This window comes from Panthera pardus, unplaced genomic scaffold (assembly GCF_024362965.1).
Source record: "Panthera pardus isolate Hobbes unplaced genomic scaffold, ASM2436296v1 HiC_scaffold_15, whole genome shotgun sequence".
In the NCBI taxonomy this organism is placed as follows: Eukaryota; Metazoa; Chordata; class Mammalia; order Carnivora; family Felidae; genus Panthera; species Panthera pardus.
The window spans coordinates 1,780,224-2,008,625 of NW_026526710.1; the positions used below are offsets into that span (position 1 = coordinate 1,780,224).

The 228,402-nt window shown below is 41.3% G+C and overlaps 6 protein-coding genes and 1 non-coding gene across 14 annotated transcripts; 5 read left to right on the forward strand and 2 right to left on the reverse strand.

Annotated features, from left to right (window-relative positions):
• Window positions 1-3,357: 3,357 nt before the first annotated feature.
• DENR (density regulated re-initiation and release factor) lies at window positions 3,358-15,687 on the reverse strand. 2 transcript variants are annotated; one of them, XM_053901965.1, is made up of 8 exons: window positions 15,561-15,687; window positions 14,615-14,729; window positions 9,797-9,816; window positions 9,006-9,090; window positions 7,189-7,272; window positions 4,799-4,915; window positions 3,758-3,897; window positions 3,358-3,650 (listed from the first exon to the last, which is right to left on the reverse strand). In XM_053901965.1, the coding sequence occupies exons 2-8, from the start codon at window positions 14,718-14,720 to the stop codon at window positions 3,606-3,608; spliced, it is 597 nt and encodes a 198-aa protein (XP_053757940.1). In that variant the 5' UTR covers window positions 14,721-14,729; window positions 15,561-15,687; the 3' UTR covers window positions 3,358-3,605. The 2 variants fall into 2 exon arrangements, with proteins under 2 accessions (XP_053757940.1, XP_053757939.1); XM_053901964.1 differs by having other exon boundaries at window positions 15,517-15,648.
• Window positions 15,688-35,492: 19,805 nt separating this feature from the next.
• On the forward strand, window positions 35,493-40,443 carry HCAR1 (hydroxycarboxylic acid receptor 1). Its single transcript, XM_019467584.2, has one exon. The coding sequence runs from the start codon at window positions 36,297-36,299 to the stop codon at window positions 37,326-37,328; it is 1,032 nt and encodes a 343-aa protein (XP_019323129.2). The 5' UTR covers window positions 35,493-36,296; the 3' UTR covers window positions 37,329-40,443.
• Window positions 40,444-50,180: 9,737 nt separating this feature from the next.
• On the forward strand, window positions 50,181-52,287 carry HCAR2 (hydroxycarboxylic acid receptor 2). Its single transcript, XM_019467583.2, has one exon. The coding sequence runs from the start codon at window positions 50,305-50,307 to the stop codon at window positions 51,394-51,396; it is 1,092 nt and encodes a 363-aa protein (XP_019323128.1). The 5' UTR covers window positions 50,181-50,304; the 3' UTR covers window positions 51,397-52,287.
• A 31,842-nt stretch (window positions 52,288-84,129) lies between these two features.
• On the reverse strand, window positions 84,130-158,639 carry KNTC1 (kinetochore associated 1). 2 transcript variants are annotated; one of them, XM_019467576.2, is made up of 64 exons: window positions 158,517-158,639; window positions 156,877-157,047; window positions 152,098-152,218; window positions 150,290-150,405; window positions 149,859-149,937; window positions 149,187-149,264; window positions 147,883-147,917; window positions 146,489-146,599; window positions 145,633-145,726; window positions 144,968-145,020; window positions 144,646-144,761; window positions 144,267-144,318; window positions 143,229-143,327; window positions 141,705-141,748; window positions 141,539-141,604; window positions 141,365-141,440; window positions 138,267-138,392; window positions 138,087-138,176; window positions 137,439-137,492; window positions 136,803-136,864; window positions 133,426-133,537; window positions 132,476-132,619; window positions 132,233-132,289; window positions 132,041-132,142; window positions 130,169-130,288; window positions 129,933-130,076; window positions 129,317-129,415; window positions 128,103-128,206; window positions 127,850-127,949; window positions 127,176-127,310; window positions 126,503-126,622; window positions 124,734-124,806; window positions 123,937-124,004; window positions 119,865-120,145; window positions 118,853-119,025; window positions 118,315-118,412; window positions 117,255-117,393; window positions 116,680-116,736; window positions 115,796-115,959; window positions 114,662-114,766; window positions 114,096-114,224; window positions 113,362-113,478; window positions 111,168-111,277; window positions 106,632-106,839; window positions 105,191-105,280; window positions 103,707-103,878; window positions 103,561-103,619; window positions 102,992-103,208; window positions 101,892-101,965; window positions 101,412-101,622; window positions 101,182-101,291; window positions 98,342-98,388; window positions 96,873-96,951; window positions 95,445-95,563; window positions 94,936-95,071; window positions 94,165-94,260; window positions 93,742-93,798; window positions 90,396-90,450; window positions 90,223-90,286; window positions 89,543-89,672; window positions 88,400-88,489; window positions 87,732-87,877; window positions 86,892-86,982; window positions 84,130-85,089 (listed from the first exon to the last, which is right to left on the reverse strand). In XM_019467576.2, exons 2-64 carry the CDS (start codon window positions 157,003-157,005, stop codon window positions 85,069-85,071), a joined length of 6,624 nt encoding a protein of 2,207 aa, XP_019323121.2. In that variant the 5' UTR covers window positions 157,006-157,047; window positions 158,517-158,639; the 3' UTR covers window positions 84,130-85,068. The 2 variants fall into 2 exon arrangements, with proteins under 2 accessions (XP_019323121.2, XP_053757941.1); XM_053901966.1 differs by lacking the exons at window positions 152,098-152,218; window positions 158,517-158,639 and having other exon boundaries at window positions 156,877-156,988.
• A 251-nt stretch (window positions 158,640-158,890) lies between these two features.
• RSRC2 (arginine and serine rich coiled-coil 2) lies at window positions 158,891-176,813 on the forward strand. 4 transcript variants are annotated; one of them, XM_019467579.2, is made up of 10 exons: window positions 158,891-159,031; window positions 162,832-162,988; window positions 164,321-164,364; window positions 166,840-167,030; window positions 168,081-168,284; window positions 170,490-170,612; window positions 172,643-172,722; window positions 173,920-174,149; window positions 174,605-174,694; window positions 175,842-176,813. In XM_019467579.2, the coding sequence occupies exons 1-10, from the start codon at window positions 159,026-159,028 to the stop codon at window positions 176,019-176,021; spliced, it is 1,305 nt and encodes a 434-aa protein (XP_019323124.1). In that variant the 5' UTR covers window positions 158,891-159,025; the 3' UTR covers window positions 176,022-176,813. The 4 variants fall into 4 exon arrangements, with proteins under 4 accessions (XP_019323124.1, XP_019323123.1, XP_019323127.1 ...); XM_019467578.2 differs by having other exon boundaries at window positions 158,892-159,031; window positions 173,917-174,149; XM_019467582.2 differs by lacking the exon at window positions 158,891-159,031 and adding an exon at window positions 165,185-165,262 and having other exon boundaries at window positions 162,916-162,988; window positions 166,818-167,030; window positions 173,917-174,149.
• A 4,541-nt stretch (window positions 176,814-181,354) lies between these two features.
• On the forward strand, window positions 181,355-206,445 carry ZCCHC8 (zinc finger CCHC-type containing 8). Of its 3 annotated transcripts, none has more exons than XM_019467573.2 (14): window positions 181,355-181,736; window positions 183,209-183,251; window positions 186,824-186,898; window positions 188,736-188,841; window positions 190,103-190,180; window positions 193,458-193,561; window positions 193,679-193,744; window positions 194,327-194,387; window positions 194,860-195,002; window positions 195,317-195,459; window positions 198,819-198,940; window positions 201,055-201,141; window positions 201,404-201,521; window positions 204,635-206,445. In XM_019467573.2, the coding sequence occupies exons 1-14, from the start codon at window positions 181,538-181,540 to the stop codon at window positions 205,399-205,401; spliced, it is 2,112 nt and encodes a 703-aa protein (XP_019323118.1). In that variant the 5' UTR covers window positions 181,355-181,537; the 3' UTR covers window positions 205,402-206,445. The 3 variants fall into 3 exon arrangements, with proteins under 3 accessions (XP_019323118.1, XP_053757955.1, XP_053757956.1); XM_053901980.1 differs by having other exon boundaries at window positions 181,542-181,735; window positions 183,213-183,251; XM_053901981.1 differs by lacking the exons at window positions 181,355-181,736; window positions 183,209-183,251; window positions 186,824-186,898; ... (1 more) ...; window positions 193,458-193,561; window positions 193,679-193,744 and having other exon boundaries at window positions 190,104-190,180.
• LOC128777152 (small nucleolar RNA SNORA9) lies at window positions 187,568-187,702 on the forward strand. Its single transcript, XR_008422348.1, has one exon. It is a non-coding gene; the product is annotated as a small nucleolar RNA SNORA9 (small nucleolar RNA).
• Window positions 206,446-228,402: the final 21,957 nt, after the last annotated feature.

Consider the following 228,402-nt stretch of genomic DNA (forward strand, 5'->3'; position numbering starts at 1 on the left):
AAAGCTGTTGTGTACACGGGGCACTGCGGAGGGTCCCTGCCCATTGGCGCCAATGCCTGGATGGAGGCGGACGCCAGCCTGGGTGGTTAGCAGCTGCTGGCCAGCCTAGTAGACTGGTGGAAACTAAGAATTACAGATTGAGAGGAAAACACAATAAAGCAAAACACGTTTTTTTGACTCTTGATGAAGCTCTTGAGTAACAATGAGAAGTTTGGCAGTCGGTCATGACAAAATCTGCCATCCTGGGGCGACTTCTAAGTTTTTTCACGTGTTATCTCAGCCATCCTGCTCCCTTTTACTCTTTTTACACAGGAACTGGATTCTATTAAACCCCTGGTCGCTCATCCCCTATTGTTTAACCCATAACATGGCATGAGTGGCAAAACTACCAAATACAGTATTACGCTATTTCAACTTTACTTTTTGATTGACTATGAATGAGCAAAGCATGTCCTTGTCATAAAAGACAACCTGAAAATGGGGAAAATTTAAAATTCTTGCTTTGAAGTTCTACTGATTTAGGTGGCACTTGCCTCCCTAGGATACATAGGATCATTTAGGAGAACCAACAAGACAAGGTCTAAGATTTAAAGTCGGGAAAACAAGGGGCACCTGGGTGGCTCAGTCGGTTGAGTGACTGACTTTGGCTCAGGTCATGATCTGTTTGGGGGTTCAAGCCCTGCATTGGGTTCTGTGCTGACAGCTCAGAGCCTGGAGCCTGCTTCAGATTGTTTCTCCCTCTCTCTCTGTCCCTCCCCTGTTCATTCTGTCTCTCAAATATAAACAAACACTAAAAGTCAGGAAAACAAATTCTGACTAGTTAAAAACATACTATCAATAGATGACTGTACGGTTAAATCTTGGTGGAATGAGAAAGATAAAAAGGAATGTGGTTGAATGTCAACTTTCCAGTTGAGGATCTCAATTCATGTTTCCCAAACTTTACTATTATTAAAATGTGTTTTTCTACCGGGCAACCACATGCCTAACCGTCACTGTAAAAATGTGTACAGGGGCACCTGGCTGACTAAGTTGACAAGAGCATGCAACTCTTGATCTTGGGGTTGTGAGTTTGGGCCTCACATTGGGTGCAGAGATTACTTAAAATCTTAAGGGACACCTGGTTGGCTCAATTAGTTAAGTGTCTTAACTCTTGATTTTGGCTCAGGTCATGATCCCAGGGTTGTGGGATTGAGCCCCGCATCGAGTTCCACTGAGCATAGAGCCTGCTCAAGATTCTCTCCCTCTTCCCCACTCACGTGCTCTAAAGAAATAAAATCTTTAAAAAAAAAAAAGGTTATGTACATAAAGGAGAAAAAATGAGGCTCACTTTGAGATTGGTAAATAAATTCAGTGTGGTGAGAGGAGTATGGTTGACTAGTTGCACATCAAAAATCTCAATATTTTAAGTTCACTCCCATAGGTTTTCTTTAAAACAGAAAAGACCTTTGAGAATAGAATTTTTTAAAAAATGACATGTTTATGAAAGCTCCAAGAATTACACTGCATCTGATTTTACACTCAGTCTAATTCTAACTGATGAACTAAACAGACTCATTGCAGTCTCCCTACCAGATATCCTAAGTAATTTAGAAAAAACAGGATCTAAAAACTAGAATTCATTTTTAAAACAGTAATTTATCAACTTTTTAACCATCAGTGAGAAAGCTACCATGTATTTTATCTTAAGCAACGGCTGATTTACTGAGGCTTCTATGTAATAACTAAAACAATGTAAAAATCACTTATTGTCAGCATCTATGCTTTTTTTAATGAATGAAATACTATATATCAAAGCTGGGTTTGCATTTAAACTGCCAGCTTAATTGTGGTAAGTCTTTTACAATTATAACATAAGGCTGTTTAAAGGTTAGTATTCTTTTTGCTAAAAATACTAGGCAGTGAAAACATTTACAGAATACATACATAAAGAGAATGAATTAAAGTCAATCCTTGAAGTCAGTATATTTTAACCAGAGAGTAAACTAATGCTGCATTTTAAATTTCTGGTTGAAGGAAAAGATTCACACATGTTATACACAAGGACAATTTTAATCCTCCATTATCCTGCAGTAACATCCACCGCTGGCTTTATATGGATTAAAACTGCATTTGCCAAGAACTGTGAACATTGAGAATCTTTACATGAAGTCACATGGTTGATACAGGCACGTAGACGTCTTCCAGCACCAACAGCATACACAACACATACCAAATGGTCTTGATGGGTAAATTTGCTTCATCAGATACTCATATTTAGTAAAATTCACAGTTAATGCAGAATTTCATTTTCTTAATTTGCATCTTTATTACACATTTTTTCTAAGATTTTAATTATTTAAAAAAAACCACTCATTCATTCAAAATTGTACTTTGCAGGACAATAAACAATGGGCTCTAAATTTCTTAAAGGTGTCCATAGCAATTTAAAATACCAGGAGTCTTCTTTTCAATTTGTAGCACCTGACTTAAGACCTTTATAAAAACAAAGTTTAAATTCATTTAGTGCATTAAAATTCATTGTCACTCTTTCTCTTGAGAAAGACTCATTTCAATTGTTATTTCCCAGACTACCTATATATATAGAGAGAGAGCACGGGTGTATATTCTTTTTAATTGGGTAGAATTTTATTCTCAGAATTTATAGCTAGAACAAGAATTTGCAGCATCTCTGAATGGTCTTTCACTCCAAACAATGGTGATCATGTATAAAATGGATTTGGGATCTGACCCCCTACTTAACATCACCAAACATGTTTCCGAAGTATTCTTGGAAAATATTTAAAAATATATGAAAATTCTACCATATGGTGCACCTTCATTCTCTAACCATTTCCCAATTGTTCATTTATATCAGTTGCAATTTTTCTATGAGTAACATTGTGATGAACACCCTCACCCACAGTTCTAAGCAAGAATGATTCTATCTTTAGGATAATGTCAACTAAGTGGCTTACTGGGTCTGACTGCAGATGGTTTTAAGGCTTTAGTATACTTTACCAAATAATCTCCAGAACTGAACAACTCCTACCAACATTAAGTTAATGTGACCACAGAGTGGACTTGGTTGGTAACAATGAAGCAAATTCAACCACAAATCTATTAGATGCCCAAGCATCTCAAAACTATCACACCAAAGAAGCAAGGAGACAATCATTAATGGTGATGAAGCCAAAATTCAAATTCTTTAAAACATTACGCAGCTTTAAATCATGATTTAATTAAATCACGACTATTTTTAAGAAAATTAACTCATTAAATCATGATTATTTTAAGATAAGAAACAGAAAAGCTTTGCACAAAAAATCTAGTGTTTTTCCAAAAATAAAAAGTTAAAAAGAGAAAGAGAAAAGTCAGTACCAAATGACCAAAAATTTTTATTTGACTAAATTCTATTTCATGCATAAGCATGACAGTCTCCCCTGTTTATTAGACTTTGGCAATAAAAAAAACAAGCAGCCTTATACAGAACAGTGAAAATGCCAAGGGTGAGGGTAGTCTACAGTTTTACTGTAGGATAAATATATATATTTTTAAAAGGCCTCTCTCCCTTTGGCCATATCAACTCTCAGTTCAAATCATTAAATAGAGACAAATTTTCAAAATCACTTCTTTACTTCTCCAAGATCTTCGATGCTATCATCATCCACCTATAAAACACAAATAATTACATCTCGTGAATTGTGGTATCAAATAACACGGAAGAATCTTGCTTTAAAAACTTATTTCCACAGATGCACACATTCTACCTACTCACCTCTGGCCATTTTTCCTGAATGACATCAATTATGTCATCTGTAAAGTCTCCCTGAATGATGATTTCATCCTCTCCTGTCACTGAGGCACCACAGGAGAATTTTTGAGCAAAAAATCTTTGTGCTTCTTTTAGATCAATTTCTGTTGTTTATAAAAAAAGAAATAGCAAGACTATAATTGGAATCGTATCAAAGATATTTTTCCATTTTTAAATTTAATCTTCATCTTAAATTCATAAAACAGATCACCTTAATGGGTTTTGTATTCCTTTCAGAATAATTACAAACTACCACAGGCAGTGGTCCTAACAACTCAACGCATTTTCAAGGTCAAATAAAGCTTCAGTACATAAAAACAGCATTGTTCATAACTCATATAGTAAGACCCAAATAAATCCAGGAACACATTGATTCCAAGCATTATACGTACATTTCCAAGTACAACAAAGTTCCTTTGTTTATCCCTTTTTACAAGACAAAAATTTACAGCAGGGAAACAAACCTACTATCTCATGATTGTTTTTTAACCTGCGCTGTCACAAGAAGGGACTCTGGTTTACAATTTTGCTGTTCATTCAAGGCCTCCACAAGAAGCTCTGAAGCAGGACACTGGGCCAATATCCACTTTCCCTCACCCTCTACTGTCATTCCCAGAGGGCACGAGCCATTTTGCTACTCTTTGCCATCCAAGCCTGCAGGGACAGAGGCGCAATACTGATAGGCTTCAAAAGATATCCTACCTAGCCCTTCTCATTCCACATAAAATGTGCCCAAGCAGGAATTCTGGGAAGGAAAAAGTTAAACTAGTCCCCTCTGCAAAAGATTTTTAAATTTCTTCAAAATTTGATTTTGGAGCTATAGTTAGAAATGCAAAATCTCATTTTGTATCTTCTTAGCAAAAAATAGATCTGTGAAATTTTCATGATGTCGGATGGTAACAGAGAAAGAGACGGAAAGAGCAAGATAAAGACAGGGAGAGGGAGGGAAGGAGGCAGAGAGCAAGAGAGAAGATAGTTCACACATCTTAAACATACTTAACTCACCAAAAGTTGCAAGGCCACATACTCTTGTTACATATTTCTTCTTTGCTCTGGGAATTTTGGCTATCGTAACTTTTTGTGGTACAGTCTTCTTTTTTTGCTTTATTTGACCCCTTCCACCTTTATTTATTAAAAAAGAGCTCAGCATTAATTGTTTTGTGTTTAACATACAGAATACTGTCTCTAAGTTTGTTAATTTTCAAAAGATACCAAATATTAATTTCTAAAGTTTCTTCTTCTAATACAAAACTAATAAATACATGCATGAGTATTCATCCAATAAATACTAACTAATTAATATGTGCCAGCCAAGCACTGTATTAAGGACTGAAAACACAAAGATGAACAGAAGAAAACACAGTCCCTGCCCTCCAGGGACTCTCAGTCTAGTGAAGGGAGACAAAAAAAGTTTAATAAGTACTGCAACCTGATATACACTATATAGGATCCATGAATACTGCACTACCATAGCTTTGCAGAGGAATGGCTTACTATGCTTCCAGAGGACAGAAATGGTTTCTGAGAAGAAATGGCATTTAAGTTCTTATAGAATAAGAACTGTCCAGATGAAAGCAGAAGGGCTGGAGAGACACAGTAAAAAAGGAACCCCAGAAGAAAGGAGCAAGTACAAAGATAAGAGAAGGCATTATATTTGAGAACTACAATTGTCCTGATGAAGGATGCTTACGAACGTGTTGCAGATAAAGCCAGAAAAGCAAAAGATAACCTACCGGTCATAAAAGGACTAGTGCAAGAAGCTGTTACTAGACTTTATATCGAAGCAGAAGAAAAGCCACTGAATAACTATACAGGAGTCAAATTACCAGATTTAGGTTTTATGAGATCACTCTACAGTGTGGAGCGTGAGCGTTTGAAGAGTAAGGCTGACAGGGAGGCCACTAGAGGCTCCTACATTAGTTCAGATGAAAATTAATCAAAATCTAACAAAGTAGTGATAACAGCAATGGTGACTAGGCACAGGATAAAGAGAGTAAGGAGAAGAAACACAACAGAATTTAGAACTAAAAGGAGTAAAGAAAGAGGACCCAAGAGGAGTCTCAGGTTTCTGGCTCGGATGACTGGATAAAGTATGCTGTCATTAACCAAAACACATAGATTTGGGACTTAGTAAGGTTTTTGTGGAATACTGCTTTTGAGATGCCTGTGGGACCATGCACACTGCCAGTCTAGAGACAGAGGCCAGGAATCTCAAGCGTACTAGAGGTACAGGAGTTTCAAGTGTGGAGTGGTGTCAGCAGTGAGGGATGTGAAAGAACCACTCAGGGAGAAAGCTGCAGAATGAGAAGGTATGAGGGCTGAGGACAGGATCCCGGGAAATACAGCTCTTTAGGGACAGATAAGAAGAGAAGTCTGTACAGAAGACCAAAGAGGAGTGACAGGGAGAATGAAGAAGTCTATCACAAAAACCAAGGCAGTACATACAGCATTTCAAGAAGTGTGTGCCTGAACACTCGTTTTGGTTAGCAATTACTGAGCCACTGATGACCCCTATTAAAGGAATTTCAGCGGCGTGACAGTCAGCTTAGGATGGAATGAGGCATGAACAATGAGGGACAGAAGAGCAAGGATGTGAGTCTAGTCTTACTAAAGAAGTCTGGCTAAGAAGGGCAGGGCAAGGAATAAGGTAAAGACATGGACTTTTGAGGGAATTTTTCTTGAAAGATGCAAAGTCCTTATTACTAAGCTAATTTTAGTCACAGGGGAGAATAATTAAGGAAGAAGAAACAGGCAGGGACAAGATCCAGAGTACAGGAATTCATTTTACAAGGAGGAGAAATAAGTATATGCAACAGTTGTTTTAAAAAAAATTCAGGGGCGCCTAGGTGGTTCAGTCAGTTAAGCGTCAGACTTCGGGTCAGGTCATGATCTCACAGTTTGTGAGTTCAAGCCCCGTGTAGGGCTCTGTGCTGACAGCTAGGAGCCTGGACCCTGCTTCAGATTCTGTGTCTCCCTCTCTGCCCCTCCCCCAGTCACACACTGTCTTTCTCAAGATAAATAAACATTAAAAAAAATTTTTTTTAATTCAACTGAGCTGACAACATGAGAGAATAAAATCTTTTATAAACATCCTCACTCCAACTAAATAGAATACACAGGTAACAAAGTTTTCAAGTCATAAAGTGGTCGGTTGCTTTTTACATATGTATGCAGCAAATAAAGCATGTTTTCGTAGGTCCAATTTACTGATAAAGCCCAAATCATATGACATCCAGTCATCTTGAGAATATGATTCTGTCTCATTCTGTAGGGTATACATATGGAACTAAAATAGCAGGTAGGTATTGCTGCCTTTGGGACTGTCTTCATTTTGTATTTCCTCTGGTAGAAGGAAGGTGTGTTTATATAAATCACACCACAGATTTAGGCCTTACCTCTCTTCTGCTTTTTCTTCTCTTCTTCTTCCCCTGCTGTGCCTTGACCCTCACTAATTCCAGATTCTTGTTTGGGCGAATTTTCTAGATTTAACAATTAAATCCAAAAGCATTAACAATCACTTCAAAATAACCTTAAAAAATCAACTCTGAGCAACTTCTTATACAATTAAGGCATCTTGCCAACAACAGAGCATGTCATTTATAAACCAAATGATTATACTGCTAACTTCTTATCGAGTCTAATTCTGGTCATTATGGTAAAGTGTATGGTGATAGAAGACAAAATAAAGTCTTGGATATGAGAGGACTAGGATCCTTTTAGCCACATGAAAGCAGCATAAAACACTCAGACCCTGCAGGAGTGTTTAGCATCTGAACATACTATCCAGGTAACAGGAAGTCTGGTCCTGAGTAAGACGACTCCCTCCTCAAATCATATCATGACTTACACAGCTCATGTCCAGGGCTGACCATGACCATGCAGACTGACTGTAACAACCAACTTTAGGGTTCTTCTCCAACCACGGACAATGACTATGTAGCTACTATCCAAAAGGGCCTTAGGGATTGTGCGTCTTGGAAACAATCGGAAAATCAAAACAGCAAACAATGGAATAACGTCAGTATATCTGATAGGCCTGTTCCCAGCCCAGGCTTTCCCTTCTTCCTGCTACTGCCTTCATTTCCAGCAATCTTGTAACAGAAGCCAACATTTGAACAAAATGAAGAAATCTGTTCCTCTGCAGGCTTCCTTTCCTCTGGCAACAGCAACTCCATTTTTCTAGTTGCCAAAACCCTGGATGCCTCCTTTTCTCACATCCCACATGTAACATATCAAAAAACCCTGTCAGCTCTACCTCCAAAACATATCGAGAATCTGACCACTTTTCACCACCTCCACCACTACCATTCTGGTCAGGTCGTCATGGTCTCCCGACCTGATCACTGCCGCGGCCTCTTACCTGCCTGTGCCCCTCTTCAGTCTATTCTTTAGCACAGCAGCCTAAGAGATGACACTGAACGAAAGTTAGACCTTACTGCTCTTCCGTTCAGATCTCTCCAATAGCTCATCTGATTGTGAATTAAAGCCAAGACTTGGCGTTGAAGGTGTGGTCCTCCATTACCTCTCTGACTTCATCTCTGACCCTCCTTCCCCTCCTTCCATAAGCTCCAGACAAGACATAAGCTCCTTGATGTTTCCTGAATGACAGGTAAGCTCTTGCCTTAGGGCCTTTGCACTTGCACTGCACCTGGAATGTTCTCCCGGATATCCAAATGACTCACTCCCTCCCTTCCTTGAGGTCTTTGTTCAAATGCCATCTTTTCAGCAAAATCTTCCCTGCCCCCACCTAAAATTTCAGATTCCCTTCCCAACAATTCTTATCTCCCCATTCCCTACTTATCACTATTTAACATACTTATTTTGTCTTGTTTTATCCTTCTAGAATATCATTTCCAAAGAGTAAATCTTTTGTTTACTGCTTTATCCTCAGCATCTAGACAATGTGTAGTATACAGTATGCTCACAAGAAATAATTTGTTAAATGAAGGAGTGAAAATACAAATGCCCCTAAACTATTACTCTTGTTATAAGAAAGTTGTTCTAAGCTATCTGTGAGAGATAAGACACATGAAGCAGTGTGTGATTCTATATAAGAAATTTTAACCCAAGAATGTAAAGTGGTTTTAAAGTCAATAGCTATAAATACAATTTTGTAATATCCTACTAAAGGAGCTCGTTCGTATCTTTATAATGCCTTATGTGCATTTGTTTCGGGTATACAAGTTTTGATGAAAGAAAAAAATGTTCATACCTACAGTAAGTTTTGCAAACTCATTTGGAAAATTCTTCTCTAACCACTGTCGACATTTAGCGACATCAGGCATATATTCACAGTACTGAGGGAGGCAGGGAGGAGAGGAGAACAAACTGAGTCACAACAGAACATTTTCAGTCAACCAGTACATTTTAATTAAAAGTCATTTCCTAAAGTTGCTATATTAGGAAGGATGAAACTAACTACTCCCACCTGACATCTCATCCACAGGAATTCGGTGTTCCACCAGGAAATGCCCCGTAAGAAATTAGAATTTAAAAAGGATTAGGCACCTCCTCACTGCGGTACTTTATTTTCTCTCCATCAAACAGAAGGGCCATTAGAAAAAGGAGCAAACAGACAAAAACAAGCATGCTTATTTTTGCTTTGGGCACACAGGTGTCTCACTATTTCTGTGACTTGCCCACAGAGCCTGACTCAGAAACTTACTAACAGAAAATCTTATACATAATTTAATTTATGCTCTCCTCCGCTTAGACATTAGATTCTGGCTTTAAGGCTACTCTTGCTTTATTAGCTAACGATTCATGAGTTCCATGCAAAAGTCCAAACTGTCTAGTCAAGTGCAAGTGATATACACATATGATTCAAACTCTAAAGAAAACAATTTGTAAGACCATAAAATCATTCAGTTCTCTACAAAAAGCTGAAACTCTACAATTAAATGATAGAAAATGAAAAATTAAAAAAAGCTCTCAGGCTAGCTCTAAAGTCAATAACCTCAAATGCAGAAGTTAAAGAAAGAAAAGAATTTTAAAAGAACTTACCTCTGTTGGTAATGAGCAGACTGGGGAAATGCAGAGAAAAGAAAGATTAGAAAATTTAAATATATATAAGCACACAGGGCTCATGCAACTTTTATTTTAAATTTGACAAAATGCTTCATTTCTACTTTTTCCTGTAATTCTGAACCACTTTTTGAATACTACCCATGGTTTTTTGTTTGTTTTTTTTTTGAGGTAAAAGGCACATGATTAATAAAAGTATTATCTTGATGGTTTTTTTTTTTTTTTTAATTTGAAAGAAAGAGGGCACTCCCGCAGGCACGAGCAGGGGAGGGGCAGAGACAGGGAGACAGAATTCCAAGCAGGCTCAGCACTGTCAGCACAGAGCCCAAGGCGGGGCTCAAAGTCACTAACTGTGAGATCATGACCTGAGCTGAAATCAAGAGTTGAACGCTTAACCAACTGAGCTACCCAGGTGCACCAAATTTTATTTTTTATCTAAACAAGACTCTATCCCTCAGCTGATGGAGCATCAAACCATACTATCCTGTATATCTTAAGGTTTTCCAGAAACACTTCAATGGGTCTGAAGCTAAGCTGAGAACAAGTAAAGCTTGAATGAAACTGGTTATTTCTTTTTTTTTTTTTAAATCTTTTGACAGAGAATCTTAAACAGGCTTTACTCGCAGCACAAAGCCACATTGGGCTTGATCCCATGATCCTGGGATCACAACCTGAGCCAAAATCAAGAGTCAACCAACGGAACCACCCAGGCACCCCAGACAATTGTTATTTCTTTTGATAGCTTTACCACAATAGCCACTAGTTTTCATTCATACTAACACATTTATAGACTTCAATAGCACTTTTGCTACCACCTCTGTGCAGTTAGTATTTCTTTTTCTTTTTCATATTATGCTACACAGGATTATGCAACTGTAAAGCTACAGGGAATGCCGGTTCAAGCTCATCATTGTTGTACAGGCTAACGCACTAGAAGAACTCAAAAGGTTTCCCAATTTTAAATGTAATTCTGTTACTGGGTCAATTGCTTATTTTGTTTTTATTTTTAAGGTGACAAATGGAGTAGTTCAGTGTGTCCAAGATCTTGAGATTGGTGAGGGAGAAGAGGGGTGGTGCGCCATTACTCAAAACAGCAATTATCTTTATGTCCATTATTATGTGTCATCATCACAACCCTGGAAGAATCACACCTGTATTACCGAAGAGAAAGAGGAGACTTCAAGTAACCCACTGCATCTGGTTAGTAAAACAGGATTTGAACCCTGGCCTGGTCTGTTTCTGAAGCTCACGCTCTTAAGCACTGAATCGGATTACATGACACACACAGGTGGTGCAGCTGTGTGCCAGACTCGTGACACAGGTATGCCTTCTCACCTCACCATCACTATTTTATAGATGAAGCTCTAAAAACAGGTTAAATAGCTCAGCCAATGACAAAGGTGGTATGTGGCAGAAGAAAACTAGCAATCTAGCACCTCTTTATTTCAAGTGTAGAGTTCCTTCCACCAAAGCACTCCCTGGTTAGCTAGAGATATGAAAGTTCAAATACCAGTAGGTACAGACATCCAGCCACAGTTCAGGATATAATTATAGGTTAAATGCCATTACAGCAAATATGAAAGCTATATAACTTTGTACGCCATTTCAAAGACTATTCAGTTCAACAAAATTCTAATACAATGTAAAAATTTGGACAATTCTTCCGGGTTCACTGTTACTTGCTTTCAAAGTCAATTTTGGGGCGCCTGGGTGGCTCAGTCGGTGAAACGTCTGACTTCGGCTCAGGTCACGATCTTACAGCTTGTGGGTTCAAGCCCCGTGTCGGGCTCTGTGCTGATAGCTCAGAGCCTAGAGCCTGTTTTGGATTCTGTGTCTCCATCTCCCTCTCAGCCGCTCCCTGATTCATGCTCTGGCTCTCTCTCAAAAATAAGTAAACATCAAAAAAATAGTAATAAAGTCAATATCTCTTTTTGCAAACTGTAGCTTTTCAACACAAAGCGCTAGCAGTTACCATCAAACTTCACATCACTAATACTGGAAAAACATGAAAAACAAAGCATCATCATCCATGAGACTTTCTGTATGGTCTGAATGTTTGTGTCCCCTCGAAATCAGTATGTTGAAATCCAACGTGATGGTATTAGGAAGTGGAGCCTTGTGGAGTATTATTCATTCTTCTCAACAGCCCTCTGAAGTAGGCTTTTTAATGGATAAGGGAACTGACCAAGTGAGTAAATGGCTGAGCTGGGATTCAAACTCTGATGGACTTCAGATACTGAAGTCACAATCCTGAAGACACAATGTCTCCCGAGAAATGACCTCATCCTACCTAGCCTTGTTCCTCACTCTACACCAACCAGCACTCTACTCCAATCAGCCCTTTCTTTTCTTTCTTTTTTTTTTTTTTTAAACTTTTTATCATGTTTATTTATTTTGAGAGAGAGAGAACGAACATGCCTGCATGCATGGGGGAGAGGCACAGAGAGGGAGAAAAAGAATCCCAAGCAGGCTCTGCATGGTCATCACAGAGCCCAACACAGGGCTTGATCTCAAGAACAATCCCACAGAACCATGAGGTCAAGACCTGAGCTGAAATCAAGAGTCAGGCGCTTAACAGACAAAGCCACCCAAGCACCTCTCCAATCAGCCCTCTTTTCCTCTCTCCTGAGGAAATCATATTAAATCTTACCACCATATTGTTCTTATGAATTCCTTCGCTTTTCCTTAGAATTCTACCCATTCTCTAAGGCCTCCCATTTCCTTGGAAATTTCCCTATTTCCCTCTGAACAAAGATCCCACCTTTTCCTGAACTCTTAACTCACAGTTATTATCAGTATCCTCTAATTTAGAATTTAGTATTTCTTAAGTGCTTCTCCTACAAGCGGACCATAAACTCCTTGAAGAAGTAACCCTGTCCCCAGCCTAGTGCCAGGAATATCAATACAAACTAAGGAGGAAAATGAAAATAAACCTCTCTTAAAAACATTAGGAACTTCTGGTCAACACCAATTATTACTTGGGTGCTTGCATATTTAATGGAATTGTTCAAAAGTCACCTTAGCAGTGACATAAACAATTTAACAGGATGGTGTTCGTATACTGTATTTCATCAGTTCTAAATTTTTTTTCATTTTTATAGGGATGCAACTTATAATTATGACAGGTCAGTCTGACAGCTTTTTTTTCTTTCTGGTGGAACATAAAATAATGGTGAAGCTTGTAAGATATGGAGCCTTAGATGAAATAGTACAAAGAACAACAGCTCTTAACTATATGTGACCGAGATAAATAAAGCATACTAAACTAGTATACTCCTCTAATAATAACATTTATTGTACTACATTCTCATGTTAGTTGCTATACCAGGACCTTTATAGAAATCACTTGACTTAGGATATAATCATCATTTTCATTGTACAGACCTTAAGAAACAGACCTCCAATCCTTTACTGAATTAGGTAACTTGCCCAAGGTCACATAGCTGGTAATGCTGGAGTCAGGATGCAAACTTTGGTCTGTGACTCCAAAGGCAAATAGTTATCACCAAATAGGATCAGTATCATAACAAAACTCAATCAACCCTACAAAGAGTTCAGGAGAACTTACACTTACTGAATTCCTTACACTTACTGAATTCCTATATTCTTACTAAGGTATTCTACAATAATTTTTACTATCAAAGTAATAATAATAATTCTATCAATTTATTGACACTAAATGTCATTGTCAAATGTCATTGACACTAAATGACAAAATGATGAAATTTTAACTCAGTGACATCACCTCTTTTAGAGTGACATCACTCTATTATACTCCAAAACCATGGACCTTTTCACTACTTATTCACTACTCAGTCCCCAGCACCTAAAACATTGCTAGGCACACAGTAAATGGCCAAAAACATTTCCTGGGGCGCCTGGGTGGCTCTGTAAGTGTCCGATTTCATCTCAGGTCATGATCTCACGGGTTCGTGAGTTCGAGCCCCACATCTGGCTCTGCACTGTCAGCACAGAGCCTGCTTGGGATCCTCTGTCTTGCGTGCTCTCTCTCTCTCTCTGTCCCTCCCCCGCTCATGCACACATACGCTCTCTCCCTCTCAAAAACAGACATTAAAAAAATATATTTCCTGAAAAAATTAACATTTACCTGCCCTTTCGCTATCTTGTACCTTCAAATTTTTCTGAAATCTTCCAAAATGGTAGTAAAATTAGGGCATTTCGAACTCATGGATGTTCTATATTGAAAATGAGGAAAAGCACTCGGAGAATCCTGGTTTGAGCTAATATGTAGATTATTAGTCAAACCAAGAACACTTTCCTTAGACTGTCCTACTACCCATCACCCCAACCTCATCATCTTCCATTCCCTACTGACACCCGCCCTATACTATACCCTGTGCTAATACAAAGCTGCTCATTTCTCCAGAGACATGCATCAAGCCTTTTCTTGCACAGCTGTTCACTTCATCTGGGACGCCCTTCCCCGAGTCCTCATCCAGTCCTTGTCATCTCTTAAGACTCCATGTCTTCCAAGACGTCCTCCTTTCATAGCCAGATGAGCAAGTAACATTAGGCTGAAATAATTTATTTGCACGTCTCTAGTCCTACTGGACCGTAAGCTTCTCCAGGCCAAGCGGCAAGACACAAGTCGCACAGGTTGGGAAAATCTATTAAACCATGCCCCCTGTTCACCACTACCCACCCTCCCCACCCCCAGGTAAGGATTTACCAAATAGCAAAGATGAGAAGAGGATTACTAGAATCCAATGAGAAACTACTATGACAATGCATAAAAATCAAGAGAGTAAAAGCCACTTTCTGCTTTGTAACACTTGCCTCCACAGTAGAGGACTCGAAGTGGGTAGTCTGCATCTAACTTGGTATTGCCCCTCGGCTCTCCTTTGCAATCATGCCCACCGGATTCAGAAATATCAGCAGCCATCTCACAAACCTGTAAGCAAGGAAAATAACACATTTTCACTCTTTTGGACCAAGACCCCAGAGAAGCAGTGTTCAAACGCAGTCTCACCTCCTCCTCCTCCCACGAGAAATACCTCAACCCTACATCTGGTTCAGTTCTGTTCCCAAATGAAGGATACAAGCTCCATTAGGATTCATAAAATAGGAGCAATTCTGGGCGCACCATTACCAGCTCCACAGGTCTACAGGGAAGCAAGTGACCGGAGCTAGAGGACCGTGAAGGATGGGGGAAAGGGACACGAGTGAAAGAGGAAGCAGTGGGATAACAGGATGGGGAGAAGGATCCGTAGTGACGGGGCAAAAGGTCTGGGGGTGCTCTGGAAGGGATGCAAACTGCAGCAATAAAGGCCACAAAGCAGCTGGACGAAAAGAGGCTGGAAGAGCCTACGAAGAAGGGGCGGGTGACTGGAGGTGCCCCCCATACAGGGTGTGGGGGCAGCGAAGCGCCAAGGGAGGGACACAGGAATCGGGAAAGGGGTTGGAAGTGGGAGGGGGCGGGGAGACCAGAATCTGAAGAGAGAAAATGGGGGCAGAAGAATCAGGAAGAGGCAGAATGTAAGAGCACTGAGGCGACAAGGACGGCCAGGTGTTAGGGGAAGACGTGAGGCGAAGGGGCAATCCCGGGGACACCAGAGGGGCCCATGTGGGCGGGGGTGTGGAGACGCTCGGCCCGGCCCCCTTCCGCCGGGCAGCACCTCGGCTTCCCCCACGCTCTCTACGAGCTTCTCGGAAGAGAGAGAGGCACGAGGGATCGTTACCCAGGCGGTCGCACAACCCCCGCCGCCTCCGCTCCCGCCACTACCGCCAGCTGAAGCGACACATGCAACTCCTCTTCCCCGGCCAGGGCCGCCTGAAAGCCCGTCTGCCAGCCGCGGTCCCGCGAGACAATAAGCCTTTATCGCGAGATTCAGGCCGCCGCTGGGCGGCTGTCGCGAGACGCCTGGAGGCGGAGGCGGAGAGGAATTGGAGAGCATGCGCGTTTTGCTCGGGGGGCGGGGCCAGGCCTCCAAGCGGCTGACAGCCAGTAGGCGGTGCTCGCTACCCGCGGGAGAGAACTGGAGGTGGGCGGTCCGCGAGCGGAAGCGAACGCTGATGGGAAAGCGGGGACGTGCGCCTAAGTCATCAGTGACTCCTTGTTGATGAGCTGGGGAATGTATCCCCCGTCTGGGGTGCATCCTGGAGTCCTGACTAACCCCCCCCCACCCAGCCTGTTGGATAAGTCACTCCTCCGCGGGGAAATGGCAGCTGGAAAAGGCATTTCGTTTCGACACCTTTCCCTACATTGGCTGAATTATTCTTGAAAAGATAGTTATCAACATTATTTAGATCGTTCTCATCGCCCATAGTCTCACCATCCTAACAACGATTTTCATCACCTTCCTCGTGCTTACCTATCCTTATATGTGTTGCAAGTTGGAATTAATCTCTCCCCTCTCAGGCTCTCTCCCAAGCAGCCGGAAACCTGGTAGACCTAACCAAACATGGGGCGTGTTTGCTTTGCGTCCATACAGTTGTCTCATTTGGGAAAATCCCTAACCGTACTCCACCTGAATCCCGTTTGTGAAATGGGAGTAATAATACTACGGTGCTTGTAGAGTCATGAGGGGTAGGAAAACGATGACCAAAAAGTGCTTTGTAGCTGGTGGAGGTTGCCCTTTTGTATTTTGTTCTGCCCTGTGCCTCATTCCCCTCCTTCCCGGCCAACTTCATTTGCCACCACCACCCTTAAATTTTCTGCTTACAATTTACTTTGTGCACAAAGCCATCTGGCATAATCTTTTCCACCAGGCTGTGGTCTCCACTCTGACATCATTTTCTAAATAAAAGAAGAGGCCCCCGGGCCCCTCCCACAGAAGAGTCGATTCTACATAACTAGTGAAAGAAGAGCTTGTTCCCAAACACGGGTGATTCCAATAGTAATAGCATTCGATTCCAATAATAACTTCCATTTACTGACACCCACCTTCTACTATGTGCCAACAACCTGCTCATTTGGGGATACAGAGTCCAGGTGGATTCATTTCACAAAATTTTCTCGATGTGGAGAACAAATGCGAAAGGAAATATAGATAAAATTAAATTTCCTTATAACCTGCGGCCCATTGACAAATATAATATTTGACAAGAATAATTGTATAAGTATCGACAAGAATAACAAGGACGAGCAATTGAACTCCCTACTGTATTAATGTTAATACTTTGCTAGAGGCTAAAACCACCTTAGCTTGACAATAGATGGCCTCCGGGATCCTGTGAGTCTTCCTTAGCATATGAAAGTCCCTTTGGAAACTTCCCTTTGTCTTTATCCCACCCCCACCCCCGAACTTCAAAGTATGTCATCAGTCACGCCTCACAGCCCCAGTGCAGCTCTTTCTGCCCACGGTGCTGTCCCTGTGCTTTAATAAAACCACTCTTTTGCACCAAAGATGTCACAAGACTTCTTAGCCGTGGGCTCTGAACCCCACCATTTCAAACCACCTCTCTGTTATGCACCAAGTACTGTGCTGGGAAATGGGGGTACAGTGAAGAAGGGACAAAGTCCCTACTCTTGCTAAATTTAGCAGTCTTAACAGTGTTAGCTGACTTAATCCTTACAAAAACCCTGTGAGGTAGGTATTACCTTTAATGTCCAGATGGTAAAATCGAAGCTCAAACGTGGAAATAAATTCAGTTCACATGTGTTTAAGATCACACAGCTAATGCAATCTTTCATTGATCTTAAGATGCACATTTTTTCACATTTTAATATCTCGTATTGATGAGGGAGCCAAAGGCAAGCTGGGGACAAAGCACAAGCTAACACTACTCCCAACCCCAGGTGGGACATGTGCGACATTCCTCAGGCACTCCTGGCTGCCCAAGAACAAAGGAAAGGGAAAAACAAATAACTGATAGAGATCACAGTCATGCGGGACAGGAGTCGCCATCAGTTTACAAATGTCTTAGTAAATTACAGGAAAAGGCAATCTTTTTTTAAAATGTTTTACATTTATTTTTGAGAGAGAGAGAGAGAGATTGAGAGCCCGCACAAGTGGGGGAGAGGCAGAGAGAGAAAGAGACAATCCGAAGCAGGCTCCAGGCTCTGAGCGGTCAGCACAGAGCCCAACGCGGGGCTCGAACTCGCAAACTGTGAGTTCGCGACCTGAAGTGAACTGAGCCCCCCAGGCGCCCCAGCAATCTTTTTTTGTTAATGTTTGTTTGTTTATAGCGGGGGTAGGGGCAGAAAGAGAGAGAGAGAGAAATCCCAAGGAGACTCTGCACTGCCAGCACAGAGCCCAACACTGGGCTCGATCCCTCAAACCCTGGTATCATGACCTCAGCCAAAACCAAGAGGCCATCTATCACTGACACAGCTCCGGTCAATGAGATACAGCAGCTGGTTGGGGGGGGGGGGGGGGGGGGGGCATCCCTTCTGTCAGGAAACTCTGTGAAAGATTTCTAAATGGACCAAAATATCGCATTCTCTTTGGTGTCATCACCATCTTTCACAATCTTTGAGCTATTTTCCAATTTTGTAAGTTGTAGAAAACTGATAGAAATACAGTTGGCTCTTGTCCATAGAAATGCAAATGAGTCGCGTCTGGTGGAGCTGGAGTGGGTTATTTCTCTGTTGGCTAGTTTTTCATCTATTTGTAAAGTCACTGCTTCATTCCTGATTGCCGACGTGTGAATATTTTCAAGAATTCTCCTTTGAATTGGTTTTAACCTCTTATACTGATTTCCTTATTAGTTAACAAGTGAAATAAAATATTTGGCACATGTTTATTTTATGATTAAATAAGAGTCATGCTTTTATTCTTTTAGAAATTCATCATTTAATGCTTCTCAAGTAAAAAAGCAAGGCCTCATGTTTAAAAAAAGAAAACAAAGCCTTGACCTTTCTCTCTTCATTCAGACCATGAGAACATGAAACGTGAGCCATCTTGCAACCATGAGGGTCTAGCTTGAGAACGAAGGTACTATATCAAGAATTTGGGACTGGAAATAGATAAAAAGCCTATGTTCCGGATAGCATTGTTGAGTCATGGTATCAGTCCTTGACTGCCTCCCTTCTGAGGCTTTCTGTTGTGAAAACTCCCTGCTCCCCACCCCCCCCCCATCTGTTTAAACCAACGCAGTAGGGTTTTCTATTATATTGCAGAATGCATTCCTAAATTATACTATCAGAAACCCAGAAAATAAAGAAGGGAAAGAAGGGAAGGAATGAAGAAAGAAAGAAAGAAAGAAAGAAAGAAAGAAAGAAAGAAAGAAGAAAGAAAGAAAGAGAAAGAAAGACCAGATACTTCCTTTAGCACAAGAGGGAAACCTGTGGTCAAGCAAAGCATGACTGAAAAAAGAACAAAGCTGAGCCCTGACTGAAGGTCGATGGGGAAATAATATTGTTGCAAGACCAGTCATTCAGAAGAACCATGGACGGAGGGGTATTCTGACACTCAACTTTCTGAGAACTCCTCTAGCAAAGAAAAGGAAAGAGTTTGCCCTGGGCTTCTTGAAGTAGGAGGGATTTCTTACCACATGTGACACCTTTTTAGGAGATCACCAATTTTCTCAAGAAGTCATGGGTTTTATTTTCCCCTTCTTGGGGCTAGCTTGGCCCTTAGCCAGACATTTACTACCACCTGGCTCCTTCTGGGCATTTTCTGCCTCGGGTGGAGTGGATATTTGTTGATTGTCTTTCTAGCATCCACTCTCTGTAATAGACCCACCTTAGTTTGGAAGGGTTTGTCTCTCCTGCATACTATACCCATGTGGTCCAATTAGACCTTCACAACCCCCCACCCAGAGACGGAGCATGTGACCCAGGTCTAAGGCAATCAGCACGTGGTATCCTGTTAGAAACGACGATTAAATAATTCAAAGGTGGACTGATTGGAGTGAATTCCAGCACCTTTTTGAGGAAGCTTCTAGAAAAGAATCTCTCTCCTTCCCACTGGACCTGAGTCTCAGAAGATGCACAGTAGAGTTACTGGCAGCCATCTTGCCACCCTGTGGCCTGAGAATTGAAGTCAATATGAAGGAGAGCAGAGCTGAGAGATGGAAAATGTTTGGCCCCTGATTCCGGTCACATTTGAGGTCAGCTCTAAACCTGGACCTGCCAGTTGTAAAAGCTAACAAATTCCCATTTCTGCTTGGGCCAGTTCGAATTGGAGTGTCACTTTCAAATTAGTTCTGATGAACACATAGGTTTGGGGCTAGGGCAGCCCTTACAGGGCTTATTAAGACTTGTTCTAGCCTAATGTTTCCCAACATTTTTTCCCGCTCTGACACACACAATAGATTTTATGCCCTTGCAGAGCATCATCTTGTTAAAAAAAAAAAAATCTATGTTTTGATGAAAGCCCTAAATAACTGCAAAGATGTAAAGCATTAAAATAATTTATAACTGGGTCACCTGGGTGGCTCTGTCGGTTGAGTATCTGACTTTTTTTTTTTCTAAGTTTATTTATTTTTTAGAGAGAGAAAGAGAGAGATAGAGGTCATGCTTGGGGGAAGGTCAGAGAGAGAGGGAGACACAGAATCCGAAGCAGGCTCCAGGCTCTGAGCCGTCAGCACAGGGCCCAATGCAGGGCTCCAACCCACGAACCATGAGATCATGACCTGAGCTGAAGTTGGATGCTTCACCGACTGAGCCACCCAGGTGACCCTGAGTCTCTGACTCTTGATTTCTGTGCGCTGACAGCACGGAGCCTGCTGAAGATTCTCTCCCTCTCTCTCTCTCTCTCTCTCTCTCTGCCCTTCCCAGCTCTCGCTCACATGCATGTGCACTCTCTCTCTTTCTCTCAAAATAAATAAATAAACATTATAATAATAATAAATAAAATAATTTATAACTTTCACAATTACTTACGATACATGCTATAAACTACGGCAGATTCAATGAGCTGTCACTTGATTTTTTTCTCTTCTACTCAAGAAGGTATTTTAGAGTTCTTAGAGCAAGGGCTGGCCCACAGAGAAACACTGTAGACTTAACCTTCAATCTGACTCATTCATTTAGATAAATAAAGTTTCAAACTCTAATACTTTCACACCTGTTAGCAATAAATTAGCAGACACATGCCATACATACATCTGAATCCAACATCCCAGTAGATAGAGATGACCGTGGATGAGAGCTGCTTAGTGAATCGGGCTTAGTTTATTCTCAAGCCATATGAGCTACCTTCAAAACTAATAAATTCTTCACCTGTTAGCCCCTATCTAAATTGAAAAAAATTCATTTTTTTCCTGAAAAGAGAGTTTTTGGGTTTTTTTGTTTGTTTTTGTTTGTTTTGTTTTTAATTTTAATTAAAAAAAAATTTTTTTTAATGTTTTTATTCATTTTTGAGACAGAGACAGAGCATGAGCAGGGGAGGGGCAGAGAGAGAGGGAGACACAGAATCCGAAGCAGGCTCCAGGCTCCGAGCTGTCAGCACAGAGCCCGACATGGGGCTTGAACTCATGAACCGTGAGATCATGACCTGAGCCAAAGTCGGACTCTCAACCGACTGAGCCACCCAGGTGCCCCTGTTTTTAATTTTAATTTTATTTTTTTAATTTACATCCAAATTAGTTAGCATATAGTACAACAATGATTTCAGGAGTAGATTCCTTAGTGTCCCTTACCCATTTAGCCCGTCCCCCCTCCCACACCTCCTACAGTAACCCTCTGTTCTCCATATTTAAGAGTCTCTTCTGTTTTGTTCCCCTCCCTGTTTTTATATTATTTTTGCTTCTCTTCGCTTGTGTTCATCTGTTCTGTGTCTTAAAGTCCTCCTATGAGTGAAGTCATATGAAAAGAGAGTTTTTGTCATCTTTCTCACTCTAAAGGATGGATATCTTTCCAGAATTGTTCTCTCAGAAAAAAGAGGGGTGCCTGGGTGGCTCAGTCAGTTAAGCATCTGACTTTGGCTCAGGTCATGATCTTGAGACTTGTGAGTTTGAGCCCTTGTCAGGCTCTGTGCTGACTGACAGCTCAGAGCCTGGAGCCTGCTTCAGATTTTGTGTGTCTCTCTCTGCCCCTCCCCTGCTCGTGCTGTCTCTTTCTCCCTCCCTCTATCTCTCTCTCAAAAATAAATATTAATTTTTTTTTAAAAAGAGAGAAAAAAATAAAAAGAAGAATTGTTCTCTCGGGGCTCCTAGGTGGCTCATTCGGTTAACTGTCCAGCTCTTGGGTTCAGCTCAGGTCATGATCTCACAGTTCAGGAGTTCAAGCCCCGTGTAGCACTCTGCATTGACAATGCGGAGCCCGCTTGAAATTATCTGTCTCTACTCTGGCCCTGCTCACTCTCTCCCTCTCTGAAAATAAACAAACTTTTAAAAATTGAAAAAAAAAAAAAAAAAAAGAACTATTCTCTCAAGAGCAAGATGATGCCTTTCTCTTGGATCTTTGAGGCACAAACTGGTTCAGAATCCAGGAATGGATTCCAATTTCAGGCATGGCTGGATCCTAGAGATAAAAGAACATATTCACGAATCTCTCTTCTCTCAGAGAACAATAAAAGCAAATGTGTAAAGTGCCTATCCTTGGTAGTTCTGGGTAAATGTGTGTGGGAGTTACTTTGTACTAGGCTTGCAGCTTTTCTGTAACTTTGAAATTATTTCAAATTTAAAAGTTTTTTTTTTTTAATATTTATTTATTTTTAATTTTTTTTTTAACGTTTATTTATTTTTGAGACAGAGAGAGACAGAGCATGAACAGGAGAGGGGCAGAGAGAGAGGGAGACACAGAATCTGAAACGGGCTCCAGGCTCTGAGCTGCCAGCACAGAGCCCGACGTGGGGCTCGAACTCGCGGACCGTGAGATCATGTCCTGAGCCGAAGTCGGCCACTTAACCGACTGAGCCACCCAGGCGCCCCTCAAATTTAAAAGTTTTTAAAAATGAAACTGTCTCTTTTCATCTCTTGGCTCCTTCCCTATGCTTTGTTCATGTTCCCATACTTAGGTTCGTTTCTACTCGTTTATCAATCCCCGAAGAGAGATCATCTTTTCCAATAATTCTAGCAAACAACTCAAGTTAGTATCCGCCAGAGACTGAATGTTTGTGTCCTGCGAAAATTCAAATTCGTATGTTGAAATCCTAGCCCCAGTGTGATGGTAATAGGAGGCAGGACCTTTGGGGAGGTGATTAGGTCATGAGGGCTGGGAGCCTTTATGATGAGATTAGTGCTTTTGTCAAAGAGACCCCAGAGAGTTTCCCTTCTCCCTTCTGCCCTGTGAGGACAGAGAGGGAAGACAGCCATCAGTGAGCCAGGAAGCAGACCCTCCCCCGAAAGTGACTCTCCTGGCACACCGATCTTGGACTTCCCAGCCTCCAGAGCTGTGAGAAATAAATTTCTGTTGTTTATAAACCACAGTCTATGGTATTTTGCTACAACAACCCGAAAGGACTAAGACAGTGAAACATTAGCCTTTCAAGTCCTGTGCCCGCCGGGATGAAATGATCTGATTCGCCAGGCCAGGGCACATGCCCATTCCTTGAGTCAAAGGATGGAACCAAATCCTCCAGAACCTCACCAGAAATGGTCAAATCTCAGGGATGGATGGGTCACCAAAGGAAACGAGGATAATAATGCCAAAAGAGAGCAGATACTGGGAAGACAAAAGCAGCATACAAGAACCCCATCATATGAGTTCTTGATCCCAGAAGCCCTGCTCAAAGGGAGAAGGGACAGGGGACTGGGATAATAGGCAAGGAGCAGGCATGACAGAGGTTAAGAAGACCAACCTGTCCTGCTTCTCCAAAAAGCAGACGTTTCATAAGCTCATTTGTTCTTCTTGCAAAGCAGGGCTGATAAGGAACACGACCAGTTCTGCCACAAGAGACCCATAAATATTCAACGTAGAGGAAGGCTAGTTTACAAAGATGATACACTTTTATCACCACGGGCCGCACTTTCAACTTGTGGTGAAACCCGTCTTTGCTTAGTCTAACCAAAGACGCCCCCTCCCTCGTGTAAGGGGCCCAAATCTCCCCGACTTGCTGAGAGTTGTGTTACAATACATGTACACATATCTCTCTTTGATTATAAAAATACTACAGAATATTTGAATAATACAGAAGTGTGTACAGTGGAAAATGAAAGTTTCCCCCTCTCCGGGGTGCTATTAACAGTTTGGTGCAGGGGCGCCTGGGTGGCTCAGTCGGTTAAGCGGCCGACTTCGGCTCAGGTCATGATCTCACGGTCCGTGAGTTCGAGCCCCGCGTCGGGCTCTGTGCGGACAGCTCGGAGCCTGGATCCTGTTTCGGGTTCTGTGTCTCCCTCTCTCTGACCCTCCCCCGTTCATGCTCTGTCTCTCTCTGTCTCAAAAATAAATAAACGTTAAAAAAAAAAAAATTAAAAAAAAAAAACAGTTTGGTGCATATAATAATAATAATAAAAATAACAAGGGGCGCCTGGGTGACTCAGTCAATTAAGCATCTGACTCTCAGTTTCAGCTCAGGTCATGATCTCACGGTTTCGTGAGTTCAAGCCCTGCATTGGGCTTGCACTGGCAATGTGGAGCCTGCTCGGGATTCTCTCTCTCTCCCTCTCTCTCTCTTGCCCCTCCCCTACTCACTCTGTATCTGTCTCTCTCAAAATAAATGAATTAAAAAAAATTTTTTAAGTTAACAAAAATACTAGGAATATTAGCTAAACTATAAATAGCATACACACTGTGTTGTTCACTGTTCTAAGCACTCTACATAGATTAACTCATTTTGCCTTCATATTAGAACAATGGAGGGGGTCTAGGTGGCTCAGTTGGTTGAGTGTCTGACATTTATTTATTTATTTATTTAGAGACAGACAGAGCACGACGAGTAGGGGAGGGGCAGAGAGAAAGGGAGACACAGAATCCGAAGCAAGTTCCAGGCTTCGAGCTGTCAACCCAGAGCCCTCCGCAGGGCTTGAACTCACAAACTGTGAGATCATGACCTGAGCTGAACTCAGACGCTTAACCGACTGAGCCACCCAGGCGCCCCGAGGGTCTGACTCTCGATTTCATCCCAGGTCATAATCCCATGATGGTGGTGGCATCGGCTCCACACGAAGCATGGAGCCAGCTTAAGATTTTCTCTCTCTCAGGGCACCTGAGTGGCTCAGTTGGTTATAAGTCACACTTTTGCTCATGTCATGATCTCATGGCTCCTGGGTTCAAGCTCCACACCCGGCTCTGTGCTGTCAGCACAGAGGATCCTCTGTCCCTCTCTCTCTCTCTCTAACCTTCCTCCCTCTCAAAAAGAAAAATAGGGGCGCCTGGGTGGCTCAGTCAGTTGGGCGACCGACTTCGGCTCAGGTCATGATCTCACGGTCCGTGAGTTCAAGCCCCGCATCGGGCTCTGTGCTGACAGCTCAGAGCCTGGAGCCTGCTTCGGATTCTGTGTCTTCCTCTCTCTCTGACCCTCCCCCGTTCATGCTCTGTCCCTCTCTGTCTCAAAAATAAATAAATGTAAAAAAAAAAAAAAAAAATTAAAAAAAAAATAAAGATGAAATTATGTAAGAATCATTTAAAAAAAAAAAAAACAAAACAAAAGAAAAATAAACATTAAAAAAAGATTTTCTACCTCCCTCTGTCCCCCTCCCCGCTTGCATGCTCTGTCCCCCTCCCCGCTTGCATGCTCTCTCTTGAAAAAAAAAAAAAGAAGAAAGAAAGAAAGAAAGAAAGAAAGAAAGAAAGAAAGAAAGAAAGAAAGAAAAAGACGGGCGCCTGGTTGGGCTCAGCTGGTTAAGCATCTGACTTCGGCTCAGGACATGACCTCACAGTTCGTGGGTTCGAGCCCCGTGTCAGGCTCTGTGCTGACATCTCAGAGCCTGGAACCCACTTCTGATTCTGTATCTCCCTCTTTCTCTCTCAAAAATAAACATTAAAAAAAATTTTTTTTTAATAAAATAAATAAGAGCAAAAAAAAAAAAAAAGAGAGAGAGAGAGAAGGATGTGGGTAACATTGTTTCCATCTTACACAAGGAGGAAATTGAGCTTTAAAGAAAGTGAAATAGCTTGCCTAAAGATGTCACAGCCAAATAGTGAGAGAATCAACTTTAAACCCAGCCAGTCTAACTTGAGTACTTATTATTCCAGATTTTAAAAATGTAGATACATTTTTTTGAGTTCCAGTTCAAATAAAATTAACCATTTAAAGTGTACAATTCAGTAGCATTTAGTACGTTGTGCAAACATCACCTCTATCTAGTCCCAAAGCATTTTCATCACCCCCCCACCCCCACCAAAAAAAAAAAATCTCTGCACCCGTGAAGCAGTCACTTCCCGTTCTCCCCCATACCCAGCCCCCGGTAAACACTAATCTACTTTTTGACTCTAGGATTTACCCAATCTGAATGTTCTGTTTAAATGGAATCATCGGGGCGCCTGGGTGGCGCAGTCGGTTGGGCGTCCGACTTCAGCTCAGGTCACGATCTCGCGGTCCGTGAGTTCGAGCCCCGCGTCAGGCTCTGGGCTGATGGCTCGGAGCCTGGAGCCTGTTTCCGATTCTGTGTCTCCCTCTCTCTCTGCCTCTCCCCCGTTCATGCTCTGTCTCTCTCTGTCCCAAAAATAAATAAATGTTGAAAAAAAAAATTAAAAAATAAATAAATAAATAAATGGAATCATCCCATATGTTACTTTTGGTGTCTGGCTTGTTCCATTTAGAATGTTTTCCAGGTTCACATACTTTGTAGCATGAATCAGTACTCTATTCCTTTTTATGGTGGAATGTATTCCTTTGTAAGCATATACCACGATTTGTTTATCTGCCCATCTGCTAATGAACATTTGGATTGTTTCCACCTGTATTAGTCATTGTTCTTCAGAGAAACCGAACAAATAGGATGTGTATATATTCGGAGAGAGGTTTATTTTAAGGAATTGGCTTATGCGAGTTATGGAGACTGGCAAGTTCAAAATCTGCAGGATAGGCTGGCAGTTTGGAGACCCAGGGAAGAGCTGACATTGCAGTCAACTCTGCAAGGAAGGCCATCTGCTGGCAGAATTCCTTTTTGCTTGGGAAGGTCAGTCTTTGTTCTAGTAAGCCCTTCAACTGATTGGATGAGGCTCACCCACATTATAGACAGCAGTCTGCTTTTGAAAAAGTTCACCAGTTTAGGGGCATCTGGATGGCTTAGTCGGTTGAGCATCCGACTCTTGATTTTTGCTCACGTCATGTTCTCACGGTTCGTGGGAGTGAGCCCCACATCAAGCCCCACATTGGGCTCTGCCCTGACTGTGTGGAGATGGCTTAGGATTCTCTCTCCCCCTCTCTCTGCCCCACCTCCCCCTCAAAATAAATAAATCAAGATTAAAAAAAAATATTTTTTAAGTTCACCAATTCAAATGTTAACCTCATCCAGGCATGTGGGTGGCCCAGTCGGTTGTCTCTGACTCGGGTCATGAGCTCATAGTTCGTGAGTTCAAGCCCCATATTGGGCTCTGCACTGACAATGCAGAGCCAACTTGGGATTCTCTTTCTTTCCCTCTGTCTCTGGTCTTCCAAATGTGTTCTCTCTCTCTCTCTCTCTCTCTTTCTCTTAAAATAAATAAAACTTATTTAAAATAAAGGAATAAATAAGTGTTAATCTCATCCAAAAGACACCTTCACAGGAACATCTAAAATATTTGACCAAATATTCGGGTACATCCAAGTTGGCATATAAAAGAAACTATCACACCACCTTTTGGCTATTGCGATTGGTGCTGCCATGAGCATTCATGCACAAGTATTTTTTGAGTCCTGCTTTCAGTTCTTTGGAGTATATACCTAGGAGTGGAATTGCTGGGTCATATGCCAACTCCACGGTTCATTTTTTGAGGAATCGCTAAATTGTTTTTCACAGCCGCTGAACCATTTTCCACGCCCTTCAGGAGCATCTAAGGGCTGGTCTATTATGTTTTTAACATCCAAAAATGGGAGTATGCTACACAGATTCAGGTGCATTTTTGTGTGTGTTTTGTTTTTGTTTTACACTTAACAATCTATCTTGGGCATCTTTCTGGGTCAGTACTTATAATTCAGTCTCATTCTGTATGGATAGCAGAGATGCTTAGAACAGGGCCTGGCCCAAGGGATTGTTATACAAATGAATGCCACCTTTTTTTTAAAAAAATAAGTACACAGTGCTATATTGAGTGAAGTCACTATAATTTATCCCATTCCATATTGATAAAGATTTAAGTTGCTTTCAACTTTTTTTACCTTTTGTTATGGAAAATATATACAAGCAGGGGGAATAGATAACGAATGTCCATGCCTCCTCAATCCAGCTACAACAATAGAAAAACTCATAACCTCTCCTTTTATATTTCTGCACCTCTCCTGCACATCCTAAATATTGTATCAGTTCATCTACACATATTATTTCTAAAAGATAAGGAAATATTTCTTTAAGCACAACTGAAATACCGTTATCATACTGACAACAATTAGCAATCATTCTTGAATTAGCCAATCAGTGTTCAGATTTCCCCAAATGTCTCATACTTTTTGACCCTTGGAATTGAGCCAGCATCCAAAAACTTGGTTAATGTATCTCTTAAACCTCTTTGAATCTATAGTTTCTCCCTTTCTCTCTCTTTTTAAATTTTTAAATGTTTATTTATTTTTGAGAGACAGAGAGAGTAACACAGAGCACAGGCAGAGGAAGGGCAGAGAGAGAGGGAGACACAGAATCCGAAGCAGGCTCCAGGCTCTGAGCTGTCAGCACAGAGCCTGACGCGGGGCTTGAACCCACAAACCGTGAGATCATGACCTGAGACGAAGTTGGATGCTTAACCGACTGAGCCACGCAGGCGCCCCTCTCCTTCTCTCTTTAATTTCTCTTACACTTCGTATGTTGGAAAAAAACTCATTGCTCACAATTTTTAAGACTCATTTTGAAACGGCAAGGAAGTTCCTGTTAGACCTTGTGTCAGCTCAGGGTAAACCCCTCACCAACCCCATTACACTGCCCCTCTGCCTAACTGTTGGGCCCCCAATTTTCCCCTGGGCTGCAGGGCTACAGAGCACAACAAACAAAACATATGGTAAATCACTCGGTCCTTAAATTCCGTCAGTAACTTCTTCTCCCTTCCAGAGAGGCCATTTTGAAATAGTTGGGTAGAGACAGGAATTCAAGGACGCACACCTTTACACTGGAAAGGTCAATGGGTTGTGGTGGGTTGGGCAGTGGGTTGTAGCTGTGGGTTGAATGGTTTCCACCCCCACAAAAGATATGTCTGCAGCCTTACCCCTGAAAACTGTGAACATGAATTTATTTGGAAAAGGAGTTTTGCAGATGTAATGAAGCAAATGACCCTGAGATGAGATCATTCTGGATTATCTGGGCCCTAAATCCAATGACAAGTGTCCTTATAAGAGGCACCCAGATGGCCAAAAGGCACACGAAAGGATGCTCAACGTCACTCCTCATCAGGGAAATACAAATCAAAACCACACTCAGATATCACCTCACGCCAGTCAGAGTGGCCAAAATGAACAAATCAGGAGACTATAGATGCTGGAGAGGATGTGGAAAAACGGGAACCCTCTTGCACTGTTGGTGGGAATGCAAACTGGTGCAGCCGCTCTGGAAAACAGTGTGGAGATTCCTCCAAAAATTAAAAATAGATCTACCCTATAACCCAGCAATAGCACTGCTAGGAATTTACCCAAGGGATACAGGAGTACTGATGCATAGGGGCACTTGTACCCCAATGTTTACAGCAGCACTCTCAACAATAGCCAAATTATGGAAAGAGCCTAAATGTCCATCAACTGATGAATGGATTAAAAAATTGTGGTTTATATACACAATGGAGTACTACGTGGCAATGAGAAAGAATGAAATCTGGCCCTTTGTAGCAACATGGACGGAACTGGAGAGTGTGATGCTAAGTGAAATAAGTCATACAGAGAAAGACAGATACCATGTGTTTTCACTCTTATGTGGATCCTGAGAAACTTAACAGCAGACCGTGGGGGAGGGGAAGGGAAAAAAAAGGTTAGAGAGGGAGGAGGCAAACCATAAGAGACACTTAAAAACTGCGAATAAACTGAGGGCTGATGCGGGGTGGGAGGGAGGGGAAAGTGGGTGATGGGCATTGAGGAGGACACCTGTTGGGATGAACACTGGGTGTTGTATGGAAACCAATTTGACACTAAATTTTATATTAAAAAAAAAAAAAAAGGCACACAGAGAAGACCACATGACCCTGGAGCCAGAGAGTGGAGCCATGGGGCCACAGGCCAAGGAGGGCAGACAGCCACCATCATCTGGAAGAGGCAAGGAGCCAGCTACCCCCTAGAGCCTTTGGTAGGAGCACAGCCTCTGCTGACACCTTCTAGTCTCCAGAACTGTAGGGGAATACATTTCTGTTGTTTGAAGCCTCCCAGCTTAGGATAATTTGTTGCAGCCGTCCCAGGAAGCTAATACAGCCACATACTCTGGGCTTGTGGGGGAAGCGGGGGCCCTGGATTTCTACCTGTGAAATAATAAGAAATATATATATGGCTTCTCTGCCCCTCATTCCCGACACAAAGCTCCTCAATCTCTTGGAATTTCCTGAGTGGTAGGAGCATCTGACACTGAGCTCCTATGTCGCTTGGCATTTCCTGGAGTGTCTTTTGCTCTAATGAGGTGATTCTTGGGGAGCGCCTGAGCTCCTCGTTGAGGGCTGGTCACCAAAAAGATCCAGCCACGATTAAAAGCTTGGAATTTTCAACCCTACCCGCCCTGATTCCTCTAGAGAGGGGAGAGAGATTGGAAATGGAGTTAATAATCTATCCTGTCTATATGACGAAGCCTCCGTAAAAATCCCAGTTGAATGGGATTTGGGGGCTTCTGGGCTGGTGAGCTTCCATGAACCAGGAGGGTGACACAGCCCAACTCCATGAGGACAGAACTTCCTGCACTTGGGACCCTTCCAGACCTCACCCTATATACCTCTTCATCTGGCTGCTCATCTATATCCTTTACCACATGCTTTATTACATAATAAACTGGTAAACACACATACGTGTGTTTCCTGAGCTCCAGTGGCTGTTTTAGTATATGACAGAATCCGGAGAGAGGGGTCATGGCAACCTCAAGTTGTAACCAAGTCAGACAAAAATTGTGGGGAACCTGGGAACCTACAACTGGTGATTGGCATCTCCCTGGGGGGCAGCAAGCCTCTAACCAGTGGGGTCCGCACTTGAGTTGAATCGTAGGACACCCGGCTGGTGACACAGAACCTTGCTTGATGTGGAAACAAAATGGCACACGTCCGGCAGAGTGAAGGTGGCAGGAGTGTGGGAGGAAGGGAGGAACGCACAGCGGGGCGTCGTATGTCTTTCGAATACGGTACCACACAGTTCTTCCTCCTGACACTTGCTAGGCAGCCCCACAGGAATGTCCATAAAGTGAAATGTCATCTTGGAAAACACTGGAGGAGGGGGGCATGCAGGGCCCAAGAGCTCCAAATCAGTCTGGCAGGTGTATTCTCAAGTTTCTTAACCCGCGTTTCCTGTTCGGTGGTGTCTCCTCACAGCCAGGAGGGGAATAAACTGCAGAGAGGGGCACCTGGGGGCGGGGGGGGTGTGGTGGCTAGGTCGGTTAAGCATCCGACTCTTGATTTTGGCTCAGGTCACGATGTCACGGTTTGTGAGTTCGAGCCCCGTGTCGGACTCTGTGCTGACAGCGTGGAGCCTGCTTGGGATTCTCTCTCTTCCTCTCTCTCTCTCTCTCTCTCTCTCTCTCTCTCTGCCTCTCCCCTGCTGTCTCTTTCTCTCAAATAAATAAATAAACTTAAAAAAAAAAAAAAGAAGTAAACTCCAGAAGTCTGGGATCATGTGTTCGTTAGTTCGTTTATTCAGGGCTGACTTACCGAGTGTCCCTGTGGGGTCAGGCGTGGGGTTATGTTCTGGGCTTGCAAAGCTGAACCAGATCCAGTGTTTGTCTTCCTAGGGACAGAGGCTGCGGGAGACACACGAGTAAACCATCACAAGAATGTGTGGTAAGTGTATGCGTGCCAGAAGCGGCAACGAGGAACACAGCCTAATCCAGACTGGAGAGCGAGATTCACAGAAGGCCTGGCAGTTGTAGGAAGCGTGATCGCCGCAAACCACATGTGGCTTTTCAACGGCAAATTAATTAAATAATATTGAAAATTCAGGTCCTACTAGCCCCATTTCAATTCCTTCATAGTTACGTGAACCTCACGGAGCGTGTCCATCGTTGTGGTATCTTCTGTTGGAAGATGCTAGTCTAGGCTGAGGCTGACAAAGGAGGAGTTATCCAAGACTAAGAGGGAAGGAAGTATGTCCCCAAGCAGTTCCTAGAAGACAGCCTTTGGGGGGTGCCTGGGGGGCTCAGTCAGTTAAGCATCTGACTCTTGCTTTCAGCTCAGGTAGTGATCTCAGGGTCCTGAGATCAGGCTCTGCGCTGGATGTGGAACCTGCTTGGGATTCTCTCTCTCTCTCTCTCTCTCTCTCTCTCTCTGTCCCTCCCCCCCCCCCCAAATAAATAAACATTTGAAAAAAAAAAGACAGCTTTTGGGTACTAGACAGAGTAAAGCTTCTACGGGAGGTGTCCAGGTCAGTTCCTACGGCGCCTTGTCAGCCATCTTGAACTCCCTGCTAAGGACAACAGGGAAGCTGCCGGAACATTCATCCAGATGAGTCGCGTCAACAGATTTGAGTTTTGGAAATGGATTGAAGGAGGAACAAGACAGGAGGAGATGAGATGATTGTGTTCCTCCAGAACCCTGGATTAGTCAAAGTGATAGCAATAGGGTGGAGAGACATGTGGGGCATGTGGTTGACAGATTGGGGATTGTGGTGAGTGGAGAAGAGGGAACCAAGCTGATGGCTTGTGGCTAAATGGATGGTGCAGACTGTTCCCCTTGTCTGAGGTGGAATCTGAGGAAGAGGATAAGAAACTATTTTTTCAGCGTTAGTACTTAAGGGAAGGGGCTTCAGTTATCTGGAGGCCCTCGTTCCTCAATAATACCTGCTCTGTGGCTTACCACAGAACACACTAGAAAGGACTTGTGGGTTGGAGTCTGCAGGATACCTGGGGGCAAAAAACAGGAAGCTCTGTGACTCCAGAGCAGACAGGAGAAGGGGGTGGGCAACAAAAGCCCGTTGTTTCCCTTTTCTCTCTTTCAACTATTCCCCCACTCCAAAGTGGCTCCCCGCCCCTACTGAGTCCAAACGCCCTCGGAAGACAGCCCCACTCAGCGAGGCCTGTTTTATCCTAATGGTTCTGTGACGTAGACTCCAGGTTCCAAGCCCCTCAAACGCCTCTCCAGCCTTACTTCTTCCACACTCTTCGTTTGGTCTGGAATGTCTGTTCCTTCCATTTCTGTCCCCGAGAAATTTTAACAGCTCTCCTTCACTCCCCTCATTCTCCAAACTCCGATGGACCAGTTGTATTTTTTTGCAAACACATGTTAAAGTCGTAGCTACAAAGTCAAAATACAAATGTATCTGACTCCGTATCATCCACAATAATCTCACATATCATCTGTTCTGTGTCCACTACAGCTTGAAAAATAGGCTTATTCAATGTGCTTTGTTAAATTGTCATTTATGGACTTGTCTCATTTCCCCTACTAAACATTCAGCTCCACACAGCGAATAATACCTTTCTTATCTGGGGGAAGCATCTAGTAAAAACACCTCAGAGGTTCATTGAATAAGCATTCTGACATCAATAAAGCCTCTGCTTTGCACCAGGCACTGTGATTAGTAGCTAGGAGCGAAAATACGGTCAGCAGTAAAATTTGGTTTAAACTTTTTAAGGCTCCTTTTAAAGTTTATTTAAATTTATTTTTTATTTTTTAAATTTTTTTCTTTGCCCTGTTTGTTTCTTCTCAAAGCAATTAATTTGTTATGTGTTTCCTTTAAGACTCTTTTTTTAAGAGCAGTTTTACATTCACAGCAAAATTGAGGGGAAGGTACAGAGACTTCCCATGTACCCCAAGCCCCACATAGGCCCAGCCTCCCTTGTTATCAACAGCAGACTTTCAGGGAAATGGAAACCTATATCTTCCTAATCCTCTCCCTTCCAGTGAATTCTGCAGTCAAAGAGAAAGAGAAGGTGATTTGGCAAGACAAACAATGTGAAAAAGAAAGGTAGGTGTTTGTCATTTGAGAAAAGGGAAGCACTCGTGTTTACAAGAACCTTGACAGTATCTGCTTACACAGATGAGGACCATTTTCCATTTGTTGAAAATTCCAGCCTGACCACATTAAGGTATTCACCAAGAGCATGGATTTTGTCTCCAAGGACCTCTTGGATGAGTGGGGCAGCTACATAGGCATGTCTGATGGACACTTATTTATTAGAAGTTATGAGACAAGTGAGGTATGAGGAGAAAAAGTAGCAAAAGGACATTGGAAAGGTAGTTGGAGAACCATCTGTGAAGGACCTTGTATACCAATCTGTTAGCCCAGAGCAGAGGTGCAAACTTAAAATCCCACAGATACCAGGCATGTGAATGAGTGAAGCTGCCCAGGCAATAGGGAGTGGTAAGGACTGGGGCAAAGTGGGAAAGTCTTACTCTGTCTCAGGGGAGCAGCTACTCTTGGCTCCAGCTGATTGTTACGATGTGGGACTATTGGCCCAGAGCAGCCAGGTCTTCCAGTTTTCCGAGACGCTCTGGAAATCCAGGTTTTTATAGGACAGTCCTAGCTTTCTAAAAAAAAATTTTTTTAATTTTTAAAAATGTTTTTATTTTACTTTTGAGAGAGAGGGGGAGAGAGCAGGGGAAGGGCAGAGAGACAGAGATAGAGGGAGACACAAAATCCTAAAAAGGCTCCAGGCTCTGAGCTATCAGCACAGAGCCCAGTACAGGGCTCGAACTCCCAAACTGCGAGATCGTGACCTGAGCCAAAGTCAGAGGCTTAACCGACTGAGTCACCCAGGTGCCCCAGTCCTAGCTCTTTAAAACATATGGCCCATCGGAGCTGAGCATTAAGTCTGCTTAAGATTCTCTCTCTCTCTCTCTCTCTCTCTCTCTCTCCTCTGTCCCTCTCCCCTGCTTGCTCTCTCACTTTCAAATAAAAAAAAAAAAATCTAAAAAAACAAAGAAACAAACATGTGGCCCAAATCCAACTGGCTTTAGAACCAGATATAGCTCACGAGTCATACAGCGATCACCTTGGCAGCTTGAAGTGAGCAAATGAAGGTTAAGTTAAAAAAAAAAAAAAAAAAAAAGGATGTGATCACATCTGTGCTTTAGAAAAATCACACTGTGGTACAGGGGAGGGATTACAGGGAATAGATTAGAGGAAAGGAAACCACTCGGGAAAGTCTCTCAATATTTCCCCCAGGTGGGAGGTGACAGCGATCATGGTGGGGTTGGGGGGGATGTCGTGGGACTTACCTGGATCCAGGATTCAGTGGGAAGAGCTTCGCTTTAATCAGCATCTGGAAGAAGGCGTGTATGCCTCCTTTCAATGCGTTTCCCTCCCCTGCACCCCTTTCCTAAGCTGGGAGCTGAAAGGCACAGGGGCAGGTGGATCATCTAGCAAACCGAAGGGTAGGAAATTTGAGCAAAGACTCCAGTCTTGGGTGCAGTCTAATTTTACCCGTGATTATTTTAGAGATAGGCTCTCGGACCAACTGCCCGGCCCTCACTCCCCCCACCAACGGGCGCAGCCGACAGTTAAAATTAAAAGCATATCTATCATGGTTTTGGGCCAGCGGGACACTCCGAGCCAAATCCTCTTTTGCAAACAGCTGAGGGAGGAACTGACTCCCCGAGAGGCCGCTGCGTGGGGACAGGCACATGAGAGGTGGCTTCACGTCCATTGCGTGGTCCTGCTCATTGTGCAACAGGTCACTTGGGTCCAGGGAAGGATGCAAAGGGCAGGAGGTACGAACGGAGGGAAGGAAAGATGTCACGCTTCACGGAGCTTTTCTAATGACAGCCGGCGGGTGCCGGTTTTAGAGCTTTTTCTCCTCCCCTGACGCTTCTGACTTCTGCGTGCCTTATTTTTGGGTGTGGGCACAGGAAACGGCTCTGAGGAGCCGCGGAGCAAGGCCTCCCCCTCTGGCACCGCCTGGGAGCGCCCCATGGGATGGGGGGCGGACGGGGCAGTCAGGCAAAGGTTAGGGGAGGAAAGCAAAGGCAGAGGCCCAGAACGGCTCCAGGAAATGTTTGTATTTCTCCACCGGGAGGGAGGACAAACAAGCTTTTCTCGTGCCTTCTGGGCGGCCCTGCACGCTCTCCAGCACAGGAGTCTGAAGAGCAGAGTGAGGCCGCAGAGAAAAAATCACCGCGGGGCCAGGGCCGCAGCATGAGTCCTTCTGGACCAGCCCACCGCTTCCCAGAAGTGACCGCCTGCGCCTCAAAGCCTCGCGGTGCCACCCGCTCCTCCCGGCCTGGGACAGCCGGAGACGAACGGACCTCCCCGAGCCTCTCCTTTCCCGGCTGACGTTCCTGGCCTCCTGGCGGCGGCCGCATCCACCCGCACCTGCAGTCCGCGTCCGCCCGCATCCCGGGGTGGAGAAGGGAGAAAACCAGCAGCCCGGTGAGTGGTAGCGTTCCGATCGGCACCTGTCTTTGTGGGGGCTCCCGGGGCCGCCCGGCACGCAGAACCCCCGTCCTCCGTCCACCATGGACAACGGGTCGTGCTGCCTCATCGAGGGGGACCCCATCTCTCAGGTGATGCCCCCGCTGCTGATCGTGGCCTTCGTGCTTGGCGCCCTGGGCAACGGCGTCGCCCTGTGCGGTTTCTGCTTCTGCATGAAGACCTGGAAGCCGAGCACCATTTACCTTTTCAACCTGGCCGTGGCCGACTTCCTTCTCATGATCTGCCTGCCCTTCCGGACTGACTACTACTGGAGACAGAGGCAGTGGGCCTTTGAGGACATTCCCTGCCGGGTGGCCCTCTTCATGCTGGCCATGAACAGGGCCGGGAGCATCGTCTTCCTCACGGTGGTGGCGGTGGACAGGTACTTCAAGGTGGTCCACCCCCACCACCTGGTGAACGCCATCTCCAACCGGGCTGCCGCCGGCATCGTGTCTGCCCTTTGGACCGTGGTCATCCTGGGGACCCTCTACCTTTTGATGGAGAACCATCTGTGTGTGCAAGAAGACACCGTATCTTGCGAGAGCTTCATCATGGAGTCGGCCAACGGCTGGCACGACATCATGTTCCAGCTGGAGTTCTTCCTGCCCCTCGGTGTCATCCTGTTTTGCTCCTGCAAGATTATTTGGAGCCTGAAGCAGAGGCAGCAGCTGGCCAGGCAGACTCGGATGAAGAAGGCCATCCGGTTCATCACGGTGGTGGCGGTTGTGTTCGTCACGTGCTATCTGCCCAGCGTGTCGGCCAGGCTCTATTTCCTCTGGACAGTGCCCTCGAGTGCCTGTGACCCCTCCGTCCACGTAGCCCTGCACGTGACCCTCAGCTTCACCTACATGAACAGCATGCTGGACCCGCTGGTGTATTATTTTTCGAGTCCCTCGTTCCCCAAATTCTACACCAAGCTCAAAATGCGCAGTTTGAGACCTAAGAACCCGGGACGCTCCAAGACCCAGAGGCCAGAAGAGATGCCAATTTCCAACCTCTGTCGCAAGAGTTGTGCCAGTGTGGCAAACAGCTTCCAGAGCCAATCGGACGTGCAGTGGGATCTCCAGATGTGTTGAATGGCAGTGAAACAGACAGATGGACAACGCCAAGGAGGACAGACAGACTGGCGACTTAGGATGGTTCATGCTAAGGGGTGAGAGTCTATTGAAAAGGCCACCCTTTCTTAACTGGATCCTCACTCTGTTGGAAACGAAATTCAGGTTACTATGCCTTTTTGGAAGGTTGTGGTTGACAAGTGAGTCACTTGCCTTTCTACGCCCCGATTGCAATGACGGGACAATATGTGCGTGGAGAAGGGCATGTGTGTGTTAAAAAGGAGGGACGTTAATTAAGAAGAGCTCGGCTCCTGTGTAGTTTTAATCGGCTGGGTGAACAGTCACCGATGTTTGAAGGAGTCACGTTCCCTGTCTGGGGGAGGTCGTGAACTTCATGACTTGGCAGTATTTCCTATCCTCTCTCAAGTCATCGTTTTAGAAACTAGAAACCTGAGTGAGTCAATACCTTTATTTCGGGCTGAGTGACATCTTTATGGGGACGTCCGGATCCTGACGATTTTCATGTCCACAGGGTGCCTGGGTATGTTTCTGATTTCTCAGCAGCCCAAGAAGAAGGACGGCAAAACAGTCTGCTCTGACCTTCTTGAAGCTCCACATGTTTCCGCAAGTCGTGGCATTTCAAAGAAGATGCTGAGGGATAGGTTTGCCTCCCCTGATCTTTCCAGCGGGAGCTGAGTGCGTGAAAAAACTCGGTTGGCCTTTGGGATGGGCTGCGTGCAATGTGATCGCTTTTGACTGCTTGTTATGTGACTGTGAGTTGAAATCTTTTATTCATTCCTTCTGCAAGTACTTACTGAGTTCATGTTTTGTGCGAGGCACTGTGCTACTATCCCCTTTACCTGGAGGGTCATTAGTCGATTCCTGTGTGACAGCAAAGTATCTTGGTGGGGTTGGGGGTGGGGAGCAAACAGAGGGGTTAATACCCTCACCCTCTCACTGAATATAGTTTCTAGACCTGTTCTGTGCAAATATCAGTGTATTCCTCCTATTGCGGGATTCTGAACAAACACTGAAGGGTGGAAAGGGTGATGTCCCTTACGTACGTGAATTTCCCATATATGTACCTGGAGCCCTCCAAACTAGATGGTTCTATGGAATGACCGACTGTCCTTGCTCTGGATTAGGGGGAAAGATTCAAAGCCAACCTTAACTCTGTTCTCAAGCCACAAAGTGGTGAAAGCCATTCTTGGCTCTTCTATTTACACTTTCTCAAATGTTCAGGGTGCTCTCTGCACTAGATGACCTTTCCAGCTTTTCGTGCTCTGGCCTCGAAACACTCCTATCGGCTGTCTTTATTATTTCCTTCTGCAGAGACACTACACAGCTCAGTGCCGAAAAGTAAGGGCTCTGGAAAGTCAGATGAACCTTAAATTGGAATCCTAGCTCCACCACTCACTGGATTTTGTTCGCTGTCATATCCCCAGGGCTCAGGAGAGTGTCTGCACATAGTAGGTGCTTAATAAGTATTTGAACGAATAAGTGCCTGTGAAGCATTAAACAGTGTCTGGCAGGGAGCACTCAATATTGTGACCTACGACATTAACACATTTTACGCACCAAGATATTGAGGCACGAAAGCAATTTCCCACGGGGTTCAGAACTCCTAAGTTGCTGTATTGTGACTACCTGAATTCCCCCCCCCGCCCTCCCCAGCTGCCTGGCAGAGGGTGGGTGGGTGGGGGGAGTGAAAACGGGATTCTTCCCGTCTTCAGAGAACCATACATCCTCCTGAAAGAAATCTGGGAAAGCCCACACTTCGGCTTTTAATTCTATCCCTACTTAGAATTCTTTCCTGGACTGCCCCTTTGTCGCTTCCTCTCCATAAAAAACGGTTCCAAAAGAAAGTCCGCATCCTGCGTGTGAGCCTATATTAGTTAAAAGACTCGTAAGACTTTACCGTCCCGGGAAAAAAAGCCTAAAAAATCCAGAAGTTCACGGTAGGCAGAGGCTCTCACTAAAAAAACGGCAATAACAAACAAAAAGAAAGGAAAATGAAAAAACCCAAACACAGTCTAGACTCTGATTTTACTGCCCTTTTTAAATTCACAGAATGTGATGAAAAAGAAATCTTATCAGGTGTTCTTCAGAAATGGTGAGGAAGAGGAGTATAGCTTTGTTTGAGTAAACACAGAACCCTTTTGAGCTCATCCATGAAGCTGGGGCCCTAAATTTTATAGATGCATTTATAAACATATACACAGGTTGGCATGGAGTAGAACAGACAGATGGGCTCACGCATGGACCTAACTGTACTCACCTTCCAGTGATGATACGGTAGGAGTGGGAAGGAGTTAACATTTTGTCCCTTGTAAAGATTCATTCATTCACTCACTCGCTCACTCATTCATTCCCTTTCAAGGAACATTTTTTAGGCACTGGCTCCGGACGAGGCACAGTAGAAACACGAATGGAAAACACAGCCCCTGCCCCTGTGGGTTCTATTGTAGAATCCGGGGGAAAGAATCAAACAACCATTTGGGGGTAACCGTGTGAAAGTGGTAAGCACAGGGCCCTGCGGCAGAGCCCAGGGGCCTTCATCCTGGCCGTGGGGGTTGGAGAGGGCTTCTCAGAGAAAATGACTCTGAACTTAGCCCTGAAGGATGCAAAGGAGGCAGGCAGGTGACTCAGTGGGAAAAGGTATCCCAGCGAGAGGGGCATGGTGAGGAAGCAGCTTGTTAGGGAGCTTCGGAAAGGTCCACAGGACCGGAATGAAAGGTCCTGGGGGTTGGGGGGCGGGACTGCAGCCCCTCGGTGAGAGATCAAGCCATGAGATCCACTGTGGAGAGAGAGAAAGAAGGTCTGTTCATAACTCTTCTTTTTTTTTTTTTTTTAAAGTTTATTTATTCATCTAAGAGAGAGAGAGAGAGAGAATGGGAGAGCACGAGCCGGGGAAGGGCAGAGAGAGAGAGGGAGAGAGAGAGAGAATCCCAAGCAGACTCCACAATGACAGCAAAAAGCCCCACATGGAGTTCAAATTCATTAACACGAACCGAGAGATCATGACCTGAGCGGAAACCAAGAGTCAGACGCTTAACCAACGGAGTCACCCAGGAGCCCCCATTCACAACTTTTCCTGATGGAATATTCTTGAATAGCCTCTCAGAGTCTTTTCTTTTTTTAAAAAAAAAAAAGAATTAAAATCTCTGCAATTATTGAAGGTACATATGTTTTTGTTCAAAATTCAAAACAAATATATCAAATGAGAAATAAAAGTCTTCCTTCTGTTGTTCCCCTTAATCTCGTTTCCTAGAGGTGATGACTAATATTTGGGGTAAATACACACTTGCCCACAAATAACAAATCTTGTTTTGTTTTGCCGAAGCATGATACACAAATAGATCTGCAAGTTATTTTTGTCATGAATAGCTTCCTACATCAGAACAGAGATCAATCTCGCTTTTAACTCCATTTCATTGTATAAACAAACCACATAAGGATTATTTAACCAATGGCCTTTTAATGGACATTTAAGTGCTTTCCAATTTTCCCGTATTGCCAACATGCTATGGTAAATATTCTGAATGATGTATCTTTGGGCACATGTGCTAGAGTTTTCAGAAGAAGATTCTGAGACACAGGAAGTATTGGATCAAAGGACAGGCATACTGGGTGAGACAATGCACATCGTGGCTCACAGCATAGACCCTAGAGTTGGACGACCTGGGTTCAGATCTTATCTCCTTCACTCACTAGCTGTGTGGCCTCAGACAAGTTACTTAACGTCTCAATGCTTTACTTTCCTTGCCCATTAGATAGGATAAGAGTTGTACCTGCCCCTTAGGGTTGTTTTGAATACTGAGTTTGATGTATAATGCATGCAGAAGAGTGCCTGACAGAAGAGTAAACCTTCTGTCCGTTAGCTCTTGCTATTATCTGGCATTAGCTCTTTTTATATGAGTTTTCATTATAATCTTGATAGATACCACCAGATTGCCCAACACAAAGTTGAACCAGATTGCATTCCCACCGACAAAGCCTTCCTCCACATTCTTGCCAACAGGCCTTTGTTTAATAAACATTTTTATCTTTGCTTGTTAAAAAAAAAAGAACCTTTTGTTTCCTAAGGAACACAAACAGGGGCGCCTAGCATGTGACTCTTCTTCTCAAGGGTTGTGAGTTCCAGCCCCATGTTGGGTGCAGAGATTACTTAAAAATAAAAATTAAAATATCTTAAGAAAAAGATGAGAGAGTAAGCGTTTTAAAAATTTATTTAAAAAATTTTTAATGTTCATTTATTTTTGAGAGACAGAGCGCAAGCAGGGGAGGGGAGGGAGACACAGAATCCGAAGCAGGCTCCAGGCTCTGAGCAGTCAGCACAGAGCCCGACACAGGGCTGGGACCCATGAACCATGAGATCATGACCTGAGCCAAAGCCGGACGCTTAACCAACTGAGCCACCCGGGTACCCCAAGCCTTTTTTTTTTTTTTTTAAAGATCTTTTATTAAAAAAAAATTTTTTTAATGTTTATTTATTTTTGAGAGACAGACAGAGCACTAGTAAGGGAGGGGCAGAGAGAGAGGGAGAGACCCAGAATCTGAAACAGGCTCCAGGCTCCCAGCTGTCAGCATAGAGCCCAACGGGGGTGCTCGAACCCATGAGCCCTGGGATCATGACCTGAGCTGAAGTCAGATGTTCAACCGACTGAGCCACCCAAACGATCTTTTACTATTTTCATTTTTACCTGTTATTATTTTTAAGTAATCTCTATACCCAGTGTGGAGCTTGAACTTACAACCTAGAGATCAAGACTCACAAGCTGCAGTGATTAACCCACCCAGGTATCCCAAGGCTTACTCTTTTATTTATTATTTTTTTTTCAAATGTTGAGCATGCCAGTCATTTTTTGCTTTTTTTTTTTTTTTTTAAAGTTTATTTATTTGTTTTTAAGAGAGAGAGAGTGTGTGAGTGTGGCAGGGGCGGGGGACAGAGGCTCTGAAGCAGGCTCTGCTCAGAGAGCCGGATGTGGGGCTCATGAACCGTGAGATCCTGACCTGAGCCCCAAGTCTCCCAGGCACCCAGCTGAGCCACCCAGGTGCCCCAAGGCTTACTCTTTTATTTATTTATTTATTTATTTATTTATTTATTTATTAATGTTTTTTATTTATTTTTGAGACAGAGAGAGACAGAGCATGAACGGGGGAGGGGCAGAGAGAGAGGGAGACACAGAATCAGAAGCAGGCTCCAGGCTCCGAGCCATCAGCCCAGAGCCTGACGTGGGGCTCGAACTCACGGACCGCAAGATCGTGACCTGAGCCGAAGTCGGACGCTTAACCGACTGAGCCACCCAGGCGCCCCAACTCTTTTAAAGCCATGAAGTCTAATCATCAATGTTGTTGTTGGTGCTGGTATGTTTGGTGTTGCACTGAGGAAGGCTTTGCCTAAGACAAGATCATGAAGACTCACTCTTAGGTTTTCTTCTAAGAGTTTTTGTCTTACATTTCGGTCTGTCATCCATTTTGAGTTAATTTTTGCGTCCAGGGCAAAGAAGGGATCTGACTTCATTCTTTTGCATGTGGCTCTTCAGTTGTCCCAACAGAACCGCTTGAAAAGACTATTCTTTTCCCGCTGATTTATCGTAGAACCCTTGTTGAAAATCAGCTGACCAGAATTGCAAAAGCTTATCTCTGGACCCTCAATCATGCCCCACTGATCTATATGTCTATTCTTACGCCAGAAGCACTCATTGTCTTGATGACTGTAAAGTATTTGAATTGGGAAGTGTGAGTTCAACTTTCGTCTTCTTTTTCAAGATTATTTGATTATTCTGATTTGCCCTTAGGTTTTTTGGGGGTTTTTTTACATGAAATTGAACACCATGTTTGAAAACCCTGCAATATTCTTCTTTTTTCTTCTTATATGTCTCTGTCAGCCAGTGTGGCCAGCTTCCTCTCTATCTCTTTGCTACTTCTCAATTTCGCCTTCATCTTCCTTAGTGGTCCGGGCATCTCTCGTTTCCCACCAGCCAAGTGTCCCAGCTCAGCGCTATTTACCATCTGAGAGGGGAAATCTCCCACAATGTCCCCGATGAGCTATGATTCCTGTAGTCCCACCCTCATGTGACCCCTCCCAGTGGAATATAGACCGGCCCCGTGACACGCTTTAACCCCCAAAATGTGGGGTTGGTGATGTTCTGAGATTTCCGAGCCAGGCAATAGAAAGGTCTGCACGTCTGCTCTTTGGAAGCCTTGAGTAGCGAGCGTCGTAAGAAGTCCAGCCTACCCCGTGGAAAGAACACGCGAAGAGGCCATGTGGAGATGCCATGTAGGGAGATACAAAACTCGATGGAGAGGGAGGGAAGGCCAGGGGTCCCAGGGCTCTGCTTGAGCCTAGCTGCCCCCCACGCGAGAACTAGCCAGCTGAGTCCAGTCAACTCAGGACCCGGAGAGATAATACAACAGTGGTTGCTTTAAGCCCCTGAATTTTGTGGTCGTTTGCTACACAGCAGTAGACAACTAAAACAGAGATGCCAGCTAAATCTGAAGACAAACAGTGGGGTACTTAATCTATGCCTTGGTTTCCTAATCTGTAATATGGAGCTGATGGTGACAATCACAACACATCATTCACAGGGTTTTCATGAGGATTAAGTGAGATCACGAACCTCTTAGCACTATGCCCGGCACAGAGGAGGCAGTTGATAAATGATAGCAATTTTTTTAAAGATTTTATTTTTAAGTGATCTCTACACCCAACATGGGGCTTGAATTTACAAGCCCAAGATCAAGATGCTCCTCGCTATTATCATTTTCACTTAAAAAAAAAAGTTCAGTCCAGTTCAACGGCACTCATCCAAGCTGTGATAAGACAACTAGGAATAAAGATTCAATTCTGAAAGCCATAGATTTTAAGTGGAGTTTCCACAAAACTCAGTGGAATCACTGCCTTAGCTGGTGAAGTGATTCATTACAGCAAGTTTCTGTACAACTCATGTGCTAGTAAGAAAAAACATAAATACATAAAAGAAGAACACAAACACGACGACACATGCCCACGGCACAGCAGAAAGACCGGAAATTCCACCCGAATCCAGGGAGGCCGGAATTTATGTTCAGTCTGAGTCGTTGTGAACTTTGTGTTACAATCAGAGAATGAGCTGGAAGATTGTCTGATCCCTCAATTCATATACGAAGAAACTCAGAGGGTAAGAGGGTTCATGGTAGTTGATGATAAAGCCAGACCAAGCATCCAGGCCTCCAGCTTTTCTCTTCTTTCAAACTTAACAATATTTATTGCTCTCTCATAATTTTATCCATGACTATTGGTTTTTTTTAAACATAACTATTATTTTTTTAATGTTTATTTATTTTTGAGAGAGAAAGAGGGAGGAGGGGCAGAGAGAGAGAGAGAGAGAGAGAGAGAGAGAGAGAGAGAATTCCAAGCAGGCTGCACACTGTCAGCATGAAGCCTGCCATGGGGCCGGATCCCACGACAGTGCGATCATGCCCTGAGCCAAAACCAAGAACCAGAAGCTCAACTGACTGAACCACCCAGTCGTCCAAAACCACAAATATTGTAAAATTGTAAAACTTAGGAAGAGAAGGAACCTAGTAAATTTCAGCTCCCAGAAATAGACAACTATGGTTAATAGTTGGTGTTTCTGGCTTTTAGTGAAGAAAGTTAATCAAGGTTCTTTATGAATATCACCGACAAATCTACGTTCATCCCAGAAGGAAGCAGGATACTCATAGGCGGCAAGGACAGGAAGTAAATACCAGCCATTTCACTAGAGCCTTAACACACCCACGGAATATGACCTCAATCCAATGCAGCCTTACAAACGAGGCAATAATATAATAAGAGGCAGTGTAGTTTCATGGTTGGGGACACAGGCTTTGAAGCCAGTGCCAGATTCAAACCCAAAGCTCTGCTCTTATTAGCTGGGGTAGCCTTAAACATTTCCAACCTCTGTGAGTTTCACTGTCCTCATTTGGAAATCAGAATCAGCAATGGTCCCTACTCTGTGGACTGCAGTCACGGTAAAACACCATCATGTATTTGAAGCATTGCACGTGGGATCCGGTGTATATTGGAAGCTCTCTGTAATATAGATACCAACATCATCACCTTTCCTTTTTTGTTCTTGCTTTTTTAATCGAGCAATAAATAACATAAAACCCTATATTGGCTTCAGGCATACAACATAATCATTCAATATTTGTGTATATTGCAAAATGATCACCACGAGGAATCTAGTAACCTGTCATCATACGTAGTTATGGAATTTTTTTCTTGTGATGAGGACTTTTAAGATTTACTGTCTAGGGGTGGCTGAGTGGCTCAGTTGGTTAAGCGCCCAACTCTCGACTTTGGCTCAGGTCATGATCTCATACTTCACAAGTTTGAGCCCTGCGTCGGGCTCTGTGCTGTGTCAGCACGGAGCCGGCTTGGAATTTTCTCTTCCTCTCTCTCTGCCCCTCCCCCACTCACCCTTACTTGCTCTTTCTCTCTCTCTCTTTCAAAGTAAATAAACTTAAAAAAAAATTATTTTTTTTTGAAAATTTACTGGGGTGCTTGGGTGGCTCAATCAGTTAAGCGTCCAACTTCAGCTCAGGTCATGATATCATGGTTTGTGAGTTCAAACTCCATGTCGGGCTCTGTGCTGACAGCTTGGAGCCTGGAGCCTGCTTTGGATTCTGTCTCCCTCTATCTCTATCTCTCTGCCCCTCCCTGCTCTCATTCTGTCTCTTTCTCTCTCAAGAATAAATAAACATTAAAAATTTTTTTAATTAAAAAAATAAGATTTACTCTCTAAGCAACTCTCAACTATGCAATACAGTATTATCAGCTACAGTTGCCATAATGTACATTATAATCCCAGGACTTATTTATTTTATAACAGGAGGTTGTACTTTTTGGTTCCCTTCACCCATTTTGCCCCGCCTCCGGCAACGACCAATCTGTTCTCTGTATCTATGAGCTTTTTTTTTTATGACTCCTCATCAAGAGAGATCATACAGTATTTGCCTTTTTCCGTCTTATTTCCCTTAGCATAAAATACTGTCAAGTCCATCTATGTTGCCTCAAACGGCAAGATTTCCTTCTCTTTTATGGGTGAATAATATTCCATTTTTACACACATGCTTTTCTTTTATCCATTCATCCGTCTATGAACACTCAGGGTTTTTTTTCCATATGTTGGCTATTGTGAATAACGTCACAATGAATATGGGCATGCAGGTATCTTTTCAAGTTAGTGTTTTCGTTTTCTTTGGATAAATACCCAGAAGTGAAAGTGCTGGATTGTATAGTATTTCTGTTTCTAATTTTTGCGAAACTTCCATACTGTTTTCCATGGTGGCTGCACCAACCTACATCCCACCAACAGTGCACAAGGGGTCCCTTTTCTCTGCATTTCTTGCCTTCTTCTCTTGATAATAGCCATTCTAACAGGTGTGAGGTGATATCTCATCGTGGTATGGATTTACATTTCCCTGCTAATTGGTAATGTTGAACATCTTTTCATGTACCCGTTTGTCATTCGTCGTTCTTCTTTAGGAAAATGTCTATTCAGAGCCTCTACCATCTATTCATTCATTCATTCATTCATTCATTCATTTATTCATTTAGAGAGTAAGTGGGGAGGGGCAGAGAGAGAGAGAGAGAGACAGAGAGAGAGAGAATCTCAGGTAGGCTTCATGCTCAGTGCAGAACTGGACTTGGGGCTCAATCCTACAACTGTGAGATCATGATCTGAGCCAAAATCAAGGGTCAAACATTCAACTGACTGAGGCACCCAGGTGCCCAGGAGTTTTATGGTTTCAGGTCATACATTCAAGTCTTTAATCCATTTTAAGTTCATTTTTGTGCATTTCATTCTTTTCATGTGGCTGTCCAGTCTTCCCAACACCCTTTATTGAAGAGGTTGTCCTTTCCCCATTATATATTCTTGACTCCTTTGTCATAAATAAACTGACCATATTCTCATGGGTTTATTTCTGGGCTCTCTATTCTATTCCACTGATTTATGTGTCTGTTTTTATGCCAATACCATACAGTTTTGATTACTCTAGCTTTGTTATATAGTTTGAAATCAGGAGTGAAAACACTCTAGCTTTGTTCTTTTTCTCAAGATTGTTTTGGGCCTCCTGGGTGGCTTAGTCAGTCAAGCATCTGACTTTGGATCTCAGCTCAGGTCATTATTTCACAGTTTGTGGGGTCAAGCCCTGAACTGGGCTCGGTGCTGACAGCGTGGAACCTGCTTGGGATTCTCTCTTTCTCCCTCTGTGCCCCTTCCTCACTCTCTCTCTCTCAAAATAAATAAATAAACTTAAAAAAAAAAAGATTGCTGAGGAGCCTGGATGGCTCAGTCAGTTAAGCATCCGACTCTTGGTTTCACCTTAGGTCACGATCTCATGGTTTCGTGGGTTTGAGTCTCGCATCAGGCTCTGTCTGTGCTGGCAGTGCAGAGTCCACTTGGGATTCTCTTTGTCTCTGCCCCTCCCCGAACTTGCACTGTCTTTGTCTCTCTCAAAATAAATAAATAAAAACTTTTTTAAAAATACCGTTTTGGCTATTTGGGGCCTTTTGTGCTTCGATACACATTTTGGAATTATCTGTTCTATTTTTGCAAAAAATGCTATTGGCATTTTGATAGGGGTGGCATTAAATCAGTAGATCTCCTTGGGTGGTATAGACATTTTAACAATATTAATTCTTGCAATCCATGAACATGCAATATATCTTTCCATTTATTTGAGTCTGTCGATGGCTTTCATCAACGTCTTAGTTTTTGGTGTATAGGTATTTCACCTTCTTGGTTACATTTATCCCAGGGTATTTTATTCTTTTTGAGTATGATTGTAAATAGGATTGTTTTCTTAACTTCTCTTTCGGATAGTTCGTTATTAGTGTAGCCAACATCATCTTCATCATTATCATCATCATCAAGTCCTCTGGTTCCTATGGGAATCTAATATTAGAGCATCCTGACTCCAATTTACTGTGAAGAGTCCACAGATCCCTTTTATTGAAACTAGGTATGCATCTAAAGAAGCGAATTTCCTATTTTTTAATGATTACTTATTTTTGAGAGAGAGAAAGAAAGAAAGATCATGAGCAGGGGAGGGGCAGAGAGAGAAGGAGACACAGAATCTGAAGCAGGCTCCAGGCTCTGAGCTGTCAGCACAGAGCCCGACACGAGGTTCAAACCCATGAACCTCGAGATCATGACTTGAGCTGAAGTCGGACACTCAACTGACTGAGCCACCCAGGCGCCCCGTGTATTTCCTATTTTTAACTCAAAGTAGAAGCAGCAGTTTGGAACCTCTTGCACAGCAAGAATCATAACTAAAATATTAAAGGGTAGAATAGTTTTTTAAAAAGGGTAGAAATGTTCTGTGGGGCTTCACTCAATTAGACTAAAAAGCAAAGAAATGATGTGTGAAATAGTGGCCTGCTATGAGGCAGGGTTCAAAGTCCTCGTAGGTCCCATTGCTGTACATTTAATTTTCCAAAAATGGAGGCTTTTCAAATATCATGCACTTAGTAGGGGGAGGCTGTGAGTGTGTAGGGACAGAGAGACACAGGAACTCTCTGTAACTTCTGCTCGATTTTGCTGTGAATCTAAAACTCTAAAAAATAACTTACTGATTTTTAAAAATCATGTACTTAAAAATAAATCACTTATTCGAGCACAGAAGCCTATCAAAATCCAACACAAACAAAAACCCCAGCTTTATTGTAACATATCGCTGGCAATCCAAACTAGGTTCAAGTTTTCAAACATCTTATGAAATTGTATGCTGTTCCCAAGTATCTTTCCCCTCCCCCCCCTCACTTCCCAACTAGAGATTAATTGCAAAGTTCTGGTGTGGAAAAGCAATCTGTGTTTCTGCAGACAAGGTGGCAGGGAAACATGAAAAGCAACACATCTGTCTTTGTTAAATAGATAATTACTGTCTTCTTGGTATTTCCAAAGAAATTATATGCATGCTACCGTTTTCTTTTCTTTTTTTTCTTTTTCTTTTCTTTTCTTTTCTTTCCTTTCCTTTCTTTTCTTTTCTTCTCTTTCTTTTCCTTTTTCTTTTCTTTCTTTTCTTTTGTCTTTTCTTCTTTCTTTTCTTTTCTCTTCTTTTTTACTTTATTTATTTTGAGAGACAGAGAGACACACACAGAGCAGGGGAGCAGGGGAGGGGCAGAGAGAGCATCCCAAGCAGGCTCTGCGCACAGAGCCTGATGTGGGGCTTGAACCCACGAGTCATGAGATCATCACCTGAACCAAAATCAAGAGTTGGACCCTTAACCGACTGAGCCACCCAGGCACTCCAGCATGATACTGTTTCTTAAATCATATACATGCTAAAGCTTCATACTCATTCTTTTTTTTTTTTTTAATGTTTATTTTTGAGAGAGAGAGACAGAGCACAAGTCAGAGAGAGAGGGAGACACAGAATCTGAAGCAGGCTCCAGGCTCTGAGCTATCAGCGCAGAGCCTGAAACGGGGCTCGAACTCACAAACTGAGAGATCATCACCTGAGCCAAAGTTGGGCGCCCAACCGACTGAGCCACCCAGGCGCCCCCATACTCATTCTTAATGTTTCTGGAAAACCATGCCGCTTAGCACAGGAAATTATTATTGCCATTGTTGTTTTGTTCATTATGTAAGCCAACAAGCTGCCAGTGATTTAATTCCAGCCTTCCAAAGGGATGCCTTCCACGTTTCAGTAATTCACAAATGGCAGTTGGCTTGCCTAAACTTATCCTTTACATTTAGGAAGCTGTGGGTTCCTGTCTGCCCAGGGGATTTTTATTACTTGTTTATGCAAACAGCAGATTGCATAAGAGCCTTGCTGGCTTTTTTTTTTTTTTTTTTTTAAACGATTTCGTAGCTTCCTGGTAGCCATTCAGTCATCTATTTCAACACCCTGACATGACATAAAGGCGGGAGCTGAACCTCACATTCGCCACTCAGACACACACCTCTTTCCTTGGGCATTCGCTAGGTGAGGCGCTCCCTAGGACTGACTCGCTCCACTCATGAACCTGCACCAGCAGCAGAATCATTTTCTGGAAATAGACAAGAAGAACTGCTGTGTGTTCCGGGATGACTTCATTGCCAATGTGCTGCCACCAGTGCTGGGGCTGGAGTTTGTGTTCGGGCTCCTGGGCAATGGCCTTGCCCTGTGGATTTTCTGCTTCCACCTCAAGTCCTGGAAATCCAGCCGGATTTTCCTGTTCAACTTGGCCGTGGCCGACTTTCTCCTGATCATCTGCCTGCCATTCTTGACGGACAACTACGTGAGGAAGTGGGACTGGAAGTTTGGGGACATCCCTTGCAGGCTGATGCTCTTTATGCTGGCCATGAACCGCCAGGGCAGCATCATCTTCCTCACCGTGGTGGCCGTGGACAGGTATTTCCGGGTGGTCCATCCCCACCATGCTCTGAACAAGATCTCCAATCGGACGGCGGCCATCATCTCCTGCCTCTTGTGGGGTGTCACCATCGGCCTGACGGGTCACCTCCTGCACAAAAAGATGTTGATCAGGAATCGAGATGCGAATTTGTGCAGCAGCTTTAGCATCTGCCATACCTTCAGGTGGCACGATGCCATGTTCCTCCTGGAGTTCATCCTGCCCCTGGGCATCATCCTGTTCTGCTCGGCCAGAATCATCTGCAGCCTGCGCCAGCGACAAATGGACAGACACGCCAAGATCAAGAGGGCCATCAACTTCATCATGGTGGTGGCCATTGTCTTCATCATCTGCTTCCTGCCCAGCGTGGCTGTGCGCATACGCATTTTCTGGCTCCTGCACACCACGGGTACGAAGAACTGTGATGTCTATCGCTCGGTTGACCTGGCGTTTTTCATCACCCTCAGCTTCACCTACATGAACAGCATGCTGGACCCTTTGGTGTACTACTTCTCCAGCCCATCTTTTCCCAACTTCTTCTCCACCCTGATCAACCGCTGCCTGCGGAAGAAGACACCACAAGGGCCAGATAATAACCAGAGCACAAGCATGGAGCTCACGGGGGATCTGAGTACAACCAGGAGTGTTCCAGACACTTTAATGGCCAACCCCAGTGAGCCGTGGAACCCATCTCATCCAGCCCCAGCTTCTCGCTAAATAATCGAGCCAAGAAGAGAGATTGTTACCAAGAACCAAGGTCTCTGGAGAAACGGTTTGGCTGGGTGCACAGAGTACCATCGTTAGTCCCGGCCTGTGGTTTCCTGGAACTTCCAGATTCAGAGAATCAGACTTAGAGAAGTGGTGTGGCAGAGTGGGCTGCCTGGTTGCAGAAAGTCAGCAGAGGAATCTTGGGGGGAACAGAGACTAAAGCCTCTGAAACTTCTGCTCAATCTCTGACACTCACAGGACCGAAGACGGCAAAACTGTCCTCACCTTCTGCTGAGTAGAGTTGGAGCCACAGAGACGCCCATCAGCACCTGTGATTCACTGACCTCTTTCCCTCCCTTGCCTGAGATGTGGATGGTTCTCAGCTCCTGGGGAGGGAGCGGGTATCCAGCCTGTTGGTGGACTCCAGCTGAGACAAGGAGAGCTAAGTGACTGGAGGGAAGTTATTGTCCCGGAAGGGAGGCCAGGCGTCATTAACCGAGCCAGTAGGTCACTTACATTCCATGGATTCATCTCTCAGCCAAGCTTCAGCAGAAAAGCACTAGGCAAAGAGACTCACAGCTTTGGTTAATATCTGAGTTTCCAGTAGTGGGAAGAGGGGGATTAGCCAGGGAGGGACGGAGCAAAACAGTCTTACTAAGAAAAAGGAAAGGCGTGTGTGCTACGACCTTCGGCTAATCCATTCCTTTCTTGTTGACACTAATTTGAAGGCTGAGCAGTTAGAGACTTTGGAGGAGATAGCTGCTTCCCACCTCTGTTTGCTTTTGTCATTAAAAGGGAGGTGCTGTCCAGCAATCCGAGGGAGAAGGTGCCTCCTGGTTCGTTTGCTCGTGTTTCTATCCTTATGGGAAATCTACCATGTCAATAAACTTGGATGTGAGACACACTGACTGGTGTTGCATGTGTCCGGATGATGGTTCACAGAAACGGACTTCTTACTTAAGCGGAGACTTTTATGGGCTGTCAACTGTGTCCTAGTAGAAAAATACTGAATACTGTAAAGTAAGAAAAGAATGTGGACGCTGAACCGCACCGAGAGACAGTTAAGTGAAAATTACACCTGCATTAGGACAAGGACGAGAAAGGGCTGGGAATAAATAAAAAACCATTTAATTGGGAAGGGAGGTGCAGACAGGGTTGCAAGAGCACTGCACATTTTATTTAGAGTTTGGTGAATATTGATGTTACTATTTGTGTATTAAAAAAAGGAATAGGGGACTCCTGGGTGGCTCAGCTGGTTAAGCGTCTGACTTGGTTTCTGCTCCGGTCACCATTTCACAGTTCGAGATAGAGCCCCGCATCAGCTCTGTGCTGACTCAGAGCCTGCTTGGGATTTTCTGTCTCTCCCTCTGTCTCTGCCCCTCCCCTGCTCTCACGTACTCTCTCTCTCTCTCTCTCAAAATAAATAAATAAACTTTAAAATAAATAAATAATAAAGCATGGTGGTTAAACAAAATGATGTGTTGGAAAAAAAAAAAAAAAAGGAATGGGGACAGACTGGGGTGCTTGCATAGGAAGGGGAAGAAAGAATTTCCTATGGAATTATTTTAGTTCCCGGTTCTGGATGGAAAGGAGACGTACTGGTTTGAGTCTGTGATCCGTCCAAGTTTCTGTTATGCTTTCATTCCCAGCTTGTCACTCCTTGATTCTTTGGCAAGATGAGGCTTGCTTTGACATCCTGACTCAGAAACAGATAAGAAAGGTAGATACTCAGACTCCTAGCCATAGTTGAATGGCAGTAAATGAATAGACATAGACGTTCTCATGGTGAAGTGTTTTGAGAGCACTTTGCTTGCCCGGTTCTCCAGTCCATTCCTAGAAGTAGAAAGTTAAAGCAGAAATCACCTTAAAGAAGAAGTGTTGGCAGACATGAGCTCAGAGGGAAGGAGTAGTTCCCCGGCCTCAAACGCATGAGTCAGCAGGGAGCCCGGCTGTGAAACTCTGACCTGTTTAGAATTAATTCACATTTGTTTCATTTGTTCATGAGTTCCATCAGCTTTTTGTTTTTTTTTTTTTTTTTTTTTTTAAATAGGCTCCACGCCCAGTGTGGGGCTTGAACTCACGACCCTGAGATTAAGAGCTGCCTGCTTCACTGCCTGAGCCAGCCAGGCACCCCTCCATCAGCTTTCAGGTATCAGCACCAACTATGTGCCCAATGCTGTGCTGGGTGGTTGGTGGAAATAGTACAAGGGACAAGGTACCCAAGACCTTGTTCTTACAGGACTCACCTTCGGGGTGGGGAGACAACAGAAAAGTAAAACAGTGACTGGAAAAGGAATTGGGGACAGCTGGGAGTATTATGAAGACAGCAAAGCAGGGTGACGGGCTTAAAAGGGAGGGGTCTGGGATGACCAGGAAGGTCTCTATGAAGAAGTGACCTTGACCTGAGCCATAAATGACAAGGCAGAGCAGAAATCTGCAAAATGTGCAAAACTCTGGGGAAGGACATTCTAGCCAGCAGTGATGGTGACGGTAACCACAAAGGCCCCGAGGTGAGACTCAGTTGGTGTGTGTGACTGTACTTGCGTCCTGGGGCCACCATAGCAAAGTACCAATCTGGGAGTTTAAAACAACAAAAATGTGGGGCGCCTGGGTGGCTCAGCTGGTTAAGTGTCCAACTCTTGGTTTTGGCTCAGGTCATGATCTCAAGGTTCATGAGTTCGAGCCCTGTGTCAGGATCTCTGCTGTCAGTGCAGAGCCCACTTTGCATCCTCTGTCCCCTTCTCTCTCTGCCCCTCCCCTGCTCACACATGTGCTCTCTCTCTCTCTCTCTCAAAAAAGAAATAAACATTAAAAAAAAATAGTCAGACGCTTAACCTACTGAGCCACCAAGCCATCCCTAGAACTGAACTTTTGATGAAATTCTTTGACGGTTGAGGCTGGGCTGTTTGTATTACCGGCTAAGCTCCTGAGAAGGAAATTCCTTTTTTTTTTCTTCATTGTAGTGGGATGATGCCTTATTATAATTGTGTAACTCAGGGGCCTCATAAATGCAAGTAACTGAATCACACTTCAAATTAGCTTAAGTAAAAAATGAAAAATAAAAAGAGAGGAAAGATACTAGCATATCTCACAGAAACTGAGAGTTAAACCAGGGTTGGGCAGCTCCAGGAGACCAGCTCACAGCCCTTCGCCCCAACTCTTAGCCATGAACTTGACTCAACCCCTCCATACCCCTGTCTCTCCAGTCAGATTCTCACATGAGAGAATTTGACTGGTCCCAAACCATTCTCTATAAAAGAGTCATGAAAACAAGTCACAGAGCAGCTGTGCAAAGGGTATTTTATTTTATATATTTTTTGAAGTTTATTTATTTATTTTGAGAGAGAGCGAGAGAGCAAGAGTGAGCATGAGCAGAGGAGGGGCAGAGAGAGAGAATCCGAAGCAGGCTCTGTCAGTGCAGAGCCTGATGTGGGGCTTGAACTCACAAACCGTGAGATCATGACTTGAGCTGAAATCAGGAGTTGGTGGCTTAACCTTACTGAGCCACCCAGGCGCTCCCATAGAGGGTATTTTAAAATTACTGTTTGGGTAAAGACACGCTCTCTGCCAGGTGTTCCTCATATAACATTCCAGATCACCTTCCATGTCACTCATACATAGCACATTTGGACTTTAGGTAGATCTCAATTCTCTTGCTGCCCAAATGTCTGCCATGTTTTAAGATGGTGGTCCCAGAGAATGGAGAAGCAACACAATTCACACACCCATCTCCATTCAGATGGGGACCTCCAGATGTGAGTTCTAGAGCCCCTCAGAAGGCCTTCCTGGAGAATTAAATTCTTCATTATTTTATGTATTGCTTCATAAACTCGGGGCTTAGAAATACTCTTTGGCCAGGGAACACCTGGCCATGACGCAGTGTTCACGAGGTTCTGTGTCTTCTGCGGCAATGTTGTCATTCTCCTGGAGCTCAAATTTAAGATTTGGCCACCTTGACTCTTCAGAGAGAAGGGGTTTGCGTGTGGCATCACAAACGTCAGGGCTGACCTATCGTCCACAATCCCACGGCCCGGGCAAATGAAAAGCAAGCACTTCTAGGCTCTTGGCAAATATTGATAAACTCAGTGTTCGGGCTGCACCCACAGAGGGATTTACGGCCATCAACAGGAATCGGGGTACATGACTTTTGAAAATGAGAGAAAATGAATCGACCCACTGATGTCATCAGGTTGAAAAACTGGGTTTCTCTCCAGCATGCTTACAAAATATCCTTTCTCTTGATTATGATAGTTCAGTAGGAAAATGGTATTAATGATATGCTTCTTTTTTTTTTTTTTTTTTTAAGTTAAAAGTAATCTCCACACCCAGGGAACCTGGGTGGCTCAGTCGGTTAAGCACCTGACTCTTGATTTCAGCTCAGGTCATGATCTCCCCGTTTGTGAGTTCGAGCCCCACATCAGGCTCTTTGCTGTCAGCACAGAGCCTGCTTCAGATACTCTCTCTCCCTCTCTCTCCGCCTCCCCCACTCGCAGGCACTCTCTGTCTCTCAAAAATAAATTAAAACATTAAAAAGAGAAGAGTCTAAAAAAATATATAACCTCTACATCTAACATGAGGCTCGAACTCACAACCCTGAGATCAAGAGTCTCATGGTCTGCTGACTGAGCCAGCCAGGCACCCCTGCTTTTGGTTTTCATAAATATGCAACATGAGACAGAGACAGACTCACAATCAGAGACACTACTTTCTTCATCATCATCATTTAATGTCTACCAAGTATCATAGCTAAGATTTGCTCTCTGCTACCTGTCAGACACTGAGCTAAGTGTTTTATATAGGCGATCTCACCTTATCCTCTCAATAACTTCATAGGGGAGGGGCTATTTCCGTTTCACAGATAAGAGAAATGAGGCCCAGAGAGTTTGAGTAATTAGTTTTCCTGAGGCCAACAACTGATGAAAAAGGGAGGGACCAGGGGAACAAAGGCAAGCAGTCTGACTCCAGAGTCTTTGCCTTTAAAGTTCTGAAAAAATGTAAAGTGAGAGATGAGCGACCTCAGTGAAAAAGGTAGGCGAATACTTTGATCCACTTGGGCTCAACATTCTCCGCACTTCCCAGGCTGCCCAACAATTTAGGCCCCCAGGCACCTCCGAAGCTAACTGGTGATGGACCCCTTTCGTCTTTCTTTGTAAGAGTAAAAAACAGGAGACAACCGTGTCCGCTAGTAACAAAATAGATACATAGTGACACAGGCTCCCAATGGAACACTATATAGCAGTGAAAAAGGAACCAAAGCTAATTGTGTCAATAGGACCAAATCTTGAGCATGGTATCTAGAGCAAAAAGCAAGTTGTCAAATGATATATTCCATATGATAACATTTATGTAAATGTTTAAAACATGCTAAACAATATAACATGGCTTTCGGAAGCCTCACTACATAATAAAACAAAAATTGCAGCTGAGAAGGAAGCACAGTAACCACAGGATAGAGATCGCTTTGCAGAGGGAGGCAGATGGTATGGAAGGGAGGCCTCAACTATATCTGTAACGCTTTACTTCGTTTTCTTTTTTAAAGTAGACTTTATGCCCAATGCGGGACTTGAACTCATGACCCTGAGACCAAGACCTGAGCTGAGATCAAGAGTCAGACACCTAACAGACCGGTGCCATCCAGGTGCCCTGCTTTTACTTCATTTTAAAAGAAAGATCCGCAGGGGCGCCTGGGTGACCGAGTCAGTTAAGCATCCAACTTCGGCTCAGGTCATGATCTCGCAGGTCATGAGATTGAGCCCCGGGTCAGGCTCTGGGCTGACAACATGGAGCCTGCTTAGGATTCTCTGTCTCTCCTTCTCTTCTGCCCCTCCCCTGCTTGTGCTCGCTCTCTCTCAAAATAAATAAATAAACTAAAAAACAAACAAACAAAAAGGATCTGCAAACGTCCCTCAGTGAGTAAATGGTTAAGCAAAGTGTGGAATTTACATCCATGCCGTGGAATGTTACTTAGCAATAAAAAGAACAGACTATTGGTGCATCAATTTGGACGGCTCTCAAGGACATTACACTGAGGAGGGAAATAAAGGGCCAATCTTAAAAAGTTGCATACTGTACAATTCATTTCTGCGACCTTCTTGAAATGATAATATTATCATGTAGATCAGTGGTTGCAAGGAGTTAGGGAAAGGGGAGACAGGCATGGTGTATAGCATGAGGATGTTTGTTTAGGGTGAGAAACATTGTTTGTTTGTTTGTTTGTTTGTTTTTTTAAGTTTACCTATTTTGAGAGACAGAGAGCATGGGGGAAGGAGAGAGAGAGAATCCCAAGCAATCCTGATGCGGGACTAGATCTCACAAATGGTGAGATCACGACCTGAGCCAAAATCAAGAGTAGGATGCTTAAGTGACTAAGCCACCCAGGTGCCCCGAGTGAGGACCATTTGTATCTTGAATGTGATGGTGGAGATACAGAGTCTATGTATATAATGAAATGTCGTAGAATTACAACAAAGACATAAAAGAAGAAGCGGAGGGAAAGGGAGGAAGGAAGGGAAAGGAAAGGAGGAAGAAAAAGAAAGAATATGTGGAAAAATTGGTGAAATCCGAATGATGTCTGTAGACTAGTTAATTCTACCGGGCAAATATCAATTTTCTGATGTTGATAATCTAGTACAGTTATGGAAAGTGCCATCGTTGAGGGAAGTTGAGTGATGGGAGGGTGGGACCTAATTGTACTATTTTTGTAAATTTGTGGGTCTATAATTCAAAAAAAATGTTAAAAAATAAAAAGGTTCTGAAGTAACTATAACCAACTGTTAACGTTTGTTAAATCTCAGCAGTAGGAATCTGAGTGTTTTATGAATTTTTATTCTTTATGAGCATTTAGGGTGTATGTACACCCCCTCCCCCCACACACACACATGCGTGTTCATGGGTTACCTGGAAGGACTTTGGGGCTGACATTACCACCCATTCTGTTGATGAGGCCTCATTTGTCTGATTCAGCTTAACCTCCACCTTCTTTTTCCTTCCCGTCACCCAAATGCCAACAGATGCCCTTTATATATTTTAACTTTATTTTTTATTTTTTAAAATTTTACATCCAAATTAGCATATAGTGAAGCAATGATTTCAATAGGTTCCTTAATGCCCCTTACCCATTTAGCCCATCCCGCCTCCCACAACCCCCTCCAGCCACCCTCAGTTTGTTTTCCATATTTATGAGTCTCTTTTGTTTTGTCCCCCTCCCTGTTTTTATATTATTTTTGTTTCCCTTCCCTTATGTTCATCTGTTTTGTCTCTTAAAGTCCTCATATGAGTGAAGTCATAGGATTTTTGTCTTTCTCTGACTGACTAATTTCACTTAGCATAATACCCTCCAGTTCCATCCACATAGTTGCAAATGGCAAGATTTCATTCTTTTGATTGCTGAGTAATACTCCATTGTATAGATATACCACATTTTCTTTATCCATTCATCTATCGATGGATTTGGTCTCTTTCCCTACTTTGGCTATTGTCGATAGTGCTATCAACATGGGGGTGCATGTGTCCCTTCAAAACAGCACACCTGTATCCCTTGGATAAATGCCTAGTAGTGCAATTGCTGGGTCGTAGGGAGTTCTATTTTTAGTTTTTTAAGGAACCTCCATACTGTTTTCCAGAGTGGCTGCACCAGCTTGCATTCCCGCCAACAATGCAAAAGAGATCCTCTCTCTCTGCATCCTCGCCAACATCTGTTGTTGCCTGAGTTGTTCATGTGAGCCATTCTGACAGGCGTAAGGTGGTATCTCATTGTGGTTTTGATTTGTCTTTCCCTGATGATGAGTGATGTTGAGCATTTTTTCATGTGTCAGTTGGCCATCTGGATGTCTTCTTTGGAGAAGTGTCTATTCATGTCTTTTGCCCAATTCTTCACTGGATTATGTTTTTTGGGTGTTGAGTTTGATAAGTTCTTTGTAGATTTTGGATACTAACCCTTTATCTGATATGTCATTTGCAAGTATCTTCTCCCATTCTGTCGGTTGCCTTTTAGTTTTGCTGATTGTTTCCTTTGCTGTGCAGAAGCTTTTTATTTTGATGAGGTCCCAGTAGTTCATTTTTGCTTTTGTTTCCCTTGCCTCCAGAGACGTGTTGAGTAGGAAACAGATAAAAGGTAACTACAAATAAGCATGTTTATAAAAAACTAAGATTAAAAACTCTCACAAAATGACCATGGAAAACTTCATGCTGAGTGAAAGAGGCCAGACACAAAAAGCCACACATTGTATGATCCCACTGATATTGAATTGTCCAGAACAGGTAAATCCAGAGAGACAGAAGGTCAATTAGTAGCTGCCAGGGGCTGGGGAGGGAGAATAGGGAGCGACTGCTAATGGGTATGGGGTCTCCTTTTGGGGTGATAAATATAGAAGTGGTGGTTGTACAATATTGTGAATGTATGAGGCGCCTGGGTGGCTCAGTCAGTTAAGCATCTGACTTTTGATTTTGGCCCAGGTCATGATCTCACAGTTCGTGGGTTCAAGACCCTCATCGGGTTCTCCACGGTCATCGAAGAACCTGCTTCGGATCCTCTCTGTCCCTCCCCCACTTACTCTCTCTCTCAAAAATAAATAAGCATTGAAAAAATAATAATAACAGTGTTATTATTGCCACTAAATTGTTCACTTTAAAATGGTTCATTTTATGTTATGTGAATTTCACTTGATTAAAACAAACAAAAACCACTTGTGAGCAGAATCTGTAGAGTAACTGACCCTGTCTCCAGATCATCCTCCCTCCCATCCCACACTCTTCCTATGTCCCCAGTCCTGTCCCGCATCAGGCAAGTTCTCTCTTCCCCAGGGCCGGTGAAGGTAGAGTTCGGGTGGGATTTTAACTATCGGCCAGTGTCTCCTATGGTTGCTGGTAACCCCTCGATTAATTGGGTAATTCTCATGTAAACGTTTTCCTTACTCCTTGGAGCCAGACATGGAGCCAGAGTGTCTGTTTGACTGAATTCCTTTGTTGAAGTCCTAACCCCCAGGACTTTAGACTGGAACTGTATTTGGAGAGAGGTTCTTCAAAGAGGTAATTAAGTTAAAATGAGGTCATTAGGATGGCCCGAATCCAACAGAGCTGGTGTCCTTATAAGAAGAGGAGGTTAGAGGGCACCCGGAAGGGTCAGCTGGTTAATGGTCTGACTCTTGATTTCAGCTCAAGTAATGATCTCACGGTTCGTGAGATCGAGCCCCGCGTCAGGCTCTGTGCTGACAGCACAGAGCCTGCTTGGGATTCTCTCTCTCCCTCTCTCTCTCTCTCTCAAACATAAATAAACTTCTTAAAAAAAGAAGAGGAGGAGGTTAGGACACAGACACACACAGAGGGAAGTCTATGTGAAGACACAGGGAGAAGATGGCTGTTGTCAAACCAAGAAGAGAGGCCCCAGAAGAAATGACCCCACGGACTCGGTGACCTGAGACTTCCAGCCTCCGGAACTGTGAGAAATAAATTCCTGCTGTTTAAGCCCCCAGTCTGTGGACCTTTGTCATGGTGGTCCTAGCCAATTGACAGGGTCTGATCATTCTTCTTATGTGCCTCCGTCAGCCACCGGTTCCAGGGCTCAGCTGGAACGCCCTATCTGTTTATTTGAAACCACTTATCACCTATAAATGTGAAGAGAATTGGACACAAGGCCTGCTGTGCTACACAGCAGAGAAATTCAACTTCAGAAAAAGCAGAATAACACTAAGGACAGGTGGACTTTTCATAGGCAAACATTGCCCAACTGCTTCTTCTCTCTCTTCATCTACCTTTTGTGCAACGATGGAAACCCATCTCAGAATGTATTAAAGTGCATATTTTTAAAAAAATGGAATGAGGGATAAAAATTACTTAGCTCTCTAGAGTTCCTGTAGAGGCTGACATTTCACTCATGATTTTATTTTATTATTTTTTTTAAATTTTTTTTTCCAACGTTTTTTATTTATTTTTGGGACAGAGAGAGACAGAGCATGAACGGGGGAGGAGCAGAGAGAGAGGGAGACACAGAATCGGAAACAGGCTCCAGGCTCCGAGCCATCAGCCCAGAGCCTGACGCGGGGCTCGAACTCACGGACCGCGAGATCGTGACCTGGCTGAAGTCGGACGCTTAACCGACTGTGTCACCCAGGCGCCCCATCATGATTTTATTTTTATTTATTTATTTTTTTAGGTTTATTTACTTCTGAGAGAGAACGAGAGGGGAAGGGGTGGGGGGGGGGGGGACAGAGGACCCAAAGTGGGCTCTGCACTGACAGCAGAGAGCCTGATACAGGATTCGAACCCACAAACTGTGTCACTCATGATTTTAAAAAAAATGTATCTTGGGGGTGCCTGGCTGCTCAGTCGGTAAATATGTGACTCTTGATCATGCATGGGGTCATGAGTTCAAACTCCACAGTGGGAGTAGAGCTTATATTAAAAGAAAAAAATATATGGGCCACTTAGCTGGCTCAGTCAGTAAGTCACACAACTCTTGATCTCTGGATTGTAAGTTTGAATCCTACATTGGATGTAGAGATCGCTGAAAAACAAAATCTCTCCTGTATGTAAACTAACTGAAATTTAAATAAAAATTTGAAAACACTTAAAAAAATAAAATCTTAAAGAAACCCATATATATCTATATATCTATATCTATATCTATTTAAACACGTTTTATTTATTTACTTTGAGAGAGAGAGAGAGAGCGCATAACCGTGGGGGGGGGGGGGGAGGGGACAGAGAGAGAGAGAGAGAGAGAGAGAGAGAATCCCAGACAGGCTCCGAGCTGTCACTGCAGAGCCCCACACAAAGGCTGAACTCACAAACTGTGAGATCATGACCTGAGCTGAGTTGGTTAAGCATCCTACTCTTGATTTCGGCTCAGGTCATGATCCCAGGGCTCTCAGAAGACAGCCCCGAGTCAGGCTCTGTGCTGACAGCATGGAACCTGCTTGGGATTCTCAATCTCTCCCTCTCTCTCTGCCCCTCCCCTGCTTGTGCACGCACATGCGCTCTCTCTCTCTCTCAAAATAAATAAATAAACTTAAAAAAAAAAGCAAAATGAGGCTCCTGGGTGGCTCGATCAGCTAAGCATCTGACTCTTGATTTTACTTCAAGTCATGATCTCACAGTTGTGAGATCGAGCCCTGCATCTGGCTTTGCGTTGACAGCGTGGAGACTGCCTTGGGATCCTCTCTCCTCCTCTCTCTCTGCCCCTCCCTGACTTTCTCCCTCTCTCTCTCAAAATAAATAAATAAATAAACATGAAAAAAAAAAAACCTACTAAAATTATTATAGTCAACCCAGGAAAAAAGTCTTCCTGAATATTCTTATCTACTATTATTATTTCTAATAAAGAATATTCACAGAAAGCTCCTAATAGTAATTTTTTCTAAAACAAAAATTGCAATGTATCTCTTGTCCTACTTCAGAAACTTCAGTTATCAACGGAATAAAACTCAGCATGGATGGCATTTCCCTGCCAGGCTACCTGGAACCATCCTGGTATGGGGAAGTGAAAGAGAATGGCCTTTGGAATCAGACGTTCCTGGGACAAAATTCCAGCTTTACCACCCACCGCTCAGGTGCCTGGGAAGAAGAGAATGAAAGAGGCCTAGGATCTTTCCAGCTTTTGATGCTCCTGATTTATTTTCTTACTGAGATACAGTTCACATACTATAAAATTCATCCTGTTTTCTTTAAGCCTACTTACTCTGTTGGCTATCTCGTGCCAGATACTTTTTTACATTCAACACGTGCCTAGAAGGGCTGAGAGGGTCAGGACAGGCAGGGCACACAAATTTCAATTTACATCAATGCCCGTCCTTGTCTTTCCCAGTGAGGGTTCAGCCACCGCTTTCCTGCACTTCTCAACAGCCCAGTGGTCCGTCCTTTATCACTGATAGAGAGGAATAAAGATGGGATCGAGGAGAACCAACCAACCGGCAGAGGAGAGCCTGAGAGAGACAGTCTTGCTGATTCTGGCAGCCATAGGCAAGTCCCCGGCATGTGGCCAGGTGTCCTTGGTCCGGGCTGGCTTCCAGACATCAGCTGGGTTCCCAGCCACCTGAGCCATTTTTCAAGAAACCAGTATGCCATGCAAACCAGTATGCAATTCCCAAGGGCCCCAGCGTCAAGTTCTCAACCTCATTCCAGCCCAGGACGCCTACCGAATACATCCTTGCACTTGATCTTAGCCAAAAAAGCCGGGGAAATGATAAATCTGCCCTTGTAAAGTGTACAAGTCGGTGGGTTTTAGTATATTCACAGTGTTGTGCGGTTATCCCCTCTGATTCCAGAACTTCTTTGTCACCCAGAAAGAAGCCCTGGGCCCATTAGCAGTCCTGTAGAGTTCCTGCAGCCTCTGGCAAACACCAGTCTACCTTCTGTTTTTATGGTTATGATATATATTTTTTAAATTTTTTATTAATTTATCTAAATTTTTTTTAACATTTAGTTTTTTGAAAGACAGAGAGGGACAGATCATGAGTGGTGGAAGGGCAGACAGAAAAAGGGAGACACAGAATCCAAAGCAGGTTCCGGGCTCCGAGCTGTCAGCACAGAGCCCAATTCAGGACTCAAACCCACGAACCATGAGATCATGACCTGAGCCAGAGTTGGATGCTGAGTCACCCAGGCACCTCATGATATATGTATTTTTTTAAATGTTTTCTTTATTTTTGGGAAGGAGAGCATGAACGGAGGAGGAGCGGGGGGGTGGGGCAGAGGATCTAATGCAGGTTCCTCGCTGACAGCAGCAAGCCTGATGCAGGGTTTGAACTCGTGAACCATGAGATCATGACCTGAACAGAGGTCGGACGCTCAACCGACTGAGCCACCCAGGCACCCCTGGTGATGACATATTTTTTTAATGTTTATTATTTATTTTTGAGAGAGAGAGACGGAGAGAGAGAGAGAATGAGCCGGGGAGGGCTGGGGGGCGGGGGGACACAATTCGAAACAGGCTCCAGGCTCTGAGCTGTCAGCACAGAACCTGACGCAGGGCTCGAACTCACAAACCACGAGATCATGCCCTGAGCCAAAGTCAGACACTTAACTGACAGAACCACCCAGGTGCCCCCAGTTATGATACATTTTTAAAAATGAAGAAATGCCAGGGAGCCTGGCTGGCTCATTCGGTGGAGCATGTGACTCTCGATCTTGGGGTTGTTTGAGCCCCATGTTGACTGTAGGGTTGCCTTTAAAAAAATGAAGAAATGCCATAACAGGGTTAGAAAAATCAGGTGAGGAGGATTTAGAGGGGAAAATACCTTAATCAAGACTTCCCTTCCCATCCTGGTTTAGGTGCCTGTTCTTCTGGGTTGAGTTCAACAGGTGTAAATGAGGCCTTGGGTTCAAAACCCACGAGGGGCTTTCTCTCCTGTCTATGTGCTGGTCAGGAGACCAGAAAATGGCACTCAGCTTACGTATAAAGATCACTATGATGGTTAAACTATGTCCACAAATGCTTTGACACTCTCCTTTCAAAAGATGGGGCCTAACCTTCCTCTGCTTGAGTGTGGGTCAGACTTAGTGACTTTCTTTTAATAAATAGAATGTGGTCGAAGTGATGCTATGTGACTTCCAAAACCAGGCATTCAAAGGATATAGCTTCTGCCTCTCTCTCTCTCTCTCTCTCTCTCTCTTTCACGCTCTCTTTCTCTCTATCTCTGTCTGGTGCACCATATTGGGAGGAAGTGCAGGCCACATGCAGAAGCCATGTGGGACTGCTCTGGCTGATGCTTCCAACCAGACCCTGAGCTGACAGCCAGCATCCACAGCAGGGCCACCTTTATGAATATGCGACCTGGACACTTAGCTCAGGGCCTCATGGTAAGAAGGACCCAGAGTTTATTTTAATGCTCTGTCATCAGCACCTTGAAATTCTTTTTTTTTTTTTAAGTAATCTCTATTCCCTACATGGGGCTTAAACTCACAACGCCGAAATTAAGAGTTGGCATATTCTACTGACTTAGCCAGCCAGGCGCCTAAGCACCTTGAGATTCTTAATAGTTTTTAAAACAGCTTATTGAGGGGTGCCTGGGTGGCTCAGTCAGTTGAGCGTCTGACTCTTGATTCTGACTCAGGTCATGATCCCAGGGTTGTAGCATTGAGCCCCGCGTTGGGCTCCATGGAGGGTGGAGCCACCCTGAGATTCTCTCTCAATCTCTCTCTCTCTCTCCTGCTCACACACTCTCTCTCTCTTAAAAAAACAGTGGGGGGGGGGGCGCCTGGGTGGCTCAGTCGGTTAAGCGGTCGACTTCGGCTCGGGTCATGATCTCGCGGTCCGTGAGTTCGAGCCCCTCGTCGGGCTCTGTGCTGACAGCTCAGAGCCTGGAGCCTGTTTCAGATTCTGTGTCTCCCTCTCTCTGACCCTCCCCCATTCATGCTTTGTCTCTCTCTGTCTCAAAAATAAATAAACGTTAAAAAAAAATTAAAAAAAAAAAAACAGTGGGGGGCCTAAATAAACAAATAAATAAATAAATAAAGTTTATCGAGATGTGATTTATATAATAGAAAATTCATCCATTTAAAGGGTACAGTCTAGGGCTCCTGGGTGGCTCAGTCACCTGAGCATCCGACTCTTGATTTCAGCTCAGGTCAAGAGCTCGCGGTTTCTGGGATGGAGCCCTGCCTCGGACTCTGAGCTGACAGCTGAGAGGCTGCTTGGGACTCTCTCTCTCCCTCTCTCTCTACCCCTTCCCCTGCTCGTGCTCACTCATGCTCTCTCTCAAAATAAATAAATAAACTTAAAAAAATGTTTTTTAATTAAATCTTAAAAGAAGTAAAATAGAATAAAAGAAAAACTAAAGTGTACATTCCAATGGTTTTTAGCGTATTCACAGAACCCTGCGACCATCACCACACTCCTGCACAACACTCCATCCCCACCCTAGTCGGTCCTTAATGACTTTTCACTGTGCACTGGGGCCTGCACATTATGTACACCATTCCAACAGCCAGACGCGTGTGAGAAGGAGCCTTCAGATGATTGCAGCCCCAGCCTTTGGGTCCTTCCATCCAGACAAGCTATTCCGCATCTGAATCCCTGGCTCATGGAACCTGTCAGAGTTTCCAAGCAATAAATAATTGTTTTTGTTTTGGAGGTAATTTGTCACATAGCAAGAGATACGTACAGCAGGCAGAAAACAGCGGGTTCTGGGAAGAGCCTGCATGGCTGTGGATTCTCCCGGAGGAAGGTTCCTTTGGCTTCCGATGGGCATCCTGAGTCTTACTGGTGTCCCAGAAATGAAGGTGAGTGAGCTAATCTCTCTCCGGACACATTAGAATGGTACCAATATTTGCTTGCAGAGCAGACAGCCTCGTTGCCATTTTCCTCTCTCCAGGCTACCTAGAGGAGGGTCCAAAACCCAAGGGGCTTCAACTAGTGGGTATATCATCTCCTGCGTACCCTTACTTTGTATCCAGTTTTTCCAGAAGCTTCACTGTCTAGATGTTTCCATGCAGACAAACTCTTTTAATGAAACTAGAAAGTGATCTGGTGGTCTGTAAGTTCAAGAAATCATTATCTTTGGGGCACCTGGGTGGCTCAGTGGGTTGAGTGTCTGACTTTGGCTCAGGTCGAGATCTCACGCTCTGTGAGTTCAAGCCCCACATCAGACTTGCTGCTGTCAGTGCACGGCTCACTTCAGATCCTCTGTTCCCCTCTCTCTGCCCCTCCCCTGCTTGCTCTCTCTCCTTCTCAAAAATAAACAAACATTAAAAAAAAAAAAGAAATCATTATCTTTAAGGAACGATCTCTCATGAAGCTGCTCATGTATAATATATGTATAAATATATCTGTATCATACATTAGTTTTTGAAAATTCAAATCACCTACTATTTGGACTACATCCATATAGTTTATGAGATATTTTAACATCCATAATCTTACAGATGATTTTATTTTTTTAATGTTATTTATTTATTTTAAGAGAGAGAGAGAGAGCAGGGGAGGGGCAAACAGAGAGTTAGAGAATCCCAGTCTCCGAGCTTTTATCGCAGAGCCCGATGCAGGGCTCGAACTCACAAACCCTGAGATCATAATCTGAGCTGAAATTAAGAGTCAGATCCTTAACCGACTGAGCCACCCAGGCACCCCTGAAATACATGATTTTTTCAATTAAGAAACTCGTGTTATGATTTCAAAGTGAGCAGGGTCTCTCCCCGGATCCAAGTTAGTAGTCCGGGAGATCAAAAGCGAGAAATGTCTCAAAGCCCAGAGCAAAATGATGCAGAAATGGAAATCTGTGGGGAAAGATAGAGAGGTGGAGGAGAGCTCCTGGAGAATAAACACTCACATAGGAGGAGTTCCAAAATGAGAGGATGCACCAGATAACGAAACAAATAATAGAAGCAGAGTTCCCTGAAAGTAATAAACACCGAAGATTGCAGCTCCAAGGGCTGGCTAAATTCTAGGCAGGCCCCACGAGAGAAGATTCTATGTTAGCATATTCTGTAACAATCTTAACAAGTGTCAAGTGGAAAGCAGAAAACACCCACAAAGAAATGGAATATCCGAAATCTATCTGGTTGTTCACGGAAGGTGGTAAACGACAGTGCAGTAGTATTATAGACAGGACAGCTGACATCGCAACCCAAGACTCTCTCCAGCTGCCCAAATATCTGCATCTACCGAGGCAAAAGAAGACAGTCAAGGATACCCAAGAATTCAGAGAATATAATCGCCAGTGCTCCGTCTGGGGAAACTAGCTGAGGAAAGCCTAGACAAACCCCGAGGAAACTTGCAAAGAAAACTGAGGGGGGAGAAACAAGAAAGAGAGAGAAAACAGCATTAAGAAGGCAGGCCTGTGACATTTTACATCTAAATGGCACAGCACAGACTGGGACTTGTAGAATAGGGAAGGACTCTTGGAACCAAACAGACATCCCCTAAGGGACTTTTAACAAATACTAGATGCTCTCAGCCAGACCTCAGAGAGCCGGGTGGGGAATAAAATTTTCATGGGTCTCAGCAGGGAACGAGGGGAAGGAAAGATGAAGAAATGAAAGTGTTCTAAAGGTCTCATCCTCCTGGGTGAGGGAGAAGGGGAGGAAATAGATCAAGGAAGTGGTTAGTTATGTGCCTCTGATTATCAGAGCAGGGAAATTCGTCACGAGAGAAAGAGGGAGATCTTAACCCAGCCTGGGAACACAGAAGCGAGGGAAGAAAAGATGGATGTATTTGACTCTGCAAACATTAAAATGTTTTGTATGACAAAGGATACCATAAATACAGCCAGTTCAAGAAATGGAGCTGGAAAAATATTTGTAATATAAATAACTGTCACCAACTGGTATCGACTTATTTTGTGCCTGGCACCATTCTGTTGACTCTCCGTGCGTGGACTCATCTGTGTCTAGAACAACGCTATGAGGCAGGGATGATGAGGATAATGATGGTCACTACTTTATTGATGAGTAAACTGAGGCAAAACGAGGTTGAACAACTTGCCGAGGTCACGTGGCCAGTTCACATGTGACCCTTGGCAGCCCTCCCCGAGAACAATGGCCAAATGGATGCTATATAAAGAGCTTTACAAATTGACTTGAACATGACAAGCAACCATTACAGAAACAGACTTAGATTATAAATAGACTTTACAGAAGAGCAAAACCAAATGGCCAGGGAACGTATAAAAACACCCTCAATTTCACCAGTGGTCAGAAAAATAAAAATTCAAGAGGCAACCAGACATCGGAATGACGCAGAGCGAGAAGAGAGATCTTGTCAAACGCTGGCAGGAGTGTGGAGGAAAGGGCACTGTCCTACATGTGAAGCTTACAGCCATTTGGAAAAGCTCTCTGGCAACATCTGTTAAAATTAAAACTAAACATACCCTTTCACCCATTAATTCCACTCCTGGGAATCTGGCCCAAAGAAATAAAACCACTAATACTTAAGGACAAGGATGTTTATTGGAACATTATTTTTTGTGGCAGAAAACCTGTCACCAAGTGAGTCCCCATTAAAAGGAAAAGGGGGGGGGGCGCCTGGGAGGCTCAGTCGGTTGAGTGACCATGATCTCATGGTTTGTGAGTTCGAGCCCTACACTGGGCTCTGTGCTGACAGCTCAGAGCCTGGAGCCTGTTTCAGATTCTGTGTCTCCCTCTCTCTCTGCCCCTCCCCCATTCACACTCTGTCTCTCTCTGTCTCTCAAAAATGAATAATCGTTAAAAAAAAAAATTCAAAAGGAAAAGGGGATCAGGGTGCCTGAGCGGCTCAGTCGGTTAAGCGTCTGACTTCAGCTCAGGTCACAATCTCATGGTTTGTGAGTTCAATCCCTGAGTCGGGCTCTGTGCTGACGGCGAGGAGCCTGGAGCCTGTTTCAGATTCTGTGTCTCCCTCTCTCTCTCTCTCTCTGCCCACCCCTGTTCATGATCTCTGTTTCAAAAATACATAAACATTAAAAAAAAAAATTTCTTTTAAAGGAAAAGGGGATCTATTGCAAGAATTACTCTACTTTGATTCTATACACATTTTAATAAAATCAATCAGGGTCTTCCACGTGGCACCCCGCTGGCCCAAAGGACTGGCAGACGTGTTCTCCGTGGGCCAGCAGTGTTTTCATAAATCCCTGCAGGCTTCTGAGTCTGTGACCCCCTGCAAATATTTCCATTAGACACAGAGCCTGCCCTGCGTGAGGCCACGGTACATAAACAAATACACGGTGTACGTGTGGTATTAGCCTCTCATGGTGGGGGAGTGCTGGCAAGGATGTGGAGAGACTGGAGCTCTCCTGTGTTGCTAGCGGGATGAACGATGGTGCAGCCGCTGTGGAAAACGGTTTGGGAATTCCTCAACGGGCTCGACATAGAGGAGCCACACGACCCAGCAGTGCCACTCCTATGAACACATCCAAAAGAATTGAAAACAGGTTTTCAAACAAAAACTTGAACACAATATTCACACCACTACTATTCACAAGAGCCAAAAGGTGAAAACAACTCCAATACCCACCAAACGACGAATGGGTACACAGATGTACGAGATCCGTCCACACAACGGGATACAATTCAGCCATAAAAAGGAGTGAGGCACTGACCCCTGCCGCAATGTGGATGCACCTGGAAAACACAATGCTGGATGAAAGAGCCCAGACACAAAAGGATACATTTCGTGTGGTTCCATTTATAGGAAATGTTTGGAACAGGCAAAGCCATATAGACAGAAAGCCGATTAGGGGTCGCTAGAGGCTTGGGGAGGGCACGAGGGGAGTGACTTCAGTGGGTAGAGAGTTTCTGTGGGGATGACGAAAACGTTCTGGAACTGGAGAGGGTGCAATGCTGCACACCATGGTGAATGTGCTTAATACCACTTAAAAATGGCTAACGTGGTGGGTTTTATGTTATGTGTATTTTATTACAATAAGAAAAATTCATGGAGGGGGACAATTAGGAAAGAAAATGCCTAACAGGCAACTTGGGAAGGAGGGATAATGGGAAAAAAGGGTTGAGACATATCAGAATAAAGACTAATCTGCATCTTGACTTTTTTTTTAAGTTTATTTATTTATTTTGAGAGAGAGAGAGAGCAGGGCAGAGGCAGAGAGACAGGAGAGAGAGAGAGAGAGAGAGAGAGAGAGAGAGAGAGAGACTGAGAGAATCCCAAGCAGGCTCCACACTGCCAGCATGTAGCCCGAGGTGGGGCTTGAACTTCTGAACTGTGAGATCATGACCTGAGCTGAGATCAAGAGTCAGAAGCTTAACTGACTGAGCCACGCAGGTGCCCCTGCATCTCAGCGTGTTACAAATTGTCACCCTTAAAGCAAATACATAAGTTATTTTTGTTTTATTTTGTTTTTTAATTTTTATTATTTTTACAATTTTTAACGTTTATTTTTGAGAGAGAGAGAGAGAGAGTGCACACAGCGGGGAAGGGGCAGAGAGAGAGACACAGAATCCTAAGCAGGCTCCAGGCTCTGAGCTGTCAGCATAGAGCCCGATGCGGGGCTCGAACTCACGAACCATGAGGTCATGACTTGAGCCGAAGTCCGATGCTCAACCGACTGAGCCACCCAGGTGCCCCTTATTTTATTTTATTTTATTTTTATAAATTATTTTTATTTAATTTTTTTTTCTTTAAAGAAAGGCAGACTACCACATACATGCAGTGCCTCATTTGGATGTGTCTGGAGTCTTGGAAACGACTACCCTAAGCTTCCTGCAGAAGGACGATGAGACACTCTAGCACTGGAGAGCAGCTACTCCCGTACTCTTGACCCAAGAATGGTCCTTCTCTCGCAGGGAAGGTAGTCCTCTTGAACTGAGGACACAGCCTAGGGAGGGACGCACACTGAGCGGTAAGGGAGGAAGGGGTCACCGGCCTAGCCAGCCAGATCAGTCAGATCAGCCCTAGTGATGGATGGGGTGACAGGTCAGAGCCAGGTCACCCTCACATCCCTAAATAATCTTTTTAAACAGTGAGGGTTCATGGTGCTTCCTGAAATAGGCCACCCCCCGCTCTTTCTCTTCTAATCCAAGATTTGGGGTGTGTTTTTTCACAGCTCATAAAGCTTTGAGTATAATCACTGTTTCCTGTCCAACTTGTGTCTGACTCTGTGCTTCTTGGGATCTTCTAGGCTGTAAGAAATCAAGTGCACACTCAGGTTACCTAAGGTAACAAAATGTATGTAAGCAATCTGAGCAAAGTGAGAACGCTCTGGAAGCTGTCAAGCCTCACGGAGAACTAGAACTTACTGTCTTCAGTCCAAAATGCCATCTGTTAGAAGGCGTATGCTTATTTTATGGACCAGGATCAAAGGGAAATGATGTGCAGTTAAATTACGCCATCCTTCTTTCTTATCGCTTCATTTGATACTTTTAGTCTCAGGTGTTAATTTTTTATTTCCTGTATCATTCTTGTGCATATATAAAAAGTAGGTAAGTTGAAATGAGTTGATTAAGGTATCCTACGATGTCTTTGTGTTTCGAATCTGACTCTTTTCATTACTTTTCAACACACTCACATCGCGATCTGTGTTTTTCACCCGCTGTCATCCTCTGTGCCCTTTTTTTAAAATTTTTTAAAATGTTTTTTATGGGGCGCCTGGGTGGCGCAGTCGGTTAAGCGTCCGACTTCAGCCAGGTCACGATCTCACGGTCCGTGAGTTCGAGCCCCGCGTCAGGCTCTGGGCTGATGGCTCAGAGCCTGGAGCCTGTTTCTGATTCTGTGTCTCCCTCTCTCTCTGTCCCTCCCCCGTTCATGCTCTGTCTCTCTCTGTCCCAAAAATAAATAAACGTTGAAAAAAAAAATTTTTTTGAAAAAAAAAAAAAAATGTTTTTTAATTTATTTTTGAAGGAGAGAGAGACAGAGCATGAGCTGGGGAGGAGCAGAGAGAGAGGGAGACACAGAATTCGAAGCAGGCTCCACGCTCTATGCTGTCAGCATAGAGCCCGACGCAGGGCTCAAACCCACGAACTGCAAGATCACGACCTGAGCCGAAGTCGGACGCTCAACCGACTGAGCCACCCAGGCGCCCCATGTGCTCTTTTCTTGAAAGACTTAAGAGCCACAAGCACTGAATTCTTATGCCAACTCAGTGAGGGAGCCTCCTTTTGACTCCTTCTATGGGAAGGTTGCTAAACATGTCCAATTCTTGCCCTGCCTCTCCAGCCTTTGGGTTCTCAAGAGTGAAATGAGTACACCACTGGCTTCTCCAACCATTGACACCCATTCTGTGTCTCTCGGTCTCAACTGGTCACCCAGCTGTCGGCAATGTCAATCACTTCAACATCGCTACTTCACTAGAAGCAATAGCTAATCTATTGTTAGACACACTCCAAGATACTAAAATGTGGGGGCACGGGGAAATACATATATTTTCACTTACTTTGATGACAATGGTATGCCAGGAAAGAGAAGCTCTAGAATGTCACTGTTCTCATGAGGCTGCTTCACGTAGTTGTGGCTCTGACTTCTGGTTGCTCTTCTTTCTACCTCATGTCAGCTCTGCCAACTGTCTCCTTCTGGATCTCTTTGCTTCTGCAGGACTCCCGTGAAGGTGCAAACATCTTGCTGGTCTTGTGTTCAAACTTCCACAAAGGGAAGACTTGACCGGATTGTTGTCCCTAATGGGCAGAGGATATGGTTGCGTTTAATAGTCACTATCCAATTGCAGTGGGTTGAATGGTGATGCTATGCCCAGAATTCGTGATCCCCAAAGACCACCAGGGAGCCGAGTCCGATGCAAAAGCAAAAGAGCCTTTATTCGAGCTAGCTCAAGCTCAATCCCCTACCTGCACCGAGGCAGCGGTGAGATACCAGGGAGAGAGAGCGAGTTTCAAAAGCACAAAGGTTTTATAGGGGTCTAGGGGCAGTTGGTGAGGTAATGACTGTGGCCTCGGCCGATTGGCTGGGGAAGGGTCGTGGCCTCGGCCGATTGGCTGGGGAAGGGTCGTGGCCTCGGCCGATTGGCTGGGGAAGGGTCGGAGCCCTGTTACGCAGGTTGCTGGGCGTGTTTTGATCAGGAAGTTTGAACGGGTGAGCGGGAGGTTACTCAAGGGGAGGAGGCGCGGTCTAGGTGAAGGACACAGAACAAGATGGAGTCGGCCGGCCTAGGCCTGCCCTTTCAGTGACCCCCAAAAAGATATGTTCCCAGCCTAACCCCAGGCACTTTATTGATGAGTGTGACCTATTTGGAAAGAGGGTCTTTGCAGATGTAACTAAATTTAGGATACCAACACGAAATCGTGCTGGATTCTCTGGATGGGTCCTCAATCCAATCGAAGTCAGATGCTTAACCAACTGAGTCACCCAGGTGCCCAGCAATTCAGTTTTTAAAGACTTCCCTGCTCTGGCCTTTATAAAACAATAATTTGTCTTCAAACTTAGTTTGATTTTTCTCTTGAACATTAAGTTGAAAACAAATAGATCTCCGTTACGCTCCAGGCAGCATCCTTGGAGTCTGCCCTTGGCCTTGCTGGCGTATTGAGGGAGTTCCTTGACATTGCCTTGCTGTAACCACTTTCCCAGAACCTGCACATTAGAGGATCACTTGTAACCTCTCTAACCCGGCTGTTGTCAGGGACGGTCTGATCAGAATCCTTCCTGTCTTCTACATTTTCAGAGTTCACTGGGCTGCTTCTTCTTCACAGCATTTATCACAATGTAAATTAAATAATTATCGACACAATTACATGTGGGTTTTTTTGTGTTTTTTTTTTAATTGTTTTTAATGTTTATTTATTTTTGAGACAGAGACAGACAGAGCATGAACAGGGGAGGGTCAGAGAGAGAGGGAGACATAGAATCCGAAGCAGGCTCCAGGCTCTGAGCTGTCAGCACAGAGCCTGATGCAGGGCTCGAACTCACGAACCGTGAGATCATGACCTGAGCCGAAGTTGGACACTCAACCGACTGAGCCACCCAGGCGCCCCGACACAATTATATGTTTAGCTTCAATCTCACCCGCCACCCTGTAAGTTCCATGAGCGGGGAGTTAGGAGTCTCTGGCATACCGTTATTTCTGCAGTGCCTTGCACAGCACCTGATACGTAGCAGGTTGACAATAAGTACTTGTGGAGGGGCCTCTGGGTGGCTCAGTGGGTTAAGGGTAAAACTCTTGATCTCTGCTCGGGTCATGATCTCATGGTTCATGGGATCAAGCCCCGTGTCGGGCTCTGTGCTGACAGCTCAGAGCCTGGAGCCTGCTTCAGATTCTGTGTCTCCCTCTCTCTCTGCCCCTCCCCTGCTCTCTCTCTCTCTCAAAATAAATAAATAAATAAATAAATAAACATTAAAAAATAAATATTTGTAGAAAAAAATGAAAGAATGACTTGCACGTCACTTGGTGGCGGAGACAAAGGGAAATCTGGGTGTGCAAACCAAAATCTGGAAGACAAATAAATAAATGAAGCACATTCCCAGGGTCTCTGTAAGAGTGCTGGAGGGAGAGCACCCCCAGGATCCACCAAGGTGGATTTTATTTTTTAAGGACTTCTACTACCTCTTTTTTAAGGACTATTTTTTAGGGACTGTTTTTTAAGGACTATTTTTTAAGGACTTCTATTTTTTAAGGACTTCTACTTCATATGGCCTTGATCCTCTGGCATGCTGTTTGTTATGACTCTGGTACCCACACACACACTTCTTCATTAAGACACATGTTTATAGAATAGACAATCCCTAAAGGGAAGGTTGGTTGGTAGCTAGAACTGAGCAGCTCACACCCTTGGACAGGTTACATATTGCTCTAATAATATTGAGAGGGTGGTTGACAGAGAATTTGTCTACCTGCGTCACTGTGTTTGTGCTCACGGTCACTGCCTTCTGCAAATGGCTCTCCTCTGAGTATCTGTGTCCTTCAGAGGTGATGGGGTTCACACCAGCTACAGGGTGTGAATCTTGTGAGTTTAAGCCAATCGTGGTTGGTGGTCTTACTCTCTTTGCCAAGACCTTGCTGTAGGCACAGGGCTAGGACACAGTTCTGACTAGTACGATGTGAGGCGCAGTCTTCTAGGGACGCTTTTCAGAAAATTTCCCAGCAATGCCATTGCTAGGTATGTGCCCCTAAAGAATTGCAAACCAGTTACTCAAACAAATACAAGCACAAGCATGTTCGTGACAACATTATTCCTAAGAGCCAAAAGGCAGAAACAACCCAAACATCCATCGATTGTTGCATCGGTAAACTATGTGTGCTGAATCCATACAATAGAATATCATAAAAAGGATGGGGCGCCTGGGTGGCTCAGTCAGTCGAGCGGCCAACTCTCGATTTTAGCTCAGGTCATGATCCCAGGGTCGTGGGACTGAGCCCTGCCTTGGACTGTGTGCTGAACATGGAGCCTGCTTAATTTAAGATTCTCTCTCTTTCCCTCTCTGCCCCTTTCCCTGGCTTGTGCTCTCTCTCTAAAATTAAAAAGTAAATAAGTAAAAAATAAAAATAAGGACTTTTGGAAATTCTTATCTAGGGATGTAATGCTTGGAGCTGCTGAGCCCTTTTGCATTGTAAGGAGACAAACTAAGGACAAGCCAGCACAGTAAAGGGTGGCCAAGTGGAAAGATGGAAAGAATCTGGGTCCTTGATTATGTCATCGGCAAGTTGGGGGAACTTGGTCTCTAGACTTCTGATTATGCAAGATATAAATGCCCTCTTTGCTTAAAGCCACCCCTAGCTGGGTTTTCTATGACTTGCAGCCAAAGTCAGTATAGACGTCAAGGTTCTGAAAAAACAAGGCCAAGCCATTAATTTTATCCAAATGGGAGCAAGAATCACAAAGCCAACAGTAGCCACCTTCACCCACTTTAGGTGTGTCGCATGGAGACTGGAGACTACATAATGCATTGCTCCCTGAGGTGAAAGAAACACACCTCTTCAGCTCGTAGGTAAATAGTGATGACAAGTTTTGGAGAACAGTTAATTCTCAGGGTTAGACTAGGAGTGTGTGTGTGTGTGTGTGTGTGTGTGTGTGTGCACTCCTCAAGATGAACGCATGTCTCATCCTCCCTGTTTTAGTATTACAAAAACAGGGCGGACTAGCTTCAGGTGCGATCGTGAAATAATTATGGAGTTGTCAGCTCTGAGTCCTACAGGCGAGGTGGAATCTCTGGCCACAGAGTTTGTGTGGCTTCTCTTGGGATTTGAGAGCTTAGCATCCAACACTGAAATGTGACCAAACACAGAAAACTCAGGCTTTCTCTGTCAAATCTATGCGGTGAAGGTGAGCACATCCCTTTTCAAAGGCAAGTTGACTTTTCTGCATCACTAGGCTGTGATGGGAAAGCATAGAGAGGGAGATAAGTAGTCTTTTCTCCACCTCCTTTCCCCCACTTTCCCATGGTTTTGGAAAGTCCTGGCATTGCTACCTTAGATGCTTCCTGCTGTATTCCACACACAGGAAGATTTCAGAAAAAGGATAATGTAGTTGGGGAGGTTCTTCTAAAGGCATTTAAGGGCTAATATTAGGGATTAATATTTGAAGTGTTGTTGGATTTGATCCGGCTCTTCTCTATTTCTTGGCACCCAGTCCCAAGTCATTGTGTAATGTGTAAACTATGAAAATAAATGACTTAAGTTGCCGACCATAAAAACCTGTTTCACAGCTGATGGATTAAAGGAAATAAGTCCTTTGCCTGTGTCGATGATGGTGCTACATTTGTATATAAAGGTGGCAGGGAATTAGCCACAATGAAAATGAATTTTTATCCCTCTGAGAATAGTTGATACAGATATGGAATTACATTCCTCCCTGTTTCCACATTGTGGTGTTTTGTTTTGTTTTGTTTTGTTTATTCAGCTAGGAATTCAGATAGTCAATGGGTCTGGTCTATAAAGAGGTGAGTTATTTATTCAAGAAGTCTTGAATTGCCTGGAATGCAAGGTATTTACAAAACAATGGGTAAGTATGCTAAAATAAAAGGAAACAAAACACAAAATCTTGCTGACTTCCAGTGGGCTGCCAGCCTGAGGACTTTGAGTTAAACCTAAACTATTGCAGACGTCCTGGGGGATTAGCCTGGGAGCCAGCTTCAGAGAAAAGAGGATAGAGAAATAAATTGTTCTTTGAGAATTGCCCTTCTGGTTACTCTTACCCACTTTTGAAACCTGTTGATTCCTTAGCTTTCCTGTAGACCTGGTGGGATAAAATGAAAACCCAAAATCTGTAATCAAGGAGGAAAAGGCTAAAGAAACATGCATTGTTGATTAATTAGAATCAGGGGTGAAAATAAGGAAAGATTTAGTCATAGAAATCCAAAGGAGGTTGTGACCACCTTTCAAAAGAATATGGTTCCTGTATTGTTCAGCCCTAAAGAGGAAGGAGATTCTGACACCTGCTCCAACATGGATGAGCCTGGAGGACATTGTGCTGAGACAAAGAAGCCAGTCACAAAAGGACACGTAGAGTATGACTGCACTTATATGAAGTCCCTGGTGTAGTCAAATTGACTGAAACAGAAAAAGTAAAGTGGTGGCTCCTGATGTGAAATGTTGGAGTCTAGGAGCAAACGGTCAAGAAAGAATTCTCGAGACATCTTTGGTGCAAAAATGATGGTTTTATTAAAGCACGGGAACAGGAACCAAGGGCAGACAAAGCTGCACTAGGGTTGTGAGGGATGACTGATCATATGCTTTTTAGTTACTGGGGGTTAGGGAGAGTGTAAGTCTCTAAGGAATTTGGAAGCAAGTTTTCCAGGACCTTGAGGGGCTAGCTGCTGTTAAGATAATGTCATTTACTACTGTCTAGTAAAACCTTAGTCATCATGATATGGTTTGAAGTGGTGCGGTTCAGAACCGACGGCCAAGAAAGAATTCTTGAGCTGTCTTTGGTGCAAAAAGATTTTATTAAAGCATGGGGACCGGACCCATAGACAGGAAGAGCTGCCCCAGTATTGTGAGGAGTGACCTACTACATACTTTGGAGTTGGGGGAGGTAGACAAAGGGAAGTTTCCAGAAGGACTTTCACATGCTAAAGAAGGCTCACAAGATCCCAGAGGCCTAGCTATTGTCAAACTAAGGTTGTTTTTCCCTCTAGCAAAGCATTAAGACACTCAGCCTGCCTCAAATATTTGTCAATGGGCTGCAGGTTAGAAGGAAATTTAATTTCATCTACATTTCCTTCTCCCTCGGTTCCCCACATCAGTGAGACTCTTCAGATGTGTATCAGTGGGCCATATGTTTGATGGATGATTGCTAACATATATCTTGGGGGGTAGAGATAAAGGAAGTTTCCAAAGGGATTTTTATAGTTAAAGAAGACTTACAAGATCCTGGATGTCCAGCTAATGTCTGGCTAAGGTTGCTTTTTGCCTCTAGCAAAGCATTAACTTTAAGGCAGTTGTGAGTTCTTTGAGGAATGTCACACTCTACCTGCCTCAAGTATTTGTCAATGGGCTACAGGTTGTTAGATTTAATTTTATGCATATTTCTTTTGCCATTGTTCTCCACATCAGTGGTTACTCTACAATGTAAATGTACTTAATGCCACTAATCTGTTTACTTACAAATGGTTAAGATGGTAAATTTTGTTATGTGCACTTACCACAATTAAAAATTCTCCTTAAATTTTATGGAAAAAAAGAGAGGATATGGCTCCTAATCTATAGGGGGAATGTTCTGTGTCTTGATTTGGGTGCTTCTTACATGGGCATGTAGACTTTGTGAAGATCCCATTATGATTTCGTACTTTTCTGTATGTTAATTTACTATTATAAGATGATTTTTTCTGATCAATAGCTAGGTAGAGAGCTCACTGTCATTTAAAGGAGAAAATACTTCACCCAAAGGCAGAAGCAGACTTTGAGGAACAAGCTTGTAGTGGGTTGAACAGTGTCCACTCCAAGATTCATGACCATCTAGAATAGTGTCTCTGCATATATAATTAGGGTAAAGATTAAGATGAGATCACACAGGGTTAGGGTGGGTCCTAAATCCAATGACAAGTGTCCTTATAAGAGACAGAAAAGGACATACAGAGACACAGGAGAAAGCCATGTGATGATGGAGGCAGAGGCTGGAGTGAGATGGCCACAAACCAAGGACATCTGGAGCCACCAGAAGCCAGAAGAGACAAGGAAGGATTTTCCCTTAGAGCCTTTGGAGGGAGCACGGCCCTGCTGATGCCTTGATTTTAGACTTTTGGCCTCCAGAACTGTGAGAGAATAAATTCCTGGTTGTTGTTGTTTAATGTTTATTTATTTTTGAGAGACAGCGTGTGAGCAGCGTAGGGGCAGAGAGAGGGAGACACAGAATCTGAAGCAGACTCCAGACTCTGGGCTGTCAGCACAGAGCCCGACATGGGGCTCAAATTCACAACCACGAGATCATGCCCTGAGTCCAAGTCAGACGCTTAACCAACTGAACCACCCAGGCACCCCTTCCTGGGTTTAAGTAGGTGCCTAGCCCAACATAAAGCTGAAACTCACAACCCCGAGATCAAGAGTCGCAGGCTCTAGGACTGAATCGGCCAGGTGCCCCAAATTCCTGTCATTTTAAGACTCTCAGTTAATGGTAATTTGTTACAGCAGCCCTGGAAAGCAAGAGACATTGGGGGCAAACTGGGGAGAAACGGAGTTTTTTTTACCTCGCCTTTCAAGAGACCTCACAAAGGAGGCGAACATTAGAAAACTTGGCAAGAGGATGGCTTGGTTTCTGGCTTTCATCCTTCAGGGTCTTTTTTCTTTCACTCCAAAGATCTCCTCATCTTCCTTAGGACCCTCATCACTTACATTTTTTCATCCTGTCAATTTTGCTTTTCCTCCTCCAAGCCCAGAAAATGAAAATATAGAAAAATCCTCACCAGCAATCCAGATTAAACCAAAAGCATGTAACTTCCTGAGAAAAGGTGACCCACTAATCCATTACTATGCAGAATTCTTACTTCCATATAGCACATTTATGAACAATTGAACTAAATGTTGAAGAATATGCTTAAGACTCTTCAATTTAATTTTATTGTATTTTAAAAATATTTATTTAAGGGGCGCCTGGGTGGCTCAGTCGGCTAAGTGTCTGGCTCTTGGTTTTGGCTCAGGTCACCATCTCATGGCTTTGTGGGTTTGAGCCCCCATTTGGGCTCTGTGCTGACAGTGCAGAGCCTGGTTGGGATTCTCTCTCCCAAGCTCTCTGCCCCGCCCTCACTCACTCCCTCTCTCAAAATAAACTTAAAAAAAAAAAAAAAAGTGTGTATATATATATATATATATATATATATATATATATATATATACACGAATGGGAGCCTGGATGGCTCAATTAAGCATCTGACCTTGGGTCAGGTTATGATCTCACAGTTCATGGGTTCAAGCCCTGCATCCAGTTCTCTGTTGACAGTTCAGAGCCTGGAGCCTGCTTTGGATTCTGTGTCTCCCTCTCTCTCTGTCCCTCCCCTGCTTGTACTTTCTCTCTGTCTGTCTCTCTCTCTCTCCAAAATAAACATTAAAAAATTTTTTTAATTAATTAAAAAAAAAAGCTATACTAGTTACCAAGGAAAGTCAGTTGAGAGACCACATTCTTGAGACCAACGACTGTTGGAAGAATTCAAAAAGAATTGCTCTTGAAATTTTTTCCATTTAGAAAACATTCAGCTTCGGCTGGTCTAGAAACACATCTCTTATTTTATGGTTATTTTCAAATATGTAGAGTGCCAGAAAATACCACCACCACCACCTCGTCCTTCTCTAATCTTTTGTAGAGTTTATGGTAAGACTTAGCTGTTTTGAGTTCACATTTAGACTCGTTTCAAGGGATCCAATGTATTAACATAAACACTGCAAACAGGTTTCAAATCTGAGCCCCAGCAAACACAGTAGAAGGAAGACTGAATATTCTACATTTTGTCAGTCCAGGTTTTCTATCAAGAAGGCAGTGGAAGGAAAGCAATCCACTAATAAAATTCTATACTCCAAGTTGTCAAAGTAATGAAAAGCCACCTCATTCAAGGCAGGAGATGGTGAAAGAATGGGCATGAGTCATGAGAATTAAATACAGTAGGGCCTTTACTCAGTTGTTGCTAACTTCCCCCTTTGTAATGAGGTGCTGTCATGTGTTCACATGATCATGACACATTCAAAGAAGGAATTTTACCCTGAAAATGGGTAGCTAAGGCTAATTTGTTTCACATATATTTAAAAAATTTTTGTGTTTATTTTGACAGAGTGCGAGCGGGGGAGGGACAGAGAATCCCAAGTAGGCTCTACACTGTCAGCACAGAGCCCAATGTGGGGCTCAAACTCATGAACCATGAGATCATGACCTGAGCTGAAATCAAGAGTTGGATGCTTAACCAACTGAGTCACCCAGGTGCCCCCCTATATATATATATATATATATATATATATATATATATATATATATATATATACATATATATACATATACATATATATATACATATATGTATGTATAAAATTTTATATATATATATACATATAAAATTTTTTAAAGAGCCTATTACATGAGATGCTGTTCTAGGGTTTGGGGACAACATGAGTAGTGAGACAATCCATAAACACGCCACGACAGCTTTGGATTGTATTGAGAAGGCGCTTGCAATAGCTAGTGACTGAGGTGGGGGTCAGCGGGGAGGCCACTTTAGTCGGGCTGTCGGGGAAGGCTGGTGAAAAGAGAAAGTGGTAGGTACGGAGGCTGGAAAGGTGGATGGGGACTAAATCACGTAGGACCTTGTAAGCCACCATATGGATGGGCAGGTAGCATGGAGTTGTAACTGAAATCCAGCTTTAAATCCAGTGCTTCTTACAAATGTGACTGTCTCCGGGGACTGCCTTTTTGCAGCGGATCTACCAAAAGGAGAGCCCTTTATAACCCGTTCTCCCAGAATGCATTGTTTCCAATTTGAACAAAGATGCCTGTGTGCCTCAGTTGGCAACTTGGGTCTTGTGCTAAAGTGACACTGGAAGCCAGTGAAAAGTGTGAGGCAGGGCAAAGTCAAGATCTGGCTTGTTTTAGGGATAAACAGTATGGAGAACGGCTGTATGGAGACAAGAGTGGAAAACAATCAAGGCTAATGAAAATATAATAAATGTAACAAGGATCCTGGCTAACTGTATATTTGAACTTCAAATAAACTTAAAAAAATAAATTTAAATATATTTATGTCTGAAAGAATTCCTTCTCTGGTATACCTAAAGCTAACCCTTTGCACGTCAGGACTTTATTCTGAACAACGAAACCAGTGTTGAGATTGGCAAAGAACCCTTCAGCTCAGTGTGAATCCCTCAGGCATGCAGAGTTGCTTCCCATTTGTTACCTTCTGGTGCCACCACTTGAGCCCTTCCGTTCCTTGCACATTTATGCTCAAGGCCATTCCAGGTTCCGCTTTCAGATGCAGCCAGAGGGTTTTCTTAAGGTTCAATTACATGAATATCAAAGAAATACAGATGTAAGTAGTGAGATATTATTTTCACCTATCATATTAGCCAAAAGTTTTTAAAGTCAGATTGGTCCATGTTGGGAAGCAGTAAAGCAGACATGCCTCTTGCTGGTAGGGACAGGAGTTTGTGAAAAAGATCTTTTGAGGGGAGGTGGGTGGGGGGTGGGCTAAATAGGTGAAGGGTATTAAGGAGGGCACTTGTTGGGATGAGCACTGGGTGTTATATGTAAGTGATGAATCACTAAATTCTACTCCTGAAACCAATACTACACCATATGTTAACTGAGTTGAATTTAAATAAAATCTTGGAAAGAAAACAAAAACTTTTGAAACGCATGCAGGTTGGCAACGTACATTTAGAGCTTTTAAGATCTTCTTCATTCCCTTTGATGTGGTCAATCTGTTCCTGGGAATGTATCTTAAGGAAATAACTCCAAATATGGAAGAAGTTTTATGAAAAATACCGGTGTGGTCTAAATGTCCAGAATAGAGTAAGTAGGGGCCCATTTACACCTCCTTAGGAGGTTTTACAAATAAGGGAACTAAGGCTTTGAGAAGTTCTATAACTTGTCCAGTATCACACAGCTAGTATGTGACAGAGCCAGGATTCAAATCTAGACTATTTTTACCCCCAAACCCAAGTTTTTAATCTATGATACCTTGACTATAATGTATAGAAAAATTTTTTTTCTTTTCATTAAAAAATTTTTAATGTTTATTTTTGAGAAAGAGAGAGAGAGTGAGCAAGCAGGGGAGGGACAGAGAGAGAGGGAGACACAGAATCCAAAACAGGCTCAGAGGTGTCAGCACAGAGCCCAACATGGGGCTCAAACCCACGACTGGTCATGATTTCATACCTGAGTCGAAGTCGGATGCTTAACCGACTGAGCAACCCAGGCGCCCCAGAAATAAGGTTGTTCTCAACTGGAAAAACAAAGGCAAACTCCTTCTGATTTATGAAATTCAATTTATACACACAAATAGAAAAAGACTACAGAGGCAGACTAAGAGTTGTGATGACCTTTTCTGCACGCTGGGTGGCGGCTGCTGGCTTTCAGCTCCACACTGCCCCCGCAGGCCAGCCTCTGTACTGCCGGCGCTGACAGCCTACAGCCGGCTTTCCCAGACACCTGGCCAGATGGGTTCCGGTTTGGTTCTGTCATTCTTGGCGCTGGCAGGAGAATTAGAAGGTTGGACAAAGAAAAAAGAGTTGTTTCTTTCCTCTTTCGGTGGTAGCCTGGAAGCGGCAGCCATCGCTGAGGGTGACCGAGGGCCACTGGAGGCCGCGGTGGTGAAGTGGGAGGCGCAGCAGCCACCTCCTTGCGTCAGCTGACAGCCCTTTCCCCTTCCGCCTCTCCAGCGGCCCCTCGCTCTCCCCTTTCCTTTTCAGTCCTTCTAACACCTTTGTAACCAATTCCTGCCGACCCATCCTTCTCTGCCTGAAATACCTAGAGTGGTTTCTGTTTTTCCGGCTGGCCTGATACACTCTGCGGCAAAACTTAGATACATATTTAACTAGAATTCATTAGAAAGAGTGGCATTATTCTTATTCTTATTTGTATATGAAGAAATAGGATATAAGTAGTTGTTTGTCTTGTGGCCGGAGCAAAATACTTGTGCATTTAGTTTCCTTCCTGTGGGGTGCAAAAGACTGATGGTCTCTATACGTTATACAAGTAACTGGTAAAGAAGATTGATTAACTCAAGACATGAGTTCTTTACAAGATAATAATCAAACTACTACGAAGCGCCTCAGTTGTTATTTGTTGGTCAACATTTGACAAGTTATAACACATTGACGGCACAACTTTAAAACCCTAATAAATATGATTAGTTAATAGTAGACTCCAAAGTCCCCTTTGTTCTTCTTAAAAGAGGTTGATCTGCTATGATCCACTAAGAAACATCTAAATGGGAAGAAACACAGAAGCATTTTTATTAATGCCATTTAGTTTTTTCAATAGAAAACAGATAAACTATAAAATTTAAGACTTAACTGTATTGCTAAACACCTACACATAAAGTTATTTGGCATTTAGACAGCTGGACTAGAAAAAAAGATATATTTTAAGGGCCAAAGATTTGCCTCCTAAATCAATAATCTCCCTTTTAAAAAAAGGTAACCTAGGGGCACCCGGGTGACTGAGTTGGTTAAGCGTCTGACTTTGGCTCAGGTCACGATCTTACAGTTTGTGAGTTTAAGCCCTGCGTTGGACTCTGGGCTGAGAGCTCACAGTCTGGAGCCTGCTTCAGATTCTGTGTCTCCCTCTCTCTCTCTGCACCACCCCCCCCAAAATAAATAAACATTAAAAAACTTTTTTTTGAAAAAAAGAAAAAAAATTTAAAAAGGTAACCTATGCCATTGATCACAACAGACTGGAAGTGACCAAGGGAAGTTATTAATGAAAGTTAACAAAACGCAGGCTTATTCTAACATGCCTGATCTGGAACAAAGGAGGGGAAAAAACCCACAATTACTTAAACATGATTAAAAAATTTTAGGGGCACCTGGCTGGTTCAGTCGGTGGAGCATGTGACTCTTGGTCTCAGGGTTGTGAGTTCAAGCCCTACTCTGGGTATGGAGATTACTCAAAAATAAAATATTTAGGGGCACCTGGGTGGCTCAGTCAGTTGAACGTCCAACTCAGGTCATTATTCCAGGGTTGTAGGATCAAGCCCCACATCTGGCTCTGTGCCGAGCATGGAGTCTGCTTGGGATTCTCTCTCTCTCCTTTGCCCCCACTCGTGCTCTCTCTCTCTCTCTCAAAAAAAAAAAAAAAAAAGTAAAAAATTTTATCATATATATATATGTGTATATATATATATATATATATAAAATTATTTTTTTTAAACGTTTATTTATTTTTGAAAGAGAGACAGAGCTGGAGCAGGGGAGGGGCAGAGAGAGGGAGGGAGGGAGGGAGACACAGAACCCAAACCAGGCTCCAGGCTCTGAGCTGTCAGCACAGAGCCCAATGCAGGGCTCTAACCCACGAACTGTGAGATCATGACCTGAGCCAAAGTCAGACGCTCAACCGACTGAGCCACCCAGGAGCCCCTTTCTTATATTTAAGTTCAGAATAGGAGTAAGAGTGATTTACATGCATATTTTATATATGAAAACATTTGGAAGGACGTATACTAAAATGTTAAACAGTAAACCTATTTCTGGGTAGTGAGATTTCAAGAGATTAAGGTTTTTTGTGTTTGTTTTTTGGCTCTTGCAAATTTGTTTTTTCTATGGTGAAAATACGTATGTCTTTGGTAATTAAAAATGAGAATTAAAGAAATTAATGCCCAAGGATAAAATTAATCAGTACTTTTTGAAATTTAGTTTTTCACTTGCTTTGATATGAAAAATAAGACTTTATGAGAAATCATAATGCTGGAAAGCACCCAGGAGACCACGCAGTCCAGATGTGAAAATAAAGCCTGCACAGGTAGACCATGAAGTCCAGGTGTGAAAACTAAAGCCTGCACAGGGTCAGTGAATGGCTGGAGACCACACTGCTGCAGAGAGTAGAACCAGGGCCTCTTGATTTCTGGGCTAAGAGCCCCTCAAACAAAAAGCAAAATATAAAAATATACATAGTTAACACATAAAAATACATTTACCTCCAGGACACAAGAACAAGTTGGGTCAATATCAAGACCCTAGAGATATAAATGGTGTCACGTCAGAACCTGAGTAACGGTGGGCCAGCTTTACCTTCAGAATTTCACAGGGAGCGGCGTCTGGTGGTACAGGCTTCCCACAATGCTTTGAATATTCAGTTATAAACACTGAAGCTTCATCTAAACTATGGAATCAGAAAGAAAAAGAGCATCAGGAGGAAATCCTCGGGCATGATAAATATGTTTGCTATCTTGACTGTGGCGATGGCTTCACGGGTACATGTATGTCCAAATTTATCAAATTGCATACTTGAATTATGTGTAGCCTATATATGTGTGTGTAGCTATGGTTGGATCACAAGTGGTAAGCAAACAGAAAGAAATCCATGGCTTGGTAATGAGAGAGAGATATGTCCCAAGTGGCCAGCACAGTTAGACTAAATGTAGGGACCAGGAAAGACTTCTATCCTGACAGGGTTTCCCTTCCTTAGTGTCAGCCATTTCTCTCTTCTCCTTTTCGCGTTCCAAATCCATTCCCAATCCTATCCCAGAAAGCTTATTTCCAAACTTCTGGCTGCCAGAAAATTAGACAATCAAGCTTAGCAAAAATTAGGTCACATAAAAGCCAGTAATTCTCTGAGAAAATGTCTAAGGAATAAAGTTGTAACTCAAGTTTTAGAGCAGGACTGTGAGATACCTATTTTGGGGGTTTGGAAAGTTTCTTGATTGTCTGATTCCAAGTTCATGTTCTAAGGGACTCAGTTACAAGACAACTAACCTCTGGGTATATGTGGTAATGCTATAGCTTAATATTCAGAGCCTTTCATTACAACCAAATAGTTGTACAATTATTTGATATTTTCCTCCAAAATAAAGATAAATTTTAAGGAAACTCTACAGTAAGTTGTTTTTGTTTGTTTGTTAATTAACTTACCTTAACTCATTTGCCAAATAGTTTACCAGCTCAGTGATGTTGTTGGAATTCATCATATGCAATTTCAACACTTGAAAGTATTTTGTCTTTGCCAAAATCCCAAACTCCTTCTTACTTATGATATTATTCAGAATCAGGTTTCTAATCTATAGAATGATAGGTATCATTAAATTAAAAATGTGTGCAATTCCAAGTTCTTACTCAGTACCCCCAAATTCCTTACTATCAGAAGTTAAATTAGCACTGTGTTGTGACTAAGTCTCTTTTTTTAAGGGGGTGGGGAAGGGGATCTGTTTTGGCCCATTTCAGTAACAGATTAAATCAATAAGAAGTAATTGCTCTGAAGCACTTTGGGACTCTTTAGGAGGAAGATCTGCTTACAACAACAAGCATTTAAGGCTACAGATTTTTCAGTGAGCACAGCAGCAAATAAGACAGATGAGGTCTCTAAAAAAAAATAAAAAATAAAAAAATAAATAAATTAAAAAAAAGACAGATGAGGTCTCTACTTTTAAAAATTTATTAAGGTTTTAATAAAGGCAAAATAATTTTATATATTACCAAATAGGCAGAGAGAGTAGTATTCAGCCTACTTTTGATTTAGGGAAAATTGTTACCTTCTAATATAAAATTTTTCATGGCAAAAAGGAGATGAAATTGCCTCTTACTTGATGTGAAAATCCTGCCAATTGGCCAGTATTCATATGCTCTTCTAATTGCTGTAAAATGATCTGAGGATTGCACGAGCCCAGAAAATTCTAGAGGAAAAAAAATCAAACACAGTGGAAAAGTATTATTACTAATTTCTGTCAAATCTAAAAGGTTTTCATTTTTAAATTTGGAATATCTTTAACCATTTCTATTATAGGAAAAAAACACAACTCTATCATATAACAAAAAGTTAAATAAGGAAAAAGACATTTTACAAATACCTATTGTGACAACAAGGGCTGTTTAACAAGCATTTTGTCATTCTAAGTGCTGAAAGGACTCTATTTAAATACTAAAATTTTGAAAAGCATTAATGGATGAGTTTATGAATAGTCAAAAAATCCCCAAAGTCCAAGGCAAGCACAGATGGCTGTGAGAAAATGGAGTGAACAGACCAAATGACGGATAAAAAATACGCATGTTCATTTATATAGATCTCTATCTACTGGCTAAACTAACTTTGGGGAAATACTGCAAAACATTCCCAAGTGCTTTGTTCTATTTGTTCTGTATTGTAAAGGGAATGAGTTCGTTTTAAAAGTTCTGTCCTCAGAATGTTCATGGGTCCGTCCCTTTGTCAGACACCCACACACAAACCTGACAATTCCCTCTCTTATCTCCCACATCCAATCACTAAGTGAAGCTGCTCTATTTGGCTCATTCTCACTGCCACCACCCCACTTACAGCACATATCCCCTCGAGCCTTCCCTGCCCATTCACAGGCTGGTCCAGGCAAGTGCAACAGCCTCCCACACTTCGGCTCCTGCCTCCTCTCTCCCCCACCAAGCCCAAGGATTGTTCCCTCCAAAACGGTGCCTGAACATTTTACTTTACTCTTCCAGGAAACCTGACAGTTCCCCACTGATAAAGAACAAGGTCCAAACCCCTCTTAAGGCATCCCTTGGATGGACCTTGATCTATCTATCTTTTAGGCTCACCTCCTGCTAAACCTGCATACAAACCTCCCACACCCCTCAGGCTGATGAACTCCTGCTTTGCAAGTCTGGTAAAAAGAAAACACCACCCCTTTTGTGGGGGCACAAGCAGTGGGAGATTTTCTGTTTCTCTGGCAGGCCCAGAGGAATAATTTGCGAGATACCTTAATTTGCTGATGTCTTTTTTCCGAGTGAGGCATGAGCATCAGACAGGCTAGTGCAAAAGCCGGAAGCTCTAACTGGACATACTGCCTGGCAACCGCAATCATGTCGAGATCATCTGAAACTGGGCATCTTCAAGAGAGCACATGAATTTATTAGTAATTTGTCAGATTCACGATATTATGTTGAGTCTTCCAGCTTTCCACAACTGTTACCTGATTGTGCTTTCAATGATTTTAAACATTACAGTGCCAGTGCATCACATTCACTTAGTAATGAGTAACTGGAGTCTTCTTCGTGGAACAAAATATCCCACCCACTGGAACACAGAGCACTGACTGCCGCTATGATCATGTCTGAGGCCCACACATGCTTAAAGACATTCTCAGAAGACTCAAAATCTGTGAGACAACACTTCATGATTTCAGGTAGTGATAAAAATACTCCTTATGTACATTAAAACTAATTTTAGGGAATGCTTATTGAGTATCAGTTTACGAGTTGCACTGCATGTGGAAAGCAGACATTGTGAAAATAAGAGAGATATTTTATTTTAAAAACAAGTGGTATGTTTAACTTCTCAAGAAAAATGAGTTACTCATTTAAAGAGGTTTATTAAAAAGAAATTTCATAAACAACACATATGATTTTGAGGGGGTAGGAAAACAATTATTTTACTTACTCTAGAATAGCGATGAGACTCTCTCGACAATCTGATAACTGACTGGGGCTCAGAGGACAAGATGCTGAAAAGAAACAATAATGTGTACGTACACACACACACACACACACACACACACACACACACAGAGCTATAAAACGCTACTGTCAATGTTTCAGGGGAGAGAAAAATACCTGAAAGTAGGGGTATCTGAACCACACGCTGCCAAGCTTTGCTGAAGTAGGGAACCTGGGGAAACAAGCATGTTACAGGATTTGAGCCACAGTCTCTCGGTTTTGCGGTCACAGAATTATATACTTAGAGCATATGTTCTGGATCCTAAGACCAAAAACGTAAATTGGTATCTCCTCATTCAAGATGGTTAGATTTTAGGATAATATTCTTTCCTTCTCTCTCTTTTTTAAAGTAAACTCTGTACCCAGTGTGGGGATCAAACTTGATCTCATGATCCTGAGATCAAGAGTCACATGCTCTACTGATTCAGCCAGCCAGGGGTCCTTGGATAATTCTCTTCATAAGTGTATAGTTCAGGATCTTATTACACAATCTTGGCTGATTCGTTATGGTTTTGTGTGGGGAAAAAAGTGTCAGAAAACAAAACACTGTTGTGTGCCACAAGCTGTGTGAGAGCCACAGGAAAGGGGCAACCAGACAAGAGAAAGGATTTCAGAAAGGAATAAGGCAACAACATACGTTTCCACTCATAGGAGAGGGGTTAAATGACTCAGGATATATTTTACTTCACATTATGGAGAATAATTAAGAGTTCAAAGTCATGGGGCACCTGAGTGGCTCAGTTGGTTAAGCGTCCACCTTTGGCTCAGGTCATGATCTTGCAGTTCATGGGCCCTGTCTCAGGCTCTGTGTTGACAGCTCAGAGCCTGGAGCCTACTTTGGATTCTGTGTCTCCCTCTCTCTCTGCCACTCCTCTGCTCGCATTCTCTCTCTCTCTCTCTCTCTCAAAAATAAACAAACACATACAAAAAAAGAGTTTAAAGTCATGAGATACCAAAAAGACTAAATGTAGAGGTTTCATAAGATCCAACAATTCCACTCCTAAGCATACATTTGAGAGAAAAACACACATCCACATAAAAACTTGTACACAAATGTTCACGGGGCACCATTATTCATAATAACCCAAATACCCTTCAACTGATGAACAGACAAATAAAATGCAGGTGTGTCCACACAGTGCACATGAGTCAGCAGTAAAAAGGAATGAGGCCCTGACACCCACTCCCATGCAGATGAACCGAAAACATGACACCGAATAAAAGAACAGAAGGCCACGTGGTGCAGGATTCTGTTGATATGACATGTCCAGCACAGATACTTCCAGGGGTGGGAGAGGGAAGAACAGTGAGTGACTGTTAATGGATATGGGGCATACTTTCGGGGTGAAGAAAATATTCTAGAATTAGATAGTGGTGATGGTTGCATAACATTGTGAATATACTAAAAACCACTTAATTATACACTTTATTCACTTTTTTGGGAAAGGTTTTTTTTGTTTTGTTTTGTTTTTTTAAGTAATCTCTACCCCGAACGTGGGGCTCGAACTCACAACCCTGAGATCAAGAGTCACATGGTCTTCTGACTGAGCCAGCCAGGGTCCCCTTAGCTGTACACTTTAAAAGGGTACATTTTAGGGGCCCCTGGGTGGCTCAGCTGATTAAGCATTTGACTCTTGATTTCTGTTCAGGTCATGACCTCAGTTCGTGGGATCGAGCCCTGTATCAGGCTCTGTGCTGACAGCATGGAGACTCTTGAGATTCTCTCTTTCCCCCTCTCTCTGCCCTTACCCTGCTTATGCTCACACACTTGTTCTCTCTCAAAATAAATATTAAAAAACAAATAAAAGGGTAAGTTTTACATGGGAATTACATCTCAATTGAGAAAATAAAGGTAGGGGGGCACCTGGGTGGCTCAGTTGGTTGAGCTTCTGACTTCAGCTCAGGTCATGATCTCACGGTTCATGAGTTCGATCCCCCATCGGGCTCACTGCTCTCAGCCTGTCAGTGCACAGGCTGCTTCAGATCCTCTCTCCCTTTCTTTCTGCCCCTCCCCACCTTGTGCTCTCCCCAAAATAAGTAAATAATAATTTTAAAAAATTTAAAAAAAAAAGAAAGGTGGGTCTCTGAGCTCTATGGAACTATCTCCAAAACACCAATGTTATGTGGAAAAAACACTTTATCTAGAATGTGATTGCATGTACATGTACAAAAATATATATATATATCCCTCCCCCCACACTTATATGCTACTAGGAAAGTTCTAGAAGAAAACATAAGAAACTAGAAACAGTAGTTACTTCTGGGGAGATAATTTTGAAGGGAAATGGTAGAGGAGAATTTTCAAGTTTTACTCAGCATGTTTCAATGTTGTTCTAATTTATTAAGCTACGAATAGATGATATATTTCTACATTACATATTATAACAATTATGTGGTATACAACTTGTGAAATTTAGAAAAGATGACTAAGTCATTGTGTCTGATTTAAAGATCTTCTAAGTTCAAGAGGGGCAGGAATATATGCTTAAAACAAATTATACCATGGCAGGTGTTACAGCAGAACCAGTGTTTTGAGAGCATAAATGAAGATGCAGCTCAGGAAGCCTGGAGAACACGGGCAAGTGATGTCCTCAAGTGACCTCTGAACTAAATATTCTGGGTCCCAGCACCATTTTGTTTTTTAAATGTCTATGTATTTGTGGGGGAGGGGGAGGCAGCAGAAGGGCAGAGAGAGAGAGAGAGAGAGAGAGAGAGAGAGAGAGAGAGAATCCCAAGCAGGCTCTGTCAGTGCAGAGACTGATGAGGGGCTCGAACTCACGAACCACATGATCATGACCTGAGCTGAAATCAAGAGTCAGATGTTTAAGCAACTGAGCCACACAGCGCCCCCTGGCACCATTTTAACAGGACATCAGGTCTGTTCTTTTTTTAAATTTTTTTAATGTTTATTTATTTTTGAGAGAGACAGGAAGAAAGAGAGAGAGAAAGAGCGAGAGAGAGAGAGAGAGCATGAGAGGCGGAGGGGCAGAGAGAGAAAGAGACACAGAATCTGAAGCAGGCTCCAGGCTCTGAGCTGTCAGCACAGAACCTGACGTGGGGCTCGAACTCACAGAGTGCAGATCATGAGCTGAAGTGAGAGGCTTAACTGATTGAGCCACCCAGGCGCCCCAGGTCCATTCTTTTAAACATTTTTTCTTTTTTAAGTTTATTTATTTTGAGAGAGAGACACATGCAGAGAGAGCATGTGAGCAGGGGAGGGAGGGAGGGAGGGAGGGAGAAGGAGAGAGCGAGAGTGAGAGTGAGAGTGAGAGTGAGAGAGAGAGAGAGTGAGAGTGAGAGAGAGAATATATATCCCAAGCAGGCTCTGCACTGTGAATGCACAGCCCAGACATCAGGTCCATTCTTCACTTGAGCCGGTGACGTCACCCAGTGCACCCAGCAGCCACAGGCCGTCAAGTATAAAGATTAAGTTCTACAAAATTTATTTTAGAAAACTACATACCTGCCATAACGAATGGATACTAGAAATGGCGGTTAAAACTTTCCTTAGATAAGGGATCTGTGGAAACAATAAAATACAGTTCTGAATATCACTAAAATGGAAAGCTTCAACATGAAATATCAGATTCTTAAATTTTCAAAAGAGGTATCAGTAAAATGTATCCACCACGAGAACCAAAGAAATTCACTTCCTAAATCACAAATATCAAAAAAGGGCAGGGAAGCTTCCATTTCTTTCCAGCGAAATTTATGTCAGTTTTGAGTTAGCACTTCCTCTGGCCTAACACCAAGTTAAGTTTGGCACGAACCCAACAAGTCAATGTTTGCAGCATACATCTGTTCGATAACAAGCATCAGTGCAGAATGCTTAAGAGATGCTATGAGAAAGCTTTAACACACTGCAGTCTAGGGCACTGAGTCTCACCATATTGAAGCCAAGAAGCTTCTGCAAGAGTCCATTCCAAAGCTGCAGGTCATAGATTTTGTACTCCAAACAAAGTTCAGTCACCAATCTTACTGCCTAAAGCAGAAGAGACATTAAAAAAAAAATCATTCTGCTTCAAAAACAAACAACAAAAACCCATACTGCTTCAAGATACCAGGAAATCAAAACAACTTTGGAAAAGGTAGGGTGGCCACACACAAAACGTTTATAATCTAGATGTGTCTATTGCCTAATTTCAGGGAAGCCCTCCCATCTCTCTAATGAAAGTAAAAAAGATTAAGATTATTCTCTTTCTTTCTTGCTGTCATGGATTCAAAGAGCATCTTGGGGCTTCCCTGTCTTTTTTCTATCCAAGATCAGTTTGCCTGTTGGCCTCATAACCCTCACGCCCTAGGCTCCAACTGCCTCGGAGACTAAATTCCCACAGGCAATGAGGAAGGAGAGAAGTGACGTCCCTCCTGACATAGGGACACTCTCTGTCCCTACCCATCAGGATGAGGACACACAGGCCTTGGGAAGGGATTACAAAAGTGTCCTTTTGTGGGTGGAGATTAGGCCCTAGGCTTTAAGGGGCAGAGGTAAGGGGATCCTACAAGTTGCCTGTCACCTGTCAGGATAGGAAAGTAGAAACAGTCTCAGAGCAGCAAATTTGTTCAAGAATGAGAGTTTCTCTGGTTTTAGGCATCTGAGTGAAAACAAAGGTATCTGAGAAGATGGGGACCCCACCCTCAGACAATTCCATGTACATACCATGGATTCATGGCTGTGGTTTTTCCATAGACCCTTAATCATTCCTTCTTTAGGACTGTTGCAAAATAATTCATATGTGATGGGGATATTCAAAGTCTCAAATGATGCCAGAAAAGTTATACATTTCAAATAAGATCTGGAAAACAGAGGCATTTATGGGAATCATTCTTACAGGCCACATTTACATTTAAGATAAAAGCCACCAGAGGGCAATTATTAAGCCTGTTTGTTTTTAAATGTCTATTTTTTAGGCTTCTAAATATATTCACTGAATATAATATTAGAAATAAATCAATATGAGCAAGATCAAGAAAACATTCAGTTCCTAAATGCCTCAAAAAACTAGGGAAACAAGATGTTCTCAGAGGCCTACATCCCCTTTGCCAAAAGGTCAAGGGCACTCAAGGCATAGCATTCTAATGAACTCTTACAAACTAAGGGATTTAAATGTTACATTTCCAAAGAACCCATCTGTTTCCTATTAATACAATTTAAAAATTTCTACTTACTTCACTTCTTGCATGGGTTTTTTGAAGAGAGATTCTATAGTTTCCTTGTCGGCCAAATATAGGAGACACTGAAGAGCTCGAGCTCTGTGGGCAAAAGTTAACTGGCGCACACCCAGCGTCTGTAAAACCAATGCAAGTTTGCAGAGACACATGCATGTTGCAGCTGGGTATATGAGTTTCAACTTAGGTAGCATAAGCATCATGAAAAACAAAAATTAAAGTCAATCTCTACCCTTAGGGAGCCAGTGGTTCTCAAAGCGTGGTCCACGGACCCTTGGTGGACATTCCTCAAACTCTTATAGGTGGGAAAGGGTCAAAGTTACTTTCACAGCATCACAAAGATATTATGTGCCTTTAGGCTGTGTTCATACTTGCACTGGTGGGTGAAAGTGTTGGCACTAGTCACAGGAACACACGGTTGCTGGGGCAGCTGTGGTGTGCATCACAGCCACGCATGCACAGTATTGAAAACCAAAGGTGACTTCCACTTAAGGTTCTCGACAGAGAGGCAAAAATTAATTTTACGAAACCTCACCTCTTGAATATGTTGAGTTCACACTTGAATACATATTAATTAATTAAAATGTATTCATCAATGTGTGTGACCGAATGGGAAGTACACGTAAAGCATACTGCACTCTTACGATTTATGAATAGTTGTGAGCTGAAGTAGCCACTTTAAATGGAACGTCACTTTTACTTGAAACAATGACTATCAGATAAACTAATATGAGGAAGGAAGGAAGGAAGGAAGGAAGGAAGGAAGGAAGGAAGGAAGGAAGAGAAAGAAAGAAAAAGAAAGAAAGAAAGAAAGAAAGAAAGAAAGAAAGAAAGAAAGAAAGAAAGAAAAAGAAAGAAAGAAGAAATAAAGAAAGAAACCCTCCCCTTGCTGTTGAGGGCATATAATCAAGCATCTTAGATTTCCCTCTTTCTTCCTTCTATCCAAGACCTGTTTGCCTCCTGGCCCTTTCTCTCCCGTTTCTGCCTCAGAACATTTCCACGGGCAAAAGCCTGAAGGCCAAAGAAGTAGTGTTGCCTTTAGGGAAAACGGAAAGTTTAGTGCAGCTAACGTTTAGTGGGGAGGGAGGGAGGGAGGCACAAGCGAAGGGTGAAGTAGGTCCTGCAGGGCGTTGAGACCAATTGGTTTGGCCCCTGGTATTAGGAATGTTGTCTAACCAAGGAGTTAATAACTTTAAATGCAGATAACCGTGGGAACTGTCAATTGGTTCAGTTTACCAAACAGGATGTTACAGAAGCTAGCACCTAATAGAGCCTGCAGATACTATAGTCCTGATTACCAAGTAAAATACGCAGTACCTTGAGTTAAGTGTGTAAGTGAGCATTATCGTAACCATCCCCTAATGGTATCAAGCATGGTAAATACGCAGGGAGAAAAGGGTAAGCTGAGACTCTGTGTCCTGGGCTTACAGTTGTCGCTGATGTTGCAAACACGAACAGCATTCTTGAACTGTAATCAATTGGGCGAGACAGAAGGAGATACAGGACTCTGGGGAAAAAATAGTTTAAATTACATTTGGATTTTAATTTAGTGATCGGTTACCCAAACAACAGATCTTTTGCTGTCCATGGAAAAAGTTACCAGACATCCCAAACATGGGCCTGAAGGATTATGGGTCAAGAACATTTTTGCTTTTCCCCCGAATGGATGCTTATGCTTTTCTTGAGTTCCAGGCATAGCTAAAGAAAATAAATACGATAAATGCCAGGCCCCAGTCTTCTCATCTATAAAACAGCCAATCTCTGATAATTTAAATTCTATTTAAGAAATTAATGCAAACTATAGCTACAAAGTACATTGGATCCTACACATGGAAAATTCTATTTTAGTTCACAGGACCTTGTTAAGTGGCACAATTCAACCTCTAGACTCAGGCCTGACTGGCCCCCCTCCAGAGAAGGGCAAGATGGATGGGGTGGGCAGGGTACCAGGCAAAGGAGAGGGTGGAGCTTTCAGTGGGAAATGGCAGGAAGCTACAAAATTAGTATGAAGTATCCCTTTGGGATCTCCTAGGGATTTTTTTTTCTCTCTTTGAATCGTTTCTCTGTAAGGCTTTCCATCGTGGCTGGTTCAGTTAGACACGGCAGGATGAATCTACCTGTTGCTTAGACAAAGGTACCCCTGTGTTTCAAAGACTAAGCAAGGACAAGGTGGGGTCCACAGGAAAAGAGGACATAGAAGGGGTGGTAAGCCACCTCTGCCCAAACCAGGAGAAATTCTTCTCTTGGGTTTGCCTTTTCACATCCTCTCTATCAGATCCAGGGCGGACGCAGGGTGTAAGGCTTCACAAGTGACTTGACCTACTTTTGGTCTAGACGGGGAATGGCAAAAAGCTGGCACGCGTGTCACCACTCCCTCTCCTGTGCCTGTGCCAAGCATCATTAATGGATTACCATATCCTTTTAGATTTGGGCCCAGATATGGTCAGCAAGCCATGACCAATCAGATTTAGCATGTTAGATGAAACGAACGTGCCTTCCTTGGTCTCAGTCTTAGGTTAGAAGGGGAAAGGAATGCTGGTGGCCCATACCTGAACCAGGCCCAGCTCACCTGGGGGACAGAATACATAGGGGTCTGGGGCCAGAGTCCTAGCCTAGCAAATAAGAATACTCCTTTGTTTGAGGTGCGTTCTCTGCTAAAGAACCCTCAACATCAGTAGGGACTCACTGAAGGTTCAGAAATTCTGGATCTTGGTTGTTTATTCCACTGGAGGTAGTTGTACATATTCATGGCCATATATCAATGAAGTGATTCTTCTCAGAGACTCTGACCCAAATTACAGGAAGAAAAGTCTTTTCAAAACCAACCTCTGACAGATTTGTTTTAAGACTCCTACTGGGCAACAAGATACAGACACATCTAAGTAAAGAAAGAGTACCTTCGGAGTGCTTCATCTTCTTGAAGTTCAAATAATTCTGACGGTTTCTTGAAAAAGTGAAAAACAAAGTCAAAAACTAAAAGTCTGTGGACTATAGAAGCTAACACAACCTATTAGGTGAAAAACCCAATACACAGAATTGTTTACATAGAAGACATTAGAGTGTAACCCATTACTTTATGAAAAAACTTTTCCTTTCAAAATTAGTTTCCTCACATTATTCAGTCAACAAATATTTACTGAGCACTTACTATGTGCCAGGCAAAATCCCAGGCTCGTGGATTGCCTGAGTGAATGAAACAGATGTTCCTGTCCTCCTGGCGTTTACAGTCACTGGATAATTTTTAAAAGGAAAGGACTCCATGGATTTTAAATGAGTCCTTGAGTAATTCAGTACAGATTTACTGGGACTTACAAAGCAATGTGCAAGGTGCTATGGACAGTCCCAGTTCCTGGCTTCAGGGTGCTTTTGTCCAGTTCCTCGAATTTATGTACAAGTTAAAACACATCGGTTTCTGAGTCAACCACAGATTCTACGAGGCCTAGATATGCTTCCGTTTCCATTGAAGCACAGTCCTTGCTCTTTGCAAACATTTAATAAATACTTGCTAAATTGGATGCTAAGGGATATAAAAAATAATTTAAAAAAACCTGTCATTTCAGTTATAGTATTTGTTGACACATACATTTTTTTCCAAGCATATCTGCCTAGGTGGATAGAGGAAGGCTCCCTAATTGAGTTCTGCCTGAAAATGCAGAAGTACTGCAGAAAATTGTGTTGGGATTGCTGAATCCCAGCATAAATGTCAGTGATACTACTTCTAACACTATATGCCTCCTGATGTGATACACTGAAAAAAAAACACATTACCTATATGGTATCCTTGCCCAAAACACATAACCTGAATCTAATCATGAGAAACATCACAAGGACACATTTTGCAAACCAACTGGCCGGCCCCCTTTAAAAACATCAATATCCCATCACAGTAAAATAGACTAGAGTAAGAATCATCAATAGATGCTAAATTGGATTATGTGTCGTAGGGAAAGGAGTTTGAGGAGGAACAAGTTATTAAACTGTCTCAAAACACCTCCCCTAATAGTTACAAAAGGAAATACAGTAACTATGTAATATGGACACTGACAACATCTTAACCAGGTTATTTAAACTCACATCACCTATTCTGGTAAACGGACATCACGTGCCTCTAAATGTCATACCCTGAGAAGCACACGATATCACTTAAGTAGGATTCTGGCCCAAAATGCATCATTAGAATCTTATCATGAGGAAATATCAGACAAACACAAATTGAAGGATAGCTTCTAAAATAAATGGTCTGTATTCTCCAAGAATATCAGGGGTGCCTGGGTGGCTCACTGGGTTAAGCGTCTGACTTCAGCTCAGGTCATGATCTCAGTTTGTGGGTTTGAGTCCTGCATCGGGCTCTGTGCTGACAGCTCAGAGCCTGGAGCCTGCTTCAGATTCTGTGTCTCCCCTCCTCTCTGCCTCTCCCCGGCTCTCTGTGTCTCTCTCTCAAAAGTAAATAAACATTAAAAAAAAATTTTTTTTTTTTTAAAGTCAGGTGTCATGAAAGACAAGGAAAAGCTATGAAACTATTCTAGATTAAAAGAGATTAAAGATGGGGCATCTGGGTGGCTCAGTTGTTTGAGCATCTGACTTTGGCTCAGGTCATGATCTCATGGTTTGTGAGTTCCAGCCCCGCGTCGGGCTCTGTGCTAACAGCTCAGAGCCTGGAGCCTGCTTCATATTCTGTGTCTCCCTCTCTCTGCCCCTCCCCCACTCATGCTCTGTCTCACTCTGTCAAAAATACATAAATATCAAAAAAATTTTTTAAATAAATAAATAAATAGATAGATAAAAGAGATTAAAGATATGACAAATACATGCAATGTATAGTCTTAGACTAGACCCTGGTCCAGGGGGAGAAAGTTCCTTAAAAGAGCACTATTGGGACAATTCATTAAATTATAATGTGGACCACAGATTCAAGCCTATGTTTGTACTGTATCAATAGTGTACCAATTTAAAATTATCCAATTTTGATAATTATACTGTGGTTAAGAGAAAAGCCTTGTTCTTAGGATATACAGACTTGTTAAGGGGTGAAAGGGGATGCCACATACCATTAATTCTCAGACGGTCCAGAAAAATACTATAAATATATATATTATAGGGCAAAGCAAATATGGCAAAATGTTAAACATCAACAGAGTTGGGTGAAGGGTGTACAGGAATTCATTCACACTACTGCAACTTTTCCGTATGTTTAAAATTATTTCAAAATAAAATTATCACATGAATTTAAGAAAAATAAAAAGTTAATCACATGAATCTAAGCACAGACCACTTCTTTTATACAAGAGTTCATCTGAAATCTCCAATTAAAAGGTAAAATAGTGGCAAAACAATATTTAAATAGAAAGAAAAAGGAAATAACCTCATGAAGACTCATCTGATAACAGAAGGTATTAAAAGCAGCAAACATTGGGGCGCCTGGGTGGCTCAGTCGGTTAAGCGGCCGACTTCGGCTCAGGTCATGATCTCACAGTCCGTGAGTTCAAGCCCCGCATCGGGCTCTGTGCTTACAGCTCAGAGCCTGGAGCCTGCTTCGGGTTCTGGGTCTCCCTCTCTCTGACCCTCCCCCATTCATGCTCTGTCTCTCTCTATCTCAAAAATAAATAAACGTTGAAAAAAAAAAAAAAAAAAAAAGCAGCAAACATTCCTTGTGTTAAGTCTGAGCTCCTAATCCGAAGGTTCTATCAGTGCAGAGCCAGCAGAAAGGACAAGAGAACCTCTCAGAGGACGGACTGACCTCACCAGGCTTTGTGGACGGGCACAGCCACTTCTCCAACAACATGTCCCAGACTTTCTCCAAATTAATTTCGTTAACTTCAGCAATTTCTTTGGCAGCTGTGTGAATATCTAAGATATTCAAAATAAAGAGTTTAAAAAAAGAAAAACCCAAGTTTTCAGTGCAAGATAACTGGGAATCAAAATGACAGTTCTCCCTGAGCAGAAAGATAAATGGTGCTTTGTCCTCACCGGGATATTCTTTGCTGGAGGAATTCTGAATTCTTTGACTTATGCTAGGATGCTCGTACAGACTGACGATGAGATGTGCAGGCTTTCCTATCACTCTTAGATATTCCGCGGTGTTTAGCTTGTGGGCTATGAGCACAGCTTCAGTGCCTGATCGCCGGTACTGAATATGAAGCTTCTTCAACAAAGCCTCTGCTTTTTCACGCGTTTCATCCTTTAAAAAAAAAAAAAAAATCCCAAGCAGGGATTCCAAGAAAAGGTCACATTCTAAACCTCAGGTGAGGCGAAGAATCCATCTTTATCAATCAAGATCCCTCCCTGCCTTAGTTACATCCTTACATATCTACACAAATTCTCATCTTCTTTATCCATTTTAGGCATCCAACCCTTAAAGACGCCATCAGCAGGGCGGGATAGGTGGGCCAGGGAGCACACTATGTAAATAAAAAGAGAGGAGCCTTCCATTGTACAGTTCAGACTCACCTGACATGGGATATTCTGTAGCCATCTCTCAGCTAAATACAGGCAGAATTTCAAGCTGGACATCTTGAAGGAACCTGAACAGATAAAAAAGAGATTTATAAACAAATCATAATCCTTTTATGATAAATGTATTTTAATCAAATTATCAAGGTTTTTTTTTTTTTTATACAAGAATGCATACTCAGAGAAAAAACATAATTTAAACAGAAGGATCAAAGTAAAAAGTCCAAAGGCTCCTCTTCAGCTTCTATTCCTTCAGAAGTTTCCCCCGTATGTGTGTGTCTGTGTATATACATGCACACATTTTAACCCCAACAGGCTAAGATCATACATGTGCTATTGTCCACTGTTCTGACTTAATATACACCTTGGGTATCTTTCCAAATCAACTATATAGTATTCTATTCTATGCATATGCTCTATTTTTAAAAACAAATTCCTGACAAATGAGCATTTTAAAAAAACAGTTATTTTTTACGGGTGACTGCGTGGCTCAGTTGGTTAAGCATCCAACCTCAGCTCAGGTCATGATCTCACGGTTCGTGGTTTCAAGCCCTACGTTGGGCTTTGTGTTGACAGCTCAGAGCCTAGAGCCTGGAGCCTGCTTCAGATTCTGTGTCTCCCTCTCTCTCTCTCTGCCCCTCCCCTGCTTGTGCTCTGTCTCAAAAATAAATAAATATTAAAAAAATAACTAAAAAGTAGTTATTTTTGACTTCTGTTACAACTAAAAACATGGCAGTAAGTGCCTGTGTTTGTGTGCTTATTTGGTTATGCAAGACATGTAAGGATTCATTACTAGAAGCAGGAGTACCTGTTAGGAAGCAATTTCTATTCCTACAAAACAAGGTAGAGAACACCCACATCCCTGCACCCTGATAAGCTGCAAGGAGCCTTGCTGACTTCACTGGAGCCTTTCAACATTCAGCAAATTTTAATCATTTCATCAATGCACCAAGTGAAGAGAAAGGGCACATAACATTTTTAACTACCATCAATAGTTTTAAATGCCTCTTCTCAAAGATAGGTAAGGAGTAAATTTTTTTATTGCAAGTTCAAAATAAGCTGACAATTTCGAGCCCATTTAGAGGAAGAATCCATACCTTCTGGGATATCCTGGGCAAGACTGATGCCAATAGCTACAGCCCACTCTGGGTTAACTATAGACAATAAGTAGGACTCGATGGTTTGAGTGATCTTAGTTATTTCCTTGTTAATCAGTGTTGAGGATTTAGCTTGTGTTAACTTCAGAAGCTTTGGCTTCAGTTTTTTTTCAAAAACATGTTTGGCTGTAGACACATACAGAGTGTCCAAAGAGAACTTCAAAGAGAGGAAAAGAAAAGTTAAGGCTGGGGGCACCTGGGTGGCTCAGTCGGTTAAACATCGGACTGATTTTGGTTCAGATCAGGATCTCATGGTCGTGAGATCAAGCCCTGCAAAGGGCTCTTTGCTAGGAGTGCAGAGCCTGCTTGGGATTCTCTCCCTCTCTGCCCCTCCCCTGCCCCCAAATAAATTAACATTAAAAAACATACACTTAAAAGAAAAAACTTAAGGTTGATTTACATGCTCACCTTTAATGGTTTTACATGAAAGTAGTACAAAATCCTTCTACAAAGGGTCTGAGTTAACTAGAGGGTATAAAGGTATGTTTGACCAAGTCTCAACCCATTACCTTCATTAATTTACAAATCAGGAGCAGTGTTGGAAAAGATTCTTCACTGAGTTCTGTAGCTAAAAAAGAAACAAGAAGATTATGATTTGCTTAAGAAAACAAATTTGGGCTATTCAGTAAAATTCATAAGAAGTTAAGGAACATACAGAGAATTTTCCAGAAGTTCTGTGCTGTGCCAAAGAATATTAGGTGAAAAGGCAGTCTAGTTTGGGCAGCTGATGGCAAACTTATCACATGCTCCAACATATACTGATATTCTAGGTCCACCGGAGGAGATATTCTTCTGTATGATTTCAAATGTTTCAGAAGACTCAATGCCTATATTAAAATATAAATGTATTTTCTTGTGAGCTTAAACCAATCCTGTTTCTTAACTCTCTAACTTGATCGTATCATAGAATTCCATTCCTGAGACGGTCTTGTTTTCATTAAGAGAACCAAAACCTTTTGTAGTTTTACCTCTAAGATTATCCTTCTAAACCACAATTTATATGATGATTAAAGAAATTATACTCAGAGAAACTAATGGAACCCTGTTATTGATGGGATTTTTCTAAGTGAGTCTGAAAGTTCCCCATAACCTCTTCAAACAGTCTGAGGAAGATCTCAAAAATACTGGATTTCATTTTAAAAAGGTAGGCAGTAGGTCTAAAATTAATCCTCTATACCCTTACATCTCTTTAGGCTTATATCTGATATTTTGGGTGCTTGTATAATTTTTTGAATCAACCCATTTTCTTTTAATGTTTGAATCCATTTTAAAAAGATACAAAAGCTACTATGACCAAAATTCAGAAAAGACTAAGAAGTTACTGAAAGTACTAGAATCGAGTCAGCCCTACCTACTAATATAGAAAGTGGAATCTGACTCTGGGTCCCACATACTACTACTTCTTTTTTGTTGTTGTCAAATCACAGAAATTTTGCTTTAATTCTTCTAAATTAGTCCTTTAGTGACTTCATGATCTTAGACAAATTTAAACTGCCTCAGTAAAGCCAAAATAGGATTAAGATAAACGATAAAATATGAAGAGCATGAGAAGTATTTATTTACAGAAAGCATTAGTGGCAGAGGGGCAGAGAGAGAGGGAGACAGAGAATCCAAAGCAGGCTCTGAGCAGTCAGTGCCAAACCCCATGCTGGGCCTCGAACCCACAAACCGTGAGATCATAACCTGAGCCAAAGTCAAACACTTAACTGGCTGAGCCACCCAGGCACCCTGAGCGTGACAAGTCTTTTTACTTCTGTATCCCTTTGAAAGAACCAGGGGCGCCTGGGTGGCTCAGTCAGTTAAGTGTCTGACTCTTGATTCTGGCTTAGGTCATGATCTCACAGTTTGTGAGATTAAGCCCCGAGGAGGCCTCTCTGCTGACAGTGCAGAGCCTGCTTGGAATTGTCTCTCCCTCTGCCCCTCCCCCACTCACACGCGCTGTGCGCGCACACGCACTCTCTCTCAAAACAAAATATTTTTAAAAAATCTTAAAAAAAAATAAAAATAAAAAAAATAAAGAGGAACCAAACAAAAAATGAAGCTCAAAGGACAGTCCAGAAAGGTCCTATAGGACCACAATTTTGTGAAATGATCCAAAAAGAAGCAAAAATATAATTCTAAAATCTACATTAGTTATACCTGATTGATATTAATGTTGGTTATCTTTTCATCAGCTCTTTCTATAACCTTCAGGACCACTTCAATCATTTCGTAGCTGTAGGGATCCAACTGTATAAAAGTAAAAATATGTCAAAACTTAAGATGGTGCCAGGCCAGGTTTTATTATGGTCATCAGTACAGGTCAAAAATGTAAAATCTCAGTGTGCCATAGTGTTAGATTAGACAATTCTTCTACAAATGAACTGAAATGCTCTTATCTCTAAAATTAGTTGTATCAGGATAAATAAACCTTAAAATGTCTCAGAAGTGATTTTAAAAAGAAAGCTGTTCCTAGGATACTAAAAATCTAGAAAGAATAAATATATCAAGACTTCATAATTTTGTAAGATCTTTAAATGAAAATTCTATGTCTTCCGTTTAAGATGGGAAAAGTACAATAGGAGGAAATGGACATTTTCTTGAAAATTATGTAACTAAAAGTGTGGGCCTCCAAGCAAAAGTTTCTCCAAGTATTCCATTCTGGCTCTAACCACATACTAAAATGCAAAAATTAATTGGGTGGCATCTATATATGTTCATGAAAAGAAAGGAAGTATTCTCTTTGTTCTTTGTTTCTGCCCACACACCATTACTTTTTTTTCATTTCTTAAATGCCAACTCAAGTCACATGAATAACAACACTGAACTAAGTGGGAAGATGATTTCCGTAGTACCTAGAACTTTTGTGAAAGTCTTTATTAATTTTGGCTGAATTTCAGGAAATACTGAAGTATTTCTTGTAATCTTACAATCTTCCTTGCCCTTCAATCCACCTTTACTCCCCCAACAAACTACTCCTTGACTTAAAAGTTTCAATTCTCAGGAAGATGTCCTAAGAAAATAATCAGACTAGAGGCCAAATAGGTATATGTATGTATGGAGATATTCACTGTAGCAATATTTAATAGTAAAATATACAAATAATTTAAGTGTCCATCCCTAAAGGCTTGGTTACAGTATGTTTATCCACACAGTGGAGTAATATGTACCTGTCAAAAATGAGATAGATGTATGTTATTGACACATAATGACAATATGTTCAGTGAAAAAAGGAGAAGAACAGAATAGAATATTTAGTCTAAATCAGTCACCAAACTACTAACGTTTTTATCTATGGGAATGGGGTTATAGAGATTTTGCTTTTTGATTAATACTTCTCTCTAGTTTGATCTTTTTCAAAGAATGTGTGCTATTTTCAAAAATCTGAAAAACAATGCTATTTCTATTTTCAGGGAAAAAGGGAAGAAAACTACTACATTAAACTATATTAAAAAGGTAGAAATCTAAAATTACCAAAATTATAAGTTTATAAAAAATACAGGACTTACTTTTCCAGCTTGTTACTTTATGTACCTAAATTAACTAAGGGTAGGAGGGATGTTTGAAGTGACCCGATACATTCAGTTCCCCATTCATCTACCTTATGCAGTATTCCACTAAGACTGATGACCAGATCTTTTGTGCTCGTCAGTAGAGGAACCATTTCCAGGGCTTTGGCCAGGAGTTTGGGGTGCTGCTGCTTTGCAGACTGTGTGCTCATGTCTCCCTGGCCTTGGCTGGCATTGGTGTTGTGTAGCAGTGTTTCGATGAATAGCTGAAGAGCTGCATCACAGTCCAACTGAAATGTGCTGAAAGAAGTATTCAAATACAGGCTAACTTCTCTCCATGCATGTGTTTTCATACAATTTCTCACTGACACACTCCCATCGAACCCTCTCATTGTCCCGCCTCATTATCAGATCACATACACATCATCAAGAGTTAACTGCTGTCTTTAAAAAATCAGATCTTGGGGGCACCTGGGGGGCTTAGTCGGTTAAAGCGTAGGACTCCTGGTTTCAGTTCAGGTCATGATCTTGCAGTTCATGGGTTCCAGTCCTGCATCAGGCTCCATGCTGGCAGTGTGGACGGAGCCTGCTTGAGATTCTCACTCTCTCCCTCTCTCAAAAACTAAATACACTTAAAAAAAACCCAGATCTTGGGGCCCTTTGGGTAGCTCAGTTGGTTAAGCACCTGACTTTAGCTCAGGTCATGATCTCATTGTTGGTGGGTTCAAGTCCCATGTTGGGTTCTGTGCTGTTAGTGCAGAGCCTGCTTCAGTTCCTCTGTCTCCCTCTCTGTCTGCCCCTCCCCCACTCACACATGCTCTCAAAAATAAACACTAAAAAATTTAAATAAATAAATAAATAAATCATCAGATCTTGGGGTGCTTGGGTGGCTCAGTCAGTTAAGCATCTGACTCTTGATCTCGGCTCAGGTCATGATCTCACAGCTCACCAGATAGAGCCCCACGTTGGACTCTGCACTGACACCATGGGGCCTGCCTGGGATTCTCTCTCTCTCCTCTCTCTCTCTGTCCCTCTCTGCTTGCACTCTGTCTCTCAAAATAAAAATAAAATAAACTTAAAAAAAAATCATGGCCATGTAATGGCATAATACTGGGGATAAATTTGTTAATAAAATTGAAAATATTTAATAGGGCAATTCCACTTTCACACCCTTCACAAAAAATAGCCAAGATACACACACAAGGATGTCTGCTGCAACAACTGTTTGTAATATTTAAAAACTGAGAGCAATTCCATTATCCATTGAAAAGGGGCTAAATAAGTTATTCATACAAAGGAATACCAGAGTTCAAGAGATACAAAGAAAAGCTATATGTACCAATCTTATAAATATACTGTTAAGTGAATGATGCATGCTATAAAATAGTTTGTAAAATATGATTCTGTTTGTGATAAACTTAAAGAATGCATGTTTTTATATGCATAGGGGAAATAAAGGAACAATATAGGCGAAATTCTTTAAACGGTGATTATTCCTGAATGGTAAGATTATATGGAACTTTGATTTTAATATGTTCTATCTTATTAGAAAAATAATAAAGATTAAAAAAATAAGAATGAAATGGAGCTATTATGTGTATTGTGCTAAGTGAAATAATTCAGAGAAAGACAAATACCATATGATTTAACTCATGTGGAATTTAAGAAACAAAACAGATAAACATATGGGAGGAGGAGAAAAGAGAGAGGGAAACAAACCATGAGAGACTCTTAAAGATAGAGAACAAACGGTTGATGGAGAGATGTGAGTGGGAGATGAGCTAGATGGGTGATGGATATTAAGAAGGGCACTTGCTGGGGTGCCTGGGTGGCTCAGTCGGTTAAGCATCTGACTTTGGCTCAGGTCACGATCTCATGGTTAGAGTTTGAGTCCCGCGTCGGGCTCTGTGCTGACATCTCAAAGCCTGGAGCCTGCTTCGGATTCTGTCTCCCTCTCTCTGCCCCTCCCCACTTGCACTCTGTCTCTCTGTCTCAAATAAACGTTAAAAGGGGCGCCTGGATGGCTCAGTCGGTTAAGCGGCCGACTTCGGCTCAGGTCATGATCTCGCGGTCCGTGAGTTCGAGCCCCGCGTCGGGCTCTGTGCTGACAGCTCAGAGCCTGGAGCTTGTTTCAGATTCTGTGTCTCCCTCTCTCTGACCCTCCCCCATTCATGGTCTGTCTCTCTCTGTCTCAAAAATAAATAAACGTTAAAAAAAAAAATTTTTTTTTTAAATAAAAATAAAAATAAAAAATAAATAAAAAAAATAAACGTTAAAAAATATTAAAACAGGGGCACCTGGGTGGCTCAGTCAGTTAAGCGTCCAACTTCGGCTCAGGTCATGATCTCAAGGTTCTTGAGTTCGAGCCCCGCATGGGGCTCTGTGCTGACAGCTCAGAGCCTGGAGTCTGCTTCAGATTCTGTGATTCCCTCTCTCTCTCTGCCCCTCACCTGCTCATGCTCTGTCTCTGTCTCTCTCTCAAAAATAAATAAACATTAAAAAAAAAAATTAAAACAAATATAAAGGAGGGCACTTGTTAATGATGAGCACTGTGCGTTGTATGTAAGTGATGAATCACTGAATTCTACTTCTGAAACCAATATTGCACTGTATGTTAACTAGAATTTAAATAAAAATTTGAAAAAAATGAAGAATGAAATTATAGACAATTGAAATGCCTTAAGCCCTATTAACAATATGATAGCTTAATTTGCTACACAGAATAACAAATATCAAGAAAAGCTTTAAGTAGGACCATTAAAAAATTTTTTTTGTTTATTTGTTTTTGAGAGAGAGCATGAGTGGGGTAGAGACAGTATTTTAAAACCAGTCACTTAGGGGCGCCTGGGTGGCTCAGTCGGTTAAGCGGCCGACTTCGGCTCAGGTCATGATCTCACGGTCCGTGAGTTTGAGCCCCGCGTCGGGCTCTGTGCTGACAGCTCAGAGCCTGGAGCCTGTTTCGGATTCTGTGTCTCCCTCTCTCTGACCCTCCCCGTTCATGCTCTGTCTCTCTCTGTCTCAAAAATAAATAAATGCTCTGTCTCTCTCTGTCTCATTAAAAAAAATTTTAAAAAAATAAAAAATAAAATAAAACCAGTCACTTATTATTTGACCTTAAGTGGGGTCACTGAATATGGGTTTGTTTTCTCATATATAAATTGGTGCTAATATGCAATAAAAATGTAAATATTAAATGATGGTGCATGAAAGCACTTTGAAACTAATAAAGTGACAACAATCTGGTCATCCTATTTATTAGATAAACATGTGAGATATTATTTACTCCTACTTATCACAATAACTGTTATATATAAACATTTAGTTTTAGTTTTAATTACTTGTTATTTTAAAAAATTCTCCCTAAATCATATTAAAAAAAATTTTATGTTTATTTATTATTGAGAGAGAGCACAAGCAGGGGAGGAGCAGAGAGAGAGAGAGAGAGAGAGAGAGAAGAGAGAGAAAGAGAGAGAGAGAAGAGAGAGAAAGAGAGAGAAGAGAGAGAGAGAGAGAGAGAGAGAGAGAGAGAGAGAGAGAGAGAGAGAATCCAAAGCAGGCTCCAAGCTTTAGCTGTCAGTCAGCCAGAGCCCAATGCAGGACTGAAACCCATGAACCGTGAGATCATGACCTGAGCAGAAATCAGATGCTTAACTGACTGAGCCACCCAGGTGCACCCCCCACACTTTTCTTTCAATAAGAAACATCATTATCCTTTTTTTTTTTTTTTTAACTTAAGAGTTTATTTATAAGGGTGCCTGGGTGGCTCAGTCGGTTAAGCATCTGACTCCCGATTTCGGCTCAGGTCATGATCTCACGGTTTGTGAGTTCAAGCCCCACACTGGGCTCTGCACTGACAGTGTTAAGCCTGCTTGATTCTCTCTCTCCTTCTCTCTCTGCCCCCACCTTACTCACTCTCTTTGTCTCAAAATAAATAAACTGTTTTTAAGTTTATTTATTTTCAGAGAGGAAGAGAGAAAAGTGGAGAAGGGGCAGAGAGACACAGAGAGAGAGAGAGAGAGAGAGAGAGAGAGAGAGAGAGAGAGAATCCCAAGCAGGCTCTGCACCACCAGTGTGAGGCTTGAACTCAAGAATTGCAAGATCATGACCTGAGCTGAACTTGGATGCTTCACTGACTGAGCCACCCAGGTGCCTCTAAATCATACTTTTCATTACATCTTTTTTTTTTCTCTCCATTATATCTTCATTTAAGATTACTTTGCCCCTATGTTGATCTGATTTAGAAGTTCAATTGCTCATAACAATACTCCCAAACTTTCCTATCATGGGAATCATCTGGAACTCCTATTACGGATCAGATTTTGGGGCTTGGCCCAGATCTGCTGAGTCAGAACCACCAGGAAGGGGCCCAAGAATCTTTATTTTTAATCAGGAGCCCCAGGTGATGTTCAACATGAGGCAAGTCTGGGAAACACTTAACCATGAATTTAAAAGGTGATAACCTAAGAGAATTTAATCTGGTTTTGGATTCACTTAGTTTGGAGATTAAAAAAAACATCCACAGTCCATAGACTGCATGGAATAATCATCTTTATTACTGTGTTCTTGCAATAAGGAGTACCAGTTTGTTAACCTAATAGTAAAAATACCACTAAAGTTTAAAGAGTTACCAGCAATATTCCAGAATGAGGCTTGTGTCCATATCTATATTCTCCACAAGAGCTTTAATGAGGTCTTTCTTGGTGAGAAAATGTTGCCTGAAAACCGGCTGGAAAGAAATCTAGAAATAAAAAGAGCAAAACAAAAACCCCAATAAAGTGAAAGGTATTAGAATAAGGACACCATGGTGATTTGCCTTTTTACTATCCTTTTTTATAGAGAAACATTTTTCTAGACTCCTCTAACCCTTTTTTATCCCCCTACCCAACTTGACCATCATTCTGAGATTTCAGGTATATTTGGCTATGGGCCCCAAATCTCTTAGTCAGGTTACCCTTTGGTTCTTCATCAATTAGTTGTTATCAATAACCAGTCCCATTTCTACATTTGAACTAGGCTTCAAAACACATATCCTTTCTGTAGTGATCACATTCCTGATTAGCCTACTTGCGAGTAAAATAAAATTTTTTTTTTTTTAATTTTTATTTATTATTTTTGAGACAGAGAGAGACAGAGCATGAACAGGGGAGGGTCAGAGAGAGGGAGACACAGAATCTGAAATAGGCTCCAGGCTCCGAGCCATCAGCCCAGAGCCCGACGCGGGGCTCGAACTCACGGACCGCGAGATCGTGACCTGAGCTGAAGTCGGATGCTTAACCGACTGAGCCACCCAGGCGCCCCAAGAAGAAATACTTTTAAAAAAAATACCAAACGCACTGAGTGTCTAAAGCAGACTGAAAGAGAGGCTGTGGTCAAGATGGCAAGGCATAGAAATGCAGCATCACGCGAACTGAATCACGGAGAGACTGAATTATACTCTACAGCCAGATGTATTATACTCGTATAGTTTGAGGACCTCCTGTAGAAAATAGAGGATGCCTTTCTGTCAACCAGTGATCTAAAACAAAAAGGCAGTATGTCCACTTTCTCGGTGGGTCTTACTTCTAAGTGAATGCATGTGAATTTCAAGCCACATAATGTTCATAATGTTCTGAGCTGTCAGCACAGAGCCCGACGCAGGGCTCGAACTCACGGACCGCGAGATCACGACCTGAGCCGAAGTCGGCCGCTTAACCGACTGAGCCACCCGGGCGCTCCAAAATGTTTTAAAGACATAGTGTCAAGAACACAGTTTTGTTTGTTTTTACAAAGTGAAAAATGACTTTTCCCTAGGAGTTCATAAACTTCAGTATACCTGTGTACACACTGATGTTATCTTTTTAATTTTTAAATTTACTTATTTTGAGAGAGAGTGAGCGAGAGAGAGAGCACACAAGCAGGGAGGGAGCAAAGAGGGAGGGAGAGAATCTCAAGCATGCTCTGCACTGTCAGTGCAAAGCCTGATGAAGGGCTCAAACTCACAAACCATGAGATCATGACCTGAGCCAAAGTCAGATGCTTAACTGACTGAGCCACCCAGGCACCTTCACATTGACTTATCTTCCACCAAACAGCAACAGAAAAGTATGAGGCTAAAGGCTAGGTCTGAAACAGCTTATATGTTAATTAATCCTAGATATAGTTCTATCAATGGGAAAGCTAAGTAGAAAAAAATGTCAAGCCTCAGGGGTGCATCTGGGTAGCTCAGTCAGTTAAGTGTCCAACTCTTGATTTTGGCTCCGGTCATGATCTCACGGTTCATGGTTCAAGTCCCACACCTTTCAGTGCAGAACCTGCTTGGCATTCTCTCTCCCTCTCTCTGTTTGGGATTCTCTCTCCTTCTCTCTCTGTCCCTGCTCTGCTCTCTCGTGTGCGTTCTCTCTCAAAAATAAACATTAAAAAAAAGTCAAGGGCACCTGGGTGGCTCAGTCGGTTAAGTGTCCGACTTTGGCTCAGATCATAATTTCACAGTTCGTGAGTCCGAGCCCTGCATCAGGCTCTGTGCTGACAGCTCAGATCCTGGAGCCTGCTTTGGATTCTGTCTCCCTTTCTCTCATCCCCTCCCCCACTCACATTCTGTCTCTGTCAAAAATAAACAGACGTTAAAAAAAAGTCAAGCCTCTTCCAAATTTTCTTAAAAATACAGAAAACAGGAAATGAAGCAAATGGTCCTTATTTGTTTGAAAACAATAATGTGTATATTTAATATAACTAAAATTTATGAGTCCACAACATATATCCTCTCCCCAAAGAAGACGACTTTCAGATTTCCTGGGGAAATCATCAGAATGGATCAAATTTGATGGTACTCTGAAGAATACTCACACCAAGTTTGCCAAGACGAATACCCCACTGAGCATCAGTACTGAGTTCACGGAACTTAAGCTCTGTTTCTATTTCCTGATAGAGGCTGGCCAGCTGAGAGCCCACCAGAGATATTGCCTAAAAAATTAAAATAGAATTAAAATTCAATCACAATAGAATATGTTCTAACACCTTTTGGATGAAACCCAACAATAAAAATCATAACCTTTCTTTGTGATAACAGTGTGGAATATTACATATTGCTTCATACACACAGTCATTATTGATATAATAGGTCATTCAGCTTTTATTATGATGCCATAAATGTAGTCTGGCTTTTCTTCAAAGAAAAGGCCAAATTTTGGTTATCCTGAAAATAAAATCCCCACAAAAGGCAAATTTTAAAACAAACATCAAAGAGAGATTCTGCATCTGCTAACCTTGTCCAACAAAAAAGACCTGGCTCGTGGGTCTAAGGTTTCAAATACACTTCAGATATAGTAAATGTAAGAAGTGAAGGTCTATGGCCACATACAGATTTAAGAAATAAAAAATATCCTAATTCTTTGGGTTGAGCAGTGCTTATAACCTGCATATACATTCACTGGTGTGTCAGTAGTCAAGGAAAAGCTGTTAGAAAACAAGAGAGTTTGCTCCACATTTCTTCTGCTAAATCATTAAGTGGCAAAGCCAACTTCATTTTTTCCCCGAAATCTCTTCATAAAGAAATGAAGCTGTGCTTGCTCAGGCCATACCAAAATTTTGTCGTAATTCTGCCACGCTTTATCTATGAGCTTCCAGAGATTTTCAAACACTTCTTTTTGGGGTAACAGAGTGCAGTAACCCAATGCCAAGTCCAGATCCACCAGGCGACAATTAAATACCTATTGGAAGAAAGCATCAAGAGAAGGACATTCTTTACAATCAAAATAGAATTTGGTCTCTGAATGCTTATTTGTTATCAAATTTAACTATAACCCCTAAGAATAAGAAAGAAAGAAAGAATAAGTTTCGTGAAAAGTGATTTAGAGTAACTTGGTTCCAACTTGTATGCTTAGTTTTAATATCCTTTATCATTATCATAAACTTAAGGAAACAACTTGGACAGGTTGTATATAGCACAGAACCCTTACCTTCTTCTCCCTGACAATCCCATCACTTCTCTTAAAGCCCCAATATGCCCTCCCCATCCTCATTCTTATCCTGAGATATCAGAAGCAACTAGAAGAGAGAAAAGGAAAAAAAAAAAAAAAAAAAAAAAGAGAGAGAGAGAGAGAGAGAGAGAGAGAGCGCGAGCAGCTTACCAAGAACGGATACTCACTTTGTGCAACAGTGTTGTAGCGTTTCCCCTGATAAATGTAACAGCTTTCTCTTTCAGTCCCATAACAACATGCCTTGATTTAACTAATGTGGCCTCTCCAAACAACTTTTAGAAAAGAACAAAAGAATTGTTAGGTCTACTTCTATCTATGTGTCATTTTGAAAACTCTTCTTAAATATTAAGGAACTTTGAAAATTCATCATTACATGCAAAATGTGCTGGCATTTAATCTATGATGACAGAATGCTGCAGCTGAGGGGGGAACTGACTGGGAAGGCACAAAAAGGAACCTTTTCAAATATTCTATACCTTGATTGTGCTGTTGGTGACATGGTGAATACACTGTTGACAGACTTAAAATGTGCAATTTTGAAAGCAATACTTTACTTAAAGTTAATTTTGGGGCACCTGGGTGGCTTAGTTGGTTAAGCATCTAACTCTTGAATTCGGCTCAGATCAGGGTCATGGGATTGAGCTCCACATCAGATTCTGTGCTGAATGCAGAGCCTGCTTAAGATTCTTTCTCTCTCCCTCTCTCTGTCCCTCCCTCCACACTTGCACACTCCCTCTCTTTCAAAAAAAAAAAAAATGTATATATATACATAAAAAGATAAAGTTAATTTTGTAAAAAATTGTTATTTAACAAATATAAACAGAATAGTAGAAGTGAATGCAATTCTGTGATTAGCTTCATAAGCAAGTTATCAACAGGTACTTTGCCTTCTAGAATCTTTTCAATGATGCTGTCAGGTAATAATTATAATAATTTAGGCTATAGTAAAACAAACAACAGATAGAGTTTTGACCTAATGTATTCACTGGGTTGGGAGTAAGAAGACATATCACTGCAACTTAAAACCTCAACTGAATGATTTCACCTCCCTCAGTCTGCTTCCTCATTTGCAAAATGGAGACTCTCAGGGCTGTTGTCAAGACTGAATATGAAAAGTATGCAAGTACCTTGAACCACACCTGAATCTCAGATGCTCAACACATGTTTCCTAAATCTGACAAATTATCAATTTCCTTGTTCCAGAGCCAAGTGAGAAAATGTGGACTCCAAATCCCTTTGTTTGGTGGTGTATTTGTATCTATATTCCTCCAAAGTGAAAGCATTTGTTCTCAGAACTATACCTTTCCACTCAGACTGGCATCCATGAAGCTTGATACAGAGTGCTGAAGACAGGTACCAAATGAACCAATGACAAATCTTAGGGCCAGTTCCCACTGGCTAGATTCTTGCAGGTTCTGGAGCAATGCCGAGATGGAATTTATAATAGGTAAAATGAGGTTGTCTCCTGTGAAGTGACAAAAGTACTTCATTTCAGTAAAAGTATTTTAATATTTAGATTTTTCAAAGAAATAAAGATCATAATTATTGAAAAACTGTTTTCAGGGACAGCCAATGTTTTCAATGCAGATAACTATCATAAAATTCTTTTTTCTTTTTTTTAACGTTTATTTATTTTTGAGACAGAGAGAGACAGAGCATGAACGGGGGAGGGTCAGAGAGAGGGAGACACAGAATCTGAAACAGGCTCCAGGCTCTGAGCGGTCAGCACAGAGCCCGATGCGGGGCCCGAACCCATGGACCGCGAGATCATGACCTGAGCCGAAGTCGGCTGCTTAACCGACTGAGCCACCCAGGCACCCCTAAAATTGGTTCTTAAAGCTAGTAAATGAGAGAATTAACACGAACTTTATTTAAACCAGAAAATAACTAAGCTTGACGATAACTGATCTATTTTCAGATGCTTAAGTCATTAGCTGGAAAAAAAACAAAAAACAAAAAAACCACTTCTCCGTGGGGAAAACCAAAATTTATGAACAGATTCATAAGTTAATGTTCCAAGCCAATGACAGTCTCTTGACCTTCTGGAAGAGTAACACTGTAATAGTCATAATTAAGTACATCAAGAGCATTAAGTCAGACTTATATTCAAGATTTCAAGGAATTTCTGTTTTTCTGTTATTTATAAAATTGTAATACAATAATGTATATTTCTGATGTCAAGTACCTTCATTAATAGAACGGTATGGTAAACTTGTAGAATCCAAGGGATGTCTCTTGCTTTCTACAAAAAAGAGTGAAATATGTTAACAGTAAATAAAACAACTTGCTTGTAGACCACATATTCCAAGAAATATTTAAATATTATGCTATTAACAAATAATGTTCTAAAATAATCTACTTTAAAAAAAAAAAGAGCACTTAAGTACATACAGAAAAATACATACGTTAAGTGTACAACTTGATGAAGTGAATACATTCACGTCCCAGAACCCAAACCAAGAAATAGAACCTTACCAGTACCCGAAACCCTCTCTTCCCCCTTTCCAGTCATTATCCACCCTCGAGAGTAACCATTCCCCTGACTTCGGACAGCACAGCTTCTTTATAGCCTGTCCTTGCACTTTACGTGAACGAAATCATATAGTATGACGTGTTCTTTTGTATTTGGCTTCTTTTGGTCAGCGCTGTGCCCGCGAGATTCACCATATTCCCATGTGCAGTCCTAGTTCCAAACCTCCACGCTTTAAAACTTGCATAAAGCAGAAATACATAGAAAATAACAACACAAGTGACATTTACCAGCCAGAGGCAGAAGTGACGCAATCATTTCATAGATAACAGGCAGCACCATCTGTGACTCCAGAACTATCCCATCTTCACTGAAGAAGTCACTGTAAGACCACTCTTCATATGGATCTTTTTGAGTTCCAAAGGAAGTCTAAATACCAAATCACAGAGAAGACACAAGTAAATACACTCCAAAACACAAATACCATCTTCACTAAGCAGAACCCAGAATCAGATGTACTAGAGCCAAACGCAGTTTGGATGGTCAAATACAACTGTGTAGTCTGCTTCCTCTGGGTAGTCTGTGGCTTATGATAATGCCATTTTATTTTTATTTTTATTTATTTATTTATTTATTTTTAACATTTTTTTATTTATTTTTGGGACAGAGAGAGACAGAGCATGAACGGGGGAGGGGCAGAGAGAGAGGGAGACACAGAATCGGAAACAGGCTCCAGGCTCCGAGCCATCAGCCCAGAGCCCGACGCGGGGCTCGAACTCACAGACCGCGAGATCGTGACCTGGCTGAAGTCGGACGCTTAACCGACTGCGCCACCCAGGCGCCCCGATAATGCCATTTTAAATTAAACCGTTACTCTAAGATAAGGACAATGTCCAGAGATGCCTTTTTTGAGGCCCAACATTTCAAAAGATAGGGCAACTTAAAGCCAATAAATGTCACTGAAAAAGAGGTTTCATGCCCTTGAGTTTTCCGGTCTAGAGTAAGAAAACACAAGAGGTAGGGGCACCTGGGTGGCTCAGACAGTTAAGTGTCTAACTTCAGCTCAGGTCACGATCTCATGGTCCATGAGTTTGAGCCTTGCGTCTTGCTCTATGCTGACAGCTCAGAGCCTGGAGCCTGCTTCGGATTCTTTGTCTCCCCCCTCTCTCTGCCCCTACCCTGCTCTCTCTCTCTCAAAAATAAAAACATTAAAAAAATAAAAAAATAAATTTAAAAAACCCACAAGAGGTAGATTTGATATTTTTATAAACTATACAAGTGATTTAAAAGTGGTTCATAATGGGCGGGCAGGGATTTGGTTTAAGGAAAAGAAATTTAAAGGCAATTTACTTTCATTAGAATTCCACAGTCATCCATGTGGCACTGTCTGGAAAGCTCTACTGCCGTTAATGTAGATTTACACAGTTCTAAAGCATCCAGCAAAAAATCTGAAAGAAAATGGAGAAAAATCATTACACTAATATTCCACGTGTTTGGAATAATGAAAACAATCTTTTAATAATTACCATTCAAATTTTAAAGAAGGCCACAAGATAGAACGGTTTCCACACAGCTTTGACTACCCTAAATAATGCAGTTTAAACTTTTACAGAAGCTTGGCCTAGATGTAACCTCGTATGTGGAGAGGCAAGGAACTTCACAATCCCATCAAAGTGATTACTATCAACAGTTGGAAATGACATTGTTAATATCTGTAAATATTTTGAAACAATAATCCCCATGGAGAATCAATTACGACTGGCTCTTTGTACAACGGAGAGAACGATCTTTTGTCTTTATGGCAATGTCCAACTGTGAAGAGACAGCACGTGGGAGATCCGTGTGCAATGAGACACAGAACACAAAACTATATTATACACCCCGTCACCTGGGCTGCAGATGGTGGCAGCTTGGCAAGCTAGAGCATGTATTTCAGAAGGAAGATTGAGGCCCGCGGGTGTTGCCATTGGAATGTCATTAGCCAACATGTGACAAAGCTTCTGACACGTCAAAAACAGCAACTTCCCAGTGTCGGCATTGCGGTGATACTTAAACAAGTCTCTGGAAAAAAGGAAGTGTCAAAAGTGAGAATACTCGGAGCAAAAGCAAATGCATTTGCCTTTCTTGGATTAATAAATGAACACCACCTCTTTAAAAAGGGGCGCCCGGCTGGCTCAGTTACATGTCTGACCGTGGCTCAAGTCATGATCTCGTGGCTCATGAGTTCGAGCCCCGCACTGGGCTGTGTGATAACAGCTCAGAGCCTTGAGCCTGCTTCAGATTGTGTGTCTCTCTCTCTCTGCCCCCGACTCACGCTCTGTCTCTCTCTCTCAAAAATAAACATACGTTGGGGTGGCTGGATGGCTCAGTCGGTTAAGGGTCTGACTCTTGGTTTCAGCTTAGGTCATGATCTCACAGTTGGTGGGTTCGAGCCCTGCATCGGACTCTGTGTTGACAGTGTGGAGCCTGCTTAGGATTCTCTCTTTCCCTCTCTTTCTCTGCCCCTCCGCTGTTAGTGCTCTCTCTCGCTCTCAAAGTAAATAAATAAACTTTAAAAATAATGAAAATAAACACTAAAAAATAAATAAAAAATAAAATCTCTTTAAAAATGTTTTTATGCCATCTAATGTGCTTTGTCTTTTAACTTATTTGGGATATTATTAACTGTCAGAGGGCAAGGCAACCTAAATTCCATGGTCAGGTTACCTAACGACTCACATCATGTGAGTTACCTGCCTGCTATGCTACCATTTTGTGACCTAAACTAGGCTCCGAGGGCGAGAAACCAAGAATGATATCCATGCAAATGAAAAGGTCACTGGCCTAACCCTATTACCAAGAAGTCAAGGAAGCACGTGTTCCTTTCAGACAAGCTGTGTGTGCACGGGGCCGGGGCTCACCTGCATCTTCTCAGCGCTGCTTCCAGGTTCCCACGGTTTAAGGCTCTCAAGGTCAGCTCGGCCTCCCGCTCTTGTGTGGACAAGTGCAGGGCCAGCGCCTGTCTGTGCAGCTTGGACTTGGTGCTCGGGCTCTTGTCCTCGGCAGCTGGAGGCTCTGCAGAGCTCTGGGGTTTGTGTTTGGTCTGTGTGACTTCGTGAGCTCTGATGTACTGTTCACGGAGCTCTGAGACCAGGGCACTGTTGCTGTAATCTCCAAAGGACAGGAAGACCTCGAAGTTCTCCTAGGAAGGCAAACAGGACAGCGTGCCACATGTGCTCACTTCATCTGTTGTTAAAAACCACTGGCGAGTCTCAAATCTCTCCTTATTCTCCCTCAAAGACAACTCCCATGTTAATTAAGAATTTAAGACTTTATATTTCAAGTTATGAAAATAATACTATAATAAGTTTGAAAAACAGGAAAAACCATTTTAACCCAAGGATTTTTTTCTTTTCCTTGTTTATTTTAAATTTTTTTTTTTTTTAACGTTTATTTATTTTTGAGACAGAGAGAGACAGAGCATGAACGGCAGAGGGGCAGAGAGAGAGGAAGACACAGAATCGGAAGCAGGCTCCAGGCTCTGAGCCATCAGCCCAGAGCCCGACGTGGGGCTCGAACTCACGGACCGCGAGATCGTGACCTGAGCCGAAGTCGGACGCTCAACCGACTGAGCCACCCAGGCGCCCCACAATGTTTATTTTTAAGAGAGAGAGAGAGCGAGAGAGAGTGAGCGAGAGCAAGGGAGGGGCAGAGAGGGAGACAGATAATCCAAAGTGGGCTGCACATTGACAGCCGACAGCCTGATGCGGGGCTTGAACTCATAAACCGCAAGATCACGACCTGAGCCGAAGTCAGACGCTTTAACCAACTGAGTCACCAAGGCGCCCCTTAACCCAGGATTTTCTAAATGTCAGCACTATTGACACCATTTCTTGGTGTCAGATCATTCTTTATTGTGGGGGAATCCTTGAATAGCAAAAATGACAGAATTAAGTATTAGGTTTGGGTGACTGAAGAAACCAGCTTTGCTCTTTTTTGTAATAATTCCTTTTGGCTGCTAACTCCAGACTTAGAATTTATTTTTCTTACCCGATTAAAAAAAATCCCCCTGAGGCCCAGGGAAGGATACCAAGAGGCAGTGAGATCACCTTCTTCTCCCCCTCTTCTTCTGGCTCTCCTCCCTCTCTTCTCCTTTTCTTTCCCCTTCTTCTATTTTTTTTTTTTTTAATTTTTTTTTTCAACGTTTTTTATTTATTGTTGGGACAGAGAGAGACAGAGCATGAACGGGGGAGGGGCAGAGAGAGAGGGAGACACAGAATCGGAAATAGGCTCCAGGCTCCGAGCCATCAGCCCAGAGCCTGACGCGGGGCTCGAACTCACGGACCGCGAGATCTTGACCTGGCTGAAGTCGGACGCTTAATCGACTGCGCCACCCAGGCGCCCCTATTTTTTTTAAGTAATCTCTACACTTAACATAGGGCTCAAACTCACGATCCCAAGATCAAGTCACGTGCTCTTCTAACTGAACCAGTCAGGTGCCCCCTAGACCTTCTGTTTTGATGCAGTACTCTACAGCAAGGTTTCTCAATCTTGCCAGATCCTCTGTTGTGAGGGCTGTCCTGTGCACTGTAGCAGCATCCCTGGCCTCTACCTGCTAGATGCCACTAGCACCCTCCTTCTACCACTCGTGACAATCAAAAACTATCAAAACTCCCTTCACAGTGCCAAGTACTCCCTGGGAGCAAACACACCTGAGCTGAGAACTGGTTATCCTAATAAGCAGTGACCATTTTCTTGGTCTTTCTTTTCAGTTTTCTTCACCAGCATTTTGTGGCTACACGGGTAATTTCATATGTTACCTTCTCCAGTTAACACTATGGCATTTCTCCTTTCTCCTGTCATTACACAGACTTCACAAATATTATTTTGGATGCCTGCATAACTTAATCTATGGTGCAGTTATTTATAAAATGTAAAATTTTGAAACTGAGGCTTTTCCCCAAAAAATATTAGTTATCTTTCCCAAAGGGGATGCATCATGTAGAAATACTTATTTATAAAAATAAATAGAATGTTTACTGCAGATAAGTTGTGGAAGACTTTATTCATTATGTGTCACAATTCCCTCTTTATTAGGAACCACAGAAATGTTTATGCTTATATAACCACAGACTATCTCTAGAAAAATACACAAGAAACTGGCAACAGCAGTTGCATCTAATGTGGGCAACTAGATAGCTGGAATATCAGGATAGGAGGAAGACTTGTTTTTCACTATATATTCTTTCAAACTTTTTTTTTTTGTCAAAGAGTTAATTCCTTATTGTTTACAACATGCAGTACAGAATTTTAGTAAGTTTATTTTTTATTGTGGTAAAATATACATAAAATTCACCATTTTAACCATTTTAAAGCCTTTTGAATTATGTAGCATCCATGTATAATCTAGTCAAAGATAAATATACAAGTGATTAAACCAAGAAGTTTCTCTTTTCAATGTGCATCTTTTTCCCAAGGAATGTAGCTTCTGTGTGTAGTCAATATAGCTCATGATTTTTCGAGAAGATATATATATGTTTTTAACGTTTTATTTTTGAAAAAACACAAGCTGGGAGGGGCAGAGAACCCAAGGTGGGGCTTGAACTCACAAACTGTGACATCATGACCTGAGCCAAAATCGAACGTTTAATCGACTGAGTCACCCAGGTGCCCCCAAGGATATATATTTTTTATTTTCAGTAATCTTATTTTAACTATTTATTGCTGCTGAGGCAGTGCTAAGTAGAATAAGCAAGGGTACTGAGGTCAGACACATGGGGTCCGAGTAGCGGGTTCAGGTGATGAGCTCACCATGTTCACTGCAGCATTACTCACAACAGCCAAAAAGAAAAAACAACTTAAGTGTCTATCAACAGAGGAATAAACAAAATGTGGTCCACTCCTACAATGGAACATGAGTCAGGTGTTAAAGGAATGAAGCACTGACACCTGATACACGGAGGAACTTTGAAAACATGCTGACTGAGAGAAGCCAGACACAATGAGATAAATATTGTAGGATTCCACTTACAAGAAATCTATAGAAAGGCAAATTCAGAGAAAGTAGATCAAAGGTTTCCAGGGGTTGGAACGGGGGGTTACTGCTTAATGGGTAAAAATGGGTAAAATGCATAAAAAGTTTCTGCTTGAGGGGACGAAAAGTAGATGGTGGTGAAGGTCACAACATTGTAAGTGTAATTAATGCCATTGAACTATATATTGAAAAATGGGTAAGATGGCAAATTTTACATTGTTACCACAATTATGAAAAATTATTAATATACCAAAAGCACTGAATTATACACTTTAAATAGATGAACAGTATGGTATGTGAATTACATCTCCATAAAATTTTTTCCTTTTATTTTTAAATTTTTATTTATTTTTGACAGAGAAAACGCGTATGTTTGTGAGGGTGGAGTAGAGAGGGAGGGAGAGAGTCCTAAGCAGGCTCCCTGCTGTCAGTGAAGAGCCTGGGGCTCAATCTCACGAGATCTCAAACTGTGTGACCAATGTCACAAGCTGTGACGGTGAGACCATGACCTGAGCCAAAATCAAGAGTCCGATGCTTAACCGACTGAGCCACCAAGGCACCCCAGGTTGTTTTACAAATGAGAGAAAAAAAGGAAAACCAGTACGCTGTAACTAAAATTCCCGAAGGCTTGGGGCACCTGGGTGGCTCAGTTGGTTGAGCATCCAACTTGGGATCAGGTCATAATATCATGGTTTGTGGGTTTGAGCCCCACATCGGGCTCCCTGCTATCAGTGCAGAGCCAGCTTCAGATCCCCTGTCCCCTTCTCTTTCTGCCTCTCCCTCACTTGCACTTTCTCTCTCAAAAATAAATGAACATTAAAAAAAAAAAAAAAACAAAATAAAATTATTGAAGACCAGCACAGAAAGTTTGAAGGATGGACTGATCATCCATGTCAAATGCAGTGATAAGTAACATAATCAGTAAAGTAATAATGTTCAACATAACTTAACATCTTTACCTGTAAGCTAGCAACAGCTTTAAATTGTTTCAGGATTTCTTCACATTCATCCTTCTTCTGCAGATTGTCTGTAATTAAATTTTTTTAAGTTATAGTAGACATCCAAATTCCCCTATTATTAGATTTTTTTTTTTTTTTTTTTTTAAGTAGGCTCCATGCCCAATGTGGGGCTTGAACTCAAGACCCTGAGATCAAAAGTCACATGCTCCACCGACTGAGATAGCCAGGTGCCCGTTATCAGGGTTTTTTTAAAGCTAATGTTTTAATTGGCTATGGGTCTTTTATCTCAAGTCTTCAGTAGTTCTTTTCAGAAGCTGAGGTAAGAGAATTTAAGTACAAAAAATCTATTCTTTCTGAAGATAGAAAAGAGCAGCTTATGGGTTACAAGAGAAATGGCAGTTATTCTGAAATAAATTTTAGCTTTTTTCCCCCCAAGAGTTACTTTGTTAATGTTTTACTTAAGTTCAAGTTTAAACAGGTTTTTGCCTGACCATGACCAAACGATAAGTGAGAAATCTGAGCAGTAAGTGCAAGGCACCAAAGAAATCCAATCTAGCCTCAAAGAGCTTACTGAAGCATATAAACAAATGGTCAGGTGATTTTAGAGGTTTCTGTTTTTACACTACTAATCAAAAGAATAAAGGAAGGAAGACTTTTCATGAGGAAAAATGGGTGGGGTCAATGAAGACAAAGCAAGAAAAAACAAGGATAAGGACAAGGGCTGTCACTGATGCTCCTTTCTGGAAAGGGCAAGCTTAGGAACAAAACCAAGATGAAGGCACAAAGGTAGAATGTACCTTTCTGGATGTCACATAGCATTTTAAGAATGTCTACGGATGTCTTCGCTATAGACATTCTCCAGGCCTTGTCCTTAAAAGGAAAATAGAAAATAAAACATATTTCTTTTATTCGTACTTTTTATTCACTTTTATTCACTACTAGTGAAGTACACATACAAACAAATACACAAAAGCCATGAAATCAGAAAAAAAAAAAAAAAAACCCAGTAAAATGGCTGAAAAAAAATGAGAGGTCAGTCATCACAGGGAGTCAAGCCGCTGAGAAATGGATAATTGAATCGCATAGAATGTAAACATGAAAAACACTGGTACGAACGCTTGGATATATGATTTAGAAATACCATAGAGCAGGCAAATCCCCAAATCACACCTCTCAGCTACACTATTTTTTTTACATATGTAATGTTTTTTTTTTTTATTTTTGAGAGAGAGAGAGAGAGACACCCACTCAGGCACCCCTCAGCTACACTGTAATTAATCGTCACTTGGGTTTTGTTTTTTAAATAGTTTTTACTGGACAAAACATTCGGAAAAGCTCTCTGGAAAAGTTAAAAAGAACTGAACTTGTTTAAGCCCAGAGAATCAAAGTCTAAGAAATAATCATTATCTTCAAGACTGAAAAAGATTTGAGGCACCTGGGTGGCTCAGTTGGTTGAACGTCTGACTTCGGCTCAGGCTATGATCTCACAGTTGTGAGTTCGAGCCCCGCGTCGGTCGGGCTCTGTGCTGACAGCTCGGAGCCTGGAGCCAGCTTCAGATTCTGTGTCTCCCTCTCTCTCTGCCCCTCCCCAACTAGCACTCTCTCTTTCAAGAAAATAAACATTAAAAAAAAAAAAGGACTGAAAAAGATGAAAACAAACAAAAAGACAAGAAAAATCAAAGGAGGAAAAGCTTTAATTGAAGACATGATGTATGTGAAATGCTTAGCAAGTGCAAGGTCCACACAAAGTACTCAAGTATTTCCACTCTGGGGTGCAGTCCGAGCTGGTGGTTAAGAACACAGACTTTGGTATCAGATGGTTTGAGGTGAGGTTCTGGCACTTTCTAATAACGCCGGGAAAGTCACTCATCTTAAAATGTTAGTTTCTGAACTTAACCTATAAGGAGCTGACAACAGGACCCATCTCAGAATGTTGTTGTGAAGAGGAAAGTGGACAATTCATTTAACCTATTTAACCTAAGCCCCCAGCATTATAACAGTATAACAAATATTAGATACCAAAATAACCAAACTTATTTCCCTAAAGGTAAAAAATTACTAAAGTGGACTGCTGACACAGGATGGGGGATAAACGGTAAAAAAAAAACCCTCAACTGTCCTGAAAAAATTAGGTATTTGGTTCCTCATCTCTCTCAAGAAGTGAAGTGGCTCTTTTAAAATTGTTTCTAAGTTCAACATTCTAAGATTATTGAGATTTACATGGGTTCTGTGGCTGACATTATTTGATAGTAATGACTACGTCCTATACAACACAAAATACTTTATATTGCATGGCTTTATGGAAAACCCTTTGTGTACAACAACTAGTTCAATTAATCCTGGTTTGTAGATCCTTGATTATTCAGTGTGGGCTCAAGCCACTGCTCCGAGGCAGCCATATGTGGTTCTTTTCTATGTAGTGAATTTACACAGGGATTTTTACATTAGAACATTCTAGCAATGAGAAGAGCAGATATTCATATTTTGCTTATCCATCTTTTCTATCCTGTTGATTAATATCCATAAATATTGGATTTATCTATATTTTATTTAGTGAAAATCTCACCTCTTTAGAATCATCCGGTTCTTCTTGTAATGCCAGTCGTGCCCATAAGATTACCCGTTCTGCAGTTTTCTCCGCTTGAGCAGGAGGCAAAGACCTCAACAGAAGCACACAGTCTTCACCCTTTAACAGTGTTTGAAAGGAAGAAAAGTGTAAAGGACAGTTTGGAAAGTTTGGACTTGCCTCTTCCTTTTCTATTTAAAGGTGAAAAGACGTCAATTAAAAAAATAGAATATAGTCTGATGTTTTAAAAATTTTGCTAATTCTGGTTTTGACAAGAGCAAACAAAAAGATAAAATTAAAATACAAACCTTTGTATGTTGTGACTCTTAAGTATGCTCATGTTATCAAATTATATCAAAATAAAGACAGTTAAAATACAAAAAAAAAAAAAAAAAAAAAAGAACATCCTACTCTGGAATCAAAGGGTCCTACAGCGTATATAAAACATGAGTCTATGTTTCATAACAACGAAATAGTATGAAAGCCCAACAGCCAGTCACTAAATACTTTTTAAAGAACCTAGTTATGAAAAATGTGGCCAATCTAACATCCAATATTTTCATCTTGGTGTAACTTTCTTCTGTGCTAATCTAGTCAGATAATTTGATTGATATGAGCTTTTACAGATTTAGTTGACGAAGAAATCTAAGAAAGGATAATATAAAACTCATACCTGTTCTCTATCCATCAGGTCAATAATCTTTAGACTATAAATTTCATCATCAGGTAACATATACGCTTGGGCCACCTTCAAAGCATCTTCTAAAGAAGATGGGACATCTTGTTTGAGAATATATCTGACCACCCTCTGAAACAGAGACAATATACAATATATACTTTCTTCGTCATGAAATCTCAGAGAACCCAGAAATCCTTTGCTCGTAAGGGCACAGTACTCATCAAATTAAAATCAAGCAGCAGAAAACAAAGCTGTGTGAAAAATTAAAACAGGATTTATATTCTGAATTTTATGACAGTCCCGTCTACCTTCTTCCCCATCGCCCAGCTTTATTGGGGTATATGTGACAAATAAACGTTGCGTATACTTCAGGTGTACAACTTGATGATCTGATACACTCCTTTTGGAAAGGTCTTCTTTTATTTTTTTAAGTAATTTCTACACATAACACGAGGTTCAAACTTACAACCCTTAGGTCAAGAGTCACATGCTCCACTGACTGAGCCAGCCAGATACCCCTGAAGATCCTACTCACATTCTAACAAAAGGAAAGTAGTGAGGAACCTAGCCCTATGAGCTTTTAAGAATATAAAGTCCTCGTTACATTTTCCAAGTTGCTTTCAACATGGAACAGAGGAGTTAAAAGACTCTTCCACTATTATACTTACCATGATTTCCTTGTTTAAGAGATTCACCTCCCGTATTCCATAACCTCGTAAAAGTTTTTTCATCTCCATTAGTTTATAACTTTCCTGCAATAACTTGACCCTAAAAGGAAATTGTTGATATTAACATGGATTGTATTTTTTTAATGAAATAATAAGGGACACAGTAAAGGAAAGAAAACCATAAATAGATGTCAAGTGAAAACATGAGGTTTATCCAACACCAAAACAACTATTTGGGAGACTGTCATCTTACTTGGGATGGTCCATCTCTAAATGCTGTCTCACCAGCTGCTCCACAGCCACGCTCCAGGGAACCACCGCAGCGTACATGATCTTAAGCACAGCATCAAATATGAGCTACAAACATACACACACACCAGTCATGAAGAGGCCTCAGATTTATGTCTCATGCAAATTAATGACACTGTCTAATCTACAGTAGATGTCTTATATCCACTGTGCAGTACTCTGAGAATATTCCCTCTGATTGCAAAAATACATATTTCTTCCAGTTTTCACACATAAAGTACAATTTTATTATTTAGAAAAACTCAGAAAAATATTTTCTCTGCTGAAAGTTAAATCATATACCTCTATTCCTACAGACTCTAGTCTCTTTAAAAATATTTTTCAGGATTTTATTCATATTTTTATAATGGTGTCCAGTAACAGTGAGAAGCCAAAATAAAAAATGTTTCAAAAAAAAAAATGTTTCCATGTTTGTATTATCATAGAACAGCCTAGAAATATATGCATCCCATCATCCATGATAGTTCTTCTAAGAACGGGATGAGAAAGTTTTTACTTTTTATAATTAAAAAAAAATGGAATTTTGGGGTTTTTTTTCTTTTTTTTAAATTCTTTTTCCAAACCTCAGAAATTCTCCTTAGCAAATATTGTGTTGCAGGGCACCTGGGTGGCTTAGTTGGCTAAGCGTCCAACTTCGGGTCAGGTCATGATCTCATGGTTTGTGAGTTTGAGCCCTGCATTGGGCTCTATGCTGACTGCTCAGAGCCTGGAACCTGCTTCAGATTCTGTGTCTTCCTCTCTCTGCCCCTCCCCCACTCATGCTCTGTCTTTGTCTCTCAAAAATAAATACACATTAAAGAAAAAAAATTTTTATTTTTATTTATTTATTTATTTATTTATTTATTTTTAACGTTTATTTATTTTTGAGACAGAGAGAAACAGAGCATGAACGGGGTGAGGGTCAGAGAGAGGGAGACCCAGAACCCGAAGCAGGCTCCAGGCTCTGAGCTGTCAGCACAGAGCCCGATGCGGGGCTCGAACTCACGGACCGCGAGATCATGACCTGAGCCGAAGTCGGCCGCTTAACCGACTGAGCCACCCAGGCGCCCTGAAAAAAATTTTTTAAACAAATATGTGTTGCTTTTGTGATTAGAGAAAAAGTTTTAAGACAAGATGCAACGCTCAAAAGGAAAATCTGCACGGTCACGACGCACTTACATCTGTGTCAGATAAACATCCTATTACTGCCATGGCTTTTGCTTCCCATGCAGTTTCAAAGAGTGAGGTGGACTTTGAGCTACATCTCTTCAATAAATCCTAAAAGGGGATAAACATATATACTTTTTTATTTAAAACTCTCACATACACAAAAAGTAAAACACAGATAGAGATAAATAGCTTTTATGGACATGAAAAAAAAACAAAAACAAAAACTACTTAGCCATGAATGTTAAACAATACTCGAGAAAGACAAAATTGCCAAAGCCTTGGCCTTTAGTTTTATATGGTACAGAAAACTTAAGAAGGAAACATTCTTGAAGAATTTACAAATAAGATTATTGCAGCTTATTAATGTGTGAAAATAATTGCTAACACTTGTTGAGCTTATGCTCCTATTATTTCACAATAACAATTTGGAGGAATAATTAATTATATTATCCCATTTTGCCCAAGGTTACCATCAATCAGTGGCAGTTATCCCACATAACCTTGCCAATACAACATGCTGCATAAATCCTAATGGTAAAGTATGACATTTCTTAAAGGTTAAATGTTGAATATAATGACACATTGCACAGAGGCAAGGAAAAAAGACTAGATCTAAAGAAGTTACCTCTATGTAGAGCAGGAGAAGTTCCTCCTCTTGCAAGCCATGTTCCCTCATGTAAACTCTTATAAACTTCTCTAAGATGGAAGGAATCAGCTCTGGGGCTAACACTTTATCAAACATCCGGAACACAATGGTGGTTGTATTCTCCTGGATGCCAAAAGAAAGATGGTATAGATGCAAGCTCTAGCCATAGTGGCTGTGATTAAAAACTAATACTTCTGATAAGTCTAGACTTTTACCTTCTCAAAATCAGAGAGGGCCAGTTTGCAGTTGTATTTCCTATGCAATGTGATCAACTCCTGCAAGTTATTTACCAAAGTCCTTAACTGACATACTTCCTCTGTGTTTTGATAATCCTTCTAAAACAGAAGTGTGAGAAGGAAACATACAAAAAGTCAGAATTATTTCAGATAAGGAGTGCCTGGGTACCTCAGTCGGTTAAGTGTCTGACTCTTGGTTTTGGCTCAGGTCATAATCTTATGGCTTCGTGGTTTGAGCCCCACATTGGGCTCTGCACTGCCCATGTGGAGCCTGCTTGGGATTCTCTCTCCCTCTCTCTCTGCCCCTCCCCACTTGTGGTGTCTCTGTCTCTCTCAAAATAAATAAATAAACTTAAAAAAAAAAGAATTATTTCATATAAAATAAGAATTGGCCATGATTATGGTCTTAAGGGGAAATCTGCACCTAATACCTTTAAATTTTGTAGAATTTTAACTCATACACTAGTACAAATTGACAGATCAGAATCCAACAGAAATCTAAAGCAATTTTCCCTCTCAAAAAAAATACACAGAAAAACTTCAATGTTAGTGTAATTTTTTTAAACGTTTTATTTTTATTTTGTTTTCAGATTTGTTTTTAAGCAATCTCTACACTCAACATGGGGTTGAACCTACAACCCAGAGATCAAGAGTGCACGCTCCACCGACTGAGCCACCCCTGAATGCTAGTATAATATTTTTATACTTAAGTATAAAAACATCATTTCGATGGCCCTCAATATCCCCTCTATACAGATCAAGATCACATATAAAATTGTAACATTTCCTAAACTTATATACAAGAACACAATTTTCACTAATGATAAAAGACAACAGAGAAAAGACAAAAGTAGTATTTTATAAGCAAGAGAAAAATCTCTTCTATGGAAAAATCTGTTATAATGATCAATATACATCATATATTAAATGTACATATATCAATATACTTGAAATGCATAGAAAAAAATTCCCATTTAATTTTTAACAGTATATAATCAGTAAGTACAATTACTGGCAAGAACCTGCTGTGTCAGAAAGGAGGAATTTAGTATGTATTTTGATAAATTTAGAAATTTAAGGAATCAATGCAATTTCATAACGCATATTATGACCTTATATAAAGTCATACCTTCTGGCACTTAAGTCCTTAATACTTCCAAGTTGAAATTGTAAGGGGATGTCTCACATATTAGTTTATAAATGAATTTATGGTACCCCGACAAACTTATGAATGCTTTCTAGTTTTTAGAAACTTAAGGGGAAAAAGAAATTAAAAATTCAGAAACCAAATTATTAATTCAGTTCATGAACCTCAAATTAACATCAAACATAACATCAGCATTTCTGAGCTTAGTTCCCTTTCTAGCACTGCTATTTTTTTCAGTCAAAAAAGACCCAGAATTTTTTTCAGTTTCATCTTTAAAAAAATTCACTGGTACCTAAGCCATAATGGCTATTAGAAATCTAAGAAATGCAATCAGAACAGGGAGTGGTTTGCTGGTTTAAGTAAGTCTTTGAAAACTAAACCTAATGCATTAATAAATTTCATTCTTTTAAAGGACTATGAAATGCTGCCAATGCAGAAAATCCCAATTATACTACTTAGGAGTATGTTTATCTACTGTTTCCCATTTGGTTTGATCAATAGAGAAAAACAGAGCATTAAAATAGGCTGAAGCTGTGACAGGAGAATCAGAAAGAAAAATTTTCTTTTTTTATTTTAAAACTACATGAAAGAAGAGCTCATAAACAGAAAATTTAAGAAATGGATGTATTTCTAAGTACACGTAGACAAACTCTTTAATATAAATTGAGTGCTTTACTACTAAAAATTCATTATCCAGATCATACCAAGGAAATCCATTGCCAACAGGACACCAACACCAACTCGTTTGGTTTTTCTGCTGTAAAAAATACTTCTGCCAGTTGAAGTCCATTTTCTGGCCAGTTTGCCTGTGAAGAGTAACAAGCCATGAAACGTGATGTTGTAAGCCACTGGGAGTGTTTGAAATGTCTGTTCAGTGTAAATTATACTGGTATTACCTTATCAGTTAATTCAAGGTTTCTGGCTGCTTGTTCCAACCATTTTGCCAGAATTTTCTGAAACAGACATATTACTTAAAAATAAAATACTCGGCAGACAATCACTGGAATAATTTAAAACCCCCCTTGGTAATCTCTCAACAGAGACAATAAAGAACTAACTGGTGTTAGTGTAATTTGCTATGACATAAGGCAAAGACTGGACTTGGACGATCCAGAATGGAAATACTAAAGGTAACTCACCTGCCCTTCAGGTACAGCCCTTCTCACAAATGGGATCACATCATTTTTAAGCCATGGACAAAGCTTTTGCAAAGAGACTGGTGTAGAAATTGAGTTGAGCAAGTTCTCAAGCATTTTCACATCAAATCTGTTTTCAAAGTTTGCCTAAATTATACAGGGTGAGAAATTAAGACCTCTCAGACAGATTTAAAGTGACAGCCTCCCAAAATGGAAAAGACTTGTTATGAAATAATGTACTGATTTAATTATGAGCACTAAGGGTGATTTGCTCTATACCAGTGAGTCACCGGCAGCCACAAACTCCACGAGCTTTCATGGCAACAAGTACCAACTAACAAATTAAGTGGAGAGAAACTGGCAGAGAAAGGAAAATTTAGCAGCAGGTCAAAGTACAAATCCTAACAAGCAACGTGTCCATTATTGACGTCACACCCAGATACCACTTTTGGCACCTAAGTATATCTGTCAACATTGAAGGGATTCAGAGGAGCAGTGTTAATGGGCAATCCTTTCCCACAATCTGAGCTGCAACAGGAACACCCTCTCCACCAACACTACTTAAGAAAGCCCATCAATAAATCATGTAATAAAATGTTACCTTTTTTTTTTTTTTTTTTAAAGGTCTTGTTAAGTAACCTCTATACTCAACATGGGGCTCGAACTCACAAACCCAAGGATCAAGAGTCACATGCTCTACCGACACAGCCAGCCAGATGCCCCAAAATGTTGCCTTTTGAACTAAGTTTAGGAGTTAATTAGATTTGAATGATGAGATAAAATATGTTTCTAAGGTATCTTTACCTCTAATTTAATATCATCAGGATACTTTCATCAAACATTCCATTACCCACTCACACCTGTGACCCTTCTCATCCGTGTGCAGACAACGGATTCAATCACCTATCCCAGGAGCCATAAAGCCACTAAGGACAAAACGCAAAACATATTACCCGATGTCGAAGCCAAAGGTACTGTGCACAAACAAGGTTTCCTTCTCTTAGCTGTAAAAAGATATCCTTAAGGTCATCTTCATTATTCAGAAATTCAATCCAAGAACTACCACTGCAAAGTCAGAGAGGAAAAAAATTAGTGGTTTAAAAAAAAAATTAAAGTTATATATTGCAAGGAGAAACCATTAGACATTTTAATTAGTTTTTTCCTCAAAGTTAAAAAAAAGTTCCAAAGATTATACAGTGAAAAGCATGTTTTCTTCTTATCTCAGACCTGTAGAGCTCCTGTTATCTTCTCCAAAAGCCATATCTCTTCTTCTAGGTCCTTCCTGAGATAATCACTACATAACAAGCAATTATTTTAAGTATTAAAAAATTTTTTTTAAATGTCTATTTGTTTTTGAGAGAGGACAGAGAGTGAGCAGGGGAGGGTCAGGGAGAGAGGGAGACACAGAATCCTAAGCAGGCTCCAGGCTCCAAGCTGTCAGCACAGAGGCTGATGCAGGGCTCTAATCTACAAGCCATGAGATCATGACCTAAGCCGAAGTTGGGGGGCGCCTGGGTGGCTCAGTTGGTTAAGCGGCCGACTTCGGCTCAGGTCATGATCTCGCGGTCCGTGAGTTCGAGCCCCGCGTCAGGCTCTGTGCTGACAGCTCAGAGCCTGGAGCCTGTTTCAGATTCTGTGTCTCCCTCTCTCTGACCCTCCCCTGTTCATGCTCTGTCTCTCTCTGTCTTAAAAATAAATAAACGTTAAAAAAAAAAAAAAAAAATTAAGCCGAAGTTGGATGGTTAACTGACTGAGCCACCCAGGTGCCCCCATTTTACGTTTTAAAATAAATCAGAATTTTCTATATATTATCTGTTCTTTGAAAAATTCATTTAACATTAAGTTGGTGCTTATACCAAATTAGCACACATAAATGTTATTCTTTTTTTTTTTTAACGTTTATTTATTTTTGAGACAGAGAGAGACAGAGCATGAACGGGGGAGGGTCAGAGAGAGGGAGACACAGAATCCGAAACAGGCTCCAGGATCTGAGCTGTCAGCACAGAGCCCGACGCGGGGCTTGAACTCACGGACCGCGAGATCATGACCTGAGCCGAAGTCGGCGGCTTAACCGACTGAGCCACCCAGGCGCCCCTAAACGTTATTCTTTTTAAGGACTACGTATTATTCCATGACATGGATTTACTATTCTTTATTTAACTAGTCCCCCACAGTTGAACATTTAGGTTATTTCTAGTCTTTGGCTATAACCAGTAATGTATGACCAACTCAGTCCTGATTAAAGCTCAGAAATAGGGTGCCTGGGTGGCTCAGTTGGTTGAGTATCCGACTCTTGATTTCAGCTCAGGTCATGATTTCATGGTTCGTGAGTTCAAGCCCCACATCAGGCTCTGTGCTGACAACATGGAGCCTGCTTGGGATTCTGGGTCTCCCTCTGTCTCTGCCCCTCCCTGCTCACGTGCATTCTATCTCTCAAAAGGCTCAGAAATGGATGATGAATGTTTCCTTAAAATTCTTTTTTTTTTTAACGTTTATTTTTGAGACAGAGAGAGACAGAGCATGAACGGGGGAGGGTCAGAGAGAGAGGGAGACACAGAATCCGAAACAGGCTCCAGGCTCCGAGCCATCAGCACAGAGCATGACGCGGGGCTTGAACTCAGGATCCACGAGATCATGACCTGAGCCGAAGTCAGACGCTTAACCGACTGAGCCACCCAGGCGCCCCTCCTTAAAATTCTTAAAATGATAAAAAGAGAAACACACTAAAAGCCTATATCATGCTTAATTGTAAAGCAAAATAAGGATTCCCATAAATGCCAGTTACAAGAGAAGGATACCTATTACCACTATATTTAATACTGCTCTATATGCACTGATGAGATTAGGTAAAGAGAAAAAGTGAGGCAAAATTATCATTATTTGAATATATAATTATATACTTGGAAAAAATTAGATCAACTGAAACATTATGAATAATAAAGGAATTTGATAAAGTATCTGGTTAGAAAGCAATTTAAAAAAATCAACAGCTTGTCATGTCTTTCAAAAATGTGATGAAACATCCCATTTATAACAGTAGAAAACAATTTAAAATAAAATTAACAAAAAGTGTACAAAATCTGTATGAAAGCAACTGAATAGATACTGCTGAGAACATAAAAAAAGAACAGAATGAGTAGGAAGACACATACTGTCCTTAAATAGGAAGATTCAATACTGTAAAGATGCTGGTTCTCCCCAAATTGATCTTAGATTCAGCACATTCCCAATAAAAAAAATAAAAACTTAAAATCCCAATAAAAATAAGATTTCTTTAAGCTGGGTAAGCTGATTCTCATTCCAAACATCATACAGAAAAACAAACATGAGAAAATGGCCCCCCCAAATTCTGAAAAGGAAAGTACAGTAGGGTTAGTCTACCAGATAATAGGACATTCTAAAGTTACATTAATCAAGACTATTTCATACTGGTGAATAAAGAATATAAAATCAACCAAATACAAAGTCCAGAGACAGACAAATACATGCCAGATTGTTAGCATAATATTGCAATTAGCAGGGAAAGGGAGATTGACTAGTCATAAGGAAAACAATAAAACTTCTTTGTTGTTGTCTTATCTTTTTTTAAAAATTTTTTAAAGTTTATTTATTTTAAGAGAGAGCTCAAGCTTGAGCAGGGGAGGGTTGAGAGAGGGGGAGAGAAAGAATCCCAAGCAGGCTCTGCATTGTTAGAAGGGAACCCAATGCAGGGCTTGAACTCACGAACTGTGAGATCATGACCTGAGCCGAAACTGAGTTACATTTAACCAACTGAGCCACCCAGGCGCCCCGTAACTTGTTTTATCTTTAAGGTATACCTCATACGTGTAAATAATGCTACTCTTGGTGTACGTGTTAGTATATCTAACAGAATCAATTGCCAGAAGTGAAATTGCTAGGGCAAAGGTATATGCACTTAAATTTGCCTTCCAAATTTTTAAAAATTTTTTAACGTTTATTCATTTTTGAGAGACAGAGTGCAAGTAGGGTGGGGCAGAGAGAGAGGGAGGCACAGAATCTGAAGCAGGCTCCAGGCTCTGAGCTGTCAGCACAGAGCCCAATGCAGGGCGTGAACTCATGAACCGTGAGATCATGACCTGAGCCGAAGTCGGATGCGTAGCCAACTGAGCCACCCAGGTGCCCCACCTTTCAAATTTATCAGTTTTCCAAGGATGGTGCAGAAGAGTATCTAAAACTCATCAGGAAAATAGTATTTTCCATCACTCAATTCCCAGAAACACTTTCAGTCAAAGCAATACTGTATCTTTTATGACACTCTAAACTAAAACCTAATTCATAATCTAAAAATGAAAAATGAGGAATTTTTCACCTGAATTTTTCTGGTCCAAATGCTCCATAAAAAGTAGTCAATTTTGCATGAGCCCTTAGTACCTAAATAGAAATAATCTGATAATCTGAAAGTTGCAAGCAATAACAATTAAAAACACCAAAAATTAGGCATTCTGTTTCAGAAGTCTTATACACATGCCCATTTCATCCCATATTATTGGTCAATTCCCATAAATAGGGCTGCATTTATGTAACACAAAACAAGAACAACGTGGACTAATGGAAACACTTCCAATCACATTAAATGCAATAAAACTGCAAAAGAGAAGGCATTTGCACACTGACTATAGGTGCCCTTCAAAATTAATTAGTTTTCCCAGTGGTTTATAAATGCCTTATGGTAAAATCCAGCTGGATTATACTTTTGTACTCTGATAATCACCGTCACAGTTTACATTTATTTGTGTGCTTAACAGGTGCCAGGCACTACACAAAATGATTTATATAAATTAATTCATCTGATTCCCAAGTAACCCTGTAAGTACTGTTATTCCCACTTTTCAGTAAGAAAACAAGAGTTAAAATAACACTCTTGAAAAAATATAGGTCTATCTTGAACTGAAAAACATATTGTAAAGGTACATATTTGCCCTCAAATTAAGTCCAATGTAATTACCTCTTTTAAGCCATCAGAATAGACAGGAACAGTTTTATCTTCTTTTTTCAAAAGCTAAGATGAACAATAAGAAACACAGTTAGAGTATCTGCTATATTAGTTTTTTCATGAAAGATGGATTTTCTGTGAAAGGAAACAAATTATCAAATTGCACTGAACTCTGAGATGAACCGTGAACAATAAAGAAACGACATACTTTAAAAAATAATGCATTTTATGAAAACAACTCATAACATTTTGCCCATGTGTTACACCTTAATTTTAAGGAATAAAACTAGCAGTGGTGATCAAAGTTCAGAGGGGAAACTACAGCGTAAAAATGCACTTTAAAAACAGGTCTATGATGGGGCGCCTGGGTGGCTCAGTTGGTTGAGTGTCTGACTTCGACTCAGGTCATGATCTCAAGGTCTGTGAGTTCGAGCCCCACATCGGGCTCTGTGCTGACAACATGGAGCCTCCGTGGGATTCTGTGTCTCCCTCTCTCTCTGCCCCTGCTCAGGCTCTCTCTCTCAAAAATAAATAAACATTAAATAAACAAAAACAAAAAACAAACAAAACAGGTCTATGATAGAGACACAATTCTTTTTTTTTGAGACGGTTTATCTTGCACAAGACAAACTATCAGGTACAAATGTTATAAAAACTTACCCTTGTTTTTGCATAATTTAGCATTTCCTGGGTGGTTTCATAGGTTATCCACTGAGCCTCCAAGCAGTAATTCACCACAAATTCATCGTCCTGGTTCAGAAATACCAGACATAATGAGGCAACCAAATGTTATTCAATCCATCAATCCGAATACTCTCATACATGACAGGGGAAACACACCTGGATTTTATGTAGATTTTCCTTAGCTTCATCTACGAGTTTTTGCCATTTAGTCTGCTCGCTGGTGTCCGCCGAACTCAAGGCTAGTCTCTCTAATATATCATTGGATTTCACCTTGTATACAAGCTGTAATTTAGAAATGCTACATTAAGCAACTTGAAGCAAAATAATGCCTGTGGATGACTTTCTAGACTGCAGGCAATAGACTGTTATTGAAAAGGGTTAAGTCTCATATGGCCCAGGAGTAAACGGTAAAGAAGCTAACACTTAGATGACCAGAAGGTAATCCAGATTACTAAGAGTTATGGAGACCACTGAGTCCTTACCTAAGGGCACGAGTAGCCTTATGTGAATTATCTCATTTAATTCTCATAAAAACCTGAGCAAACATTTATATCTCACCCTAACTCTATAGGGTGAATATTAATATTCCCATTATACAGTCAAGAAAACTGACACTCCAGGAAGGGTAAGAACGCACCTGAAGTTACGCAGTTCCAAAGGGATGGAGCTGGTTTCTAAAAGAGGACGATACAGGGGCGTCTGGGTGGCTCAGTCGGTTGAGCAACTGACTCTAGATTTCCATTCAGGTCATGATCCCAGGGCTGCGGGATCAAGCCCTGAGTATCAGCCTCTGCACTGAGCATGGAGCCTGCCTGGGATTCTCTCTCCCTCTATCCTTCTCCTCTCTCTCTCCCAAAAAAACAAAACAAAACAAAAAAACCAAAAAACCAAGAAAAACTAGAAGATGTCTGTTGGATATGTTGATTAGGTAGGTCATTGCATGTCTTGAAAAGTCCCGGGGAGTAATGTAGGAAAAACCTGATTGTAGTAAAGACTTAATATTTCCTAAGAGGGTGGAGGGCGCCCCTCTGTTTTAAAAATGTAACATTTTAAAGCATGCAAAACCATTTTGTGAGTTGTTTAGAAAGTTATATGACCAAAGAGATAGAGAAATTAATGGAGTATTAAGCACCAAAATCAGAATAATGGATACTTCTGGTTGGGGTAAGGAGAATGATGTATTTGGGAAGAAGAGAAAGAGGTCTTAAGCTATATTGGTAATATCTTTTTTTTTTTTTTTAAGTAGGGTGATGAGTATGTGAGTGTTATATTACCTTTTTGAACATCTGAAAATTTTGCAATAACTATTTTTTAAAAAAGCGAATGGGGGTGCCTGGCTGGCTCAGTCAGTAGAGCCTGTGACTCAGTCTTGGGGTTGTGAGTTCGAGACCCACATTGGACATAGAGATTACTTTAAAAATAATAATAAAATTTGGGGTGTCTGGGTGGCTCAGTCAGTTGAGCGTCCAACTTCAGTTCAGGTCATGATCTCGCGGTTCACGAGTTTGAGCCACGCATCGGGCTCTGTGCTGACAGCTCAGAGCCTGGAGCCTTCTTCAGATTCTGTGTCTCCCTCTCTCTCTGTCCCACCCCTGCTCATTTTCTGCCTCTCTCTCTCAAAAATAAATAAAACATTAAAAAAATAAAATCAATACAAATAACAGTAAAATTAAAAAGTGAACAGAATAAAAAATCAGTGAAAGTTTTTCAGGGAGGAGAAACAGAAGTAGAGAAACTATGTTTTATTATCATTTTTAGTTTTCGGAATCAGAGAATCAAAGTTGGTATTTGGTTTATAAAAAAGGAACCTGAAGTTTTGGGTATTTCTAACTCATGCTATTTCTAGCTGCTAAAGAACCTTTGACAAACTTAGAAAACTAGACATGCAACATAATTGTGTGGTCATCTTTTATTTTTATATTTACTTATTTGTTATTTTTTGAGAGAGAGAGAGAGTGCAAGGAGGGGAGAGGAGTAGAGGGGGAAAGACAGAGACAGAGAGAGAAAGAGAGAATTGTAAGCATGGAGCCCGACACAGGTTTGATCCCACGACCCTAAGATCATGACCTGACCTGAAATCGAGTCAGTAGTTCAACAACCTGAGCCGAAGTTGGACACTTAATCGACTGAACCACCCAGGAGCCCGCCCCTTAATACTTGATCTTATCTGCAGTATTTGAAACTGTTGATCACTCTGCACTAGACTCTCAAGTTTCTCTTTCCTTGACTTCTATCTATAATCATACATTCTTGTGGTTTTCCTCCTTTATTTCTTCCCAAATATGTATACAGCCCTTCTTCCTCAACTTCCCACATGCTGGTACCCCTGGATCTCATCCTGACATGAGATCTCTCTACCCTACACATTCTTCCCAAGTGGTCTGAGGCATCCCCTGGTGTTACCTACCTCTAGATTCAGCTAAGATCACTCTCCAACCTCCTACCATAAAGGCTCGTTTCCAGTTTTTATAAAGCAGATCCTTCAGCTTTTACCACTACCTGCTCTTCCACACATACTTCTCATTTTAGGGAGGGCCGTCCCCATCCCGCAAGTATGCTGAGCCAGCGTCCCGCCAGTCCAATCCCTACATCTGTCCCTCCCTATGTTTGATCACTAGTCCCACTGATTCCACCTCCCCCGTGCCTCTCATGTCAGACCTCCCTCTTGTACATCTCCACCTCACTGCACTAGTTCGGGCTCCCACAGAAAGCTGTTCAGTCTCCCAACTGGTCTTCACACCTCTAGTCTGCCCCTTTCCAAGCAATTCTCCAGCTTTACACAGTGACAGTGTAATCAGGACACTTGTATTAGCTCCCTATCACCTGCAGAACACAACCTAAATCCTCTGCAACACACACAAGGCTCCCCATGCTCTGATCACCTAGTTCTCCATTACCAGTTCCTTTTACTGCATGGTGCATATAACCTACATTCTACTCTTACCTAATTACTGGGAGTTCCTGGAAGCCCTGTACGCCTCCCTCACTTTACTTACGCTGTCCTTACACCTAGAATTCCCTACCTTCCCCTGGACTATCGGGAACATCGTCAAGATCTGACATAAAATGATCTCTGTGAAGTCTTTCTGCCCCAGTATATTTCCATCTCTCCTTTGAATTCCTAGTCTACTTCGGTCATATCTTAATCATAGGACTGATCATACTAAATAGCAATTACGCCTTACATGTCTGTCTCCCCAGTCTCTACTACATGAAGAAATGCTCGTCTGATGAACAAATGAATTCATGATTACCTCAACATCTAGTCCAAACTGAATAGCAAAGCTCTCGGCTTCAGCAAATCTGTGTTTGTGAAGTAACCGACTCAATCTGATGAAGTGAAAAACAAATTTCAGTGAAATCTTTATTAATCAGGGAATTTAAGGTTATCATTAAGGGGTAAGGCTTAAAAGAATATGAGAACTTACCTGTTTTCTGGTAAAGCTTCTGTAAGACACCTGAGTACTACAACAGACACTGAATCTTCAGATAGTCTGAAAAAAGTTTTCAGGGTGAATGAATTAATAGTATTAATAAGTAAATTGTAACTTAGCTGCTATTTAACGACTTACTTAATAAAACAAAACGACCTACTTTGAATCATTTTTGCAAATTCCTTCCAAAAGGTATATGGTATCCTACAACAATAAAAAAAAAAGTTTAAAACTGAAACATAGAAATAATTTATTTTAGGGGCACCTGGGTGGCTCAGTCAGTTAAGCGTCTGACTCTTGGTATCAGCTCAGGTTATGATCTCAGGGTTTCATGGGTTCAGGCCCCACAGGGGGCTCTGTGATGACAGCGCAGGTCCTGATTGGGATTCTCTCTCTCTCCCTCTCTCTCTCCCCCTCTCCCACTCACGCTATCCCTGTATCTCTCTAAATAAATAAACTTTTAAAAAAAATGTAAAAAAATAATTCATTTTGGTTACTAAGGTAACAACTGGTTTAGGTGAGAATTATTCATCAATGGATTCTAAACTCACTGTGAAGAACTGTTGGGAAAAAAGGATATTCCATAGTTTCAAAATAATACCAGAGAATTTACTTAGCAATTACAAAGGAGAAAAAGCACCTCTACAGTGGAGAAATCTGGCAAAACTGCCTTAACCAAGTAATCACATTTATCATCATCAGTAATAGGACAAATGGACATAAGCCCCTTAACATGACACAGCTGAATACAGGATAACCTATGTGGTATCCTTGCCAAGAAAGCTCAGCATGTGTCTAATTATGATGCAATAACCAGACAAATCCAAATAGAGGGACACTGTACAACACAACAGGCTAGGATTTGGAAATGTCAATGTCTTGAAAAAAAAGACTAAGGAACTATTGCACATTATAGTAGACCATGTGACCATGACAACAAAATTCCATATATGATGCTTGATTAGATCCTGGACTAAGGAAAAAACAAAACAAAAAAATAGCTTTAAAGTAATTGGCACAATTGGTAAAATTTGGATTTGGATGGTGTATTTCGGAACAGTATTGTATTAATGTTAAATTTAATACTGGTATTATAGAAAAATGCCCTTATTCTCAGGAGAGACCTGCTGACGCATTTAGGGGTAACAGGCCATGACATCTGCAAGTAAATTCCAAATAGTTTGGAAAAATATAGTGTGTCTGTGTGTGTGCATATGTGTGCATCTGTGTGTGAAGACACAAAACAAATGTAGTAAAATGTTTTTTGAAAGATTAAAATTAAAAGATAAATCAGTAAAAGCAATGACCCTCCGCCCAAATTGCTTATCATTCATATTTCCTGTGGAGACACAAGAAAACTGAATAAGCAGATGGTTCAGGTTTCATTTGATTAATGTGCTTTTCTTTTTCTTATATGAAGACTTGGTTTTGTCAGTATATTTGAGAACCTCTGGTAACAACAAATATAGTTATAAACCTGAGCTCTATTCAGGTATTACACTAGTTCCACTCATGCTTAGTTTGTTTTAAGTTTTTATTTATTTAAGTATCTCTACACCCAGTGTGGAGCTCAAACTTATGACCCGAAGATCAAGGGTCGAATGCTCTTCTCAGTCAGCCAGGCACCCCTTAGCTTATTCTTAATTTTTTTTTATTATAAAGCATAAAATATACATCAACTTACTGTGCTAATTCCTGACTGGACCAGAGATGAAACGCTAGATACTTCCAAAGAATACAGTATTTCCATCATAGGTAATGAATAAACCACGAGATTTTTCATCTAAGAAAAAGAGAAGAGCAATTAATTTAGTAGGTCATATAAACCTACAAGGATAAGACAGCACTTCATATCAAGTGGCTAGATTAAAACAGTACAAAACTAAATGCAAAAACAATTTTATAACAAAGACCATTGCTGTATTATTTAAATGTTACATATAAAATTATGCTCTATTCCACCTTTCAAATCTGTTGAATAAAAAACCGTGCATCTGGTGTTCATTCTACAATTTGTATTTAGGATGCATGTAATTCCTCAGTACCAGAACTGCATGAGTCACTCTAACAAACATTTTCTTGTGGATATATATTTTTAAAGTCTATTTATTTTTGAGAAAGAGTGAGCAGGGGAGTGGGAGAGAGAGGGAGAGACAGAATCCCAAGCAGGCTCCACACCGTCAGTGTAGAGCCCGACATGGGGCTCAAACTCACAAACTGTGAAATCATGACCTGAGCTGAAATCAAGAGTTGGACACTTAACTGACTGAGCCACCAAAGCACCCTCTTGTAGATATTTTTAATCCTGCAATGCTCCATTTAAAATAGGGAGCTGAGGGGTGCCTGGATGGCTCAGTCAGTTCAGCATCCAAACTCGGCTCAGGTCATGATCTCAGGGTTCCTGAGTTCGAGCCCCTCATTGGGCTTTGTGCTCACGCTCAGAGCCTAGAGCCTGGAGCCTGCTTCGGATTCTGTGTGTGTGTCTCTCTCTGTTCCTCCCCTGCTCACACTGTCTCTTTCTCTCTCTCTCAAAAATAAATAAAGATTAAAAATTTTTTTTTTTATTGGGGAGCTGAGACATACCCATTTTTTTACGAGGAAAAAAGAACTCTGCAGGATTATTTCTGATTTGTCAAGTGGGCACTACTTAACTACTTTCATATTAGTTAATGATATTTCTAACACATAATATGGACAAATGTGAAATAAAATCTTCCAGTACCTTATCAGCAGTAGTTGTCAGAGCTACTAATTTGAGATTTGTAATCCCTTGCCTAAGAGAGAAAAGAAGGTTTAAGTGAATAAAATAAGCTTTGCCAATTGGTACATAGAAGCTAAGTCAAAGGGGTATTCTTAAAGGTTAAAATTGATTCCCACAAAAGACACTGAACCTGGTTTCTTCACGTTTATAGCCCAGATTAACACTCTAACACAACCACTTGGAGGTTTGAACTACCTATTTGTTCTCAATGAATCTGGCCAGCAATGGAATGATCCTTACCCTGTCAGTCTGTCCAGAGTTAGTTAGAATGTAATACATAATCAACGATCAAGAAGCCTGATTCTAAAAGAAAGGAAACACTACTAGCGTCATAATGTACCACGTGACTGATGAAGGAGACTCTGCTTCTGTGGTAAGAAGAAACTCTTCAATGTGAAGAGAGGGCCAGTTCCATATGGGAGTCAGAGTGTAAATATCCCACAAGCTCAGCACATTCTGCAAAAGGAGACATTTCACAGATACATCTTCTAAATGATATTTCAGGATCTTACATTGTAGGATCTTTTTGATTTATGTACTGAAATAAAGCATAGCACACCAGATAGTAATCCACCCCACTTAAAGTTCTCATCTTTGTTAAGTATGACAAATATCACATAATACCAAGTGAAAACATCGAAGGAGAAATATCAGAAACATACATCAGTATCAAGAACAAAAAGTAGATTGTCTATCAACTGGAACTTCTTTGCACCTACAAAAGAGAAAGCAAGGTGTGTAAGAACTACATTTCTGTATTACAGATAGCCACATTTAAATAATAAACTATCATGTTTATGGAAAGGCAGACCTACTACAACTAAAGTTTGCATTCTCACATTCACCTCTTTATATATATATATATATATATAAACACACATATATGTCTACGTGTATACATATGTATATTTTAACTTTATTTTGAGAGAGATGGAAATACCATGAGTGGGGGAGGGGCAGAGAAAGAGGGAGAGTAAGAATCCCAAGCAGGCTCTGGGCTTCCAGCCCAGAACCTGACGCCAGGCTTGAAGTCATGAAACCACGGGATCGTGACCTGAGCTGAAACCAGGAGATGCTTAACTGACTGAGCCACCCAGGTGCTCCTGCCTCTATGTATTTTTAGATGACCACTAAAATGTAAAATCTCCTAAAATGAAGAGTAAAAACTGCAACATGTCAAGCATACATGGACAATTATCTAACTAACCTGGCGTGTTTCAAAGAGCAGTAAGGTAAAATGTCCTGTTTGCCAGACTCAGGATGATACTGACCTGAAAATTAAAACTTGTTAGTGTTGACCCCAAGTAGCTTCATGAACTTATTTTACCTTTAATAATCTCTGCATCAAGAACGTTCTTAACTGTCATTCCTTTCTTGGAAGAGTCTGGTTCCCATTTTGAGAATGCACAATTACCAGTTCCCTACAGAGGTAAAATAGCACATCAACTGCAAATTTCGTTCTTAGATCTGAATTCTCCTCAAAGCAGAAACACCCAAGTTGTACACATTACATATTTCAGAATATACTTATGTACTCAAGCCCAACTAGCTTTTTATCTTCCAGTTCCTCTCTTAGATTGCTTTCAACAGAACAGGATGGCAAGAACAGCAAAGTTTGCTGTTCACTGTTATCACGTGAGTATTTAATAAGGAGTGGGCATATTCAGGCAACTCACTCCAAAGACATGGGGTAAACTTCAAGACCTCCTCCAGTAGTATGAGATATAGTTTCTGATTAAGTATTTTCATTAAAGTAACCACAACTTTTTAAAAAAAATTTATAAATATTAAATCATTTGAAACCCTAATGAAATATTGAACCAGATACACAGAATAGACAAATGTGCCTGCTTCTTAATATGAAATACAAATTTGGTAGGTAAAAACGTTGTAAATGCTATAATTATGTTGAATTTTTGCCTACTTCTTGAATATAATTAGATTTTTGTTGTTGTTTTTATCTAGACTCATAATTGAAAGAAATGCTAAATTTCAGGAAGAAACTAGTGAAAATAAAGATGCCATATTTTCCAACAGAGAAACTTAGGTATACTTACTGAGTTAATTTTATAATTTCCCTGCTTCTGTTAATATATTACAAATTAATTTGTAATTTAACCAAAACTATGTTAATGAAGAAACACTTCTGAAGCAAAAAACTAAAATTTTATAGAAAGAATTACCCCAATTATCACAGGAATTTCACTGGCTAAATCTCCAGCCACAAGATTGAGACAACCAAGAGTATGGTAATTTTCAGTAGAAATAAAACTGGACTTGATTTGTCCTTGTAACTGCAAAATTAAAAAAAAATAAGAACGTTATATATATGCTCCACCGTCGAAATTCCTTGGAAAGATAAAAATGAATTAAATCCATCTGTTATAAATGCATTTTTACTTTTTTTGTTTGTTTTATTTTCTAAGTTTATTTATTTTAAAAGATGGAATGAGAGACCGTGCAAGCAGGGAAGGGGCAGAGAGAGACAAAGAGAATCTCAATCAAGCTCTGCACTGTCAGCGCAGAGCATGACACAGGGCTCGAACCCAGCTGAAATCAAGAGTCAGAAATCCAACCAACTGAGCCACCCAGGAGCTCCTGTTTTTTTTAAATAGATATCTTTTTTTTTTTGAAAGGCTTTATTTTTATTTTTTTATTTTGAGAGAGAGAGAGAGCACACAAGTTGGGGGTGCAGAGAGAGAGGGAGAGGGAGATTCTTTTTTTTTTTTTTTTTTAATTTTTTTTTTTTTTCAACATTTTTTATTTATTTTTGGGACAGAGAGAGACAGAGCATGAACGGGGGAGGGGCAGAGAGAGAGGGAGACACAGAATCGGAAACAGGCTCCAGGCTCCGAGCCATCAGCCCAGAGCCTGACGCGGGGCTCGAACTCACAGACCGCGAGATCGTGACCTGGCTGAAGTCGGACGCTTAACCGACTGCGCCACCCAGGCGCCCCAAGGGAGAGGGAGATTCTTAAGCAGGCTCCATGCTTAGCATGGAGCCCAACACAGGGATCTTATGACCTTGGGAATACCTGAGCCGAAATCAAGAGCTGGATGCTCAACTGACTGAGCTACCCAGTGGGCCCAAGATATTTTTTTAAGATTTTATTAAAAAAAATTTTTTTAAACGTTTATATTTTTGAGAGACAGAGAGCAAGTGGAAGAGGAGCAGAAAGAGAAGGAGACACAGAATCCAAAGCAGACTCCAGGCTCTGAGCTGTCAGCACACAGCCTGATATGGGGCTTGAACCCACAAACCGCAAGATCATGACCTGAGCTGAAGTCGGACACTTAACCAACTGAGCCACTCTGGCACCCCTAAGATTTTATTTTTAAGTAATCTCTATAGCCAACATGGGGCTTGAACTCACAACCCCGAGACCAAGAGTTGCATATCCCATCAAAGGAGCCATCCAGGTGCTCCTATAAATGCGTTTTAAAATGGAAATGTTATTAAAATGTTATATCACACTGATTCCTAAAACATTAGCCACTAGACAATATCCAGAAACACTCTCCCCAAACTTATATTAAATATAAGAATCAACAAGACAATGTGGTTTTGTTTTCCTACCTTTTTTGCTGTGTTGAAGTCTACATTCTCAATTGCTGTATGAAAGAAGAAAGCAGACTAAATTTATAGTATTAACCTACGAAATACACACAAGTCACCCTTGTGTGTTAAGTCAAAATTACATACAATCTAGTGAGAAGAACACAGGTCAGAAACTAATAAAGAAATGTTGACTTTTCAGTTTTGCCCTTGACCACTGATATAAACTGTGACAATATGTCCTAGTCAGGACACCAGCCAGGCTGCCTTTTTGTCCCTGGAATGCTTCTCCATACCTTCCCTTATCATGTTTCTCCCTCCTAAGAGGGTCTTCTTCCTGCTCCAACTCTTCTATCCAAGCTCTGAAGTCCTACCTGTAAAGTCTTCATCACTTTGCACACCATTTTGGAAGAGCTCTTTTACTTGCCTGGCTTCTTCATTACACTATGAAGAACTATGTCTTGTAGTATCCCCAGGACCTTGTATGTTCTTGGAATACAGACTATTTAAGGAACTTGCTGAACACATGCTCTGAACTAATTCCTTAACCTTTCCCAGCTCACAGGAATGTATGGTCCATCCATTCACTTAGCACATACTATGAATTATTGTCTGTTATTGTTAACATGTTTATATAGTCACTTCAGTTTCCAGGTTCATTCTTTCCATCGAAGAGCATTTATTATTATGCTAGTGTGTGTCTTGTCTCCCCAGCTAAGCTATAAACCCCTTAAAGGCTATAAACAAAGTACATTTCCTCAGATTCTGTTGCATCCCTCATAATGGAGAAACATAATATGAATACTTAAAAAAATATATATGCAGTATCATAGAATCTAATGAAACTAAAATAATATTCGCTCTTTTTTTTAATGTTTATTTATTTTTGAGAGAGAGAGCAGGGGAGGGGCAGAGGGAGGGAGACAGAGGATCCAAAGCAGGCTCCACACTGACAGCAGAGAGCCCAATCTGGGGCTCAAACTCACAAACTGTGAGATCAGGACCTGTGCTGAAGTCAGACACTTAACCGACTGAGCCACCCAGGCACCCTCTCTCTTTTTTAAAAAAATATTTATTTATTTTGTGAGAGAGAGACAGGGGAGAGAGGCAGAGAGAGAATCCTTAGCACAGAGCCTGATACAGGCCTTGAACTCATGAACTGTGAGATCATGACCTGAACTGAAATCAAGAGTTGGACGCTTAACCGATGGAGCCATCCAGGTGCCCCCTAAAATAATATTCTTAAAGAAAATATTTAAAATTTTACCCCAAAACTAATAAGAAATATTGCTGCAAATCAATAATAAGAAAAATCCATTACTTACCTTGTTGAATTTTTGCAAGCTGAAGGTTTGTAATACAAAAAAATCCATTGTTTGTAAGCAGCAGCATATAATAGGTACCTATTGAAGGAAAATCAAACCAGTTTCTCTAAAAGGTGTGTGGATATGAAATTTAAGCCAGTGTTTGGACCTAGCTTAAAAATATGTCAATTTGCTCATTTAAATTCTAATCATCAAATAATATGCTAATGATACAGATAAAGCTTATCTACAAAGAACTGTTATTTGCAAAAACAATGTTAACTTCCTTGAAACTTTATAAATCAAAGTTCATTTGCCAAAAAAAAGAAAAAAGAATCTTAGATATATTGAAATAAATTAAGTATAGTTAACATTTGTTGAAATAAAAATATGATAAATATGCTAAAACCTACAAAAACATTTTAAAAGAATATAATTCTCCTTGGTAATCTATAGAATTCTCAAAATGGTAAAAATGAGTTTAGAATATTATATTTAGGAGAAGAACATTTAAACCTCTGAAAAGGACTAAAATAAAAAACTTATTTCTTATGATAATATTACTTAAATCACTAGAAAATTTAACACTGTATAAAAAGCATAAAAATAGAGTCATGTAATTTATTAACTATAAAGTTGATTTTTTGATTGGATATTAGTCAGAGAGCATTAAAAAATATTCAAAAAACTTACCTTCACTTGAACCGTCTTTCTCAATAACAAGATTCCGGTAAGTACGCTGATTTTCATCATTAGCTTTCTGAATAAAAGCCTAATTGCAAATTCATTTCAAATGATAAGATTAAACTCAGAAAACACAATTAAGGGTTATGTTCTCTAAAGCCCAGGGTTATCAATTATTATTAGCAATAATTCTGCCTATGTTCCAAACGTTTTAATTTTGAAGTGGAAAACTATTTTGGACAAGCATACTATCTTCAAATCTTAATTTTTAAATTTTGCATTTACTTCATGTTTCTGAGGTATGATTCTTAAAATTTCATGTAAAGAACGTTATTTTTTCCATTTAAAGCACAAATTAAGCAACGGTTTATTAGTTTTCGTTGTCTAAGAGATAATTTCAAATTTAGGTAACAAAAAGAAAAACATTAACAGGGTCTTACATTAGTGAGTAATGTTTGCTTCGATGTTACGTGAATAAGATGTAAGTTGCCGCTTCGCTCCCCAACCAAAAGAAACTTTCCTTCTTGACATAGGCCAACTACATCCACTTCGGTATCTGAAAATTTCAAATCAAAGTTACAAGCTTCCCACAACTCTTTCTGCCCACAGGTCCTGTCCTCTTGTTTTAATAAAACCATCTTTTTGCACTAAAAAACAAAAAGTTATAAGCTTCCTTCAAAAATGTTTATTTTCAATCAATACAAGAAATTTGCAAATTTTGTCATTAAAAGCCAACTATTCAAGTTTCTCTTAAATACTTCCAAAAGGTGGTGATTAAAAAAGAATGTGGGGGGGAGGGGTTGAAGGTGAGGAGGCAGTGAAAATGGGGCATGGGCATTGAGGAGGGCACTTGCTGGGATGAGCACTGGATATTCTATGTAAGAGATGAATCACAGGAATCTATTACTGAAGACAAGACTACACTGTATACATTGTATCTGTACGTAAGCTAACTTGACAAATTATTTAAAAAAGAATAAAATAAAATAAAATAAAATAATGTGGGGCACCTGGGTGGCTCAGTTGGTTAAGTGTTTGACTTCGGCTCAGGTCATGATCTCACAGTTTGTGAGTCTGAGCCCTGCATTGGGCTCCGCACTGGCAGTGCAGAGCTTGCTTGGGATTCTCTCTGTCTCCTCTCTCTTTCTCTGCCCCTCCCCTGCTTGTACATTCTCACTTTCTCAGATAAATAAACTAAAAAAAATTTAAAAAAAAAATGTTACTCTTGTATTCAGTGAACAAATATTTACTGAGCACTTACTGCATGCTAAGCAATGGCCTAGGTCTTTTGCATATATCTAAGAATAGTAACAAAAGAGTCCCACCTTCATGGAGCTCAAATCCCAAGGCAGAAATACATGGTAAACAATTAGAGCATAATAAATTACATGATATGTAAGAAGGTGGTAAATTTTCTGGAAACAAGAAAAAGTAGAGCAGGAAAAGATAGTTTGGAAGAGCCATGAATGTTGCAGCACTGACTGGAGTCCTCAGGATAGCCCTTGTGGATAAGATGAGACATAAACACTTTCTTCAAGTGTATTACATGTTAACACAGCCTGCTACTCCATGATGAAACTGTCAATCTTGTGGATCATTCAGGGTAGATACATTAAGATTCCACAAAATAGGAGTTCCCTGCCTCCATACTGCGATCAGGATTGGCTTCTCGCATGCATACCTCCTGACTTTTTCTGTTGTCTAAGTTCTTAAACAAACACTTCAACAACCACCACTCACAATTTCAGAAAAAGCATTCACAATGTTTTCACCTATATTTCAGCACACTCACTGACTTGTCCCTTATTCTTACGTCCACATTTGCATATACTTTAAGTCCTTCAACTCAACGAAGAATTTATAAGTAATTTAAAAACTTTTTACACGGCTATATATATTCTAAAACTATTCAAATACCTGTTTTGATATTGAAATTATGTACAAGATTCAGGAATGTGAACATAAATGAGCTCAACTGGTTTCTACAGTAATTCTAATTTTAAAAACCAGGCAAGTAAAGTCAATTTTTGTTTCACATGTACCCTTTAGATTTACTGAGGAAGGGGCTAATCTCAGGATCCCTTGCATCTAGTACTCTTTGTACAAAAAGGCATTCAAGATTAATTTCTTGAAATAGTCCAATTTCAAGTCTTAGAAATAATGAAGTAAAGAAAAGGCAATGCAGTAGAAATTGGCAGAAAGCTATATCTGACTTCCAATTTATTTTATTTCATTACATTAGACTTACCAAATATAAGATGCAGTTGAAGCAATCTACAAACACTGTCAAGCAGGATCACTGATTGATCCACTACAATAATAAATCCGTTACTTAGGCTACATGCTTGTATCTTTGGATTTAACGAGGCCTGTGGGAGGGAAAAGCATGACTAAAATAAAATGTTTTTATACAGTTTAACAATGCTTACCAAGAGTATCATCATAGTCCCAAACACCTACATTTAAAATTTGAAAAGACTTTTTTCTTTTTTTTAGTCCATATATCTAATCAGTCAAGCTTTTCTTTCTATGGTATATCAATCCATTCAGAGTCCAAAATAGGGAAACAGTCCAAGATTGCTAAGAAAGGGCAAGGGATTCTCATGAGCAAGTCTTTGTTTCCTAAGGATGGATCTTACGCCTGAAGGAGTCGGCAGGCATGAAAATAAACAAGCCATGACTGGCACAAGGTCTCAGTGTCTGGGATATGACGGCTCAAAGGATGAAAACAGGAGGGCTCACACCCCCACAGATAACAATAAAGAGAGCAGAACCAGTCAGATTAAAGCCCCGAGGAAATGCAACTCTGGTATGGCCACGCCAGAAAACTGGATCCTTGTGCAAAATGTTCTGAGTTTTAAATAAATATTGACAGCCCAGTCAACATTTTAAAAATTACTATGCAAGCCAAATAGGAGTCTCCGGTCTTCAGCTTCTGGTACTTGGAGCTCTGCACACAAACGTTTCTGGAAGCAGCTGGACAGCTCAGTGGTTGACAGTGCTCAATCACTTGCTGAGTAATCTTGGGCAAATGCCTCAACTGACCCCTCTGTACTCTCCTGTACCTACAACACTGGCCTGTATGAGCATTAAATGACTGAATTTGCGTAAAGGCTCAGAAGATAGCCCTGCATATAATATCCGCTCAATCAGTGTTAACTGTTCTTAATCTTCCCTGACTGGGTTTTAATCCCATCAGTTCATTTTGGGCCTGTTTCAACAGTCACCTTTTCCAGGTGAAATTCTTGAAAATGCCACCACATTCTGATGCTTCTTAATACTTTTAACTTGCTTCTTCTGATAGCAAGAAGTTACCCCAAAGCACTGCAAAGAAGGAACCGTGCAATACCTTCCTGGGACGTACCCATACAATTCTCTCTGCTTGGATAGCTCTTCTTCCTCCTCTTCTTTTTTTTAGGACTTTATTTTTTAAGAGTAGTTTTAGGTTCACAGGGCAATTGAGGGAAGGTACAGAGAATTCCCAAAAATCCCCAGCCTCCACATATGCACAGCTTCCTCCATTATCAGCATCTCCCACCATTTGGTACATTAGTTACAACTGAAAAACCTATATTGACACATCATCACCCAGAGTCCATAGTTTATATTATAATCCACTCTTCCTATTGTACATTCTGTGGGTCAAAACAAACGTGTAATGACATATATCCACCATTATTATACTATACATTTTCAGTGCCCTAAATATCCTGTGCTGTGCCTGTTCATCCCTCCTCCCCTCAACCTCTAACCTCTGATAACTACTGATCTTATCACTGTGTCCATAGTTTTACCTTTTCCAAAATGTCGTATCACTGGAATCACACAGTATGTCACTTTGGTTGACTTCATTCACTTAGTAATAGATACTTAAGTTTCCTCCTTTCTGTGGCTTTATAGCTCATTTCTTTTAGGGCTGAGTAAGAAATCATTGTCTGGATGTACCAGTTTATCTATTCACCTACTGAAGGATATCTTGGTTGATTCTAAGTTTTGCCAATTTTAAATAATGCTGCTATAAACATCCATGTGCAGGTTTTGTATAGATACTAGTTTCAACTCCTCTGGGTAAATACCGTGGGGTCCAACTGCTGGATTGTATGGTATGAGAATAATTTCATTTTGTAAGAAACTGCCCCAAAGTTTTCCAAAGTGGGCTGTACCATTTTGCATTTCCACCAGCATGGAATGAGAGTTCCTGGTGTTCCACATCCTTGTCAGCATTGGGTGTTGTCAGTGTTGTTGATACTGGCCATTCTGATAGGTGTGCAGTGATATCCCGTGATTGCTTTGTTTTTTTAAGGTTTATGTATTTTTTGAGAGAGTGAAAGAGAGAGAGCTTGTGCCATGAGTGGGGAAGGGCCACAGTGAGAGGGAAACACAGAATCTGAAGCAGGCTCCAGGCTCTGAGCTGTTAGCGCAGAGCCTGACATGGGGCCGGAACTCACAAACTGTGAAATCATGACCTGAGCTGAAGTCGGATGTTCAACCAACTGAGCCACCCAGGTGCCCTATGACAACATATCTAACAAAGTTTTGCCTGATCCAAGCTCACAAAGATTAGTTTGGATTGTTTTTAATTTCAAATTCTTCTTGTTTATTGCTGGTATATAGGAAAGCAGCTGACTTTTGCATATTAACCTTATATCCGGCGAGCTTGCTATAACAGATTTTTATTTTGTTCATTTATTTTTTAATGTTTATTTTTGAGAGAGAGAGAGAGGGTGCATGCACAGGGAAGGGGCAGAGAGAGAGGGAGACACAGAATCTGAAGCAGGTTCCAGGCTCGGAGCTGTCAGCACAGAGCCTGACACAGGGCTGGAACCCACAAACCCACGAACCGTGATATCATCACCTGAGCCGAAGTTGGATGCTTAACTAACCGACTGAGCCACCCAGGCACCCCTATAATTGCTTTTCAGTTTCAGAAGTTTTTTCAGATTTTCTACATAGACAATCAAGTCATGTGTAAACAAAGACAGCTTTCTTTCTTTCTTCCTGTATGCCTCTTCTTTCTCTTTCTTGTCTTATTGAATTAGCTGACATTTCTAGTATGATGTTGGAAAGTAGTGAGAGGAATACCTTGCCTTGGTCTGAGCTTACTGGGTAAGTTTCTAGTTTCTTACCACTAAGTATGATGTTAGCTGTAAGTTTTTTATAGATATTCTTTATCAAAGAATAGTTTGTTGATGCGAAGCATTACACCGATTTTTCCAGCTTTACTGAGATACAATTTATATCTAACATTGTGTAAGGTTAAGGTGTACAATGTGATGATTTAATATAGATACATATTACGAAATGATTACCAAAATAAGGTGGTAATTACTACAACCATCACCTAAACATTAATTGATTTTTGAATGTCTAAGCAACCTTGCATACCTGGGATAAATCCTATTTGGTCACAGTATATAACTTTTTTTATATATTGTTGAATTCAATTTGGCAATATTTTGTTGAGGATTTTTGCATTTCTATTCAAGAGAAATATTGCAGTTTTCTTTTCTTATAATATCTTTGCCTAATTTGGATATTAGGGTAATGCTGGACTTACAGAATGAGTTAGGAAGTTTTTCCTCTGTAAGGTCCCCAGAAAGAGGTCCTGCCTTTCAAGCCCTAAAAAATGCAACTCTTCTTTCTAATAATTTGTCTCTTCTTCATTTCATTTAAACCTTCTTTCTTGGGGCGCCTGGGTGGCTCAGTCGGTTAAGCAGCCAACTTCGGCTCAGGTCATGATCTCGCGGTCCGTGAGTTCGAGCCCCACGTCAGGCTCTGTGCTGACAGCTCAGAGCCTGGAGCCTGTTTCAGATTCTGTGTCTCCCTCTCCCTGACCCTCCCCCATTCATGCTTTGTCTCTCTCTGTCTCAAAAATAAATAAACGTTAAAAATTTTTTTTTTAAATAAATAAATAAATAAACCTTCTTTCTTAGAAAATGAAATATTACATTGACAAAGGAAAGTGGAGGGAACTTGGGCTATAATACTCTGAGAAAAAAATCAGATGTACTTTCTCTACAAAAAAAGAAACTTTGCTTACAAAAAAATACTTTATCAGAAGCAAATTACTGAAAAGGAGAATCTAAGTTTTTCTATAGGATTCAAACAATAAGGTTTCAAGCCTGGGCTGAGAATGGTAGCATTATTATTAAAAGAGGAAAGGGGCGCCTGGGTGGTTCAGTGGGTTACGTGTCTGACTTCGGCTCAGGTCATGATCTCATGGTTCATAGGTTTGAACCCTGCCACCAAGTTATACAGTGTCAGTGCGCAGCCTGGTTGCGATTCTCTCTCCCTCTCTCTTTCCCCCTCCCTCACTTGCATGCGCACACTCGTTCTCTCTGTCTCAAAAATAAAAATAAACTTAAAAAATTTTAAATAGGGGCGCCTGGGTGGCGCGTCCGACTTCAGCCAGGTCACGATCTCGCGGTCCGTGAGTTGGAGCCCCGCGTCAGGCTCTGGGCTGATGGCTCGGAGCCTGGAGCCTGTTTCCGATTCTGTGTCTCCCTCTCTCTCTGTCCCTCCCCCGTTCATGCTCTGTCTCTCTCTGTCCCAAAAATAAATTAAAAACGTTGAAAAAAAAATTTTTTTTTTAAATTTTTTTAAATAAATAAATGAAGAAAATGAAACGTAGAAAGAAATGCATGAAAAGGATAAATGTAACCTCAGCAGTGTGCTTAACTCATGGGTGGAGTATGGGAGAGCATGGGAAAAGGAAGAGACCTCAGGGGCTTCAACTCTACTGGTAATGTTTTATTTCCTGAGCTGGTGGTGGGTACTTTTTATATCACTTTATATACATTCTGTATGTCCAAACGTCAAGAAGAGCTATGAAATGTTCAGTTTTGGAAATAGTGAACTTAAGACAATAGTGGGAGAATTCAGATGGAAATTTCCAGTAACGTGAGACTGAAACTTGATTCCTCGAGAAAGTGCTGTCAGCATTTACAGAACATTTACCATGTGGCTACTAGGCTTACTAAGTATTCAGCAAAAATGTTTTGAGTGAAAATAGCATCACAATCATTACCTTTTCAGAGGAGATCTTCGCTAGCAAATCAACTTGATATAAAGCGGTTCCATGTTCTTTTCTTGAGCCAACACTTAGGTACCCGCTTCCTGTATCATCACTTGTCAGCAACTCAATATCATTCCACATGTTTCTGAGATTGTCTTCCTGAGTCAGGAACCACTACTTTCCCTGTGACAGTATGTAAAATAAGAGAACAAATTATATTGTTGCATAGAACACAATTCCTTGGGAAACAAAAAGTTTTAACAAAAAGGACATATATATATATGTCCCTGTAAATGCATATGTATATATACATATACATATATATAGATCCAATGAAAACTCGTCTTTATGTTATTTCTGCAGTCACTAGATACTTTGGACCAATAATATAAATGGAACTACAGCTATGATTATCATTAGAGAACAATGTATTGGTTTAGGAACATAAATCTGATCTCAGCAATGTATCCTAGAGCTTCTAGTATTTTGTGTGCCTAGCTCGAAATTATAACAAGTTTTCATTTGAAATAAACCTTTAAGCAGGATAGCAATGAATAGCGGAAGCTCTGAAGTCAGACTATCTGGGATATCCAAGGATGGTTAAGCTTCCAGCTGAACTTTAAAAAAAGTCCGTTATAATGTTTCCAGTAACGTACAGTAAATGAAAATAAGAAGGGGAAAACTGGATTGGGTTTCTGACTGCACCAAGGAGTATACATATAACCCCAGGCCAGTCGCTTGAACATCTCATCAGCAAAGACTATATAACTCATTGTATGTATGGCGTGTGGGAGTAAAATACAAAGATGAAAAACAATCCCTGGGTCGATCGCTGCTGGGGAACCCCCACCAAATAATTACAACCGTTTGGATAAGTGCTAGCAGAAATACGTTTTAAATTTTACGGAATGTACAGCACAGGGAAGGAATGATTTTTGACTTGGTGCTCCTTCATATTTACGACACTCGTCCTGGATTTTGTTCCTCAATTCTCTGTAACAGGGACATAGTTGTACCTACCCACAAAGGTTGTTAGAGGAGTTTTAAATATTCACAGAACAAGGCTTGGTTCGCGGCAAGCACTCAGTCTTATGTGTTAGGTGACTTATTATTTTCATTGGTGGAAACAGGTAAGATTTAGGCTACGGTCACAGGACGTTTCTAAACACGGGAAAGAGTTCTTACCGAGGGTGTAAGGCCAAGAGCAAGAAGCCAATTATGCAAAGCTCGGAGGGAAAACTCACGCAGGCCGAATGCACAGGCTCAGAGCCTGGAACGAGTCTGGGGCAGGTGCCAGGCCACAGCAAAAATCAAACAGTGCAGGAGCTAACGAATCCTCGACTTCAAGATTGGATTTTTACGCTCGGTGCCACAGTGTAAAAGACACTAAGCAGACGAGTGACTTGATTCGAGTAACGATTTGAGGTCACTCCGGGTGGAGAACCGATGAGCAAATTAAACGAAATGAAAGCGTCAATTAGGCCCCCATGCATAAGTGCTCCCAGCTGGGCAACAGACCAGCAAGAACCGGCTTCAAATTCTCTCCCGCCAGCGTCTCGAGGGAAAAACGCCCCGAGGTGAGATGAGGCCGCTATTCCTTCGACGTGAACCCACCCCCAGGTCTTTACAGCAGCGCGTTTCCCCCTCCTCACCTGCAACTGCCGAAACTAAAGAAGAACACTCAAATTTACCGCCCCGCTTCCTTCCCCCGACAACTGTCCCTAATCTCTTCAGGTTCTAGCCCACGGGTTTAAATTGGCGGGAGAACACAAACCCAACCCCTTTTACGGCGGCCGGAGGAGGCCAAGACTGCTTTAGAATCGAAATAGGAAGTCGCCCCACCCTAAATTCCACCCGTTTCGATTTCCAGGCTGCGCATTCTAAGGGTACCTTCTTGGCGCCGCCCCCCTCCTGGCCTTACACGCCCCCTTCAAAAGAACAACCAATCACCTCTTCCAAACACGTTGCTATAGAGACTCTTATCACCACCCATTTTTTTTTTTTTTTCCCAGCAAGCTGTGCGACGCACCGGGCCTCATCCCCCTTTGTGCCATCCGGGTCTCTCGCGCGAGCGATTTAGTCTGTGGCGAAGCGTCGGGTCGGCCGGTACTGTTGAGAGCGGCAAGTGGAGGCGCCGCACTAGCGGCAAGGACTCTGGACTATGGCGGTAGGTGCCAACTCTGGGTTTAAAGCCGGGGATGTTTTTCTGCTACTCCCCAAAGAGTGGGTGAACGGCTCCCAGAGCTGTTGTCCGCGCGTGTGTGTGGACAAAATGGCGCCGCGGCCTTTTTCTGCGCCCGCCATCATGGCTGCCTGCTGTAGGGAGGGGGAAATGAGGCGGTGTCGATGGGGGTGGGGAGCCTCAGGGAGTGTCTTTTTTTTTTTTTCCAGAACTTTCCTCATCTTTTTTCCAGCCCTGTATTCTTTCTGACCCACGGACCGGCGTCCAGTTTAGCTTACTCATTGTTAGTGGTTTATATTGAGTTCCATTAGGGCTTGGGAATTTATGTCCGTGTTGGGGAAGGGCTGGGGAGGAGAGAAAAAAGCATGCGGGGTGGGGGGGGGCGCGAGGGTCTTGGAAAAGTATTAGGTCAAAAAGGCGTTGTCTGTAGTGGATAGAATGGGAAAAGAGTCATAGCAGTTTTTTTGGTTTGGGGGTTTTATTTTGGTTTGGTTTGGGTTTTTTTGCTTACGCTCAGTAAGATTCTAGTTGCATAATTTCGATTAGTGTTTCTCCTGTTAAAACCTTAATCTGTTTTTAGTAAGGACCAGAGGAAGATGCTCAAAAGGAGTAAAAAAAAAAAAAAAAAATCGGCTTAATTACGGGAAGGCTTTGGAGCTACGATTTCTGATTGTTCTGTTTCCGAAGAGGCTCGTGATGTAATCATTTTGAAGTCTTTGAAAAGCATTATAATAAAGCCTTATCATTGCTGTTGTTTCTTTAAATTTAAGAACCCTGCGTTGACCCGTTTAATTTTAAATAAGAACAATGGTGCTTAAAAAAAAAAAAAAAAAGGCTGCTGTTGAGTATAAGATGCCCAATTCTGGTGGATCGCGTTATTGTGATTACTTCATTTTTACTGAAACTGTTAAAAAAAAAAAATGCAAGCATTTTGTATTCCTTTCCACTGGAAAGAAAAGTTCTGTTTACTCCTTTTCGAAAACAAGTAGGGCTATAATCATAACAAAAATTTTTTGTTTGCTCTTTTATAAAAATTAGGGTTTCTGGAATTAGGATGGTTTCTGCACTCCCCTCCTCCAATGCCTAATTGAATTAACCAATTTTTGATAAGGTTTCAAACAACTGGAAGCCTTTTTTTATATTTGTGCAACTAATCGATGTAATGTTTTCCTTTGTTTAGTGTTTTGGGCCCCTTAAGGTACTTTAAATAAAGAATAGCATTGTTTTACTTGGGCTCAAATTTAAAAACGAAGCCATTTCAAACATTTGGACCTGCAGTGCCTCGTTCAATAAAAAGACACAGTCCCCTGGAGAAGTGGCCTAGTATTAGATTCACTGTACCTTCTTTGCACTGGAAAAAGATTTGTGTACTTGGTCTTGAGCGTTGTTAGGGTTTAAAAAAAGATTAAAATGTTAGGATAACTGGTGGCCTTCTGAAAAAGCAAATGCTAGAGTAGAAGACGGCTTTGCAATTAGCATTTAAGATTTTTTATGTACCTCTCTGCTAAATCGAAATAAAGTTAAGAACTTATCAGAGAAATTTTATTCAGTTGGGTTTTGTTTTTGTTTTTGGGGGGGTTTTTTTTGGATACTTTTCATTAGGCTATTGCTATAAAATAAAATAGCCTCATGGAAATAAGGGCCAACTGGCTACCTATCATTCATACCTGTTTAGTGTTAGGACGGTTTTTGTTCTATATGTTTGACAGATGAAAATGGCTTTTTGGTATAAGTTAATAGCTTCTATTACTGGATGTCTTCCCTTATGCCATGGGCATTTGACTTCCCTATTGCCAGGCTTCTGTGATGCACGTAAATAAACTTGACTGAAAACCTGTACTACCTGGGCTAGATGCTGATTTTTCCGTGGAAAGGTCGTTTATAGTTCTAGTCATGACCTCTGAAAAAGTGAATGACATGTGCCAGTGGTTCTGCAGCATGCCCCCAAGAGAAGTGATAGCAGTGCTCAAGTTTTTGCAGTTTTACCAAGTGTAAGCTTTATTAGCACTTAACATCACAGACATCTCTGAAGTAGCCCATAAGGATAATGATGAGAAGGAGAATTAAAAGAAAATGGGTAATGTGAAAATCATGATTAATTGATACAGCTTGATTTATTAGAAAGTAGAGCACAAAGAGCATCTTAGGGGAGCTTTGCTGTAAGATAAAGTTGAACTCAAATCTATGCGATGAAAGCTTTCACCACAAAAATTTTATGATTCCAGAAATCACCCATACATAGAAAACTGACAAGACCCTTGAATGATTCTAAGAAACTCTCCAGTAGTTAGTTGTTTCCTTTGTTTGCTTTTTTTTTTTTTTAAACCATTGTCAGAGGCTTAACACATTTATGTCTTTCATCCCAACTAAGCTTGTAAATCTTTTAGCATTTTATTCTTTGAGTCTAGCATTGAGTTTGGCACATTTGTGACTCTTCAGTAAATAGTTGTTGAAATAGTGCAATTTCTCCCCCTTCATTTGTTAAATTACTCCCCTTTTAGTTTACTTGGCATTTGTTTTGTGGACTAATCTTCCTAAAGGAAGGAGAAATTCATTGTCATGTGATTTTTTTCCACCTGCTGAAAATTTATAGTGATTCCCTTTTTATCCAATTCAGATTTTTCTGTAAAGACCATGGTAGTAAGTATTCTAGACATTGTGGACAACATACAGTTTCTGTCTCATTTCTTGCTTGCTTAATCTTTTTAAAAATGTAAAAACTATTCTTAGGTCAAGGGCCAAGTGGTCCACCTTCTGAATACTACTGAAACGGTTTCCCCTGCCTTTTATCAAAATCTGATTTGGGAACAGTTCAGGTTTTAGCTTCTTGAAGCTTTTTTCTATGACTCATTTAAATCAATGTCTTTTTTGTATGATGCTGCTGTTTGTAATTTGGACTGCACAGTTAAACAGCCACAGAAATACTTTTTTTAACTGGAAATTAGTAACAAGAATTCATTTGTTTGATTGCTCTGCTGAGTAGTTTGTTATGATGAGCAAGGCAGGTGAAATTGCCTTCTATAAACTGGAAAACAAAACTGATATTTAGATGAAAAAATCTAAGTCAGGACTCTTTGGAAAGTATACGTACAATTTAATTTTTTTTTTAATTGCATTGTGAAAATTTATAAAATGCTTTAAAGCAGAAACAACTTAATGTTTCCATAGCCCAGAGCATATGTGAGGAGAGGCAGACCATATTTTGCAGCAGCACTGTGCCAGGGGGCTGTTTTCATTAAAGAGGGTTAATGAAATTAAGATTGGGTTCTCAGATAGGTAAGTTAATTTTCTGTTTATTCTTTTATAATCTAGAAGCATTCTCTCTGCTGTTTTCTTAGATTTTCAGACTTGAGTCTCTAACTTTTACCAACTTATTTTAAATGCTTTTTTAGTGTATGCTATTTTAAAATAAGCATTATTGGTAAAGTCAGGTAAATGACTTCACAAATCTGAAATGGTCTGTATTTTTTCTGTTTGAATGTATGTTCTTTGAAAATACTTGGAGCCCTCTTCTTCCCCTTCCCCCATTGTTTTTAAAGTTATGAAAATAAGGATTTTTTAAAGTTAAAGACATCAGTCTAATCATATATATCTTTGTTACTGGGTTAGTCATTTCAATTTATTTAGGTTTATCAGGCACAACGAATAGGTACTTAGAAATTAGCCTTCTGATTTATTGATTTTTTTTAACTCAAGGATCATTCTTTTCCCTCCCTTTCTTTTAAGAAATTGGAATATTTTAAATGTAATTAAGAACTTATAATCATTTTTCTTTAAACTTCTAGGCTAGTGACACAGAGCGAGATGGACTAGCCCCAGAAAAGACATCCCCAGATAGAGATAAGAAAAAAGAGCAGTCAGATGTATCTATTTCTCCTAGAGCCTCAAAACATCATTACTCAAGATCACGATCAAGGTCAAGAGAAAGAAAACGAAAGTCAGGTATGAGTTGTTGGAACTGTAACTACCACTATCAGCATTTGTTATAATCCATTTAGATGTGTGTGTAAAACATACATTTAGTTTTTGATACAATTAATGTTTTTTTCCCCCAGTCGAGAAATGAATAAAAGTACATTGGTGATTTTCTGGAGAATTTTTTAATTATGAAAAGCATAAATGTCTTCATGCAGAAATTTATAACTTCTCCAAAGACAAATATATACATATTTTTCAAAAATGTGTTTTTGTGTCACAAAATTTATTTGTGTCACAGTAATTATTTGTCCACCCTGAGATGTTTAAATTTCATTTTTTCAACATTGGGAAAATGTTTTTGAAAGCTGTGGTCTGGGCAGTGGTATGTTTTTCTGGAGTTCTTTAACATGCTTTGATATACAATACAAGAAGGTGTTTAACCTTGTGTTTTGATTAATTTAATGTTAGAATATTTCTGAAGCAAGACATTTTGGCGTTTTGAGATGTTCCTTACTCATTAACCTGAAAAAGAATAGATTGATATGATATAGGAAGCGTGACGTTTTGCTGTATATTTTTTTTTTAACTAGTACTGCTACATAATGAAGAGGTTAAGTGAAAAGTAGAATGGTAATGAGTTAAGAGAATTTTAAGACCTGAGCTCTAGTTTTTTATCCTTTGTGCCCACAGATAATTATCTATAAGATAGTTCAGATACATATTTTTACATATATATTTGAAACTGTACAGTATTAAAATCAGTTTTGAATGGAAATTATTCTAAACTATAGCACCCTTCTCACCACTTAAGCCAAATATAGTTCAACCTGTTTCTTTTTTTGCATTCTTGTTTTGTTTTTCTTGTGTACCTCTGTTAAGCCCTTTTATAAATTTTCTGTGGACTGGAAAACAAGATGGGCTAGTCAGAATGTTTTGTAAATTAAGAGTCTGTGACAAACTGAAAGACAGTATCTGTTTTTGACTTGTCATGGAGGTTGTTTTTTTTTTGTTTTTTTTTTTTTGCTTACTCTCAGTTATATCTGGTTTGTACAGATGGCTTGATTTGTTTCAAATACATACAGTCTTAACTAGAATAATCCCACCTTGCCATAAAAAAATAGTCTTTGAAAGTAAGTAGAATTTTAATTAAGCAAAATGGACTAGAGTCTGTTAAGGGTCTGACTCTTGATCTCAGGGTGGTGAGTTTAAGCCCCATGTTGGGCTCCACACAAGGCATGAAGCCTACTTTAAAAAGGGTGGGGAAGAAGGACTGGAAATTGTCTTTTACCTGTTAGAATTTGCTTTTGAGATATTTCTGTATCTTTGTTTATGGTGAACTTTTGTATGTGTTTACAGATAATGAAGGAAGAAAACACAGGAGCCGGAGCAGAAGCAAAGAGGTAATTAACACTTTGTAGTGAATAGGCACTTTAAAATTCTTGTAAAATATCTGGTAGAAATGTTTGTGTGAATATATGATTTCATCAAGGTAAGTACCAAAACTTGAAATTTAAAAGGTTAATTGGGTTATAAAATAAGCATGATATGGATTCATCATTGTTCAAGAAGATAGTTGTTTATATGAAAAGTTCATTCAAAAATTATTAATTTTATTATGTTGTGAAAATATTCACAATAAAAATTTCATATGAAGATTATAATTGGTTTTTTTAGGCCTGTCACACAGAGCTTCCATTAATCTGAGGTCCCGAGTCTCCTTATGCCTGACGACTGCTCAGGATTTTTAAATAGCAATCATCTTTAAGTAGCAATATCCTAGAGATCCGTGGGCTACTTTTTCTTTATGGAAGGTAACGAGAGTCCTCTTTTCATTAGCAAACCAGTTCAGTTTCCCTAAAAGTAGTATTGAATTTTGAAGTAAGAGGGTCTGTGAGGGACAGCTGGAAAGGTGGCGGTGACAGCAAAACTTGAGGAAAAAAGACAGCAGCTGTATTGCAGAGGAGTTAACTTGCTCGCCCACCTGAGAAGACAAGGGATGAGCCAACAAGGAAGAACAGAAGTAGGAGCCAAAAAGGGAGGAGAAGAATCTTATGGGGGCTGGGCAAGGGACTCCTAAAAAAAAAAAAAAAAACGTGGGCAGGGACTTCACCTCTTCCCCTAATGGAAGCTCTGTTAAATTTTTAATTTAGGAGAGTTTTTGTGAAAATGACTATTTTGTTTAGCTCACATGATAACATTTCTATAATAAATCATACTCAGCGTGCTAATGCGCGAAGAGACTGAACTGAAGACGCTGCAGACTCAGATAGCAAAATAATAAGCCTACTTCATGATAAGGTAACTATTAGTCATTCAAACTCCTATTTCCCTTAAGTATATCTTAAATCAGTTAAGGGTTTTAATGTTTTTTTTTTTAATAGTAATGTTATGTTTGGAAACCTGGATTGAAATAAACTCTAAAACCTTTGGAAGTTGAACCATTTAAAGCTTTTCCAGTTTGCCACTATATGGCAAAATCAAGGAAATAACTTTTATAAGTTCATATTATAGAGAACTGGCAATGAAAGTAAAATTTAGGTGTGTCTCCAGGTCTCTTGTTTTTCTGCAAAATATTAACTTACTATGATTCTTTTCAGATATATCATGCATGTTCCAAAATGTTTGGCCAAGTTTTTTGTTTTTAAGAAAAGTTAATCTTGAGTGGAAAGAAACATGCTATGGCCTGTTTGGGAAACATGAGATAAGTGTCCTGTTGTGGTAGAAAAGCAGTGTCCTGGGCATCAGAAGAACATGGGGTCTGGGTTCAGCTGCTACCATGTAGCTTTGTGACCTTAGATCTTAGTATAGTCATACTTACAGTAAGGGGAATTTAGACCATCTGAATTTCCTTCCAGCTTTAAAATTGTGATTCTGAGATGTCTGGGATTTTAAGCCTTACCTAAAAGATGGGTTTGACAACTTAATGTGAGGAGATCTAATGTTTATCACTTCCTAATTTGGTGTGTGAGTGTAGGATGGAGACTTGATCATGCAATTAATTTTAGCTCGGTCTCTGAATGCCTATTTTGTGAAAGCAAAAGCCTTGGTTTTAAATCTTTCAGAGTATGGGGAAAGTAGGTATTGTATAATGGTGTAGGGGTTAATTATATTATGCCTAGTTTGATTTTGTAAAAATTAAAACAGATACGGTTGCCATTTTCTACCCTAGGTACATGAAATGTAATAGAACTCCAAGCCCGTTGGGATATTGCAAGATGAAAAGTGATTGCATCACAGTTTAGACATTGGGAGAAAAACCAAGAGCCGTCTTTTAGAGAGAATGTGGCAGTATAGCTTTAAAAAGGACACTTCAACTCTGCGTAAAGTAACTTAAATTGCAGAAAATACTAATAATTAGTAAGAGTAATCTTATTTAGCTACCTAATTGAAATGCGTTTTCTGGTGCATTTCTTTGTGTCCTGATCATCTTTGTTACTGTTTTTAAACGTAAATGATATGTACTCTGGTTTTAGAAGTTGATGTATATATGTGTATGTGGTTTGTTTCTCTAAAAGGTTTATTGGAAAATTTTGAAAGCTTTGATGTGTATCTCCCTACTCTTTTAGATAAAAAAAGAAACATCAGGGAATCCTTTTTTCTGATAATGATGGTTTTTCAATATTATTTCAACATTGAAAATCATTGTTTTAATTGTGTTAATTTGGGGAGGAAACTGCATTTGGGGGATTTATAAAGACAAAGATTAGTAGTATTCATCTGCAACATTGGGTGATGTGAAACTAGATCATTTTTTTATTTGCCACACACTCCTAAGGTTACTAATGTTGCATCTCAACATTTTTGTCTACTGATACCCATACTAACTCTCTTTGTTGCACTATTTTCCTGAAAGAACCAACTTCTTCTTAAAACAGGCAAGAAGACATGAATCCAAAGATAAATCATCTAAGAAACACAAGTCTGAGGAACATAATGACAAAGAACATTCTTCTGATAAAGGAAGAGAACGACTAAATTCATCTGAAAATGGCGAGGACAGACACAAACGCAAAGAAAGAAAGTCATCAAGAGGCAGAAGTCACTCAAGATCTAGGTCTCGTGAAAGGTAAGTAGTTTGGGCATTTATAAGTGACTGCCATCCGTAGAGCTATGTTATGTAAAGCTTCTCATTAATCCAGCAATACCCAAACAGTCTTAATTAGAAAATACGTATATTTGGTGGGGCATCTGGGTGGCTTGGTCAGTTGAGCAATTCTTGATTTTAGCTCAGATCATGATCTCATGGTTAGTGAGTTTGAACTCCACGTCAGGCTCTGCACTGACAGGGAGGAGCCTACTTGGGGATTCTCACACATATGTGTGCTCTCTCTCAAACATGGAAGGAGAAGAAAATACATGTGTTTGCTAACTTGACCTCTTCTCTTGCCTACTGATGTCCATTAGTTGCCGAAATCTTTGGGACATTGTTACCAGATAAAGGCAAAAATGGTGTCCAAGACGGGGGGGTAAAGGATGATGATGATTCACACATTCAGTTAGTGAAGTGCTTTTTGTTTGTTTGTTTGTTTTTAATTTTGTAATTTATCTGTTTCTTGTAGTTAAAAAGTTACATAGCTGAACTATGTTTAAGCCAATAAAATGATCCTTTTACATTGTTGGTGTAGAATTTGCTGATACTGTGTGGTATAGGTGAAAAGGTTTTTTTTAGAGACTGGGTCATGGCTGAAATTTGTGGGAATTTTGCTTTAAGAAGCAGTGTTTAACATCATGTTTGGAGTTTGTGGAAATAGGTGGTATCAAACTGGGTCAGAATTTTTCAGTAATAGATTAACTTGTCATCTTTAAGTTGCATAAATACTCCAATGAGGCAATAGTAGACTTTAAACTATTAAACAGAATCTTAAGTTGGGGTAGGATGCATTGCATTTTTGGCATGTTACAGCTTTACTGTGTTCCCTCTGAGGCATCATCAAACAAGAATAAAGGCCCATTTGTTGTAACTTCCTTCATTAAAAGCTTCAATTATCCTTTCTATATACAATACAGAGTAGTTTATAGCCTGATTTGACAGCACACATGGTAGATAATTCATAATGTCTGTAGTTTGAAAAGATACTTCTCTAAGTAACTACAAATTTGTGGGCTTTATCTTTAGGCGTCATCGTAGTAGAAGCAGAGAGCGGAAGAAGTCTCGATCCAGGAGTAGGGAGCGGAAGAAGTCAAGATCCAGAAGCAGAGAGAGGAAGAAATCAAGATCCAGAAGCCGGGAAAGAAAACGTCGGATCCGATCTCGGTCCCGTTCAAGATCAAGACACAGGCATAGAAGCAGAAGCAGGAGTAGGACAAGGAGTAGAAGTCGGTAAGTAGTCATGATCATGAATAAAATTAGATAGGTCCCTCACAGGGTCTGTTCATCTTCTCTCGCTATGAAAACATCAAAATTGTGGATCAGAATTTTATTTAGAGTTATAAAATATATTGATCATGGGGCGCCTGCATGGCTCACTTGGTTAAGCATCTGAGTCTTGGTTTCATCTCAGGTCATGATTTCGTGGTTCATGGGTTCGAGCCCCATATTGGGCTCCCCACCATCACTGCGGGAGATTGTCTCCATCTCTCCTTATGAAAATAAATAAACATAAAAAAAAATTTTTTTTTATCACATTCTGACGAATAAAGAACAAACCTGAACATTTGCATAACATTCTTACGTATACTCATTTAATCAGATACTCTGTGAAGTGTAGGTAGGAATAGTCCCATTAAAATCATAGTAGCAAAACAATTGTTTTGTGAATTCAGACCATTGGACTTAACCTTAAGTAACTTGTCTAGGAAGCCTCAAATGATACAGTTATTAAATAGTACTGTCAGGACCAAGTCCCAAGTGTGTCTGAATACGAGTGCTTAACCCACCATACTCTATATGCTATCTCAGACATTCAGAAAGATGAGCTTATTCAAACCTGACTTGTTTGAGGGGAGGCTTTAATTTGTTGAGACAGGAAGTGAAATAAGAGAAGGGCCACCTGGGTGGCTCAGTCACATGAGCATCCTGACTCTTGATATTGGCTCAGGTCATGATCCCAGGGTCTTGGGATCGATCCCAGCATCAGCTCCATGCTGAGCATGGAACCTGCTTGGGATTCTCTCCCTCTGCCCCTCCCCCCATTTTCTCTAAAATAAAATAGAAAAAAATTTTTTAAAGCACAAGAGAAAAAATGTAAATATTCAGAGGATATATTTATAATTATATTTGCATATGGCAGTTATTAATAGTGTACGTATATGCAGAGGTCCTGATGTTAAAGTAATAGAAAAAGCTTTTTTATTAGCTTACTGCTCAAGTCTGTAAAGACTGAAATACAGGTAAAAGTAGACTGTGCTTATTACAGTAACTTGGTTTATCACTTTTGATCACTATATCAGCTTTTTTTTTTTTTTTTTTTTTTTAATTTTTTTTTAACATTTTTTATTTATTTTTGAGAGAGAGACAGAGCATGAAAGGGGGAGGGCCAGAGAGAGAGGGAGACACAGAATCTGAAACAGGCTCCAGGCTCTGAGCTGTCAGCACAGCCTGATGCGGGGCTCGAACTCACAGACCGCGAGATCATGACCTGAGCCGAAGTCGGCCGCTTAACCGACTGAGCCACCCAGGCGCCCCTCAGCTTTTTTTTTTTTAATGTTTATTTTTGAGAGAGAGAGAAAGAGAACACAAGCAAGGGAGGGGTGGAGAGAGAGGGAGACACAGAACCCTAAGAGCAGGATCCAGGCTCCTAGCTGTCAGCACAGAGCCAGATATGGGGCTGAAATTCCCAAGCTGTGAGACCTGAGCTGAAGTTGGATGCTTAACCAACTGAGCTACCCAGGCATTTCAGTATATCAGTAGTTTTAGTTTGTAATAGGTTACTAATTTGAACTTTACCAGTTAGGAGGTTTAGTGAATTTAGGGTAAATGGATTTCACCATTAACTACCATAATTTTTATTCTCCATTTGGGCAATACAGGCCATTATTTATGGCATTTCTAGCTTTTTTTTTTTTTTTTTTTTTTTTAATGGCAATTCTAGTTTTGGCCACTGTTACTCCACTCTGATCGCTGCCTGTTTTTTGTTTTATTTTTAATCTTTAATTTTCCTAATTCTTTTGTTCTGATAATGTGCTTTGGATTTTTAACATTTATGAACTAATTCATTGTAGATTAAAATACTAGGAACATTTAAACTATGGATCTTGCTACTAGGGATTTATCCTATATATTCACTTATGTAAGCATAAAATAACAGTATAAAGTTTATCTTTGTAACACTGTAAGAGCAAACAAAAGACTGGAAACATTCTAAATGTCTGTAACTGGGATGGTTAAATGAACTTGCAGAAAACTAGCAGCACATTCAGGGAACCTTGATACCTTGTGGAAGCTGTAGGGCAGAGGTGGAGAGGAAAGGGTTTGAAGTACATTATCTACGGTTTGGTACCCATGTAAATATAATTGGTTTTGATTAAGTGAGGTAATTATTATTACTTGGCTGTATTGCAACATGTGAAATATGATTTATCACAGAGATAGAAAGAAGAGAATTGAAAAACCAAGAAGATTTAGCAGAAGTTTAAGCCGAACTCCCAGTCCACCTCCCTTCAGAGGCAGAAACACAGCAATGGATGCACAAGAAGCTTTAGCTAGGAGGTTCGTATGTTTTCTATTGATGTGTTTTTCATTTTTTCAACTGGAAGTAGATACTCAATTGTGTGGACAAAGTGAATGGTTTCATATAAGTTAAATGATTAAATCTAGCTATGCTATTGTGCCAGCTCTGTGATGTAGAACTCATAAGTAAGTAATTCGTTAATTCTCATTTTAAACATTTACCAGTTTGTCCAACTGGAGAGATTACAATGTCTGCAACAGTTTGTTTTTTTCCCTTCGTGATTAACTGTTTCATTTTTCTCAAATTTAGGCTTCTAAATATTTTTGGTTTGCAATTGAAACTCTTTAGAAATCTTAGGTCTGATTCAAAAACTCTTAAATTTCGCCTCTGAAATTGCTTAACATTGCAAGGTGATTTATTTGATCTTGTAAATTTTACTGCTGATAGCATGAGATTGTTGTATGGTTTAATTTTGAAATAACGTCAAAGATGTTCTGATAATTGTGGGATGACACACAGTAGGGCTGTCTGGCCAAAACGTGCAAAATCATTGAAAGAACTCCCTTATAGAGAGAGGGAAGAAGTAAAGTAAAATCCAAGTGCTTGTTTGCAGGTTTTCCCATATTCTGAAAACTATACTTTTGATTTGGGGGTTTTTTTCCTTATGAAATTGAGTTTGTATTTTTTTTTTTCATTACAAAAATACAGTTATCACAATGTAACCTGATGGGCTGCTGCCCTGTGAACCCAGCCTGGCAGAAACTCCAGCTGAACAGCAGCAGCAGCAAAGGTGTGAGCTCGCCCCTTCTTCATTCCATTCACCTTAGTGAATGGTGTTAATTCCAACCTGCAATGGCCATTTTAAATATGCAACCAATAATAGTCAATTATATTTTCTTCCTGAAACTAAAATCAACGAAATGAAGAAGTAATTTATAATAGTATTGAACTAATCTATAAAGAATAGCCGATTAAGCCTGGCCAGTATTTTTTTAAGCCCTGTATTCTTATTAAGTTGGGTGTGTTTTAATTTGGGGCTTTTATTACTTTTGAAGCTGTTTCTAGCATCTAAAACTATTTTGACTTAAATAATCTGCTTAGTGATTTTCAGATAAATTTATATGAAATAACTTTTTTCAGAATACCAGATTGCTCTTTGGCTAATTTGAAGTTTGAAGGGAAATCTTTGGTTAATAAGAAACTGTAGTATGTAGACCGTTGTTGTTCCTTTTTTAAAAAATAAGGACGAAATGTTTAAACTCATTTGAAAATATTTTTCACATATGTGGACCAACATTTTACTGTTATCCCTAATCAGAAACTTTTATCCCCAAGCACAAAATCAAGTCTGTACTGTTTCTTTGTTGCATATGTGATCAATAAATGGGAATAAAATTATAGATTGTTATATTCATGTAATGTAAATTTTAGCAATTGCTAAAGTGAATGCCCATTTGCTATCACTGTATTTTACTACTTGTAGTACCCCGAAACAAAATCTTTTCCCTAATTTTTGTCCTTTTATACCAAATTGAAGGAGGAAGGGGTGGCTTTTAACTTATGATTGGGAAATCAGTAATCCTTTGAAGAAAAGAGTCTTCTCTTTCAGGAACTCATGAAGATGATATTACTTACAACTCGCTATATAAGAAATAGATACTGGCTTGACAGCACGTTTAGTATATGTATGTATTAGTGAATTTAGAGTGAACCAGAACCTGTTTTTCTTTCATTTGGAGATGAATTTATGTTTCATGTTTCCAGTTCAAGACTGAATAATTTTTATTTTTTCAAAATACTCTCCGTGAGAACTGTGTGTAAAAACTATTCCAGTTTTTGGTTGTTCCGTGAATTTAAAAATGTTTAAAACAAATACTGAAATAGTTCTTTTAACTGTGGCTGATATGTTCAGAACGAATGCTTTTTTTTCCCATATTCAGATACCAATGTGTTAAATTTAATTTAAAATTCTATATTGTCTCGTGTCTGTACGTGTGGAGAAGTACAAAGATAAATAATGGTTTTATATTGAGCGTTATTTTAAATTCATTGCAATTGTTATTGACAGGTTGGAAAGGGCAAAGAAATTACAAGAACAGCGAGAAAAAGAAATGGTTGAAAAACAAAAACAACAAGAAATAGCTGCAGGTAATTTATTTTCTTTATTATGGAAGTGTATGGCATTTCCTTATAGAAAATTTGAAAAATTCAGAAAAATAATGGAAGCAAATCACCCGTGATCTTTGCTAGCCAGCAGTGCACGGTAAACCTTGCTTCGTTTGTTTTGGTCAATGTTACTGAAATGTGGATAACTTACTTTTTGATGTTAACTTTCATAGCTCATAATTTCTTCGTGCATATATGTTTCTTAATTAGTTGATGGACGTAATTTTGGCAAGTGAATAGTCACTGTTCTTGTTTAAACTTTAGCCGTACTGCACGTCTTTTAGTCATGATTTTTGAGAAAATGCAGTTTAATAAAATGATGGCTAAACCTGGATAAGAAATCAAGACTTTCGACATAACACAAACATTGCCTGATTGAAGATGATCAGAGAGTGCTTGTTGAGTTGTATGGAATGTAACCTGGAAGGTGTTTTTTGTTTTGTTGACATTTCTAGTTAGTTGGTGCTTCTTGAAATTACCTGAATTGTACAAATTGTTATTTTCCTCAAAACTTTCATAACTGGATTGCCACGATATTAGTAATGGAGAGAGCTTTTTAAGCTTATATCCTGGACTGATAGAAAATTGATGCAGTTCCTGACTCAACCACTTAAAATGGAAACACCAGGCATGGCATTTAACCTTTATAGGACTTGGGCTTAGTATTTGTTTTATGTGTGTCTTCCTTAATATCTTAAATACTCGTTTAAGAGTTTCAAATAAATGTCTTAAATCCTTTTGTAAGCTTAAAGACTGTAAAAATGAAAGTTTTTAGGGGTGCCTGGGTGGCTTAGTTCAGCATCTGACTTCAGCTCAGGTCATCTCACGGTTCCTGAGTTCGAGCCCCATGTTGGGCTGTTTTTATTGTGTTACAAGTTAGCTACAAGCACCATAGTTCATTTTCATTGAAATCATGAATCTTTTTACTGTTTGTAGAATCCTTACTATTTTCAGATATGTAAAGTATGTATAAAGGATCACATCCAGGAAATGTTAAAAGTACGTCCAGTAAATTTTTCCTAACCTGTTAACTGCTTTATAAACTAACATGCATTTCCTTATTTTGGTGAAAATATTCTGCCTTTTTGTAGATTAGTTCTTACATGTAAATGCACTGCTGTAAGTTAGGAGGTTTGCTTTGCTTAGTCTAGAAATCTGTACTTCCCTTCTCTTCAGCAGCTGCAGCCACCGGAGGTTCCGTTCTCAATGTTGCTGCCTTGTTGGCATCGGGAACGCAAGTTACCCCTCAGATAGCTATGGCAGCTCAGATGGCTGCCCTGCAGGCTAAAGCTTTGGCAGAGACCGGAATAGCTGTACCTAGCTATTACAACCCAGCAGCTGTGAATCCAATGAAATTTGCTGAACAAGAGAAAAAAAGGAAAATGCTTTGGCAGGGCAAGAAAGAAGGGGTAAGTTCTTTAATTCCTCTTTATTGTCATTTGTACCTAATAAGTAGTTGTTCAGAGCAACAGTGGATTGGAAAGGATTGGTTTGGGTTGTTTATTCTGCAAACCTGATTGGAATAGTTTAATTTACCACAGTTACTTAATTTTGGAAAAAGCATGATCTAAGTCCAGTTGTAGGAAAAAACAAAAAACAAAAAAAAAAAAACACAGTATTCCTGTAAATTTATAATGGGTGAAGAAGCTGCTTCTTAGCTTAAGTTTTTTCCATGAAGGATATAATGTGAAGTACTTCTAGTTCTTTGTTTCATTACATTGTAATAAGAATCTTAAAATAATGATGATAAACTCCATTGGTAGAATGCCATAAATGCTGTTGTTTCTTTTACAGAGAGATTTAGTAACCTGATAAAAGAGAACCTAAATTTTATGTATTCTAAAAGTTGAGTGTTTCTTAACAGGACAAATCCCAGTCTGCTGAAATATGGGAAAAATTGAATTTTGGAAACAAGGACCAAAATGTCAAGTTCAGGAAACTAATGGGTATTAAGGTGAGTTACATGGTTGGAATTAAAATTCATATTAACATTTTCAGGTTAACATTGTTCCTCCATCTAAAAGTTATTTCAGTAATGTGTCAACTTTGGGTTCTTTCTGATGCTTTCTTGTTAATGTTCTTCAGATTAATTTCACAGAATTATGTTATCACTAGTTAGTTGACAATACAAATTATTCCATTTAAATTAACATGTTGATTATAACTTGCTTATACCTTAGATGAACCATTTTTAAGATTGTAAGCTTTACTTAGTAAATAAAAATGAAATTATAAATGGGAAGTAATGAATTTGCCTAAAAAAAAAATGCTCATTTAAAAAAGCTAAGTGCACTTGGAATAGAATCTTAATTTTTAAAATTTCCAGGGAGTTTTTTTAAATTAAGACATAGATTTTTTTGTTTTAAGTTTTTATTTAGATTTTTTTTTTTCCTGAGTAAAGTGTAAATGTACAGGTCCAGTATTAGATTTAATATGACGATTGGGAAAACTTCACAAATGCTCAGGTATTATTACTTAAGGGAATGTGTTTTTTTCATCGAAAGGATATTTGGCTTAAAGCAAGCTGCACTGAACTGGCTGTTTTGGAACAATGCCAGAGGACCTTTGCATCTGCTGCTAGCTTTCCCTGTCCTTTTCTTCCCTCAGGTCCCTGCATCATTCTTGGTTTCTTCTCACATGTCAACTTCTTTATAGTCCTGTCTCACCTGCTTTTTTTTTTTCTTTTTTTTAATTTTTCAATGTTTATTTTGAGACACAGCATGAGCGGGGGAGGGGCAGAGAGCAAGAGGGAGACACAGAATGCGAAGCAGTTTGCAGACTGAGCTGTCAGCACAGAGCCCAGCGCGGGGTTCCTACTGACAAGCCATGAGATCATGACCTGAACCGAAGTCGGATGCTTAACTGACCGAGCCACCCAGGCACTCTTCACCTGCCTTTTTAAAATAGCATATCTCCTGGTCCTTCCCAATACTTAGAACATTGCCTTGTACTTCATACGTGCTAAATGGATGAATGGGAGCTAAATAAGGTCAAATCCATATCCTAAAAAATGTGATTTATCATAAGTACTGTCAAGTGAGAAAAAACCTTTTTTCTCATCTGTGTTAATTTTAACAATATATTTTTTATCTGATGTTTAGAGCGAAGATGAAGCTGGATGTAGCTCAGTTGATGAAGAAAGTTACAAGACTTTGAAGCAACAGGAAGAAGTATTTAGAAATCTAGATGCTCAGTATGAAATGGCAAGATCACAGACCCACACACAAAGAGGAATGGGATTGGGTTTCACATCATCAATGCGAGGAATGGATGCAGTTTGAAAAAGATCAGACCTACTGTTTGGGACTTTATAGACTTCTGGTTCTGATGTCAGGTCCTTGTTCACCAAACAGCTAGCATTCTAGCTTGCATGGGTGTTGCATTGACTTTAATTTATTGAAAAATACGATTTTTTGTAAATATCAGATCAGTGATACTGGTGTTAGTGTTGTAATCAGGTTAAACACACTTCCATTAAACTTGACAGGACTATAGAAGGACAATATTTTTTAGTTCATGAATTCTACTTTTCAAATATATAAAAGCTGCAGGTGGGATAAAATCTCATACATGGATATTTCGTGTCCGCTGTCTTGTGTACTTTTGTACTTAACCTTGTACAGTTATTTTCATCTCTTGAAACATGAAAGAAATGTTATGTAGATGTTCTTTAGAAGATCTGGCCATTTGGTACATAATCCAGCACAAATAAGCTGGGTGGTGATGATAATAAAAATGGTTTTCTCAAAACTGGTGTTAATATAAGTTACCTGGAATTCTTATTTGAATTTGTTTGATGGGTTTTGTAGCATTTTGCAATTGCTATTAGAGAACACTAGGTAGAAATTCCTTTTTTTTTTTTTTTTAACAGTTAAATATGCTCTAGGCAATACCATGGTGAGCAAAAATGTAAAAAGTTGGGAGGAGTAACAAACATTAATACTGTTTTCCTACTACTCTAAGGAACAGAATTGGTGTACAATATTTGTTCAATATTCCATGTTATTCAGGAAATAGATTAATACGTTAAAGGGATGTAAGCACTTTTATTTTAATAAAGTGCCTTGTAACAAGTTCTTGGTATGCCCTTTGCTCATTATCCCTTTGAAGTCTTCACTAGTACTAAAATGTTAGAAAACTACTTTGTCACTAAATTAAATAGGGCATAAACAGGGTGGAGGGGGAGAACCGCAGAACTTGTAATTCATTTGCTTTTATTGGTACAAAGTCATAATTTTCACCTTTCCCTAGAAAAATTCGTTGGAAAACAACTTTATAATGTAGTAGCACAATACAACAAGGGAAGCATGCTTAATGGTAAAAACTTAACACCTTTTTTTTAATTTTTTTTTTGAATGTTTATTTTTGAGAGAGACAAGAGCATGAGCGGGGGAGGGGCATAGAGGGAGACACAGAATCCGAAGCAGGCTCCAGGCGGAGCGGTCGGCACAGAGCCTGATGCGGAGCTCGAACTCACCAGCCATGAGATCGTGACCTGAGCCGAAGTCGGATGCTCAACCAGCTGAGCCACCCAGGCACCCTTTAACGCTTTTATTTTTAAAATGAGTTCATAACTCTGGTCAACTTGCTTATTGGGCATGTTTTTGTGATGAATGTGTAGTCGTAAGATTTTTCATATACATTGGTAAAGGGCTTAGCTTTTCCAGAGCACAATTATTTTATGAAGAAATGGCTCTTCATGCTTGAGTGACAGGTTTTTTGGGGGAATGGTACCATGGTTTTTGTTTTTTCGTTCTGGAGTCCCCACAAATTCAAGTCAGCTATATTTTCTCAAATCAACGTCATTAGAAATTTTCATGGGCTTACAGAAGGCAGTGTGGATACTAAAGCATACACTGTGTCCTGTGTTTTTCTATATTATTTTAGGAGCTGGCCATACATTATGAGTGATAGGATCCATCCTGCCCTCATCTAGAGCAGTAATTTAAAAATTGTAACCAAATTTAAACAAATAGAACTAGTCTATCCCAACAGGTAATATGTAACTTTAGTTGAGATTTTACATATTTTTAAAAACGAGTGTATATTTTAACACATCGCAATTTTTACTAGACGCACTTAGTTATCAATAGCCAGTCCCATGTAGCCAGAGACAACCATATTGGACAATGCAGATCTAGAAGGAGGCATGTAGATAATTTTTAAGTCGCATTATGAAACTTGAATAAGCAATTGATGGAGTCCTGGAAGGGGAGTGGGAACATCCAATTGTGAATGAAGTTATAGGGGAGACTTACTTAATGGTTTTGTTATGTGTTAACCTTGTGTTACCCCCCCTTTTCAGTGGCTGTTCCTCTGCTTAGTTTCATATCCTCAAAGATGGATATGTTGGGGTTTATCCTTGTCAGCAACAGGAACATAGGTTTCTGTCCAGGAGATAACTTTAAAGAAGTGGTAGCTAGGCAGGGCGCTAAGAGTGAAAGACTACACTAATGTTTGGGGCTAGATACGATGAACAGTGTGAGAGCAATTGGCTTTAGGGTAACTTGGAAGTTAGAATAGGACTTTGTAATTGTGTGTGGGTGTTGAAGAAAAGGCAAATTCAGAGATGAGGTTTCCAACTTGGGTAGTGCTGGATTTTTATTACCTTAAGCTTAGAAGGCTTAAGTACTGGGGTTCCTGGGTGGCTCAGTCGGTGAAGCATCCGATTTGATTTCCACTCAGGTCATGATTTCACAGTTGGGGGGATGTAACCCCTTGTCGCTGAGGGCTCCGTGCTGGGCCTGGAGCCTGCTGAAGATTCTCTCTTGCCCTCTGCCCTTCCCCTGCGCACGTGTGGTCCCTCACACTCTCAAAATAACATACCTTTAAAAAAGCATGGGGAGGGGTACCTGCCTGGGTGGCTCAGTCAGTTGTGTCCAACTTAAGCTCAGGTTGTGATCTCACAGTTTGTGTGCGTTGAAGCCGGGCATCAAGCTCTGCGCTGGCAGTGCAAAGCCTGCTAGGGATTCTCTCTTCCCCTCTCTCTGCCCTTTTCCTGTGTACACTATCTCTCCCTCTCAAAATAAGCTTTTTTTAAAAAAAAAAAAAAAAAAAAAAAAAGTTTCATTAAAAAAAAAAGTACCATTGAAGAAGTAAATCAGTTCAAGGAGATGGAAACAAGTTTTATGTATCATTCCAAGCTAAAGTTTCATAAGTCAAATGATGATTGAAGTGTATACTTAAATATAATTTCTAGGGACACCTGTCTGGCTCAGTCCGTAGAGCATGCAACTTGATTCCATGCTGGGTGTAGAGTTTACTTTAAATCTTTAAGGGGCGTCTGAGTGGCTCAGTTAAGCGTCTGACTTCAGCTCAGGTCATGATCCCGCAGTTTGTGGGTTCAAGTCGCATGTTGGGCTCTGTGCTGACAGCTCAGAGCCTGGAGCCTGCTTTGGATTCTGTGTGTGTCTCTCTCTGCCCCTCCCCTGCTCAAGCTGTCTCTAAACATTTAAAAAACATATTTCTTAAAAATCTTTAGGATCTATATAATTTCCATTGGACACACTCCTAGTTCTCTCACTCTAGCCATTCAGCAATTTCTGTAGTCTCATCCTCAGTCCCAGTCCTTTGAGTCTCCCAAGACTCGTAGACTCTTCTCACTGTATTCTTCCTTAAGCAATCTCATCCTTTACCACAGTTATATTTACTGTCCTTGAAAATGTGGGCCAGCCAAGTGGTATCCTCTAGTTCGGACTTTTTTCTTGAAACTTTACTCAAAAATTCAGCTGCTCTTCCACTGGGGCTCAAATTTTACCTTCAATATAAGAATGTGTAACCAAAATGCTTGAAAAATTTCCTTCACCAATCCAGTTGCTTCTCTATGGCCTCTGAGAATAAAATTGCCTCAAGGTACCACATACCTTCCTTCATTGCTATTAAACCTGGTCCGAATCCATTGCTATCTCAAATGATCAATTACTTACTCAACCAGTTTCTTGAGTCAATCCTGAGAACTATTCATGAACCCTTTTCTCTCATTCCCTGTATCCAACCTTTCAATTACTTCTGATGCTTTAATTTTATGTTCTAAATATTTTCTACTTCTGGGGCACCTGGGTAGCTCCACTGGTTAAGCATCTGACTTGATTTCTTGGTTCAGGTCATGATCTCACAATTTGTGCGTTCAAGCCCCACATCCTGCTCTGTGCTGACTATGTGAAGCCTGCTTGGGATTCTCTCTTCCTCTCTCTGCCCCTCCCCCACTGACACACACACACACACACACACACACACACACACACACTCTCTCTCTCTCTCTCTCTCTCTCTCTCTCTCCTCCCTCCACTCCCTCCCTCCCCCCCTCTCAAATAAACTTTAACATTTTCTACTTCTAAACATCAATTCTCCACCACTATTGACACTACCCCACTACAAAAATCTATCAATCTATCTGCTAGACTCAGTATTTTACTTTTGCTGGAGCTTTGATCCTTTTTCTACCATGCAGTCAAGACCATCTTATCAAAATGAAAATTTTCAGTGTGACTGGGTGGCTCAGTAAGTTAAGCCTCCAACTTTGGCTCAGGTCATGATCTTAGGCTTCATGCGTTTGACTTCCGCATCAGGCTCTCTGCTAGTAGCGCGGAGCCCGCTTTGGATCCTGTCTCTCTGCCCCTTCTCCGTTCACTCTCTCTCAAGAATAAACATTAAAAAAACAATTTTTAATGAAAATCTGCAGGTCACAAACACACTACCTGTTTAAAATGTTGAAATGACTTCCCAATTTTGGGAGTGGAAAGAGAGGAACCTTAACTGGGTCTGTGAATCCGGACCTAATTGTACTTGTCTCCTCTTGCTCCATTCTTTGCATTTCACATGTGATTTCTTCCAAGGAGGGTGATCTTAAATCCATCCGCCATAATCTCGCCATCAATTCTGCCTTTCTAACAATGGTTCAGTTCAAATGTAAATTGGTCCATTCACTGATTCTCACAGATTCTGTCAAAGTAAATCGTTACATATCTATAACTTTGTTTTTATTTCACATATTTTTAAAAAACGAGGACTACTCATCAACATCTACCTCCAAGGGCGGGGCCATTTAGGGTTATTTTTTTGTTTCTTTTGTTAGCCCATAGAGGCTCCACTAGAGCAGGAACTTCTCTATTTTACTCACTCTTCATCCTCAAGTTCTGGACCTGTACCAGGCACATTGAACGGGGTAAATAAATGTTATTGAATGAATGAGTCATTGAACTAGAGAAACCACCGAAAGCCGCAACAGAGTAATCTAAATCAGTCTAATGATTAGCTCATTTTTCATGAAAAAGTGCAACAAGCCCAATAAACTGAAGCAGTTTGTCCAAGATCACAAAGGTAATCTGTGGCACAACTAGAGAGTCCCTTCTTCTTTTGTTGCAATTTAGCACGCACACCAGAACCCGTGATGAGACAAGCGTCGCGCTCTGATTTTTCAGCCTCAGATGCATCACACGGAAAACATACACTGTTAACACATTCTGATCTAGCCAGGCTTTCGGCACGCTTGAAAAGGACCAATCCCAGTATGCAATGCAAACAATGAGTTAACAGTCGCTTAGAAACCACAGGTCCCAGCATGCCACGCTCCCGAGCAACCTCGGAAGTGACTCTGAGAGACGCCACTGTACTCTGGGAGTTGTAGTCTCTCGGGACTGGCCCGCCCTTTGTGCAGCTTCGCGGCCTGTGTTTGGAGAAAACCCTACCGGGTGGCTAAGCGCGGCCCGGAGCCCCAGCGAGCGGTGCCGCCCTACAACCTTCGCCCCCGGTCCGGCGGCCGGCTCCGCCTCTTCTCGACTCTTTCCCACAGCCCAAGATGGCGGCGGAGGTGGATTTTGGCGACCTAGAGCTGTTCGAGGCGTTTGACCACCCAGAGGAATCCATTCCGAAGCCCGTTCACACTCGCTTCAAGGACGACGACGGCGACGAGGAGGACGAGAATGGGGTCGGCGACGCGGAGCTGCGGGAGCGGCTTCGGCAGTGCGAGGAAACCATCGAGCAGCTCCGCGCCGAGAATATCCTTCCCGCTCGCTGGGCCCGGTCACCGGCGTGCGGTGGGCGGCGAGCCCTGGAAGGCGCGGGCGGAAATTCCAGGGGGGCCAGAATTCCGAATAATCTCCCTGAGGGCTGAGAGTCGAGGGTTCGCTTGCGTAAGCAGCACCGGGGGCCTCGGCGCCAGCCTCTCCTCTTCTGGGTTCCGTGTCCTGGACTTCACTCGCTCTTCCCGTCCCCCAAGCTGGAGCTGGTGTTTAGGGCTTTTTTTCAGACTGCTTCATTACAGACTGGTCACCGCTTCTCTCCTCTTCTCGAAAGTCGTCATCCGATTTTATTTTTGGCGGCCAAGCTTAAGTTCATGCAGTCATGCTGTAGTTGTGTATTAGGAGGTAACCGGATTACTCAGCCCCTTAGCGTGGGTCTGTTTTTTCGGGCGGGGCAGAAGCTAGTGGTCCTAGGATGTAGAGTTGGGGGTTCAAGGATGTGAGGCATGCACAGAGACATGGTTAATTGCCTGATTAAGATTGGGGATTCATTTTAAAGTTCTTCGACTTTTCCGTGGTGAAGGTGCCGTCGCAAAGGTTTGGGAAAAACGCGCCAAGTTTCCGTTTGCCTTCGTTACATGATTACAGCTTTTCTGGCAAGATTTGCCAGTATGTTTATTTATATTCTTACAGGTGGGTTTTTTTTTTTTTAATTATATGCCGATGATTTCAGTTCAATTGAAACCCTGAAAGCGGCTGGTAAATCATTTTTGAAGTTTTTTTTTTTTTTTTTTTTTTTTAATGTTTGTTTATTTTTGACAGAGTGTGAGCGGGTGAGGGGCAGAGAGGGAGGGAGACACAAAATCCAAAACAGGCTCCAGGCTCTGAGCTGTCAGCACAGAGCCCCCTGCGGGGCTGGAACTCGCGAACTGTGACATCACGACCTGAGCTAAGTCGGTCACTTAAACAACTGAGCCACCCAGGCGCCCCCTTCTTTTTTGAAGGGTTTTGAAGTCCGATTTTTTTGTTTCGTGATGCTTTTTCCCCTCTGCGTTTTTATATGTAAAACTTCGAAATACAGAGAAGTTGAAAGGACTGTACTGTGAACATCCATAGTTTCCATCCTAGAGTTTTCCTTCCTTAGCAGGTTGTTTTACTGTACTTACTTTGTCGCTTATCATGCTGCTCTTTCTTAAGTGAATTGCTGTTTAACTTCTGATGGGGTGCGGTTGTTTGAATAACATTTTTGGTTCGGTCTGTTAGGTCTGTCAGTGGCTTTTGAACTATATGACCTTGTTGGAAGAGATGAAAAAACTATTTTAATGTTGGGGGTTAAATGCCTATCCCTGCAACTGAACAGGAGCTGGGTTAAGTGTGTCATTCTCGAGATTATTTGCAGGTCTTTTGATATTAACATTCTGACGCCAAAAGTGAGAGTGAGTAGTTAAAAGTTTATGTTATTTATGATGTTGTTTGATGAGGGCTTGTATTCCTTAACGAGTAATAACATCAAGAACTTAAAAGAAAATTGAACATTCTGACTCGACCGAGGTATGAGATATTGCAATTACACTATTGTTGTCTTTTATTTTTTTATCCTGTTGTTAATATTTAGCTATAATTTCTTTGTAAAAGGAGTATTTAGGATTTTTGTATTATTTTTCAGTGTACTCCGAAGAAATCAGTAATGATGCTTTATTTTTAATTTAATTTCTGGGGATAAAATTTGAAATCTCACAACTGCATTGAATTTTTAACGAATTTGTTATTTTGGGGGGATGTTAACTGGATTTATTGCAGTGGTCATTTCACAACATATACAAATACTGAGTCATGTTATATACCTGAATAACTTTTTTTTTTTTAAAGATTTGGATGTTTGTTTGTTTGTTTCTTTCTTTTTTTTTTTTTTTTTTGGAGAGAGAGAGAGAGAAAGAAAGACAGTAGGCGCAAGTGATCGAGGGGCAGAGAGAGAGAAGTGGGACTCATGTTTTACCCGCAGTGGGGCTCGAGCTCACCCCAAGCTGGTGCTCACGTTCAACCGAAGCGGGCCTCGAGCTCACCCAGTATGGAACTCGAACTCATGAACTGTGAGATCATGTCCTGAGCCGAAGTCAGATGCTTAACGACTGAGCCACCCAGGCGCTCACCTGAATAACTTTTAAGCTGATTTAATGGGTAAAAATATTTGTGAAGCACATCCAAAAAATTTTGACTTAATGTTTCAAACAAGCCGGTTTGCCGAGCTAGCCGTTCTTACTCCACAAACGTTTCTGGGACGTCAGTTAAGATTACAGTATTGCTGCAGCTGAAAATTTACTTATGCAGTTAAAGTATGTTCATAAATAGGAATGATGCACGATTTCATTTTAGAAAGAGACATAAGTGTGCTTTTGAAGAAAGTACAGTGAGTAGGTTTGCATTCAGACCTCTGACTTTAGCAGATAGAAGATTAAATGCTGGTGTCTCTTAAAAAAATTTAACAGGTCAGTAAATCTAAAATATTTGTCTAAGTACATATTTATCATGGGGAATCGTGTTGTCAAGTTTCACAATTTGGGGTGCCTTGATGCAATGGTACATGCACTTTTTTGTTTCTGGTACCAGCTGAAGTAACCGGCTACATTGGTGACTAAAGGTTTAAAATTTCAGAATTCAGATGTATTTTGGAAAGCTCCCCATGCCCTACCTTCCTCCCTCTATGTGAGCACACTTTGTGGATCTAAACTCGCTGTTGCTTTGATATTAAATGTGTTGAATATCACTGGGATTCCTCGAAAATCATAATTTAAAAAAAAATTTTAAGTTTATTTTGAGAGAGAGAGAGAGCACATGTGGGGTAGGGGCAGAGAGAGGAGAGAGAGAATTCCAAGCAGGCTCCATGCTGTCAGCGCAGAGCCCGATGAAGGGCTCGAGCTCACAAACTGTGAGATCATGACAGTTGGGATCAAGAGTCAGATGTTTAACTGACTGAGCCACCCAGGTGCCTGAAAATCATAATTTTTTAAATATTTTTTAATGTTTATTTAAAAAAATCTTTTTAATATTCATTTTTGATTGTGAGAGACAGAGTGTGAGCAGGGGAGGGGCAGAGAACGAGGGAGACACAGAATCTGAAGCAGGCTTCAGGCTTTGAGCTGTCAGCACAGAGCCCCGTGTGGGGCTCAAACTCACGGACCAGGAGATCATGACCTGAGCTGAAGCTGGGCATTTAATAGACTAAACCACCCAGGCGCCCCTAATGTTTATTCATTTTTGAGAGAGGGTGTGAGTGAGCGAGGAAGGGGCAGAGAGAGAAAGGGACAGAGGATCTGAAGCGGGCTGGCTCTCTGCTGGCTGCAGAAAACCCAGTGTGGGGCTTGAACTCCGGAACTGTGAGATCATGACCTGAGCTGAAGTCGGACACAACCAACTGAGCCACCCAGGTGCCCCATTTGTTTTTAATATTCAAAAATAGGTAAGGACATTTTAGAGTTGATAATTTAAACAAATATTTATTTACAAAAGGGTTATAATCACCTGAGTTTAAATGATTATAGCATCATAGGGTTTGCCAATACACGAGGCAAGCGTTAGTATCCTAAAAAAGGAATAAATTATTCTTTTAGAATTTGTGCTCTTCGTGATGTCATACTGATAAAGCATGCTACAGAAAACTTAGAAACAAAAAGAAATAAAATTATTTAGATAAATTTTGTACCCCAAGTCTCTTGGTTTAATCCTTATTTTTGGAACTGTCATGATCAGAAGTTTCCTTTTTGTCTGGTAAATATTATTTTTTGCTTTATATTATGAAAAATTTCAAATGTATGGAAAAGGAACAGTGCAATTAACACACACGTTTTCATCACTTAGATTTAACAGTTAATATTTTGCCATATTTGCTTCTCATCACATATATACATTGTACTCTAAATATTTCAACATGTAACTTTTTAGAAACAAGACTTTTTCATGCATAATCACAGCACAACCATCACAGTAACTGGTATGATTTTCTTAATAACATTCCCAGCTCAGTCCATATTCATATTTCCCCAACTGAATGTCTTTATAGCTGATTGTGCTTGGACTCCAGTCAAGGAGTTATGCAATTGTGTGTGGTTTTTAAAAACCATCATGTATTCTTAAAAAGAGAAATTCGTGCAAATTCAAGCAAACTTCTGAACTTCTTCATATTTTACTTTTGTTTCTTGATCTGAGCAATTCCAAATATAGACTGATTTATTTCACATGCTGCGCAGGTAAAGGAATAGGAGGCAGGTGGGCAGAGGAGGAATCTGAGAGTCAGCTGGTCCAGATTACCACCGGGACATTGGATATTGTGCATTGTGCAGATTTTACAGCCAGAGCCACATCCTCTCTCTCGCTCTCTTTTTTTTTTTTTTTTTGGCAGTAATTGAAAATCAAATCCAGGAACAAGAACAATATACTTTTTACATTTCTGCTTTAGAATCCGGGATTTGGAATAATGGAATGTGCTCTGCCCTCGAAGAGGCTGAAGTGTTTGCTTGTATATTACTAAGCTAAATTCACTCTGATTTTTTAGAAATATATTCTTATAACCTGCTGGTTTATTCCGACCCTCCCTTACCCCGGCTTGTAAAGAAATGATCCATTAGATAAATGTTTTGGTTGAAAACTGGAAGATTAAGCGTAGTTTTAATTTTTTTGTGAAATATTTAAAAAACTTTTTTTAAAGATTTTATTTTTGGGGAGAGAGAGAGCAGGAGCAAGGGAGGGGCAAAGAGAAAATCTCAAGCAGGCTCCACGCTCAGCACAGAGCCCAATGTGGGGCTCAATCCCACAACCCTGGGATCATGACCTGAGCTGAAATCAAGAGTCGGATGCTCAACCGACTGAGCCATCCACGCACTCCGTTTTTGTGAAATATTTTTTAAAATATGTAAGGGATATCTCTGTGTAAAACCATTAAACTAGGTAAAATTTGATGAACACTTGGATTTTTCTTGAGAAAACCAGAGTTATTGGTGGTTCTTGATCTTATTTGTAAAATATTCTATAATCTTTGGTACTTAAGAATTACAAAAGTTACGTGTTTATATATACATGTACGCATTTTACTCTGATATCTTCTAAGACTGTTTTAATTTCTGTTTTAGTGGAATATTGGTGAACGATACTAAGTTAGATGGACCTTTATTACAGATTCTCTTTATGAACAATGTTATTTCAAAGTAAGTAACTTTCTCCTTTCTACATATAATGAGTTAATGTGTTAATGAAACAACATCTTCCGTTAGTATGCTGTATTTATTTGTACTTATTCCATTTTCATTCTTTTACTTAAAATTTAGGGAATCGTGGGGCTTTTTTGTTTTCTGGTTTTGTTTTTTTGAGAGAGAGAGAGAGAGAGAGAGGGCACAAGGGAATGAGGGGCAGAGAGAAAGAATCCCACTCAGGTTCTACACCATCAACGTGGAGCCTGAAGCAGGGCTCGAGCTCACCCCATGTGGGGTTCGAACTCATGAACCAGGAGACCATGACCTCAGCCAACTGAACCATCCAGGCACTCTAAGAGCAAGGACATTAGAGTCGATAAACATGAATTTGAATCTGGGCCCTAACTTTGTACATATGTGAGCCTGGGCAGGTCACAACCTGTCTGCATATCCGTTTCCTCACTGGAAAACAGATGCTAATAGTAACCGCTTCGTAGGTAGTTAAGTGAGTACCTATAAGAGCCCAATAGCCTCTAATAAAAATAACAACTGGTACCACACCGATAAGTAATGTTAGTCGTTTCTCCCCCAGAATCAGATAACTGGGTTTACCCTGTTGGTTGTCTTCAAAGCTTACCCACATAATTTTGTGTTTGGGTGAATGTGCGAAAGAGAATTAGAGCTTTGCAGACCTTCCAGCATGATTGGGTCTAGGGTGACTCAGTGTATTCCTCCAGTGCTTGCCAGAACGTTCTGAAATGTTTTGAGACTTTGCCCTGTCCCTTCCGCAGAGCGTGGTCGTAGACATTTCAGACAGTTGCTTGCCCCTCTCCTGAGTCACTGAATCATAATCGTTATCTTGCATACTAGGCAAGGTAAAGAAGGCAACAGCATATGTTAGTTAGAGTGTTAGCTGTGTGGCAGGCCCATCACCTACCTATCTCTGCCTAGGTGGAACCTGCCGCTCTCAGGGGTGGGGACGCTGGATGGTGAGGGTGGCAGTAGCAAGGTGCTGGGCACAGCTGGGCGTGAGCACTGTCATCATCATTGGATTCGAATCCGCGTCCACTCTAGCTCATGGCAATCTCATTTCTGCACCACGTGTCTGCCATTTTGCCTGCAGAGATCTTGGAGTGTCAGAGCTAAAGAGACCTGAAAGATCAAGTCTGGTGAAGAGCAAGATGGCTGCCCCACTGCGGCCAAGCTGGGTTCCGCGGGCCCCTCCTGAACCGAGCGTTAACAAATAGTTGATGAAAGCGGTTCTTGACCTGGGAAGCTGGAGAAAGTAGACCTCAGTAGTTTCTCTGCTTCATTTTGTGTTTCCATTGCATTGTGGTGTTTTGGTTTTTTTTTTGTTTTTTTCCCAGTTTAACATTTATATAGTATTTCCTTCTGTGTGGATAGGGAGTCTCTGGGAGGAAGATAGGAAGAATGTACTGGCTGTCTTTTCATTGCAGAGAAGGTGGCTGGGGCACAGACCAGGAAGGAAGCTTTTCATTATGTAACCCCTTTACTACTTTTGGATTTTGAACCATGTTTTATATAGATTATGTATTCAAAATTTAAATATGTAAAATTTATAAATAAAATCCATTTATTCTCAGCACAAATATTTGCCACCGTTACATGCCTAGCACTACCTTAGGTTCCCATAATCATTATGTTAACTCGGCAACAATGTATATTTCTTTTTCTGAGGAATAGGTTCCTGAGTGTTACAGAATCAGTGATTTGATAAACCTCTGAAAATCAAGTTAACGGCATTTACTCCTGACATCTTCTAATAATGCATAAGATTTCAGTCTATTCAGTGTCTCACTCTGCATTCTGACTGTTGTGTCCTCTCATGCAGGCAATACCATCAAGAAATAGAGGAATTTGTGTCAAATTTAGTAAAAAGATTTGAGGAACAGCAGAAAAATGATGTGGAAAAGACTTCCTTTAATCTTTTGCCCCAGGTATTTCAAACTTAAGAGACTTTAAGATTAACAGGTTATGCTTTTCACTGCCGTCTGTTAGGCCACAGGGATCCTCTTGTACCCTCGTGAAAATGACTAAGTGCAACCACTGTGTCCTACACCTGAAACTAATATAACATTGTATGTCAAGTACAACTAAAAAAAGAAAAAACAGGATTGTTAAAACTGTTCACCTCCCATCCTTCAACTGGGCTTCCTTCATTGGTCTGACCAGTACAGCCACAGGCGATTCCTTTGTATTGTGGCTCCTTTTCTCGGGGGAGTCCTAGACCTGGCTACACTCAAAATTAGTCTTTTACCCGCCCCCCCCCCCCCCATTTCCTCACTTGGACACGTGGTTTGAGGCAGAAAATTAATTTTAAGGCAGAAAAAAAAAATCTGTGTTTCTGGAGTTTATAAAAGATGAATTATTTTTCTCTAAAACCAACAGGTTTACCTGCTATCCTATTTTCCCCTCTGCTTATTGGAAAAAATCAATAGCGTGCCCAAAGAAATCTGAGAAATTTCACTACGTGAATATCAGAGCGTGAATTTATATTTTAAAAAATCAGAATTATGATTTCTGGGCTTTTTTTTTTTTTTTTTAATTAAAAGTTACGGTAAGTAGAGTCTGTCAAATAAGGGTTGTTAGCTGTGTATCCTGAGAATTGGGAGAACAGAGAATTCTGAGTAATTAAATTTTTATCACCTTGAGTTTTTACATCTCTTACACAATTTTTAAAGATTTAAGAAACAAAATACATTTAACAATAAAAACCATACAAGGAGTTTTGATTCAAGGAGCACTTCAGAATTTTGTAGTGGAGGGAGGTCTATGAGAGTTCTATCATCAGTATTGACCACTAATGTAAAATCATAAATGTTTTAGTCTTTCTGGTTATCTGGTTTTAAGATCGTCTACTTTGTCAATTTCAGCGTTGAGAGTTTAAATATTTAATTCGTTCAATTTAATACATGAATTAATACTCCGTAACACAAAAGTCATAGTCTACACTAATGCTTCAGAAGGCGCTGTCTTTTGTATCTTTTATAATTTTTAAATTCTCCCTCTTGTGAAATTTATTTCACAAACCTCCCTAGCTTTCATACTTACTGTAATTGTGACAGTGTTGAATTCAGAACTTTATATACCTTAGTGGTATGTATTAGAAAATAAAGGGGTGTGTTTCAATTTCTAATATTTGAAATTTGAACTAGTTAAAAATTGGTTACCTTCTATAACTGTTTTTCTTTGTGTTAGCCATCTAGTGTTATGCTAGAAGAGGACCATAAAGTGGAAGAATCGTGTGCCATTAAAAACAACAAGGAAGCTTTTAGTGTAAGTTTGGACATTTTAGTTTTGAATCCTGCAAAAACATGTTTTCTATCCTGTGTCATTTGGGTGGCATTGAAATGATAAGGTGGCATAGCCATGTGTCATCAGATGATCACCACCCTTTCATGAAACTGTTACAAGCAACAGTTTAGGCTTCAGCCTCTAGATGATATGGTTCACTTTCTAATAATTACCGGATACGCGATAGACAGACGTTGGAGGACTTTATTTTTGTCCTGGCGAACTTTTTTTGCACGTGCGTTTCATGAACGCGGATGATGATCTGGAGCGCGTGCTTGTTGCACGTACAGATGGGGAAGGATAAGTAAGCAATGTAACAGATGGCAGATAGGAGATTAAAAATGTTGACAACCTCAAGTGGCGGGTGAAAAATCGAAGAGGCATAACAGGGATGAGCCTACCCTTAGGCCTTTTGGTACCTGTGTGGAATTCCACCGTGTCAGTGCGATGTCGCGGTGTGATTTTGCAACTTCGGTTTTTTTAAGATGATGATGAAATCCCGGATTCTGTTCGAGGCAGACTAGTTTTCATGTGTAGGGAGTGACGTGCCCCATTGACCTACCACAATCTTAAGGACGTGGGGCCGCTGGGACCGTGAAGGGCCCACAGCCTTACTGCAGAGATTGACGGGGGATAGCGTGTCTCTGCAGATGTGATCGAGGCGTCATGTTAGATCACTCTGTGTGGTGCCGGGCGGGAGGACCGGGACCAGCGACTGCGTGGACCGCAAGCAGGCACAGTGCAACTCAGCCTTCAGTGCAAACTTCTGTCAGAGATGTGAATACGAAGTGGTCGGACTCGTTTAAGAAAAGCGAATTCCACGTTATCCAAAGAAGTCAAAGACTGAGATGCTATCAAAGCGCTTTAAAGAAAGAATTTGAACTATGTAACTCTTCATGTCCCTTCTAAACTCTAGGGTTCTGGGCTAGAGAGTGGTACCTGCCTGGAAAGTGGGACTATTGTGTATTATTAATTTACTTCTTTAATAAATACTAATAAATACGGAATGTTCTCTTGTCAGGGACCCTTCTGGGTTCCAGAGACAGCAACGAAAAAAAAGGGCAAAGTCTCTGCTCTCATTGAATTACATTCTAGTGGGGCAAGAAACTAGGTGAGGCTAAGGACTTAGAGGGTAACTGTGGGGCATTTGGTTTGTATGGTGAGTAGATAGCGACAGCCTCTCTGAGCTGATAACAGAATAAATTGAGGGAGTGAGCCATCAGGCGGTGAAGAGTATTCCAGACTCCAGGCAGTAGGAACAGTGAGTGGAAAGCCCTGGGGCAGAAGGGCACACTGACGTGTTGCTCACTATTTACCAGGTACTGTTCGAAGCTCATTACAGATATGCTCGTGAAGGTACTACTAGTATTCTCTTTTTACAGATGAGGAAGCAGATGTGGAGAGCTAAGTAACTTGCCCTGAGTCCCTTAGCTCGTAAGTGACAAAGCCAGGGCGTGAATCCAGGCCTTCTGATTCTGGAACAGATCGAAATCTTTATATTGCCTCCTAAGCAACAGTAAGGGCTTTGGGTGTTACTCTGAGATGAGAAGTCCCTGGAGGATTTTAAGTAGAAATGTGACATGATACGACTTGAATTTTTAAAAGAGCTGGCTTCTCTGTGGAGAACAGTGTGTAGCTGGTTACATGTGGAAGCTGGAAACTGGCTAAGTGACTCTGTTGATCTCAGGTGAGAGAAGATGGCAGGTCAGTCTAGAAGACCAGGGCTGGACGTGAGCAGTGGTTAGAAGCTGGATCTACCTTGAAGGTAGAACTGACCAAATGTGTTGACGAATTGGACGCATAGAACACAAAAGCGAGGGAGTCGTCAAAATGATGCGCGTTTTTGGTCTGAGCAGCTAGAATGAGGTCCTTCCCTTTCCTGTGATGGGAAAAGCTGGTGGGAGGCGCAGCTTTGGAGTGGAATGGGAATCTGGTTCAGTTTTAAATAGGTGAGTCTGCATGTCCTGGAAACCTGTCTGTTGGCACTTGAATCTACAAGATTGGAGTTGAGGCAGAACCGGATATTTGGGGTGTCCCATATACTCATACTTCATACCATGGGCCTGGACGAATCACCTCAAGAGTGCAGGTAGAGAGGGGGACTGGACCGAGTCTCACAGAAGATGGAGAGATGAGAAGGATCGGTCAGCAAGGTAGGAAGAACACTGAGAGAATGGTGTCCCGGAAGCCAGAAGAAGTGGCTGACCTGTGTCCGTCGTCGCTGACAGGTTAAGGTGAAGACTGAGCCGTCCACTGAATTTGGCTGCATGGGGCCCATGGGGGAGCTTAGCACCATGAAGGAGGCAGAAGCCTTTCTGGAGATGTTCAAGAGAGAATGGCAGGGCCATCTGAGGAAAAAAGTGGGGGTGCTGGTTTAGAGGAAAAGAGATTAAATCAACGCCATCTAAATGCAACATGTGAACCTTAAGTTCTTGCTTGGAAAAAAAATAAAGCCTAGAAAAGGCATCTTGGGACCAGTTGGGAGAACTGAGTACAGAATGGATATAGATGGTGTTACGAATTTATTAACTTTCTTAGGTGTGACAGTGGTATTGTGGCTTGTAGGAGAATGTTCTTGTGCTCAGAAGACCCATCCTGAAGTGTTTAGGGATGAAGCGTCACGAAAATAGTCTGTCGCTGGTTATGTGTAGAAGCTGGAAGCCGGTTAGGAAGTTACCGTATTAATCTCAGGCGAGAGACAATAATGGCTTAGACTAAGATGATGGTGGCTTGCTCTCTCCCGGTGGCTCAGCAAAAAGTAAGTGTGCGCGTGTACCTGTGTGTGTGTGTGTGTGTGTGTGCATGTGGGTGCACGTAAGGTATCCACAATTGTTGGATCTAAGAGAGTAAGTACATACCTGGGTGTTCACTGTAGCATTTTCTCGACTTTTCTGTATGAATTCCTCCCCGCCCCCGAATTGGAGAGGAAGGAAAAGAGTGAGCGGGAGGGGAAGGAAATAGTAAATACTTTTCTGCATTGTCTTGCTGCCAAGGGAAGCGAGGAGACGGGTGATTGAAGTCTGAGGAGAGTGCAGCTGACGGTCACCATCTCCTGGAGAGGGAAACTGTGACCTCGGCGACACAGGGGCATTTAAAGATGGAGCTTTTTACCTGCACCTCCAAGTCTGGCTCCTTTAGGGAGTTGAGTATGACTTCTAATCATTTCCTCCAAAATTAAAGCGTTAAAACAATTAATCATAGTATTTAATGTCTTTTTTTCCTGCTTAAATAGCAATATTTTTTGACTTGTTTTCTGCAGGTTGTAGGAAGTGTCCTGTATTTTACTAATTTTTGCCTTGATAAATTGGGGCAACCGCTTCTAAATGAAAACCCTCAGCTTACCGAAGGATGGGAAATACCTAAGTATCCTACATAGTGAATGAAGATCTTTTATGCATCTTGCCATTAAGTTCACCTTTTAAAAAAATTTACCAAATTTTGCAGACTATGATAACTGTTCCTTAATAAAATTCACTAAAGGTACCAGCAAGTCTTCAGCCACATTGTTTCTCTAGAAGGGCAAGAAATACAAGTAAAGGCAAAAAGGTTTGTGTGGGGAGTTGTTTTTGTTTCCTTCTTCTTTTTAAAACTTTTTTAACCAAAACCATAAACTCTTTTAGCTTGAAAAATTAATATTCTTTATTGCTGGCTTACTATAAAGAAGTTATAGATTGAGCTAGAATTTTAATCTGTAGACATATTAAATGTTTAAATTAGTCATCTGTTTATTGGAATTCATTGGTTCACGCCTGATATGCTTGGGTGGGTGGAAAGTGTCATTGTTGCTGTCAGTTTGGTTGCTGTCTTATAACCATCTGCCCCTTCCTGAGTCACCTAAAGGAAATACAATCTGTTTGCCTCGGTTCTTCTGTTATTAACCACTGACAAAACCCAGAGGTGACAGATTAGTTGGGAACATAAGGGTTCTTGGTTAAAAGACTCGGATAAAAGTACTGTTTGTTTAAACCACTGAGTACAGGAGGTGAAAGCGTACTCACTGTTGCAGATGTTTGTAATCTGTGATCTGCGTGCTTTCTTTCTCTCTGATACACTTTGCTGTCATGATTGTATTGATTTGCTTTTATGTCTAATTTACATTATGCAAATCTTTGTTTTTTGACCAAATAGGCCAAAGCCTCACTGTTTCAATTGTGGTTCTGAAGAACATCAAATGAAAGATTGCCCAATGGTAAATTTTTCTCCTATAAAAAAAAAAAATCTTTGAATTAGAGCTTTCTAATGTTTTCAGCACATTTCTGGCATTGTGTGAGATGAAGAAGCTAGCTGCGATAACTTTCTTTCGGTCCTTGAATTTGAAAGCTTTTCAAGTTTGTACTTAAATTTTAAGACATTGGATTTTTAAAACTGATAACTCGTTACAGTATTCTGTATTTGAGATGAATGACATATGAGAGTTAATTTTTAGAGTTGATTCTAAAAACTTGATTTTAGGTTAAGATAATAGGTGATAAGAAATTAAAATGACTGCTTCTCTTCCTTGCTGTATTTTTCTAATATTTACACTGTCTTTTATACTTGTTACACATTAAAACTGGAATAGTCTATTTGCTTGACCTGAAACAGAGTGTTTAGTTTTATTTAATTTCTGAAGTACTTCTAAACTGCTCGTTACCATTTTTCTCAACTGCGTTATGCTCCAGCCTCGGAATGCTGCTCGGATAAGTGAAAAAAGAAAAGCGTATCTGGACGCCTGCAGTGAGACAAACAGTCAGAATTTTCAGCAGCGATACCACGCGGAAGAGGTGGAGGAGAGATTTGGAAGATTCAAGCCGGGAGTCATTAGGTACCTCTGTCATTTTAGTGGAGAGCGTCATTTCGGCTTCATCAGTATTTGGAACGTTCTGTGTATCCAGAGGGTGATGGTCGGTGTGATCCGGAGGGCGGTGGTCGGTGTGTAGGTCTGCTCTGGCAGCGCCTAGATAATGCGCATCTGTTCGTTCAGAAACTTTCACTGCAACCTCAACCGTGTATCTGTTAAGCACCGGGTCACTGTGTGGAACCTATGACACGGAGTTGTTTTAACACATCGGGGACGGTATGTGTTTTAATCCAAACAAGAATACGGTATTTTCTTATTCCTCTTTTGTTTTTACATAGCGAGGAACTTCAGGATGCATTGGGCGTGACAGACAAGAGCCTTCCGCCTTTTATATATCGAATGCGCCAGCTGGGGTACCCGCCGGGGTGGCTCAAGGAGGCCGAGCTGGAGGGCTCCGGGCTTGCGCTCTATGATGGGAAAGGTATAGTACGTGAAGTTAGATAAGTCGGCCCAAATGTTATTGTGAGAGAGAGAGAGAGTGTGTGTGTGTGTGTGTGTGCGCGCGTGCACGTGCACGTGTGTGTAATGAGAGAGCTACAGTAATATCTGATAGGAATGGCTGGCTTGATCAGTGTGTGCTGAGGGAACTAAAAACTATCACAATGGTGTTTCCTTCGTTTTACAAAGAAGGAACTAAAACCTCAAGAATTACCAGATGGTTATCTGGACCTGCTCCAGATATTTGACTATGCAGGCCAAAGAATCAGCTCTCCAGCTGGTCCTCGTAAGCTCTTGCCTTGCTCGGAAGTGGTAACAGAAATCTATTCATCAGTGAATGCCAGGAGACCTAAAATACAGGATACATAAATCCTCTCGTAATCTAGAACCCCTCTCTTAGGTATCTGCTGTAGAGGAATAATCACACATGTGCACAAGGAAAATATGTGTATGTGTTTTTGTAGCATTGAATATGATAGTGAGAAATTGAAAGCAACATTAAGGCTCTCAAGAAGAATGGCTAACTAAACCGTGGTAGATCTGGGCTGTGGGATCTCTGTGGTAACTAAGGAGGAGAGTGCATCTGTGAGCTGACATGACAAACTCTCTGTGCAATGCTGAGTTTCTGCCCAACATACCTATCATGTCATTCAGAGAATCCCACTTGGATGAAACAGTGCTCTATGTTTTTTCTGAGGACTGATTTATAAGTGTTTTGGTTTTTTTTTAATGTCTCTTTATTTTTGAGAGAGAGAAAGAGGGAGTCAGAGCATGAGTGGGGAGGGGCAGAGAGAGAGGGAAACACGGAATCCGAAGCGGGCTCCAGGCTCTGAGCTGTCAGCACAGACCTTGATGCAGGGCTCAAACCCACGAACCGTGAGATCATGACCTGAGCCGAAGTCAGACGCTTAACCGAGTCATCCAGGCACCCCAAAAGTATTTTTTTAAATGTTTATTTTGAGAGAGAGAGAGAGAGCATTAGCAGGTAGCAGAGAGAGGGGGGACAGAGGATCCGTAGCAGGCTCCTGGCTGACAGCAGAGAACCTGATGTGAGGCTCGAACTCACAAACTGGGAGATCATGACCTGAGCCGAAGTTGGACATTTAACTGACTGAGGCACCCTCCAGTTAGATTTTCGATTCAGACTCATTGAAGCCTTTCCTGACCACCTTATTTAAGTATATCTCTCATTGGCCTGCCAGTCTTTTATCACTGGACCCTGTCTGTTTCTTTCATGCCCTATATATTTATTTCTCTGTTCTATTTCTCTACTTCTATTTTCCTAGCTAGACAGTCAGGTTTGTAATTGCTAAAACCATTCATATTTTATTCACCAGTATATCCGCTGGCATATAGCACGGTACCCGCAATGTGGTAGATGTTAAATAAATACTTTTTTTTTTTTAATTTTTTTTTTCAACGTTTTTTTTTTATTTATTTTTGGGACAGAGAGAGACAGAGCATGAACGGGGGAGGGGCAGAGAGAGAGGGAGACACAGAATCGGAAGCAGGCTCCAGGCTCCGAGCCATCAGCCCAGAGCCTGACGCGGGGCTCGAACTCACGGACCGCGAGATCGTGACCTGGCTGAAGTCGGACGCTTAACCGACTGCGCCACCCAGGCGCCCCAAATACTTTTTAAAAAAGTCTTCACCCATACAGCAGACTCAACAGTGGTTCCCCCCGGGGAAAAAAAGAGGATTGGCCTTGAGATTATAGTTTATCTCTAATCCCCTAAATCTTTTAAAAATGAAAATATTTCTCTATATTACCTAGATATTTAAAAATATTTTTATTTTTTATTTTATTTTTAAAAAATTTTTTTTAACTTTTTTTTTTTTTAATGTTTATTTATTTTTGAGAGAGAGAGAGAGTCAGAGCACAAGCAGGGGAGGGGCAAAGAGAGAGGGAGACATAGAATCCAAACTAGGTCCAGGCTCTGAACTGTCAGCATAGAGCCTGACGTGGGGCTCAAACTCACGAATGGTGAGATCGACCTGAGCCGAAATCGGGTGCTCAACCGACTGAGCCACCCAGGCACCCCTAAAAACATTTTTAAAAATTCACCAAGCTACTCCTTTTCAGTTAGTGCCAAAGAGGTATTTAGGACAGCCCTTTTAATATATCCCCAAGTCATGCAGGCATTCAAGTTTTCTGTAGGTGCTTGAATTTCTGTTGTTTTCTCAAGTTGTCTCTCTTTTTTAGTTTGTTTGATTAGAGATTCTTTGGATAAACGTTGTGGATGGTTGAAGTCTTTTGGATGTATTTCAATTGGCTGAGCCATCCTAAGCCTTTTTTAATCTATAGATACCCTTCCTTGTTTTTAACAAAGCCACATTTTGTCCTTTCGGGTTTTCGAGATTTTGCTGATGCGTCTCTGTGGTGTGTTATTTTAGCATGTTCCTCTGTCCCTGTCTTTATTGTGATGGAATCAGTCACTGGTGGTCGTTGCCTATCTATACTTGCTAATGATGGGTTGCAAAATGGTTATATACTCATTCTTTTAATACTTCTTATTAGCTAGAATACTTCTATAAAGAGAAACTTCTCATAAACCGTTTCATTACCTTATGTATATAGACACCATAGGACCGGCAAAATAAACGTATGATTTACTTAGTAGTTTTCAAGATAGTAAAGTGTTTCCCAAGTATCCTTCTCTCATCTATAAAGTGGTTTTGTAAAGTAGTACATACCTCTTAAGGTTGTGATGAAGATTACCAGAGTTAATACTTACAGGCCATTTAAAACATAATCTGGTACATAATAAGACTTAGAGAAATGTTTGTTAAATGAAGACATCAGAGGGGCGCCTGGGTGGCGCAGTCGGTTAAGCGTCCGACTTCAGCCAGGTCACGATCTCGCGGTCCCTGAGTTCGAGCCCCGCGTCAGGCTCTGGGCTGATGGCTCGGAGCCTGGAGCCTGTTTCCGATTCTGTGTCTCCCTCTCTCTCTGCCCCTCCCCCGTTCATGCTCTGTCTCTCTCTGTCCCAAAAATAAATAAAAAATGTAAAAAAAATAAAAAAAATAAAAAAAAAAAATAAATGAAGACATCAGAATAGAGCATCAGGCAGGTCATTGGGTCAGCACACACTAGACTTCTAAGAAACCCATGGAAGAACCCAGGTTTCCAAGATTTTCAGTATTCATTTACTATCAAAGTATTCTCTCCACATTGTTTAAAAGTTTCTAATCTAAACATTGTGATTGAAGCCATTCTCAGAATAATTATTCTCAGAATAATTCTGTTGCCTTGAATATAAGTACTTTCCTAGTGTACTTTTGGTCCGGAGAGGGATTTATATTGGCATCTAGCAATGTTAACCTTCTGATGGTCTCTGACAGATGGTGCTGATGGGGAAGCAGAAGCTGGAGAAGCACAACAGAATAAAAGTGTCACTTACGATCTCTCGAAATTGGTAAACTACCCAGGTTTTAATATATCTACTCCCAGAGGAATTCCAGATGTAAGTACACCGTGTTTTCATTCTTATGGGATATGACGTTATTGTAAGGATTGTTAAGAATTGTTAGCTTATAAAAAAAAAAAGGATCGTTAGCTTATGTAGCAGTTACTGTGACATGAAGAAGTAAATGTGTCACTTGTTCAGCTTTGTAACTTCCTATACGTTGTCTAGAATTTTAAGTGATACCTTGTGTTCATTCAAAAATTTTTTTTCTGATTTATGCCCTACGAAAAGGAGTTAAAATGATTAAATTCTGTAAATCTAAAACTGTTCTAAAATTATGCTTTAAAAACATGGGATGGTTCTGAGGCAGTATTGTAAGTTGTTTGGAATTACTTGGAAAGTAAATTTATGCCTTTAATAAATCTAAGTTAATATAACTCCTTTTCCTATCCTATAATTCCTTTTCCGCTTTTTTCATTCCAAAGTAAAATTTCTCATTCCATATGAGAATGGTTTCTGCATTTACTTAATCTTTCCAACTTTCATCTTCTATTTCAAGACTCAACAATGACCTGTTGTGGTGATGGTGTGGTTGTATTTTAAGTTTATTTATTTATATCGTGAGAGAGCGAGAGCGCGCCTGTGTGCGTGCCCAAGCCTGGGAGGGGCAGAGGAAGGAGTGCAAGAATCCCAAGCAGGCTTTGCACTGTCAGCGAAGAGCCTGACACAGGGCTCGAACTCGTGAACCATGAGGTCATGACCTGAGCCAAAGTCAGATGCATAAACCGACTGAGCCACCTAGGCGCCTGGTGTGGTGGTTGCATAAAAAAATGCATTTTTAGGTGTCCGTAGAAACTGGGAAGCAAAGAAACCAAAGGTCCGAACTTAGAATCTAGTGAACAGATATGAAGACAAGTGTGTAATTAATTAAGAGCCAAACTGCATGGCACAAACCATCAGTGCCTCTGGAAATGGTCCTAGTACCAGCCGACCTCAGAGTCCTCTGGGAAGTGCTCGGTAGAAGTATGCCTTTTTTTTTGTTTTAATTTTTCTATTATTATTATTATTATTATTATTATTATTATTATTATTACTATATTTTTAAAGTTTATTTTGAGAGAGAGAGCAAGAGAGAGAGAAAATCCCAAGCAGCACTGTACCAGCATCACTGAGCCTGACATGGGGCTCAAACTCACAAGCTGCAAGATCATGACCTGAACCAAGATCAAGAGTCAGACATTTAACCAACTGAGCTACCAAGGCATCCCTTTTTAAGTTTGTTTATTTTTGAGGGGGGGAAGAGGGGCAGAGAGAGGGAATCTGACGTGGACTTGAACCCGTGAACTATGAGATGACCTCCGCCAAAGTTGGACGCTCAACTGACTGAGCCACCCACGCGTGCCCTTTTTTTTTTTTTTTTTTTTTTTTTTTTTTAATTTTAGAGAGAGTGGGTGTGACTAGGGAAAGGGATAGAGAGAGGGCGAGGGAATCTTAAGCAGGCTCCACACTCAGTGCAGAGCCCAACACGGGGCTCGATCCTACAACCCGGGATCATGACCTGAGCTGAAATCAAGAGCCAATCGTTCAACCAACTGAGCCACCCAGGCACCCCGGAAATGCACATTCTTGAGTCCCACCCTTAGACTTAACTGACTTGACCCTGGAATCTGGAGGTTTGACAGGAGCCCCAAATGATTCTTCTTGAGAACCCCTATTGCACGTGCTCATAGAGATGAGAGAGAAGGAAGGGATGTTGAACCTTAAAGATGAATGCCGGGTTTGGAAAGGGAAAGAACAGAAGCTGGAAAGTGGTAGGAGAGGTGAGCCTTGAGGGGCCCTGTAAGCCGGGCCAGTGCGTGCAAGGACGGGGAGAGGGAGGCCGGAAGAGAGTCCGCTCGTCACTGCGTACAGCTTCTGCTTGTAGTGGGTGGAACCTTTTGGGGCCAAGTGATTTTGTCAAGTAAGCTTTTAGTGTTCGCTTCTGATCATGTTGCCGGCAGGGTTGGGTGGCTGGGTTTTTTGTTTTGTTTTGTTTTTCCTTCAGTGCACCATCCTTTTCGTTAATTCCCCAGAAAAGGAAATGTAATTTGAGACCTCCATTTTACAGAATGTCAAAGTATGATGTTTTCCAAATACAGGCTTGTTTTTTTTCCTTGTCTTCTCACCATTAGGAATGGAGGATGTTTGGGTCCATACCGATGCAGGCGTGTCAGCAGAAGGACGTGTTTGCCAATTACCTGACTTCTAACTTCCAAGCGGTAAATAGCTTCTCAGGGTGAGGTTGATAAAAATTGACTGCCTTTTGTTGGTGGACTTTTGTAACTCATCAGCGTCTTCTTGCTCTTTGGCTTTGCTTCGAAAGCACTCTGTGCCTTCTGATGCATCCAAAGGAAAAGGGCAGCTGCATTCACCATTTACCTACGCTTTGCTCCACATTGGTTTTCTGCGGGGTGGAAGGGAAGGACTGGAGTCTCCTCCTTCTGCCCCGTTAACTTGTGCTTGGCTTGGCCCCTCCATCAGCCGAGCGTGAGGTCTGGCGGCAAGAGGTCTTCATCCCAGTCCAGCCCAAGCAGTCCAAAGAAGCAGAGGAAGGAGAGCAGCTCAGCAGCCTCCCCCGCGGACATGGAGCTTGACTCAGGTGGGTCTCCTCCTGCGGTCTCAATCTCACCGAGAAGGTAGAGGGATCGTGCACGCTCCTGAGTTCCAGGAGGAAGGCTGGGCCGGTTTGAGCACTAATGAAATGCTTTGATTCTGTCCTTGGAGATGAGAGTGACACCCCCTCGTACTGATAAAAGGTAAGGTGGGAGACAGCTTGGTGTGAGGGCCATGCCGGCCGGTTAACTGAGTTCCTGAGTCAGGCGATCCTTGCCGCCCAGTCCCAGTGGTCCTGATCCGGACCGGGCCCTCGGATGGGGGCAGGGCCCTGGGACAGGCGGTGGAGAGTGTCCCGCTTCGGCAGCTCTATCCCAAGAGGAGGAAGGGCAGAGCTGAGCCAGGCTTTCCCAGGGAAGAAGGACCATGAGGAATATCTGCCCTCCTGGAAATGCACAGTGGAACAAAGGACCTGCCCTCTGATACTCCTCTGGCTTTTTATTCTCTTAATCCTCTGGGCTTAACCATGGAAGTGGTGGCCATGCAGCACTGTGACAGCCCTTCTCAGCATGTCAGCAGTGGGTCAGGAGAGTCATGCACGCACCTTTCCGAGTCCCCCACCCCTAGAACTGTCCACGCTTCCTTTGGGCTTCCCCTTGGGACTGCTGGGGTGTAGTTTAGATGTTGCCCCCAGAAAGCTCTGGAATGAATCAGAACTTTATGTTAACTTGATAAATTCCAAAGCTGCTCTGAGTCCCAGACTGAAAACTCATTCCTTGCTCTACCTCCCATCCAAAATATGACCAGCCACTTTGGTCCTTATAGCTGGCACATGTTTTGAAGTGAGGTTAAATGGCAACATTAAGATACAATGAATGTTGGGGCACCTGGGTGGCTCAGTCTGTCAAGTGTCCGACTCTTGGTTTTGGCTCAGGGCATGACCTCACAGTTCATGTGCAGGAGACCCGCATTGGGCTCTGCGCTGAATTTTCTCTCTCTCTCTTTCTCTGCCCCTCCTGCACACATGCTCGCTCGCTCTCTCCCTCTCTCAGAATAAATAAATAAACTTTAAAAAAAAGGAAAAAGAAGATAAAATGAATGTAGATACCTTAATAATAAATGCTATCTACTAATGTAAATTGCCCTGATTTGATTGTGAGGGATTCACCTGTCTTATTTTCAAATTCCCAGAGAAAATTTACAAGACCAGTGCTCTAACCCCTGAGCTATGGAGCCTCATCCTTACCAGAGAAAATTTAAAGGTCACAGATTAAATCCCCTTAAAATCCAAAATCAAAGCCCCCCAAACCATTTTCCCCAGTTTTTTACTTTGCTTAGTCTCAGCCATAGTTCTTTTTTTTTTTTTTAATTTTTTTAACGTTTTATTTATTTTTGAGACAGAGAGAGACAGAGCATGAATGGGGGAGGGTCAGAGAGAGGGAGACACAGAATCCGAAACAGGCTCCAGGCTCTGAGCTGTCAGCACAGAGCCCGACGCAGGGCTCGAACTCACGGACCGCGAGATCATGACCTGAGCCAAAGTCGGCCGCTTAACCGACTGAGCCACCCAGGCGCCCCTCAGCCATAGGAGTTCTTGATGCCAGAGTTCACACGCCAGGCTTTTAGTACCTACAGCCTGACATCAGTGTCCATTCTCACTTTATTTTGCCCGAAGCAGTGCTCAAATATGAATCATGTGATTATGACCTGAGCTGAGATCTAAGGGTTGGATGCTTAACTGATTGAGCCACCCAGGCTCCCCCCACCCTTTTCTTAAGTATATTTTTTTGAATTTGCCTAATTTTTAAAACCTGTGCTGTTTTGGATACCTCTACTAGACCCTGAGGATAGGAAGATTCATGAGACACAACTGCCGCCCTTAGTTTCCACTCTGTGTGGAAACTGCGTCACCTAGGGAGTGCAGAGGTATAAACCCCATTTTAATATAAATGTGGTGACCTGTGGTGATCCATACAGAGCCCCAGAGCTGGTTACACGTATTTTAGTGTCAGAGGGGACAAACCAAGCAGCTGTGCTGGATGAGGTCATAGACCCCGATCAAGAAGGACTTTGAGCTGCGTCCGGAGGGATAAATTCAGGGATTTACCATGGAGATGAGCAGGGTGAGGACATTTGAGTCCATGGGAAATGCAGATGCAGACGCGTGAGACATCACGGCGCACTGGTCCAAAAGCAGAGTGACACCTGGGGTTTCAGCCTGGCAGAAGAAATAACGTGGTGCGAGGAGGCAAATTCGTGGTCATAGAGGGCCTTGTGAGGCACAGAGGAGATCAGATCAGCCTTTGTCCTGATGGAAAGCACTGAAGGTTTCTAACGAGGTGGGAAGGTTAATGGGCCCAGACTCATGCTTCACAAAGATAGTAGTTTGGAGAATGGATATAAGGAAGAGGAGTCCAAAGCACAGACGATGCCAGGATTCCTGAAATAAGGTCTTGGCTGCGACGGTCTGCCAGAGAGAGTAGGCCCCAGGGAGCCGAGGACTGGGGGCGGGGTGCAGAGGGAGACGAGGGCCTCTCTGGCGATTAGCAGGTTCCGTGTGGGCGACTTCAGCCAGATACCACTGGTGGCACCATAGTGGGAACAGCATGAAGGAGCGGAGTCCGGATTCGAGGAAAAGTTCGGATCTGTTACGTCTGGGACATACAGGTGGCGATGACCATTGACCCGTGAGCTACACGAACCCGCAGTTGAGGCAGGCAGGCAGGACCAGAGGTGCAGAACTGGGGAATAAGCCAGAGTGTACCCCACCCCGTCTCCTCCGTTTTGTCTCCTTCAGCAGCCCCGCCAGCAGCGTTTCCAGTCGTTGTCCCACCACACTTTCCCAGGAACCCCGTTCTGCAGCTCCCGCAGACAGCCTGGGGACCACTCGCGCCTCCGCACGGAGGCCGACTCTCTGTCCCCTCACTCTGAAACGCTGCATGGGGCCAACGGGTGGATTTCCCGTTTCCTTCAAGCTCCTGGTGCCGGAAGAGCCTGTGGCGCTCCCTGCGGGCGTTCTTTCCAGGTGCTGGTGGTTATGGAGCCTCCAGGGCGTCCCCTCTCCAGCCGGTGATCTCTGGCCATTGACTCTCCGGGCACACCTGAGTTCAGACACCAACTGCTGTGACAGCTGGAAGTATCACAACTTTTTTCTTTCAGATGCGGAGGTCCCTCACGAAGCTTTCCAGTTTCAGCCACCGCCGCCCCCTGGCACTCCCCCTCCTCTGCCCCAGGGGACTCCGCCGCCCATCTTCACCCCTCCGCTCCCCAAGGGCACCCCGCCGCTGACTCCCAGCGACTCACCCCAGACCAGGACAGCGTCGGCAGCTATGGATGAGGACTCACTGACCCTGGAAGAACTTGAAGAGCAGCAGAGGCGGATATGGGCGGCCCTCGAGCAGGCCGAGAGTGTGAACAGTGATTCCGATATTCCCGTGGACACACCTTTAACTGGGAATTCGGTTGCCTCTTCGCCTTGTCCAAATGAGCTAGACCTCCCTGTCCCAGAGGGAAAACCCTCTGAAAAGCAGATGCCTGATGAGCCCGAGGTACCAGACACTTGTACAGAAAAGTCGGAAGTTGAACATTCTCTGAGCCCAGACTCTGAGCCGACATTGCTTTGCCAGAAGGAAAAGGAAGAGTCTATTCAGATGGACTCTAAAGATGATGCCCTTCTTGATAACGGCAACGTTGTGTCGAACTGTGACATTAGTAATGGAGGCAGTCAGAAGCTCCTTCATGTGGACTCCAGTCCTTCGGCCACTAAAGTTCATAGTCCTGTACCTGACATGAGCAAGTTTGCAACTGGAATAACGCCATTTGAATTTGAGAACATGGCAGAATCCACTGGAATGTACCTCAGGATAAGAAACTTGTTAAAGAACTCGCCCCGAAACCAGCAGAAAAACAAAAAGGCTTCTGAATAACTCCTTGACATAGCGCCACGAGCTATTTAATTATCTATAACTTTGTGTTCTGTTCATTAGTACCAAATGGAGATGAGATTGTTTTCCTGTTTGTCCCTCCCGTGTTTAAAAATCTATCCAAGGCTTAATTGTGGCCTTAAGTCGGGCCTATTTTAAAGAACAGAAAGACCGGGCTTGCTGGTTTACTATATTTTATTCTCATTGCTAAAAACTTGCGGGGACGGGATGTAAGTCCGAGCTGGTTTAGAGATAGTTCGTTAAGGTTTATACTACTTTTGGGTCGTGAGTGTCTGTCAGGAGTGATGGTTTTTATCTGTCTTTTGTACATTGATTTCCCTTTCTACATTTTGCTAATTATCCTGTATATAAGTTTAATATATCACTTTTTAAAAAGAAAAAAATTCTAACCATTTTAAATGCATATTTCAACTCTGACAACCAAATGAGAAAAATCAGGGATGATCAGCTTTATCCCATTTGGGGTATTTTTGTAAGTGATTTACACACATCAATTTTAATAACACTTTTACTTTTTTTGTAACTTCATTCTTCATATAAGTTTGCTATACAGGTGCGTTCATCTTTGTGTACAAAGGTTTAATAAATTAGCTTTCATATACATAATCTAAGACTCTGAATACAAAAAAAGTGATTCACAGTTAGTGTACCCAACGTTGTAAGTTTGGAAGTAAATTATGTGGTTGCAAAAATTAGTGGTAGCAAAGAAAATCTAGGAAAATGCAAGTTTGAGTGTTTTCAGTGTTATTTCAGCCTTAACTATAGAGACAGCAAAATCTTTTAAAGTACTTATTTTGGAAAAAAAAAAAAAATGAGGGCAGCTAGCCTTTGTACAAAAATAACTTTCTAAATTTGAACCTTAAGATAATTAATGCTTAAAAATAAAAAAATAGGCATAAACAAATTGCTTTTAATTGTCAGATATATAACATGGAGATGAATTATGTTTTTTTTTTGTATTTAAATGGAATGCCATCACATTGTTACAGTCGCATCCCTGAAAATAAACATACAGCTGATCTTGAACTTTTAGTCTCAGGTAGTGTGATCTTGCTCTCAGGCCAGCAGAGGGAGCCAACTACAGCCATTCTGGACCATTCCAGATTTCCTTTTCATTTTGAGGACTTGAATAACCAAATTTACTCTTCTATAAAGAATAAAGGGAAAGACAATCGTATGAAAAGGACAGTTTATTTTCAAGCCCCTCACAGAACATGCTAGAAATTGAGTAAAATGTTAAGTCCTTTTTGGCTTCTTTCTCTGTGTTGAAATACGTAAGAAAGTTTACATAGTGCTTTTATATATGTTATCTTACTCTCTTTCTGTCAAGTAAATGTATTATATCACCACTTAAGTATGTAAGAGGAAACCGGTGGCCTTGAGGGTTACAGGGACTTGTCAGGATAGAAGTGGTCTTCAGCTAAGGACCCGCGTCTTCCCCGAATCCTAGAAGTAGCTAAGTGCCCCCATAAGTACCACACCGGAACACCAGAGATACCTAGCCGTTCTCTCCTTAGCAGGAGCCACAGATCTCATGTTAAGGTGTTTTGGTGGTGGTACCCCCATTTTCACAATCCCCATATTAGGTAGGTGGGATTAACTTGACATTTTAGAGGAAATGCCTACGACCCACAGCTGTAAGTCACTAGGTGCTCTGACCCTGGAGCCCACGCTTTAACCATGTGCTGCCTCCTTATCAAAAGCTCTGTAAAAGCCCTGGTTTCTCCACAATTGGCTTCTACCTTTTCTACTCGTTCAGTTACTTATTGAGGACACAACTTACGTTGCTCTATGTACTTTGGGGCATTCAAATGAGAAAATGATAGAATCTGCCTCAGGGAGCCTGCACGCGCAGAAGGTGGAGGCTCTTAGGCCCGAGACTCACTACGTGGCCGCCTAAAGAGGACAAGGTACTAGGTCCATTTGGGGAAGCAGGAGAAGCACCGAGGGAGGACTGGCTTCCATACACGGGGCTGTGGGTTTAAGTGTCCATTTGAAAGGTACTTACAGCCTTCTGGAAAGAAGAAACTTTGAGCTAAGCCTTAAAGGGGAGGTAGAAGGATTTCCACAGACCAAATGAGCATTGAATGTACAGGAAACAGCACGAGTAGCGTAAGTAGGAACACTCAAGAAGTGCAGGATGGTGGGAAAGACTTTGGAAAGGGTTGTTGACTCACTGATGCAGAGAACTCCTGATTGCTTTGCCGTGGACTCTGAGTTTTACAAGGGAAAAGGATCTCCGTGAAGATCTTTTGGTGAGGAGTGACTTCATCCAAGTGTATTTTAGGAAGATGAATCCTAAGGCAGAATTGAGAATGAATCGGAGAGAAGAGACATTTTACGAGAGGAAGCCTCCCCGGAACGAGAAGTAGTCGCCTTAGGAAGGTGCCCTATTTTTCAAGTGTGTGTTTGAGTATTATGGAGAGCGATGGGTGGAACAGTAAGTTGTTGCGTGGACTTGTCTGCACAGTGACAGATCGCTAGGTGTGGGGAGGTGAGGTCATAAGCAAACACTTGTACTTCAGGATGGACTTGGAACAGGGCTGGGGACCGGTTTCTAATCTTTGCCTTGGGTTAAAAGGAATGTGGATTGTAACACAGGTTGCTAAGACCAGACTAGCTGTCATCTCCTTGGGCAGGTAAGTGGGAAAAGGGCACTGCCCTTAGTAAAACACCAAATAACCAATTTCTTCCTTTGAAAGGTTGCATTTCCTTAAGTGGTCAAAAATAGCCTGCTTTCCACTAACAGTGGGATCCTCTTAATTGGTTCTATTCTTCAAGTTCTCTGCTGGAACCATTTTGCCTTTCTGTCTCGTACTTTGTAGGTTGTCATTAGCAGGCAAAGCCAACAAGGGTGTTGTAACAATTTTGAATACCCAAATGGCTTCTTGTAAGGCATGACTCAGTTTCCCAGAAGCCAATGTGTCCACATAACCTGTGTCTTTCTTCAGCAGTCAGGAAAGTCCTTTTTTTCTTCAGCCTAATGTATCCATTGATTTAATGGTCTAAATTCACTTTAGAATGCTCAGGATGAAATTGTTTTGTTGATGTGTTTATAAGTGTTCCCACTGACAGAGCCATTTCTATATTCTTAATAAATGGGAAGTCTCTGAATAGGCATGTTTTGTAAATTACCAGCAATCTGGGTACAATGTTTATATTGGACTATTAGAGTGGAAAGAAAATGTGACAGCTGTTTAAAAAAGGGGGGGGGGGGAACTATTTATATATTTATTTAGGCTCCTAAAGAAATAACTACATTTTGGGGAGAGGGTAGGAATGGAGGGAGAGTGTAAACTCAAGACTAAGCCGAAATACCTATTTATATAGTTGCAGAGTGTGTGTTTGTCATTCATATTTAGGTTTTGAATTTGTGAATTTTATAATTTAGAAAACAGTCCCTCTGTAAAATTCACATCCCATAGCCTTCTACTAGCTGATGTTAAATGTCTATGCATTAGATTTGCCTTCTAGCACATTTTTAAAAGTTTTTTTTTTTTAATGTTTATTTATTTTTGAGAGAGAGGGTGAGCAGGGGAGGGGCAGAGACAGACGGAGACACAGAATCCAAAAGAGGCTCCAGGCTCCGAGCTGTCAGCACAGAGCCTGCGCAGGGCTCGAACTCACGGACCGTGAGATCATGACCTGAGCTGAAGTCGGACGCTTAACCGACCGAGCCACCCAGGTGCCCCACAACTTGTAGTACATTTTCATTTGCAACTATACCGCTTCATAATTACTTAAAGAGTAAAATGAGAGACTTTTCTTTTAAAATCTTTACTTTTTGAATCGTAAGCAGAAGTAACAAAGCCATCAATTTGAAGGGAAACCTCCCGTAAAGAATGCCCACACCATTTTTCCTCATACGGTGTAGAATTTTTTTAACCCGATTTTCTAAACCCCAAACTGTTTTTCTTTACCAAAATGGAAATTCTTGATTTTTTCTGATTATAATACATATTTGTTTTATAAATCCAAACAAAACAATATAAAGTCCTTCATGATCACAGCATTGAGAGAAAAAAATCATTGTTCAGGATTTGGTATACCTTTTCCTGAGCAAATATATGTTAACTAAGAATTTTTTAAAATGTGTTATAAGTGTGTCTGAGTGGCTCAGTTGGTTGAGCGTCTGCTCTTGGTTTTGGCTCAGGTCATGATCCTAGAGTCGTGGGATGGAGGCTGGTGTCGGGCTCTGTGCTGTGCGTGGAGCCTGCTTGGGATTCCTTCTCTCTCACCCTCTGCCCCTCTACCCTGCTCACACTTTCATTGTCTCTCTCTGAAAAAAAAAATAATAATAATTTAAAAAATAATAAAATGTTTTATAAGTGTGTTTCAGTAAAAGTGAGATTATATACCTGTCAGTGTTTGAAATCTAGTTATCGGGAGTTTTAAGGTTTTTGGTTTTTGTTTTTTTTTTAATAATCTCCACACCCAATGTGGGGCTCAGACTTTAAGATCAAGAGGTCCATACTCCACTGACTGAGCCAGCCAATCTCCCCTCTAATTCTTCTTTTTTTTTTTTTTTTAATGTATTTATTTATGGGGCACCTGAATTGCTCAGGCAGTTAAGCATCTGACTCTTGGTTTGGCTCAGGTCATGATCTCATGGTTTGTGAGTTCAAGCCCTGCACAGGGCTCGGCACTGCTGGTGCAGAGCCGGCTCGGGATTCTCCCTCTCTCTTTCTCTCTCTGCCCCTCCCCCACTCTCTCAAAATAAATAATAAAACGTTTTTAAAAATGTATTTATTTTTTAAATGTTTATTTTTGAGAGAGAGAGAGAGAGTACGCATGCGCACCATGAGCAGGGGAGGGGCAGAGAGAGGGAGAGAGAGGGAGAGAGAATCCCAAGCAGGCTCCGTGTTGGCACAGAGCCCAATGTGGGGCTCGACCTCACAAACTGTGAGATCATGACCTGAGCCCAAATCAAGATTTGGACACTTAACCAACTGAGCCACCCAGGGGCCCCACCCCCCTCTAGTTTATTCTTAATGGCTACAAGGTAGCATGCCACATTTATTCAATATTGTTTATGATATTTTGTTGTTAACAGTGCTGCAGTGAACATTTTGAAAGGTAAATCCTTCACTTGATCTTAGCCAAAAGGCCGAGAAGCGATGAAAGGTAAATCCTTAAATATTTGTGGAAGTATGTTTATAGGACGCATTCCTATATTATCAGATTGGATATCTTATGGGGTTTCTTGTAATTTTCATTTCTTCTATAAATTGTCTTCATATCCCTTGTTTGTTCTATTTGTTTACTTAATGATACATAGTAACATCATTAAAACATATATATCTTTAGGGCACCTGCGTGGCTCAGCTGGTTAAGTGTCCAACTCCTGGGTTTCGACTCAGGTCATGATCTCACAGTTCACAAGTTCGAGCCCCATATCAGACTTTGAGCTGGGCGTGCAAAGCCTGCTTAGGATTCTCTCTTTCCCTCTCTCTGCCCCTCCCCTGCTCACGCTTTCTATCTGTGTCTTTCAAAATAAATAAATAAACATTAAAAGAAAGATAAAAAATATCTTTTGTTAGGCACGCTGCAAGGTTGTGTTTTTAATCCGTCATGTATATTTTTACTTGTTTATGGCACTTTTTGTAGAAGTTTCAAATTGTTATGAGTCAGATCTTGAAATCTTTTCATTTGTGAATGAATAATTTTGGTGTGATCTATTTTCCAAAAGACTTTTTGTTTTGCAGATTTGCCATCTAATATCCAATAATGTGGTTATTGATTGAAACCGATACTGGAACATTATTTCTGCCCCAGTATTTCAATTGTGTGACCAGTAAGACTGTTGCCCCTTGTAATTCTGCCAAGTTTATTTTCACATAGATCAGTTTATTAATTATCTATATTTGGTTCATTCTATGCCCTAATAAGTCACTATCTTTTAGATTTTCTTTCTGAATAAACTGAAAAGACAATGTCTATCCTTTTATTGGATTGTTTTTTCACATATGGATTAAATGGAAAAAAAAAAAAAACAGAATGACTAGCAGAATGCCAAAAATATTTTACAACCTGACCTAAAGAAAGAACAGATCATTCAAAAAAAAAAAAAAAAAAAAGCTTAGGATCCTAATCCTTTTCTTATATCTGTGGTAATGGGAAATTCTATATGATCACAAATTCTAGATATCAGAAATGCATTTTTCAACAATTAACTATGGCCGATCTGGCTCTATTTGGAATTTTTATAATACAAGGAATTACAGCAAATGACTCGACTTTCTATCATGCTAGACAGCTGAGATCGCTCGTCTGTAGGGCTGACATCATACCAGAGTGAGTGCCTACTGTTTTCAGTGGCAGAGACTAGTCCATTAGCCAGAAGCGAGAATGACAAATGAAACTGGATTGGGACAGGTTGTGGGATTAGACCCAGGGCAAATTTTTCACGGGCTCCTAACAAGTTTCTTTCTGTCCCTACCACGTGCCTTCAGTGCCTGTCCGGACCTGTGGTTCTGTAAACCAGGTACAGTTCTGCTTGTTGCATTGTTTCAGTTTCAATTTTTCATATGTGGGGACGCCTGGGTGGCTCAGTTGGTTAAGCATCCAACTCTCGATTTCGGCTCAGGTCACGACCCCAGGGTTGTGGGATCGAGCCCTGCATTGGACTCTGTGCTGAGCATGAAGCCTGCTTGAGAGTCTCTCTCTTTCCCTCTGCCCCTCTCCCCTGCTTATGCTCTCTCTCTCTCTCTCTCTCAATTTTAAACAATTAAAGTTTTCATATAGGAACATATGGAGAACTACTGTGACCCTACTGTATGAGAGAGGTGGAAACCTAATATAGGGTCATGACTTTGAGAATCAAAGAGGAGGACAGGGCACAGGCATGTGGGAGGAACAGAATGTGTTGCCTACATTCCTAACAAAGGAATGAGAAGTTCTCCCAAGTTCTCTCCAAAAGGTCTAAGGACTCACCACTAAGAACCCGGCATTAGAGCATCCAGAGGAGAGGCTTCTCAGGCCTGCGTAAGGCATTTGTTCTGGCTGTTTCCTCTGCCTGACTGTTTTCCTCCTGAAATCCAAATGGCTGAGTCCCTCAGTGCTTTTGTTTTGTTTTGTTTTTTAAGTTTATTTATTTATTTTGAGAGAGGGAGGGAGAGAGCAGAGGAGGAGCAGAGAGAGACAGAATCCCAAGCAGGATCCACGCTGTCAATGCAGAGCCCCACTTGGGGCTCAAGCTCACGAACTGTGAGATCATGACCTGAGCTGAAATCAAAAGTCAGACGCTTAACCCACCGAGCACCCCAGGTGCGCCAATCCCTCACCGCCTTCAAGTGGGTGCTGACATCTCACCTTCTCAGTGAGACTACCCTGACCGCCTGGTTGAAAACTCCACACACGCAGGCACGCCACCAAATCGCTCCCAACGTCCCTTGACCTACTCTCTCTTTTCCATAGCACTTTTCACTCTCTAACATATTACACGATTACTTGTGGTTTATCATCTGCCTTCCCCAGCTAGAATTTCAGTTCCACAAGGTAGGGATCTTTGTCCACGGATATGTTCCAAGCGCCTAGAGACGTGTTTGGCACATTAGTAAATGCTCAATAACGTTTTGTTGATTAAGTGACTAGATTTGGAAGTCGAAATATCCCGCCTGCTTACGGTAATAGAGATGGGCTAACACCCCGGCGGAGAAGTGGCTTCACGCGCAGGTAAGATTCTGACCTCTAAGGTCCCTCCCAGCACAGAAGTTGCTCTGTTTCATCCTCATTTAACCTTCCTTCACCATGAACTGCATTTCATTTTTGGCAAACCAAAGCAATTGCCTAATCTCATTCTTTATTCCGAGTGAAATTATCATCATGTTTAATGTGCTTTGTGTGAATGATTCACTCCTGGGTATATTTAGGCTGTACAGGCAGACATAAACCTTACTGCACTCTTAAGAAGAAGTTGTAACCAAGTGTATTTTACAAAGGATACGTAAGTAACTGCAGGCACAGAACATAAATGATCTACTGAATATTCATCAGTTGTGACGGGAATGAATTATGTTGATTTCCTAGTCGGTTTCTCATGAAGCAGTGTTGAATTGTGTCAAATACCTCTTCTGTATTGACATGGTCAGTAGTTTTTCTCATTTATTCTCTTGATACAGTGTATTCCATTAATTGAATTTTCATTCGCTAAACCAACTTTGCATTCTTGGGATAAATCCCATTTGATCATAATGTATAATCCTTTTTCTATATTGGTGGATTCAATTTGCAAGTATTTTGTGGAAGATTTTACATCTGTATCCATAAAGGTATTGGTGGGTAGTTTTGTTGTTGTTGTATTGATTTTTTTTTTTTTTTTTTTTTTTTTTTTTAGTTTATTTAAGTAAACTCTACACCAAATGTGGGGCTCAAATTCACAACTCTAAGCTCAAGAGTTCTGTGCTCCCCCGACTGAGCCAGCCAGGCACCTCTGTTGTATTGTTTTTTGTTTTTTGTTTTAATTTCTTTTCATTTATTCATTTTTGAGAAACAGAGCACAAGTGGGGAGGGGCAGAGAGAGAAGGAGACAGAATCCGAAGCAGGCTCCAGGTTCTGAGCTGTCAGCACGGAGCCCGTTGCAGGGCTCGAACTCACACACTGTGAGATCATGACCTGAGCTGAAATGGGACGCACAACTGACTGAGCCACCCAGGCGCCCCTGTGGTATTGATTTTTAAAGTACAATGAAGATTAATGAGCCTGTGGGTAGTAATCCAACTGTGTGAGAACTTATATCCTTGAACAATTAAAACAACAACAGCTTTCTTATCCTTTCATTTTTCTGAGTTTTTAGCTGATTATTAACCCTAAAGGCAAGGATATGTTCTCCTAGTATATGGTGATCACATATACATACAAAGGGCACCTAGTAAGTTTATTTCTAAATTTCACATACTTATTATCTTAGTAGATTATTTAAATTCTTTAACTCTCACTAATTTTACCTCAAACATCTGCTTTGTAGGCATTTTACTTTTTTCATATTTTTAAAAAATTTTTAATGTTTATTATTTTAAGAAAGAGAGACAGACAGAGTGTGAGTTGGGGAGGGTCAGAGAGAGAGGGAGACACAGAATCCGAAGCAGGCTCCAGGCTCTGAGCTGTCAGCACAGAGCCCGACGCAGGGCTCGAACCCATGAACCATGAGATCATGACCTGAGCCAAAGTCAGACGCTTAATCGACTGAGCCACCCAGGCGCCCCTTTTTGTATTTTTTTAATGTTCATTATTTTAGAGAGACAGACAGAGCGTGAGCAGGGGAGGGGCAGAGAGAGAGGGAGACAAAGAATCTGAAGCAGGCTCCAGGCTCTGAGCTGTCAGCACAGAGCCCGATGTGGGGCTCGAATCCACCAACTGTGAGATCATGACCTGAGCCGAAGTCGGACCCTTAACCGACTGAGCCACCCAGGGGCCCCTTGTATTTATTTTTAAAGATTTTATTTTATTTATTTCTAAGGCTTTTATTTATTTTTGAGAGAGACAGAGACAACGTGAATGGGGGAGGGGCAGAGAGAGTGGTAGAGAATCCCAAGCAGATCCTGCACTGACAGCAGAGAGCCCCATGTGGGACTTGAACTCACCAAACCATGAAATCATGTCCTGAGCTAAAACCAAGAGTCAGATGCTTAACCAACTGAGCCACCCAGGCCCCAAGATTTTATTTTTAAGTAAACTCTACACCCAACATGGAGCTCGAACTCACAACCCCGAGATCAAGAGTCACCTGCTCTTCCAAATGAGCCAACCAGGCGCCTCAGGGCATTTTACTTCTAATAATGTATTTTCTTGACATGAATCATTGATATTTGGCTAATAATTTAGTAATGTTTGATGATCTGTTAAAGACTGTGTCTGTGTGAGTTGTCTGTTGCTGTGTGACAGATGATCCCAAGATTTACCGTCTTGAAACATCAATGATTCATTATATCTTGCGATTCTGTAGGTTGGCTGGGCAGTTCTGTTCATCCTACTTAGATTCACTCATGAGGCTACATTCATTTGGTGGCTTGACTGGGGACAGAGGGGCCAAGATACTGCCCTCCCATGTCTGGGGCCTTGGTACTAGTTGCCAACTGGGCCCCTCTCTCCAGGTGATCTTACATCATTGAATAGTCTACGCTGAACTTACTTAGAAGTAGCAAAAACATTTGGGGAAGGCAAGAGCAGACACCACAAGGCCTCTTGAGGCCTAGACTGTGACATTCACACAATGTTACTTCTTCCGCATTCCATTGCAAGTTGGCAAGACCCGCTCAGACAGATCCTACCTCTTGAAGACACGAGCTGCAAAAGATTGGGGCTATTTTTCCAAAATCTACTACCATGCATATTTCAAGCAAAGTATTGTAAGTCTCTTCAGTTCTTTAACTGAGAATTCTCACGCATTGTGTAATCATTGAGTGCAATCTGTAGTCTTGGCAAGTATCGATAACTTTTTTTTTGGGCTTCAGGCCCAGTGTGGAGCCCGATGCAAGGCTTGAACTCACGACCCTGAGATCAAAACCTGAGCTGAGATCAAGAGTCAAAGGCTTGGGGTGCCTGGGTGGCTCAGTCGGTTAAGCCTCTGACTCTTGATCAAGCCCCACGTTGGGTTCTATGCTGGCAGCATGGAGCTTGCTTAGGATCCTCTATCTTCCTCTCTCTGTCCCTCCCCTGCTTGTGCTTTCTCTCTCAAAATAAATAAATAAACATTAAAAAAAAAATAGAGTCAGAGGCTTAACCAACTGAGCCATTCAAGTGTCCCAAATGAGTGTAACTTAAAAATAATTTTTTTAAATGTTTATATATTTTTGAGAGAGACAGACAGAGCATGAGCCGGGAAGGGGCAGAGACAGAGGGAGACAGAATCTGAAGCAGGCTCCAGGCTCCAAGCTGTCAGCTCAGAGCCCGACGCTGGGCTCGAAATCATGAACTGCGAGATCATGACCCGAGATGAAGTCAGACGCTTAACCGACTGAGCCACCCGGCCGTCCCAAATGAATGTAGCTTTTAAACTTGTTTTGAAACCCATCTATTTTGAAAATATCTGAGATTAAAAATAGGTACTTTCCAGAACAGGAAAAAAATTAGCGGGATAAGGTAGTGTTTAAAATCAGAAATCACTGAGATAACAACGTCAAATAGTAACATTACTGAATCAGCCCAATTTTAGTGCACTGCAGTTTAAAAAAAAAATTTTTTTTAAACATTTATTCATTTTTGAGAGTGAGAAAGACAGAGCATGAGCAGGGGAGGGGCAGAAAGAGAGGGAAACATAGAATTTGAAGCAGGATCCAGGCTCTGAGCTGTCAGCACAGGGCCCTACACGGGGCTCAAACTTACGGAGTGTGAGGTCATGACTTACGGAGCGCGAGATCGTGATCTGAGCTGAAGTCTGACGCTTAACCAGCTGAGCCACCCAGGCGCCCCTAGTGCACTACAGTTTTAAAGCACTCTACTCTTACCCATTTGGTCTGCAAGAACAGATCTCACTTCCAAGGAATTGTTTGTTTTATGATTGGCCCAAAGTACCCCATTCGACCAATAGGCATCAGTTCGATAAAATTCAAAGTTGAAGGGCGCTTGGGTGGCTCAATCGGTTGAGTGTCTGACTTCAGCTCAGGTCACGATCTCATGGGTCATGAGTTCAAGCCCCACATCGGGCTCACTGCTGTCAGTGCAGAGCCTGCTTCAGACCCTCAGTCCCCCTCTGTCTCTGCCCCTCCCACCCTCCCTCCCTCTCCCCCACTCTCAAACATGAATAAACATTTAAAAAATAATTCAAAGGGTGTCTGAGTGGCACAATTGGTTAAGCGTCTGACTACGGCTCAGGTCATGATCTCACAGTCTGTGGATTCAAGCCCCGCATGGGGCTTTGTGCTGACAACTCAGAGCCTGGAGCCTGCTTCGGATTCCTGTGTCTTCCTCTCTCTCTCTCTCTCTCTCTCTCTCTCTGCATCCCTCCATTTGTGCTCTCTCTCTTTCTCTCTCGAAAATAAAATAAATATTAAAAAAAATAAAAAATTAAATTAAAAAAATTCAAAGTTGACACAAATTGAATCCTATCCGTATGAATAAGATAGGAGATGGTGTGAATATTTGTGCAGCACCTACCAGGTGCAACACACTTCCCTGAGACCCCATTGTGCAAGAGGGAGAAGACTTCTAGTCCCTGGAGGAAGGAGAAAGCATATAATTAACCTTTAGATGAGGCAGGACACGGTAAACGTCCTATGGTCACTGCAGAGTACCACTGAAAATTCAGAATAGGCTGAGAACACTACCACTTATTTGGGATGCACTTGACGTAGGTGAAATAGAGATAGGAAGCCCCTTAAGAGTAACCTCAGAAAAAGATCAGATTTCTTTTTTTTTTTTTTTTTTTAATTTACTTTTGGGACAGAGAGAGACAGAGCATGAACGGGGGAGGGGCAGAGAGAGAGAGGGAGACACAGAATCGGAAACAGGCTCCAGGCTCCGAGCCATCAGCCCAGAGCCTGACGCGGGGCTCGAACTCACGGACCGCGAGATCGTGACCTGGCTGAAGTCGGACGCTTAACCGACTGCGCCACCCAGGCGCCCCAAGATCAGATTTCTTGATGTCATTGGACGGTGGGAGATATGCTTGTTGACATGAACACCTTTTTTAAAAAATAATTTTTTAAGTTTATTTATTATTGAGAGAGAGAGAGAGAGAGAGAGAGAGAGAGAGAGAGAGAGAGAGAGAAAGCACAAGCTCATCAGGGGCAGAGAGAGAGAGAGTGGGAGACACAGAATCCGAAGCAGGCTCCAGACTCTGAGCTGTTAGCACAGAGCCTGACACCGGGGCTTGACCTCACGAATCGCGAGATCATGACCTGAGCCGAAGTCAGATGCTTAATTGACTGAGCCACCCGGGCGCCCCAAAACAGACACCTTTAACAGTTAGAATTGGTCCTCGGGTACTGGGTGTTGGACTGTGTTCCTGAATATCCTGAGAGGGGAACACACAGTTGGTACCAGAATCAGAGTCAGCTTAGCTTATATCTGAAGATGTTACCACTGACACTACCCACTGTACTGGGTTGAATAGTGTCCTCCCAAACCCCCGCTCTTGTGAGGTTCTCATCCAGAACCTCAGAAGGTGACGTTATTTGGAAATAGAGTTGTTGCAGCTATATTTAGTTGTGATTGAATGACACTGGAGCAGAGTAGGGCTTGAATCCGATATGACCGACGTCCTTACAGGAGGGGAATTTGGACACAAAGGCAGAGACACACAGAGAGGAGGCCACGTAAAGATGGAGGGATAGATCGGCATGATGTCTACAAACCAAGGAATGCCAGCAGATACCAGAAGCAAGAGAGAAGCATGGAACACATTATCCCTCCGAGTCTACATAAGGAATTCACCTTGCCAGCTTCCTGCTTCTACTCTATCAGAGAATAAGTGTCTGTTGTTTAAGCTACCCAGTGTTTTGTACTTTATTACAGCAGCCCCAGGAAACTAACACGGTTAGTCGATTGGTATGCTTACGGACCTCCATTATCAGGGACCCACTGCCCTTCTTTGTTGGTGCTCTGTCAGTCACGAGTGGTTTTCCATTCGGGGTCAACTTAGTGATTGCAGCTCCAGCCATCATGTGTGTATTCAGGTCAGCATGAAGTAGAAAGGAAGGGTAAGAGTTTGCTGTCTCCCTTTAAGAAGACTTCCAGATGTTTCCACAGGCTACTTCAGCTTGGCTAGAGCTTAGTCTCATGGCCACACCTCACAACACAGGCAGCTTGGAAATCTAAGTCTTCATTGTGGATGACCATATGCCAGGAAAAATCAGGTACAGAAACAGGGGAGAATGGCTTTTTGGCGGGAGGTGGGGAGGGACATCTAATAGTCTCTGTGATAGTCTTTGAAAATCAAACCAGGGGCGCCTGGGTGGCTCAGTCGGTTAAGCGGTGGACTTCGGCTCAGGTCATGATCTCGCCCGTGAGTTCAAGCCCCGCGTCGGGCTCTGTGCTGACAGCTCGGAGCCTGGAGCCTGTTTCAGATTCTGTGTCTCCCTCTCTCTCTGCCCCTCCCCTGTTCATGCTCTGTCTCTCTCTGTCTCAAAAATAAATAAACGTTAAAAAAATTTAAAAAAAAAGAAAAAAAAGAAAATCAAACCAATGTATGATGAATGGATAAAGAAGATGTGTGTGTGTGTATATATATGTACACACACACAATGGAATACTATCAGCGATGAAAAAGAATGATCTTGCCATTTGCAACAACATGGATGGAACTGGAGGGAATTATGCTAAGTGAAATAAGTCAGTCAGAGAAAGACAGATACCATATGTTTTCCCTCATATGGGGAATTTGAGAAACTTAACAGAAGGCCATAGGGGAAGGGAAGGAAAAATAAGTTACAAACAGAGAGGGTAGCAAACCATAAGAGACTCTTAAATACAGAGAACAAACTGAGGGCTGATGGGGGGGAGGGCGGGGAAAACGGGTGATGGACATTGAGGAGGGCACCTGTTGGGATGTGCACTGGGTGCTATATGTAAGTGACGAGGGACAGGAGATATATTTCAGAAGCCAAGACTCTACTGTATATAATGTATATTAGCCAACTTGACAATAAATCATTAATAAATAAATAAATAAATAAAGGTGAAAAAAAAAGAAAGAAAAAGAAAATCAAATCAGTGTAGTGAATATAGAGAATGCAATACCCACTTTACCCTGATTATGGTATGTTCAGAATGGGCAGACCTGGGCCAGTTTGGGCCAATCAGAGGCTAAGAGAGGCAGGCTGGAGGGTGGTGTGTGTGTGTGTGTGTGTGTGTGTGTGTGTTTAGAAGGCCACCTGAGAACATGAATGAGGAAACGTATAATATCCATCGCTCTGGCAACATCTTACGACCAGTCTTAGGATGAAACAGACTGCAGGTAACAGTGAAAGAGAAGAAAGTGTTTTGGGTGCTTGAGAAAATTGTTGAGTCACTGCATCAACCCACCCTTGAAGCCCAACCCCGCTCCAAACTTCTTGTTTTGTGACCAAAAGATTTCCGATTCTTTAAGCTAGGCTCATTTGGAGGAGGTGCTGAAATCATGCTTACTGATGTAGACGCTATTCAAATGTAGGAGAATTTTTGAACAGAGTATGAACCTTAACATAGGAGCAGCCTCAGCAGATTGAAGGGCTCTTCTTTTCACTTTAGAAATTTCATTTGGGACTCAAATAGCTGTATCTGGCAGGAACAGATGCATTGTTATTTCCAGGTAGCCTCTGATGGCCTGGTCTGTGATGGAGGAATACTGGTTTTGCATTTAGGAAAGATTCAAGGGGGCGGGGGGAGGGTGGGCAGAGGGAGACAGACGTTCTCACACATTGTTGGGAGGGATGTGAATTGGTACAATCTCTTTTGGAGGGCAACTAAAAAAAGAAATTTCTATGTGCATACTTTCGATTTAGCATCTATAATCTAAGAATTAATCCCACAGGTGTATTTGTATAATGCAATTGTTAAAAAAGAAACAACAGGCCCCAAAAAGGAGTCACTTGTGCTAAATCCATGTCAGCAAACCAAAACTTAATACCTGATCTAATTGCAGTGTCAGCCCCTCCCAGGGATGTAACCGTTGACCGCCTCAGTCTGGAATTACCTGGTGAATACTAATGAGGTAATAGGGCAGACCCCTGCAGTCCGCCATAGGAAGGTGACCTTGCCTGAAACGACGCACTCTATGCTAAAAGTTTCTTCCTGCCCCTTCTGCTTGTAAAAGCTTTCCATTTTGTACAGCTCCTCAGAGCTCATTCCTTCTAGATTGGATGCTGCCTAATTCATGAATTGTCGAATAAAGCCAATAGGAGTTTTACTGAATTTCGTCGTTTAGCACAATATGTGTGCATACACTTTGTATCGATTGGAACAGTACATGTCATAGGGAACACCAGAAGTAGCCTAAATGTCCATCAGTAGGAGCCTGGGTAAATTGTACTGCACTCATGACCCTGCAATGCAATAATTGAAAAAGAAATGAAACATTCTGTATCTTCTGATTTGGAAACAGATATAGCTAACTCCCTAACGTATGTGTTGACTGAAGAGTATGTGTATGAATATATGTATGTTAGCGTATATTACAGTCCCCAACTTATTATGGTTTGAATTACAGTTTTTTTACTTTACGGTCGTGGGAAAGGAACACACGTTCAGTAGACACCATACTTTGAATCTGGAATCTGGGCTTCATCCCGGGTTAGCGCGGGACATCTCCCGCGATGCTGGGCAGAGGCCACAGCTCCCAGTCAGCCACGCGGTCGGGAGGGTCAACGGGTGGTACACGGACAGCCACCTGCAACGCACGCCCCGTTTGTCACTTTCAGTACAGGATTCGGTCAATTACAGGAGACAGTCAAAATTTCCTTATAAAATAGGCTTTGTGGCAGATGATTGTGTCCAACCGGAGGCTCGTGTCAGTGTTCTGAGCATGTTTAGCGTGGGCCAGGCTGAGCTACAGTGTTCGGTAGGTTAGGCATATTAAATGCAACTTTGATTTACCATATTTTCAACTTATAATGGGTTTATCCGGATGTCACCTCATCTAAGTCGAGGAAGGTCTGTATGTATTTCTATATAAATTAATATATATATAACATGTATACATAATATATGTTAACTATCATATTGTAACAATATACATGTTAAATTATATGCATATATCTTAAATTTTATATCATCGAGGAAATATATATGTTGTCAGTTGCAACACACACGCAAGTTTAAACACTTTTGGTTCTCTGCCTCACTTCATGCATAAAAAGCTACCCGAGGAGAATAAAAGATTTAATGTAAAAAGCAAAACCTAAAAACTTTTATAAGAAACTATAGGGGAAGGGCACCTGGGCGGCTCAGTCGGTTAAACGTCAGATTCTTGGTTTCGGCTCAGGTCATGATCTCATGACCTGTGAGTTCCAGCCCTCTGTTGGGCTTTGCTCTGACAGTGCGAAGCCTGCTTGGGATCTCTCTCTCTCTCTCTCTCTCTCTCTCCCTCTCTGCCCCACCTGAGCTCTCTCTTTCTCTCTGTGTCTCAAAATAAATAAATAAACTTGAAAGAAAATATAAGGGAATACTTTGTGACCTAGAGTTTTAAAAACATCTGTTCATTGAGGGGCCCTTGGGTGGCTCAGTCAGTTAAGCGTCCGACTTTGGCTCCGGTCATAACCTCACAGTTTGTGAGTTCGAGCCCCGTATGGGGCTCTGTGCTGACAGCTCAGAGCCTGGCCTGCTTTGGATTCTGTCTCCTTCTCTCTTTGCCCCTCCCCACTTGTGCTCTCTCTGTCTCTCAAAAACAAATAAAAGAAAATTAAAAAAAAATCTGTCCATTGAACAGCACCATTTCTTTTTTTCTTTTTAATTTTTTTTTTAACGTTTATTTATTTTTGAGACAGAGAGAGACAGAGCATGAACGGGGGAGGGGTAGAGAGAGAGGGAGACACAGAATCCGAAACAGGCTCCAGGTTCTGAGCTGTCAGCACAGAGCCCGACGCGGGGCTCGAACTCACGGACCGCGAGATCATGACCTGAGCCAAAGTCGGCCGCCCAACCGACTGAGCCACCCAGGCGCCCCTGAACAGCGCCATTTCTTAAAGAGTGGAAAAAATAGGCCATAGACTGGGGAAAAAATTTATACGTATATCCAGAATATATCAAGAACTTCTTCAATCACTTTAAAAAAATGAAAGACAATCCAACAGAATAATGTACAAAAGATATAAAGAGGCAATCCACATGAGCAGATACAAGTAGCCATATGGAAAGATTCTCAAGCTCATTAGCAAGAAGGAAAATGCAAATTAAAACCACAAGAGATGATTTCAAATCTTTCAGATGGTCAAATACTCGAACGTCTGATCATACCAAATGTTGACAAGTATGCAGAGAATATGAGGGCTGGGGTGGGGGATGCTCCCTCAAGGTAGAATGTCTGGGGCGCCTGTGTGGCTCAGTTGGTTGAATCCCGACTCTTGATTTCGGCTTAGGTCATGATCTCAAAGTTCATGAGATTGAGCCCCGAGTTGGGCTCTGTGCTGACAGCAAAGAGCCTGCTTGGGATTCTCTCTCTCTCTCTCTCTCTCTCTCTCTCTCTCTCTCTCAAAATAAATAAATAAAACATTGGGAAAAAAAAAAGGTAGAATGCCTGAGCCCTATAAAGATCTGAAAATGTCTTGTGTTGGGGTATGTTGCGGTTTTAAAACAGTCTATATGTGTTTTGACCCCCTGTCTTCAGAAGAGGGAGCTTACTTCCTCTTTCCTTGAGTGTGAACTGGGTTGAGTGACTTACTACTAATGAATAGGTGTGGTAAAGGTGAGGGGATGAACTCCAGACCAGATTATAGAAAACATTGCAGCTCCCTCCTTGCTCACTGTCCTAGATCACTCATCCTGGGGAAAGTCAGCTGCCAGGTCGTGAGGACAGAAGAAGCTGGAAGAGAGGCCTGCATGGCAAGTGTCTGGGCTCCCTACCAGCAGCCATGGGGGCGAGCCCTATCAGGAAAGGATCCTCTAGCTGTGTGTAACTTACCTGGTTTGGGTTTTGTGTTTTTTGTTTTTTGTTTTTGTTTTTTTCTTTTTTTTAGAAAGAGAGAGAGTGTGCTCGAGAAAGGGAGAGGGAGAGAGAAAGAGAAAGAGAGAGAGGGAGAGGATCTTAAGCGGTTTCCACACTCCTGCAGAGCCCGACTCAGGGCTTGATCCTATACCCCTGGGATTATGACCTGAGCCAAAACCAAGAGTCAGATGCTCAACCAACTGAGCTACCCAGGCACCCCCTCTTTTTTTATTATCACCCCCTGCTATAGATGGAATGTTTGTGTCCCCCCCAGAATTCATATGTTGAAGTCCCAAGATATCGATATCAGGAGGTGAGGCCTTTGGTAATTAGGCCATGAGGGTAGAGTCCTTATGAACGGGATGAGGGTCTTTAAAAAAGAGACCCCCGAAGGGGCGCCTGGGTGGCTCAGTCGGTTGGGTGTCCGACTTCGGCTCAGGTCACGATCTCGCGGTCTGTGAGTTCGAGCCCCGCGTCGGGCTCTGGGCTGACGGCTCGGAACCTGGAGCCTGTTTTGAATTCTGTGTCTCCCTCTCTCTCTGCCCCTCCCCCGTTCGTGCTCTGTCTCTCTCTGTCTCAAAAATAAATAAACGTTATAAAAAAAAGTTAAAAAAAAAAAAAAGAGACCCCCGAAGAGCTCCCACACTCCTGCCATGTGAGGACACAAGAGAGGGAATGGCAGCCACGAGCCAGGAGACAGGCCGTCACTGGATTCTGAATCTACAGGTGACTGGATCTTGGACTTCTAGCCTCCATAACTGTAAGAAATACATTTCTGTGTTTTATAAGCCACTCCGACTTTGGTCTTTTATCACAGCAGCCCAAACAGATTAAGACGCTCCCTTAAAGAGAAATGTTAGATTATATTAAACTTTCAATATGCTCATATCGATTATTTAATTTCCCTCTAATAAGAGAAAGTCATTACTAAAGAATAAGATTTTGTCAGACAAGGTTGAGCTTTAGAGGACCACAAATCACTGTGATATCTGAGATTGTTTTGTTTTGCCCCCACCCTCAAGAACAAATCCTCACTCCCTTGGGGGAAGTAACCCCCCCCCCCACTGAGAATGTATGTTCTAGCCCCAGTCAAGCCCACCGATGACTACAGCCCCAGCTGATGTCTTGATTGCAATGTCATGAGAGCCTTTGACCCGAAAAATCCGGTTAAGCCTTTCCTGGATCCTTGACCCTCGGAAACTGTGTGAGATCATCTTTATGGTTTTAAGCCACTGCAGTTTTGGATCAATTTGTTACACAGCAATAGATGGTTCAGACAAGGGGCAGTGGGTCAACATACGACGTGCACCATCTCAACTTATCTAAGAGTCAAGCAAAGGACTGTGAAGGACCTTACGTTTTGGATAATGCTACAAAGAAAGGAGATGCACTGCTTTGGGTTTCACACAGATACCATGCCACAGTAAGTGTGAGCAAATTATTATTAGGTTAAACCATATGAAGTTGTGCTGCTTTTTTTTTTTTTAAGATTTTATTTTTTAAGTTATCCCTACACCCAACATGGGGCTCAAACCTACAACCCCAAGATCGAGAGTCGCATGCTCTACTGAGCCAGCCAGGTGCCCCTGAGGTTGCCATTTTTGTACCCCCAAATAATCGAATGCTGGCAATCTCATGGGGTTCAACCTAACAGTTGCCAAGAATCTGATTACAGAAAAGCACACTCATCGGTTTTGTAGGAAGGCCTATGAATTCTTTAAGTTTTGATTGTGGTTGACCCCAGTAGCATTGAGCTTTTAATTTACCTGGTCTCAGTTCTCTGATCTGTGAAGTGGGGATAATAACACTTTACTTCCTGTCCTCAGAAGGATACAGTATTACAAGTAATTAGCCGTTGCTGTTCAGACGCAAAGATCTGGAGCAGTGCGTTATTGCTTGTTAACGCTCTGGGTGTATTTTTAGCTTGAAGACATGGAAAATATAAGTGGCTGGCTTTCCTGGCAGGGGGTTTTCTTTTCTCTTTTCTTTTTTGTTTTCTCTTCTCTCCAATCCTCTCCTTTTCTTTTCTTTTCTTTTCTTTTTTCTTTTTCATGTTTATGTATTTTTAAGAGAGAGTGCTGAGAGAGAGGGAGACACAGAATCTGGAAGCAGGCTCCAGGCTCTGAGATGTCAGCAAGGAGCCCAGTGCAGGGCTCTAACTCACTAACCGCAAGATCATGACCTGAGCCTAAGCAGACACTCAACCCTCTACCGACTGAGCCACTCAGGTGCCGCCTGGCAGGTAGTTTTCTAAGGCAAATTTTTACAGGTATGAGTAGCTGGAAAGTCAAGTTTTCTGCACGGAAGAGGTTGTATTTTTCTTCCCCTTGAGCAATACTATTTGACCATCTTCATTTGCTGTTTTCTGAAGGAGATGTCATATGTAAATCAATCACTTAGATAGAATTTGTCTTACGACTTTATGCATTTAGCATTAAAGCCTGTGTGTGTGTGTGTGTGTGTGTGGTCGTTGATCATTTGTTTGTATTTGTACTGCCAAACCAGAAGCACTATATAAAGATTATAGAATGGAAAAAAATACAAACTAATTTTCTTTTGCACTTAAGCTCCTTGAAATAAACACAGAAATGAGAATTAACTTTAGCAGCCTGAAGCCTTGCTCTATAATGACAAAAGGAACATTCTGAACTAAAATTAACTTCCCCACCAAAGGTGCTAATTTTTGCTTTTATGGTGTCCACATAGTTACAAAGGAAAAAGCACCGTGGTACCACATTTAGAAAATTGACCGAGGATGCCGAGAAGACTTGTGGGTCCTAGGGCCCTGTGGACAAACGGTAAAATGGAAGATTTGATGTGATGGGTTCTAATCCCTGTTCATGATTTTTGATAGAATAACGATAATTTAAGAAATTTAAAAAAAATCTCATTAAACTCATTAAGTGATGGAATGTCTTCCCGAGGGGAACAACATGAAAATCCCTGGCAAGCAACTGTCATCCTTAACATTTGGGGAAGGTTGACATTGTACTCTAACCATTTTGACTGATGAGATATTGGTTCAAATACAGTAGTTGTCCTTATGACTGCTTTGAACTGAAATGTTTTGCTCTTAGAAAGGGAGGTAGACGTTTATCCTTTCTGGCTGCCTAGAATCCAAACACCATTCCAACTTGGGGAACCTTGAGCTAGGTCCTAGGCCCCTTTTCCCGATAGGGAACCAAAGAGGCAGCGCTGTGCCCTCTCCTGGATCCCCGGCGTCTGCAACACAGCCTGGCGACCTAGGCTGAGCCAATCGGATCATCCTGTTGGGATTTAGAAACTTCAGGAAGGAATACAAAGGCCCAAACCTGGCTAAAAAAGATACCCTGTGGAAGAAAGAAGAGAGTCCTAAAGTGGCGACAAGTGTCCAGTGACACGAGGCCCTGCCGTAATTCATTCCCATCGTTTGCAGTACCCGGTGTCTCCAGTGATCAGCTTTCCCAGGGTCCTGCACCTTATCAGTATCCCCTCTGAAGTTACTTTAAGGTTTATTTTCTCTAATAAAGGCAGGTGTTCTATCTGCCTTCCAACCTCCAAATATACACCATGGGGAAAGGAAAAAAAAAAAGTACCCTGTTGGCACCACTCCTGTTCTCTTTGTCCTTATTTTCATCTCTTTTCTATGATTCTCCTAAGATTTAAGAAGGCAGTGGCGAGAGGGGCATCGGGTGGCTCAGTCGGTTGAGCGACCGACTTCACCTCAGGTCATGATCTCTCAGTTCGTGAGTTCGAGCCCCTCGTCGGCTCCATAAGAATTTTAGGATCAACTTTTCCATTTCTGAAAAAGTCTGGTTGGGATTTTGATAGGAATTGTGTTAAATCTGGGAAGCTTCAAAGGGGATTCACCATCTTAATACTAAGTGTCCCAATGCACGAATATGGGACTTTTTGTTTATTTAATCTTTAATTTACTTGATCAATATTTTGTAGTTATTTAGTACAGAACAGTCTCATTTATTTATTTTTTCAATTTTTTTAATGTTTACTTTTGAGAGAGAGAGAGAGAGAGAGAGACAGAGTGCAAGTGGGGGAGGGGCAGAGAGAGAGGGAGACACAAAATCTGAAGCAGGAGCCAAGCTCCGAGCTGTCAGCACAGAGCCCAACACAGGGCTTGAACTTGTGAATTGCAAGATCATGACCTGAGCCGAAGTTGGACGCTTAACTGACTGAGCCACCCAGATGCCCCTGTCACCTCTGCCTTACAAAAAGGTCTCTCTGATAACAAGGCAGATAAGGGATTGAAAGTCAATAACATGAGTCAGGAAGACCAACAATCAAATGTTGCTGTTATCCAGAAGGAAGGACATTGCTTTTTGCATTGCAACTGTCCCATAATAATGGTGGTCTAGACTCCAGTGGCAGGAAGGGGAGAGAGGTATGGATGGATTTACAACAAATATGATAGAATTGACAGAACTTGGTGA

Excerpts from the sequence above, each read along its gene's own strand:
- DENR (XM_053901965.1), bottom strand. The coding sequence starts at position 14,720 with ATGGCTGCTGATATTTCTGAATCCGGTGGGCATGATTGCAAAGGAGAG. Across the intron at positions 7,273-9,005 it reads GTTTGCAAAACTTACTGTAG|AAAATTCGCCCAAACAAGAA; the intron begins GTATGAACATTT and ends TGTTAAATCTAG. Across the intron at positions 4,916-7,188 it reads GAAGAAAAAGCAGAAGAGAG|GTGGAAGGGGTCAAATAAAG; the intron begins GTAAGGCCTAAA and ends TAATAAATAAAG.
- HCAR1 (XM_019467584.2), top strand. The coding sequence starts at position 36,297 with ATGGACAACGGGTCGTGCTGCCTCATCGAGGGGGACCCCATCTCTCAG.
- HCAR2 (XM_019467583.2), top strand. The coding sequence starts at position 50,305 with ATGAACCTGCACCAGCAGCAGAATCATTTTCTGGAAATAGACAAGAAG.
- KNTC1 (XM_019467576.2), bottom strand. The coding sequence starts at position 157,005 with ATGTGGAATGATATTGAGTTGCTGACAAGTGATGATACAGGAAGCGGG. Across the intron at positions 144,762-144,967 it reads TTTTTGTTCTTGATACTGAT|AATGTGCTGAGCTTGTGGGA; the intron begins GTATGTTTCTGA and ends CTCCTTTTGCAG. Across the intron at positions 141,749-143,228 it reads TCCAGTCAGGAATTAGCACA|GATACCATATACCTTTTGGA; the intron begins GTAAGTTGATGT and ends TTATTGTTGTAG.
- RSRC2 (XM_019467578.2), top strand. Across the intron at positions 167,031-168,080 it reads AGATCTAGGTCTCGTGAAAG|GCGTCATCGTAGTAGAAGCA; the intron begins GTAAGTAGTTTG and ends CTTTATCTTTAG. Across the intron at positions 174,695-175,841 it reads GGAAACTAATGGGTATTAAG|AGCGAAGATGAAGCTGGATG; the intron begins GTGAGTTACATG and ends TCTGATGTTTAG.
- ZCCHC8 (XM_019467573.2), top strand. The coding sequence starts at position 181,538 with ATGGCGGCGGAGGTGGATTTTGGCGACCTAGAGCTGTTCGAGGCGTTT. Across the intron at positions 190,181-193,457 it reads ACAACAAGGAAGCTTTTAGT|GTTGTAGGAAGTGTCCTGTA; the intron begins GTAAGTTTGGAC and ends TGTTTTCTGCAG. Across the intron at positions 201,142-201,403 it reads TGACTTCTAACTTCCAAGCG|CCGAGCGTGAGGTCTGGCGG; the intron begins GTAAATAGCTTC and ends CCCCTCCATCAG.